The following is a 288,358-nucleotide window of genomic DNA, read 5'->3' as shown; positions in this document are numbered from 1 at the left end:
TAGATATTTTTACGAGAATATCTTGGGAAATCCTTTTTGTTTTATATTAAATATTTATGTAAAATATCTCTCTTTCTTTTCCACGAAATCTACTCTCTCCAATTTTTTTTATTCTTGTAAAAATTACTCTCTCTATGAAATCCTTTTGATTTATATTAAATCTTTATGTAAAATCTTTCTCTTTCTTTTCCAAGAAATCTACTCTCTGCAATTTTTTTAATTTCTGTAGAACGTACTGTTTCCAAAAAAAAGAAAAATTGCTTGTTGAAAAAGTATCACTACAAATCCGAAAAAATACTACTCCTATTCTTTCAAGAATAAGATTTAACTCTCTGTAATTTCATTCTTAAATTCTCTGTAATTTCACCTCCCAATACTCTCTGTGACCATGCAATTATTATCTATATTTCTTTTTTACCATTAAACCATTTATAAACAATCATTAATATTATATAGGATTACGATAAAATTAAATGGGTAAATAATTAGATTCAACAATAAATTATTAACATTATTAATATATTAAACTTGTCAGATTTGCTTATAAATGATAAGGTATTAATTGGCCAAAAATATCATCTTGATTGGTTGTATTGATGTAATAATTTTGAGATTTCGATATAATTAATACTTCATTTTCAACTATTACTAAATTTGAACATTGATTTGCATTGATCATTTTAAACTTTGATTCATGAATTTGACATCATTAAGCGTAGATGAGAGACTCATTTCTTCCTTAATAATAACTGAGACAATTTTAGAAGGGAAAATTAGTTAGGGATTAATGAGTGAAATTTAATTTATAGATGCACTTTGGTCATTTGGCAAATTCCTTCCTTTTTACATGATACGCGTATATTATTTCCATGCAACAAGTTGTTGTTCATATGCAAGATGTTCATTTATTTTTTTACTTTTATTGCAATTAATTGTATACGTTACCTAGTTGCACTACTTATGTTGTAATTCTCTCTTGAATAATGTTCACCTAGTAGTGAAAGATGTTGTTTTTTTGCTCTATTTGTAGAATTAATTGTTGGCAAATGCACACTCCAATGAGATATTGTAGATGATTGAAGGTTTTGTCATTGATGGCAACCTTACAATCCTATGACACCAGCAAGACAATTTACCGGCACCGACAAAGACAGACTCTACACCGGCACAGAGACCACCGACAATAAAAGGAAGCATACTGGCACAGAAGCCGACAATAATTTTGTTTGTAATATATTTTGTTATTTATTGTAAAATCATTGTAAGCCGACTTGGAAAGTTATAAAATGACTCATATATATAAGAGATCATTGTAGAACATTTTGTAAGAGATGGAAGAAAATATATAGGCGAAATAAGGCAGACCTATTACGCGAATTATAGGTTAAGGGTTTATGTATGAAGCCGATCTATAAACTGGTACTAGATCTGGCATATTAGATGCTATTTTGAAGTAGTACAAGACATTGGATTTATATAATCCATTTTGTAAGTCAGTGAGACTTCCCATTTTGTAATTGAGCAGTGAGCTCTAGGCACTTGGCCTTCCTACATGTGCAAGCCCCTATTGTAGCAGTAATATTCTCTTATTGGCCAGTAAGTGAATATTGTGGGTCACAAATCCCACCAAGATTTTTCCCACACTGGGTTTTCTCGTTAAACTATTGTGTTATGGTGTGTTTTTCATGTGGTTGCCATTATCTCTATTTATTGCATCATTTCTTGTTTACCAGTATACAGTATTGATATGCTCTACATGTTTTAAGTTAAGAAAATCTTATAACCAGTTAGATACTGATTCACCCCCCCCTCTCAGTATCTGTGGGAATCCTAACAATTGGTATCAGAGCTTGGTCCTCTATTTTTAGAAGCCTAATAGCTTGAGGAAGATCTTGACACCGGTAGAGATGGAAAAATTGATGAAGCAATTAGAAGCAACTCTCTCAGACTATGATGCAAAAAAAATTGAAAAATATCAAACTTGAAGATGATCTAAAAGTTGCACAAGATATTATTCAAGCACTTCAAGAAAATCTTACCATTTCAAGAAATAAGAGAAGAGAACTTTGTGAAAAGATGCAAAATGAGAATGATGAAAAGGAAACTCTTAGTGATCTGATGAATAAGCTGAAACAAGAAAACATGACAACAAAGAATGAAATGCAGGATATGACTATGAGATTTTGTAAAGAAATTGAAGATAGAAAGAATAATGAAGAAGACTTGACTAGAAGACTGAATGATGCTGCAAATGAAAACACAAGACTTAGTTATGAAAATGATATGTTGAAGACAGATCTGATGCATGCACAGAATGATTCAAATGAACTCATGAGATAAAAAGGTATCTTGGAAGGAGAACTGGCTGCTGCAAATCAACATAAAGAAAAATTCAAGAAAAGCTCAAAAGAACTTGGTGACTTGTTGAAGAATCAGAAACCTAATGGTGACACTAATGGTCTTGGCTTTGAAGCTGGTGAAAGCTCTGGTACTGCAAACACATAGGATCAAGGCAAACTGGTAAGACAACCTACTGCTTATAAATATAATGGAAAATGCTTTAACTGTAACAAGTATGGTCATAGAGAAAATCAATGTAGATCTAGAAATTATCAGAATATCAATACACCCATCGGTCAATGTTCAAAATGCAACAAAGTTGGTCACAATTCAGAGAATTGCAGAATGAATGTAAGATGTTATGTTTGTGGAAGATTTGGACATTTATCTAATCAATGCAGAACACAAACTGGCATAGGATATGGAAAAGCTATTCAGAAAAATAATGTGACTTGTTATGCCTGCAACAAGATTGGACATATTGCAAAATTTTGTAGAAGCAAGTCCTCACCGGTAAATAACAAAGGTCCTAGTTTGAAAGGTAAAGAAAAGGTTGAAGAAGTAAAACAAGAATTCTCAAAACAAAGGATCAGGAAATCAAATCTAAATGGTGATAGGAACACCACTCCACTGGTAGAAGAGAGTAACACTCCACCGACAGGAGACTCTTCATCTAGCTGAAGAAAATTCCCTTGAGGGTTTAGCAATCAAATGTGGAAACATGCTATTATTCCCTCGGTTGATGGTGAGAAGTTGAAATTACTTCCATACCGATAGATAAGGTAAGTCATTACTTAACCAGCAAGCATTAAATGTGGTGGTTGGCAAAATTAACATTATAAATTAGTGTTTTGGCTCCAATTTCATTTCACCGAGCATTCAAACATTCGAAGAGCGTGAAAATTATAGAGCAACAAGCTCCATCACAGCAACAGGTTCATACAGAGACAGTGCCAATGACATCAGCTGAGCAATCCAAACCTTTGCTTAAAGAAATGGAAACACAAACTGTCCTACAAGAGGTCACCACAAGCAAGGAAATTGCTCCCTCCAGTGGGATACACAGTGTTGGCTCTTCAAATGCAGAATTCAAATCAACTAACGTAACAAAAGTTCTTTTGGATTCCATTAAGAAGATAACATATTGTAGCTCACAAGCATACAAGGCAATAGATGATACCATTCCAATTTTGAAAATGATAGCACCTAAATGTAATGTAGATAATAAAGATTCCTTGAGTCAACTTGACACTTTGTCTACGTATATTATTGACAACACTGTGACAGTTGAACAAATAAGAGAGGAAGCATTCAAGGAGAGACTAGAGAAAGAAAAACACAAATTCTTTAAGGAGGAAATAAAGAAGTGTACAAGGCAATTTAAGACACTTTTACCAGAACTGTGTAGTACACTGAAGGAATTTAAAACTTTGTATAGGGATACATGTAAAAATAAATTTTTTGATAGTTGATATAGACAAGAAAATCAGCAAGATACAGGAGGAAATAAATCAACTAGCTGATAACTTCATTAATTTATCTGATTCATTATCAGTTTTTGAGCAAAAAATAACATGTTTTGAGGAAGAACTACTAAAGTTGGAAAGAGAGAAGGAAAGAATAAAAGGAAAGGCTAAAGATCTACAATGGAGACTTAGTCCAAAATTGGACTACCTCGCCTCCTTAAGAAAAGAAATATCTGATGCTTTGATTCAAGGATAGAAAACACTGGCAGAGAAAATGCAACACCTCATCGATACAGTTCAGAGGACTGAGGCCGCAATAAAAGACAACAAAAAGTTCATTGAGAGCCTGAATCTGGTTTTGCCAAATCTTTTTCAGATTGTAACCAACCGGTTACAAGGATGAAATAGGAAACCACACTCAATTGACACTTTGCCAACCTTTGTCATTGATGCCAAAGAGGGAGTAGTGGAATGAGAAAAATAACCAGCAAATGACTCATCAGCTCAGGGGGAGCACATATTCTTTTGGTACACAAATTTTTGGTAAGACAATTCCGACAGACTCTTTTGGATAACAAATTTTGGATTTTTCTCATGAGTGTTGCCATCAATGCCAAAGGGGGAGATTGTTGGCAAATGCACACTCCAATGAGATATTGTAGGTGATTGAAGGTTTTGTCATTGATGGCAACCTTACAATCCTATGACACTGGCAAGACAATTTACCGGCACTGGCAAAGACAGACTCTACACCGGCAGTAAAAGGAAGCATACCGGCACAAAAGCTGACAAGAATTTTGTTTGTAATATATTTTGTTATTTATTGTAAAATCATTGTAAGCCGACTTGGCAAGTTGTAAAATGACTCATATATATAAGAGATCATTGTAGAACATTTTGTAAGAGATGGAAGAAAATATATAGGCGAAATAAGGCAGACCTATTATGCGAATTATAGGTTAAGGGTTTATGTATGAAGCAGAGCTATAAACCGGTACTGGATCTGGCATATTAGATGCTATTTTGAAGCAGTACAAGACATTGGATTTATATAATCCATTTTGTAAGTCAGTGAGACTTCCCATTTTGTAATTGAGCAGTGAGCTCTAGGCACTTGGCCTTCCTGCATGTGCAAGCCCTTATTGTAGCAGTAATATTCTCTTATTGGCCAGTAAGTGAATATTGTGGGTCACAAATCCCACCGAGGTTTTTCCCACATCGGGTTTCCTCATTAAACTACTGTGTTATGGTGTGTTTTTCATGTGGTTGTTGTTATCTCTATTTATTGCATTATTTCTTGTTTACCGGTATATAGTATTGATATGCTCTACATGTTTTAAGTTAAGAAAATCTTATAACCGGTTAGATATGGATTCACCCCCCACTCTTAGTATCTGTGGGAATCTTAACATTAGTTTCAAGGGTTAATTAGTCCAATTATTTAATTCTTACAAAATGATCTCAATTACATTAGAGTAATGTTCAAGCATTTTTTTTATAAAAACTAAACAAGAGGTGATGGAAACAAAAAACCTAGCAACGTTCGGTATTTATGGTGCCTCTGGGTCACACTTATGGGTAAAGCCATTGTGATGAACTACTACACTTAACGCCTAATAAAGCTGCATCAACGAAGTCTGTGGCATCATCCCTATAAATCATTGGGGAGAAATAAGGGGCACTTGGAAGTTAAAATCCAAGGGGTGGGTAATCCCCCGTGGATCGATAATCTAATAAGATAATCTTTAATGATTTTACATCTGCTAGTTAAACCATAGTAAACCCCTTTTAGGGTTGATTGAATGAAATTCTTTTATAAACTTGGCTTAATCTCGAAGAATTGTTGACGATTGATAATTGGGTCAAGGGTGATGCTTATGATAGGAATTAGGACCTAGTTGTTTACGCCACAAGCATTAGGCCAACTTGAACCTATGCTTAAAGCTACCATCGTGGGTAGAAATCGTAGAGAAACTATCTCGGACATTGACCTTAGAAAGGGTTGCATACCCACCAAAACAATTTACATTAAACCATAGATTAGAAACAGAACTACATACTTTACGCCTTGATCCCGTGCTAAAACGGGTATGTAGGCAGTCTAGGGATGGAGTTGTCCCTAGTACTCAGGCGTTCGGGGATGGGGTCTAGGATTTTGGTTAGTAGTTGGATTGTGAAGCCGCCTAATTAGAAGGTAAGGGAAGTGAAGGAAAAAGTAATTTGACGCATACTCAGAAGGAATCCCGTATGGATTTACTTGACTTCCCGAGGCTTTAGGCCAAATTCTGAGGCAAAATTCAATCTTGTATTATGCTATTTTATTGGCCCCTAAGGATAGCGACCTCAGTGCACTCCTATTAGAGAAGTATAGTTCTTAGTGAGTAACTCAGGACCCAGATGGTCCTGATGAGTCTAAGTCTCTAGCTAGAACACCTCCTATCCCAAGTTGGATAGATGCCTACCCCGTTTGGGTAGATGCCTATCCCGTATTGGATAGATGGAACCTCTTGCCCTGTTGGAGAGATGCCTAACCCGTATGGTTAGATGCTCATCCCAGATGGATGAATGCCTAATCCAATTGGATAGATGCCTAGAGTATGCGATTGAATCAAACACATGATTAAAAAAAAAGGTTGAAATTCTTAGGTAGTAGATTGGGTTATTGAAAAGTTTGTTTGATTTCTGTGAGCATTGCATATATAGGAAAATAGAACCATGTTCAATTGTACTCTTCTCATAAATAGTGGTGTGTTGGATCTTATTCATTCTGATGTGTTTAGTCTTATAGATGCTCCTTCCATTGAAAAAATCACATATTATATTTCTTTTATTGATGATTATAGTAGAAGGACATGGATTTATTTTTGTAAGAGTAAATTTTGAAGTTTTTCCATTAATATAAGGAATTTAAAGTAATGGTTGAGTTGAAGACTAAACGTAAAATAAAATGTTTGAAGATTGATAATAGTGGTGAATTTTTCTCTAATGATTTTGATAGGTATTGAAAAGATTGTGGCATTCCTTAGAAAAAGACAACTTTGTATTCTCCACAACATAATAGAGTTGCAAAAATAATGGAAATGACATTGATTAAAAAATCTAGGAGTATGTTGAGTGTTGTTGATTTAAAACAAAATTTTTGGAGTTGAAGTTGTTCTACTTCTTGCTACCTAATCAATGAATCTCTTACACTATCTCTTATTGATAAAACACGTATAGATATGTGGTTAGGTCACAAACCTTCATTGAAAAATCTCAGTTTTTGGTTGTAAGGCATATGCACATGTGCCAAAAGAGAAGTGAACAAAGGTAGAGAATAAAGTTGTGAAATATGTTTTTACTGGGTATAACTTATTCAACTTCCTTCCATGCCTAAGAAAGTTGAATTGAGGCCCCTCGATAGACAAAAAGTGGAGGAGATCTCATCTAGCTTTGCATTTTATATAGAGGAAGAACCTTCTTGTTTGAAGGTCTACAAGACATAGACAACCACTTGAAAGGTATTCACCTGATGATTGGAGATGCATTTTTGTTTTGAATACTAACATGGATGAATCTAGATTTATAGAAGAGGCATTAGGAATGAATGATGCAATCTCTTGGAAGATTACTATGGATGAAGAAATGACAATGTTGAAAGAGAATAGTACATGGGATTTGGTACCATTGCTTGAAAGGTGAAAAGCTATTGGTTGCAAATGGGTGTTAATGCAAAAGTCTAGTTTAGATGGAGGTATTGAAAAGTACAAAGTGAGGTTGGTTGTGAAAGGTTACTCTCAGGTTAAGGGTGTTTATTATGGTAAAAAAATAAAAAATGTTGCAAAAATGACGTCCATTAAATTTTTGCTTTAATTTGTTGTTGCTTATGATTTAAAGGTTAAGCAAATGAATTTGAAAATGACTTTCCTTCATGGTGATTTGGAGGAGCATATTTATATGATACAACTAAAGCACTATGTGGTGGGGTAGAAGTGATTTGGTTTGTAAATTGAATAAATCTTTGTATAACCTCAAACAAAGTCCTACAATGTGGTACCAGAAATTTGATACACATTTGTTGAGTTAGGAATTTGAGCATTCTTAATCAAATCATTGTGTTTATTATAAGACTGTTGGTGATAGTTTCTTGTTTATTGCATTATATGTTGATGGTATATTATTCATTGGTGAAAGAGAATGTATGATTTCAAAGCTAAAGTTTTAGCTTGCAACTAAATTTAAAATTAAATATCTTGGTGCAACTAAACACATCATTGGGATGACAATTGTAAGAGATAGAGTGAATAAAAAGAAATGGTTAAGTCAAAGTATGTGTATTCAATTTTACAAAGGTTTGACATGTAGGATTGTAGACCATTATGTATTCCTTTTATTGGTGAAATAATTTTTTTTTACTATCCTACATCTCCATTAGAGATGAAAGATATGAGCAAAGTGTAGTTGAAAGTTTGATGTATACTATGATTTACACTAGGCAAGACACATCCAAAGTAGTGGGAGTTCTTTTTAAAATTAAGTCTAATCTTGGTAGAGTTCATTAGGATATAGTTAAAAGAGTCTTCAAATATTTGCGAGTCTTCAAATATTTGTGGGGTACCTCAAAGTATTCCTTGTGTTATCATGATAATTTAATAGGAGACAAGCTTTCTCTTGATATTCATAGTTTTGTGTATTTACATTGAGTAGGTGATGTTGATAGTAGATTATCCACCCGTTCTTGTGTTTACTTTATATGGTGGCGCAATCACTTGGACGAGTAAGTGACAAGCCATGGTTTCTTTGTCCATTATTGAAGCTAAGTATATGACAACTACCTGCGCTTCTAAATAAGTTATTTTTCTTAAAAGGTTGTATCTAGATATTGGAATAAAACAAGGTGTAGTGGCAATTTATTGCAATAGTTAGAGTATGATCTGCCTAGCTAAAACAACAACATTTCATGCTAGGACCAAGCATATTGATGTATAATACCATTTTATAAAAAATGATTGATGATGACAAGGTGAAGTTGGTTAAGGTAGAGACTTTGATGAATGTTGAAAATTCTTTAACTAAGGCTATGACCACAAAAAAATTTAGATGACATTTGGAGACTATGGGCCTCATGGCCCTTAGCAATTATATTATGATGCAAATACTTCCTTTTCTCTTGCAAGGTGTTTGACAAGTGGGAGATTGTTAGGAAAATGATGTCTCAACATTACAACTACATAAGGTTATTATTTATAGTAATTTTACATTTGAGCACCAGTTGGTTCAAATTTTCCTCAAAGCTATAGATTGGTTAAATAATTCATTGCAAGATCATGTCTAGATTTGAAGATATTAATGATTCTAATTTTGGAACTTTCAAAGTCCATTATAAAGGTCTTAGAGGTATATCATGGGCTTGAAAGTGTGTCATAACTAATGTAGTGGATAATAGCTTGATAGAGCACTTCATGAGCTTTCTGATGCTTCAAACTGCTTGTTAATTAAACTCCTAGATCAAAAGTTATATTCTCTAGAAGTTGGGTCTCTTAAAATGAGAAATATAGAAATGTGTTGGACCCATAAATGAGTGGTAAGGGAAAGTTACACATATTAATATGTGTTTTGACACTTTATAGGGTATCTTGGGTTGGAGATAAGTTGGGTGCCACTTTTTGGGTGGTTTTAGCTCGTGGTTTTGTAATATCATTTGATAATTTCATGTATCATATCTCCAATTTATTAGGTGCACGAGATGGAGGTTGTGTACAAAATTCTTATAGTTGTTGAGTTACCTCCAAATATCTAGTTGGTGATACCCTTGTAAGAAAATTGCTCTACAAGTATATTGTAATCTTGTTGATTTAGAACAATATATTGGACAACTTTTGTAGTGTGATTTTTGCTTTTGAAAAGTTATCCCTATGTAAATCATTGTGTTGTGGTATGGATGCTAAATTTGCATTATTTATGTTCAATTTATAAATCTACTGTAAAGATCTGAAAAGTTTTGCATAACCTTGCTTTCAAGGTTAATGCAGAAAGTTGTTTTGCTACTTTAACTTCCTTTCAGATACGCATAACATAAAGGTTATTTCTAGTGTCACTCTTGTTGTAATTTCTCCATTTTAGTGCATTTTCCATCAAGTCTTTCCAAAAATCCTCTTTCCCACCATCATTAATGTGAATATCCCCCACCAATCAATCAAAAAAAATTGAACACTTTCCAAATCCACCCTATGGGAAGCATATGCTAAATCCACTTTCTCCTTCTCTGGACAATTCTACATATATTCTTAGAGAAGTAGTTCCCACTTATTATGTTCATTTGGTTGCTCTTGTTTAAGAGATTATTAGTGATAGCCCTTTGATAGAATATTCCAATAGTGATTCACCACTCTTCTCACGAGGAATGTATGTTTGAAGTCTTCATGGATATTTTAGCATTGTCTATCATCTTCATAAATGTTAACATTTTCCCAACAATAAGTCCAAGATGATGTGGTACTTGTAGCTAGTGTTTTAGCTCTTCTTGTTGGCAAGATGTATAGTATCACTTCAACAATACTTCCTTTATAAGCTTGACTTCTTTCCCCTTATGATCAAGATTGGGAGATCAATGATCTATTTAGGGACAATCTTTAGAGAAATATCTTTCATATCTATAGAATTTAGATGTATGCATGATTGTTTTGTGTTCCCCCATACTTGTTTTTATGCTTGTCAATCTTACTTGAAGGACCCTTGATACCCTTGTTGGTACATAGATACAAGGATAGATGAAATATAATGAATTCTTCTATTTTAATAATCATTCTTCAATTTTTTGTATTTTGAATTTGTGACTTTTGGGAACGATGCAAAGTGTAGAGGCATTTAGGCCTCTTCCATATTGACCCGATTTGTTTTATTCATTTTCATGTGAATTTTCCTTTTATGCCTATAGTTCCACTGTACTCAAGAAATAACGACTTACAATATTTTCTCTAATGACATTCTTGATTATCATATATTCATACTAATCCCAAGTTTGCGGATCCTTTAGTGTTTGATTGTCCAAGTGTTGTAGTTTTTTATGTGACATTTGTACACTCTATGATGTGCTTCATGATACAACATCATTATTATGCTCATGTGTTGAGAATATTATCTCTTTACAATAACTTGCATTCTTAACATTATGCAATTATTTTAAGAGGGCTTTCACAATGGGCACTTTATTTTTTCTATTTATCAACAAGCTTTATGCTCTCATCGTAGCTTGGTAGCATATGAGTGTATATTATAATTTGATAGAGGACCTCATATGTTGTATTTCTTTCATGGTTATCCTATGAAAATAATCTAAGGTAGTGGTACAACTTCCTACACTAATCTTGATAGGAGAGTAATGTATTTTTTTTTTAAATATTTACATAAGTTACATATTTTTAATAGAAATAAACATAAATAGCATGCATACCACAACATAGTGGTTTACATGGGGAAAACCCTTTCGAGAGAAAAAATCCAGACTTCATAAGTCACCCAATATATTATTCAAAAATCAACAACGAATTTCAGTATATTTGCTGACAAGATTCTCACAAGAGTATTAAAAACTATATTTGAGAGGCAATTCAACATTGTATTAGACTCTCACAATACATCACAATACTTAGCTACAATACTATGCCCTTATAAAATAGGGTTTCCTTCTAGGGAAAGAAAAACACACATAATATTCTATGTTAGATCTTTGGCCTAATAATAAATGGTCAAGATTTTTAATGACAAATTTACATAAAATGTGGCTTTTGGAGATGTTACCTTTGAATGAAAATGCTTAATTGAAATGATTATACCTTCGCTTGGTGATGCAATGTTCTTAGGATAAGTCCTCCATGTGTTGATGTAATAACACAATAAATTATCATAAAATCCTTGTGCATTCATCATGAAAACATCATAGAAGATGTCTTGTTATAGCTTGGTGCTCCTTGAACTCAGAATAATTAAAATAGTTGCTCTTGAATTAGAATGATAGAATAATAATGAGATGATGAAATGAATTACAAGTGATGTTGTTGGTATGTGACGATTGATCATGCAAATACTATACACTCATAGTGTATCCTTGCTAAGGAAAAAAAAATTGGCGTCGGTTAATTTTTAAAAAACCGACATTGAAAAATGCCCTAAAAAGCTGACTTTGTAGGTTGCCCTAAAAATTGCATGTTATAAGCAGTTGGAATGAAAAAGGCTTTGTAATGGTGTTGTATTGTTTTACTAGATAATAAGAAAAGATTGATAGTTGTGCTCTATGGATGTAGCCCACCTTTGGTGAACCACGTTAAATCATTGTGTTATTTGTGTTGTGTATGATTCTTCATTTTTTGTGTATTCGAATCTGCATATAATTGTTAATTTGTATTTGCTTCAGATCTACCTAAACCCTAACAGATGTCTTATATAGGGTTCTCAAGGTAAATTCATTTTTGGCCAACATAAAATAATGTTTTTTTTACATTGGGGCTAGATTTGGAAATGCCAAGGCCAACACTTTATTCTCTCAAAATTTTGCCCAAAAAGCATTGGTCTATGTGGTTAAGCCACATAGTCACGACAAAATAGGCCCAATTTTAAGGGTCGTGGGATAATGCCTTGATATTGGATCTATAATTTATATGAAAAGGTCAAACGTGTATTGAACTTTAAAATGAGATAGGACCATATTAGCTTAAAATGAAATAAGAGAAAGGGAACACTTAAATGAGGGGCCAAATAAGAACATGTTGTCGTATTAAAGTAAAATAGGACTCATAATCTTAAATAAATATTAATTTAATCCTAGAAAAGGTCCTATAGTGCATAAATGACTAGGAAAATTAAAATATGTGCTAAGGAGAGTGTGAAATCGGACCCATAATTAAAGGAGTACAATTTATGATACTACACACCCATTTGCAACCAACAAGGTTCCATCCTTCAAGTAATGGTAAAGATCCCACATATCATTCTTTTCCAAAGATACCATTTCTTCATGCATAATAGTCTTTTAAGTTTTTTTATCATTCATACCTAATGCCTCTTATATAGATGTAGGTTCATCCATGTTAGTGTAGAGTTGTAAATTGTACTCCTTTAATTATGAGTTCAACTCTCCTACCACTCATTTTAGTTTTTTCATTCCTTTAAGCATTTTGAGACCCTTTCTTGCCTCACATTAATCCTCAATTCAATAATATGTCCTATCTCATTTAATACTTCAACACATTCCTATTTGGACCCTTACTTTAAGTATGCCCTTTCTTATGTATCATTTTAAGCCTATGTGGGTCCTATCTCATTTTAAAGCTTAACGCTCTTTTCTCCCTACTTAATTGTCATATTTACTAATATAAATTATAGATCCAATACCAGGGCCCTATTATCTTGCTTCCCTTAAAATTCAGACCCATTTTGTCAAGTTTTTTGACAATCGTTGCATGGTATCTAATGTTTTTTAGCTGAAATTTAAGGATAGTAATGTGTCGGTCTTGTCATTTCTACATATATCCTCGAAGTTGGGATATGACTATTTTAAGTCAACCAAAAAATAAAATTACCTTGAGAACCCTATATAAGACATCATTCATAATTCATTTCATTATCTCATTCTTACAATACAAGCGCAATTATTATTCTTCAAGAGAAGATTTGAGTATACAAAGCATCAACCTACAACAAGGCATCTTCAATTATATTTTCATGATGGATTTTGTTATGATTTATTATGTTATTGCATCAACACTTGGAGGACTTATTCAAAGAGCATTGCTTCATCATCAATATCATTAAACTTGAGGTGATATTGTTTTAGTTCAATATACTGCTTCAGATTTCTATTTCTTTCCTTATCACCATTGTTATAGGGTTAATTCCAACCCAAGGTTTGACTTAAGCAAGCCCTATACAACCCAATACCATTTTCCTTCTCCTTTGTGAGTTTACAAAATCTAAAATTGGTTTTAGGTCTAAATTGAAGGTACAAGAACATATTGTAGATAGAGATAGAAATAACCCAAGAAAAATTCATCAGAAAAGGGATGGACACTAAAAAATAAAGCCACAATCCACTTGGAATAGGATGCTTAGCGCTATAATCCAGGTGTTTTGACTTGAAAGTTGACCAAAAGGCAGTTTAGAAGTTTCTGAGATCGGTTTGATTATTTCTCTATCCTAGACACTTGACTTTACTAGGGTGCCTAGCTACAATGTCTACTTAGTTTGAGCTTAGATTTTTGTCACAAGTTCCTCTTTGCATCCCTTTCTAGTTTTGTACATGTTATTTTATTTCCAAATTTGTATTTGTCCGATTATGTTGTTTATTGTCTATATTATGTCATTTAGCCTAGTTCTTATATTTAACTTTTACAATCAATCAAACACAAAAAGAGAACAAGCAATCACATGTGCCCAACTCTCTTAAGGTTTTGTAGTTGGGCATATTGTTTGTTCTCCAATGTAATTGATGACTCGGTTTGATTCCTAGTTTGCATGTTTAGACTAGTGAATACCATTTCCCTACATTGTAGTTAGTATTAAAATTAAAAACACATATCCAATCATCAATTAAATACCTTTTTGGTGATTATCTATGTCTTTTAGACCTTCTAACAAGATAATTTGGAGATTCTTCCTCCTCTTTGAATATTTAGAGCTAGATGAGTTCTTAACTTATTTTCTATCTGAGAATCTCAATTCCAATTTCTCAAATGTAGAAAGAAGTTGAATCACATCTTCATATTTAGTTTATTTTGGCTACAATGTAATAAGTGAAGGCTTAGTTTCTCTAAATAACACTTCTACTATATATGACCTTTTGTGCAATAGTATCTCAAAGATTTTATTCTTTTACACTATACCAGTACCTAATGAAGATATATTTTACAACTTTATTCTCCAAATTTGTTCACTTAGTTCTTTGGTACATGTGCATATGTTTCACATTCAAACTCTTTGAGGCATCTCAATAAAGGCTTGTGACCTAACCATGCCCCCATAAGCATTTTATCAAGATGACTTGACATTAGAGACCTATTAATCATGTAGCAAGTAGTGGAAACAAATTCTGCCCAAAAATTTTGTACTAGATGAGTACCACTCAACATACACCCAACCTTCTCCATCAATGTCCTATTAATTCTTTTAGCAACTATTATGTTGTGGAGCATAAAAATTTGTCTTCTATCTATGAATGCTACAATCTTTACAAAATCTATCAAAATTACTAGAGAAAAAATCATCACAATTACCTGTCCTTGAAACTGTTTATTTTATTTCCAATCTACAACTCAACCATTGCTTTAAATTATTTAAATTGACCGAAAACTTCAAATTTGCTCTCTACAAAATATACCCATGTCCTTTTGTTATAATAATTAATAAATGAAACATAATATGTAGATTTTCAAATCGAAGGGACATCTATAGGACCAAACACATTAGAATGCATAAAAGCCATCACACCACAAGATTCGTGAGAAGTCAAGTAAATCTGAAATTAGTTTTTTTTTTTCATAAATGTGATGCTCGTTGAAATCAAAACCAAGATTACAATTAGTCAAACCCTCAACAAAGTTTTTTTTTTCAAGGTCTTTGCTGCCATGACATAGTCTTCTCTACATGTAAATTTGATTAGAAGAAAGAGCACACTTGGGTACCCAAAAGTCATGACCATCTACTGAAGGTGAGATTCTCACCTCTTCCAACAAAGTAGCCACATATTTGTTTTTCACATAAGTACTATTAGAATTAATAGTGTATGTATCCAACTTATACAATGTGCCAAATTTGACACCTCTAGCAATCACCATAGCACCTCTAACCATATTGTGTCCCACATATAAAAAAAAACTACTTGCACACTTACATTTATTAGTTTTATCATAGATAACAAATTTTGTGGCAGTCCAAGAATATGCAACACACTATTAGTCCTTTTTATTCTATCATAAGGAAACTTGATTCCAACTTTATCATGAGCAACAATATTTAAATGAGAATCATCATGTACAAATATGCCTTACCTCCATCAAATTCTTCATATTCAAAAAATTAATCTCTATTAGAGGTCATATGAAAAGATGCACCTCAATCAATTAAACATGCACCATTACCTACATAAGTGGCTAAAGATGCAATGAATGCATTGCGATCTTCCTTATTAGACTCAAAATTGGAATTGAATTTCTTCTTTTTATTTTTATTTTTCTTTTCTTGTTTGCACTCCTTACAAAATTGTCTAGGCTTATCACAATTCCAGCAAATAACTTTAGATTTTCCAAGAGATTTGGATATTCGTTTGGGCTTGGATTTATCACATTTCTCATTCTCCCTTCCTTTTACCTCAAGTCTTTCATGATCATTTAAGGCCTCTTTAGCACTGATGGATGTATTCCTCTTCATCTCTCCATAAAGCGAAGAACTCACCACATCGTCAGTCTTCAAAATAAAGGTAATGCTCATAGCAAAAACAAGAGAATTCCAAGAATCAGGCAAAGAAGTGACAAATAACAAAATAAGATCTGACATTTCTCTTCCTCATCCATCTTGACACTAACAAATGCCAATTCATCCACGAACATATTGAATACTTCTAGGTGGTCTATAATTCATCCATCCTCTTCCATTCTCAAGGAATAGAATTTCTTCTTCAAGAAGACCTTGCTCACTAAAGATTTGACTTGATACATCTCACCAAGTTTCTTCCATAGCTTCTTTGTAGAGGAATCTTCATGGACGTTGATTAAAACAAAGTCTATCAAGCACAATCTGATTAGACCCTTAGTTTGTTGTTCATAACATCATATTGAGTAGCCAGAGTAGAATCTATAGGCTTGAAAATGTTCTCATCAATGACATCCCCACAAATTTTGATCTAATAACAAATCCTCTATCTTCAACTTTTCACATCTCAAAATTATTTCTAAAACATTTCTCCACTTCTATTCTCCCGGACGAACTTGGCATTTGAAAACTCTTAAAACAAGATCACAAAGTATCTTTTGCACAAGCTCCCACTTAAATATGGACTAGTTCAAAAATTCAGCAATCCACAATTTAAATGAAAGGCGATCATGCTTTGATACTACTTAAAAGTTAGTGGATCAACATCCTAAGTTGTACTAATCTTGAGAGGAGGGCAATGCAAAAATATTTTAGATCTTTACAATACTTAAGAAAAATTAACAAAAATAAACATAAATAACATATATATCACAACACATTTTTTTATGTGGAAACAACCTTTCCGAGAGAGAAAATCCACACTCCAAAAGCCACCCAATATATTATTAAAAAATCAACAATAGATTACAATATACTTGTAGAGAAATATTCTCACAAGAGTATCACCAACTAGAGATCTAGAGGCAACTCAACATCTATCAGAATCTCACAATACATCACAATACTCAAATAGACCAACACCCTCATAAAATAAGGTTAGTTTTTAGGCCAAGGAAAGCACACATAATATCCACAATTAGATTTGTGACCTAATGATAAATGGTCAAGATTTACAATGATAAATTATACATAAAATGTGGCTTTTTAGGGCACCGTCCTTGAACCCCCATCAGGACTTGTGACCCTCGGATCCCTCATCAAAGAGGCCATCTCCCTCAGACCCCACAAGGGGGGTACCCTTCTTGCAACCCCCTACACTCATTTATCAATAGTGACCTTTTGTTGCTGCAAATTTTAGACATCATTTCCTAACATCCCATGCAATACAACTTATAGTAACCATGATTGATTAAAAGAATTATATAAACTCTAAAATAATACAACTTTCTAGCTATATCTATTAAGCCATTTATCTCATGCTCTCTATGTTCTCTCTCTTTCTTTTCATCTCTCTCTTTTTTGGTTGAATATTATTTTTGTATGCTTTCCTAAATATGTGTTTTCTTGGTGTTTAATTTATATTTCAGCTACTATGTGTTGCAATTTTTTTTATAATATCAGTGTTTTATGTAGGATATCTGGTGCATGAGCACCTAGTCTTGAGTGCAATTTCTTAATTTTGGTGGTGATTGTTCATAGTTTGGTTTTGGATGATGAATAAGAGTCTTCTCATAGGTCCTCATATGTTTTCAAAGTTTCTTGATAGGTTGAATGTCCATAGGACAATGCATTTGCTCAATTTTGGCTTGTAAGCCCTTGTAAGCCTATAATGGCATAATCTTGCATTTTGTTGTAAAATGACTTGAATAGCCTTGTTTGGAATTGGGACATGTTAAAGTAATGGTTTTTGGTCATCCTAGATGGTTTAGAGAAGGAAACCAAGCATGTAAAGAAAAAATGCACTTTTTGAAAATGTTGTCAAAGTTGCTTGACAACTTTTTGCAACGTTGAGCAACTTTCTGCATTTTTGAGCAAATGGTTGGTTAGGAGACCGATGGTGAGTTACTTAGGCCACAAATGGAATATAAATTCCTTGAGAATGAATGTAAGAATGTTGGTGAACGCCTGGAGCAAATTGGAATAAAAATTGGAGACCATTTTTGAGATTTTGCTTTGTGTTTTCTAAAGAATTTGAGCAGCAGTCCGTACCTAATGGATTGATTGATTTACTGTTCTTTACTCATTGTTTTGTACTTGTTCTTTTAGTGCTTAGGGAGAATTTTGATTAGTTTTGGTGCATGTTTGAATTGATTTCTTCATTTTGTAAGCTCTCGGCCTGAGCAAGGGTTTGACAAGCCCAAACATGGTTCCAGCTTGAAGTCCTTTGAGTTCTTCTCAATAATCCTTGGGACTCAAGCCATGGATCCTTTGTATAGTGTAAATAGCATTTATTTTCCTTTGGAGGTCATTGAAAGGCCAATGAGCATCATTTCCTAGGCGAGCTCAGTCATAGCCCAGTTAGGAAATGAATGAGATTATGCAAGTGTTTGCAGGAATGAGTAGGGTTGGAGTTGCAGAGTGATTGGAATGAACAAGTGAGGTGTGACAGAGCATATGTGTGAGTTTGGAGGTGTGACAGATCAGGGAAGATACCTAACCCTTGGAAAAAGACCAAAACAAGCATAAAACCCTCTAAAACAAGCATTTCTCGGGTTCCATACTTGTACGATTAGACTGAGATTCCTCACTTCATAAATTGGAAAGTACTTCCAAAAGGGTACACGGATCACCTAGGAGTTTGTGTGGGTCTTTGGAGAAATTGTGAGAAAATCCACAAAAACCGGCTAGGTAGGGCTAATTGGGGGTTCTAGGGCTACTTGGCCTAGAAACTAGGGAAAGAAAGGAGCGATGGGGTAAAGAACCAAAACCCTACTCAAAACCAGTTGATCACTCTTGGAAAACATCAAGAACATTTACTTCAACCTCTACAACATTTATTAAGAGCTTGAGAGTGGAAGGTTGGATTTACTCTTGTGAATCTCAACCATGCCTTAGCAATCGGTGAGCACATCTTGATTGGGAACACTCCTAGAGATTTGAGGTGATTAAATTGATTAGTAGACCATATGAACAAATAAGGGAGCCCACTAATACAACATTTGACTACCTTTAGACAAGGAATTAACTCTCTTTGAGGTTACCTCCCCATCATAGTGGTATCAGAGCAAGCAAGATTTGGGAAGAAACCATCATATGATAGACACTGAATTAGAGAGAGAGAATAGTATAAGGATGGTGACCAATGCAGAGTTAGCCAAGAAGGTAGAAGACCAAGAAGAAGAAAATAGACTCCTCAGAGAAAGATTACTGCAACTAGAGAGCAAACTAGACGCAGTTGAAGACAAAACTAAGAAAGTGACCATAAAGGTCAATGAAGGGAAGGGTAAATAAGTTGTAGAAGAGTATAGGACACCTGAACCAGACCCTATTCTACCTAAAGAACCTTTCCTTAAAGAAATTAAAGCATTAGGAGGAAAATCCCTAGAAGGAGTGCCATTTTTTGTGGAAAAATGGAGCCTGAGGTAGTCCTGGAATGGATAGAGGGATTGGAGAATCACTTTGAATGTGATGGAGTCAGTGAGGCACAAAAGGTGAAGGTGGCCAAGTCTAGATTAAGAGGAGCATCTTTGACTTGGTGGAAATTTATTCAAGAAGAGAGGCAAAAAGAGGGTAAGAATCCCATAGCAACTTGGAAAGCAATGTTAGCCAAGGTGAAAGAAGCATACATCCCTAAAGATTATGAGATCCAGTTACACAAGAGGGGACAAAATTTGAGATAAAAATATTTGGATGTGAGCAGCTACACTGAGGAATTCCAGAAGTCATGTTTGAGATCCAAGGTGGTAGAGGATGAGAGCATCAAGGTAGCCAGATACTTGAATGGCTTGAGATGGAATATTCAAGAGGAGTTAAGCTTGTTATTCCCCAATACCGTGCATAAGTGCTATCAATTGGCACTGAAAATGGAGGAAAAGAGAAAGAAGAAACAAGAGCAAAGCAACAGAGACAGAGGTAGGGGAAGAGATGGTAGAGGTCAGAGAGGTAGTTTTGGTGGAAGAAGTGTAGACCAAAGATCCCAAGGGGAATCCAAGTTTGTTTAGAAAAGTGGGGATTCCAATAGCAAGAGAAGCTATAGGGGAAGGGGATCTAGCAACTCTAGTAGAGGAAGGTCTAGTGGATCAGGAAGAGGATCCTATTTTGTCACCATGAAATGCTACAATTGCCATCAACTTGGACACCCAACCTATAGATGCCCTGAGAAGTCTTCTTCATCACAAGGAGGTGAGAGGAGAGTGAATTATGCTCAAGAGGATGCAACAAACATGAAAGCATCAAAAGTGAGTTTGGATTCAGAGGTTGGAGAGAACCTCATGATAAGAAGAGTCTTGATTAAGGAACCGGTTAAGGAGGAACCTAGCCAAAGGAGATCTTTGTTCAGAATAAAATGTAAGATCATGGGTAAGGTATGTAGGGTGGTGGTGGATTCAAGATCCACAGACAACATAGTGTCAGAAGAAGCGGTGAGTAAACTCAATTTGCCAAGAATACAACATAGTGATCCCTATAGAGTTACATGGCTCAATAAACGGCAAAATGTTCTTGGAAATGAACAAGCTTGGGCAGAGTTCACCATTGGAGGCTACAAAGACAAAATCTTGTGTGATATCTTGCCCATGGATGCTTGCCACCTACTCCTAGGTAGGCCATGGCAGTTTGACAGAAAGGAAATACACCATGGAGAGAAGAATACTTATACCTGTGTGCGGGAAAAGCGGGTCAATAGAACTTAAAATGTGAAAAATGAAGCCCAAGGAGACTTGTCCACACACCCACAAGACCTCTTGGTGCAAGCTATGGATTCATGAAGGATGACTCAGCTTCCCAAGGTTGGTTCCATGGTTCTCTATCTCACAAGGTCCCTCAAACCAATTTCTCTACTCTTAGATCACTGAGCAAAGTGGTTTAGGGTTGACAAATGCAAGAACGAGGGATGCTTTGGTTGATTTTAACATGAGAATGCAACCTATCTATGCATGATCCTACAAATGAAATGAGCTAGATTATAAGATGACAAGATTAGTAGTGATACTATCCTAACATGATATACTAGTTATATAGTTAAGCTATTGATAAAAGAAGCAATCTAAAATGATTATTAGATTAATTCTTATTTGTAAAGAGAGAGACTAAATGTGATAAAATTGAGCATATGTATGATACTAAGAGCTTGCATATCTTTTGGAGAAGGGAGAGCTCTATTTATAGGGAAAATAGGGCAATGGATGGCTAGGATTGAAAGAGTTTATCAAAGGTCAAGATTGAAAGTTATCAATCCATGTTTGCAATTTGCACCAATGAAATGGTGACAATTGTCAACATAGGGCTGGGTGAGAGGAAATGTAAGAAGCATTAAATGCTTGAGAAGACCTAATGGTTACCTTAGGGGGTAAGGGTTAAGGTTAGGTTAGGATTACCCATTGGATAAAGCTTTTACCCAAAGGATAAACTCTTGTGCAAAGGATTAAGGAATAAACATGGTCAAAGCAATAAATGCTTGATGAGACCCTTGGGTTACATGGAGGTTGAGTTTAGAGAAAGTCTTTAATCATGCTGGAGGGTTGAGTTTACCATTAATGGTTTGGAAGACTTTCAAAGTTAAGTTGTTGAAGCCTTTAATGGTTTTCAAAGACTTTGAGGGTTTGAGAAGTGACTTCCCCTTGCTTAGGGATGTGACAATATTTAGGAGATGGGTTAGGTTAATTTAGAAGTGATTAGAAGAATCTAGAAGGAGGTTTAGAGAGGCAAGTGGGAGGTGTAGGATTTTGCAAGTGGATGGAGAAATAATAGGATTTAATTGAAATAAAGTTAATTTAATTCAATTTGGTTGCAATTTGGGAAATTGAATAAATTAGATTTATTCAATTTAGGGTAAACTATTTAATTAAATTTGAATTTAATTAAAAAGTGGATAGAAGGGATTTAATTGAATAAAATGATTTATCCCATTAAATGGTAAAAGAGGTTTAGTGAATTTAATTTAAATAAATTGAGTAATTTACTTAATTTAAATAGAGGAATGTGAGTGATTCAATTAAATTGGATTTAATTAAATAGAGGAATGAACATAAAATATTCATTTAGGAATATGGCCATTTTTATATGTCTACATTTTGCCCCTCTTTGAATTGACGTGTGTGCACATGTTAATTCAAAGACAATGATGTGTCATCAAAATTTGATTATGATCAGTGTGATGTTGTTTTTTAAGATTTTCATGTCGTGCCCCAGATTTGATAAGTCATGTTGATAATGCCCCCTCAGGAGATGAATCAAAAATTTTGAAAATTTAATTTAATTTGATAATTTTGTTTCCATTTTTAAAATTTTGTCAATGTGGAATGTGAAAAATTGATTCATCTCCCGATAAATAATGTTTGTTAGGGTTAGACGAAGACCGTGAGCAAGCTACATGCCCCATCCCCAAATCCTAATTTAAATTCACCCTATAAAAGGAGAAAAGTGCATTGTTTTGTCTCATTTGTGCTTTGTTGACTTTGGAGAGAGTGATTTTTGGAGAAGAGTCAACATGCCAATTCCGTATTCTACTCATCGATTCGAGCGTGTGCAGAGGTATCGGAGGCCCACCGCATATGGACCACCGATAAGTCAACCTTTTGAACCTTTTTGGATTTGTGACTTTGTCATTTTTGGTACTTTTTTTGAAGTTTTCATGCAGATCTTACGTTTTAGCGCGTTGCGTTGAAAGCGTAGCACATACAAAAAATTTCGTAGTGCGTAGGGTTTAACGCATAGGGTAGCGTCCGAAATTATTAGGCTAGTGCATAGTTAGGTTAGGGTAGCGCTTCGGGTTAGATTAGCGCACCAGGTGTATAGGATAGCGCAAAGGGTAAGTCGAGTAGCGCATAGGAAAAACCTAGCACATAGGGCTTGTAGGAGGTCGCATGGGTAGGGTTAGATAGCGCGTAGGTGTAACCTAGTGCATGGGGTTAAATTCGTAGTGCGTGGAGGGGATAGAATAGCGCATAGGGTTTTTTAAAGGGCGCTTGCGAAGAAAAGGATAGCGCATAGGGTTTTCTTAGTGCATAGGGTTGGTTAGGTAGCGCGTAGACAAAACAACTTAGCGTGTGAGATGTAGTTTGGTGCTTGGATAGGATAGGTTAGAGCATACAAGAAATTTTTTTGATAAAGTGGGATTTTGTGAATGAGAAAATTTTGTAGGTAATGTCAGGTTCGCTGGGATAAGTGACTTTTTGTCATTTTCTGTGTCTGCTGTCATTGATGTGTCCAATATGAGTTCTGATACAACTTGATTTGTTTTGCGATGTTGCAAGTTGATAGTGATTTTGATATGATTTTGGATATTTTGTGGAACTTGATTTAAATGTGTTCAAAGTTTTTCAAGTTTTGGATATGAATATGATTGATATGAATTTGTGGAGCTTAAGTTGTGTTACAAAGTGATATGGAACTTCAGTTGTGTTACAAGTTGATATGAAACTTGAGTTGTGTTACAAGTTCATGTGATGTGAAACTTGAGTTGTGTTACAAGTTAATATGATTTGATGAATTGATATGGTGTGAAACTTGATTTAGATTTGTTCAAAGTTTTCAAGGTTTTGAGATGATTTTGATTTTGATATCCATATGTTGATGAGGGAACTGATATTTGGACTTCCATTGTGTTTAACAGGAGCGTCTTGGTGTAGTGCAATCGCGTGAGTGATTTTCGAGACCATGGTCATTGATACCACGATTGACACAGGGAGACAGGGATATTATTGGCAGGTGTGGTTTGACCTCTTTGCTAGAGATGCCTCGGTTTATTGTAAACCAGGGTTTGTTGACAGTGTTGGTAGAGAGGTGGCATAGCGATACAAACACCTTTCATTTAGCTATAGGTGAGATGACAGTGACACCTGAGGATTGCTACCGGATTTTGCAGATTCCTGTAGTAGGTGCACTGCTACCATATGAGTAGACAGAGGAGGGTGGGACCGAGGCATTGCGCTAGATATTTTAGGGTGATACCCTTTGCGGGTATGAGATCCCATGGCAGGATTTTTTGGATATGGATTACGCTCCCTTGCCATTAGTTCTAGCAGGTTTCATTGGTGGCTTTCTATGTCCTGACCGTAGGTCGAAGGGACTATCCGTTGGATGGGGGTTAGTGCTGGAGGACATGGTGATGCAGGGTCATCATTTTGCATGGGGATCAACTATGTTGGCCCATCTATACAGGGATCTTCATGAGGTAGTGTACCTGGGATACGATAGTTTATCAGCTGGTGTGACACTTCTCCAGGTATGGGCATGGGAGCATATTCCTGCAGCTAGGCCATTGGCAGATAGGGATAGGCCTATTGGATGTGCTTATGCATATGGGTAAAGGGGGATAGTTGTCCAGCACAAGCTAGGTAAATTAGAGCATTGGAGGAGAGTGTTGGATGACATTGATACGGTCATCTGGCGACCCTATATAGGTTGTGAGGTTCGGGCTAAGGATGGGATGGAGATGCCACATGTCTTCATGTCTAGGTATCTGATAGGGCAGACGCCCTTTGTTATAGAGAGATTTTTTCATAGTCGGGTGCTATGGTAGTATGGGCGACAACAGGGCATACCACAGGGAGCATGCCTATATGTTCGATGGAGACAGGACATCCCAGACTGGGGTCCTACGATTGGCAACATGATAGTGGTAGAGGAGTTCTTTCAGTTAGCCGGCCAGATTTGGGATTATGCCCCTAAGATCGTGGATGCAGGGATGACTCACGAGTTTGCAGGGCTCTTTGTAGCATGGGCAGTAGCCAGGATATCTGATCTAGCTGAGATGATTCTAGCATTTGATGATGATGAGGAGGTAGATAAGGGAGGGGGGGATGGAGGAGGAGGGTAATGGAGGAGATGATAGAGGAGGTGGGAGAGGTCAGTGAGTAGTTAGAGGGAGATTGGAGTTGAGGAGGAGAGGATATAGGGATGGAGATGGTGGTGGGAGGGTGATACAGGCAGAGAGAGTTGTCCGGTGGGTGGTCTTGGATAGAGGGAGAGGGGGTTTGGTGGTCAGAGCTGGAGGGGAGGAGCGAGTGGAGGAGGTGATAGCAGCAGTTGGTGGGTATGAGGATGTGCGGTGACCAACTCAGAGGAGGAGGTCAGATGTGCTACCTCCACCAGCGTTGAGGACAGGTAGAGGGACAGGGGGTACCCCTTCACAGGTACCCTTGCAGATGCGGATTCCTATGCATGTGGAGGATGCACAGATTAGATCGCTGCAGTTGTCAGTATAGCAGTTGCAGACAAAGATGTTGGCACAGCAGTGTCAGATTACACAGCTGACCATAGAGCGGGATACTGCTTTGGAGCACTTGGGTCGAGCCGAGGGTTAACTAGAGGCGGTGGAGAGAGCAACGACATGTGGTCCGATGAGAGACACCTTAAGAGAGCTAGCTTTGAGAGTTAGTGAGGCAGAGTACTATAGGAGACACTATGAGGACGCGGTGCCTAGGGAGCACCAAGTTCTGAGCTATATAGCCTGGAGATCGAGCCGATCCCGGGAGACGAGGTTGAGGACAAAGAGCTGGGGTGTGACAGGGCCTATTCGACAGGATCCACCAAGAGATCCAGGTGCTGGGACATCTGCTGCGAGACCATCACCATCTGGAGATAGTCATACCTGAGAGACGTTGTCTCTATTGTATTTTGATCATTTTGTTGTGTTGGTCATAGACATGACATATTTTGTACATTTGATCATTTTGATATATATATATATGACACCATTTTCTTTGATCCGTATGTGATGTGTTATGGATGATGCTTTTTATATGATGATGCAATGCTTATGTGATTTTATATGTGATGAATATGATGTGATAATGCAGGATGTATGAGATGTATCTTGAAAATGAGGCGTATGATATGATATGCTATGAAATGTATCTTGAAAATGAGATGTATGATATGATATGTTGTGAGATGTATCTTGAAAATGAGATGTATGATATGATATTCTGTGAGATGTATCTTGATATGCAACTAATTGTAAAATGATATGCAACTAATTGTAAAATGATGTGCAACTAATTGGTTTTTGAGCATCCTCATTTTGCATTTGTCATCCTGATATAGCCACATGTTATTTTGCTTTCGATATATGTATCATCATTGAGCCTTGATTGATCTTGGGATATGTTGAAAATTTATACAAGCATAATGGTATAATTGAACCATGATGACCTGAGAAAAATTTAGATGATGTTTGATTTTACAAGATAGCACAAGCATCAAGGTATAATTGAACCAGGATGACCAGAGTGCGGATTGTGTATTAACAGACAAGATTAAACCATTTGTATACGCAAAGTGGATTCATGTCTTCAGTGATATGCTTTGAATCACGTCTTGAGACAAGTATTTACACAGTACAAATGATCGCCTCACAGACAAAAGACTAAGAAAAATATTGGAGTTTCCCGATGTTCTCTAGCTTTGAAACATTGTGGAGAAAATTTAGAGAATCCAATAATTCAAAAAGTTGAAATGCAAAAATAGTCAAAACTTTATGCAAAATGCAACATGTGATACTTCAGAAAATCATCCATCATATTTCTTTTGTGATTCTTGTTTTAGCGATCAATGTTTTGCTTTGTGATTTGTGTGAGTTTTTGGGTTGTTGGATACGATGTTCTGAGTTTGCAAATAGTCTTGATGGTTTGAACATGCTGCAAGTATTTGACGATTATTTCCCCTAGCTAAGTGTACCTCTTGATGCAGGTATGTATAGTGATTACCAAGCCATGGTGAGATCTGGTGAAAGGCTAGACAGATAAATCAGGATAGTGACTACGCTAAGTATGTCCTGAATGGATATTTGTGATAAAATGTCGGGCGATGGCCGATAGTGCTTTACTACGAAGATAAGGATATGGATATAGATAGAGGAGTTATTCTTTCACAATAGCGTCTATTACCAGGTTTTCACGAGTTGCTTTTATTGTACCTTTTTATTTGCTTTTTCTTGATTTTTTGATTTTTTGACTTTTTCCATGCATTAGACTACTAAAGTGTAGTATTTCTTCAGATGGATGTTGTTAGTTGGTTCGTCAAGCACATCTCCTTCTGAAGTTGTTAGCTGATAAGTGCCCGATCCATAGACTGATATGATGACATAGGGACCTAACCAGTTAGGTTCAAATTTCCCTTTCTTTTCTCAATCTTGTTGATTTCTAGGATTTTCCTTGAGTATTAGGTCACCAACTTAAAAAATCTGGGGAATGACTTTGTGGTTGTAGCTTATGCACATGCATTACTGGTATGCTTTGAGATGAGCGTATGCATGCTGGCGTCTTTCATCTAATAGTTCAAGTTCTTGCAGTCGGTTAACTCGATACTCTTCATCTGGGATTAAGCCTTTCAAAGAGACTCTGAGAGAGGGAATTTCTACCTCCAGGGGTAAAATTGCTTCTGATCCATATACCAATGAGTATGGTGTTGCTCCTGTAGGTGTGCGGATGCTAGTTCTGTATGCCCAAAGTGCTAGATTAAGCTGCACATGCCAATCTTTGCCTGCCTCATTCACTGTTTTCTTTAGGATTTTCAATAGTCTTGTTGGATGCTTCTGCCTGACCATTCCCCTGTGGGTAGTATGGTGTAGAGAAACGATGTTGTATTTTAAAATTTTCACATAGTTCTCAGATATCTTGGTTTTTGAAAGGTCGTCCATTATCGGTGATGATGGAACTTGGAATACCATATCTACAGATCAGATAATTTAGGATAAAAGAGGCAATTTGTTTCCCAGTTACTGTGGTCATGGGGACTGCTTCTATCCACTTGGTAAAGTATTTTGTTGCAGTTATAATGAACTTGTGTCCATTTGAAGATGAAGGATGAATTTTGTCGACTAAGTCTAGTCCCCACTGACAAAAGGGCCAGGATGTTGTGAATGGTTGTAGTTCCTGTGCTGGTGCATGTATCAGATTGCCATGGATCTGGCATTTAGGACACTTTTTTGCAAAGTGATAAGAATCTTTTTCCATTGTTGGCCAGTAATATCCCATTCTTAGAAGCTTTTTAGCAAGAGTAGTACCACTGGAATGTGTGCCACAGATACCTTTGTGAAGCTTGTGTAAAGCGGAGTCAAATTCATTACGGTCAAGGCAACGAATAAGAGTACCATCTAGACCTCGATGGTACAAAGTATCAACAGTAAGGGTATAATGGGAAGCTTGTCGAATAAAGTTACGTTTTTGGTTTCGGGACAATTCAATGGGTAGGATATTGGTCTTAAGATACTCATATATCATTCCATATAAGGGGAGTCTGAACCAGTTAAGGCGTAGATAACATAGGATTTTGAATGGTCATAGGCTGGGGAGAATAGTTGCTCTACCAGAAACTCGTAACGACTCTGTTGCTCTAGAATTCGTAGTAATGAAGCGATAGTAGCCATTGCATCGGCTGCTTTGTTGTTCAACCTTGGTATTTGCTCGAAGGTGATGTGTACAAAATATTGCTTGAAGTCATCCACCATTCGCTTGTAGGGTAGCAGCTTGTCATCCTTTGTCTGATAGTCGTTGTTGATTTGATTGATGACTAATTGTGAGTCTCTGTAGACCTTTAACTCTGTGATTTTCCATTCTACGACCATTTTGATTCCTATAACCAATGCCTCATATTCAGCCACATTATTTGTGCATGGGAACATAAGCCTATATGATCTTGGTATAGTGTGTCCTTTGGGAGTGATGAATAGAATGCCAGCACCTGAACCATGTTGTGTGTAGGATCCATCAAAGTATAGGGTCCATTGTTTGGTAGAGATAGCAAGAATGTCCCTATCTGGAAATTCAATCTCCATAGTTTGTTTTCCCAGTAGTGGTGCTTCTGCTAGTTGATCTGCTATTACTTGTCCCTTGATAGCTCTTCGCTTCGTATAGTGGATATCAAATTCACTAAGAATCATGACCCATTTAGCTAATCGGCCTGTAAGAGCTGCTTTGCTGAGTAAATATTTGAGAGGATCAATTTTTGCAAGTAGCTTAATTGTGTGAGCTAGCATGTAGTGGCGGAATTTTTGAGAGGTGAAAACCATAGCTAAACAGGCTTTCTCAATAAAGGTGTAATTTAGCTCATAGCCGTTCAATGTCCTACTGATGTAGTATACTGCTTGTTCCTTGCCTTGTTGATCTTCTTGTGCTAACAGTGCCCCCAGAGATTTATTTGTTGTCAAAATGTAGAGAATAAGTGGCTTTCCTGCTATCGGTGGTACCAGAACTGGTGGGTTCATTAGATATTGCTTGATTTGATAGAAGGATTCGACACACTTGGCTTCCCATCTAAACGGTACATTTTTATGTAGCAGATGATTAAATGGTAGAATCTTATCTGCTAGTTGAGCGATGAATCGCCTGATTGATTTGAGTCATTCTTGTAGTGACCCGAGCTGGCTAATATTCTTTGGTGGTGGCATCTCCATGATGGCTTGTACCTTTGCTGGATCCACTTCAATACCCTTAGCTGAAACTATGTAACTAATTAATTTGCTTGATGTAGCCCTGAAGACACACTTCTTAGGGTTGAGCTTGACTTGGAAATTTTCCAATCGTTAAAAAATATTTTCTAAGATGCTTAGATGTTCTGCTCTGGTGAAGGATTTAGCTAGTAAATCATCCACATAGTCTTCCATGAAGGTATGCATCATATTATGAAAGATTGTTGTCATTGCTTGTTGATAAGTTGCTCCTGCATTCTTTAAGCCAAAAGGCATGACATTCCAACAATATGTTCCCCAAGGACAGGTGAATGTTGTTTTATCTTGATCCTCTAGAGCGATCTTGATTTGGTTATATCCTGAAAAACCGTCCATTAGTGATAACATTGCATGGCCTGTTGTGAGGTCTACAATGATGTCAATACTTGGTAAAGGAAAGTCATCCTTTGGACAAGCGTTGTTGACATCTCTAAAATCTGTGCATATTCTGATACTGCCATCTGGTTTTGAAACTGGTACGATGTTGGAAATCCATTCTGCATAGTCGATGGGTCAGATAAATCCGACATCTAATAGTTTTTTTAGTTCAGCTTTGGCAATGAGTGCCACATGTGGATTCATCTTTCGCAGTTTTTGCTTAACCAGTTTAGCTCCTGGGGTCATAGACAAGTAATGTATGATTAATTGTGGATCAATCCCGGGCATATCTGCATATGCCCAAGCAAAGTTGATTTGTTTTTCTTTAAAAAAATTGATAAATTCTGACCTTTCTGTTTCTGTCAGAGATTCTGCAAGGTGTATATTTTTGGTTGCTTCCATAGTACCAATGTTGATTGATTGAGTGGGCTCAATCAATATGGGTGATCGCTCATGAAAATATTTAGGAAGAGTGTCAAGTCTCCCATCTTTAGGTGCCTCAAAAAGGTTTTCACCCTCAGATGCATCCTTTATTTTTACTTTTTTGTGATCTAGAGCTGCCATTGACTGGTTTTCAGCATCAGATTCTTTATTTGGTTTATTTTTGCAACTGAGAGACGTGGCACCCTCCTGATTGCAGATATCATTATTTCATTCACTGGTAGATTCTGTTTCCAGGTTGACAGTACATAAGTAATGGATAATGGATTCATCATTTGGGAAAATTGGTATATCATGAATTTCAGATTCATCCCAGTCTATGAGGTCCGAAAAGACAAGTGGTAAGGAATCGTTTGGTGGATCAAGTTCTGTTGTGGTAAGTGTCAGGATAGAGGTTTCATTGTGATTGGTTCGGGGGTTAAAGAAGTCTAGGATTCCGTTGAGGTCTTCAATGGTATCATCCTCTGTATAGACTTTTTCATAACGTTGCTGCTTGCTTTCCTTAGCATCATAGATATTCTATGGTCCAAATTCAAGTAGTCTAATTTTTGTGCTATGTTCTTCTTGAAAAAGGGATATAGAACTAGTATTTTTAGCGAGATCTTCAGTAGCATTTGAGCAGCTACCCCATTCATATTCATTGGAATCAGTCTTAGAGGTATCATCCCAGATCTTTTTAGTGTTGTGAACAGGTATGTTGAATGACAAAAATAGATCTTTGATAATTGATACTATTCTGCTAGCTTTTTCTGATTCTGCGTCAGATCCTGCTTCTATTCTTTGCATCTGTTCGTAGACTGTTTCTTCTCGTGGAGGAATGATGTTGCCCTGAGGTGATTCGACTTTGTTGGATATTTGTTCTTGAATATGATTGACTTCTGTAGATGTTGTCTTCTTGTGAATGGTGGACTCCCCTTGATGTTGCTTCCTTTCGTGATGTTCACGTTCTTTACGGATTGTCTCTGCTGACTCAAATAGTGCTTCCTGCCAAGATTCTTCTTTGTACTTCTTCTTTGCTTTCCACTGAGGTTTTTGATATTTGTGTGGTATCTTCTTTGGTAGTAGAGTGAATTCAAAGCCCAATCCTTTTTTGTCTTTACTAAATTGTGAAGGAGGATCCAATGGTTCTGTGACACCTTCCTGACGCTTACCAATAGGTCCTTTGCCATTGTATCCCATTTGCTACATGATTAAGTAGCCTTTTCCATATAGGTGTGTGGGTATAGCTACTTCCACAGTAGCTGCTCTGTCTTCTTCCTCATCTTTGTATAGCCAACTAAGGATATCCTTTTCCTCGAATTCATGTGATAAAGTGCCGAGTTGAATGAATGTGCCATCGAACTTGGTGATGGGTTGAGTTGCTTGATGTGTTGATGCTGTAGGTAATCCATGAGATCTAGGTGATGTGGGTAAGCTAGTCAAACACATGGGTTCCAAAGAGTATTCCCCCATTCCTTGTTCTTTTATTTTCATTTTCTGCTTGAAATCTCTAGGTAATGATTTAGACTTCTCTTGTTGAAGATCTGGTGCTGAGGGATTCTGTTTCTCTCTATTATGTGGAACCAAACTGTCCTGGGCTGCCCCCATTGCATTACAATGTTGAAATGGATTGTGATCAACAGATATAGAAACCTCCTACCCATTATAGGGGAATTTGACACACTGGTGATATGTAGAAGGCACTGCTTGCATTTCATGTATCCAAGGTCGACCTAATAAGATATTGTATGTGAGGTCTATGTCTAAGACCTGGCACATAGTATCTCTTTGTATCGGTCTAACTTGAATTGGCAACACCACTGTTCTTTTAGAGGATCTTTCTTCATCATCATATGCCTTTATAGTAATCTTTTTGTGTGGATCAATAGACTCCTCTGAGAAGCCTAATGCACAGATAAGTTTTAAGGTACATATATTAAGTCCAGCTCCTCCATCTATTAATATTTGTTTTACTTGGTGTTTATACACTATGACTTCAATATGGAGAGGAGTATTATGTGGATGACTCAACGAGATATTATCGTGCTCAAAAAAAGTGAGATTATGAGGCCCTGTCATATGAGCCACCATGGCTTGGAATTTGTCAGCATCCAGATCTTGAGGTACATTCGTTTCTAATAGCGCTTGTTCTAATATGTCTTTATGTTTTGGCGAAAGTTTCAACAACTCAAGCATAGATATTTGAGCAGGAGTTTTGCACAGTTGGCTGACTAGATCATATTGAATTTTGGGCACGGTGTTTGATGTTGATGTATGTCCCTTTAAGACATATTTTTGAGCTCTGGTTGTTGCGTTGACAGATTCATGATCACGTCGATCTCGGGTTGTGATGACACTAACTTGATTGTCCTCAGCTAATATATGATTGATGGTGTTATTGTAGATGTGATTGATACGAGCTCCACGTGTATCGTTTGATGTTGAAGCTCCATCTTTGTTGTAATTTGGAAGAGGATTCTTAAAGGCTCCGTGGTCACCATTTGTCTTGAGACCATCCACCGTTAAATCACCTCTATCAATCATGTCCTGAACAATGTTTTTCAATCTCATGCAATCATTTGTTTGATGACCTTTGTTGCGATGAAAATCACAAAAGTGCTAGTCATTCCACTGAGGTGGTTTGATTTGTCGTCCATAGTTGCTGATTGCTAGTAAAGAGATAATTTTGTTTGCCAGGAGTTCTCTGAATGCTGACTCTAGTGATTGTCCCAATGGTGTGTCGATGCATTTTTGAAAATTGGTGGCGTTACCTCTTGAATTGTTATTAGGTCCTCGATTTGTATGATTGTTTTGAGCATTATTGGTGTTGTTGGTATTGGGTTGACCTTGATTGGTATTCGGTGCGTATGTGTTAGTATCTGGGTTAGCACCTTTGGGGTTCTTTGTAGCTTGAGGATTTCTTGATAAGGCGAGCACGGGTTGTTTAGATTTTGGATCATGTGATTCATTGCCTCCTTCGTTTCCATTGTTTTTGTTTCTGGTCTAGAATCTGGATTTGTCTAAGTTGTTGTTGTTTTGGTTATTGTAATTTGATGAACCTGTTCCTTCTTTGAAGAATTTTAGCATTCCTTTCTTGACACATGCTTCTTCTACTTGAATGTCATTTTCAATCAGTTTAGCGAAAGATGGTATGCATTGGAGCTTGAGCCTGTAACTCATCTCACTATTCAAGTTATCGATGAAAATTTCCATTTTCTCCTTTTCAAGATTATCTCGAGGATATCGTGAAACCATACGCCGCCAACGTTGAAGGAATACCATGAATGTTTCATTGTTTTTCTGTTTCGTATTACAGACATCTAGCATGGTAATAGCATGTTGAATGTTATAGGAATATTGAGTTATGAATTTGTTGACTAGTTCATCAAATGATCTGACAGGAGGTGTGATTTTGGATAACCATTACATTGTTTGTCCTCCCAAACTTCTTGGGAATAACCTCATCTGATAGGTGTCATCATGAGAAAATTCAAGACTCGTGGTGTAGAATTCTCGGACATGATCATGAGGATCGCTTTTCCCATCGTATTTGTCAAATTTGGGAACGTCTGAGTTTGGAGGAAAAGGGACCATGTCCAATCTTCTTTTAAAAGGATAGGGACAAATTTCATTTAATGAATACCGTACTGTTGTCCCTTGTTGCATGTCTTGTATTTGTCTGTAACATTTGTATTTGTTGAGTAAGGGCAACCAAAGGTGCATTGTTTTTTCGAGGGAAGACTTCTTCCCTTGCATTAATCCTAGGTTGAAATGGCGTATGGAATGGTATGTTTTGCTAGGGGATGTTTTACTCAATGATGTTTAGTCCTGGTGTATTTTGTTCTGGTATGTTTTGTTCAGGAATATCTTGCTCAGGGTCGTGTGTTTCTCCTTCTCATTGTCGTTCTTGATATTCATAATGTTGAGATCTTGTTCTAAACATGTCTGTGTCAAAGTCTTCAGGAAGTTTAACCCCTTTGCTTGTAAGCATGATTAGGTATTTTTCCTTGTCATTTTCCATGATTATTTCCACAAGTTTTTGAAATGAAGAACTTTCTTGACATTCTTGAAGAAGTTCCTCAAAAATTTCGGTGTCCTCTAGATTCGGACGCTCAAAAGGATTCGACAATCTTCGATTCATGTTGGATTCTGATTGCATTTCGCTTTGTTTGTTTTGTTGAGAGCGAGTAACAACAAGCATCTAGTAGAAGCTTTATGTGATAAAGGGGATAAAATCCTCTTCGATGTGTTGCTCAGGGGTTGGTGGCTCAAATCGGGGTATGTTGTAAGTGATGCACTCGTCGGGAAAGAATGCAGGATTGATCTTTCCTCCACGGTTTATGATTTGACTGAATGCGGATTTTTGACAATATGCCCTAGTCTTCAAAGGTTCTTTATCAAATTCGTTGGATTTGTTCTGGATATAGAGTCGTACGTGACAAAGAAATGTTTGATGAGATTTGAAGAGTTGGCGATTGATGTATAAAAACTTATTTCTTTTGGCAAATTTCGAAGGACTTGGTTGTTGTTTCTTTAACTTAGTGTTACGATAAATATTCTTTCTTCTCAGAATATGAGGATTAGTCATGCATAAGTGGTTAATGGTTTCCTTTGAGTTGTTTTGGATTCAGTTTATCTTGTTTTGAAGACTCAAGTTTTAGTTTATCAAAGTGAAGGTTTAGATGCCCCCTCACGACAAAGCATGTCAAATGATATGGATAAAGTTTCCCAATATGGAAACTTGATTTGACAACCTGAAGTTTTTTAACAAGTGTTTTTGGGATAAAATCTGTGAGATAAGAAAGGACCTATTTGTCACTTGTGATGATGTTTCCTGATTTTGATAGGATAGATATGTTTATCGTGCAACCAGTTTTAGATGTTTGGACAACTTTTGTTTTGACAAGAAATTTGTTTTTGAAATAGTTTTCAATACTCTTCTTTTGATATTCTGTTTTGATGAAGATGAAGCCGATGAAAGGAGTTTTCCAAAAATGTCTTCAAAATTTTCTAAATTTATCTCTGTTTTGCCCCCTGTTTTTCAGGTTTTGATCACTCGCTAAAATAGAGACCCTATGCGCTACAAAAGTTTCTCAAAGCGCTAAGGAAAATACCCCACGCACTAAGCTACCCCAGTCTACGCGCTAATTGTTTCTGACAATAAATTTCATTTTCGATCCAGTTTCAAAGTATCACGCGCTAATATCAGTCGCCGATGCGCTAATGTTTGTACCTCACACGCTAAAGTTTGACTTCCAAGTGCTAAGTTGATGCTTCGAAACGCTAAGATATTTTCTGGAAGTGCTAACTATTACTGCTGCTTCTAAATTTTTGTGAAGCGCTACTGTGAATACTTGATGCGCTAAGGATAGATTTTGATGTGCTAAGGTATGGTTGACACGTGCTAAACTGCCCTGGTTTGATTATTTTTTGAGATTTTGGTGTTTTGCCTTAAGTTTTTAATGTTGATGGATGATTTTCTAAAGTAACAAATGCAAACACAACACAAAATACATAATCATTTTTGCCTAATCTAAATAATAAGTGTATATTTTGCGAGGATGTGTTCAAATCCCCAATGTTTCAACAGGTTTGGTCACAAAGAATACACTTCAAAAAGACTCTTTATTCAAGGGTCATAAGTAATACCATAGCCCACTAGTCTCGATACTCCGTCAGCTCAAACAGTCGTGTCACCCCCTAGAGGGTGCCCATTTTTTTGCCTTTTGCCAAAAATTAACTCAAAGTGAATTGCTTCACAATTGAGTAGTTATCTTGGGAGATATATGGTGAGTAATCTTAGGGTCGGATTCTTCCCCACCCTTGCACTATGATATTATAAATGTCTGGTTACTGACTCGGCTTAAGGTTTCTAATGCTAAAGTTCGTAATCAAGCTTCTTGTTCGACCGTCAGTGATAAAATCCCTCAGGAGGCTTCCCAACCTTTAAAACAAAGGCTTTACGTATCTCAAGGATACTGGGGGAAGGCTAATCATTGTGCACAACCATTGAAAAGGACTTTCATCTCTTTCCACATTTGATTATAGTGGGTTGGAACAATTGGCGTCAAAGTCATTTCCCACTTAGGTCGTTCCCTTCACACCAGCCACGAATGGCTTTAAGAGTTTTTAAACCCCTCGGGAAGGCAGGCCTACTAAAGGATGTAAATGCAGTATGACTAAAAGCGTAAGAGTAGGCTGGCTTTTTGATCACCCAGTTAAGGGGAGAGCATATACCTTCCACTTTCAAGACAAGGCAAACAAGGTTCTTTTTACCTTTCAAGTCAATGATTTGGTAAGATCTATATGGAGATGTTGCTCCATGAAAACACGGTGTTCCTTTTAACTTTTCAATGCAATGGTTTTCTGATCTATTGAAAAGAAATGGTCAACAAAGCAAAATTTTGATCTTGGGGGTCAACAAAAGAAATCGATAAAAGGGGAAGAACTTCCCTCTTTGATTGCAAATGACCTCTGAACTTGTGTGATTCTTTACTTTGCACAAATTAAAATGAATCCTTTTATGCACCAAAGGATGGTGAAGTTATTTTTAACCCTTTTGATTGTAAAACTTGAAAATTTGATTTGTTCCTTTTAGAGCCCAAATTGAGAATTTTTCTCCTTAAAAAGCAAGAAAAGATTGTTTTTGTGGTTCTTTTTATTTGCCCAAAATAAAGGTGAGTTCAATTTTATTTAACAAAAGTTAAAAGACTTTAAATTCTAACTAACTTAACTAAGTTAGTAAAAATTTAAACTATTTATAGCTCTAAAAATAACACTAAGCTCATCCCTGCAATAAGATGTTAGAAATCCTGCAAAATATCAACTCAAAACGGTTAAAAAGATTTTGGATTTGGTGGACTTATACAAGTCTAACTTTAAGTTCGGTTACAATTTTCTTTTTATTTTATGTCTCTGATGCGGTATAGAATAGACTGTATGCGCTACAGGATGACTGTGATGCGCTATCTGACAGACCCGAGCCATGGCTCTGTTTTCTGGATGCATTGCTTTGTTTTCTAGATGTGTTGCTCTGTTTTTCTTCTGCGCTGAGACCTAAAAGAAAAGTTAGTAAAGGCGATGCACTAATCTAAGAACTTTACGTGCTAGAGTATAAACTCCATGCGCTAAACAGATTACAAGATGCGCTATAATGTTAGCGAGATGCACTACAAAATATGCTCCACGCACTGATTCTTGTTTCTTGCGTACCTGCAAAAGTGGTTAGATTCAAAAACCGATTTGATATATGGGGTCAGGCCCCACGGTGGGCGCCAGAAATATGTGCGGGAAAAGCGGGTCAATAGAACTTAAAATGTGAAAAATGAAGCCCATGGAGACTTGTCCACACATGCACAAGACTTCTTGGTGCAAGTTATGGAGTCATGAAGGATGACTCAGCTTCCCAAGGTTGGTTCCATGGTTCTCTATCTCACAAGGTCCCTCAAACCAATTTCTCTACTCTCAGATCACTGAGCAAAGTGGTTTAGGGATGACAAATGCAAGAACGAGGGATGCTTTGGTTGATTTTAACATGAGAATGCAACCTATCTATGCATGATCCTACAAATGAAATGAGCTAGACTATAAGATGACAAGATTAGTAGTGATACTATCCTAACATGATATACTAGTTATATAGTTAAGCTATTGATAAAAGAAGCAATCTAAAATTATTATTAGATTAATTCTTATTTTCAAAGAGAGAGACTAAATGTGATAAAATTGAGCATAAGTATGATACTAAGAGCTTGCATATCTTTTGGAGAAGGGAGAGCTCTATTTATAGGGAAAATAGGGCAATGGATGGTTAGGATTGAAAGAGTTTATCAAAGGTCAATATTGAAAGTTATCAATCCATGTTTGCAATTTGCACCAATGAAATGGTGACAATTGTCAACATAGGGCTGGGTGAGAGGAAATGTAAGAAGCATTAAATGCTTGAGAAAACCTAATGGTTACCTTAGGGGGTAAGGGTTAAGGTTAGGTTAGGATTACCCATTGGATAAAGCTTTTACCCAAAGGATAAACTCTTGTGCAAAGGATTAAGGAATAATCATGGTCAAAGCAATAAATGCTTGATAAGACCCTTGGGTTACATGGAGGTTGATTTTAGAGAAAGTCTTTAATCATGTTGGAGGGTTGAGTTTACCATTAATGGCTTGGAAGACTTTCAAAGTTAAGTTGTTGAAGCCTTTAATGGTTTTCAAAGACTTTGAGGGTTTGAGAAGTGACTTCCCCTTGCTTAGGGATGTGACAATATTTAGGAGATGGGTTAGGTTAATTTAGAAGTGATTAGAAGAATCTAGAAGGAGGTTTAGAGAGGCAAGTGGGAGGTGTAGGATTTTGCAAGTGGATGGAGAAATAATAGGATTTAATTGAAATAAAGTTAATTTAATTCAATTTGGTTGCAATTTGGGAAATTGAATAAATTAGATTTATTCAATTTAGGGTAAACTATTTAATTAAATTTGAATTTAATTAAAAAGTGGATAGAAGGGATTTAATTGAATAAAATGATTTATCCCATTAAATGGTAAAAGAGGTTTAGTGAATTTAATTTAAATAAATTGAGTAATTTACTTAATTTAAATAGAGGAATGTGAGTGATTCAATTAAATTGGATTTAATTAAATAGAGGAATGAACATAAAATATTCATTTAGGAATATGGTCATTTTTATATGTCTACAATACCTTCTGAAAGGATGGAACCACCTACAAAATCCAGTCCATAGGAGACCAAGTAGAGGGAAGATCCAGGGGTCCTAATGTGCTGCTAGTTGGTGAGAAAGAGTTTGTCAACACACTTAAAGAGGGAGAAGGAGTGGGGTTTGCCATTGGTGTAAAACCAAAAGAGGACAGCAAGGAGAAGAAGGTAAGCATTCCTAAAGAATTACAACAAATCCTAAGTCAGTTTAAGGACATCATTAGTGATGGAACACCAACTACATTGCCTCCTCAACATGCCATAAGTCACCAAATAGACTTTATACCCGGAGCTTCTTTTCCCAATAAGGCATCCTATAAAATGACACCAGATCAAAACAAAGAGATAACCAAGCAAATACAAGAACTCCTAGACAATGGACTAATCAGGACGAGCATCAACCCATGTGCAATACCCACTATTTTGGATCCAAAGAAGGGAGGTACTTGGAGACTTTGCACTGATTCTAGAGCCATAAATCGGATTACTATCAGGTATAGATTTCCCATCCCAAGCATTGAGGTCTTGATGGATTTTTTGGGAGGTGCTGAACACTTCACCAAGATAGATCTCAAGAGTGGTTACAACCAAATCAAAATAAAGGAGGGTGATGAATGGAAGACAACCTTCAAGACTACAGAAGGACTCTATGAATGGCTTGTTATGCCATTTGGACTCACAAATGCCCCCAGCACATCCATGAGACTCATGAATGAAGTACTCAAGGATTACATTGGTAAATTTGTTGTTGTTTATTTAGATGACATCTTAATTTTTAGCAAGTGTAAAGATGAACGTCTTAAGCATATAGAAATTCTATTGAGAAAACTATGTGATGAACAACTAACCATCAATTTGGAGAAATGTGAGTTTATGAAATAGGAGTTGGTGTATCTTGGGTTTGTAATCTCAAGAGGTGATTTGAAGATGGATACCTCTAAGGTGGAAGCCATAATCAGTTGGCCTACACCTAAGACAACAAGTGAAGTAAGAATTGTCCATGGCTTGGCTCAGTTTTATAGAAAGTTCATCAGAGGATTTAGTGAAATATGTTCACCCATGCTTGAGACAATCAAGGGAGGTATGAGAACTAAGTTTGTTTGGACAAAGGAAGCACAAAGGGGATTTGATCTCTTGAAGACAAAGGTGGCTACTCAAATGGTACTTATCCTACCAAGTTTTGACAATCTCTTCACAATTGAATGCGATGCAAGCAACATAATGGTTGGAGCAGTTTTGAGCCAAGACAATAGACCGGTTGCCTTCTTTAGTGATAAAATCAATGATGCAAAGAAAAGGTATTTCTCCTATGATCTGGAATTGTATGCACTTGTCCAATCTCTTAGGAAATGGAGGCGCATTATTTTCTACCTAAGGAATTTGTGGTTTACATTGATAATCAAGCTCTTAGCTTTCTTAATTCTCAAGAAAAGTTAAACCATAGGCATATCAAATGGGTAGAATATTTGCAGTCATATACCTTTACCATTAAACACAGAAAAGGACAATGTAATAAGGTAGTTGATGCATTGAGTAGGAGGTTACTAACAGTGCAAGAAGTGTACCTCAAAATCATTGGAGTGAATAGTTTCAAGAACTTGTATGAAGAAGATGAAGACTTTGCTGCTGCCTATAAGATTTGCCAAGAGTCTGGAAACCATTTTCACAGTGACCATGCAGATTACACCTTGCAAGATGGCCTTTTGTTCAAAGGAGGACAGCTATGTGTGCCTAAAGGGTCTATGAGAGAAAACTTGATGCAAGAGAAGCACAATGGATACTTGAGTGGACATTTTGGTTTGAACAAGACTTTGGAACTTGTCCAAAGGTTCTATTATTGGCCTAAAATGCAAAGAGATATCAGAAGATATGTGGAGCAATGTGTGGTTTTCCAAAGAGCTAAGGGTACATCTTCCAGTGTTGGACTTTATCAACCTTTACCTATCCCCAACTGGCCATGGGAGTGTGTGAGTATGGACTTTGTTGTTGGTTTGCCTATAACCAAATTAGGTTTTGATAGCATCTATGTTGTGGTAGATAGGTTTAGTAAGATGGCTCATTTTATTCCATGCAAGGTCACTCATGATGCTAACCACATTGCTCACTTGTTTTTCAAAGAGGTTATTAGAATCTATGGTTTACCTATTAGCATTGTATCAGATAGGGATGTGAAGTTTATTGGTCATTTTTGGAAGACTTTGTGGCAAAGATTGGGTACTAATTTGTCTTTCAGTTCAGCCTATCATCCCCAAACGGATGGCCAAACTGAGGTGGTCAATAGAACACTTGGAAATCTACTTAGATTCCTGACAAAAGAGTATGGTCAAGCTTGGGATCAGATCATCCATCAAGCTAAGTTTGCCTACAATGATAGTGTCAATAGGTCCACCGGTAAAAGCCCTCTTGAGGTACTGTATGGCCTTCATCCTAGAGGTGTTTTGGAACTCATAGATGTGGGAAAGATGGGACAGTAGAGTGGACATGCCTTAGACATGGCTCAATCTATGCAAGAGGTTCATGAGTAGGTTAGGACAACCCTATTAGACACTACTCAAAGGATCAAGGAAAGAGTAGATGAGAAAAGAAAGGACATCCAATTTGCTATTGGTGACATGATGATGGTTCATTTGTACAAGGAAAGGCTTCAGAAAGGTTTCCCTAGTAAGCTTCAGATGAGGAGGATAGGTCCTTGCAAAGTATTGGCGAAAAATGGCAATAATGCATACAAGATAGACTTACCTGGTGATATGGCTTTATCACCTATCTTCAATGTGGTAGATTTGGTGTAGTTTAAGGGCACACTTTTAGAAAAAGATAGTACACCCTCAGAAGTCTCTCAAGCACTCTCAAACCTGCCCTTACCAGTTGCACCCATTCCCCAAGCCGAGAAGGTGTTAGACTCTAGAATTTTGAAGAAAACAAGGCATTCCACATACATGGAGCACTTGGTCAAATGGAATCATCTTCCACCATCTGAAGCTACTTGGATACCTGAGGAAGATTTATCTAAGCATGGACTTCCCCTTTCTTTGCTTCCCCAATGAGTCACTTGACTTCTTTTCATTGGGGGTGTATGGTGCAGGAGCACCTAGTCTTGACTATAATTTCTTAATTTTGGTGTCATTGTTCATAATTTGGTTTTGGATGATGAATAATTGTCTTCTCATAGGTCCTCATATGTTTTCAAAGTTTCTTGATAGGTTGAATGTCCATAGGACAATGCATTTGCTCAATTTTTGCTTGTAAGCCCTTGTAAGCCTATAATGACATAATCTTGCATTTTGTTGTAAAATGACTTGAATAGCCTTGTTTGGAATTGGGACATGTTCAAGTAATGGTTTTTGGTCATCCTAGATGGTTTAGAGAAGGAAACCAAGCATGTAAAGAAAAAATGCACTTTTTGAAAATGTTGTCAAAGTTGCTTGACAACTTTTTGCAACGTTGAGCAACTTTTTGCATTTTTGAGCAAAGAATTGGTTAGGAGACCAATGGTGAGTTAGTTAGGCCACAAATGGAATATGCATGCCTTGAGAATGAATGTAAGAAGGTTGGTGAATGCCTGGAGCAAATTGGAAATTGGAGACCATTTTTTGAGATTTTGCTTTGTGTTTTATAAAGAATTTGAGCAGCAGTCCGTACCTAATGGATTGATTGATTTACTGTTCTTTAATCATTGTTTTGTACTTGTTCTTTTAGTGCTTAGGGAGAATTTTGATTAGTTTTGGTGTAGGTTTGAATTGATTTCTTCATTTTGTAAGCTCTCGGCCTGAGCAAGGGTTTGACAAGCCCAAACATGGTTCCAGCTTGAAGTCCTTTGAGTTCTTCTCAATAATCCTTGGGACTCGATCCATGGATCCTTTGTATAGTGTAAATAGCATTTATTTTCCTTTGGAGGTCATTGAAAGGCCAATGAGCATCATTTCCTAGGCGAGCTCAGTCATAGCCCAGTTAGGAAATGAATGAGATTATGCAAGTGTTTGCAGGAATGAGCAAGGTTGGAGTTGCAGAGTGATTGGAATGAACAAGTGAGGTGTGGCAGAGCATATGTGTGAGTTTGGAGGTGTGGCAGATCAGGGAAGACACCTAACCCTTGGAAAAAGACCAAAACAAGCATAAAACCCTCTAAAACAAGCATTTCTCAGGTTCCATACTTGTACGGTTAGACTGAGATTCCTCACTTCATAAATTGGAAAGTACTTCCAAAAGGGTACTCGGATCACCTAGGATTTTGTGTGGGTCTTTGGAGAAATTGTGAGAAAATCCACAAAAACCAGCTAGGTAGGGCTAATTGGGGGTTCTAGGGCTACTTGGCCTAGAAACTAGGGAAAGAAAGGAGCGATGGGGTAAAGAACCAAAACCCTACTCAAAACTAGTTGATCACTCTTGGAAAACATCAAGAACACTTACTTCAACCTCTGCAACATTTATTAAGAGCTTGAGAGTGGAAGGTTGGATTTACTCTTGTGAATCTCAACCATGCCTGAGCAATTGGTGATCACATCTTGATTGGGAGCACTCCTAGAGAGTTGAGGTGCTTAAATTGATTAGTAGACCAGATGAACAAAGAAGGGAGCCTACTAATACAACATTTGACTGCCCTTAGACAAGGAATTAACTCTATTTGAGGTTACCTCCCCATCAATATCTTTGTTGTATTGCAGTTTTCTCCTTGTGGGCATATCAACTTGGATTGAAATATTTCCTTTATTTATAGTATCATTGGGTAATATATGTCATTTTAATTTTTTAATTTACCATGCATATTTAGTGTAGTTCATAAGCTTGCTATTGTTTGGTCAAAATGTAGTGTTGTAAATTGAATACCCTTACAATTTCACATTGTGTAATGCCCTCCCTTTAGCTTACGATATAAAATATTCTAATTACAAAATGTTAACACCAAAATATCATATTTATAATAATTAAATGATGTTTTTGGCTCTGAGTTTGAATTTATCGAATGAGAGAAACCCTCATCGATGTTCGTGCAACATGTTAGCATCCCACAAAAAGTGTTTCTGGTGGTCGTTGGGTTATCTTTTTGTGAATATTTCAGAAGGAAAGCCTCTACATGCAATCATCTTGAACAAAATCAACTAACTTTCCATTTCAAACAAAAATTTGATTTTTTATCCTCTCTTGTTCTCTCACACATTTAGCCTTGCAACTTTTGAAGAAGCTCTTTTATTTCGAATACATAACAAATTCTATCCGTTTGCATGTCAATTTTTTGAAGTAGGATTGTGAAGGACAATCATGACAAAATCTAAAACATTTTATTTTGTTTTACGCAACTTTTAGGCAATCTTATTTTATTTTGTTATCCCATTCTTGTTCTATTTTTTATTCTATGCTTAGCATTTATAGGTTCTTGGTGTTAGCATAGTGCAATCAAATTATTTTATATCATGGTAATTGCATTTTCATCTTGAAGTAATCATACTTGTATTGCTTGACATATCTCTCAAATTTTGGTTGTTGTGGAGGTTATACCAAAATAGTGATTTGGCTAAGGCAAGCCCTTTAAACAATCAAACAAAACCTGTTTTCTCATTTTCTTATGTGCAAGTTTTGTATTAAAAGAGAGTAGAAATGCTTGATGATATCTTACCTCTTGTTCTTGTTTTCTCTTTAATCTTTATAGTTGTTGGATATTTTCTTGTCATTTTAGACATTTTTGTGCACTGTGAGTTCATTGTGTTCTATGTATGTAGGAATTAATGATAAATATTTTATGTACTTTCTATTTTTTATTTGTATTGGAAAACAATGTGAGACAAGGATATCCACACTAGTGATAGTGTTTATGATCAAGGCGTTTAGAAAGCTCCATAATCTTCTTTGAGATTAGTACTTTTTATCTATGTAAATAAATTTATAATTTTCTCAGTGCAAAGAAGTAATTCCACCAATTTGTTATAACAAGATATATCAAGTTGTAATTAAATATTTTATATTTTCATTTCCATTTATAAATGTTTGTAAAAGTATAAATCTAAATAATTGACATAATTGCAAATTCATTCTAGTGTGGTGTAGGAGATTGATTTTCAAGGAAGATTGTATCATAATAGGCATTTGTCAAAGATTTATTTTTAGTTGAAAACATCACAGGCATTTGACAAAGTTGTTCCCTCTATATTGTATCATAATAGTCACATCATTGTTTAGAGCCCTTAGATAATACAATAATGCATGATTTGGAAAAGGCTTGACCAAAGTGGAGATTCTACCCCAAGTCTTCTAGAATCTAAAGTTGAAGTCTCCTTTGCATTCATGAAGGGCTCTTTTGATATTGGTCAACTAATCTACTAAGGATAGATACTCACTTTTTTTCTCAAACTATTCACAAAGTTTATCACCTAGCTCATTTTAGTTACAAATTAAACTAGGATGCAATCCTCTATAACATTATAATGCTTTTCCTTTCAAAGAGGTCATAAGAAGTTTGATTGCATTATCATTTGTGATATTATGCATTGTGTAGATGTTGTCAATATCTTGGATGTGTTGTATAGGGTTGGTAGCATTTTCATTAGTGAAATAGGGTATGCCTTTTAAAGTTTCTATTGGAGTGTCATCCCTATTAGATAGAATAGGAAGACTTCCTCCATTGAGCGTGAAAACAACTTGATTTCTTGGGACAACCACAAAAGGAGTATGAAATAATATTTTTCTTGGTTGGAAGAAACCACTAGTAACATGTGTAGATTGTATCCTTGGTTGAACTCTTAAATATGATGAAAATTGCCTATTATATCTTCTTCTTTTTTGTTGAAGATAAAGACAATTCTAAGAATTTAGAACACTTAGGCATACAAGATTCTCTTATTCATATATTTGGCATGAATAATTAGAATAGTTTGAAACCAAGAAATTGGAGTCGCCAAGTGCTTGTATAGTGTATCCACTGACTAAAACTACTAAGAACAACACCAATCTTCTTAGTATAATGATGTAAGGCTCATTTAATATCTCCCAACAAGTGTGCCAAAAGAAAATTGTCACTTGAAATTGCACTCTTATTGAAGCTAATTCAGTATTTTAAAGTAATAATGGGAATGGTGTCCCAAGTATAGGACATTGTTAACTTCATATGAAACCTATAAAGAAGTTATTTTCTAAGTCTAGCTGCAAGAGTTGTTACAACTCAACACATATTGAAACAAAATCCTACTCCTAATTTAATGATTCATAGGAGAAAAGGGAGAAGGAAGACAATAGAAAATAAAAGGTGGTGATGCATAAAGACTTAATTGAGTTCTCTCCTAACTAATAGTACATGAAACCTACAAAATTTACAGAACTTGTACATATATCTAATTTACCAACTCTTTCAAGCATGGGGATCGAGGGTATGACAATCACTAGAGGGGAAATAGGGAATCCACAAACAATTCTTGTAAATAGATTGTACACAACATAAATATCTTCAAAAAGGAATAATATCATCTATACATGAAGGTAAGAACATTAAACTAACATAGAAGGGGAAGCAAAAAGATCCAAAAACTATGTTGACATATGAGAGAGAATACACAACATACAAGGATTGACAAGTGAAAGCAATTCTGATCAAAAGGCATTGAGGCGGTATTTTTACTTCAGAAAATAGAAAATCCAAACTGAGAGACTTTTTTTAACTTATCTTGTATTAAAATAATTTATAAATACTAAAAAAAATGAGGCATCTAGTGCCCTTTAATACCCATGAAGGAAGGCACTAGGTCAGAAATAAATTTTGTTACCTACCATGGATACATTGTAAAAAATGTGCCCATGCCCTAGGTGTCCTTTCTAGTCTTAATCTATAGTTAAAGAACATTATTTTGGTGCTCCTATTATAATTGAGTATTGATGACATCCCTTGGATCAAGTGCTAGGGTTAGGAAATCACTCAAGAAATCTACTACCAAACAAATTGGTAGTTGGTGTAACAAGTGTGGGCTCTAGTCTATAAGTTGACGGGAATTGAAATGTATTAATGGCGCCTTTATGATTTTAAAATTTTCTTATTTCCCTCATGTTGAAGGCTCTCCACCCTTTAAGAACTCCTTTCTATTAGTGTTTTGGTCTTGATCAAGAACTAAAGGCTCATCAAGAACATTGTCAGGGTTCCATAGGTTATTAGAACCTATCAAGGTATTGTTGCCCCATTCTTCCTATTGTATTTACCTTTTTAGGAACTAACTAGGCACCTAAAACCTTTAAAGTTTCTTGGTTTTTGGTTTAGAGGGAAGCACCAACTATCTCCATCTCTTTTCTTCTTCATCATCGAAGGTTTGTTGCTCAATCAAAACTTATCAGAAGCATTCTCTTTAACCCCTATTTTTTATACTTAGAGCATCACAAGGACCATGTTGAGAGATTAGGAACTTTTCAAAGGTTCTTGGTTCCCTTGCAACCTCTAACATCACTTCATGAAAAACTTCAAGTGTTGAACTTTAATCCAAAAAAACTAGAAGAGAAATAAGAATGCCCTTAAATTATGAACAAGTGAGATGAAATGAAAACTACTTAAAATGCTTCTCCTCTATTAACTACACACTCCTATCACAAGAAACTATTGTGTTTTTCCCAAGATTTCATACCTTGCAAGAAGTGTGTAAATATTATTGCTCAAAATTTTGGATCTCTACAATTTCTATATTAATTGCACACTTATAGACTAAATGGGAAGACATGTATATCAATAACAACAAGATAATATACGATTCTTCCACTCAATGAACTCTATTAACTAGCACTTGCACCTTAGGTAGGTACAATGGTTATGTTAATAGAAAATTATTTGTTAGGTAATGTACTGTCATAAATTGTACACCCTTGCTAGGGTGGTACAATTTCACACTTAGATTAGCACCCGCCTTAGTGTGTTTGCATCTTGCATTATTATTTCCCTTAAAGATTTAATTAATTAATTTAATTAAATCTAAAGTCATATTTCATCACTCCCCATATCATAAAATTGGGCCCTTTACCCTAATTGTGCCCCTTTATATTTTATTCCTCCAATAAATCATTCAATCATAAACCCTAATTATGTCCTATTTCGACCTTTAAGGCCCGATTTCGCATATCAAAATATCTCAAAATCAACTGTAACTTTGGGATGCACTCTAATATCATCATATCTAACAACCTCAAAAATTTGGTAAAAAGTTGGTCGGACTGTGGCAGGAATGCACATGGTCCGCGTCTTTTCCCCCAAAATTTTGTTGGCATTATGTAAACTGACATGAAGACATAATGATATTGTATGTTGTCATTGATGTCAATATGAGACATGGTGTGAACTGGTACATGTGATAGGTAAAGAGAGAGAGGAACCGGCATATGTATGAACCGGTTTATATGCCAAAGTGAAGTGGCATATTTGTTCAAGGTGAACCGGCATGTAGTTATGGGAACTGACACATGGAAGCATTGTATGACTACCGGTTGGTAGGTAGCTTCCACTTTGGGGTTTCCGATTGGAATACCTCAAGTCTGTGTGACTCAATCGGTGATCTTTGTGTGATGAGTTAGCAATATGATGGAGGACAGATCATGTTGCCACGTAAGCTCTGTGTGCGTGAAGGATCTTGCATGAAGATGACTATTCCTATCTACCTTGGAATGTGCAAAGTCTGTCAAACGGTGATAATGCATGATGGGTTATCAGCCACCATGAAAACGGTGGATAATGGACGATGGAGAATGTCTTGAGATCGATTCAAGATTGTTGCATTTAATGCAGTATGATTCAATGGTCAGGATCAAACCGTTTGAATTGCTTAACCTAACAGGTTTAGGGTTTTTTCTACCGACCTGTATGTTTCCTATAAGGTCAATGTTGTGTTTCTTTCTGAGGTTGTTAGCAAAAGTTGTGAGTGTGTATCCAAGGGAAGTGATACGTAATTCTTGCCAAACCAAAGGAGAGAAGAGATACCTACAAAGTGAATGTGCAAAAGGAAAAGAGGAGCCTAAACGGATCTGCATTAGCATTGAGTGTTGTTAACAGATCATTGTAATCCCTGTTGATCTCTAACCACTTCAACAGTTGTAAAATCCCCTAACAGGGTAGCCTTAACTGGCTTGATTCAAAATCCCTTAAATCGGGTGGTCTTAACTGGCTTGATTCAAATCCCTTAACCGGGTAACTCAAGGCTAATGAGTTCTGAGAAGCTAGAGAAGCTTAGGAGATCCTTTCAGCTATTGAGTTCTTGAAATCCTCTAACAAGGTGACCCTACCGGGTTTAACCCCTAACCGGGTATCCCTTAACCAGGTGATCCCTAATAGGATCGGTTCCTACCAGAACCTATTGTAATGTCCTTAACCGGACAAGGCTCCTAACAGAGCGGACTTCTAAAGAGTTCAAAAAGCAGCTTGTGGGTATTCATCCCCACCGTGGTTTTTCCTAGTTGGGTTTCCACGTGAAAAATATGTGTGTCATGTGACATGCTTTTGTCTTGTGATGCTTTGTTTTACCTGTTAAGCACATGAAGGTTCTATGTTTTATGCTTGTCTATAAAACATATTGAACTCACTATTGTGAAGATCTGATGGTTAAGTTTACTTGTTTATACATGAGAATATAATGATACTGTAGTATTGAGCTAAGAGGAAAGCTTATTGAGTGACCTGTTCATGACTGATTGAGCTATATTGGATGTTACCGGTTGCACTTTGTTTTACTGGTATCCCTGTTTGTCAGTCTTTTGGAGTATTTGTTGTCAAACCGGTTTTGGACTGTATTTGTGTTTGTACTGATTCACCCCCCCCCCCTCTCAGTACCAGTTTGGTACTAGTGGTTCATCATTGAGTTATCAAATTTTAGGAGCACAATCCTATGATATAATAATGCTTAACCCCAAAATACCAGCAAGAAATTCAAATCCCAGGTCAGCCTAAACATGAAATTAAGATCTAGGGTTTCATACTTAAGAGCTCTCTTTCTTCATTTGAAAGGGTCTTCCTAAGAATCTAAGAGAGGGTTTTTGGAGCATAAGAAGCCTTCTATGTAGTGAAAGAGAAGCCTATATGGAGTCTTCAACAACATTCAACATCATTCATCAAGCATTTCATCATCAATTAGGAGACTTGAAGACATTGAAGAGTAATAGGAGATCTTGTGGCAATATCTCTCCCTTGGGGATTGGTATGATTTCATGTTATTTTCATGTCTTTGTATGAGCTTCTTTACATCAATTTGCATATTTACATTCATTATTTAGATCATTTAGCATATTTGGTTTCAAGCATTGTTATTTACATTCACATTTACATTTAGGGTTTACTCTCATGCATAGGGTAGCTCTAGTTTCTTTCATTTTAGGATCTTGCCTACACACAAGGTTCTAGCACACACATTTTCAGTACATTATCAGATATTTATGGAGGTGGAAATAACCAACACAGGGGTTTGACTAAGGCAAAACCCCATATAGCCACCCAAACCTTCCCTTTTCAGTTACAGGTACAAAAATAGGCATCCAGAGGTAGTTTCAGATCTGGAAAAGGCATCAACACCACTCAGAAGTCTCAAAAGTGCAGAAATCTATCAAGGAAAGGGGCATGGTGCCCTGGTCCCTCCATTTTGCAGTCAAATTTGACAGGTTGCAGGCTCAAGACCTCTAGTTTGCAGTGTCTCAGTTGCAGCCTCCTGTCTGCAAAAACAGGACAATGGCGTGGCACCCTAGTCCAGGTCAGTTTTGTTCAATTTGCAGCATCAGTATCACATCTAAAATTTTCCCCCTTTCATGCTTTCAGTATCTCAGTTTCAGATCTTCAAGTTTGTTCAATTTCAAGTTCATTTATGCTTCATTCTTTATCTCCTAATCTAGTTGATCATTCAAACCCTAGTTTTTCTCATCATTTGCAACAAGAGGAATAGAAACCCTAAGAGGTAATCCTCGACTCTCTCTTTCTCACAAGAAGTAGCCAAAGTGAGCTATCTCCCTAGGCTCTTTCATATTCCCAATGTGTTGGCAAAAGTTGGATTAGGTCCTAGTCACCTGATCTCACTTTTCTCACCTCCATAGGTAATATGTTAAAAAATACAATTCAAGGATTGCATCAAAAAAAAAAAAAATTATTCATAAAATAATATCTAAAAATTTATTGTTGGAGTTGATCCCTCAACCCCATAGCTCCAAAATATCACCTACACACCTACACACACACACCTACACACCTACAAACACACACACAGACACACACACTTAATTGTTATGGCTAGGAAAATCAATCATAATCATAGACTACTAAGAACATTAGAGTATGGAGGAAGAGACATGATGAGTCCACCTGAAGCCATTTCTACATCAAGCCCAAGGGGATGTCAACCACAACCCTCTTTCTTTATTGGCAGCAGGTACCTACTTTCCCCATTCATCTATCATATTCCTTAATACACATGTTATCTTGCAAGATCGAGGGAGGTTGTAAGGGGGTTACTTGACTCTATAAGTGCCCTCTTTGTCCTAGGTTGCAATGGTACTAATAGGACAACCTCCTTACGAGCCCACTCGCCACCTATCTCTTATTCCTCAAGCCTTCTCCCACAATAGGAATTTCATCCAAGTATACCTATTTTATATTCTTTCATCTATGGAATATATACTTAAACATTATTGATTAAGTAAAACAACATGTATAACAAATATATGTAATTAATTGACAAATAGATATAAACATTATTTATACCCAAGAATATAGGGAGAATGATAATCTCATGGAGTTAGAAGGTTGTTGCAATCTAGTTTAGTCTAAAGTCTCTTCCTTCCAAGGGATGTTTACCAATCTGTTGTTTTTCAATCTTCCTCTTATTTGATCTGATGTTGTTGTATAATTTTGCATTGTTGTTGCTATGAAATTATTATTTATTGATGGTTGCTTGATATGTTCAGATGTTTGCTATAATAATATATTCAAGTCTAATGTAAATATATTTTAGTCTGCTACAATATTATATTTTTGGTATTCCCCAATAATATATCTTCATTTGTTGTATTTATATCTTTAAATTTCTATAGAGAGAGATGTCATTTTGGAACAGTGATGTCCTTTAAAGGATATTTTTGTTAACTAATCTTTATGCTACCCTTTTGCAATTATTAATCCTTCTTTTTGTTTATGATGCTAATTGTTTCATATTAACCTTTGCCTTGATAATCATTGCCCTGGAAATTATATTAAAATTTTCCTTGTTAGTTGTTGTTCCTCCCTCAATCTCTATTGATGATTATTATTACATAATTAATCATATTCCCATTTGGAGCAATTTGCACCCATCTCCCTCTTAAATATGTGTCATTTGTTATTATTTAAAGGGGAGTCAACCCTCTTTGATTTTATATTCAATGTGGGTTGTTGGTATTCCCTAGGTTGGCCATGCATTAGATTGTAATTTAAATTACTTGCCATAAGCTTTAGACACGAAGGGTAAAGAAGGTTGGCTAGGGAAAAATAAAAAATTGGGGATTTGTGTATTTATATGCAAGGGCATGATAGCCTGCCCTACCTAAAATTTCCTTGTCCTCAAGAAAACTCGTATTAATATGCTATTGGACTTATAATGATCCCAATATCTCTTATCCTAGAGTTGGTGATTGGAAATGCCTATGATTTAAGACAAGTTTTCTCTTATCCTCAGAGAGGGGTAACAAAGACATATAACATCAATCTAAAAATCAATATCTTTTTTATATCATTTATAGCTGCAAAGAACTGATTTTATTGATCTACCCCTACACAATTCCGTATATATTTCTTGGATTCAAAGTAGGTTATTTAACATTAAGCGCTTTGGGATAAATATGAATCATGATCTTACCTTCAACTATGTCACTTGACTCCCACTAATGATTGAGGAATTATGAATATTGATCCTTTCAATGTGATTTTGTATAATATTCCTTTCAAGAAAATCGTAGCAACAATTACCTATTCCACTTTTATCCTCAAGAGATTATTCAAACCTTATGAGTTGAAAATAGTTCAGAATCAAATGTAATCATTTTGGGGGTGATGGACTTGAAAGCACTGAGAGGGGGGTGGGGGGTGAATCACTGACACCAAATAAAACAAACAATAACCGGTAGATGAACTTAACAAAGCTTTTAAACACAATGCATGCAATCCAAAAAGACATAACAACATCCATAAAAAGTAAAGCATCTACCATAACACAAGTGTTTATACATGGAAAACCCAAATAGGTAAAAACCACGGTGAGATGGAACTCACAAGTTAACTATCTGCAGTAATAGATAACTGACAGGTTAAGGTCTACAAAGTGCTCTGCTAGGAGCGAATCTTGTTAGAGATCCCAAAGCTTGATTAGAAGCTTATACCCTGTTAAGAGTGGTACCATGTTAGGAGTAACCTCACTAGAGGATTTAAGAATCCAAACTAATGGATCACCTTGTTAGAGGATTTGTACATTGAAGCTTGTTAGAGCTTACCCGATTCAGGGATTTGATTCTATTGTAATGATTAGAAAACAACAAGAATGGTTTGATTTGTTCTGAGTAGCACAATACTTGCTTGATCAGATCCTTCTAAGTACATTCAACACTGCTCTTCAACAAACTCTTCATCTAAACACTTATCGCTCTTCAACAAAAACTTTCACTCTTGATGCATACCATCATTAACATAACATCTCTCTCAAATGATTCACTAAGATGCCTTTAAATGGACATTCAAATCTTATGTCGTTCCAAGGAAATCAAAACACAATTTCCTAGGTGCAGTGTATCTAGACAAGTGATCATAACTCATCATAAAAATTACTGCCAAGTAGTCGGTGCTGGTAACTCATCACAAAAATTAACATATACCGGTTGGAACAATTAATACCGGTTTGAATAAAACATATGAACCGTTGTCCTTGAATCTTCGCTTGATCTCCATCTTTATCTTCATCTTGATGTCGACTTAGTATAACCATAGGTTGTCTCTAATGCACATACCGGTTGACACAGAGTACCGGTTAGAGATAAACCTCTAACATACCGGTTAATAGTGTGAATAATTGAAGTTACACCGGTAGTCAATATAATCATGTGTGTGTGAGAGTATTTCATCAATGACAATAAATGATGAATACATTACAATCATCATCAAGCCAACAATCTCCCCCTTTGGCATTGATGGCAACACTTAGAAAATTTTCCAATAATACCACTAAGTGTGCATGCACAACAAATTTACACATTTACTCATGCTCCCCTTTAATGCATACATTATACAAAATTTTCAGAAACACACATACATATTTCTACTCCCCCTTTGACAACAATGCCAAATTGAAAAAGCAATATATATATATATATATATATATATATATATATATATATATATAATTTGTATCACAGTGTTTAGCATATACAACAGTAACAAAAAAAACTGTATCAAAATTCAAGCATAAGAAAGTCTCATGAAAATAACATTGTAGCTTGTCTTCAATTGTGACAAAGTGTTTGTCCACGCCTCCAACACATTCTTAGTATACTCGAATGTAGACAACAACTGTGAATGGAATTCTTCCATTGAGTCCAGTGTGCAGGTTTTAGGGGCTGCTAAGATAGCTTCTGCATTGGAGTAGGCTCTCTGTAATATGTCTACTTGTGATGTGAGAAGACTCTTGAGTTCCTTTAGAGACCAGAGTCTCTTAGTCTTCTCATTATTATATATATGCAGTCTGTTATGCAACTCATCTACAGATTTGTTAAAGGCAAGTTTAGAGTCCTGGAGTGGGACATATGCCTTGCATATCCTTTCTAGCTCTTGCTCTGTTTCTGTTTGTCTTTTTGAAATGTCAGAATAAAAGAAAGTAACATTGGAGGTAAAGGCAAGATAATTTCCTCCCATTTCAATAGCTTTTCTCAACAAACTTTAATTGTGAGATAGATCCATTTTGCCACTTTCAATATTCTTTGCCAGTTTGTCTCCATATTTCTTCTTGTGGCTCTTTTTAGCATATAGTTGAGCAGCATCTTCTAGTGACTTGATTTGATCAGATGCATCTGCAACTAACTGACCAAGTTTGTTGATGGGTGTAGAAAGATGTGCTATAGATGTTTCCGGTAGTATACCAGACAAAATTTCTACTGCATTCTGAATTGTCTCTGCTTCAACCCTTTGCTCTTTCAGTCTCTTCTTATGCGCTCTAGATTGCATAACATTAACAATCTTCATCATTTCTGATGCGCTCAAAGTGTTCATATCAATAGGTCCTGAAATACTTAAAGAATCATCATCATCATCTTCAAGTTGTTTTCGCTTTGCCGGTTCAGGGGATACAACCTTAATGATAGCTTTCTCTGTATTCTGCTCTGTTGTCTTTTCAAGTGACTATGTGGCAACATTTCCAGTAGTCTCCTTCTGAATTTCTTGAATGACCGGTGAAGATTGGGGTTTCTCCAGTTGTTCTGTTGCCGGTGGATTGTCCACTTTTAGTTGAGTAGCCGGTTGCTCAACTAGTGTAACCTGTACATTAGTGATTGTTGGGGGCTCCATATCTGGTGCAGTGTTGTCTCCAGATAGGTCCACTATGTTCTAAACATTATCATCAACAAGAATAATGGAATCATCCTTCTTCTTGAGTGGATACAACAGGGCGAAGAAGATGGAGAACTAACCCTAGGTCTGGCATCTCTATGTGACAAACCGGTTTGATGAGTACAATGCGTGAGAATTGACTGGTAGAGCACTGAAAAGAGGTTTGAATGTGGTAGAAGAGTACTTTGGACATTTACATGGCATTTCATGGTTAGTGATCATCACCCATTAGGAGAACCAAACCAGTTTGTGAAAGGCATTTAGTCAAATAGGTCTAATAGCCCTATTAGGTCTGTTAGTGCACCATCGGTTGGAATATCTGCAATTTGATCCGGTACCAGAAACTGAGATATTGTTGAGAACTCCCAAAAGGGTATCCGAAAACATAAATTGTTTGTCTAGATCCTCAGGGTGTTAAAATTTATCACCCGATACCCTTGAAAGGAGGCCTAATAGCAACCGATTCGACTTTGTGGGTGAATGAGTCAAGATTGATGTTTTGGTGGATCTAAACCATGAAATCTTGTTTCATTTGTGTTTAGGTGTTGTGATAACACACATCCAAGGATTGTTGTATTCAATTGGTCAAGTGGGCCATTCAAACCCTTAAGCCTAGTAGCAGCCCACTCATGTATGCAAGGGTGTGTGTAGTCACACAAGAACTTGAGAAGTGCTAATTGTTCGTAAGTGGACATAGTGGAGCCTTTGGGTTTTCCAAGGTGTTGTTTGGTGTCATTGAACCATTTCTTGACTTGGTGTTGTGTAAGGATCTTTGGAAATAGGGATTACCAGTTGAGACTGTAAGCCTTAGAGGTTGACTTGTTCAAGGTTAACCTCCTTCTAGTATGTTGCCTCCTCATCATATTGGTATCAGAGCCAGATTTTGAAGATCACTTAGGTGGTGTGGTCTTAGTGTATGTCTGAAGAAGAGATTGAAATAGGGGCTGACAAAATGCCTCCTAAGAGAATGTCACTAGATGCAGTGAAGAAGTTGATTGACGATATTCTTGAGTCCAAGCTTGAAGAATTGAAAAAGACTAAGGATAAGGAAGATGGAAGTGACATTGATGAAGAAGGGGATAAAGAAGATGGGGAATCCTCTAAGTGGGTAGAGGAGATACCTACATATGAGAGGGCATTTGGAGATACCTTGAGGTCAGTCAATATGAACACCATTGATGGGTTGCCTATATATAGTGGAAGTATGGAAGCAGAAGAGGCGATAGAATGGATTGAGGCATTGACCAATCATTTTGAGTACAAATAAATCCCTGAAGATAAGAGGGTTAAGTTGGAAAAAGCAAGGTTGAAGGGGTCTGCTCTTACATGGTGGAACTATATACAAGGAGAGAGAGTTAAGGAGGGAAAAAGTATGATAACCTCCTGGGAAAGGATGAAAGCTAAAGTCAAGGCACAATTCATACCCATTGACTATGAAGTGCAGATGTATAGAAGATTGTAGAACCTCAAACAGAGAGACCTTGATGTAAATGCATATACGGAGGAGTTTCATAAACTCGGTCTCAGATCAAAGAGACAAGAAGAGGAGTCAGAGAAAGTGGCCAGGTACTTGAACGACCTAAGGATGAACATCCAAGATGAGATTAACATCTTGGCACTAGAGACAGTGAACAAGTGTTTTCAATTGGTCCTAAGGGAAGAAGAGAAACTAAAAAGAAGTGAGCAGAGTAATAGAGGTAAAGGGGGGATAAGTTTCAAAGGCAGAGGCAATTTTGGAGGAAGAAGTCCTAACCAAAGGTCTAGTGGTGAGTCTAGCCAAGGAGAACAATTTGGGGACTCAAGTAGCAGAGGAGGCTATCGTTGGAGAAGACCTAATGGAAGAGGTGGGACAAATGGATCAGGGAGAGGATCCAAGTTCTCCAGTATGAGAGGCTATAACTGTAATCAGATGGGGCACTCGACCTACAAGTGTCTAGAGAAGGCCTCAACTTCTCATGGTGGTGAGAGGAGAACCACTTTGACTCAAGAAGATGCAAGGAGTGTGACATCTCCTGAAGTGAATTTGACATCAGAGATGGGAGAGAACTTGGTGATCAAGAGGACAGTACTCAAGGAACCAATGAAGACTAAGCCACCCCAAAGGAAGGCTTTAATTAGAGTCAACTGTAAGATTCAAGGTAAGGTTTGTAAAGTTTTCATAGATTCAGGATCTACTGATAACATTGTATCTTTGGAAGCAATAAACAAGTTGAACTTGGAGAGAATACCCCATAGTTGTCCATATAGAGTCAGTTGGTTGAACAAAGGGCAACACATACTCATCAATGAACAAGCATGGGTAGAATTCAGTATTGGGGGGTATAAGGATAAAATTTTGTGTGACGTCCTTCCAATGGATGCTTGTCATCTTTTGCTTGGAAGACCATGGCAGTTTGACAGAAAGGCTCATCATGATGGAGAAAAAAATGTGTATTCCTTCCAAAAGGATGGTGTGACCATTAGGATACAGTCAGTGGTAGAAGGGGATCCATAACATGTAGGATCTAGTGTGATGATGGTAGGGGAAAAAGAATTCCTTGATACACTAAAGGAGGAATGTGGAGTAGGTTTTTCTTTGATTGTGAAGCCCAAGGAAGAAAGGAAGAAAGGTGTGAGTGAGGTAGGACCTAAGGATGTCAGGGAACTACTAGACCGGTACAAAGGAGTGGTTGCGGAAGATATACCTGATTCCCTGCCACCTACCAAAGATATTTGTCATCAGATTGATCTCATATCGGGAGTAGTACTTCCCAACAAGGCAACATATGAAATATCCCCACAACAGAATCAAGAGATAGCTAGGAAAATTCAAGAACTCCTAGATAAAGGGTTGATAAGAAAGAGCCTTAGCCCATGTGCAATACCTACTATTTTAGCCCTAAAGAAGGATGGGAAATGGAGGCTTTGCACTGATTCTAGGGCTATCAATAGGATAACCATCAGTTATAGGTTTCCTATTCCAAGGATAGACGACCTAATGGATCATTTAGGGGGAGCTACCTAATTCTCTAAAATTGACCTCAAGAGTGGGTACCATCAGATAAGGATAAGAGAGGGCGATGAATGGAAGACTACATTTAAAACCAATGAAGGGTTGTATGAATGGCTTGTGATGCCTTTTGGTCTTTCAAATGCCCCTAGCACCTTTATGAGACTAATGAATGAAGTGTTGCAGGAGTTTATAGGGAAATTTGTGGTAGTCTACCTTGATGGCATATTGTTGTTTAGTAAGAGAAAGGACGAGTACTTGAAACACTTGGAGATGGTCTTGAAGCGGCTACAGGAGCAGACGTTGATGATAAATTTAGAAAAGTGTGACTTCATGAAGAAGGAGTTGGTTTACTTAGGCTTTGTCATCTCTAAGGGTGACTTGAAGATGGATTCTTCCAAGGTAGAGGCTATTCTGAACTGGCCTACACCTAAGACAACTGAAGAGGTAAGAAGTTTTCATGGTTTGGCACTTATGTTAGAAACCATTAAGGGTGGTGGTGAGGTGAAGTTTGTGTGGACCAAAGAAGCAAATAAGAGTTTTGAGTGTTTAAAACAGAAAGTTGCCAAGTACCCAGTCCTTGTATTGCTTGATTTCAGTAAGGTTCTCACCATTGATGTGATGCAAGTGGTTTGGCTATAGGAGCAATATTGAGCCAAGAGGGGAGACCGGTGGCCTTTTTTAGTAAAAAACTAAATGAAGCAAAGAGGAAGTATTCCTCATATGATTTAGATTTGTATGCTATGGTACAAGCTTTGAAAAGGTGGAGGCATTACTTGTTTCCTAAGGAGTTTATTGTGTATACTGACAATCATGCTCTCAGTTTTTTGAATAGACAGGAGAAACTCAGTCATAGACATATGAAATGGGTTGAAAGTCTTCATGCATACACCACCATCATCAAGCACACAAAATGGGTAGCCAATAAGGTTGTAGATGCTCTAAGTAGGAGGGTGTTGATAGTGCAAGAATTATAGTTGTAGAGTATGTGTGTAGAAGCACTCAAAGGATTGTATGAAGAGGACCAAGATTTCAAGAAAATATATAAGGTATGTTGTGAGTTTGCAAATTCTTTTCATGGAGAATTTTTTTACTACACCTTGCAAGCTGGTCTTTTGCTCAAGGGATGTCAGTTATGTATCCCTAGGTGTTCAATGAGGGATAATGTAGTAAAGGAGAAACACAGTGGTGGTTTAGGAGGTCACTTTGGGCTAAATAAGACTTTGGACCTAGTTAGGAGATTTTACTTTTGGCCGAAAATGAAGACTGATATCAAAACATTTTTTGGAGAGTTGTATTAAGTGTTAGAGAGAAAAGGGGGTCTCAACCAATGCAGGGTTGTACCAACCTTTGCCTATACCGAGTAGACCATGGGAAAGTTTGAGTATGGACTTTGTGATGGGATTACCCAAGACAAAGACAACTCATGACAATGTGTTTGTTGTGGTAAACAAGTTGAATAAGATGGCTCACTTTATTCCTTGTAAAACCACAAATGATGCTATCTATATTGCAGGATTATTTTTTGAAGAAATTATTATAATCCATGGGTTGCCTTTGAGTATTGTATCTGACCAGGACAACAAGTTTGTAGGACATTTTTGGAGAACCTTGTGTAAGAAGTTGGGTACAAATTTGTCTTTTAGCTCAGCCTATCACCCTCAGACCGATGGCCAAACTAAAGTTGTGAATAGGTCATTGGGAAATCTTCTTAAATGTTTGACAAAGGATCATGGAAGTAGTTGGGATGTGGTGATATCTCAGGAAGAGTATGCCTATAATGATTCAATAAATAGGAGGATAGGTCTAAGTCATTTTGAGATTGTCTATGGTAGTCATCCAAGAGGAGTTTTTGAATTGAGAGGTGTCTAGGGGTTGGACAAGAGGAGTGGACATGTTGATGAATTTACAGACTCTATGAAAGCGGCACATCAACAAGTCAGAGATACCCTACAACAAAACAATCAAAAGGTTAAAGCTAGAGTGGATCAAAGAAGGAGAGATGTGCAGTATCAAGTGGGTGACATGGTAATGGTTCATCTTAGCAAGGACAGGTTTCCCTAGGGAAGCCATAGAAATTTAATGATGAGAAGAATTGGACCTTGTAAAATTTTGGCTAAATATGGTCCTAATGCTTACAAAATTGAACTCCCTGATGATATTGTTATTTCACCTATATTTAATGTTTATGATCTAACATTGTATAGGAGTCCTACTGTAGGAGAATGTGTAGGTGAATCTGTTTAGGAAAGTGAAGAATGGATATAACACTTACCATCTAAGGAGCTGCCTAAGATGGAGTGCATTTTGGATAGCAGTGAAGCCAAGAAAACAAGGCACGAGACCTATTTTGAGCACTTAGTCAAATGGCAGGGCCTTCCTGACTCAGAAGCTACCTAGATGATGGAGGAAGATATGAAGAAGCAGGGTGGTGATTTGTAGTAGTTAGTCTCTAAGAGGACTTGAGACAAATTTCACCCAGGGAGTATGGTGCAGGAGCACCTATCTATGAAGGCATGAGCCAAGCACAAGATGATTTTCTATTAGTTAGAAGCAATTTAATAAGACCCTATGGGTCCTTTTTGTAATTCAATGTCTTGGGAGTGTGACAAGTTTGTCCATGTTTGGATCAAATTGTCATCTAGGGTCTGGTAGAGAAAATTGAGTCAATAAGGATCACAATGGTCTAAATTGAGGGATCAAGTGACCACAAGTCTATTTGAGTCATTTTTGATGTTTCAGAATCAAATGTAATCATTTTGGGGGACTATGACAGTAGAGTCTAAGTTGGTCGAATTATGCAAAATTTGTCAATTTGTTGTCTTGACAATTTTGCACTTTTTGTAAGTTTGTCCATGTTTGGATCAAATTGTCATCTAGGGTCTGGTAGAGAAAATTGAGTCAATAAGGGTCACAATGGTATAAATTGAGGGATCAAGTGACCACAAGTCTATTTGAGTCATTTTTTTATGTTTTAGATTTAAATGTAATCATTTTGGGGGACTATGATAGTCTAGAGTCTAAGTTGGTCAAATTATGCAAAAGTTGTCATATTGTCAATTTGTTGTCTTGACAATTTTGCACTTTTTGTAAGTTGTGATTCTCCAACAGCCAATTCGGTTTGAAAAACAGTTGGAGGAGGTTGTGGTCGTTTGGGAAACACCTTTAAAGGCCCCAAACACCAAAGAATGTATCTTGGTTGATGTTGGTTGTGTTGGTTGATTTGAAAAGAAATTTGAAGCATCAAGAACTGTTGGAAACTCAGAAAAAATAGTTTAATTTATGTTGATTGCATATTGAAGGTGGATTGGCAAATCTCTACCAGGTAGCCTAAAACCCTTAAACCCCTAGGGTTTGACTGCAATAATGGGTTTTGGCCTATAAATCCTTAACTGAACACTCAGCCGTTATAGGAGATGATAGGCCATTGTATCATATGTTAGTACAAAAATCCATTAAGAGGATACAACAGGGTGAAGAGGATGGAGAACTAACCCTAGGTCTGGCATCTCTATGTGACAGACCAGTTTGTTGAGTGCAGTGTCTGAGAATTGAGTAGTAGAGCACTAAAAAGGGGGTTGAATGTGGTAGAAGAGTACTTTGGAGGTTTACATGAAATTTCATGGTCAATGATGGTCACCCATTAGGAGAACCAAACCAATTTGTGAAAGGCGTTCAGTCAAATAGGTCTAATCGCTCGATTAGGTCTATTAGTGCAGCACTGGTTGGAATATCTACAAGTTGATCCGGTACTAAAAACTAAGATATGGTTGAGAACTCCCAAAAGGGTATCCAAAAACATAATTTGTTTGTCTAGATCCTCAGGGTGTTAAAAGTTATCACCCGATACCTTCAAAAGGAGGCCTAATAGCAACCGGTTCAGGTTTGTGGGCGAATGAGTCAAGATTGATGTTCTAGTGGATCTAAACCATGAAATCCCATTTAATTTGTGTTTAGGTGTTGTGATAACACCCCTCCAAGGATTTTTTTATTGAATTGGTCAAGTGGGCCATTCAAACCCTTAAGCCTAGTAGTAGCCCACTCATGTATGCAAGGGTGTGTGTAGTCACACAAGAAATTGAGAAGTGCTAATTGTTCGTAAGTGGACATAGTGGAGCCTTTGAGTTTTCCAAGGTGTTGTTTGGTTGCATTAAACCATTGCTTGACTTGGTGTTGTGTAAGGATCTTTGGAAACAGGGATTTACTGGTTGAGTCTGTGAGCCTTAGAGGTTGACTGGTTCAAGGTTAACCTCCTTCCGGTCTGTTGCCTCCTCATCACTTAACTAAGGCTTGAAGAAATCGATACTTCAATGAACTACTTGGATGAATTGAAGCTATGATGAATTGCTTGATTGATGGTTTGAATAGGAATTGTTGATGCTTGATTGTTGAATGTATGATTGATCTACATAGAACTAATTGTTTGAGTGTTTTATTGTAGTGATTGATAATTTATTCAATGTTCTATTTGATGACTGATTAAACACTTGAATGAATTGATACGTGATGATCTTTTGAAATGCTCTCCTCTTTTATAACTTCCAATGGTAGGGAGTCATAGTTCTTCATGTAATTAGGTCCTTTGGAATAGTTACAACCTTTCAACGTTAATCGCTACCCTTGGGTAATTATACTTTATTTTATTAAAACTTACCAAATTCTTTGGATACGCTTTATGCTGAAGGGGCGAAACATTACATTCAACCAAGTAACCCTTTTTAACAATTACCACTCTAACAAATATTTACCCATTGACACTTATTACTAATGTTATTTAAGTATCAATGCCTTTTTAAAATCTCCATATACCTATAAATAAATGCCTTTCTATTGAGAGAGACATAATTCTTGTTAACAAACCATCCTTATCTTGTCTACAAATTGAATTGTCAACAAATTTGTTGGTTCAAAATTGCATTTCCTTGTAGTTAGTGTGGTCCATCAAATCACTTTGCCTAGAGTACTACCTGCTGAGATGTATTTTCTTTCATATATAATGGAAATTAGTAGGAAAATTAAAACACTCATCAGAGATCTTAAATTGAATATAAACACGTTAAGTATGAACCAATCATAGAGCATACACATGGATATGTGCAAACACGGAGCATACACGTGAATACACACAATCTTAGATTACTTCTCATTAACTTGAGTGATTAATTGATTCATCTTTACCCTATAGGATGGCGAGATCATGTTGTAATACCATTTGTAATGTCCCCTTCCTAATTTGCCCTAAAATCACAATTGTAAAAAATTAGGGTTAGGGTTACATCTTATCTAGTAAATATTTTTTCAATAATGTAATCCTGAATTTGAATCCTACAATCACAACATGAAAAAATATGCAAATATACATATATATACTTAATTGTTAGGGTTAGGAAAATCAACCATAATCGTAAACTACTAAGCACATTAGAGTTTGGAGGAAGTGACATGATGGGTCTGCTTGAAGCCATTTCTACACCGAGCCCAAGGGGATGCCAACCAGAGCCCTCTTGCTATCTTGGCAACTTGTATATGCTTTCCCCATTCATGTCTCATCTTCCTAAAGACACATGCCCTCCTGCAAGATCAGGGGGATATTGCAAGGGGGTTACTTGACTCTATAAGTGCCCTCTTTGTCCTAGGCCGCAATGGTACTAATAGGACGACCTCCTTACAAGCCCGCTTGCCACCCATCTCTTAATGCTCATGCCTTCTCCCACAATAGGAATTTCAAACAAGTATATCTATCCTATATTCTTTCATAGGAATATATACTTAACATTACTTACTAAGAAAAGAAACATGTATAGAAAATATATATGTAATTAATTGACAAATAGATAACAATAATCTGATGGAGCTAGATGACTGTTGCTATCTAGTTCAGTCTAAAGTCTCTTCCTTCCAAGGGTTGTTTACCAATCTATTTTTTGCGATCTTCTTCTTGTTCGATTTGATGCTATTATCTATTTTTTTTTATTACTTTTTTTTAATGCCTAGAAAACTTTTTAACGTGACCGGTGACGCTGGTGTGACACTTCCTCTAGCTCCATGTGAAATGCTTTTGACTTGGAGCTATGAACCATTGAAGCCACAAACGGGGGACCTCATCCCCACACTTCACTTGTTCAAACCCACAAGCACAACGACCCAATGAAGACACAAGGCCTAAAAGCACAATGGCCCAACAGGGGTTTGAACCTTGGTGGTCGCTTCACCAATGAAGTGTTTTAAACGTGACACTACATGTCCGAAGACTATCTAATTTTATATTGCTAATACTATGAAATTATTATTTATTGATGCTTCCATGATATGTTTAGATGTTTATTGTAATAATGTACTCAAGTCTTATGTAAATATATTTTAGTCTACTACCATATTATACCTTTGGTCTCCTCCAATAATATATCTTCATTTGTTCTATTTATATCTCTAAGTTTCTATGAAGAGAGATGCCCTTTTAGAATAGTGATTTCCTTTAAAGGATATAATTTTTGTTAGGTAACCTTTATGTTGCCTTTTCACAATTATTAATCCTTGTTTCTTTTTGTTTATGATGCTAATTGTTGCATATTAACCTTTGCCTTGATAATTGCTACCTTGGAAATTATATTAACCTTTTCCTTGTTAGTCGCCACTCCTTCCTCAATCTCTAGTGTCGCTCCTTATTAAATAATCATATTCCGACCTAGAGCAATTTGTGCCCATCTCCCTCTTAAATATATGTGCTTTGTTATTATTCAAAGGGGAGTCGACCCTCTTTGATTTTATATTTCGTGTGGTTCGGTTATATTCCCTATGTCAACCATAAATTATATAGTAATTTACATTGCTTGCCATAATCTTTAGACACCAAGGGTAAAGAAGGTCAACCAAGACAGAATCAAAATTGGGGATTTGTGTATTTAGATGCATGGGCATGACACAAACACAAAGAGAGACACCAAGACTATTGTATTGGTGAGATTCCTTTGAAGGATCTTCATATTCACCATCGTTGGTTTTTTTATGTTAACTATTTTTAAATATAGATCAATCATTTGGTCACTTGATAATGAAGGTTTAGTTATTGGATCTTAATTCTTGTCGGATTCCAAATGGGTTGTAGCATGCACTATCTCATTATTCCTCGATATAATAGCTTTTCAAGGCTTAGGAATACATTGTAATAAACTCAACCCTTTAATTGGTACAATGTTTTAAGTACCTGCCTTGTAATATTTGTACCAAATCGTAATTGATTTGTTACAATTATTGCATCTAAATTTTAGTGACATCATTCATTAGCCATAACATTCTCTAATTTGACCCTAGCTTTACAAATTATTTCCTTTTATGTACATGGGTTTAGGTACACACCCTTCTTTGCTTGGACATGAGTAACAACCAATATTTCATTGTGTTACATCAATCATGTTGGCATTGGCTTTTTGCCTCAAATGTTAGATTTCTTCATGGTCTCTAGGTGCATACCATTCACACAATAGTTGCAATTTGTCCTACTTGTTTTGGCGATCTCACAAGTGTCCTCATTCATTATATTGTTGACATTGTATGATCAAATGTCATTTGGGTGTTAGGTCCCCAAGACAACTGAGAGGGGGCGGGGGAGGGGCGGGGGGGGGGGGGGGGGGGTGAATCAATTGTCAACTAAATTCAAACCAAAAACAACTTAACCAACTTAATGCTTAATACTGGTAAACTAGTTAAGTATGTCGGTAGACAGTGTTAACAGTTAATTCCTATACCGGTAAAGATTAATGCATGAAACATAAACACAAAGTCATCCACAACACATAACACCAATATTTGTACGTGGAAACCCTGTAAGGGGAAAAACCATGGTGGGAAACCTTACCCACAATCAAATGATACTACTGCAGATAGTAAGTGTACATAAATAGGGTCTGCACATGCAGAAGGGCCAACAGCCTAGAGCTCACTGCTCAATCACAAAATGGGAGTCACACTGACTACAGTTGGATGGTTAAATCCAATAAGAATGTACTGCACAAAATAGCATCTTCATATGTTGGATTCAGTACCGGTGTAATGTTGATATGCTTTCACAAAAACCTAGCTTCATCTTCAAATGATGTCTTTGTGTATAGCTCTGCTTAATCTCACATATACCTTCACACAATTCTTTTCGCATTCCACATTCGATCTTACAAATAAGATCTTACATTTATACCATAACCTAAGACCAATTTTAGTAGGTCCGCTCTACAAGATATTACAATAAAAGCATTTTACAAACAATATAATATCCGATGCAATAACCGATTAAGCATGTCGGCTTAATGCATTTACAACAATAATTAATCATCTCCATAGCGTGCCATGCTGATCTGGAAAAGATAAACCCTAGGTAACCCTGGACCTATTTGTCGGTAAAAGCAAATATGCAAATATGAATATACCAATGATTAATTCTTCAAAACAAATTGTCCACACGATGTCTTCGACATTACCAAGTGTCTTCCATATAATTCCAAGTGTCGGTGAACCATATACCAGTAACTGTGCAATAGTTACTTGCTTGTCGGTGAATGCTGCTGGATCTCCAGAGTGCTAGTGTTTTAGTAGGTGTTGACATCAATGACAAAACCATACCAAAATACCAACAATCTCCCCCTTTGGCATTGATGGCAACACAAGATGGAAAAACCATCAAAGTGCCAAAATAGAAATGCCAAATACCAAAAACCAACAATCTCTCCCCCTAGGAGCAACATGTGTTATCCAAAGTTTTTCAATACCAATCTCTCATTAAAAGATAATTTTTTTTTTCCATAGATATATCTCCCCCTTTGACATCAAATGCCAAAGTACAAAATACCAATCAATTCAATATACCAACTACTCCCCATGAGAAGTAGCTTCCTCATCAAAGACTGAAGTAAAAGATTTGTCTTTTAATTCTGTCAGTTGATGACAATCATCAACTGTCTAAGTCTCTACCGGTGGTGGTATGACTCCAAGCTGATCTCTGAGATATTCAAAAGTCTCCTTAGGCAAAGGTTTTGTGAAAATATCTGCAAGTTGTTCTTTAGTATTCACATAAACCAGTTTTATCTCCTTTTCTTCAACTTTTTCCCTTAGAAAATTCAGTTTGATAGAAACATGTTTTGTTTTAGAATGTAATACCGGATTCTTAGATATATCAATTGTTGTAGTGTTATCACAATATATAGTAATAGGTTTCTTGCATTTTACCTTTATGTCTTTCAACATTTGTTTAAGCCATAGTACATGTGTACAGTTAGTTGTTGCTGCAACATATTCTGATTCTGCTGTTGATAAAGATGTACAACTCTGTTTCTTACTCAACCAAGAAACTAATCTTTTTTCAAGAAAGAATGCTCTGCCGGTGGTGCTTTTTCTATCATCCACATCTCCTACCCAATTTGCATCTGTGTATGCACATAGATCAAAATTTTCATCTCTAGGATACCATAATCCAAGATTTGCAGTGCCTTGTAAGTACCTGAAAATCCTTTTTACTGTTGATTCATGATTTTCTCTAGGATTACTTTGAAATCTTGAAACAATACATACTGCATTCATAATATCAGGTCTGGTTTGTATCAAATACAGTAAACCTCCTATCATAGATTTGTATCTAGTTGGATTAACAGGTGTAGATTCATCCCTTTGAGATAATTTGTCATTTGTAGTCATAGGTGTGCTTACCGGTTTAGAGTTCTCCATCCCAAATTTCTTTAGTAACTCGTTCAAGTATTTGGATTGACTCAAGAATATACCTTTGTCAGTCTGTGAAATTTGCAATCCTAAAAAGAATTTTATTTCTCCAATCATAGACATTTCAAATTCTTGCTGCATTTTAATAGAAAATTATTTACATAATCCATCTTCTCCTCCAAAGATTATATCATCAACAAATACTTCTATAGTCAAGATGTCATCATTAGTTATTTTGTAATATAAATTGTTGTCTGCATTTCCTTTAGTAAAACCAATCTTTAAAAGATACTTATCCAATCTTGCATACCAAGCTCTTGGGGCTTGTTTCAGTCCATACAAAGCTTTTCTTAACCTGCAAACCATAGCATTGTCATCTGTCAAAGAAAATCCATCAGGTTGTTCAATATAGACTTCCTCTTCAAGATCTCCATTCAAGAATGCACATTTAATATCCATTTGATAAACTTTGTAGTTCTTGTGAGCTGCAAAAGCCAAGAATAATCTGACTGCCTCAATTCTAGCTACCGGTGCAAAGGTTTCATTGTAATCAACTCCTTCTTTATGAGAATATCCCTTACACACTAGTCTTGCTTTATTTCTGACAACCTTACCATCTTCATTAATTTTGTTTCTAAATACCCATTTGGTTCCAATTACATTTTTATCTTTAGGTCGAGGAACTAATGTCCAAGTATTATTTTTCTCAATTTGTTCTAATTCTTCTTCCATAGCTTTAATCCAAAATTTATCTTCACATGCCTCATTTACAGATGATGGTTCAATTTGAGAAATAAGACATACCTCTTCATTTGCCAATCTTCCTCTTGTCATAACTCCTTTAAATTTGTTTCCAATTATCTGATCTTCATAATGATTCAATCTTACATACCAGGGTGTCTTAGTTTGTTGTTGTTCTTCAATTACTGTGGAATCCTCAGATGGTACCTGGGTAACTGGATCTTCATTCTGTACCGGTAGATTTAGTGTAGGTTCATTTGTCACAATTTCTGTTACGGGTTCAAAGTCTATATACCTTGAAGTTCCACTGAATTGTTCATCAATCTTTACATTTGTACTCTCAACAATTTTCTGCAATCTCTTGTTAAAACATCTATATGCCTTGCTCTTAGATGAATAACCAAGAAATATTCCTTCATCACTTCTAGGATCAAATTTGCCAATATACTCATCTCTTCTCATATAATATTTACTTCCAAAAATTCTGAAATACTTAAGAGTAGGAGTATTACCAAACCACAGTTCATGAGGGGTCTTACTGGTTGCACCTTTGATGTGAACTTTGTCGAATGTATAGACCGATGTGTTGACTGCTTCTCTCCAATATACATGTGGTAAATTTGCTTCAGATAACATACTTCTTGTTGCATCCAAGATAGTTTTGTTTTTCTTTTCAACAACTCCATTCTGTTGTGGTGTCCGAGGTGCTGATAGTTGTCTTTTGTTTCCATTCACTTCACAGAATGTATTAAAGTCCTTAGATGTGAATTCACCTCCTTGATCTGATCTTAAACATTTGATTTTCTTACCGGTTTCATTTTAAACCATTGCTTTGAACAGTTTAAACTTTTCAAGTGCTTCTTATTTTTCTCTGAGAAAAGTAACCCAACACATTCTAGAATAATCATCAATAATTAGAATGAAATATCTATCACCTTGTAAGGTTTTAGTTCTAGTTGGACCACATAAATCAGTGTGAATCAAATCAAGAGCATTATTAGATTTTTATGGAATACTTTTGAAACTAGCTCTAACTTGCTTTCCAAATTGACATTCCTTACATATTGTATTCTGAGGTTTGACAATTTTAGGTAGATCTCTAACTGCCTTAGAAGTACTGATCTTTACCATACAATCAAAGTTTACATGACAGAGTCTCTTATGCCATAACCAACTTTCATCTATATGTGCAATCAAGCATGTCTTTTCACTGTTATTCAAATAAAAGATATTGCCTCTAATCTGATTACCGGTTGCAATTTCTAAACCAGTTCTATTCATGATTTTGCATTTTTCATTCTTAAATTGTAACTGAAATCCTTTCACAACCAATTGACCAACACTCAAAAGATTATGCTTTAATCCTTCAACATAGTAGACATTGTCAATGTTATGCTTACCATCAAGAGGATTGAACAGGCTTTGTCATCTCCAAATCTTACTAAACCTCCATTGTATTCTTGAAAGTTCAAGAATTTACCTTTGTCTCCCGTCATATGATGTGAGCATCCTGAGTCAATGATCCATTCATCCTTTACTTCAACTTTAGCTACTAGGGCTTGTTCTACTGGTTGAGCAGCAGGTGCTGGTTGATCTTCTGTTATAGCAACAAAAACCCATCCATTATCTGTCGGATCCTCATCAGAATCATCAGTCACACCTTCATCAGCAATGTAACAAGATTTGTCTCTATTCTTCTTAAATCTGTATCTCTGATATTCAGGATTAGGCTTGTATGTTCTTCTAGCTTCTTCTCTTAGTCTAGCATGTCTATCAGCGCATCTCGAAGCCATATGACCAATCTTATTGCAGTTAAAAAATTTAAAGGGTGCTTTACCTTCATACTTACTTCCAACTGGACCTTTAGGCATTTTTCTTGCAAATAGTGCTTCAAATTCTTCAAGTTCTTCATTCTCCTTCCTAGTTTCTTCAAGTTCTCTTGCATAAAAGGTTTTCCAATCTGATTTGTCAAATGATGGAGCAGATGATGTTGATGCTTTAAAGGCCAAATCTATATTTATAGTAGCAATAGGACCAAATTCTTCGATTTCAAAAGCTGAAAGTTTTCCAATCAATGTATCCCTAGTTACTGATGTATTAGGCATTGTTCTCAATTCATTTATAGCAGTAACCTTCATTTTATATGCCGGTAGCAATCCTCTTAAGATTTTTGAAACAATTTCATCCTCACTTAAGGTTCCTCCACAACATTTAATACCCAAAACAATTTCATTTACTCTTTCCATAAAAGCATAAATCCTTTCATCTTCTTCCATTTTCAGATGTTCATACCTGACTCGGAAGCTTTCAAGTTTTGCAATTTTGACTGTGGAATCTCCTTCATTCAGTGTTTCCAAATGATCTCAAATAGCTTTAGCAGTAGACCTATCTGATAATCCCATGATTTGTTGATCTGATAAAGTGCGTAAAAGTGCTTCTCTTTCTTTGCAATCATTTTCCTCATCTTTAGCCAAGGTAGTTGGACTGGGCTGACCAGCTATAGCAGCAGTGTAACCTTTCTTTGTAACTTCCCAGATGTCTTTACCAATGCAATTCAAATGTGTCTCCATTCTGATCTTCCATATGTCATAGTTGGTTCCATCAAGTTTAGGACTATCCTTCCTGAAATAATTAGTAGACATTGGATCTCCTCAAGTTGTTAAACTTCTGCAAAAAAGGACTAAGCTCTGATACCAATTGTTAGGTCCCGGAGACAACTGAGAGGGGGGGGGGAGGGGGGGGGGGGGGGGGGGGGGGGGGGGTGGTGAATCAGTTGTCAACTAAATTCAAACCAAAAACAACTTAACCAACTTAATGCTTAATACCGGTAAACCAGTTAAGTATGCCGGTAGACAGTGTTAACAGTTAATTCCTATACCGATAAAGATTAATGCATGAAACATAAACACAAAGTCATCCACAACACATAACATCAATATTTGTACGTGGAAACCCTGTAAGGGGAAAAACCACGGTGGGAAACCTTACCCACAATCAGATGATACTACTGCAGATAGTAAGTGTACATAAATGGGGTCTGCACATGCAGAAAGGCCAGTAGCCTAGAGCTCACTGCTCAATCACAAAATGGGAGTCACACTGACTACAGTTGGATGGTTAAATCCAATAAGAATGTACTACACAAAATAGCATCTTCATATGCTAGATTCAATACCGGTGTAATGTTGATATGCTTTCACAAAAACCTAGTTTCACCTTCAAATGATGTCTTCGTGTATAGCTATGTTTAATCTCGCATATACCTTCACACAATTCTTTTCGCGTTCCACATTCGATCTTACAAATAAGATCTTACATTTATACAGATCTTACATTTATACCATAACCTAAGACCAATTTTAGTAGGTCGGCTCTACAAGATATTACAATAAAAGCATTTTACAAACAATATAATATGCGATGCAATAACCGATTAAGGATGTCGGCTTAATGCATTTAGAACAATAATTAATCATCTCCATAGTGTGCCATGCTGATCTGGAAAAGATAAAGCTGCCGGTGTAACCCTAGGTAACCCTGGACCTATTTGCTGGTAAAAGCAAATATGCAAATATGAATATACCAATGATTAATTCTTCAAAACAAAGTGTCCACACGATGTCTTCGACATTACCAAGTGTCTTCCATATAATTCCGAGTGTCGATGATCATTATATCCTGTCGGTGAACCATATACCAGTAACTGTGCAATAGTTACTTGCTTGCCGGTGAATGCTGTTGGATCTCCAGAGTGCTAGTGTTTTAGTAGGTGTTGACATCAATGACAAAACCATACCAACATTGGGATCATATTGTATTTTATCTAACCTCTTCTTTGATTTTGATAATCATTTGGAGATGCCTTATATAGCTTTAATAATGTGGAATTCTCTCCCTTTAAATATTACTTGTGTATTCCTGGTCTTCAAATTGTATGGGCAATCCATAATCAAGTGGTTCAAGACTTGATAGATCTCATTAAATAGCTTTTTTTACAATTGGTTTTCGCATGTCCTTCACATTTACATTTAGCACACTAGAGTCTTTTCTCTCCTTACTATTCTCTTTTTATGCCTTTATGTTTCAATCATCTAGAGCATGTCTTTTGAAAGTGCTTGTACTATCCCTAATTCACTCTCACTACTATCACCTAAACTCTCACCATCTTCCATTTTTCTTTTTTATGTGGCAACATTTTGCCTTCAATCTCGAAGTCAATGGCCCAATTGTATGCTTCGACATAAGAAGATGGTATACTACCTTTATTTAGTTCTATAACAAGGGAATAAATCCTTTGATGAACTATCTCTTAAGGTCATCCACTAGTTCCTTTTTTAATTTCAATAAAAAATCTTTGAACCTTCACTTGTAAGCCCTTACATTTTCATGCTCGTGTTGCTTTGTATTATATATATATCTGTTATGATTTCATTGGCATCTCATAATAATATGAATTCTTAAGGTTGGGTTGGATTCTATGTACTAATTGATAGCTATACTTCTCAAGGTTGTTAAAAAAGATCATAGCCAATAGGCTCTATCTTCTTAGCCATTCCTTGTCTAAATCGCTTCACAAGTCTTGCAATGTCATGTGGGTTCCTTAGACTCGTTGCTTGCAAATTTAGGCAACTTTTATCTTTCAATCTAGGACTTGAAAAGGGAGTCACCATCCTATTTCGGTACAATGACAATGCTTGGAACCAATTTATCGAGGGGGATTTATTCAAATGCTCCAATGCTTCATTCGTGTTCTTGGCAATCCGGGAATCCTCAACTCCTACTTTAGCATTTCATACAAAGTTTACTTTCATTTCTTTCTTATATGCCTCTGGCCTAAGAGTTTTAAGTTTGCATCCTTCAACCTCCTCTTCTTTGATCAAGAATTAGTCAATGCCTTAAATGCTAAGTGTTTAGATTCTATTTCTCATTCTTCTTCATTTATTAGTTTTCTACTTGGTCGAAAAGAGTGATCCACGCTTAATTTGATTTGGCTAAATGTATTGTTATCTTTCACCACTCCTCACTCATGATTTCATATTGTTGGAGTGTTTTTATTTACCCAATTGAGGTTTCGACTCCAACTTACACTCTAACTCCGCCTACATTCTCGAGAAGGGCACCGGCTTGGAATTTTACGGTCGTAATTTTCTCAAGTGCCACTTATAATCTTCTTCTTCTGTAATGTCCCTTTTCATGAAATAAGATGTGTGCTATGAAGAGTTGCGACTCTCTCAAAGATGAGATATAAAAGGGAGAAAAGTTCATCTGAAAGAGGACAAGGAGGAAGGGAAAAGAAGAATGGGGCATAGGAATTAAAGAAAGGTAAATGGAAGAAGGAATGGGGAGGAAATAAGGAAGTGATTCTCTCAAAAGAGCTAAAACAATGAAGGGTTGTGACTCTTTCAAAAGGTGATAATTTTGAAGGTTGTGACCATTGCAAAGGGCAAACATGATGAAGAGGTGTGGCTCCTCCTCACTTGAAGATGTAAATGGGAGGACAAAATCAATTGAAAGGGAGAAAAGAGAAAAATACATTTAATCTATAATCATAAGTGTCAATCTGATTTAAATGATAAGGCAAGCAATGAGGAGATATGAACCTTAAAATGGGTGTCTCTTTTCAAAGGGTTGTCTCCTCAATATAGTATGAAAGTGTAAAAAGAATTAGGCAATTGAAGAAGAGGTGAAGTATTCATACATCAAACACGATCAAAGAAGAAACAATTCGTTTCAAAATTAATAAGAATACTTAGCAAGCTTATATACTTTCAAGTGATGGGATCTAAATCAAGGTTTAAAGATTAACAATTTGCAATTCCTAAATATACTGCATACCTTGTTGGGAATTCTAGGACAAAATATAGGAAATCCCAACAGGGGACATTACAATTGGTATAAGAGTTATCCTTCCTACCATCCTATGAAAGGTAGTTAATGCAACCGAGCCAAAAGGCTCAAAATAGATTATATGTAGAAGGATGGGGTTAGGCCCACTTTCTAGCTTAAAACAAATTATGAGCAAAAGGATGGGGTTAGGCCCACTTTCTGGCTCAAAATGGATTATGGGCAAAAGGATGGGGTTAGGCCCACTTTATGGCTAAAAAGTTAGGGTTAGACCCACTTTCTAGCTCAAAATAGATTATGAGCAACAAATGTGGTTAGGCCCACTTTCTAGCTCAAAATAGATTATGAGCACTAAGATTGGGGTTAAGCCCACTTTCTGGATCAAAAAAAGAGGGTGTATAACAAGTGTATTTGTGTGTATACTCCATGTCTGCATATTTTCATGTGTATACTTGGTATTTGTGTATTCTTTGTATCTACAAACATACATATGTATACTCCATGTTTTTATGTTTATGCTCTATGTTTGGTTCATACCTGATTGTTTCTAGCATGGTTACTTCATGTGTATGTGTGCCTTCCTATGTATATTTTATGTCTCGAATATGCTTTGCATCATGACTGATGTTTTTACAACAAATTTATTCCATGTATGCTTCCAAAGCCATTTCATATTGGGAATCATCTTGAAACACTCATGATTTGCTCGAGGACAAGCAAATCTTAGGGGGTGGACTATAATATCCCTTTTCTGAAATAGGATTTAATAATAAATAATAATAATTAAATTAAAATATAAATAAATAATAAACTATAATTACAAGATAATTAAGTTTAATGAAAAGTCAAGAGGCATTCTACAGAGAGTTGTGACTCCCTCAAACATGAGATATAAAAGTGAGAAAAGTTCATTTGAAAGAGGACAAGGAGGAGGGGGAAAAAAAGAACGGAGCATAGAAATTAAGGAAAGGTAAATGGAAGAAGGAATGGGAAGGAAATAAGGAAGTGATTCTCTCAAAAGGGCATAAATAGTGAAGGGTTGTGACTCTTTCAAAAGTTGATAATTATGAAGGTTGTGACTATTGCAAAGGGCAAACATGATGAAGAGGTGTGACTCCTCCTCACTTGAAGATATAAGCAGGAGGGCAAATTCAATTAGAGAGGTGAAGAAAAGAGGGATAGAATAAGATGATGAAACAATTAATCTATAAACAAAAGTGCAGATCTGATTTGAATGATTAGGCAAGCAATGAGGATATATGACCCTTAAAATGGGTGTCTCTTTTCAAAGTGACGTGTCTCTTCAATATAGTATGAAAGTATAAAAGGAATTAGGCAATCAAAGAAGAGAAGTACTCATGCATGAAACACGACCAAGGAAGAAACAATCAGTTTCATAATTAATAAGAATAGTCAATAGGATTATATACTTTCAAGTGATGGGATCTAAATCAAGATTTAAAGATTGGCAATTTACATTTCCTAAATATACTTCACACCTTTTTGGGAATTATAGGGCAAAATATAGGAAATCTCAAAAGGGGACATAACACCTTCATTCTCTTTGCTCTACAATCCTAACAAATCATCTAATCTCTTGATCTTGACCACCTTGTGGTCTCTTCCCATGTTTATTGGGATATAAGGGCATAAATATCTTAAATCTAACCCAATTTCTTCTAAGACAACAACGCCAATGTTTACTCTTCTATATACTAAAATGAATACTTGAAAATATGAATAGAATTAATTATGCATACCAAATAGAGGAGTAAAAGTATATCTTTATTTGCACATGAAGCTATTACAAAAGTAGTTCAAAGATGGTCAACCACAATTTAGAGTCGATCCAACAAGATCATCCTACTTTTCTTTCACGATACAACATTTATTTAAAAGACTTAATATTTGCCAGAAAGAACACGACTGTCAAACTATCTTTTACAACACCCAAAGTTGGCAAACAATTAAATCATAACTGGATAAATTGTATTACCAAAATATAACAATAGTCATTGTACACTAACTACAATATTGAAAAGTTCCAATATCAGAGGATCACACATAGCCCAAGCTTTATAGTCTCAACATAATATGATTCTTAATGTATGCAAAGGCCTATATAGATTGAATACTGCTATTTTTAATTTAGTCAACCGATCCCTCAAATGACCAAGCCTTTGAGATTGAAATTTTTTAACGAACCTTACAATATTTAAAATCTATGATCCTTGATTTTGGTGGAGATTCAAACTCTTCCATCTCATTAGTTTTGCAATAGTTCAGTCAGTCAACCACTCAATAACCCAAGCCTTTGAGGTTGGAAAACTTATAAGGACCTTTCAATATTTAGAAATTATGATACTTGATATAGTGGGAGACACAAACTCTTCCAGTCTTACTAATTATGTGATTCTTAATCAAGCAAGTCATACTAATAGTGCAACTTGAAAGTCAACCACAGAATTTGATTCGTGTTATATAATGTGGTTTCATGGAGTAGGAGGTTACTTACTATTGCCTTGACTAGTATTTTATAAAACAGTCTTTTCTTAAGATACAGAGGAAGCTATTTGGTTTAATAAATGTTTAGCAGACAAATTTTGGTCAACCAAGCACAATTGTGTTCGAATATAATGATGGGTTGCATCGTAAATTTTACTTGAAGATAGTACATGTATTGACAAAAGCTGTTTTTCATGAGATTATTAACATGAAAGTCACTAAATATTTGACTGATTGTATGTTTATCAGTAAATGACAAAAATCATCAAAATCAGTTCAACTTAAATATCTGACAGTAAGTGGGATGCTAAAGCACATTCTGTGTTAATAATAGAGACTTAAAACAAGAAAACATGAGATAAAATTTTAGGGGATACTTGAGTATTGCCTTATAAGACAGACATGGTTATTCCAAAACTTGGGCCACTAAACATTAAATATGTATTTGAGTTTCTGCTACATGCATATATTAAGAAAGCACACGCATGTATGCAAAACTATAGGAGCTAATCTACAGCTTACTCCAAGGCTTCTAGCAGTTAGTTGTGTGATTTGTCTTACTGCCTTATCTTTCCTTTGAACGGCGCCATGTAACATTCCTATTAAGAGTTCCGAGGAAAAGTGATGTAGAATTACTTTTTTTCATAGAAAATTAAATAACCAGGAACCCATTACCATGCTGAAATTCAACTGCTACATTTTTTCATTTTGTAATATATAATCATACTTTTTCTGAACAGGGAAGAATAAAATCCATCAGAAAATTATTTTACAATTTGCGCTTTATAAAAATATGGTGCCATGTTCGGATTTACCTTTTATCTTTACACCTATCTAATAAAATAACAATCTTACCATTGTTTCATTCCCTGGGTTTGTTGCAAATTAGAGACGGTAAGTGCTCTGTTGCATCTATCGTATGCCTGTATTGAGATGAACCATATATTTTTTTATCTCTAATATATGTAACCCACAGAAGACTTCAAAAAAAAACATTCTTGTAAAGCTGCAATTGCATTTTGATTTAGGTGAATATGAAGGAATCTATCCATGTTCATAGATTCCAGTACATCATAGCAAATTGGCACGTACATCGACATTAATCTCTAGAAGAGGTGAATGACTTAAATCTTCAGTACACGTTTCCCAGAAGACGTAGCTGATGAGAAAGGAAGTTGACCATAGTCATGGATCCCAGTACATTGCATTTTGGAAATATATCATCACAAATTGGTACATAAACTGACATTGTCTAGAAGAGGCCAATGACTCAAATGTTCTATAAATTCTTTCCAGAAGGGTCAATCTACCAATATTAGACAGCTGCTGAGTTGATTGCCTGGTCTAAATCAGCAATCAGATCTTCCACATCCTCAATTCCCACCTGCTTGTTTAAAAATATCGTCAGCCTTGACATCAATAATAGTTCTGGAGTCTGACCACAAATAGACACAAGAGCGGAAGACTTACTGATATGCGTATTAGATCTTCACTTAATCCACGGGATTCACGCACTTCAGAAGGTATACTTGCATGTGACATGAAACATGGCAAACTGATAAGGGACTTCACACTTCCTGCACCCAAAATGAAAATACAAAATGTATTGAACTCGTCAAAATATCATTGCTCTCTTCAATGGTGACATATTCCATAATGATGAAAATTGTTGAATTCTCCTAGATAAATCATCAATTCTACAATGTAAATAGTAAGTACAATGTCAGATCCGAGGCTCCCTACTGATGGTAGATGTATTCAAGAATGAAAAGGAGGAAAGATATTTGACTTTTAACCATTCGAGATAAGGGTTTTCAAGTCCTGTGATTCCAACCAGTATCAATATTTGCCACTACATGGGATTGTCATGGAGTTACAAGAAAATCTGTACAATGTGATGCACTATTTGGAATATAGCTTACAAAACATTTGTGGATTTGGCTGTCTCTAACATATTCTTTGACCTTTGACCTTGTATACTGAAAGGGAATCATAATAGTTAATCTTAAGCTCGTGATGAAGAGGGCATGATGATCCTGCAAGTCTTGCTCATTGTCCATATATATTGGATTTGTTTACTCAAACTGGTGTTTCTTAAAGAAGCAATGCATAACTGTATTAGCTTGAGGCTGCTTTCAGAAGGCGTTCTTATCATATCCATGCCATAGAAATGTTAAACCTCTAATGCATTGGGTATGTATCCCACGTTAACAAGTAAAAAAAAACATGATGAAAACACTGCAGTGCACGAGGAACAGAAAATAACTAAGCAAAATATGTCAACTGAATGTTAACTAGAGTTATACTAATCTACTTTCTTTTCTCTTTTGGCTTTTCTTTTCAGAATGTTGGGAGAGAATTATTTATAATAGATGATTAAGAGTACAAGGTGTTCTCAAATCTATTCTAGAGAAACGTTGTTTTCATACATTACAATCTGCCTATGTAAAATTCAACCAAAAGACCAACTAGACCTGGTGGATATTTGTCACTCTTCCAATTCCATAGCTGCAAAGCCTTTTTTTCATTTTGAAATGTGCGCCACAAGCCCTCACACCTAAACCCTAAACACTAAAAAAAAATTAAAAAATAAAACTTACAAGTGGGCATCTAGACCTCATTTCAACCCACACCAAAGTCTGAATAACAAAGTTGAAAAGTTGCAACAAGACATTGCGCGAGTGAAAAAACTTACAAGACCAAGAGGAAGATTGACGCCAATCCCCTATTGAATAAAAGGATTCACAGCATTATTCAAGCCTCAAGGTAGGCTCCCTTTATGATTTTTTTTTGTCATTGTTCAATTTAGTAATTAATTAGTCATTACTAATTTAGGTGACAAATTTTAGATTTAGTGATTAAGTTAAAGGTTTACAATTTACATTGTTCCAAGTTTTACAAATGAACAATACTGTGTTCCGCTGCATTTTGGGGACGGCAATTTGAAGGCCATTATTTGAGGATGGGGGGCGATATATATTAGAGAGAGATCTCAATAAGATCTCAATACCTGATAACAACAATATCAAAACGTAAATATATCATGAGAGCAACGGTATAACAGCATAATAAATTTCAATAAAGAAGTATAACAGTGTCAAACATCAAAATATCATATGGTCTTTCAATATCCAAAAGTCTCAAACATCAAAATACAACTCAGATACCAGTTCTTGGGGAAAAAGGCTGCGTCCGGGTCCTGGTTCTTGCCCGGTCCTGGTCCGAGCCTGGTTCTCCCTGGGTTCCACCCGGGTCCTGCCCAGGTGGCTGGGTTCTCTGTGGGACCCGGGTGGAATCCAGGGAGAACCCAGGTGGACCCGGGAGAACCAAGGCCCATTGGTTCCCAAAAACAGGGTCCACGGGTCATACAAGTCAAAAAAGTATGACCAAACATGAAAATTATAGGTCAAAAAAGTCAAAAATGTATAAACCAACTTGAATTAGTTTGAAACTTGAAACTTGAATATTATCTTTTTTGCAAATTATGAATATGATATTACATTTACGATATATGAATATCAGATTATTTATTAGCATTGGCAATTATGGATTTATGATTTATGATTTATCTGTTATCATTTATGTATCATTGTATATATTTATAATTTTGATGTTTGAAAACACACAAACACACACACGTGTGTGTGTGCGGACGAACCCGTACCCGTTTCTAAGAAAAAAAAATTTGCCGAATCCGCAAATCCGTACCCAAATCCGAACCTGAATCCGAGCCCGAACCGATAACTTAGAAATACAACAATCTATGAGACTAAGCCTCATTCGGACTATCAAAATCCAAAGACTCAGAACCATCTATGTCACTATCACTCTCTGCCTGAATTGGATCATACAATGGTAGCCTGACCATTCCTAGTGGCACATCCTCCTCATCAATCTGCCTAACATTTTTAGGTCCCAACGTGCTGCTGAAGTCTATCAACACTCAATTAGATGTTGGTCCTGAAGTCTCAAGGCACTATGAACTGCGACTAGTTTTCCAGCTCGTTTTGAGGTAATCCTGTTTCTCCTAATGGAGTGGATGAAGCCATAGGTGGACCAATTCCTCTTTGCAATCTATGAGAGCAAACAAATGGCAAGTTGTTACAACTATGGTATGTCCTTTAGGTGGCATGAGGTTCTAGAAAATATCATATCAGATAAGAGATGTAAGTTCATTTCAAGATTTTGGACAATTTTGGACTTAGCTTTAGGAATTCAAATACTTCAATACAACACATCATCTTGAAATAGATGGGAAGAAAAAGGGACCAAACAATTGAAGATCTTTGATTATATAGAGCAAAAGTCAAAAATATATATATTTCACTAGTAGGATTTGCTTAGCATAATTCTTGTGAGTCTACTTGGAAGTGACTCCATTCGAAACATTAAATGAAGGTGTGTGTCAAGCACCTTTAAGTTGGATAATCTAGAAGACAAATTTTGAAAGATATTTTGAAATCGAATCAAAGGTATAAGGCAAAGGTTAAAGGAAGTATCAGATAGGCAAAAGAGTTCTGCAAATAAAAATAATACCCAAAGAAGTATCTCCATCAGAAAGAAAATGTTTCTAAAATATAGACCCCATAAAATCTTTCATTAGAAATGAAAGCTAAGTATCTCAATCCAATTTTTAGAGGAAATAAACTTTAGTGGTTTATCGACTAACCTTACCTCTTAGTTTGAGTCGAATCCATGATGTTTAGATGTGTCACTTGTTTAGTAGTATGTACCTGACAACAAATAAGAACTAAATATGATAACAATAAGATCTTGTAATAAAGTGGTAGACCAATGTTAAAGTTTTGTGGGATCGTTACCGCATAGAAAATATCACAAGGGAAGGCACTAACAAGATATAACAATTATATTTCCATTTACTATGGAATTTGTTAAAAATATAACCTATATAAGTTTATTTAGCATATTTTAAGGGGGGGAGTATGTCTGACCCCTTCTTTACCTTATAATTTATATTCTAAGTAATTATAAATTGTTAATTAATTAATAATTAAATATTAAATAATGATAATAATAATTTAATAATAAATCACAATCGATTTTAAATAATAGTAAAATAAAATATTTATGATAATAATTAATTATTATCCTAACATTCAAAAAATAGAAAAAAATAAAGATAAAACAAGATTTAAATAAAGATTTTGTAAAACTAATATTAAATGTAATATTTTATATTAATTATTTTTTTAAACTTTATAACAACGAGGATTTCTTTCCGGAAGCACACAAGTGTAAGATTTTGGATTTCTTTACAAGCCTTGCCACAATTGTGGTCAAGTTCAATTAAGGGCCTCCTATGCTGGTGCCTCCCTCTCCTTATTTGGTTTTTTTGGTGTTGCTCAATATTTTGTTTCTGCTGTGTTGTTGGCAACATATTGTACGTACACGAATAATAAGTAATTAAGCAATTAGGAAGTACTTTGTTTAGTGATGTAACCGAGGGTATGTAATTACAGGTGCGACAGTTGTCCCTCACATCCCCTCGGCACCTTTATATACCATGTGATGTAACTTGTCATTATTACAATTATGAATGGAATGGTATCTTTTTTGTTGGCTAGCAATTGATATACATCGTGTGACTTAATAAATTATGACTGTGTTTATCTTAAATCTATGGCATTACTGTTCTTTGTTATATATTTTGTCTGCATGTATTAAACTGCTCGCCCAGAGGGCAAACATCTGGTGTTGTTGCCGAGTTAAACTTGGGGATGACGGGAGTCTACTACATGACACAATGATAATGGGTCAACCATTGAATGAAGGGAGCATCCCTGAGGAAGACGAATCCAAAGAATTGTTTGAAGGGGAAAGGGCATTGACGGTAGACTTTAGGTGCATACTGCAAGCGTCCATTGAAACTCACGTACAAAGGGAAGCAGCACGAGAAGACGTTCTTGAGAGTGCTAAGTGGACTTCCCTCAGAGTGAGCCCCGCGGTGAACCAGTTGATGAACAACCTGCCCAACCTCTTGGCACAAGCTTTCCTTGCCCTTCAAAACCACTAAGAGGAAACATACCATGAGAACCGGTGACAACAAATCTTATAGTAGTTCGAAGAGAGGAGTCAGTGCGAGGAGGAAGAACGTGACGAAAGCCGCCGGCGAACCTTCAATCCTACAGAACAAAGGAATTGATGCCCGTGACATTGAATAAGGACAGAAACCGTGTGTCGAAGGGACAAGAAGAAGACGGGGACGAGGCAGTAGCGAGGGCACTAAGGTTGGAGCAACAAGCCAAACGTCGGAGACGGCTGAAGAAGGAAGCAGGAATGGCAATGATGGCTTGAGTGGCAAAGGCCAAGTTTCTATGTTAATAGAAACCACTAGAAAGCAGTTGGGGGACCTTTCCCTCACGTTGGAAGAGATTGGCGACGAGAGTACGGTAGAGTCATACAAGCCATTTAGAGGCATCGAGACCAGGAGAGAAGAGGAGACCGAGACTGAGAACAGAGAGGTGGAAGATACCAGTGCAACCGAAGGTGTCAGGAGGACACAAGGGCACGGTTGTAGAAGCAATCTGTTCGGTTCAAGCTCATCACATCCTCGTAGTCAAAGTAACCTGGTGGGACCCAACGTACCAAATCTCGACAGAGCACCTTTTGGAGGACCAGTTCCTGGAGGGTCGAGTACTGGGACGCAGCCAAGGAGCATAATGGCGAACAAGCAGAAGTTGCCTAAATTAATTGGAGATGGGAAGGAAAATCCTGTATGGCATTGTCGTACATGTGAAACAATTTGGTCAACCAATGGAGTGACCGACAAGGCTAAGTGGGTGGTGCAGTTCCCTGCCACCCTATGAGGGTAGCCATCGACTAGTACTCCAATACCAATAAAACGAAGATAGGAACTTGGGATGAATTACATAAAGCCTTCGAGACGGAGTTTCGACTCCTTAGGGACGACAATGAAATCGTGGCAGATATCCTGAGTATGAAGCAAAGGAAACACGAGACAGTTAGAGCGTATAGCCGGCGATTGAAGGAACTGTTGGGAAAGATGGACAACCAGCCGGGGGATGGATTAAAGAAAAGGTGGTTCGTGGAGGGTTTGAAATCGTCCCTCAGTAAGAAAATGAAAGTTGTACCACCCGCCTCCTATGAAGATGCCTACAACCACGCGATGGACCTTGAAAGTGAAGGCAAGACGTCTACGAAGAAGGAGGACAAGTCCTTTGGTGACGAGGAATCCTCGAATGGAAGTAGCAACGATGAGGGATCCAGCAAGAAGGTGCAAGCCCTCCAGAAGGACATGCACCGCATGATGAAAGAATTTAAAAGTATGAAGGGAAGCACGAGCAAGAATGAGGAAGTGTGGTGCATCGAGTGTAAGGAGGAAGGTCATACAAAAGGCACCTGTCCTAAAAAGGCCTTCTGTGAAATTTGCCGAGTGTTGGGACACTCCACCAAAGAGTGTCCCTACAATATGAAGACACGAAGGAATCAGGTGCTCTTCACGCAAGAGCAGCCATCACCATCCGTTGCGGCAGGCACATCCCAACCCCAAGCCAACACCACGGCATCATCCGACGGTTACAGAGGTAATCGAAGCGGAGGAAGAGGCAACAATAACAACAACAATAATTGGAGCCAGATGTAGTATGATGCTAAAGGACGGCCAATGATTCAATGTTGGGCCTGCAACCAGTGGGGGCATTTTGTGCAAATGGTGTAGTGGGGGCGACCACGACGATACAAATTTCCCCAAGCCTGGAGTGAATCTATTAAATATTGAGAAACCTGGTGAGGAAAAGGAGGTGTTGGCACTCACCCGGGCACAAGCAAAGAAGGCTACCTACCTGAACCCTTGTACAGAAAAAGAAAGAGCACTGGAAGCAAAGGGTGAGATTGAACGAGGCATGATGACAGAACGGCGGGCAACGACGGAGGTGGCAAGCACCTCATCCCGCACGGAGGCGGAGAAAAATATTATGACGCAAGTCTTGTAGATGGAGGTACCAGTAAAGGTGCAGGACCTTCTCGAAACAATGCCACAACTGAGGACTGCCATCCTGAGCTCTGTGCAAAACACGGCCCACACATTTTCCTACACATCTTCAAACCAACTGGAAGTCCTAGTCAGCCCTTCGGCTGACCCAATGCTGTTGGTCGTCAATAGTGGTCGGCACCCCACGGTGGTAAAGATGGGCATCCTTACGGATACCATCGTGGACGCAAGATCCAAAGTAAACATGTTGCCAGAGGAAATATGGAAGAAGCTGGGAAAACCGACACTATGGCCACCCACATTCAATCTAGTGGGAGTAGACCAGCATGGTATTAAGCCAGTCGGCACCCTGATGGCCCAACAGGTGACCATTGGCACACAACCCTTCTTATTGTATTTTGTGGTAATCCCCCTTAAGAAGAAGGGCTATGACGCCATCTTGGGGAGAGGGTGGTTGGTGACAACCAAAGTAAATCACAGTTGGAAGAGGAACACCCTATCCATGGAGAAAGGTGGGCGGAAGTATGTCATTGATCTCCGCACACAAATGGTAAGTGAGGAGTTGGTGTCTTCCTCGGAGTCTGAATCAAAGGAAGAGACGACGGGTGTGGATGAAGGGAAGGAGCCGATGGAACCAAATAGTGAAGGAGTGTTGGAACTCGATAGTTGCTCAAAGGACCACGTGCTCATTAAATGGACTCATCCATTGGCAGATGGAGGACTATGAGTTGTTCCAATGCAACATGCTCCAGATAGAAGAGGCGGATGAGAAAGATGTGTTCCCACCAGAGTACGGAGAATACAGAGAAGGGGAGGACCGAGTGGATGACACTCCCGCACATCAGTTTGAGAAAGACAAACCTATTAAGTATGAGGAGTCCAAGTTAAAGGTGACCAATCTCGGAACAGAGGAAGACCCCAAAAACATATTGGTGGGGGACGATTGGGATCCTGTGTTGAAGGCAACCGCTTTCAAAATCTTCTTAGAGTATAAGGATGTTTTCGCTTGGACATATAAAGATCTGAAAGGAGTGCCCCCCGAGTTGTGTGTACATCGCATTCAACTAGTACCTAGAGCCCAGCCGGTTTGGAAGAGGCCGTACTGGATGAACAAAAACTATGCGGAAAGGGCCAATGAGGAAATAGAGAAGATGTTGGAGGCCGGCATCATCTTTCGGGTTCAGACCAACGAATGGGTGTCTCCGATTGTCATTTCCTTAAAGAAAGAGGCCAATCAAATCCGGATTTGTGTCGATTTTCGGTGCCTGAATGCAATCACTATCAAGGATCCTTTTCCCATACCTTTCACGGATAGCATATTGGAAAAGGTAGCCAACCACAAAATGTATTCCTTCAAGGACGGGTTTTTAGGATACAACCAGATCTCGATCGCCAAGGAGGATAAGCTCAAGACCACCTTCGTGGTGGAAGACGACGTGTACGCATATAACCGGATGCCATTCGGTCTATGCAATGCACCTGCAACTTTTCAAAGAATCATCCTGCACATCTTTGACAAGATGTGCGTGGGAAACTTTTAGGCTTTCCTCGACGATTGGTCGATTTACAGTGGGCAAGACACATCTGGTAGCCCTAAAGGAATGCATGGAGAGATGTCGAAGGGCAAGGTTGGCACTTAACCCTAAGAAGTGCAAATTTATGGTGCCGCAAGGCAAACTGCTCGAGCACATTGTTTGTAAAGAGGGGTTGAAGACAAACCCTGATAAGGTTCGGGTGATCGTCGAGATGGAGTCATCCATAGATGTCACAGGGGTAAAATCTTTCTTGGGTCACATTGGTTACTATAGAAGGTTAATAAAGAATTTTGCTCAGATATCCTACCCCTTAGATAAACTAACTCGGAAGGGTGAGCCGTACACGTGGGGGACCCCAGAAGGCAAAGCTTTTGAAGAGTTGAAGACCAGGCTAGTGGCGGCCCCTATCCTTGCATACCCCAATTAGGACAAGGAGTTTCATGTCCATGTGGATGCCTCCAATTTCGCAATTGGTGCCACATTAGCTCAGGTGGGTGACCATGGACTGGACCATCCAATCTATTTTGCAAGTAGATTATTGTCTAAAGCTGAAAAGAATTGCAGCACAACGGAGTGAGAGGCCCTAGGGATGGTATATGCCGTGCAGAAATTTAGACATTACCTTCTAGTGACACCATTCACGTTTTATGTGGACCACCAAGCACTTATGTATCCAGTCAATAAACCAATTATTCAAGGAAGGATCAGCAGATGGCTACTCCTGTTGCAGGAGTTTACATTCACCATCAATGTACGACCAGGAAAAAGCCATGTGATAGCTGACCAACTATCAAGGATAAGGTCAGGGGAGCCACCAGAGGGGATTAACGATGAATTTCCAAATGCTCACCTATTCCGGATCGCAGTACTACCATCATGGTATACTGCTATCAGGGAATATCTCTCCACCTTCGTGTTCCCGCAAGGTATGCTACCGGGGGAATGAAGGAAACTCATGTTGAGAAGCCGTACATTCCAGTTAATCAATGGATTGCTATACAAAATGGGGCTCGACCAAGTGTTGTGTCGGTGTGTGATGGAGGAAGAGATGCCAAGCGTTTTGAGGGAGGCACATGAGGGGCCCGCGGGAGGCCATATGGGACCCGACACTACCGCACGGAAGGTGCTGCTAGCAGATCTATGGTGGCCCACACTATACAATGACGCCAAAGAATGGGTAGTGGGTTGTGACACGTGTCAGAGAGCCAAGACGCTGTTGAAGAGGGATTTCATGCCACTCAACCCATCGTATGCTCAAGAGTTACTCGAGCACTGGGGGGTTGGATTTTATTGGGCCACTCAAGGCCAACCGTGCTAGGAGGTGTCGCTACATTGTGGTAGCCACAGAGTATTTAACCAAATGGGTAGAAGCGCGGGCCCTGCTTGACAACTCAGCCTTGAGTACCGCAAAATTCATTTATGAACAGATAATCACGCGATACGACATCCCCATCCAGTTGACTATGGTAGGGGTGGACACTTTGTGAACCACATCATCAAATTGCTCACGACTAAGTTCAAAATCTTTCACTCATTGTCCAACCCTTATTACCCACAAGCTAATGGCCAAGCCGAGGCCACCAACAAGATTCTAGTCGAAGTGATCTATAAGTCATGCAATGTCGAGGGAGAAGATTGGGAGGAAAAGTTACCCTTTGCTTTGTGGGCCTACCACACCACCTACAAAGTGACTACAGGCCAGACGCTATTTCAACTCATGTACGGGCAGGAAGTTGTTGTACCAGCAGAGTTCGTGGTGCCAAGCCTTCGCATCGCCATTGAGAACAGACTCGGGGATATAGAGAGCCTAAGAGAAAGGTTATACGTCTTGAATAAGTTGGACGAGAAAAGGATGATGGCTCAATGGGCCGGCAGCCCAAAAACGTAGGAAGATGTGGCATGACAAACACTTAAAGCGGATGAGGCTCACCCCAGGACAACTGGTGTTGAAGTGCAATGGGCGCAATGAGATTAAACCCAGCAAATTCAAGGTAAGGTGGTTAGGGCCGTATAAAGTTGGAGAAGTGGTTGAGAACGGGTCAATCAAGTTATGGACACTCGATGGGCGGGAGGTTCCGGACAGCGTTAATGGGTCGAAACTAACACCATATCATGAGCACGGGAAGAGGACCGACCCAAAATCTTCCCGTCGCTCTACTTAAGTATAAAAAAAATTGAAAATCTTTGTATGGTACATACTTACTGTTTGGTGGAGAAAACAAATATATATAATTTTGAAAGAATCACCATACGGTGCATGCTTTCCGTACGGTGGAGGAAAATTTTTGCGAGTATCGTCATACTATATAAACTAACCGTACGACGGAGAGGAAAACAAAAAAATGCACTGCATCTACATACTGTACGGTGAGAGGAGAAACAAATCGTCATGCGACGAAGGAAAATCACCGTATGGTGGAGGAAAAAGACCACCGTACGACATATATAGTCACCGTACAACGGGAAAAAGGAAAATAATTTTTTGTTTGTTTGTTTGGCACGACAAAGAGGGAAGAGAATTATCGTATAGTGTATTCTCACTGTACGGTGGAGGACGAACTACATATGCACAAGGTATGGTGGGGCCACAGTGACCTTCATCACGTGGTGAGGCGTATAAAAGAATAATGCAATAAAGTTCACTTCCCATGACGAAGGTGGACAGCGTAGTGCAAAGAAATTGTAGAGTGCAACCTAACGCCGCGACAACATCACCAAACCCGCGCGGACTACATTGTAGTCTAAGTTGAGACCCCACCAATGGTGCCAGTAATCGATAGTAGTGTCTAGCGGGGCGGGGTATAGGGTAGCCGACGGTGGTATCCGTGCTGACATCTCACAGGACGGCGGAAGGGTTGTTGTGGGACACCTCCGGCAAGACTCGATGGCATGGAGGGATTTGGGTTAGCATTTGAAGGAAGCCACGTGTTGCAGGGATTAAGCACATGCTAAAATTGTTTCCCTAGCCCTAGTTTTCTCTTTATATGTACTGGCATAAACGATAAAACAAAAAGCAGTTAATGGACCCCAGCGGAGGAAAAAGTTGGAAAAAACAATTGCAGCAGTTACCTGCTACAGTGGTGTCACCCTTTCCCACAGGAACGACATTCAAATTTTGCCTTCAGGTGTGAAATTAAGAGGTGGCATGGGAGACAGCAGCAAGAGTAAGGCACATAAAATAAGACCGAAAGTGCAGGTACAGATGGCAGCAAAAGACGAAGTAACCTTTGAGACAGTCACGTTCAAGGGCTTGAGTGGGGCTGATTGTAGGAAGTGGTGGTTCGAGACGCCCCATGACGATGCCATCAAGAAGCAATTGAGACATGCACAGGTGCATTGGGCTATCCAAATGCCCATCTTTTGTATTAAGAATTTTGAGGTAGTGCTCAGAAGCATGATCCATGCGTATGACAGGCATCAGCGACAGTCAGTGTTCGATTATGAACATCACCAGATTGTAGTTTCATCTGCAGCAAAGGAGTTTACGAGACTTTTTGGCATTCTAGGGTCTCAAGGAAAGAAAATTGACAAGAACCAGAAACCTACTGCCGACTTCAAAGAGATGCTCTTGAAGTTAATGTGTCGCAGCGATCTCACGCAGAGGGAACAAGATAACTTGAAGCATGCAAGCAAGGGCAGAGGGCTGAAGAAGACTTTTCTACGCGAAGGGGAGTGGAAATGCCTGTTGGATGTATTGAAGAGTCGTCTCACAGGGGCAAGTAGGGCATCCGACATCGCCATTGCCCAGGTTGTCCTCATGAATGAACTAAGGAATAGGGTGGTGTATGACTAGGCACCCCCCTTGGCGGACCGGATGGACGAGTTTATGAAGCTGCAACATCGCACATTTTACATGCCCCACCATGCCATAGGATTATTTCTTGATGCGGTGCGCCAACAGATACCGCCAGGGACCCAAGACCTTCTCGTACCAAGCAGTTAGGTGGCTCCTAACCAGCCACCTATTTTTTATTGGACCCATTTGGATATCCTAGGGCCAAGAGGTGAATTGCAAACAGGGAAGAAGAGGAAGTGGCAGGTGGTGGTTTCAGAATCAAAGTTTGAGGCCGACACAGATGGGGAGGATGGCGAAGAGAGTACGGAGGCACCATCCAGTGATTCATCCCACGCCAGCAGGCGGAGTTTTCAGATGGTTGGCAGAGGGGGAGAGCCTACAGAGGAGAGAGAGACAACGGAGTCTGCTACCACGTCCTCCATCCCTCTTGTTGAGACAATTGTTGTCACACCCACCGTAGTCGTCCTGTTCACACCTCCACCATCATCTGGGAAGAGTGAATTCATCCAGCCCACGCCACCTCGAGGTGCCATGACAACTTTTGTGTCGGTCCCAGGTTTTGGGCAGTTGAGAGCACCTATAGACATTACCCCTCCAGGTATGAGCACGACAGTGGTGGCCTTTCCTGCAGCACTAGAGCCACAGAGAGCGGTGGGAATAATAGTTGTTGGAGCAGTTGAGGGAGGGACTCTGATAGAGGAAACCATACCAAGTGGGGAGATGGAGGGAGCAGTGGAAGTCTCAGTAGTAGGGTCGGCACTGCAGGGTGGAGCGAATGTGCAGAGTGGTACCCCTTCTCAGGCGAATATGAGTGTCTGGCTGAATCGGTATAAGATGGCCCCGATGGCACCGATTGGAGCAGCGATCCTCTCCCCACGATGTGAGTTGCCGAGCCCTCACGAGATTGTAGACTTGGTCGGAGATAGCTCACCAGAGAACTCGCGAATAGTGCAGGGAGACCATTCACCCATTCGTGAGTTGGTGCTGAGTCCCAAGAAGGAGCAGGAGTTGATACAGAGCCCCCCTCATGATGAGCCACTGTAGAGTCCTCACCATGATACCCAAGAGCATGGTGTCCCCGCATCTCTGAGAGTGGAGGGTGACAGGGATTTGGAGCAGTTTATTGCGGACATGGCCGCCAGAGCCCGAAGGATTGTAGCCTCGGCACGGTCCCAAGGAGATGCCAGGACAGATGCCAGGACAGAGAGGCGATTGGAGCATCTGCTTGGGTTTATGAGGGACAGGTGCACAACACACTCTGCCGAGTATTTTGAGTTGAGGGGGTGGCCTACTACAGAGACCTTGCAGATATTGGAAGATTGGGCTCTTCGAGAGCAGATTGGCGAGATCAGTACATAGTCATTGTTACGGAGAATAGAGCAAGTCTTCCGTGAGACATACTATGAGCTGAGGAGGACATAGTATATTGCTCAGGGTACGGAGACTCAACGGCAGGAGGTCGTGTCGGCAATGGAGGAGTTGGCTGCTCGCCTCCAGCAGATGGAGGAGTCGGTCATTGGTCACATTAAAAAAAAAATCATATACATATATAATAAATTTTTAAATCAATTTAAAAGAATATATAGCATTAAACAACTTTATTATAATTTAGATAAATTTAAATAAGAATTTAATTATAATATCAACTTTAAGTTTTAACATATAATTATATATATATAGACTAGACTAGACAAAGTTTAAGTGAAAATAAATAATAAATACATATTGGTTGGGGCTTCTTTTATTTAAAGCTTCCTGATTAAAATAAATTATTTAATGCTTTTATATAAGTATAATATCATGTAGTATATATGATTTAGAATATTTTAAATATAGTTACTTGTAATTGTATTAAAACTAAATTGATCTTTCTTTTTTGACTTTATTTTCTTCTGGAAGGATTATTTTATATTTTTGTTTAGATTAAACTTGTACAATGATTGACTTTTCTATTTATGTACTTTATGACATAATTTATCTATACTCATACTATATATATGAATCTTATATATAAGTCTAAACAAATTGTAACCATTTATTGAAATTAAATCATAACCATAATTGAACTATAATCCTAACCCTAACTAGACATTAACTGTAATTATAATGTTATTTTATTCGCTAAATTATTTTAATTTTAAAAAAAATTTCAATATCTTTATCTTAAATAAAATTTTATTTTAATATTTATTATCTTATTATCTATATTCCATCTTGCTTTTAAAATCTAAAATAATATTTAAATTTTCCAACGAAATCTTCGCTTATTCTCTAATCCTAAAAGCAACCTAAATAAATCTCAAAATCTTATCTCATTCTCTAAATTATTTTAATTGATTAACAATGTTTAATAGCATTATCTTAAATAAAATCATATTTTAATATTTATTATCCTACTACCTAAAATCCATCTTGCTTTTAAAATTTAAAAAAATATGTGAAGTTTTCAAAAAAAACCTTATCCTATTTTCTAATCTTAAAAATCTTAAAACATCTTAGTATTCTCTAGATTATTTAAATTAATTAAAAATTGATTATGGACCACTCCACCCTACAACAACACAATAACACAAGAAATGCAAGAGAAAATACTTGATATTTATTAATCCAATTGAATAAAGAAGTACAATATTCCAAACTTTACAAAATATTAGCGAACTTATGCTCTGCATTGAAGGACTGAACTCTAAATGCCTAAACTTCTATGCCAAGCCTCTAATCTTATGCCTCTTGCAATTTTCATGTCCCCTCTAAGAGAGCAACCCGTGACAATCAAGAAATACATGCACCACATAGCCAATAGATGACCTTTCAATTTCTTGAGGAGACCACCTAAAGAGGTGTCTTTTCAATTTTTCCAAGTGGATGCCTAAAAAAGGTGCCTTTTTCCATTTTTATGTAACAATTCAATAAATATGAGTGCATGACTCTTCCCTTGCCTTGTTCCCATAGAAAAAGGGTGTCCCTTCTTGAAAATTACAATTGCCATTAAACATAGGCCGCATATATTAAATAATTTCAACCTTCTATGTTCTTTTGGACACTTTCCTAGGTACATGAAGACCTATAGATGCTTGAATTTATTTTTATTCACCTAACCTTATCACAAAATTCACAAAATTAAAATAACAATATTAATCTTAAATAAAATCTTTTTTAATATTTTATTATCTAATTATCTAAATTCCATCTTTCTTTAAAATCTAGAATAATATTTATTGCTTATCGATTTTGTGATTAAAAACAAAAAGTTTAGTTATTATTTTCTTAATTTTATCATGCAAATAGTTATTAGTTTAAAATCATGAATAAATAATTTTTTTGTTAGTTAATTTATTCTTGTAATGTAATAGTTATTTAAACAAGGTTGAATTACTAACAGTGTCTCCAAATCACATTTAGTAGTAATATTGATCCAATAGTTCAATAACATCTATGGCATCACCCCTATAGGTCGTGAGTAATAAGAAATCATCTTGATAATAAATCCAAGGAATGAAATCTTTCTTGGATATCTAATGCTAGTCAACCACTTAAAAATTACAAAAATTCAAGAAAACTTTACTCAAGGGGAATTCGTTAGATAGTTTAGTCTATCAATCTATATTGAAATTTTCAAGGAAGATAATATTTAATTATAAGTATAATACAATAAATAAACATTAGTTAAAATGGTTAAGTACTTAATTAGGAATAGAATTAGAATATATTAGTAAACAAAGCTTGGTCGATATGATTGAGTACTTGATGTATTAATGTTTCCTTCCATGGGTAGGAGTTGCAGAGGAATTGTCTAGGGAAAAGGGCCATAGAAAGGGTTGTATACCCACTTTCAACAATTCACAACAAATTTAAAATAGTAAACAGAACTAAATATATATTACAGCTTGATCCCATTTAGAAGTGAGTATGTAGACAGTTTAGATAGCAAGGAGGTTCCTAGTATGTAGATTTTTAGAGCAGGTTGAAAAAAAAAAGGATTGAATATACCAACCTATGTTTAACACTTAAGTAACTTAAATAAATACCTAAAAATAAATCACTCGAGTATGACGCTTGCTCAAAATATTTAAGTAAACTTTAAACTAAATCCAAAATTTATAAAAAAAAAATCATTATATACTGAAAAAAAGCTAGAGGATGGATTTTCTTGCCTCATCGAGGCTTTAAGCCAAATTTCGAGGATCTATATACTTGAATGATAGCAACCTCGATGAACTTCCAGTAAGGAAGTGTAGTCATTCAAAAGAGACTCCGGAAAATGGATATCATTTGAATTTAAGTTTCAAATCAGAGCATTATACCTATCCCATTTGGATGGATTCCTATCTCGTATGGATAGATGATTGCATGAGTATACAACTGAATGAACATATAAGAACTTAATAAATGACTGAAGTTTTAACCAAAAAAATGAATAAAATTTTTGAAGTACGACTGGAAAGTCGTTTTTGGAGTTCTTCCCATAGTGTGTTGGTTAAGTGGTGGTGTTGTTGTTATGACCACCAAGGTTCAAACCCCTGCTGGGCCATTGTGATCATAGACTTGTGCCTTTGCTGATCCAATGTGCTCGTAGGTTTGAGCCTTAGCTTTATTTTATGAAGATGAGGTCCCTCATTTGTGACCTCACCAGTTCATAGCTCCAAGTCAAAAGCATTTCATGTGGACCCAAAGCACGTGTCGTGCCAACGTCGCCAATCACATTAAAAAGTTTACCCAACACCTCTAGAAAAAAAGAGTTGTTACATTGGTCTCCTCATCAAGAAACTCAATGGAATTGTGTTTAAATTTGAACAGGACATTATACTTGAGTTAAAATTTAAAAATCCTCTCATAGTTTCTAGTTTCTACCTATAGCTTCAAATATCTATTTGCCATTCAACAAAACTTTATTCCTCATGTTCAACAAGCTATAAAGACCATACTCTTCAAATTAGCTATTGCCTGCCACACATACATTTTGATTATAATCCATCTTGGTTTTTCTTTTTCTGTCTCTTGTTCTCCATTGCTAAGGATGACTATTTTTCACTTACTTGTATTGAGTTGAAACATAGGGACCTTGAACTCTTCAATATAAGAATATGAAGCAGTGGGTGTGCAAAGAAGATATGTGAAAATACCAAAGCTGACAACAATAGGTGAAGAGAATATACCAAAACTAACAGTAATGCTGAAGAGCTTTGTGTTTTCAACGATGTGCTTTGAAAGAGCCAAAGAGCCAGTTTTAAAGCTAAGGACTGAACCTCCCCCCTTGGCCTGCAGTTAGAAACCACAATCAAAATGAAAATTGTTCAACTCTCTATCTGTGTCAATCAACATAAAGTACTCTTCACCAAACAATCTGCTTATGATCTAATCCCCAAAAATAAGCTTCATAAAATACAAGACAGGCAAGACAGAAAGTTCTATTGTGATGTGAATGTTACTGACCTCTATAATCTAATTCAATCTACAACCTGCAAAATACCTGTGAAAAATGTAAATTGTGTCCGGGGTGGGAAGGAAGACCCGCATAGTATACCCTTTCTATTCGTGGATGAGATGACAAAAATTCTGAAATTTTCTTTGCATTCTCCTGAAACATCATAATAGATGTAAAAAAGGTTAGAAGATGAAATCAGACCGTCCAAAAACAACTACACGATGCTTCTCTTGAATTACAAGGGCTCGTATTGAATCATAACAAAGCATAAGTTTATTAAGCATTAATGCTTCAACCAATACATAATTATACCTCTTATAAGTTAATATTTTAATGACTGCAAGGCAGAAATCTAAAAGAAAGGTACCACTTAAATTTCCCAGGGAATGGAGATTGGGATGGGTTCACGAAGCAAAGGTGGTGATAAGCATGCAAGTTTTTGAAAAACAAAAATAGCAGATTACAAGGAAATGCTGGCAGAAAAAAGAATTATATATTGTGTGTTGGGTGTGTGTGTATGTGATAGGCTATATAAGAAAAGTATAAATAATACAAGATTATAAATCAAAACTCAAAACTCAAAACACTGAATTACTTTGTAAACATTTAATAATACATATTAATACTTAATAGATTATATGAATGGCCAGGAAACCTTAAAGCAAGATCAACTTACAAATCCTTACCCTCTAAAGGTCCTTGTAAATGTCCAAAATTATTATTCCTCCTACACTTCGTTGTATGGGCCATTCCACCTTGATCTATATGTCCACCATGGCTATATAATTTTAAAGACACTTTTGCAGAGCTTATCACTGAGGAGAATTCCTTACAGAATAAATGTCAGAAGAAAACTGCAAATACAAATCAAGCAATAGTAGCAGTTTATAGCATGTGTTACTAATATGAACTAGCCTTATTTCCCATTTCAGTCATTTTATGGGACTTTTGTACAGATAGACATCTTAACCCTTATTATTTCCTTTCTTACTAGTACCACAAAAGGCTTTGACAAGAAAATTCTCTGCAATGAAACATGCTGAATACTTTCAGGTAAAAATCAGCAAATTCGTCACAGCTTTTGTTTAATTCTTATAACTCTCTTCAACTAGTTATTAGCATGAGAAGAAATTCGTATAATTTATATATTATTTAATAGTTTATATAGGAAATTTTACATCTTTTGACAAATGTCTAGAAAGACAGAAATCAGCTGAAACCTCCCAACATCTCGGGGAAGTGTTTTCAAGGGTATGCAAGCTTCCATGTAACCATATTTAAAAATTAGAAGTGATGATGGAGAGAAACAGAGATATATGAAATACATGTAATTTTTTTAATGAGATATGAATGAATGTAAGATGTTGAATACAATGAGTTGAGGTATCTGGCATATAGATTCCAAAAAGGCATGTGTTAAAAAAGACATATATACAAATCAATAATTAAAGATATAATTATGTGCATGACATGTGGAAAAACGTGGAAAAAAACTAGAAACCTTAACATAGGAAAATTCAAATTTCCATTCATCAATATGAATAGATAACAGAAAAGAGCATTTCAATCGATTTTATGAAATAAGAATGAAGACATGATCCCATATATTATATATATAAAAATTTGAAAAGAGAACTTTAACAACGAAGAATGAGCTTTTTGTTGAAATACAAAGAACAGATAAAACAATTAGAAAAACAGAATTAAACAAGACACAGAACACAAATTTATAGTGGTTCACCAATATGGCTACATCCACTTTTAAGCAGGGGAAAACTCTTATCAATATCACTGTTTTCATACAGCAGCAGCTTCAGCTATATAATGCGATACAAATGACTATTCTATCCACAAATATATCAATCACCAAAAGAAGTCGAACAAACTATTGGAGGGAAAAAGAAGTGAATCCATTGGATTTCACATAACCAACAATCTCCCACTTGAAGTCCAATGCATATTGCTATGAACAACAATATCCCCTGCATTTCCATTCTTAATGTCACTTTGAAAACAAACCCAAAGAAGCTATACAAGACTTTAGCTTCTCCAAATTTTGTTCAAGAACAATTCGGATGAGTCTTCTCCAAACCAAATTTTGTTCAAGAACCAACAATCTCCCACTTGAAGTCCAATGCATATCGATATGAACAACAATATCCCCTGCATTTCCATTCTTAATGTCACTTTGAAATCAAGCCCAAAGAAGCTATACAAGACTTTAGCTTCTCCAAATTTTGTTCAAGAACAGTTCAAATGAGTATTCTCCAAACTATGTTGGAATCAATAAAACTTAGCAGCTGTTTATCATTTTGAATCATGACAGTACCAGATTTTGAATAATGCAACTTCACTTTTGCTCCTAATATCTCACAAATATGTGCTACATTTGATCTACCCCTACCAAGAATAGGACCAACAGCCTTGTTTAGTACCATTACCTACCCACTTGTTCTTGATGCGTTCTTAATCACTTCTAGTGATGATGTTGCAATTGATGATTGGCTTGTTGGATAGCCATAAAATGCCCCATAACCACTAGCCCCACTAGTCCGTCAGCTTGCATAGCTCCCATAGCTGCCTAATGAAAGCCTTCTCCAGTTTTTCCTAGTAAATCAAAACTAGAGAGCAAATACATTCCACCTAGTGACTCATCATTTCAGGAATCCTACTGCTTGGCCCATGAATGGTTTCCATCAATCAAATTGGGGCTTGATTCTACTTTTCTCAGCAACAAAAGAGTGCAAACTGCCTACAAAACTATGCTGCTACTTGTCCTGCCACAACTTATTGGATCCAGTGCAGTTCAAGACAAGGCCCAATCTTCTCCTTGGATTCATGTCAACAGGGCCCCTCTCTAGAGACCCCAAAGAAAACCTAAGTGACCTCTTCTCAGATGCATAAGCCATCCCCGATGTAGACACAGAAAGGCTGCAAGGAAATGAGGTGTCAAGAGAGGCCATTGGAAAATTAAAACTGAAATATTACTCAAACATGAAAAACACAGATTCTGAACAACAGGAATCCAAGTGGATCCCCCAAACAAGATAATTCCGTCTATCTTTGTAGGAAACTTTTGCATCTCTAAATGAATTCTCCACAAGGGTCTCAACTGGTCAAGTAGATCTCAACGTAACTCTTTGAATTTAGCCCTTGTAAGTGTTGACTTAATGTGCTTAGGACCATCTATAGTAACCATTATGAATGGTAAATGTTATCAGAAAAGCTTGCACCCTTGCTGAGCTATCAACTCAGCAACCTTGTGAAACATGGAAACAACCCCGAAGTGTGGGACCTTGCGCAAGGGGGTTGAATCTCCGGAGAAGGCCAGCTTCTTTCTCAATCTAGGTGCAAGTGTTGAACCAACTCAACACTTCAAAACTGACTCCTACGCCTATCATAACAACTTACAGAGGAAAAAGGAAGAGAGAAATGCTTAAAAATAAAAGGAAATGATGCACCAAGAAGAGATTATTCCTCTCCCTACCAAAATGACACAAAGAGTTAACTAAAACACCCAGGAGATGCACAAACTTCAGTTGTATGAATAATCCCAATACATGTGTGGAGGTTAGAATTTACTAAGTGTCAAGAGAGGAGAAGGATTCCCACAAGTCACACTCAGAAAACAAGCTAACACAACATACATGTGAAAGAAAACCACAAACATACAATTATAATGGAGGTAAGAACACACACACAGCATGCATAAGTTAAAGTAAGGCAAGAAAGGTAGTTTCAATTCATTCAAAGGCCAAAGGCCAAACTTACAGTTGTGGAAATGCAAAAATAATTACAAGTCTTCAAGAGAAGAGAAAGAGCACAAGAAAGCTCAAGGCAGCAAGGAGAGAACCCTTTACAATGAGGCTTAACAACCTTTATATAAAAGAATGACTACTAGAGTGATCATGACCCCTACATGTCAGTCTGGGAGTGCAAGGAAGTGCATGTACTTGACTTGTATATGCAAGCAACCTAGCCATACCACAAAAGGCAATCCTGAGAAGGTGGATTGACTATCCTTCCAAAGTCAGAGTATGCAGTCATGACACAAGTCAGCAAGCATGGCCCCGTACCTCCCTTGATAGAAATCCTGCCAAAACCAGTAAATGCACCCATGTGGCTCCACAAAAAAAAGTGCATAAGTCACCAAAACTGTCGAAGCATTTAAAGCCTTGAGTGTTGATCACGCCATCCGGAAGTGTTGCCAGCCGGAAAGAAGTTTGGAAGACTTCGGAGACCTGGGTCACCGAAGTTGGGGAAACTTCGGAGACCTAGGTCACCGAAGTTGGGAAGACTTAGGAACTTGGGAACCTGAGGGTTCTAGAGTTCCGGGGTAGAAGACTTTGGAGCTTGGGAACTGTTGTGACCTTTTCACACATCGCCCCATTGCTAACGGGGACCCCCTCTTTCCTTCTTTCGGCGTTGTTAGGTTAGGGTTTTGGCTGCTTAGTGGGCAATTTTGCGTTTCCCGTGCCCGAGTCTCGAAGTTTTGATCATGCCTAGTGCCGTCTAGGGTTTTTAAAGTTATAGGATCACGTTGCAAACGTTGATATTTTAATGATCCTAAGTTTTGTCTAAGTAGTTGACCTTTTGAGCGTTAACGTGTTTTAAACACACGCATCAGTGATTTTAAAGTGCCAAGGTATTAACAGACCTTTTGGAGTTGTTTTCTCGCTCCTAAGGTATTATTTAAATTCATTTCGCACTTTATCCCAATATTTTCCTAGCGTTTCGCTCATATTTTTTGAAAATTTGCCTAAGTTCAGTTTAATTTTAAGGTTTTTAAGCGATTTTGAGTGGTTAAAATGATAAATTCCTAAGGGAAATTCATATTCCAAGGGTAAAAGGGTCAAATTCCATGCTAGAGGTGCTTTTCCCCTCACATTCTAGACTACCCAACCCATTCCCCTACTCAAAATCCACAGTACACATGGGTTTCCCCTGAAACCCATACTAGCTATTATTTTCCCCTGGAAGTGCTAAAATTTGGCTAAGTGTTAGGATTTATCCAAACTGCCATCGATTTTCCACCAAGAGTGCGGACTGGGGTGTGGACTATAGTGCGGACAACGTTAAGGATGATTCCATGCCTAGATCGATTGTCCACAAGGGTGTTTTGTGACAAGTGACTGCGGATTTTTGTCCGGATTTTCATCCAAACAGAGGTCGATTTTCCACTGAGAGCATTTTAATGAATTTTGAGTTTGGATTTTCATCTAGACTGAGGTCGATTTTCCACCAGGGAGTAATTTTTGCAAGTGAAGTTAGTTTGGAGTGTGGATTTTCAATCCAAACTGCCATCAATTTTCCCCTGGGGAGTTTTGTGTGCATTTTTGATGAATTTGAGCATGGATTTTTATCCAAGCTAAGGTCGATTTTCCCTTGTGGGGAAATTTTTGACATGTTAATGATTTTTAAAGGGATTTTTCAATCCCAACCCAAGTCGATTTTCCCCTGGAGGCTTAATTTGGACTAAATTGCAATATTTAATAAATGAGTCCCATTTTAAATTGCTCTTAAATAATGATTAATGATTATTTAAAATTTTAAAAGAAAAATTAAATAACTTGCAATAAACATTTAATACTTAAACCTTCTAGAAGCAAGTTAGTTTTTACCAAGCAAGTATTTAAGCAAGTGTTTTATCCCACATTGCTTGTGTGGTAAAAGTGAGAGGTAAAAGCAAGTATAAGAGAGGAGCCTTAGCATTATTTTATTATTAAATCTGCCAGGTGTCCCCATGAAAGACGATTTTTCTCCAAGTTGGGCGAATTTTAGCAAGTGATTGAAGTGAAGTGTTGGGTTGAGGATCTTTTCCTCCTCCATTTTTTCCAGCTTGCTGATCTATTCCCCTTGCTGCCATTAAAGACCATTTCCAGATTTTCGATTTTCCAAGTTGGGCGATTTTTTGCAAATTTGGTGATTTTTGGTGAAAAGTGGCGATTTTGTGTTTGGAGACTTGGGCGATATTTTCCTCCATTTTTTGCTGCTTGTTCCAGACCTCCATTGTTGCAGATCCAGGATGCCATTGATGATATTTTCAAAATTTTAGTTTGGCGCCATAGTTGGGAAAATTTCGATTTTGTTTGGAGAAGTGTTTGGTGCCACATTTTGATGATTTTCATGCATTCTTGGTGGCTGCCATCATTTCCAGCTCACTGATTCGCTTCAGATCTAAGGTTTTCTTCAGATTTGACCTCCATTAATGGCTGCCCATTAATTTTCAGACTTAAGTTTTTATTGCCCAGTCAATTCCAACTTAGGCGATTGCATTTGGAGGTATTTTGTGGAGTTTTCTGTGCATTTTCAGAACCATCTTATCGCTGTTGCAGGTCTGAAAACTCCATTGTTAGGGGGTTGTCTTCAGAAATTTTCGTTTCCAGCCACCTAACCATTTTGGCGATTTTGTTTGGAGCTGATTCCTTGGCTATTTTCTATCATTTTCAAGGATTTTTAACTACTTTGCAAGATGCTGGTAAGTCTGAAGTAATTAATTTTCAGACTTGTCCTCAGAAATTTAATTTTTACCAGCCACACTTACATTCCTGAATATGATTGTTTTAATCATTAAAACTGATTTTTATCCAGTTTATGCACATTTTTTAAGATTACAACATGTTTTAAAAGTCTAATTTTCAAGTTGTCTTCAGATTTGTTGACCTCCATTGTTTATTGCGGAAGGTGTCTTCAGACATACTTTGTGTGAAAACACAACCTTTCACACCTCACCTTAGTCATCATTTATCCGGTATACTCCTTTGCATTTTAGCTTGCATATTTTCTAAGCATAAGGAGATATCAATGAATTTTATGAAAGGTTTCCATGCCTTAGTGTTGTCACACTCTGAACTTAATAGTCAAAATTTACCAAGTGTATGGATTATTTTCCTGACTCCATGCTCTAATTAGCTAAAATATTTTGAAAGTCAGGAATTTTATAAAGAGCATTATTTATTTTCCTAAGTCTAACTTCGAGCTTCGTACAGGTGCGATGTCAAAGTCTGGATATAAGGAAAGAAAAGAACTATTGAAGATGCTGGAAACTGGATTTTATCCAGACCAGATTTCATCCAAATGGAAGGAGATCACAAATACAAACATGCATTTCCTAGACTTCGACCAGATGCAGCAGCGGATGTTCAGAGTCGGAGATATGCGAACATTATGAAGAGTAGCATTTTCCATGCTGTTGGATTTCCACAGTCCATACAATGCAGTGGGCTTATCCTGGAGTGTGCACGATGTTACAATCCGCTCACGTAAATGATCAAGACTCCTAAGGGCATTGTCATTGCCTACCTTGCGGAGGATGCTATTGCAGAGGTGTTCGGAATTCCACGCGGAACAGACATGAAGGATATGACCAAGGATGAATATACAGAAAGATACACAAAGAAGATGGGTGTATGCAAGAATTTGATTAACAAAGAGTGGATGATTGAGCCTAGGTCTCATCATCCCAAGGCTCCCAAGACACTCATGTGCATAGTGATTTGATATTCCTACCCAACAGAGTGATGGGGATGCCACAGGGAGCAATATTTGATGGATGGATGTCCTACTTCATCCAGGATTGTCTTAGAGGAACACTAATAAATTGGTCCAAGATTATAAGTGACAACCTGGATTTTCAGCTGAGGAATGTAGAGCAGTCCAAGTCATTCACCATGACTTCTTACCCGATATACCTGCTTGCACGGTTTGTTTCGTACAGAAGATTAATATGCAAACGAGAAATTGGAAATGGGCAAGGGCAATTCCGGAGTCATGAATGCTACCCCCAGCTAAGCATGTATAGAATTGAAGACTATAAGAGAGTGAATGATGCATTCACTATGTACATCACACGGATGCTGCAAGGCGGAATCCACAGAAGATTGTCCAAGCAGACAACAGAGTTAATAGAGATATATGGATCGTGGTATATACAGTTTCCCACTTTCACATACATCGGGATTCATGGGTTTCAATCTGAACCCTACAAACTTCCTAGGTATCCAACCGACAGAATGATCTTGTTGGAAGTGGTGAGACAGCTTCTAGAGTTCGATGTTATTCAGAGAGAGAAACACAAGACAGGCATGACATTCCCTATTTCAGTTGGGAAGACGTCAGAGGTTTGCCAGTCCGCCATAGCCGCCAGCACTGCTAGTGAGGAGCTTGCATTCTATCGATTTGCTGCATATAAGAAAAGAGAAAGATTCGATCCAGACAAGAAAGTAGGAAGGATGAGGGGAGAGAAGTTCATTCACAAAATTGACATAGAAGATTATTGGGCCAACCTGATGGACGAGCAAGCAATGAAGAGAAGAATGTGGTCCAGAATGTCAGTGGATTTTATGAGGAAGTGTGGACTTTTCCTCATTTGTGATCAAGTATTAGATGACAAAGATCATACACATCCACAGTATGAGAGTGAAATGAAGAAGGCAATCCTATTGCCTAATTGGTCAGAGTCAGAAGAGATTGACTTGAATATATTGATGAGAGACGTCTTGAATTTCTCCTGTACATGGGTAGATATACAGATGAATAAGTTAGTTGACATGGGTGTTCCCTTCACTTATGAAAGGATGAAGCCGGAAGAGACTATTTACGAGGATGATCAGAGGACTATCAGTGATGTTAGGATTTATGCAAACGAAGAGAGTCAAGCTCCCAAGAGAAGGAAGAACACGCCAGGAGAAGTCAAGGCCAGAGGGAAGAAGATTGAAGAGGTGAAGAAGAAACAGAAAACTATCATTCCTCCACTTATCATTCCTTCACCCCCTCTTAGTGTCTCATCAATCGAAGTGATTGAAGTAACAAAACAGAACAAGGAGACTCAGGAGTGTTCCAACACAGTGATACTACCAAGGAATACTCAGGAATTTCATGCCACAGTGACATCTGCACCTCCGAATGAGAATGATGATCAGTCGGGATCCCCTACTGTCCTTTTGGAAGTTAGTTTGGGAAATGAGGTATAATGATTGGGCCAGGAATAATCTTGATGATAATGAGGATGTTATCTCGACATTAAGAGGACTTGATCGAGAAATATGTCTCGATGATGGTATGGAGATGGCTGCTATTCCTGAATGGCTGATGAGAAGTATGGAGAAAAGTAAACAAATGATAGAGGTACAGCCTATTGATGATATTGATGACTACCTAGCTAGGAGTGCAAAGGAGAAAGAGCCCAAGAGAGAAGAGATTTTGTCGCACATAGCTAGAGATGAGACAGGAATGCGGATTGCGCAGATTGTTGTTCCTATTGCAGGCGTGACAGTGGACATTGCTACTCCTATGGATTTCCAGATCACTTCAGTTGCCCTTGGTCGTACATCCAGAAAGCAAGAATTTCAAGAGGTTGGTGAAAACCTCAAGGCAATCGATGCAAGGTTAGATAGAGAGATTGCAGAGAAAGAAAGGTACAGAGAAGAGAATATCAGACTGAGAGTATACTGCAGGGACAAGGCGTGGAGATCCCACCCTTATTTCCCCTATTGCAGTTTACCATGGAATGCATTCACACTGTGAGGCAGCGAGAGGTACACTCTCGGAGGTGGAAAAGTGGATTGAGAGTGCAAGAAAGCAGGCAAATGATTTCCTTACTCAGTTTGTCCATGCATATGATAGGTCAATAGGGCTCATATTCAGGAGCCAGTATTTGGAGGGAGTTTGGGAAGAATTCAGGCCTATTCAAGACACGACTATTCCACGCCTCCAAGCTTTGAAAAGGATTCCTAATTCCACCTTGGTCAGCAAGAGCATTGTGCACAATGGAGACAGATACGATTTCCATGGCTGGTATTGTTCATTAGCCGTGAAAAAATCAACTTATGAGAACGCCCAGTCGAGTTGTATGGAGATGGAGAGATTGATTCAAGACATTCAGATGAAGATCCTTGCCTCGATAGAGGAATTATTGGGTGTTGATGTTAGTGATACTAGTGGTTTACACTTAGCCGAATTAAAAGACAAAATGAAATTTATGTATTTTTGCCAATTGGACTCTTTGAAGAAGAGTCAGATAGATGACTTGGTCTCTTTGTTGATTCATGTTTATAGTTCGCAGAAGCTCATGCCTGAATGGGAGAACACTTAGGATGCTTGCTCGGATTCACTAGACGTGATTGATTTACAACAGGATACCTTGCCTAGCATTTCCAAGGAGGAGTTAGATTCAGTATTGGCTAGATTCTTAGAGTATGCTAGGAGAGAGAGAGATGCAGGGAGGAATCTTCTAGAAGATTCTCTATTTGATGACTAGGTATCTTTTCATTGGGCCATATGTTAGTGGCACCATTTTTTATGTAACCCTAATTAGGGCAATTCTAGGGTTTTGTTGGCATGATCTCGGTCATTGATCTTGGATCAATCTTGGCCATCCATTTTGTAAGAGACTCTATATATGCCTCCTTGTCTCTCATTTGTAAGAGGGAGTTTTTGTAGAATTGTTGGCATATGTCGCAGCTATTTGAATCATTATCATTGTTCAATTGTTGGTGATTTTGCTCTTCAAGTGTTGTCTTTGCATTCATGGTTCTCAATTCCTCCAAGTTAGATTAGAATCTTAGTTTAGAATTTATTTTCATGTATGTTATAGATTGAATGGAAGATTTGTTGAATTCATTTGTGTGGAATCCTTAATCCATACCACTAGCCTCTTGTCATTGGTAAGTGCGCCTTGTGTGGTCAACTGGAATTTAAGCTTAACTTCAACTATTACTCGTCCCTTGACAAGCATCAACTTGGATGGTGTCAACGTTTGATGGTGATAGCCTGAAAATCTTTAAGTATACCTTAGATGATTGCACTAAGCTTGTGTCAATACCTGATTGTGAGACCTTGCATGGTTTGATTCCACTAGATCCATTCATCATTTCCTACATTCCTAGATTTAGAATAGATTTCCTGAACCCTGTCCCTTTTGCCCATTTTTTTATAAGTAGTAAATCCAAAGCCATATTGATAAATCTTAAGTTGTCAACACACCTATTCCGCATCATTCATGATAATCCAAACATTTGCGTAAGTCCCCAAGTGAACACAGCAATTCACATCGACCATTGAGTTACCCACTCGTCAAGACCTGACATGTAGAAACCTTGGAATCATTTTAGTTGATCTCATTCTTAGCATCTGAGGTGATTTTGTTCAAGAGAGGGTAACTTACCTTGGTATTTTATTCTGAAATGCTTTGTGCATAAAAAACACATCAACAGGAACCTAGGGGTTCCGGAGTTCCAGAGTTCTGAGGTTGAAGAACTAGGAACTTCGGAGACCTGGGTTACCGAAGTTGGGGAAACTTCGGAGACCTGAGTCACCATAGTTGGGGAAACTTCGGAGACCTGAGTCACCATAGTTGGGGAAACTTCGGAGACCTGGGTCAACGTAGTTGGGAAGACTTGGGAACTTGGGAACTTCGGAGTTCCGGAGTTCCGGGGTTGAGGAAGAGAAGACCTAGGAACTTCGGAGACCTGGGTCACCGTAGTTGGGGAAACTTCGGAGACTTGGGTCACTGTAGTTGGGGGATCTTCGCAGACCTAAGTCACCGAAGTTGGGAAGACTTGGGAACTTCGGGGTTCCGAAGTTCCGAGGTTGAGGAAGAGAAGACCTAGGAACTTCGAAGACCTGGGTCACCATAGTTGGGAAGACTTGGGAACCTGGGAACTTCGGGGTTCCGGGGCAAGAGAACAAGAGACCAAGGAAGGGAACCTCGGAACCTCGGGGTTCCAGAGTTCCGGGAAAGAGAGAGGAAGAGAAGGCTTGGGAAAGGAACTTCCGATAAGACAACACTTCATACTTTATGATTCCATCGTCTTCTCCTAGATCAAACTGGGGCAGCGCTAGTCCATGGAACATATCTATGATTGGTTCTCACTGATGGACCAAGGGTGTCATAAAATGACAACATTTTTTGCGACCTCTGCGGGATGCTTACCTGCTAAGCATATAGATCAGTAGCATGTGTAATCCATTGGGCGCAGAGTCACAACTACAAGAAAAAAAAAAACTCTCTCCTCTGTAACTTGCAAAGGATCAAGATCAGCCATTCTGAAGGGGAACAACCTGTGCTCGTGCACTTCTTGGAAAACAAGAAACCTAACTGATATTTACATTGTTACAATAAGAGGCAATTGATGCTTTTGCCTCTGTCAAAGAGGAACCTTTTGAAGGAGTTGATCCCCTTCATACCATTGTTACATTCACCATCTAGCTGCAATGGTTGAAATCTCTTGTATGCATGCATTAGATCACACATACTGCTCATGTGGTGAAAGAACACTTCGCCATTCACCTTGCCATCATAGGGAAGCATCATTTTTTGTGGTAAAAGAGAAGGCATCTCTATTATACAAGGGGGGATCATTTTTTTCACAATAGCCGGCCTCTTGGCGTGAGTCAAAACCAAGGGAAAAGGCCTCGAACTCACATAGTGATGAAAAGTATACCATATCTCTGTCTTGGCCTGCACAAGGGGGCTCTTCAGACACATAAAATTAGAAAATTTGAAGCTCGGGAATACTATCAAGTTGAGCAACCGAAAGACTATTGGCATGACCAACATGTTGTTGCTCAACGTCATCAAACTTGACATGTTGGTCCCAAGTGAAACATTTAAGCTTAGGCACATCATCCCTAATGCCAAAAGAAACATCTTCACCTTGAATGAAGACCTCATACTCAACATCATCACTTTCAAGGACAGGGGAGAACCAACATACATCATAATCACATGTGCTGATATCCAACTCATCAGCACATATGTCAAGTTTATGAGACACCTCACAAGAAGATCTAAAATCTTCAGATTGTCTCTTTGTTTTTGTTTCCCCCTCTAGACAACAGAATGCAACAACCTCAAGTTCATGGCATGATCCATCCGCCATGCAATCTATAGTACAAACATTACCCCTTGTGCCCTCCTCAAGACTAACATGTTGCTCTAGAGCTACCACCTGCGGAGGTATAGACATATCCTTCTCCTCATGATCAATAAAGAAAGGAAGATTGTCAAATGAGAGGACAGTGTCTTCCTCTTTACCTTCACACTCCTCATGTTCAATGACCTACTGCTGCAATTGATTATTCTCAATATCCTCCTGCAACATCGTTGATTCCTCTTCCTTTAGAGCATATGAAGGCTCACCAATGGTTGATTAAACCCCTTCGTCATGATGAGGATGGGAACCATCCATCCTCCATACAACAGGTCCGCCCTTAAAAAGGGAGATAGCATCAGGAAAGGGCCTCGGTGGCGCGGTGTTTTGCAAAAGGCACTGAGGAGAAAGCTCTTGTATAACAACAGCTAGAGCTCCCTTGAAACCTGGAACTTTAAAACTAGGGGGGGAAATTGAAGGCTTGGGAGGTCTCCCCTGCCTGAAGCTTGGGATTTCAAACTTAGGAACCCTAGGGGCAGAAACCTCCTCCTGTATAAGCCGCATCTCTATGGCTGCTAGTTGCTCAATTTCTTTCATCCTAGCAAAGGCAAGCTGCCTTGCAAGAAACTCCCTATGTTGTCTTTGGGCTCCCATCTGTTGTTGTTGAAGCTGAGCCTGATAAGCAAGCTGATCCTGTTGTCTCTTCAACTCCTCCAGTTGCTTGGTAAAATCAAGCAACAAACTTTTGATTTCTGCAATTTGCCTTTTTCGTCATCTTGGGGCCAGTTGGACTGCCAAGAAGGATGAGCGGGGGTGGGTGGATGGCAAGCATTAGGAAAGTACCCACCTGCTGCTGAAGTGAAGTTATTTGGGTTGAAACTAGGAGCAGTCCTAGTTCGGTCCTGTTGGTAAAGAGGGGAAAACTGGTTGGCATTCTCATAGAATGGGAGTGAATAGAAGTTACACCCATGATATGAACTCATTTTAAAGCATTTGAAAGAGATGGAGCTTTTTTAACAAAATGTTTAAAAGAGCAGACGAACCCTCTCCACCAAAGACTGATAACATACCACAAATCCACCAAGTGATTGCAGAGTTGCCAGGTGCTTGAAAGATGTTGCCTCCAAAGGCTTGATGAACTGAAGAACACACTGAACCTTCAGTTGGCTTGGGCTGCACGACTTAGGAACCTCGGGGTTCCGAAGTTGAGGACTTATGCATTTCGGAACCTGGGGATTACAGGGTTCCTAACTTGCGAACTTTGGAACCTGGGGATTCCGGACTTCTGGAGAAGGAACTTCGCATGAACAAGAACTGGACATGTTGAGCAGAGTCGCCAAGAGCTTGAGAGATGACTGCCTCAAAAGGCTAAGACACTCAGAACATCACTGAATCCTTAGCATGTATGTCGAAATTAAGTCCCACCGGGCATGCCAAAAACTGTTATCACAAAAGCTTGCACCCTTGCTGAGCTATCAACTCAACAACCTTGTGAAACATGGAAACAACCCCGAAGTGTGGGACCTTGCACAAGGGGGTTGAATCTCTGGAAGGTCGGCTTCCTTCTCAATCTGGGTGCAAGTGTTGAACCAACTCAACACTCCAAAACTGACTCCTAAGCCTATCCTAACAACTTGTAGAGGAAAAGGGAAGAGAGAAATGCTTAAAAATAAAAGGAGGTGATGCACCAAGAAGAGATTGTTCCTCTCCCTACTGAAATGACACAGAGTTAACTAAAACACCCAGGAGATGCACAAACTTCAATTGTATGAATGATCCCAATACATGTGTGGAGGTTAGAATTTGCTAAGTGTCAAGAGAGGAGAAGGATTCCCACGAGTCACACTCAGAAAACAAGCTAACACAGCATACATGTGAAAGAAAACCACAAACATACACTTATAATGGAGGTAAGAACACATACACAACATGCATAAATTAAAGTAAGGCAAGAATGGCAGTTTCAATTCATTCAAAGGCCAAAGGCCAAACTTGCAGTTGTGGAAATGCAAAAATAAATACAAGTCTTCAAGAGAAGAGAAAGAGCACAAGAAAGCTCAAGGTAGCAGGGAGAGAACCCTTTACAATGAGGCTTAATAGCCTTTATATAGAAGAATGGCTACAAGAGTGATCATGACCCCTGCATGTCAGTCTGGGAGTGCAAGGAAGTGCATGTACTTGACTTGTATATGCAAGCAACCTAGCCATACCACAAAAGCCAATCCTGAGAAGGTGGATTGTCTGCCCTTCCAAAGTTAGAGTATGCAATCATGACACAAGTCGCCAAGCATGGCCTCGTACATCCGTTGATGGAAATCCTGCCAAAAACATTAAATGCACCCATGTGGCTCCACAAAAGAAAATGCATAAGTCACCAAAACTATCGGAGCATTTAAAGCCTTGAGTGTCGATCACGCCATCCAGACGTGTTGCCAGTCGGAAAGACGTTTGGAAGACTTCGGAGACCCGGGTCACCGATGTTGGGGAAACTTCGGAGACCCGGGTCACCGATGTTGGGGAAACTTCGGAGACCTGGGTCAGCAAAGTTGGGGAAACTTCGAAGACCTGGGTCACCGAAGTTGGGAAGACTTAGGAACTTGGGAACTGTTGTGACCATTTCACACATCACCCCATTAAAATGGGGACCCCCTCTTTTTGCTCGATTTTGCCTGTTTCTCTCTCTGCTTTTAAGGTTTTGGGTTAGTAAGTCAGTCGTCTGGACTGGGGTTAGGCCTTAGGGTTTCCGTTTCGATGATTTTAAGCCAGAGTCCAGTCCATTTTGAAGATTGTTGAGCTTCCTCTCGTAGGATGCAATTTTGAAATAAGGTGAATCTGTCAGGAGGTTAAAAGAGTTTGTCTAGGTTCAGTCAGTTTTTTGGATGCGAGTCTAAATTTTGCCTAAGTGTTGGTGATGGAATTGTGAATTTTGTCCGGGTGTTTTTTGGCCAAATTTTGGAAATTTTGATAATTGATCCCAGGCATTGGAAATGGCCTAATTTTGCCTTGTGAAGTGACTGAAGTCTTAAAATCTTCGTATTTTGGCCTATGGAAGCAAGTTCGCTCCTGTCCCTCAGCCAGGAACTAGGGCGAAAATGATGTTTTATGCATCCTGGTTATTAATTTGTTTCATTTGTCTTGTGCAGGGTCGCCAGGAGATGCGGTCAAACGTAAATTGAAAGCTTTGAGGATTTTGAGATTCGAAAATGGCAAATTTTTGGAGTTTGAGGCCAAATCGCTCCCGTCCCTCAGTCAGGGACCAGGGCGAAATGACTCACTTAGACCATTTTGACCTCATTTTGATCAAATTGAAGCGTCAAGGACGTAATGGAAGGTGAAATCAACATGATAGAGCGCCAGGATTTAGCCATTTGCAATGAAAAGTTGAACTTTTGCCCTCAAGGACAAAAATCGCTCCTGTCCCTCACTGAAGGACCGGAGCTTGTTTCTCAAAATTCAACTGTCCTTGCAGGATCAAGACGATTTTTGGATTGGAAGATGTAAAGGAGGGCATGTTCTGTCCATTGAATATAATTTGAAGAAATTTGCAAACAAGGAAATGTGCCAGGAACAAAAATCGCTCCTGTCCTTCACTGAAGGACCGGAGCTTGAAATCCAAAATTGCCTTGTCCTTGAAAGATTTGAATGATTTCGCGATTTGAGAAGAACAAAGGAAGTAAATCTTATCAATTGAATATAACTTGAAAGTACCATAATGAGGAAAATTGGCCCTAGAAGCAAAATCGCTCGTCCCTCTGCCAGGGACCAGGGCGAATTTTAGTGATAGCTCCCGTCCCTCTCCCAGGGTCTAGAGCGATTTTCCTTATAAAACAAGTTTTGGGCAAAGATCAAGTGAGTGTTAAGTTTGAGGCAAGCAAAGGAGGCGTAACGAACCCATTGAAGATAATTTGAAGATTGTAAAACGCCAAGTGAAGCCCATATTGTCCTAGGCGCTCCTGTCCCTCTCCAAGGGACCAAAGCGATTTCTTCCTTAGACAAATTTATTGCCAAGTTGAAACGAATTCCATGTCAAAGGTGAACGAAGGGGAGCATAGCGGATCCGTTGAAGATAGTTTAAACGTTGGCAAAGCACGAATGAGCTTACAAGTGAAAGTTCGCTCCTGTCCTTCAGTCAAGGACCAGAGCGAAATCAAGGCTATTTAATATTCTCCTCCAAGTTTAAACCACTCCAAGCCAAGGTACAAGGTGGCAATAATGTTTGGAACGCCTCGAAGAAGAACAAAGTTGCAAGGACCATGGAAATTGATGAAATTACCCAAGTTCGCTCCTGTCCCTCACTAAGGGACCAGAGCGAAATAGTCAAATGTGCTTAAATGTTGAATGTCACTTCCATTTCAAACGTTCAAGGAGGAGTAAGAGACACCATTTTATACCTTGAAGACAATTTGATATCAATATGATGGAGGATTTACACCATAGACTAAAGTTCGCTCCTGTCCTTCAGTCAAGGACCAGGGCGATATTCATAAAATCAATCATTTTTCTTCCTAGATCACATCAAAGCAAGGTTACACAAGATCCGAAATGTCATTTGAAAGGTGATGAACAAGGAGTTAATGATAAAAGATGACAAATTTGAGCTAGAATTCAAAGTTCGCTCCTGTCCCTCACCAAGGGACCAGGGCGATATTCACTCAAATATCAAATTTGCTTTGTAAAGGACAAGTAAGTATGCGTGGAATGAAAGAATAAAGTTGTTACTTGCCTTGTGATATAAATTAGTGATTAAGGAGGCAAAGACCAAGGAGTAAATGCAAGATCGCTCCTGTCCCTCAGTCAGGGACCAGGGCGATAATGATCTTAAGAGGCATTCATCTACAAAATTGAATAGATCAAGCTCGAGATTCCCAATGTAGATGCCAGTTTCAACGTGGAGGAAGTGATTTTGAACGTAAAAGGTGAGAAATTCAAGAGCAAAATGCTAGATCGCTCCTGTCCCTCTCCCAGGGACCAGAGCGATGTGGTTTGTACCCCTTACATCTCCCATGTTTTGGCGCTAACATCATTTTCAAATTATTTCAAATGCTAAATTTCGATAAAATGGGCATTTAATAAGTGCGCACAAGACATTTAATTAATTAATTTTGTCTTTTAAATCGAAACTATTAAATACGAAGGCATTAAATTAATTAATTATTATTTTAAATAAATAAATTGGGGCACTTGGGTTTTATTTTCCATATTTTAAAAGGTCGGCCTTGATTTTTATTTAAAATTTGTTTTTATTTTGCCTTATTTCCAAAAGTCGGCCTAGAGGTAATTGAGGAGGTAAGCGCTTATATAAAGGGGGTGTGATATGGCATTTTAAAACATCATTCAATCATCCTTTGCATGCGATTTGGAGAAGACAATTACAAGGTGCGAATTTCATAAAGGAGAGGTACGAAATTTCCATTCAAAGGGGAGTGCGAACTTGGTTTGTGTTCAAGTGGAGCGAATTTGCCATCAAGACGTTGAAGACCCCACAAGTTGGCGAAGTTAACAAGGAAGGCGCCTTTGCTAGAGGAGGATCGCATCGATACTTCAAATTTCGATTTTTGCCTAGGCGATTTCCTTATTTTGCATTTTTAGAGTTAGCTCTCAAGTGAGGTATGGCGAAGTCTTCCCTTGTCTTGAATTTTGAATATTGATCTTAAATTTTGAATTTTGAAATTTTGAATTTCCAGTAGCTCAATCGTATTTAGGAAATGATAACTCAAGGACTTATCATGAAGTTTCCTAAATTCAAATCTTTAATCTAATTTATGTTTATACATTGCAAAATCTATTTCTTATTATGAAATGTTGTGTAGGGGTTACAATGGCGACCCCAAAGGCGGAAGCATCCACCAGTCGTCCAGCTCTCATGAAGGAAGATCAGAGGAACGAAGAATTGGAGACCAAGATCGTGTCGAAGTGGAGCAACATTGGAGATACCAACCTGGGAAACTTCAGTGTGAAGAAGTTTCGAGAGGTCCCTTACATTGGCAAGCCATCACCTGTCGCAAGGAGAATAATTGAAAGTGGCATTATTAAGGCGGCCGGTTTCCCTCCAGCAATCCAGTGCCATGAGTTGATGATGGAGTGTGCTCGCCATTATGATCCACAGTCCAGATCGATAGTGTCCAAGGAGGGAGACACTTTTGCTTATCTTTCAGAGGAAGCTATCAGTGAAGCTCTTCACTTGCCAGAACATAAAGATATGATTTATAAAAGCTTAGAGGGAGCCAGGTCCATGTACGAAGATGATCCAGACACTTGCCTAAGCATCATCAATAAGAACTGGTTACTCAAGAGTCATCCTCGCCTGAGCAAGATCCCGAACACACCACATAGGATTGACTTCCAGGAGGAGTACAGAGATTTGATAACACTGCTCAACCGAGTTACAGGGGCTCCTCAAGCCTTCTATTTTGAGAAGTGGATGTTCTACTTCATCCAAGTGATAGTTCAGGGAAAAGGAACAATCCATTGGGCTAGAATGATTAGCCATTGCTTAGACGTACAGTTAAGGAGATTGAAGCCTACCAAGTCTTTCCACATGAGTTCATACATCATATATGCCTTGATCAGGAGTTTTGAATATGCAGGACTACCTCACAGAGGGGTGATTGGAAGAGGACCCGGCGAGGTCAGAGTCTGTGATTCCTATGTTCACTTGCATCATCCGCCAGGAAGTAACTACAAGTTAGTTAATGATACCTTCACGATGAACATCACCAGGATATTGCAAGGCGGGATTCACAATAGGCTATCACAGGATGCACAAGAGCTTGTAAAGAGGTACGGTGCTTGGTTCATCCAATTTCAGAAGTTTACATATATTAGAGTTCATGGATGTCCTTCACCTCCCTACATGTTGCCGAGATATCCGACAGACAGAATAGTGTTACTTGAGGTAACAAGACAGTTGGCCGCTTATGTGAAAGCATTCAGACACAGACATGGAAATGGAGTTCCTGTGCCTATCATATTGGGGAATTCAGTTGAGGTATGTCCTAATGCTCTAGCCATGGATGATGCAGAGAAAGAGTTAGCTTTATATTCATTTTCATTCTTTGCCTTGAGAGAGAGCTTTGATCCATATGGGTATATAGAGGAGACAGTCGGAAGAAAATATAAGCATGAGTTTCAGATAGAAGACTTTGTGATGAATCTCTTGGATGACCTTGAAGTGAAAAGAAAGATGCATTCTAGATTGCCTTTAGACTTTATCAGAAAATGCAAAATTTACAGAGTGGCCGACCAAGCTCAGGACAGTGGCAGACGTCTCCAATCATCTTATGATCGAGAAAGCAAATCAATAAGGCTAGATTGGAATGAACCCGAGGTTGTGGACCTAGATGCTTTGATGGCTCCAGTCTTGTCTTGTACTCGCAGATGGGTTGATGTGCAGCATCAGAAGTTGAGAGAGCAAGGCATATCTATGACTTTCACTTTGGAAGAGAGACCAGTTGAAGGAGGAGCAAGTGTAAGTGAGGGTAATCCTAATCCCAGAAATGCAAGCGAAGGCAACCTTCGAAGTGTAAGTGAGGGCAATCCCCATTCAAGAGGCTCGAAGAGGAAAGAGAGACCTGAGAAAAGAGAATCCTCCAAGAAGAAGCAAGAGGCCAACCGAGATCGTTCATCCGGCACATCTTCTCGACCTGAGAAGAGGACACTTGAGATAGAGGAGTTTATGGAATCAATGGTACAGAACGATAAAGAAGGACAGGCACCTCGAAGGTCACCAAGTGGGTCTCTCCAAGCTAATGAGCTACATGAAGATAAGGAAGAAAACAAAGAAACATCTCCTCTCAGAGAAGAAGAAACATTGCCTAATGAGATACAGGTTAGAGAAACAAGATCTGCCATTCCAGATTGGTTGAAAGACAGACTAACAAGGGTGATTGTGATCGAGGACGAAGATAATGTGATTGATTTAGAGAGCCTTGTTGGAAATTCTCAGGAAGTGACAGAAAAGAGGAAAGCCACTAAGATGTCCAAGATGATCAGAGATGAGACAGGATCCAGGAAATTACAAATAGCTACACCAGCAGTGGACAAGTATGAAGGTGAGATCCTCGCAGAGGAATATGATGTAGAGACATTTGAGCTTGGTCCACTCACAGCCGAGCAGACGTTGGATGATGCCACTGATTCATTTGAGGCACTTAAGGACAAGCTTAGAGAAGAAATGGAAAAGACTAGGAAGCTTGAGCGAGAGGTCAGTGCTTGGATAGGCTACTTTACCCATCTCAATCAGCCTTTGAGGCGTCAGGGTCCAGCAGTATCTCCTGCGCAGGCACTTCCCCTCGAATCAGTTGGCGAGGCAGAGAGAGTCAGGAGTTTGGTTCAGCTTATGAGCTCATGGATTGACAAATCCCATACAGTTGCTATTGAATTTGCAACAAGGATGATGCAGACCATTCATCGAGCTATTCAAGTTCTTGAGGTCATCCACAACTTGATGATAACGGTAGCTGCCTTTGCTCATACTAAAGATGTTATCATTCCTGTCCTGCAAGTAATCAGACAAACATCAAGGAAGGTCCTAGTGCAAGAAGAGATAATGGATGGAGGACCTCATAGTTTACTTCAGTGGTCGACGTTACTCCAGATGAAGGAAGTTCTCTTCGAGGACATCAGTACTAGATGCAATCATGTTGAGGAGGTTATCCACCCGATCCAAGACAAAGTATTTGAAGTACTACGTACTATTCTTGGCAGGAGGATCGAAGTTGAGACAGATGTGGATTTGCAAGAATTAGAAGATAGAGTCAAGGTCATCTTTTGCAAAGATGAAAATATTATTACAGATGAGCAACGGGACCAGATGTTTGCTACCATGCTCCTGATTGAGAAGACCAAGGAACTTGAACCTGAATGGGACGCTGCTCTTCTCAGGGCTTTCGATCAGGTCATCCACTTGGAGGAACGAATGAAGAATCTTCCCGAGATTCCAATTGCTGAGATCGAAGGAATCGTGTCTAGATTCATTGCATATGCTAAAAAGGAGCATTGGAAAGGGAATAAGATTCTAGATGAGAGGTTGTTATAGATGATGTGGCACCTTAATTGTCATTGGTCTATGTCTCCTAGATTTTCGTGCCAAATTTAATGTTTGGCTATGCATTTAATATTGTTCAGTAAAAAGGAGGCTATTTGTAATAAACCCTAATTAGGGTTTAGGTGTCATAATCTTGGCCATTGATCTTATTTTGATCTGGACCGTTCATTGTAATTGAGGATGCTATATATACCCTCATTTCTTTTCATTTTGTAACTAGAAACTAGAGATTAGATATCAGCATTAGTGATTAGAGATTAGCAATTTGATAGAAGCAAGTATTTTGTAGCAAGGTTGAGCTTTGAGGAAGGAATTTCAAACAATTGTTGTTCATGATGGCTTTGAGATCAATAGAATATTGAAGTTATGGTGTTTTATTGCAATTCTTATGGTTATCTTCATGGTTGTTCACTTTCTTGAATCATTCTCAATCAAAGTAGTATTTTAGTTTGAAGGATAAAGTGTTGGACTTGATCGTCGGTGAGATTCACTCTCCAAACCACTAGCTTCTTGTTGATTGTAGGAATGCCTTGCGTGGTCAACTGGATAAACTTGAATCACTTAAACCTTCAATCATTGTTGTATCTTGGATATGTGCCTTTGTGGTAGTGTCTATGATCCTTGATGAATTGAAAAATCACTTGTTACCTTAGAAGATCGCATCAATTTCAATTGAGTTGTTACTTTATGGCAATATTGAAGTTGGTAGAATCTTGCCAAGTCTCGTCCACATTGAGTCATTCTTAGGGTTAGATTAGACTAGATCTCTTGCAAGCCCTACTTTTTTGATCTTTTTTTTGAGAGCTTGTTAGTATTAGGAAACCCTATTCCTGTAGTTCGGATTTGGCGTAAGACCCCTTGATGAAACAGCAATCACAACGGCCACTGGTGCTTATCCACACGTAGAGACCCTACTTAAAAGAAAGAACATTGAAGTCACCCTAACTGATCCTTCTTGCGATATCTTCAGCAGTTAGAGATTTTATTCAAGAGAGGATAAGGTACCCTTGGGTATTTTATTCTGTGTATGATTGTGTACAAAATACACGTCAACAGGAACCTGACGGTTCCGGAGTTCCGGGGTAGAAGACTTAGGAACTTGGGGGTTCCGGAGTTCCGGGGTTGAAGAACTAGGAACTTCGGAGACCTGGGTCACCGAAGTTGGGGAAACTTCGAAAACCTGGGTCACCGTAGTTGGGGAAACTTCAGAGGCCTGGGTCACCAAAGTTGGGAAGACTTGGGAACCTGGGAACTTCGGGGTTCCGGAGTTCCGGGATTGAGGAATAGAAGACCTAGGAACTTCAGAGACCTGGGTCACCGTAGTTGGGGAAACTTCGGAGACCTAGGTCACCATAATTGGGGGAACTTCAGAGACCTGGGTCATCGTAGTTGGGGAAACTTCAGAGAATTGGGTCACCGTAGTTGAGGAAACTTTGGAGACCTGGGTCACCGAAGTTGGGAAGACTTGGGAACCTAGGAAGTTCGGGGTTCCGGAGTTCTGGGGCAAGAGAACAAGAGACCAAGGAAGGGAACTTCGGAACCTCGGGGTTCCAGAGTTCTGGGAAAGAGAGAGGAAGAAAAGGCTTGGGAAAAGAACTTTCAAATAGACAACACTTCATACTTTATGATTCCATCATCTTCTCCTGGATCAAATTGGGGCAGCGCTGGTCCATGCAACATATCCCTGATCTATTCTCACTGATGGACCAAGGGTGTCATACAATGACAACAGTAAACTAATGTATGTTTGTGTGAGTGATGATGATTTCATCTTTTCCTTTTCCAAAGTTTTCGTTAACCGTTGAAGTGCTTGTTTGTCCTTTAACAAATCAATTCCCTCATCTCTCTTATAACATGCAGCCATCCCCGTTAACCATTGAAGTGCTTGTTTGTCTTTTAACAAATCTATTCCATCATCTCTCTCAAAGCTTGCAACCTGCCAGTCAAAAATTCTCTTGTCAAATTCATCTCCTCATGTCGCCCTAGAACAAAACATAGGAGGGCATCATCCTATGTCCTCCTCAATATTACAGAACTTCCAACTTTGAATCCCTCCACACCACCACACAGCACTAGTAGGTTCCCACATTAATTCCAATGGATGTCTCTATAAAGGGAGTACTTCCTTCAACATCATCACTCACTACCTCCGTCATAGCAGCATTCTCCAATGAAAATTCTTCACCAGCTACTTGATTAATTCTTATATCAGGCTCGTGCAATTCATCTAACTCACACTGTCCAAAACTCTTTCCAACATCTTGGACAACAATAACCTTTTCTATTAGAGAACCAAGTGAATTCTCCTCAGTTTCCAAAATGCCTTTCATTTCTCGCATTTGCTATAAATAATCGATGTCATCTAAATTGCTCATCCCACATGAAGCCTCAATAAATGCATGTTTCAGCTCATTGGCACGCACGAATCTTCTTGCTATCGAATTGCTCCAAAGCCCTCTTCTGAGCAGTCAAGGCCTCACACAATGATAGAGGTTACGTAGGCAACAAAAGAGTCGGTGTGGGATGAACAACCCCTTCAATTTGACTCTCTACTACATACAAGGTGCCTAATTTGCTACCGCGAGCAATTACCAAGGCCTCGTTTATTACTTTCCATCTATTGGATTCAAAAGTGACTTCACATCCTTGAGAATCCAATTGTCTAGCTGAAATCAAATTTTGTTTGAGCTTAGGAACATATCTAACATCCCATAGCACCCAACTATTTGCATTTGTTAGTTTTAACAAAATATCCCCTTTGCCAATAATGTCACAAGATTTATTATTTCCAAGAAAAACCTTACCAAAGTCATCACTTTGTAGGTTTTTGAAATACTACTTGCACGGAGTGGCATGAAACAATGCTCCCAAATCAAGCACTGAAATCTCAGTTGTAGTTTCTTTTGCAGTTAGAATAAAAACACCTGTCTCTTTTTTGTATACTACATTGGCTTCATCTTCTTTTGCCTGATTTTCAGTTTTCTTATAAGACCAGCAATTCTTTTTGATGTGGCCTTGCTTGCCGCAATACCAACAACCAATATCTCTACCTCTAGACTTGGATTTTGATCTTCCACGTGATTTCCCACGACCTCTTGGACTCTTCCTTCCTCCTTTTGAGCTTCCCATGTCTTCTACATTCAAAACATTAACCGATGTTGAAGTCTCTGTAAAAGTATTCAAATTTATGTTCAAAAGTGGAATGTTAAGGATTTTGTCTTCTTTGAATTCCTTAGACAATATTCAATGCTATTAATGTATGCTCTCTAGTTATTTCTGATTATGAACTGAAACTTCTTTGTTTGCAGGTGGCTGTAGATAATATTTATTGATTTCGATATTTCTCCAGCATTCTTCACAACATATATATATAGGCATTGCCTTGTAAGATCAAGGCATGCCTTGACCGGACATGTCTCATGTTCGATCAAGACATGTCATGATCAAGGCTGGTGCCTCTTCATAATGCAAACCGATAACTATCGGTTAATATAAATGCCGATACATAACAAATGGTAATCAATGCCAATCGGTTTGTGATTTAATGCGGTTTGATTATCATTGTAATCGATAATGAATCGATTAGTTTCTAATGCAATTTTAGTTATCATTAACCGATCACTAATCGGTTTATTCTTAATGCTATTTCATGGTAATCGATGGTAAATGCAACCCGATTATGGATCGGTATAAGAGCAAAAATATGTTAATACGATAACTATTGTAGTTATCATATGACAACACTAATTAGTGTTGTCATATGACAACTAGAATAGATATGTAAAACCGATTACAATCACAGCATATAAATGAAATCACTGCATAGCAAATACGAGCATATCTCGATCGATGATAGAAATGCTTATAAATATGATTATGATGTCTAGCATTAGCATGTAGATTTATCGATAGGATAGATGATTGAATGAGAGACTTCATTTATCTCTCATTCAATCATTTATCTTACCGAAGCTACATTGTTTCAACACTCCCTCTTAGCTAGGGAAGATAAATAATCATCTAATTATATAGCATCACATTTCTCATAATAGAATGTATTACATGACCTTGTAATACAAAAGATCAAGTCACATATGCTCATGACATGATGTATCACATAACACATGATACAGAAATATATCACATCATCTCGTGATATAGAGATATCACATAGCACGTGATATCAGTATCGCATAACACACGATACCTTGGATATAAAATAATTTGAGAATATTGAATTCTCTTATATCCAGGTTATGGTATGTGCACTGACATTACATCACATAATGTTTACCATAACATATCATGGCACATCCATGAGTCAAGATGATATCAACATCACAAGGTCATCACCTTGTAATGTTCAGTACAAGTGTTCATTATCTAAAAAATCGTCACCTCTTAGAAATGGACACAAGGGGAGGAGCCCATAAAGTCATAACACGACAAAAGAAGTTTACAAATTAAAAATCTTATATATTAGTACAGATTATAAAGAAAATTACAATTCAATCATACCAAGTCCTTTCCTGAAGTGTTCAACTTTTACTCTGGATAGAGGCTTGGTCAGTATGTCTGTTGTCTAGTCTCCTGTACTGATATACTGCAACTGAATCACATTCCTATCCACCATATCTCTCACATAGTGGTAAGGAATCTCTATGTGTTTGGATCTATCATGAAATACAGGGTTCACGGAGAGTTTTATACAACTCTGGTTATCACAATGAATTATAGTAGGCTTCAGTGGCTCACCGAATAATCCCACAAGTAGTTTTCTAAGCCATACAGCTTCTTGTGCAGCCATGGAAGCTGCGATATATTCGGCCTCTGTAGAACTCTAAGCTATTGAAGATTGTTTCCTGCTAATTCAAGATATCATGGCTGAACCCAAATTGAAGCAGCATCCTGAGGTGCTTTTCCTGTCAATCACACTTCCAGCCCAATCTGAATCAGTGAACCCATGAAGATCCAAATTAACTTTCTCATACTTGAGTCCATAGTTAAGAGTACCTTGAAGGTATCTCATAATATGTTTCACAGCCATAAGATGTATCTCCTTAGGTTCACACATGTACTGGCTCAATGCATTTACTAGATAACAGATATCAGGTCTAGTATTGACCAAGTACATTAACGATCATTCATAAGGGATCTGATTTGGAGAGGTCATTCATAAGGGCTACATAGCTAGAAAATCCATGTTTGATTTTGAACAGCCACTTGGATGAAACAACGGATTTCCCTTTTGGCCTAGGAACAATTTCCCACACATCATTGTTAAGTATGGATGTATATTCTTCAGACATTGCATCTTTCCAAACTTGATGTTTAAGAGCTTCTAGTACGCTAGAGGGTTCTAATTTGGAGAGATCATTCATAAGGGCTACATAGCTAGAAAATCTTCGAGGCCTCTTACTTTCTCAAAAAGTCCCTGTAGGAGCTGCAAAGTCCCTTGCATCCTCCATTGTTTTGTGAGCCCATAGAGGTCTTTTCTTAGGGATTTCTTGACGAGGAATTTGTAATCGATGGTAAATGCAACCCGATTATGGATCGGTATAAGAGTAAAAATATGTTAATACGATAACTATTGTAGTTATCATATGACAACACTAATTAGTGTTGTCATATGACAACTAGAATAGATATGCAGAACCGATTACAATCACAACATATAAATGAAATCACTGCATAGCAAATACGATCATATCTCGATCGATGATAGAAATGCTTATAAAGATGATTATGATGTCTACCATTAGCATGTAGATTTATCGATAGGATAGATCAAAGTTCGAAAACTCGGACTCGCCACGGACTCGACAAACCAAAAATTTGGACTCGGACTCGGACTTGTGAAAGACTCGCGAAAGACTCGGCAAGGACTTGGCAAAAAACAAAACCGTAGTTTTACAAAAAAACATAAAGAAATTAATGCATTTAGAGAACATAAGAGCCATAATTGAAACATTACAGATGTCATATGATCAACAAACGCACAATATTTGAAATTTCATCATTCATACTCATAGTTACAAACTTTCAACTCTAAAATGTATAATTATGTTGTTATATGGAGCCTAATCAAACTCGGAGGTTAAATTTTCCCTACTTCCATCAACGCAGATTCCCACTATATTTTTTGATGAGGGTTTGGGGGTAGTGCCCCCAAGTTGGGGTCAAGGGGCAGCGCCCCTTGCGCGGTCCCTGTCGCGATACAGGGCGATACGTCCAATTAGGGTTACCCCTTAACCCCCAAAAAAATCAAAAAGAGGGGGAGTTACGCCAAATGAAGGCAAAAAAACGAAAAAAAACTCATTTTTAAAGCTTGCCTGATGGTTTTTCTAGGTCGCGCGAGTCCATCTGAAAGACTCGCAAGTCCATGCAAAAGACTCGCGCGAGTCCTTGCAAAAGACTCGCGCGAGTCTTTCAAATGGACTCGCCTCATGAGTCCTTAGCGATTCAACTCGTGGCGAGTCAGTGGCGAGTCCACGAGTTTTTAAACTATGGGATAGATGATTGAATGAGAGACTTCACTTATCTCTCATTCAATCATTTATCTTACCGAAGCTACATTGTTTCAACAGTCTCATTCGTTCTTTTCCTTCGCATTTCCTCGCTTAGAATTACACCAACAACATCATCAAATTTATATGTATTTGAACCAAAAATAGAGTTACTAATTGCCATAACCAAGCTATTCCAACTTCCTAGCAAATAATACAAAATTAAGAGAGCCCAAACCTCTTCATCAAAATTTACTTTTACAGATGTTAACTGACTAGTAACCACCTTCAACCATTTTCATGTTATACAACAGCTTCTTTAGAAATACCTTATTCGATGCAAAGAGCTTTTCATACAACTTATCCAATATACTCATCAAATCAGCAGTTGTTGCTTTGTATATATTAAACATTACAGACAACAAAATGGCTCCTAGTGCTTTTCTATCTAGAATATCCCAATGTTCATCTAACATAGTTGTTGGTTTTTTTTGTTTTACCATGTAATGGTCGCCACAAATCTTTCTGATATAAATAATCCTCCATCTGCATTTTCCATAATTGATAGTTGTGGCCATTGAACCTTTCGATCTTTCCTTCTTTAGACAACATTGCTCCCACTCAAACATGAATCCCTCCTACCAAATGATCAAAAACCATTGCTCTGATACCAATTGTTGAAATAAAAAAAGAAGATAAAACAATTAGAAAAATGGAATTAGACAGGACACAAAACACAAATTTATAGAGGTTCACCAATATGGCTACATCCACTTTTAAGTGGGGGAAAACTCTTATTAATATCACTGTTTTTATACAGCAGCAGCTTCAGCTATATAATGCAACAAAAATGACTATTCTATCCACAAATATATCCATCACCAAAAGAAGTTGAGAGACAAACAATTGGAGAGAAAAAGAAGTGATTCTGTTGGAATTTGCATAACCAACACTTATACCCAAATCTCTCTCTAATGACATGCCAAGCAAAGCAAAGAAAAAACCTCTAACATGTGTACCCAAAGATGAGTAGCGCGCTTGACAAAAATGTTCACTCTCTATATAACAGGTAGGTGTTTTTTAATTCAAATTTTGATTTATTGAGTTTTGTTCCTTTTGTTTTAAATTTTTTTGGGACACTATAGGAATTTCTTATCAATTGTATCTGATCCCTCCCAACTCTTGACCTTACTTTATCTGTATTTGGATGTGACTATATACTAGACACACATCCAAGCTATTTCAAATATGTTGAAAAACATAGTTAGAAGGACGGATGTATCCTGTAATAGATGTAAACCTAAGTTACTGGTTCGGGTTCGGATTCAGGTTCGCATTCGGGTACGGATTCGTGGATTGGGCAAAAAAAAAAATTCTTAAATACAAGTACGGGTTCGTCCGTACACACACACACACGTGTGTGTGTGTGTGTTCAAACATCAAAATTATAAATATATATGTTCACAGTTCAAACTTCAAAAATACAAATATGAAACATACAATGTAACTTTCCCATACAATGATGCATAAATGATAACAAATAAATCATAAATCATAAATCCATAATTGCCAGTGCCAATAAATAATCTGATATTCATATATCGTAAATGTAATATCATATTCATAATTTGCAAAAAAGATAATATTCAAGTTTCAAGTTTCAAGTTTCAAACTAATTCAAGTTGGTTTATACATTTTTTACTTTTTTGACCTATAATTTTCATGTTTGGTCATACTTTTTTGACTTGTATGACCCGTGGGCCCCGTTTTTGGGAACCAACGGGCCTTGGTTCTCCCGGGTCCACCTGGGTTCCACCCAGGTTCCACAGAGAACCCAGCCACATGGGCAGGACCCGGGTGGAACCCAGGGAGAACCAAGCTCGGACCAAGACCGGGCAAGAACCAAGACCCGGACCCAGCCTTTTTCCCCAAGAACCGGTATCTGAGATGTAAACATAACTAAAAAGAACAAGCCACAAGACATGGGCATCATGTATAATCTGGAACATAGTTACAAGACTCAGACTTGGCATAGCCTCAACGAGTTGATTTTTGACCCAAACTTGGACTTGGTGCCTATATTTGAAACAAACTTAGCAAAGAATCGAAAATTTGAAAACAAAACCATGAAGTATAGATATTATTAAGGATTTAAAACTTGTATCATGCACCCTTTAATAAATAAACATTAAAGACACAATATACTAGTCAAGATGAAGTTACTTTGATCACATACACACGTATACATCAATCACGAGTATAAAAGAGAATTTTCAATGAAGGAAACAACTTGTGTAATATCCCTTGCTAATTCTGATCCAAATTTGCTGATTAGAAGCTCAAGGAATATCGTCAAACACTTTGAACACAATGTCTGATCTTCCTGTTTAGGGTTTCGGTTTACCTTGCTATGAGTTTGTATGCTGCAAATGATGTTTTTGAATGCTTCTAATGATGCAAGATGGATTATTAATGTAATAGAAATGATGTGCTAACTGTTCTTGACCTTACACATGCATATAAGAGACTGAAATTAACTTGTACAGCTAGTTGGCATATTGTCAAACACTTTCCATGCATCCTAGTTAACCAAAATGCTCTTACAGCAAATTGTCATTAACACAAACACTTGTCATACATGCATACATAATTCTGATAAAAATAGTAAGTAGTTATTATCACCACTAATGCAGAACATATGCAATATAATGAACCTGGGAATTGATAGCAGCAGTACTAAATGATTCGATTCTCCACAAGGACTGATTGACTACACTCTTAAAAGGCTATGGATGTCTTCTGGAATGTAAGAGGCTCCACCAAAATATTTATTAGAATTTTTCCAGCACCCTCAGTCAAAATCGCCCTATACACAAGAGCGCCCAGCTTGGAGGAATGACACCTTTGCTAAAATCTGGTATGGCATGTTCAATCAGCAGCTGTACGGCCTGTTAATGATTTCCAACGCCTTGCAAAGTGCTGCTATCCAATCTGATCATAAACCCTTACGAATTCTCACAAATTTAGCACAATGTTGACCTCTGGATGAAGCCAATCAATTAGCAATCTTCAGCTGATATTTTACAACCTTAGTATGCTAACAATGAAGAGTGGACATTCTCCAAAGTCTGGAAAAGATTGAAAATCTGCAGAAACCCTTGGTCTCTCACAAATCCCAATGCTCCCGTTAAAAAGGCAAAGTAAAATGCTCAACCATAATGAAGTCGATTTCCTCTTGGCATCCTTATAAATCTTTCATGAAGTTGAATTTCTCCCAAAAAGCACATTAAATTGCATTTATTAAATTATGAGCTTGCACTTTAATAATTGATAAAAAGTCACCTTGGTCTAGGCACTCAACAATTAATTGCAACATATGGCGCCATTTTAATGATGAATTGACCCTTCATTAAAGTGCAATTATAACCTTATTTTATAATGTGCCATTAATGAATAATTATTAATAAAGTGATACTTTATTAAAAATTAAAATAACTTAACTCCATTGAATACTCATTATTTCTCAATCCCATCTGAACCAGGAAGTTAACCACTGCATCCACTACGCATCCGACTGCCTTACTAAAAATAGTAAGGGTCCCTCTCAATCACCCCCTGGCTTACTATAAATAGTAAGTATGAGAAACTGATTCAAACGAAGGCCAAATCCGAACCAAATGGAGCTCCGGAGAAGAGAACACTCTGCCAACTGCCCACCAAGACCCTCTAACCATCTGCTTTAGCTTACGAGGGCCAAAATAATAAGCTAAACCATCAAGACAGGAACGAGCTAAAAAGGGGACATTACAACTTGTCTAGTGTGTGAAACATAAAAACTCTTGGATTATGATATCCATGACATCAAAAGAAAAAATCAGAATATGGAGTCACTAACTATGGTGTAAAGGAGCTTGTATTCCTCAACCCAACATTACTAGCTCCATGTGGAGTAATGCACTTGTATCTCAAACAAATCTATAAATGTTGCTACAACTTTAGGAGCATTACTTAGAACAGGGTTTGAGTTAGCAACCTAAAAGTATAAATGTAAATTAATTACTAGAAATTTAATTGAAAAAGGTTGGGAAAATTAAAAATGTTGCTCTTCCATCCAATGTAGCCCAAAACATTTCTCTTTTTGTGTTTTAACAATAGAGTGGGTATTTGGAATAGTGCCATTTTTCATAATTTTATCACTTTTAACCATGCTCTAAAAGTACTCCAAACCCTTCAAAAAACAATTGACTTTCATGCTTTTATGTTTAAGCATTTTCAATTTTTTTGTTTTTTTTGTTTTCATATACATGGTCAAGTCTACCCACCGAGACTCACCAAGTCTGGCCAAACTCGCCAGGCACCAAGGTTGTGAGGCCTCAATTAACCATCCTCCAAAAGCCCTCCAAGCCCTTCAAAAAACACTTGACTTACATGCTTGTATGTTTAAGTATTTACAAATTTTGTGCTCCTTGTTTTTCACTTTCATATACATTGTCAAGTCTACCCACCGGGACTCACCAAGTAGAACCAAACTTGCCGGGCACCAAGGTCGTGAGTCCTCAAGCCTTGTTTTAATCTACTCACTTTGAGACTCACCAAGCTTGGGCAAGTCCTAGCAAATCTTTTAACACTAATCTGGAAGGATAACCAATAATATTAACTCATCTTTCAAAACTGTAACTTTTCAAAGATTAAGATATTTATAGGATTTGAAGTGTTTTCCCTATCCAATTAATTCGAAACCACTCTCTTTGGGGACCCTTGCTTCTATATAAGGACGTGGAGGAGATTTTGATTTTTCCTTAGACTTATAGACATTTGTCTCATTTGGTTGGTGCAAATATATTTTCACTATTGTATGAATGACTTAGATCTTCAAAGAGAGTATATTGGTTTTGCTGATGTGTGGTATAACTATTAAATTATTAATACTTTTGTGTAGCTCCATGCATCTTCCATTTCAGCTATTATCTTCTTTCTTTAATATACAAGAGACATTTTCAGTTCAATAAGTATATTTTCTAGGTATAAGATTTATGTGTTCAAAATCTGGAGAATTAGTTCAGAAATGGGTTCAAAACCATGCGCATTTGTATTTTTTCTTCAAAACATGACAAAATGAGAAAACTATGTCATTTGACCCAACTTTTTTTATGCAATGCATACATGATAGTTCATAAGCTAGCATCCCAAAGGGAAACAAAATTAGTACAGTCCTTTGCAACCATAGCTCTCAGGCGTATCATCCCTGTGTAACTCTGAAAGATAAGATGGATTAAATCCTGGCAGCATTCCTGAGCCACTTGTACAACTGTCCTTCGAAGATTCCAAAACTGATTGGAGCTCTCTGTAACAGGTTATGTCAGTAACCCATTGTTTATGAAGTAAGTTGCAACCAAGAATTCGAGAGAGGAAGAATTTTTGGAATGGATGAAGCCTTAAACCTTACTACATCAAGCCTTTAGCCGTAAGAGATGAAGCCTAGTAGCCAGTTACAGAATCAGGCAACACAATTTGTTAGAGAGAGTAATGTCCCCTCTTCAAAACTTCTTACAACTGTCAGGAAGGATTTAGCAAGGCATCTAAAATTCCATCTGGGCATATATACACACATTTTAAGATCCTTTTAGAATATTGTGCATCACTCTAAAACATCACAGCCATAACAAAGGATAGCATACCATAAAGAAAGGACAGCACAAGATTTCAAAGGCTAGGCCATCATGATATGGCACAACTGTCAGGAAGGATTTAGCGAGGCATCTAAAATTCCATCTGGTCATATACACACACATTTTAAGATCCTTTTAGAATATTGATCCGAATTATGGATTCGGATGACAACACCTGAGTGAGAACCTGCGGTATTGTAAATTCTGTTTACAAGAACCAGAAATCATCGAATTGAAGCAAGCCAAAAAGTAATCTATTTCATTCGAAAATCCAACATATAGAAGTTCATGAGATTCCAAGGGTCACAGAGACCTCTTGAGAATCGAAGCCCAACAGTCACATCTGTTTATTACATAATAAAATCTAAAAACTACAAAATTTTCAAAAAACTATATGAAAATTTATCCTAACTTCAACTAGACATAACTTTCTACTCGGTACTCGAAACTACGAGTCGTTGATCTCGTTGGAAAGGTCTCCAAGAGATGTAGACCCACATTTCAAAAAGGATAGCTTTCAGCTATGCTCTTTTGCCGGTGGCAAGGGCTAAAAATGCCCTTAAGACCTTCAAAATTGCAAAATACTAACATATAGATAAACTAAACTAAAAAAATATATACAATTCAAAAATTCTTCTGATCATTACTTCCCCCTTGGAAAGCAATGGGCCCCATTGCATCAACACTTTGAATGAGATGAGGAAAACGTTCTTGAAGCTGCTCTCTGGTAAACTACTTTCCTTGTTGAGCAATCTGCCCTGCTCGAACCACTTTGTACAAGTAAATCTGCTGCTGTTTGAGTGTTTTCACCATGGTGTCCACAATCTGATCGCATTGGAATGGGGCAGCTGCATTTGGATTCAATTCTGTAGTGGAGATTGGTTCTGCCACATCTGCAACATCTAATAGTGGAGGAAAATATGGCTTCAAGAGTTCCACATTGAAGACTGGATGAAGACCCAAAAATGGAGGTAAATTAATCTCAAAAGCATTATCACCAACTTGCTTGATGATGGTGTATGGCCCATAACGCAGAGGACGAAGCTTCCTATTGGCACCCTGCAATCATTCCTTCTAGATATGCAACCACACCTTGTCCCCAACTTGAAAATTAGGAGTACGATGCTCATCATGTCTCGCCTTATACTTCTTACTGGTGTGTTCCAAAATTTCATGAACTTGTTGTAAATGATGAATTCTATCGATGAACTGGGTTGCCTTATCTTCCTCCTTACCAACATGTGGAACCAGATAAGGTTGAATAATTGGTATGGCAACGTCCATGGGTGCAAGTGGCTGATAACCAAGACAAACCTCAAATGGGCTGTGGCCAGTTGAACTGTAAATTGCCCTGTTGTAGCTATGTTGAACATATGAAAGACTTTCATCCCATGTGCGGGGATGTTTTGAGTGATACATTCGTAGAATGTGTATGATCATCCGGTTCACTACCTCTGTTTGGCCATCTATTTGAGGGTGGAAAGCAGTAGACTTTATCAATTTTGTGTCCATCTTTTCCCATAGTGTAGACCAGAACTTACTAAGAAATCTGTTGTCTCTATCCGAGATAATGGTATTCGGCAGACCAAAATGAACCCAAATGTATTCAAAGAATAGCTTTGCAATGTCCTCTGCAGAAATGGTTTTTTTACATGCCACTATTACTACCATTTTCGAGAACCTATCTACCACAACATACACACAATCATGGCCTCTTTTGGTGGTAGGAAGACCAGACATAAAGTCCATAGAAACTGAGTGCCAAGGTTTTTCAGGAACAGTAAGTGGTGAGTACAGCCCAAGTTTACGATTGGCAGGCTTAGCAATAGCACATGCAGTACAGGCTTGAATATATGAAATAACATCATTCTGTAATTTTGGCCAATAGAAATACTTCTGAAGTATAGCAGTAGTCTTACCTATACCAAAGTGACCAGCAACCTTACTATAGTGAGCTTCCCATATCAACTTTTTGCGTTTTGCATTGGGCACATAGATTTGGCCAAGGTGACAAAGCATTCCATCCTGCAAATAGAAATCATTCACTTGCTGTCCCTTCACTAATTGATTATAAACATCTGCAAATTCAACATCGTTCTCATACAAACAAGCCCAGGCTTCAGTTTGATGACCACACGAGTTCAAAACCATACTTATGGTTGTAATTGGAGGCCTGCTCAAACAGTCTGCTACTTTATTAGTGCTTCCCTTCTTGTGGCGAATATTGAGGTGAAATTGTTGAAGATATGCTGACCATCGTTGATGTCAATCATTCTGCAACTTCCCTTGTGTTTGCAAAAATTGAAGGGGTTTGTGATCTGTGTGGATGACAGTCTCCTTACCCAGAATGTAATGTTTCCACTGCTTACAGGCTTGAACAATAGCATACAGTTCCTTGTCATAAGTAGCATATCGACGCACTGTATCAAAAAAGGTCTGACTATGATATGCAATTGGATGACCATGTTGCATGAGGACTGCCCCTAGAGCATATTCTGATGCATCTGTTTGTATTTCAAATGGTTGTTGTAGGTCAGGAAGAGATAAAACTGGTGCAGAACATAACCTTCATTTTAGCCCCCTCGAATGCTTCTTGTTGAGCACTTGTCCATTTAAACTTTACTTGTGTCCCCCCCCTCAATGACTAATTTAGAGGCCAAGACAGATGGGAAAATCCCAACACAAACCTGCGATAAAAGTTTGCTAACCCGAGGAAACTTCGTTACTCTGTGAGATTTCTAGGAGACGACCAGTCCTTAATCACCTGTATCTTCTCTGGATCAACATGGACACCCTCACTGTCAATAATATATCCTAAGTATATGATACTCTGCATACCAAAGGAGCACTTTTCTTTGTTTGCATAAAGCCCATGTTCTTGTAAGGTTGAGAGAATTTTTTCCACATGTTGCAAATGTTCCTCCCAAGTTCTACTGAAGATGAATATGTCATCTAGATATACCACCACGAAGGAATCAGTGAATGGTCTAAGTATATCATTCATCATTCTCATGAATGTCGCTGGAGCATTTGTTAGACTGAAAGGCATCACTAGCCATTCAAACAATCCCTCTTTAGATTTGAACGTTGTCTTCCACACATCTGCTGATTCAATTGGTACTTGATGGTACCCTGATTTCAAATTAATTTTGGTAAAGAATCGGGCCCCTCTAAGCTGGTCCAAGAGGTCATCTATCCGGGGAAGTGGATACCTATTTTTGACTGAAATTTTATTCAAGGCCCTATAGTCAATACAAAGTCTCCAGGTTCCATCCTTTTTCTTTGCTAGAACAATGGGGCTGCCACAGGGTGATGCACTTGGACGAATATGTCCCTTCTCAATCAATTCTTGTATTTGCCTCTTAATCTCATTATTCTCTAATACTGACCTACGGTAGACTAGTTCATTAGGTAATGGAGTTCCTGGTATCAAATCAATAGTATGTCTCACTTGGCAGTGTGTAGGTACCCCAGTTGGTAACTGTTGACGTGTATTTTGTACACTATCAAACACAGAATAAAATACCTAAAGGTACCTTATCCTCTCTTGAATAAAGCCTCTGAATGCTGAAGATATCGCGAAAAGGATCAATCAGGATGACTTCAAGGTTCTTTGTTGTAGGATCTCTACGTGTGGATAAGCTCTCTGTGGTATGATGTGATTTGCTGGAATCACAAGGGGACTTACACTTGATGACTGAACGTCTGATTTGCTTTGAATATTGCTGGAACACAGGATTTTACTAGCTTTGATTTGAAAAAAGGAAAAAAGATGAGGTTGAGGAAAGGATCTAATCCTGATACTAAGAATGTAGGAGCAATGAATGATCTTTGATGATATTCTAACTAAATCTTGTTTTGACATCACAGGACCATCTCCACAAGGTTAGTGCGATCTTCGAAGGAAAGCTTTATGATGTTCAAATCATCACTACAGGCATAGACACCATCAGGCTGATGCATATCAATGAAGAAGCGACAATTGAAGTTAAGCTTAAGTTGAATGATTCCAGTTGACTACACAAGGCAAGTCTGCAATCAACAAACTGCTAGTAGTATGGATGTACGAATTTCACCATCAATCAAACACATTTCTTCCACTCATCTAATAACATGAAATCAAATATGAGAAGTATAGAGACCATGCAAATTGTTGAATCGACCCATAAATTTCACCATTTCTTCAATGAAGTTTTACAAGCCTTTTACAACAACATCTTGGCAACAATCTTTTGCCTTCTCTCTCTACTCTACTCTAATTGCTATTCTATCAACTAACTAAGTCACTATTCTAACTATTCACTCCCTATCTTCTAACTGCTTTCTAACTCCCTCTACAAAATGAAGAGTTGGGGCTTATATAGTGCCCACAATACAATTCGATGGCTCAGATGAATTTGAGATCAATGGCCAAGATTCAACAATGAAAACCCTAATTAGGGTTTGTTACAACCATTACATAACATTTAATGCTTGACCAATGATAAAATTGTATTAATTGGACACATGTCTTCTCTGGAAAATTCGACCAATGGATAGCTAGGGTAGGTACATCGAAGTTTGTGCCACCTCCCATGAGTTAGGTACATTGAATCTGGACATGCTGAGGTGGACTATTCCAACTGGAGGAGCGATGACTAGGATGCTACCTCGTCTGACACTTGGTTGATGCCAATTTGATGTTGCTGAGAAGCTAGCTTTAATTAACTCTTCTGAAACTATCTGCTTCTTCAACGAACCCTTGCTCTAACTTCTTTTGTCTTTGATGTGCAGGATGATTGATGTACCTCGCCTTGGAATGCTGGATTGGAAGAAGTTATTCCTGATGATGCTTGACCGAAGAAGGCCGTCCCTGTCGATGCTAGACTGGAGGAGGTTGCCCTTATCTTTGCTTGATCTTCTTTGGTGATACTGAGCTGGAGGAGATCATCTTTGTCCTGGACCGGATCTTCTTTGATGAGACCCTGTCGACTTGTAGATGCTCCTCCCCTAGGAGTCGCCATCTTGATACCTACACAACATTTCAAAATTAGTATTATATCTTTAAGTGTAGAAATTAAACTTTAAAGGAAGATTTAAGATTTTAATTAGGAAACTTCATGATAAATCTTGAGTTATTATTTCCTAATTAACCATGCAATACTTAGATTTTTCCAAAACAAATGTCCAAAAATCAAACCTTGAACAAGGATGCTAGGATAGTTTCGCCATACCTCCTCTTGAATATTAAACTCTGATGTAAAAATAAATGAATTTTGCTAGGCAAAGTGTAGATCAAAGTTCTCCCTTAGATGAACTGCGCCTCCCTTAGCCTTCCAAAAGGGTTCCACCTTCCACTAGCTTCTTCAAAATCTGGAAATTCGCCTTCAATCCTCTGGATTTCGCTCCTCAAATTGCTCCTCAATTAGTAGAATTTCGCCTCCAACATGCTATATTTCGCTCCTCCAATTCGCACTTCAACTTTGCACTTGAAAAAGGATGAATGAATGATTTGAAATGTGAAACAAACCCCTCCAATATATAGAGCGCTCACCTCTCTTCTCTCCAAGGCCGACTTGCCAAATAAAAGGTGAATAATAAATAAAACCTCAAAAGAGTAGGCCGACTTGGCTAATAAAAACAAAATAAGGCCTTGAGCGCTTTATTAAAAATTAATTTTAAATGCCTCCAAAGTAAAATTTTGATTTTCTAAGGCTTAAAATTAATTTATTAAATGCCAAAATGCTTTCAAATTTAAATTTAATTTTCTAAAACGCCTCAAAATTAGCAATGTTGGCGATCAAGTGCAATTTATAGGATATTAATTTTTAAAACAAGGCTTAATGAAACTTCCTGAGGATTTCGCCCTGGACCTTCACTGAGGGTCAGGAGCGATTTTTCATTTTTTGCTCAATTTTAGCACTTTTCCACCTCCAAAATTTCTTCAAGACATTTCAACTAGGTCCTTTCACTGAATTGCAAACTTAGCTCAATCCAATTTTGGAGAAAAGGTGTGATTTTGAAGTTTCTCGCTATGGGCCTTCAGTGAAGGTCCGTAGCGATTTTTTGATTTTGAGCTTGATTCTCCATCATTTTTCATTAAAACTTTGTTCATCATTTGACAATGTCCTTCCTTAGTCCACTCCAACCAAATTCGCTTAGGTGTTGCAAGGTAAAATGAGGTTTTTCAACAATATCGCTATGGGCCCTCTTTGAGGGTCCGTAGTGATTTTTCATTTTTTGACCAAAATCATCAAGTTTTAAAGGCAAAATAATATTCATCCTGCTCTTGGAGGTCTTTTCTCCTTGTCCAAACCTTGCCTTAGCACCATTTTGAAGAAAACATGCATTTTTTGAAAATCTCGTTGTGGGCCTTCAGTGAGGGTCCGTAGCGATTTTTTGATTTTGGGCAAATTCCTTCATCTTTTAATCTTCAAATCACCTCCAAGGCATAAGACATCACGTTCTCCTCCTGTCCAAGCAAGATTTTATCTCAATTCTTCAAACCAAGGAGAGAAAACTAGAAAATCGCTATGGGCCCTCTCTGAGGGTCCATAGCGATTTTTATAATTGCCTTCAAAATATTGATTCTCAACGATTTCTTTTCACTTCAAGGCTTTTCAAACATCGTTTCTAACCCATGCCTAACCTTAGCTTTCCTCAAACTTGGATGAAAACTTCCCATTTTAGGTTTCTCGTTGTGGGCCTTCAGTGAGGGTTCGTAGCGATTTCTTGTTGTGGGCCTTCAGTGAGGGTCCGTAGCGATTTCTTGTTGTGGGCCTTCAGTGAGGGTCCGTAGCGATTTCTTCATTTTGGGTTGATTTCCTCTTGTGTTGATCCTCCAAATTATATTCAACGGATAGACCTTGCCTTCCTCCATCCCCTCCAATCATGAAATCACTTTGATCTTGCAAGAATAATGCATATTTGAAAATCTCGCTGTGGACCCTCTCTGAGGGTCCGTAGCGATTTTTGCTACCTGGACCAAAATGCTTCACTTTTCATCTAAAAATCACTTTGCCAAGGGAGATGTCATCTTGTTCTTTGCTATGAATAAAAATTCATGTCCAAGAAAGGTCCAAAAATGTGCACACAAAGAAAATCGTTGTGGGCCTTCTCTGAGGGTCCGTAGCAATTTTACCTTTCCTGGGCAAAACTCCTTCAATTTATCATCTTTGATCAAGTCTGGATACTTCATTATGCTCATTCTATCCTTCACCATGTTTTTGACATCTTAAATCGACCAAATAAGGCTAGCAATGACCCTTATAAGATTTCTCGTTGTGGGCCCTCTCTGAGGGTTAGGAGCGATTTTTCTGTTTTCAACAAGGTCCTTCATTATTTCAAGGCAAAACTTCTTCAGGCGGGTGGAGAAAGTCCTTCATTTCCCATTTATGATCAAAACTTGGTCTCTTTTCATTGCAAAACGAAGGAAATCAAAATCTCACTGTGGACCCTCTCTGAGGGTCAGGAGCGATTTTTCGCTGTGGGCCCTCTCTGAGGGTCAGGAGCGAAATTTGACTTTTTGAACTCTCTGTCAGGATAATTTTATGGAATATAACATTTAAGTATAAGAAACTTTAAGTTATATTCCATATATACTTTCAAGATGTTTGAGAGTAGTTTCAGACCTCCAGGAGCTATATTGCAAAATCTAGTTTTTGGAGGATTTTCAGTTTTCCAGACTTAGTCAAATTTCAGAATCAGGACATTCCAGACTTAGCCAAATTTCAGGATCAAGACTTTCAGACTTGGCCAAATTTTAGGATCAGGACATCACTCAAGCAGGACCTGCTATCCAGGTGATCCCCTTGGCGACACTCGAAAGTGCAAAGGCTAACAGACAAAACCCTAAAAGACCTAAAAAGACAAACCCTAAAAAGCAAAAAGCAGGGGTCCCCATTTGCAATGGGGCGATGTGTGAAAACGTTGTGGTGTTTGTGATGGTGTGGGAATTATAAACAGATTTCGTTTCTTCTTCAGAACGAATCATCAATAAAATGAATGTTCCCGTTTTGGCAACTAACCTCTTACATTGCTTGGCACTAATCAAAGAGGTAGTGTATGCAGGGCTTACCTCTGGTATTCGGTATTTCTGCTCACGTAATTTGATGGTCACACTGCGAGGCCTGGACTCATAAACACCATGTCACTGGTACATATATGGTTGTCCCAACAGAACATCACAAACATCTAAGGGAGCCACATCACAAATTACCTCATCTTTGAAAGGCTTTATGGAGTATGAAAGGCGACACTGTTGGTGCACCTGGATATCTCTTCCTTGACTAACCCATCCCATTGAATAGGGTTGTGGGTGGGTTGTTGTTTTCAAATTCAGTCTCTTCACCGTCTCTGCTGATATTAGGTTCTTTTGACTTCCGCTATCAACAGTAAAGTGCAGAGCTTTTCCTCCGACCCACATTTGTGAATGGAACAATCTCTCCTCATCCTCCTGGGGCAATATCCTTGTAGTAGCTACCGTGGCATATGGATCAGCCTCAATGACTTGCTCGTGATTTCCTTCTGTGCATGTTTCTGCCACCTTAGATTCTGCCTTGTCTTCATGCGTCTCCATCATTAAGCTTTTGATGGTTCTGCAATCTTTTGTATCATGCGAGGGACTCTTATGAAATTCACACCACATACCATTTTCTTGTGTCTTCTTCATACTCCATGTTTTTTTTGTGGGTGAATTGGGAGAGGGTTCCTTAGAGGTTTGTTTCCATGTAGTTTTGCCACCTTCACTCTTCCATCTATTGTTTGTGAAATTATCTCTCCTTCCTTTCTGTTTTAATTTCTCCTCAATTTTGGTAGCAAATTTATATGCACTAGGTAAAGTCTCTATGTTCAGGAATTCCATTTCGGTTTGGATGTACCTGTGGAGTCCACTTTGATATTTTAAAACTCGGTGCTTCTCAGAATCTCTGATGCCAAGCTTTGTTGTTAAGGCATGAAACATATTAGTATATTCCTGAACAGTTTGGTCCTTCTGTCGAAGCAATTGCCACTGCATATATTTCTGTTCATATGTGTCAATGGGAAAATATTCTTCCTTTATGTGCTCCATGAATTCTCCCCATGTGGGTTTTTGGTCAAAAATAAAAGTGCTGCCATTTTCTGTTGCCTTGGATGCTAACTTTCCTTCCCACGAATCTTTCACATGGTTTTCAGCTTTCATGAGGGCGAAAGTTATCTTCTCTTCATCTGAAAATTGATTGACAGAGAAATATCTTTCCAGTTTTGAAACCCAATCATCAACAACATCTACATCGATCTTTCCTTGGAATGTGGGTATATCGAAATTCACTTGCACCTTGAATGGTGTATGCCCTGTGAATGGTGGGTTTGCTTGTGACCCACGACTTTCCAGCATTTGCTTGAACTGCTCCATCATTTCTTCACGTTGTTTTGCTAGTGCATCTTCAACTAATGTTTTAATGTCATCATCTGTCTCCAACTTAGCCATCTGCGATCGTGTGCGTCTCAAAGGAAGGTAGTCTGAAGGATTCCTTGTTTCCAAGCCCAATCTTTGATATGTTGATCGCGTGTGATATGACATACAGGAGCAACTTGCTCTGATACCACTGATCCGAATTATGGATTCGGATGACAACACCTGAGTGAGAACCTGCGGTATTGTAAATTCTGTTTACAAGAACCAGAAATCATCGAATTGAAGCAAGCCAAAAAGTAATCTATTTCATTCGAAAATCCAACATATAGAAGTTCATGAGATTCCAAGGGTCACAGAGACCTCTTGAGAATCGAAGCCCAACAGTCACATTTGTTTATTACATAATAAAATCTAAAAACTACGAAATTTTCAAAAAACTATATGAAAATTTATCCTAACTTCAACTAGACATAACTTTCTACTCGGTACTCGAAACTACGAGCCGTTGATCTCGTTGGAAAGGTCTCCAAGAGATGTAGACCCACATTTCAAAGAGGATAGCTTTCAGCTATGCTCTTTCGCCGGTGGCAGGGGCTAAAAATGCCCTTAAGACCTTCAAAATTGCAAAATACTAACATATAGATAAACTAAACTAAAAAAATATATACAATTCAAAAATTCTTCTGATCAAATATTGTGCATCACTCTAAAAAATCACAGCCATAACAAAGGATAGCATACCATAAAGAAAGGACAGCACAAGATTTCAAAGGCTAGGCCATCATGATATGGCATAAGTAATATGGCTAGCAAACAAAATATTAAGTAAAATTATTATAATTAAATATTGTTTTTAATAATATCAATCAAGGGGCACTTGAAGAGATACGTATGTCCTTTGGAGGTAAAGGTTATTTAAGAGAGGCCAAGCAAGGAGGTATGATTTAAACAATTTATTATCTGTTTTCTACTCCTTGTGGAGCCTGGAACCTTCTGTTCAATTAATCTGAGGACAAAAACCCTCTAGGTCTAATATTGAAGGACGAAAATTCACAATTCCTAGTGATTTCACACAAGAATCACCATTGTGCAAATCTGATTAATTTCCAGACAAGTCCGATTCAGCAATTTCATGACCTGTGGTATCCCAGCAGCATCATTTGGAATGATCACAGCCTTGCAGTTGATTAATATAACACTTTAATTGATCACTAAATAAAATTGGAGTCCTATACCATGTTCTTGCTGTTGGATTTATTGGCATTGATGTAGCTATTAGCATCTTACCTTGCTTCAGTTTACATGCACTTAGGAAATACAAAGTTGCATGGACATGGATATGTCTGCAGATTCGGATATGGTATCGGAAATGGATATAGCCATTTTTCAAGAGCCCTTAATATGGATATGGCTGGATACAATAGATCTATATATCTAAATTTGACAATTATATCTATAAATTATTTAATTGTAATATATATATTTTAATACATATAACTCTCAACTCTTATTATTAATATTTAAATGTTAATATATTTATAAATTATATTTAGTTTATTTTATTTTAATTTTTATTTAGAAATAAATGTTTAAATATTTCACTGTGATTTATTATTGATAGACCATAGTTAAGTTATATTTAATTTAATTTATTTTAATTTCTATTTTAAGTTTCAATGTGAAAGCATTCGACTATTTTAAAAATATTTAAATTTAAGAAAATTCATTCACTTGTCTAGAGGATCAGGGCCATTTTTGAAGACATCTCATTCTTAGAATCCGGTTCAGGTTTACGACGACAAAATTTCCAAGGAATTATTCGTCCTTCTTTGAAGACCAAGCTTTCAAGAGTGATTTCTATTGGAAACAACACAAATTTACAAAACACCAAATATAGATGTATTTGGCACAGCTCTAAAATTACCCTAATTCTGGGCACAGTTTCCAGGCCATATTGTACCCATGTTTGTATCAAGTACGCTGGTATGTATACCAAGGGAGGGGGTCACGTATCCTACAACCCTGAGGAAATATAAAGCTAATAATAATAAATTAAATGGGATATTACGACAGGCAACAAAATTTGTCAGTAACTACTACTCTTACACATGATTATCCAACAGCCACGAGTTTTCTATTTGAATTATTAAACAGATTCATTCATTTTTTTTGTATTTGTTAATAGCAGCTGAGGGGCTGCATCCTTTAAATTAAAATGATCGTAACTGCTTCATTCATTAGGAATAAGGCTTTCATCTTTTCTTCTAATACCTAGACAAAATAGGGATGAGGGAGGCATGAAGAAGGGACCTGTTGTGAGGTGTTCACACATCCAAATGGGGACCCCCACTTTTTCGCTTTCTAGGTTAGTCATCTTAGTTTAGTTGTTAGTTGTTGTCGAGTCTTTGCTATTAGCCTTTTGTTTGTAGTTGCTCAGGAGCTGATCAAGTCTCTCTCTTTGAGATGAAGTAAGGTTCAACACTCCCTTTGTGCCCAGTCAAGGCATAATCCCTTCCACTTCTCCTAGTCTTGTCAGTGGGCGCCCAAACCCGATCACTCCCATTTCCATTCCTCACCATTTCACCATTCCATCTCCTTCTATTTCCACCTCCCCTACAACGCTTCACTTCCATTTACCATATCCTCTATCCACCTACCTTTCTATACTCCATCTACCCTTCCCTCCACCCATCCCCATATCCTAACCTACTTCACCTACGTAACCTACCTTATATTTCCTAACTTCCATCCCACATCCTTAACCTACCCCTACCTTTACCTTTACCTTTATCTTTACCCCTTCCATCTCATTCACCTCCCTACCTTCACCTGCCTAACCCTCTTCCCATCCTAGCATACTCACCCCTTACCCTTCTACTTCCCTTAGCCTACCCTTTCCCTTACCTACCACTTTAACCCTACCCCTATCCTATCCTATCCTATCCTATCCCACCTTCCTTCCCCTAGCCTAAACCCCCATCCCATTATAACCTACACCCCCTCTACCCTTTCATTACCCCCCTTATACCTCCCATTACATTTTACTCCCCAACCTCCCCTAACTCCATCCACTACCCCTTATACCTCCTAACCCCACGTATCTCCTACTTCCATCATTTATATCCCTTATGTCCCCCTTTCCTCCAACATCCCATTCCCCCTCTTTCTCCACGTAGCAGTTACACTTAACATTTCCTACCACTCCCCCCTCTTATTTCTCTCCGCCGTATCACATTACATGCTGGGCCCCACACACTCCAAGATGGAGAATTAAATAAGATTTTTTTATTTGCTGGGACCCACCAACCACTGGCTGAGAATGTAAATCTGTTTTTGTTTTGCATTGCATGGGCCCCACCAAAATTTTGAAATCAAAGAAAAGTTTTCTTTTAGGGAATTTTAAAGGGAGAGCATCCACCTCACTCTACCCCTTCATCTCTTCCACCTTATCCCCTCCGTGGCACTTCTTTACCACATCACCCCATCTTCTTTGCCACAATATCCTCTTTAATGTTACACCTTTTCACACTCGTGGCATATTTGGGCTCCACTAAAACTTTAGGATGAAGAATATAAAGCAACTCACTTCAAATTTGATTAAAAACTTCTAGGTTCGTACCTGTTCAAATAGATTCACCTTGAAGGAAGATATTAATCTCTGATTGGCTCCAAAGGAGAGAAGATTTTCAAGCATAAATGAGGTGAACTATAAAGGATAAGCTCTGTAAAAGGAGATTCAAAATAGGCTGGTTCCTCATCACTGAGAATTTTATCAAATCTTTGGGGAAGTGACCAGACCTCATTCACCCTTGGTTTAAATGCAATTTCCAGTAGATTAATTTCTCTGAGTTTAGACCACAATCAGACCTAAGTATTATTTTATACTCAGAAATATGATTAATGTGCATGATGTTTGATTTACGTTGTGTGTCTTTGCAGGTATGGTTGTAAACAAATGAAGAATGGAGCACAAGGAATATAAGATGATGACAAACCAAGAATGGGGACTCCCCAACATAAGGGAAAAGATCTGGGGATCACCGCATGAAGAATGCATTCAGATAGAATTAATCCTACAAACGCAGATAGACACAGGTGAAAAATCCTAAAGTCAGATCAAAGGTTGTGAAAATCAGGTCTGATTCAATTGTGCAAGTAAGAGCAGAAAGCACCACTTGACAATGTGAGAGAATTAGAACTCAGAAATTTGTGTTTTGTACGAATCAGACCCTTAAGACCTGATCTGTTTGATGAATGAAGGCAAGTAAAATTGATTGATCAATCATCTGCTACAAATGAAGCTCCAATGACCGATTTAGGAGTAAGGATTTTTGTTCATGCAAAGATGAGAAATGCTTTCACCAAACAGCTTTAGTACAAAGGAACCTAATTTGGCCAATCAAGCATGCAAGTTGCGGAGGTCTCCCAAATTGGCCGATTCACTCATGTTTGCTAAGCTGCTTAAATTAGCCGATCATGTTTTCGTTTGCAATGCTATCCAATTTAGGACTAACTTCATGTACGAGGCAAGTAGAGCGACTTCAAGATTAGAGCATTAAGAGCGAACTTCAAGATTCAATCCATAAGCGACTTCAGGAAATAAAATACATCAGCGAACTTCAAAGAATCCAAGTATAGGGGCGCACTTTACAAATTGAGGAAGATGAGCGCACTTCACAAATCACCATATATTAGCGAGCTTCACAAACTGAAGTAGATGAGCGAAATTCATAAATTGAGCTATATGAGAGAAATTCATGATAGAAGAGCGAAGGGGATCTGAAAGCATTCAATTTGAAACAAACTTCACAAATCACCCCACGTGAGCGACTTCATGAGTTAGGAATTTGGAGTGAACTTTACCTTCAAGCCTTCATGAACGAAATGGAAGTAGAGGAACGAAGGGAATTTGAGAACACTTACTTCACGAACTCAACATTTGGAGCGACTTCATGAGTTGACAATTTCAGGTGAACTTCATGACTTGACAATTTGGAGCGACTTCATGAGTCGACAAATTGGAGCGAATTTTACGTTTGAGACATTTGGAGCAAATTTCATGTTTAAGACATTTGGAGCGAACTTCACAAGTCAAGAAAATGGAGCGAAGTTCATACAAGTATACTTCATGAATCAAGGAAATGGAGCGAATTTCATGCAAAGGTGAACTTCATGAGTTAGGGATTTGGAGCGAATTTCACTTGAACAAACTTCATGAGTTGAGAAAGACAAGCGAATAAGCTAGGTGAGAGAAGCAAACTTCATGAGCACACTCCTTAAGGCAACTTTCATATCTAAGCTTACATGAACGATTTTTAACATCACAACTTGACCTACAAAGACGAACTTCATGAGCGAGCAATTGGAGCGAACTTCATGTGGTAGCTGATAGGAGCGAAATTCATGTTTAGAGGAGCGAATTTTATGTTTGGAAGTGGAAGAGTGAAAGGTGTGAGAACATTTACCTCGAGCTGATCCAATTTGGAGATAACTTCATGAACTGAAGAAGATGAGCGGATTTTACAAATTGGACTACATCAGTGAATTTTACAAATTGAGCTACATGAGCGAATCTCAACTTCATGTTCAAACCTACATGAACAAATCTCAACTTCATGAATTAACATACATAAGCGAATTGAACTTCATAAACTCACCTACTTGAGCGAACTTTATGATTGGAGGGAGATGAGCGAATTTTCCTTAAGAGCTTTGTTTGAGTGTATGTATAAGTGTAAGGATTAAATCAAAGAAACAACAAAAAGATTGAAGAAAAGTTCATTTGAAATTCATTTCATCTCCAAGACTTCAAGAATTTCATGTCGAACTTCACAAAATGGAGGAGATGAGTGAGCTTAAGGGATTGAGCTACATCAGCAAACTTCAAAAATGAGGACAGATGAGCGAATTTTACAAATCGAGCTTCAAGAGCGAATTTCAAGTGAGTGAACTCTACTTCATGTGTTCCTAGCTGAAGGCGAAGATGCAAGATTGGTTACATAATTACTACCTTAAACTGATTTGAAGTTTGGAAAGAGTCATTTTGGGTTAAGCTCACATAATGAAGGAGAGTAAGTTCAAAGACAAGGACAACTTCATGAAAATCAAGAGTGGAGTAAACTTCAAGAGCTCCTCTCTAAGAGCAAAAAACAACTTCAAGTGTCCCTTCATAAGGGCAAATTCTCTTTATATGCTCTTATTAAACCTATATATCAAGTGTGTTTGTTTTGCAGGAGATGGACAGGTCGCTAGAGGATCAAATTTCAACATCAAGATTAAGATGCAAGGAAGATATCCTCAAGGGAACTTCATAGACAAATACAAGAAGGTGATTACATTAGATGCATTCATTTACACAAAGACATGATCTACAACATCAACAACATGAAGGGAGTCACAAGAGAAGGAATTCCGAAAGAGAAAGGTAGTGGTGACATCAAGAGTTCGTTCTAAGGCACATAAATACTTCAAAACCAAGATCCACACCTTGCACATCTATGATTGAAGTCCTCGAAAACATACTTTCAGAAGAGTTAATCAAAGTTAGAAGATCATCGTTATCGCTGAAGCTAGATAATGTTGAGTATCAAGAAATATTCCTTCATGACGATCTATCAAGCCCACAAGTGCCAATTAAAGGTGGAATCTTAGTCATCATCCCAGTCATCGTCCCACCAATCAAAGGAGTTCTACATCAGCACGTCTTGGTTCAATGTCCCTGATTCGCCCATGATGGCACAAACTTTGAGGCACCTACCCCTATCATCTATTGGTCGAATGTTCCAGAGAAGAAATGTGTCAAAATATTGTAATTATTTCATTGGCCTAATTGAGTTTGTTATAACTGTAGACGTATAAAAACCTTTTGCATTATTTAATTGAATAAATCATTTTATTTAATTAAATCCCTTTCTCTCTACTTTTAATTAAATTTACATTTAATTAAATAGTTCACCCCAAATTGAATAAATCTAATTTATTCAAATTCCCAGATTGCAACCAAATTGAAATAAATTAATTTTATTTTAATTAAATTCTATTTCCCCTCACCCACTTGCATTTTCCTACATCTCCCACTTGCATCCTAACCCCCTTCCTAAATTCTTCTAGATCCATCTAATCCTAATCAATTAACCCAAAACCATTCATTATCTCCTTTCCCTAAATTTGAGGAGGTCACTTGTTGAATGCCCCCAAATTTGGAAGGACTCTTACAAATTTGTCCCCAAAGTCTTCAAACCATTAATGGTTAACTAACCCTTAGTAGCATGGTTAGAGACTTTTTGCCTAACTTAACCTCCATCTAACCCAAGGGTCTCATCAAGCATTTATTGCTTTGACCATGGTTATCTCTTTAACCTTTGCACAAGAGTTTATCCTTTGGGTAAAATCTTTATCCAATGGATAACCTTAACCTAACCTTAACCCTTACCTCCTAAGGTAACCTTCATGTCTTCTCAAGCATTTAATGCTTCTTATCTCTCCTCTCAACCAACCTTATGTTGACAATTGTCACCATTTCATTGGTGAAAATTGAAAACATAGATTGACCACTTTCAATCTTGACCCTTGATTAACTCTTTCAATCCTGGCCATCCATAGCCCTATTTTCACTATAAATAGAGCTCTCCTTCCTCCATTTTGTGGATCCATGAATCTAAGAAATCTATTATCTAATGTCCATGCAAGCTTTTAGCATCTCATTTATGCTCAATTTTAACACATCTAGCTTTTCTTTGTTATAGGAATAAATCTAATAAGCATTTTAGACTATTTCCTTTATCATTTGCTTAAATCATATAACTAGTACATCATGTTAGGATAGTATTACTACTAATCTTGTCATCTTATAATCTAGTTTATTGCATTTTGTAGAATCATGCATAGATAGGATGCATTTTCATGTTAAAATCAATCAAAAGCATCCCTCGTTCTTGCATTTGTCATCCCTAAACCACTTTGCTTAGTGATCTGAGAGCAAAAGCATTGGTTTGAGGGACCTTGTGAGATAGAGAACCATGGAACCAACCTTGGGAAGTTGAGTCATCCTTCATGACTCCATAACTTGCACCAAGAAGTCATGTGGGTGTGTGGACAAGTCTCTTTGAGCTTCACTTTTCACATTTTGAGTTTCATTGACCCGCTTTTCCAGCATACAATAACAAACCCTAATTAGGGTTTTCATTGTAAAATCTTGGCCATTGATCTCAAATGGATCCAAGCCATTGAATTGTATTGAGAGCGCTATAAAAGGCTCAAGTCTCTCATTTGTAAAGGTTAATAGTGAATAGTTAGCTAATAGTTAATGGTTAATAAAGAAAATAGATAGTGAATAGAGAGAGAATAGAAGAATAGAATAGCAATTAGAGTAGAAGTTAGATTAGGAGAAGGCAAAAATTGTTGCTTAAGTTGTAAATGAACTCCATTTTCATTGAAGTTATGGTGAAGTGTGTTGTTTCTTTACAATGTGCATGGTTTCTTGTTGGATCTTCATGTTAGATGATAAATAATTAGATTGAATGGAGGAATTTGTTGAATGCATTTATGTGGAATCTATTTAGTCCATACCACTAGCCTCTTGTTGTTTGTAAGTGTGGCTTGTGTGGTCAACTGGAATACTATGCGCTTAACTTCAAATCGCTATACATCCTTTGTTTATGCATTAACTTGAATGATGAGCAATGTTTGATGATAATGATTTGAACATCTTTGAAATGTCCTTAGAAGATTGCATTGAGCTTGGGTCAAATTGCTCAGTTTGATGGTAAGACCTCGCTCAGTAGGATTCCATCTAATCATTCACCTATCTTCTTATATTCTAGGCCTTAGAATAGACTTTCTCAACCCTTCACCTTTTGCCTTTTTTTAAAAATCAAGTTAGTTTAGGATCAAAAGCATCACAAGATCACAACATCAAATGATCTAAGTTCCAGCAATTCAAGCATTCGACAATTCGATGTAAGTCCCCTTGTGATTCCAACATAATCACATCAACCAACAGAGCTTATCCACATGTAGTGATCCTACATTCATGAACCTTGGAGTCTTCTCAAGTGATCCTACATTCATGAACCTTGGAACCTTCTCAAGTGATCCTTAAGCTAATCTTCAGCATTTGAGAGATTTTGTTCAAGAGAGGATAAGATACCTTGGTATTTTATTTTGTGTTCGCATGTGCATAAAAAACACATCAACAGGACCAAGGGAAGCTAAGATTGTATAACCTTTTATCTCTTACAGAAGTTTGCTCCCACCACATCCTTATTTTTAGACAAGTTGGGCACACTTATTGTCTTTGAATTTGTAGCCCAAAGTTCAGGGATTTATGTAGACTTGGTTCATAATAAAATACTGCTAATGCAAAATCTTAAGTGCAAAAGATAGACGGCTAATAAACTCATGGCAGCTATGTTGCACTTTGGTATATCACTTACAGATTCTAAAAGAGAGACGCCTCAAAATACCTTGGCATGCATTTTACCACCTCTAATGGCTGCTTAACACATATGCACTAAAAGAATTAAACATGAAAATCTCAAATGGAGAAACAAAACTTTCATCACACAAAATAAACATGTGACACATATAACTTTAGACAAACCCTCAATTAGGAAAAAAAACTCCAAGAAGAGTGACCTATGTTCCTCGTGTCACCAATCCACTATTGTACAAACTACATTACCTTGTTGAGCTACCTTGATGAATTACAATCATACCCACATATAGTCTTGAAATGGACATTCACATGCATGTACCTCCTTGTCAATTGTGTAGAAATTAAGGACAATATCGTTGACACAAGATCTACTGTTCATGCATGTAGCAATCCAAAATATGTTGCAGCATCCCTCCAATCCAACATACAACCTCTGCTGAAAATAGGATTCCTATAGCATCTGCCTTGCACCCATCAGCAACATGGTCTCTCCTGCCATCAACACCCTCTACCTGTGCCAACAAATCTTAGCTCTCCAATCAACTAGTTGACCATGACTATATATATTATCAACCATCCTATATATGCATAGCTTAGACAAAAGCTTAACAACTGCCAAGCACCCTCTCAATACAATCAACCTACATAGCTTGGATCTCACACAACAAGCAAGCTCACCAACCTTCTAAGTTGGAACCAGGGATCGTGGCTTTGGAAAGCATAGCAATCTCTATCCTTCCAACCAACCAACTAAACCAAGTCACCTTCTCTCAATCTGAAAGCTCTATTCATATGGCATCCTAGACCATATTACAAATTGATTCTCTATCGCAATCAATTCCTCTTCCTCTGTTGTCTCTTCCTTTCCTACCTCTTCAAATTCAAGTGCTGCCCTCTCCAATCATCACTACCAACTCTATTGCAACCACAACTAGCAACAGGGACACCTACCATCCAACAAGGAAGACACAAGGGTTTAGGCTAAGAAACAACTCGTTAACATGCAAAAAAACTCATTGCAAAGAAAGAAATGCACACCCAACCAACAACTAAAATTGTCACATGTCTAAGAAGAAAAATAGTCAATCAAAGAACTTCTCATTTCAAATGAACCACCTGACCTAAACAAGCATGCGCAAAAAAAATATGTGAATGATCACCTAGAAATAAACCCTCTGGCAATAGAAAACTAACAACAATCACAAAGTTAAAAAATCAACTATCCATGTGCCCAAAGAAGCTTCGTTTTCATAAGGAGAAGATTTGCCACCTATCAAAGCAAATGGCAGCTACCACCATCATGGCAAAAGCCTAAAGCTATAGTTGTCAAGGATTGACCACCTCCACATGGAACTCAATCACCACCCTAAACTACTCTTCCACCTATCTTCTTTTGCCACCTCATACCTCGTCGCCCACTACACCCCATACATGGTACTCTATCCTCTTGCCACTACTGGACAATATTGTGATTACTCAATGAACATTCCCTGGCTATTATGTCATGCCCGTATCAGCTGCTACAAGCTTCAATAAAGCTTTGGGCCTCAATGCAACACTTGATATAGGCATTGACGATGCCCTGATTGCACTTGTAGCACTTGCTACAAGCCTCAACAAAACCTTAGAACTTGCTTAAAGCTCTACTAAAGCAATAAAATCAAGTAGTTGCATGCGTGTTCTTGTTGGTAACTACAACTCTTGGAATGAAGCCTATCACGCCTATTGCTACTACAAATGCCTTCTACAGCAATATGAACACTTATGGCATTTGCTACAAGTGAACATGTAGCCCCACAAAGCCTAACAAGTTGCCACAGGTGAATTGTAGCATGGCTATACATGTCATTAAGCTTGCCACATGCATCTTTCCAGCTTACTATGGATGAGTTGCAATCAGTTATAGTGTCCCGAAAATTAATCCCACTTGTTCACAAAGAACCAAAGTAGTCGGATATGCCCCCACCTCTCCCAAGGCATGCATATCCCCATATCCAATATGGATACATTTACCATATGGTGTGGATACACATTGGCTACCATACCCATGTGTGCCCAAAAATCCCTGATTTTCTAGCCATGTCGGAAACTGTGTGGTTTGATATTTAAAATTTCTAACGTGAATCTTCCTAAACTCAATTTAACGAACTTTAATCGTGCAAATTTATTAAAAAAAAAATGGAATAAAGTACAAAACCTACAATAATAAGGAAGACAAAAGAAATATTTTTCTACTTCAGTGACCCATTTTTTTGGGTTTTCATCTAATGCAACTCTACTATTTTTTCAGTGTTTCAATTTTTATAAATATAAAAATTATTTGTTTATAATTCTATATTTATATTATGTTGTTTAGATGTTATAGATATAAAATAAAATAAATAAAATTTATTAATATATATTTAATTGTTTATTCTTTTAATTTTAATATTATTTAAATTTATATTTACTTATTTTATTAAAAAAATTAAATTTTAATGAAAATTCAAAATATTAAATGTGAAAGTGATTTTTAATTTTTTAAGTTTAAATTATTAATGTTTATTCAGTCCTTCATATTTAAATTTAAAAATATTTAGATATACATATATATATTTAATTTATATTTTACATATTTTAATTTAAATTTAGCTAACATTATTGTTAATTTAATTATAGATCTTGGTTTTTAAAAAAATTTGTATATTGTAAATTGTTAAATTAAATTCTAATTATTTATGTAGTAATTATGAGTCTATTACTTTTAAAGTAATAAAAATAAACTCTAATAACTTAAAAAATTGTGTTAAATATGTGTATGTGCTTTTTATGAATGTTGTATTCAGTCGTATCAATTTGGGGTCTTCAAAAATGGCCGTATCCATATCTGATGCCATATCCATATTTGTGTCCAGGCAACTTTGTCGAAAGCTAAATCCACTTACGAATCAGTGTATGCCCTTGCAATGTGTTAATGTGAGGTGGTTTCCGAAACACTAGCCAATCTATGCCTTGTACGTTCATTAGCTACAACTATTTGGCAAGAGAATTGCCATACATTCTACATGAAGAAAGTAAAACTTGGAGGTCAAAAAATGGTTGGATCTAGATGAAAATTGTTACAAATGGTATCATCAAATGACAAAAACCAAAGATGGTATTAAAGAAGGATCCATGCATGTGGACCAAAATATCTGGGGAAGGTCCAAAACCTACAGCTTAATTTTCTGATTCAGGTTTATGAGATAAATAATCTCAGCGAGGAGTATAGCTATGGTGGTCTAAATAGAGGTGATGAAAATATATATTTAAGATGCTTGTCCTTCTCCAGCATAAACACAACCCCAAGTTTGTCTCTGATGCTCCTCGACCAAAGACAGTTTTATGCATCTCAAAGCCTATTTGGAAGGATCTCAAAGCCTTTTAACCCCAAGTTTGTCTCTGATGCTCCTCCACCAAAGACAGTTTTGTGCATCTCAAAGCCTATTTGGAAGGATCTCAAAGCCCTATAGTTGCAAAATTGCAAATGTAAGGCCAATGGTCACTTGCCTGATGGTGGATTGCAAAAATAAAATAATAGGAATTGAATTTACAACTTGACAACTACGACCTCAGTCAGAATTCTGTATCAAAGTTTTGGAAGGAATTGATGTGTTGAATGGGGACAATGTGGCTCAATTCTTAAGCTGAGTTTCACATGTATATCAACAAATTGTAAATGAAATTTGAGAGAGAGCAGCTGTCACTAAAAGACTGCAAATAGGCACAAACAAAACTAATCTCAGACAATGAATTGGGTATCAATCTTTCCAAGGAGCAGCCATGTACCATTCTCCAAGGCAATTTCATAAAAGGCTTGCTCATCAAAGTGAGAGCACATAGACTAGCAAGACAGAAGGAAGCATAGCAGCTGATTGACAAGTTTGTAGATGTATTTCATAATCCACCCCTTTTGTTGCAATCTGATAAGAAAATAGACTGCATTATCTGGACTGAAAGTGGATCCCAACAAGTCATTCTTCCTCACATATGTTGAAAGATGTCTTAAGTATGTATTTTACAGGCTCGCCCTATGGGATGCCGCTAGATAGAGACAAAAAAACTCACCATGATTTCTTTATGGGCAAAGGAAGTCAAGGTGGGAATATTTGAATGGACCTTTTTGGTAATTATAACAATATTTTATAATGTTCACTTCTATATATGAAGCCCATTCAAAAATTCTTTGTAAGCGTATCTTGTGGATCCACTGGAACCAGTTTTATTGATCCATTTGGGACTATTAGAATCAGATTGGGAAAAAAATTATCTATTTTGTATATTTTTTCCTCTTCACTTGTGATTCCAGAGAAGATTATAAAGACTCTAGTCCTAGTTCAACGGTAGATCTCCAAAGAAGTTCAGGATCATCAAAACCAACAAACTGATCATTTATACAAAATGTAGAAACAACAGATCAATCACGAAAGAGAAGATATTGTAAAGAAAATGAAATACATAAAGTTCTATTATGGGAATTCAAAAATTACCACACATATAAGAGGCAAAAGAGCTGAATTGCAAAAAATATCTCGAACTCTCAGGTAATAGAGTAGAGCATCATGTTGTGAGGAACACAGTTTTTTTACACTGGCCTAAAGAATCATGAAGCAAAGCAAGCATCCATACTTTTCTAGATTTGCCATTAGTTGGCAACCATACCCTCTCAGAAAAGTTCCTCTCTTTTGAACTCTCTGTCATTTTTTATTCGACTTCTAACAATAGTAAAATTCTTTCTGTTTGTAAATTTCAACAAAAAGAAGAAAAAATAGAGGTCCAGTTATTCCCTTCAGCGATTTCTTTTTAGTGGCAGCTTTTCAGTTTTCAGATATTTTACAGCAATTCCAATTATTCTACAGTAATTCTCAGTTCATGAGTTGAGATTCAGAACTTTGCAAAGGTTCAGCATTGTTTTCATTTCCAGATCTACATTTGCCAGTTCCACCAGAAGGATTTTAATCTTTCAAGGAAAGATATTGTGAAGACACGAACTACATCTGCTACAATGGAAAGCTACTAATACTACTGTAGATTCCAACCCTTCATTTGCAATGGAATCTCAGTAAGAAAAACACAGAATTGTCCCACCAGAGTATATTTCTGATGAACAAGTCACCTGATCCTGAGAAAGTTCTTTTTGGCTCAACATAGCCTTCATAATAGAGTGAATGATACAAGGGATTCTATGCTCCAAATTATTGAGCACATTCAAAAACAAAATTAGCAATGAACCTGGCATCATAGAATATCCAAGGAAAGTAAGTTTTGAATTGTCTATGTTCAAAAGAGGTTTAAAAATTCATCTATGAAATTCTTCAAGAAACACTAATGCCTGGCTCCAAATTGACATGAGTCAAATTCCAAATTGGTGTCCTAAGGCAAGCATTAGTCTATCAACAAGCTCTTGACCACATTAAAATCTAAATTAACAATGAAGCTTCTATATTCGAATGCATGTTAAAAATAAAAGTAGATTTTCAAGTCTGAAATTTTTTCCAGAGATACATAATTCTAGCTCCAATTTACAAACCAGGGTCGTAAGGCAAGCATATGAATCCATCAAGAAATTCTGATGGAGTTAATATTTCCTGGGATCCAGCAGAGTTCATTATCATATCTTCTAAAGTTTCTTCTGGGGTTTCACAGGCAAATTTAGTTATATTGAACTTAATTTATATTTTATTTGGCTATTGTTATATTCTTCCTTGGGTATAAACATAAAAACAAGATATTCAAAGAAAGAAGTAAAACCTTTTAATCAAAAACCTGCTAACCAGTTCTAATAGTCATTAACACCAATACACAAATGGATGTGACTTTTCTTGGGATAGGTTTATTTGCTGCAGCTGTAAGATAGTAAATATTTTGCTTCTAAATAGACATCTCTCTATGATATGATTCTTGGCAAGATGCTCAGAGAACCATATCAGCCTTTCTTCACACTAGTACTGCTTCTGATCATTGACCCATTCAGCTACTTATTCAACTCACTTCAAAATATGCAAAGCCTTTCTTTTGCATTTGACAATATGTAGATACACTCCCCACAAATTAGGGATAAACTGGAGAATGGTGGCTCCAGGGAAATTTCATCAACGGGCTAGAAGAAAATTTATTAAAGATTATGCAATGTATTTGTTCTTAATATACTCCGATTACTTAAAACTCAGCTCAAAGAATAGATTAAATCGGCCTTTGGTAACATCATTTTGCAGCCAGCTGAAGTCATGTAAGTGCCACGATCACCTGCTGATCAGTCTCGGTTGATATATGAAATCAAAATGGCTCTTAAATTTAATCCCAAGCCCATACTAATTTTCAGAAAAGAGAATGTTTAAACTTGAAAGTTATCCTACCTGTTGCTTCTCAATGCGCAAAGCCATGGTCTTGATGCCTCGCAAGCATAGCCAACAATCAAATGGAGCTAAACCTGACCCTTCTGCATTCTGCAGGAAGTAAACATCTTTGGCCAAACTGCAAACACAAAACATAAATGGAACACTCCAACTCCATCTCTTCAATAACAAAAATTTTCAGCATAGAAACAAAAAGCATAGCATCCAAACTTAACCTTCCAAAACAATGAATTCCCAATGCATATTATATTGGTTTTCCAGTGCAAAGCTTCTGTCAATTAGAAGTGTGGCTATCCTAGAACAGGATGACGTCAAGTCAAGAACAACCACAAAATATGTATTCGCACTTCAAGAAACAATGATGGAAATAGATGGAACAAAGACAAACCTTTCCCCCTTCACAGCGAGAACACCTGCCATGACATCACTGTGGCCAGCTATGAACTTAGTTGCTGAATGCATCACAATATCTGTGAACCGAAAGAAGCCCTAGCTAATCAAACTTTGTTTTAGGTATAAACAAGGACATTGTTTATAATGTCAAATTAGATTTCTGAAGCAACTACTAATTATCACAAATCAGATTGAGCATCTTTCCTAAACAAAAGCAGATTCATCAAATAAAACTAGTTGTTACTTTTTGCAATAAACTCAACTAAACAAAAAGAGAAAAGATACAATGAAAATTAAAGCTATAAACTTTAATATTGAACTAATCATCGTCTAACCACCTGCTCCAAGCTCCAATGGCCTTGACAAAACAGGAGACATTATGCTGTTGTCAACAAGGACCAGTGCACCATGTGCATGCGCTATGTTTGAAATTTTCTGATAAAAACATAAACAACGTAAATATCTGGTATGAAACCAAGTTAGAATATACACATTTTAGCTAGTAATGAAAATAGGAATCACCAAATGAAACAAAAACCCATCAAATCACCAACAATGAATTGATGAGTTCCCATACTGTCCACAGTCTGATGTGACACCATTTGTCAGGTATGAGGATTACATGCATTTTACAGGCAAACTTGACCGAACTCCAATAATATAATGATAAAGAGAAATAATAGGGTAGGTAAGAAAGTACAGATTACTAAGCACAATGCATCACCAATATCAGTATCATGAAAAGCTTCAGAAAGAAGATACTGACTAGATTAGCACTTGCACCAGAAGGGGTGCAAGGGTTACGCCGATAGAAAAGTACATGTAAGTTAACAAGATACTGAAGTATATATTCTTTATTGCCTATTTAATGTTGCATACAACTTTGAAATACATACAACATTGTCTTAACATTTGGAAAATACTTCTATTTACTTATAGTTAATTGAAGGAAAGATCTGTAACAATTTCAATTTTGAAGAAATTGTAGTCAATGATTCCCTTTGCTTGCATGAAATGAATGTGGAAAGAGCTTTTTGCTTGTTCATTTTTTTTGTTCATACATATTGAAATAATAAGATAGTAAACTTATATTATACATGCATGGTTGGTCTTATGTTAAAGGTAGTTTAGAAAACAGAAAGTCTATATTAAACAAAGGAATTATAGGTGAGAAAATATACTATTGGTAACAAGGGAAAATCGTTTGATGTAGATAATGGGTTCCAAACTTGGGACATCACAATTTAGAAATTGGATGGAGGTGAGAAGTTAAAAACACCTTCAATCAAAGGTATTTCTTTGAATGAAGGTACATCATAAAGTACCTTTGTTCAAAGGTGGGTTCAAAGGTGGACCTTCGCTTGAAGTTTTTTTTTTTGGGCATGGCATAGCAAAGGTCCTTAGCTAACCACTTTCACTCTCTACCTCAAAATTTCCTCATAAATTTCACTTTCAAAGCTCCAGTTGGACCTGCAAATGGAATGATCTTTGTAGGATCATAGCCCTAGAAACGAACTTTCCAACAACCATAATTTTATTATATTTAGGTTTTATTATAAATTTACTTTTTATGTTTTATTGAACATAGGTTTTTCACCAAATATCAAGTTCTCTATTCTACACATGGAAAACAAAAAGTAAATTAGTGAAAAAATTTCTAAAAACTATCTATGCATTAGGTATTGATGTCCTTGTTTCGAAAAAAATAAAACTGAATTTTGATACATGCAAAACAAGTTATGCATGACAATATACACCTATGTTTAAATTATAATTAGTTTGACTTCAAAACATAATTAAAAAAATAATATATGCAACAAAACATTATGAAACAAAATGCAAGCATTAGATATTGGTGTTACAAATCTATATTTAAAAGAAATAAAAAATTATTATTTGTATAAAAGTTATAACAAGTTATGCATGATGACATAAACATCACTTTTAAAAAATGTTGCTTGCTATAGAAAACAAATTATTAAAAGTTATGTTTAAAAATTCACAACTTAATTACACTTATTTTTTTTTAAATATATTTAGAATCTACAAATAAAATCCCACAAATCACTAGTTTGCATCATCTTCAAATTGTTAACAGTTTAGCTGCTATATGTGTCAAAAGTTAAGATTTAGTTGAAAATGTTGATTTCAATGTCCTACGTTGGCCAAAAAGAGGGACTCATTATTGTGGGATACCCTTTGATCAACAAGGTGCTACTTGATATCTCAATAATATGTTTAATTTAATATAGTTTATATGTGTCTTGATATCCAATATTGCTAAACTATTTTTAAATATATAGTATACTGATGTAGCGATATAAATCTAGTTAAATAGATTTAGAAAAAACAGAGCTCTAGTTTACACATGCCCTCTTGTGTAAATGATGCAACTTTTTCATTTTAATATAGATACATATATATTTAACTATTTAAAAGGTTTTCCGTAGGTTTCACACATATCCAAACTCTATAGCTAGGTCCAACCAATTTCTTCACACAACACATAAAAGTTTAATTAAGGAGCAAATTTCTTGTAGAACTAGAGTGTTAATGAATCATTTGTAACCCTTATCATTTTTTGTTGAAATTTCCTTGAAAACCCCCTATCACTCTTCGTTGATGACTCCTTTGTAAACCTATATACATTCATGCTAATCATGATGACTCCTATACAACTTTATACAACTTCATTTTAATCATGATGGTTCATTTATAAACCTATACAACTTCATGCTAATTTTGATCAATCCTTCATAGACATGTATAACTTCACACTAATCATGGTTCCTTACTACTTATCCTTCATAGACATGTATAACTTCACACTAATCCTCCATAGTCCTTTTCCATGTATAGTTCCTTACTAATTATTAATCCTTCATAGACATGTATAACTTCACACTAATCATGGTTCCTTACTACTTATCCTTCATAGACATGTATAACTTCACACTAATCCTCCATAGTCCTTTTCCATGTATAGTTCCTTACTACTTATTGATGGTTCCTATTAATCCTATTTCACTCTATTTACTTTTTATTTATTGTTTATTGGCATTGGTAATTAGTTGTTGATGTTCATTTTAGATTAAAACCAAATGCTACTCATGGAATTTTGTGCTTGTACGTATAGAGAAGGAGCATTCATTGCAAGGAGCATGTATAGATCCTTATTAATATGCAAATTCTTTTAGCATGCAACTATTATTTACTTTCATGTTGATTGCTTGATTAGATTGACATGTATGTATGATTCATGTAAGTAAAAGTGTGGAGGAAAACCATAATGGTGAAAATTACCTACCTTGCAATTTTCCCCATATATGCAATGACTACCATCCAAATGACATATTTTTATGATGCGTGTAGTTGAATGCAGCTTTGACTTCACTTGATTCAATATATCACAACAATTTAGATGTGAGCTTGAAATTCTCCATCCCATGTCTTAGGTGAAACCCACAAGTGATGCATGGTTTAAAATTGAAGGTGTGTTGTGACCATTTCACACATCGCCCCATTGCAAATGGGGACCCCCTCTTTTTGCTCGTTTTCGCTCGCTTTTCGCTTCGCTTTTAGGTTTTTTTTGTTAGTCAGTCAGTTGTCTGGATTTAGGGTTAAGCCTTAGGGTTTTAATTAACGTCTTTTCAAGCCAGAATCCAGTCAGTTTTGAGAGCTTTTGAGCTTCCTTTTCTAGGATGCAAATTTTGAATGCAATGATTTCGCCAAATTGGTCTATTTTCAGTTGGAATTTTTGAGTGCAGAGCTTAAATTTGTCTAAGTGTTGATGATGAAATGTGAATTTTTGTCCAATTGACTAATTTTGACCAAATTTTGACTTTTTTGATTTTTGATCCCGGGCATTGAGAATGATTTGTTTTCGCCTCGTGAATTGATTAAAGCTTGTAAAATCATAATATTTTGGCCTGTAGGAGCAAAATCGCTCCTGTCCCTCAGTGAAGGACGGGAGCTCGTTTTCAAATATCTTACTATTCCTGCAGAGTCAAGATGAATTTCGAGTTGGAAGTGATGAAGAAAGGCGAGATCTTTCCATTGAATATAAATTGAAGATTTTCATGAACACAGAAATACCTCCAAGAGAAAAATCGCTCCTGTCCCTCAGTGAAGGACCGGAGCTACAAATCAAATTTTGCTTTGTCCTTGCAAGATTTTGACGACTTGACAATTTGAAGATGTCCAAAGGAATATGTTTTATCAAATGAATATAACTTGAAATGCAAACATGAAGGAGAATGACCCAGAATGCTAAAATCGCTCCTGTCCCTCAGGAAGGGACCAGGGTGAAATACATTATAGCTCCCGTCCCTCTCCAAGGGACCAGAGCGATATTCTTCATAGGACAGAATTCAGGCAAAGATCAAGGCAAGTTTGTGTTTGATGGCAAGGAAGACGATGAAAGGAACTCATTGAAGACAAATTGAAGATTTTGAAGAGTCAACAAAGGACCCTAAATGCCTAGTTCGCTCCTGTCCCTCTCCAAGGGACCAGAGCGATTTTTGTTATGCATGATTTTCTTGTCCAGTTTCAATCGATCCCCAAGGCATGGATGAATGGAAGGGCGCATTACGAGCCCGTTGAATATAACTTTGAAGGTGATAAAGTGAAATGAAAACCACAAGAGCTAGAATCGCTCCTGTCCCTCTCCAAGGGACCAGGGCGATATGATGGTGATATTGCTTCTTATTCAAGTTTAAAACCGTTCCTCCAAGATCAAGACCTTCCAAGACGAGGAACAAGGTGGCAAGGACGTTTCAAGGCATTTCAATCAAGCACAAGTTACCAAGGTCATCACATTGAAGGAATTTGCATTCTAAGACCCAGTTCGCTCCTGTCCCTCAGGAAGGGACCAGAGCGATATTTCCATAAAGGCATGAATTTCAAAAGACAAGCAAGTGTCAAGCCACCAAGAGAATCGAAGGGACGTCATTTCACGCATTGAAGATAATTGCAAGTTGAAGAAAACAAGAACGAGCTCACAATGTTGAACTTCGCTCCTGTCCCTTAGGAAGGGACCAGAGCGATATTGGGTATATTGATCAATTTATGCAAAAATGACGTTAAGACAAGGCTTCACAAGGTCATACAAGGTTCAAGGCGTCTTTTGAAGGTGATATATCAAAGTTTGGAACGTCCAAATGTTGTCAAACAAGCTAAAAGCTCATATCACTCCTGTCCTTTGGGCAAGGACCAAGGCGATTTCATCAAAAACATTCATACTCCTTCAAAATCAAGGCAAGGCGAGGATGGACAAGGTAAAAGACGTTATTTGGAAGGCAATAAACGAAGAACAAAGGTTAGATGTTTACGAATTTAAGCCAGGACATGGCGATCGCTCCTGTCCCTCTCCAAGGGACTAGGGCGATGTTAGCCAAAACACATGATATCCTTTGAAAATCACGTTGAGATAAAGACGCACAAGGTTTTAAATGGCATTTGGAAGATGATACAAGGAAAAGTTCATATCAAGATGGAGAATTTCAAGCAAAAACCTTAGGATCGCTCCTGTCCCTCTCCAAGGGACAAGGGCGATGATACATCCAAAGCCACTTATGCGCACGTGCAAGGCGATCTAACTTGAAAGACCCGACAAAATGGGTGATTTGAACGTGGAAATGAAGAAGTTGAACGTGGGAGTTACAAGAAATCATGACAAAAATGGTGAATCGCTCCTATCCCTCTCCAAGGGACCAGGGCGATGAGGTACGTCTACTCCATTTTCAAAATTTGGCGCTCAAATGAACATTTTAAATTTACCTTAAATGCTAAGATCGATGAGTTTTGAAAATCCTATTAAATTAGCATTAAAAAAATTGCGTTTGGCATTTATTAATTATTTTGCCTTGTTTAAAAATCAAAATTTATTAATTAAAAATCAAAGGCATTTAATAATTAATTAATTAAAAAAATATATATATATATAAAATCGAATGGAGCGTTTTGACATGGAGGTCGGCCTTTATTATCTAATTAAAATCGTTTGAAAATTGATTTATATCACCAAGTCGGCCTTAATGAATGGAAGAGGTGAGCGCTATAAAAGGAGAGTGAAAACTATCATTTTTACATCATTATTTTATCATTCAAGTGCGAGCTTTCATCCCAATCAAGGTGGTGCGAAATTGTGTTTGAAGAAGTGCGAATATCCTCCAAAGGTGGCGCTAATACTTCCAAGGTGGTGCGATATTTGAAGATCTATATTGAGCGAATTTGCCAAGATTTGAAGGTCACGTTAAAGGCGATATTTGAAGATCACGTCAAGGACAAAGGTGGCGAAATTGATTTCTTGAGGAGATCACGTTGAAGATCATCTACACCTCAATTTTGCCTAGGCGAATTTTGTTCTTTTGGCATTCTAGGGTTAGCTCTCTATTGAGGTATGGCGATTTGATTTTATTGTTTTATTTATTCATCGTCATATTTTAAATTTTGAATTTTGAATTTTGAATCCCTAGCTCAATCGTTTTTCATTTTAGGAAATGATAACTCAAAGACTTATCATGAAGTTTCCTAAAATTTATCCTCTAATCTATGTTATTTATTGCAAAATCTAGCTTCTCATTATGAAATGTTGTGTAGGTATGGCGACCCCGAAGGCGGGACCATCCACCAATCGCTCAGCTCTCATGAAAGAAGATCAGAAGACCGAAGGAGTGGAGACCAAGATCGTGTCGAAATGGAGCAACATTGGAGATACAAACTTGGGTAACTTCAGCACGAAGAAGTTTCGAGAGGTCCCTTACATTGGCAAGCCATCACCTGTCGCCCGGAAAATAATCGAGAGTGGCATCATTAAGGCGGCCGGCTTTCCTCCAGCTGTTCAGTGCCATGAGTTGATGATCGAGTGTGCTCGTCACTATGATCCACAGTCCAGGACGATCGTGTCCAAAAAGGGAAACACTTTGGCATACCTTTCAGAGGAAGCTATAAGTGAAGCTTTCCATCTTCCAGAGCACAGGGACATGATATACAAGAGCATAGAAGGAGCCAGATCAATGTACGAAGATGATCCAGATGCTTGTCTAAGCATTATCAATAAGAACTGGCTACTTAAGAGCCGTCCCCGTCTAAGCAAAGTCCCGAACATACCACACAGGATTGATTTCCAGGAGGAGTACAGAGATTTGATTACCATGCTCGACCGAGTTACAGGAGCCCCTCATGCCTTCTATTTTGAGAAGTGGATGTTTTACTTCATCCAGGTGATTGTTCAAGGGAAAGGTACGATACATTGGGCTAGGATGATTAGCCATTGCTTAGACGTACAGTTGAGGAGACTCAAGGCTACTAAGTCCTTCCACATGAGTTCATATGTCATCTATGCCTTGATCAGGAGTGTTGAGTACGCAGGACTACCTCACAGAGGAGTGATTGGAAGAGGACCCGGCGAGGTCAGAGCTTGTGATTCCTATGCCTACTTGCATCATCCGCCAGGGAGCAACTATAAGTTGGTTAATGATACTTTCACGATGAACATCACAAGGACGTTGCAAGGAGGAATTCACAACAGGTTATCTCAGGATGCCCAAGAATTCATAAAGAGGTACGATGCTTGGTTCATTCAGTTTCCCAAGTTCACTTATATTAGAGTGCATGGATCTCTTTTACCTCCATACATGTTGCCGAGATATCCAACAGACAGAATTGTGTTACTTGAAGTAACAAGACAGTTGGCAGCATATGTGAAGGCATTCAGACACAGACACCAGAATGGAGTTCCAGTACCTATCATTTTGGGTAATTCAGTTGAGGTATGTCCTAATGCTTTAGCCATGGATGACGCAGAGAAGGAGTTAGCCTTGTATTCTTTTTCGTCTTTTGCTTTGAGAGAGAGCTTTGATCCACGTGGACATTTAGAGGAGACAGTCGGCAGGAAGTTTAGACATGAGTACCAGATTGAAGATTTTATGATGAATCTCTTAGATGATCTTGAAGTGAAACGGAAAATGCATTCTAGATTGCCTTTGGATTTCATCAGGAAATGCAGGATTTAAAGAGTGGCCGACCAAGCTCAGGACAGTGGCAGACATATTCAGTCTTCCTATGATCGAGAAAGCAAAACAATAAGGTTAGATTGGAATGAGCCCGAGGTCGTGGATTTAGATACTTTGATGGCACCAGTCTTGTCTTGTACTCGCAGATGGGTTGACATACAACATCAGAAGTTGAGAGAACAAGGCATAGCCATGACTTTCACTTTGGAAGAGAAACCTGCCGAAGGTGGAGCTAGTGTGAGTGAAGGCAATCCTAATCCTAGGAATTCAGGTGAAGGTAACCTTCGATGTGCCAGTGAGGGCAATCTCCATTCAAGAGGTTCGAAGAGGAAAGAGAGACCTGGAAAGAGAGAGTCTTCCAAGAAGAAACAAGAGGCTAACAGAGATCGATCATCCGGTACTTCTTCTAGACCTGAGAAGAGAACAATTCAAGTTGAAGAATCCATGGAGTCGATGGTACAGAACGATAGGCAGGAGGAAGGACAGGCACGGCATGGGTCACCAGATGGATCTCTCCAAGACTATGAGTTAGATGAAGACAAAGAAGACAATGAAATGACATCTCCTCCCAGACAAGAAGAAATAATGCATAAAGAGATTCAAGTTCAAGAAACAAGATCGATTATCCCAGATTGGTTGAAGGAAAGATTAACCAAGGTGATCGTAGTAGAGGACGAGGACAATGCAATCGATTTAGAGAGCCTTGTTGGACGCTCACATGAAGTAACAGAAAAGAAGAAGGCTACCAAGATGTCCAAGATGATTCGAGATGAGACTGGATCCAGGAAATTGCAGATAGCTACACCGGCAGCAGACAAATATGAAGGTGAGATCCTAGCAGAGGAATATGATATACAGACTTTTGAGTTAGGACCCTCTACAGCAGAACAGACTTTAGATGATGCTACCGATTCATTTGAAGCATTGAAAGACAAGCTTAGAGAAGAAATGGAGAAGAATAGAAAGCTTGAGAGAGAGGTCGGTGCATGGAGGACATATTTCAGTCACATCAATGAACCTTTGGGACGTCAGGATACAGTTAGATCACCAGTGCAAGCATTGCCGCTTCAATCAATCAATGAAGCAAAAAGATTCAGGAACATGGTCCAACGTACAAGTAATTGGATGGATAGATCTCATACAGTGGCTATGGAGTTTGTAACAAGGATGATGAAGATTATTCATCAAGCTATCCAGGTTCTTGAGATGATCCACAATTTGATGATAACAGTAGCTGCATTCGCCCATACCAAGGACGTTATCATTCCTGTCTTGAAAGTTATTAGACACACATCAAGGAAGATTTTAGCGCAGGAGAAGATCTTGGATGGAGAACCTCACAATTTGTTTCATTGGTCAACCTTACTCCATATGAAGAATGTTTTCTTGGAAGACATCAGTACTAGATGTGGCCAAGTTGAGGAGGTGATCAATCCGATCCAGGACAGAGTATTTGAGGTACTTCGTACCATTCTTGACAGAAGGATCGAGGTTGAGACAGATGTGGATATGCAGGAACTAGAGGATAGAATCAAGATCATCTTTTGCAAGGACACAAATGTTACAGATGAGCAGTATGATCAGATGTTTGCCACCATGCTCCTGATTGAAAAGACGAAGGAACTTGAACCTTCATGGGACGCAGCTCTTCTAGATGCATTCGATCAGGTCATCCACTTAGAGGAGAGTATGAAGAATCTTCCTGAGATTCCAATCACAGAAATCGAAGGAATCGTTTCAAGATTCATTGCATATGCTAAGAAAGAGAATTGGAAAGGGAATAAGATTCTAGATGAAAGGTTGTTACAGATGATATGACACCTTATTTCTCATTGGTTTATGTCTCCTAGGTTTTTGTGCCAAAATTTAATATTTGGCTATGCATTTAATATTGTTCAGTAAAAAGGAGGCCATTTGTAACAAACCCTAATTAGGGTTTAGGTGTCATGATCTTGTCCATTGATCTACTTTCAATCTGGACCTTTCATTGTAATTGGGGATGCTATTTATACCCCCATTTTTTCATTTCATTTGGTAATAGTGAATAGTGTAATAGTCAATAGTTGATGTAAGAGAGATTAGAGCTAGAAGCAATTTTATTTTGTAGCAAGATTGAGTTTTGAAGAGAGGAATTCAAGCAATTGTTGTACATGATGATTTGGAAATCAATGAAATATTGAAGTTATGGTGTTTTGTTGCAAATTTCTTGAGTTATCTTCATGGTTGTTTGATTTACTTGAATTGTGCTCAATCAAAGTAGCTTGTTAATTTGAAGGACATTGTGTGAGACTTGATCTTTGGTAGGATTCGTAATCCAAACCACTAGCTTCTTGCTGATTGTAGGAACGCCTTGCGTGGTCGACTGGAGAATACCTTGAATCCCTTAATCTTCAATCATTGTTGTATCTTGGATATGTACTTTCGTGGTAGTGTCCTTGATCTTTGATGCATTGAATATCATTTTGTTACCTTAGAAGACCGCACTAATTTCAATCGAGTTGTTATCTTATGGCAAAATTGAAGTTGGTTGAATCTTGCCAAGTCTTGTCCATACTAAGTCATTCATAGGGTTAGACTAGATTAGACCTCTTTCAAACCCTACTCTTTTTGTTATTTTTGAAAAGTTTCTTAAGTTTAGTAAAATCTTGAGCTTTCGGAATACGTAAGGCCCCTTGGAGGAAACAGCAAATCACATCATACCACTGGAAGCTTGTCCACACGTAGAGACCCTACTAAAAGAACCTTGGAGTCTACCTAACTGATCCTTTACGCGAATCTTCAGCAGTTAGAGACTATTTTCTCAAGAGAGGATAAGATGCCTATTGGTATTTTATTCTGTGTATGATGGTGTACAAAATACACGTCAACAAGGTGCAATTTTTAATTTGGTTTAGACTTGTGAACTCCAATATAAAATTTCAAGATAGGCTCAAATTGACTCAATCCTAACTAGTCATTATCATCAATTTGAGCCCAAAATATTGAATTTGTGGTGTTGGGATGTTTTATAAAAAAAGAGAGACCCTAATTCACTTTAAAAACATCATTATTATGTATCTCTCCTAGTATTTTATCACATCATTACATTAGCATCAAAGATCCTACGGACAACCTAGGAATTTTAATGGTTGCCTGAAATGGCATCCCGATGTAGAAAATGAGCAAAAATTGGTAATTCTAGTGAAGAATCAACGAAAAATCCTTACATTGGCAAAATGGGTTCCAAAATGGATGGGCGCCAAATGGAGGTCTTAGAGGAATTTTCCTCCAAGACAAGGAATCCTTCACCCATCAAAATTCATTCCAAGAGATAGGGTGCTAAAATGGGATCATGGAGGATTTTTCCTCCATTACAAAATTCCTACACCATGTCTAATTAGCACCTTAGTCATGTGATAGAGTGCTAAATGGGGGTTGTGGAGGAATTTTCCTCCCAACCCAAAATTCCTTCACCATGTCATTTCCATGCCCAAGAATGGAGGATGAGCACTAAACTGAGGTCCTTGAGGATTTTTCCTCCAAGGAACAAATTCCTCCACAGGGTCAATTCAACGCCCAGGTGAGGATGCATGGCACCAAATGGAGGTTGTGGAGGATTTTTCCTCCAAGGCACAAATTCCTGCATACTATGGATTTAGCGCCCAATTTAGGAGAGGAGCATTGGACAAGGGTAAGGAAGGAATTTCCTTCCAAGTTAAATTCCTCCACGTGATGAAATTGGCATTGGAAGAGGGGCATGGAAATCCCAGTCAAGGAAGAATTCAAAATTCCTCTCCCAGGCATGGAAATTCATCAAAGATGAAGGAGAAATTGGCTACAAGAAAGAATTTTCTCTCTCCTAAATTCCGAAGCTCAAAATGGGAAAAATTCCTAAAAAATAGGAAAGGTGATGAATTGATCAAAAATTTATTCCCAAGGAGAAAATTGCACCCAAGATGACTAAATTCCAAGAAAGTGAAAAATGGACCGAGTGTTGGAAATTCCATCCTTCAAGACAGAATTCTTCGAAAAAGTGAAAAATTGACTAACTGTTAGAAATTCCTTCCTCAAGGAACAAATTTCCAAAATTTCTTCTCCAACTCAAAATGTGCCCAAGGTTGGAAGCAGGACATGAAAATCAAGGTTCAAGAAGAAAAGTTCAAAATTCAAAAATTTCTTCCTCAAGGTGGAATTGCACACAAGATGATGAATTTCAAAGCACAAAAAAAGTTGGTTGTGTGAGAATTCTCTCTCCAAGACTCAGGACAAGACAAAATTCCTTAAGCACAAAAAAATGGTTTGTGGTCAAGAAAACCTTCCTTCACGACGAAGTGTGCACATAAATTTTCCTTAAGGAAAAATTCTCTCTACAAATATTTTCTCTCTCCTCGAATTTTGGACGTACAGGAATCCTTCAGAAGTGGAAAAGATTGTTAAAATTCTTCCAAGGCAAAAAATCTTCCAAAATGTCTTTTGTGAGCTCGAAATGGAAAGATCTTGTAAAGGATGAGTTGGCGACATGCAAAGAGAATATTCTATATTAATGATGCATAACCTGGAAAATTATAGAAGTTCCTATCACGACGGAGTCCATTTGCATGGCAAGAATCTATTGGGCATATGGCAGCATGGTGGCACATTCATTGCTAGAATATTTGACCAAATGGCGGCCGAGTCAATGCATGGCGAGGTGGTGGAGCATCTTTTGCATGTAACTGTCGTATTTAGGAGATGATGGAGCATTTATGACATTATGGGTGACTTGATAGATAATGGTGTATTTAATGCACAATGGACGCCATTTTTAGAAAGCAGGAATTTATTGTAAGTGGGCATGATGGGCATTTAATGTTTATTCCCACCTTGTTGCGTCGTGTGTGGAATCTTTTGGATCAAACCCTAATTAGGGTTTGCATGTAATCAAGGTCGAAGACCTATATAAGGGGGTGACCCCTTCATTTGTAAAGGAAGGGAGATTTGTATGAAATTGTTGCGATAAGTTATTGAGATAATAACAGTGAAACATTGTTCTCTGATGGTGTCCACTTAAGTTATTTTTCAAAACTTGCATGGTTTCACCTTCCTCACTTAGAGTAGAATTTTATTTTCCAAGCAATTAGATGAACAAAGTTGATTGTAATGTTTTAAGGTGAAGATCGAATTCTCATACCTTTTGTTGGTAGATGATTTTTATCAACAGTGCAAGGTTGGACTGAGCTATTTTTATGTGTATGCTTAACCTGAGTTGTTGGATGAACATTGTCCTCTGATGGTGTTCATCAATGGTATAGAATCTTTCAAACACATCCTTTGAAGATTAAACCCATTTTATGTAGTTATCTATTAGTGGCGAAGTAAAGTGTGGTTGATCTCATCCGAAGCATTGCTATCTATTAAGTTCTTAGATTTAGCTTAGTCTTCCTAAACCCTTTCCCCTTTAATTTTAGTTCATTCTAGTTCATTCCATTCGAAGTAGAAGCATCGCAAAATTGCTATATCTGATAATGATGTTCCAACCACAACAAAGAAGTGAAAGAACAATCCAAACATAAGTGCCCTTGGATTACCAACAAACATCAAGCCAAACGAGCCTATATCCATCAGAAAGTCGCTAGTACGTAGTTGGAACCTTGGAGTCATTATATGATCTTCCTGCAATCTTAGCATACACATGATTTTGATCAAGAGAGGATAAGGAAGCCGTTGGGAAACTTTATTCTATGTTGGTGAGGTCACAAAACACACGTCAACACACACATTTGCTGCATGTGCTACTACTTGGACCACATTTTGTGGCCCAGCCTCCTCAATAGCCTCCATGAGGACCTCAAACTAAAACTCAACATCTTTGCGATGCTCTCTATAGTCGACTGCCCTGAGAAAGTATGGGCCCTCTACACATGTAACCAAGATGTTGATGAGTGGATGATGGCTAGTGTCTGTTCATCCATCCATAACTATGTTGCATCCAGACTCCACCCAATATGCCTTCATCTTCTCCATAAAAACATTGATCTTGGAATACTTCTTATCCAAGATCGTGGCCCTCGATTTGGCCTCTCCTGGTAGCACATATGATGGTCCTCCACTCACCACCATCGATATCATCTCCTTATAATAAGGTGATCAAGCTACATGAAATGGGATGCCATTGTCATAAAAGCACTTGCCAATGGCATCATCTATCTCATCCTTCAGCTGTTCATTGAACAATCCAGCTATGGGGTTACTTTGGAACTTGTGTTTCCCCTTACTCTCTCGTGATTGGTCTATGTTTGTGTAAATAATTATTCTTCATGGATATTATTACACCTTACTTAAGTTTACTTAGGATAATGCATTTCATAGTAGTTTGGGTATGAGACACTTGGGTGTTTGTGCCACATTGGGATAGTGTGTGTAGGAGAATTTCCACCTTTTATGGTGTTGATCTTGTTACTCCTCTATCATATCCACTTATTGTGGAGTGATATTTCCACCTTCCGTGGGTGATCCACCTCATGTGGAATATTTTATTGTTTCTACCTACCCACACCTATTTCCTACCTACCCTTGTTTCTTATTAAGCCACATGTCATGTTTGTGTGCTCACATATCCATATAGCCTTGCCTATATAAGCAAGCTCATCTACATTGTATGTAGAACAACTTTTGATGATCCAGTTGATCAGTATTTTCATCTTGATAGAATACAGTTTATTTCTATCATCTATTTTGTTCTCTCTTATTTGTGCTTTCCATTGCCTCTAGATCTTGGCAAAATCTCACATGGTATCAGAGCCATTAGAGTGTCATTGGTTTGCCAATTGAGAGAAATTTGATGCTATTTGGGGTTGTGTATTTTGGAGCTTTCTATTGCAGGTTATTATTGAAGCTTGATGGGTCAAATCTGTGGTCACCATTGGATTGAGGAGGTCCAAGACACTCAGTTTTACCTTTTGTTTCATCCAAATCGAACTTTGGAGGCCAAATCTAGAAGCATTTGAAGTTTGAAGCTATAGCGAAAATTTTCTAGAAATTATAATTTTGCAAGCAATTTTCAAATAGTGATATCTCACTCATCCGGACTCCTTTTTTCGAGCATTTTTTTTTGTTTTGGGGTAGAATTTTGTGATCTATACAGTGGTGCAGGAGTTTTCTGATTTTCGGATACAGGTTTTTCTGAAATCGTGAAATCCCGATTTTTACAAATTTAGAGGCTTCGTTTGGGCTCATATGGACTCCTTTTCAGGTGCCGTTTTTTTTTAGTGCATAATTTTTTGTCTACTTTCATAATCTACCATTAGTTTGCAGTGATTTTGAGTAGAAATTGCACTTTCAATATTTGGTCATTTTTTGGCCTATTTGGTACTTGTATTTTGCTTGGATCTCAGTTTAGATCACTAGCAGTATTTCTTGAAGTCTCTTATATCTCATTTTGAGAAGTTGTAAAGTTGAAATCAGAAGTCCACCTTGCTTTGTTTTGCAAGTGGCCCATTGTACACGCACTAAGTATAAAGTGTCAAATCATGATTTTGGGGGGGGTACTTTGATTGATTGAATTTGGGGGGGTGTCTCTTGTGCTTTTGTGCTCGTGTTCTTTCCTTTTTGCTGCTATGGGTTCTCCTAAGTTTCCTCTCTTAACTCCTCATAATTATGCTACTTGGAAAATTGATGCATGGAGTAAACTTATGGAAAAAGGACTAACTCATTATATTGAAGGAACTATTGTTACTCCCGTTGATCCTAAGGTTGATCCTGTTGCTCACTTGGATTGGCTCACTAAAAATATCATGGCAATTGGTACCTTGAGAAAGTATGTATCAAAGGATCTCATTTTTCATATTGAGAAATGTACTCTAATTAAGGATACTTGGCAAAAGTTTCAAGACTTGTATGGTCAAGTTGATGAGATTAGGGGATATCAAATTGATAGTGATCTCACCATGTTGAATCCCAAGAACTTTGATACTATACAAGATTATGTCACTAAGGCAAAAGAGTTGAGGGCACAACTCAAGGATTGTGGCATTGATAAGAAGAATACTCAGTTGATCTTCAATTTGATGGGCAAACTTCCACAAGAATATGTAGCATTTGTTTCTAGTTTCCAAACCCATAGGATGACTATGGGTTCAAGCTACACAATGCTTACATTTGATGTTTTCGCCGAAATGTTGATGATGGAACAAACTAAGTTGATAAGCATAGGCATTCTTAAGGCTTCTAAGTCTCAAGCATTAGTGGGAAATCAAGGGAACAAAGGAAATCAAGGAAATGACAACTCAAACAAGAAGAAATGGCAATCAAAGCCTAAGGACAAAGCATCACCTTCTCCACAATAAGGAGATTCATCCTCTTCCAAGAGGGACAATTCACCAAAGAGGGAGAGACCTACTTGTTCCTATTGTAAAAAGGTTGGTGATGAGGAGCGTCGTTGCCATTCTAAGAAGATTGACCAGCTCACACACATCCTCAAAAAGCACAACATTGATTTGCCTAATGCCTACAAGAAGGATGATTCATCAACTTCCACTTCCTCACATTCAAAAGGGAAAGGGCAAGCATTCATGGCTTCTACAAGTGGGAAGACTCACTCTTTTGGGACAAGAAAAGGAAAAGCTCTTTGTGCTACTACCAGTCATGATTCGGGGAGATGGCTTCTAGATTCAGGGGCTTCTCATCATATGGCATCTTCGCAGTCTATGTCTTCTACATTTGAGCCTTGCACCATGCCGCAGATTTTGATGGGCAATCATACATACAAGGATGTGATTAAAAAAGGATCTATTGCCATTGGGGATAACTCCTTCAATGATGTGTTGTGTGTACCCCACTTGACAAACAATCTCCTTTCCATCTATCAAATCACACATGGCGCAACTAAGAGAATTGTGGAGTTCACGCTTGAGTCAGTTTTCATTAGAGACTTGGAGACTAGAGCTATCATTGCGACTGGGGTGGTTGATCATGCATCTCGGTTATACTCCTTTTCAGATTTTGTTGATGATAATGATTTCACATATGATGATTCTACACATGATGATCACACTTCTTGTGATGATTTAGATTTTGAGAACATTGGGTACTTGAACTTGGGGATTCTCACATGTGACCCCGTTCTTGAGCCTTGTGTTTCATCATCTCCTCCTATTGATATCACATCACCTATTGCACCTGATGATTTGGATAGTGCGATAGATTTGCCTTCATGTGATTCAGTGCAGCAGGATATTCATTGTCTTTCAGCTTCAGTTTCATGGAATGAGTACTTGACAGACATTGCAGGTTTGTTTGTGGAGTCCTACATTGCAGATTTGGGAGACATAATTGATGATATTCATCTTCTCTTTGATGAAGATGATCCTTCTTCGATTGTTGCGAGGGAACACTCTAACCCTCTTGTTCATTCTCTACATGATCATTCTTTCGAGGTTGACATGATTGTGGATTATTATGTACAGCAGTTGGAGGAGGTCTCTTTATCTTTTGAGGAGACATGTGAGTCTTTGGGACATGTTCTACTTCCATCTCCACTAGATCTTGGAGTGCCTTTTTGGAGCAGTGTGGAGCAGTTTACCACCTTTGGTTTTGTTTCTTCCCAAGGGGAGGAATGTTGTTCGACATTCATGGAGCAATATCTTCATTCATTCTCGAGCTTCTATCATTGGTGCAAATTCTACATTGAGGGGGGGCTTCCTAGCTTCTCTTCTTCTCTCATATGGGGGGGAATTTTTCCTCACATGGGGTTTTGTTCCTCATATGCTTCTATGAGAGTTCTCTTGTATAGCTTTCATCTCTCTTTTGGGGGAGGGTTTTTTCCCTTTGGGTTTTTCTCTCTTTCCCTGCTTTGTGAGAGATTTCATTGCATGGTTTGCTTTGCATTTGCATTTGTACATGGCCTCGTAGCCTCGTAGCCAGGACCCATCTTGCATTGCTTAGTTGAATTGTAGACTTAAGTGCATTCCCCTAAGTTGCACTTAAGGGGGGGTGTTGGTGTAAATAATTATTCATCATGGATATTATCACACCTTACTTAAGTTTACTTAGGATAATGCATTTCATAGTAGTTTGGGTATGAGCCACTTGGGTTTTTGTGCCACATTGGGATAGTGTGTGTAGGAGAATTTCCACCTTTTATGGTGTTGATCTTGTTACTACTCTATCATATCCACTTATTGTGGAGTGATAATTCCACCTTCCGTGGGTGATCCACCTCATGTGGAATATTTTATTGTTTCTCCTACCTACCCACACCTATTTCCTACATACCCTTGTTTCTTATTGGGCCACATGTCATGTTTGTGTGCTCACATATCCATATAGCCTTGCCTATATAAGCAGGCTCATCTACATTGTATGTAGAACAACTTTTGATGATACAGTTGATCAGTATTTTCATCTTGATAGAATACAGTTTATTCCAATCATCTATTTTGTTCTCTCTAATTTGTGCTTTCCACTGCCTCTAGATCTTGGCAAAATCTCACAGTCTATAACACTAGAAGTGAAGTGGACAAAAGTCCTAACATCTCTCCTCTCGTCTACAATGTATGACTAGAAGAATGTAGTTGGCTCTGTGGAAGTTGTGCCCTACCAAACAAAGTAATAGGCATTGCAATTGCACTGTCATCAAGAACCCCCCAAAGCTTGCTGATCTCAATTCTATATTTGATGTTTGCAGTACCTTCTGAAAAAGGACACGGGTCCACACATTTTCTTCAAATAAAAAGGAAGTGAGCATCAACTCTTGTAATGTTGCCAAACCATTGTACACCAAAATTTTGCATTGCCACTTCCTTGTGTTATCACCGGTCCCTGATGTGCTTGGTATTTTTGATGCAAACTTTTTGAGAGGAGACTTAGGATCAAAAGCACCCTTAGCATATTGTGCCAGTAATTCAGAAGGGCACACTATACTAACTATTGCACTTGCCATGGAATTAGAGTGGGCTCCTTGATTAGCCCCATGGTCACCCCCCTCAGCCTCAGGTTCATATTCTGATTCATTTCCACTATGAGAATGAATTTCTATCTCATCCTAACTAATGTCATGAGAGCTCATTGTGACACTACATTTCACAAAATCAAAATCAAAATAAATTCAATAAGCACCTATTTCAAGAAATTTGAAAACAAAATTTAAAATTTGACGTTGAATCTTGAGGGCAAAATGAAGAATGATTCCAATGTTACGTTGAAATGAACGTATGAATATGGCTGCTTCCCTCGAGTGTCTCGGGGATGTCTAGAAGTCTCCGGTCCCTAGACGTCTAAAACATGCAATTTTTTTAAAAATGTCTTTTTTTTCTCCTAATTTGATGTGGGACCCATTCATGCCCTCTATGCCTTATAAAACCCCCTCATATCCTCTCATTTTCTCACTTTTTTTCTGAATTTTTTAAAATCTAGGTGTAGAGGAGAGAAAAGAGTGATTTTTTTAGAATCTAAGTGTAGAGGAGAGAAAAGAGTGATTTTTTTTAAATCTAGGTGTAGAGAGAGAAAGGAGTGATTGAAGGAGTGAAAAGAGAGGTTGAGTGAGTGCAAGTGCAAGAGAAGTGACAAGGAGCAAGAAGAAGAGGAGGATTCTACAGCAACTCGGAGAGAATTTTCAAGCACAAGGTAGGTTTTTTGTTGTTTATTGTTTGTTTCACTTTCTGATTTTCAATTTTGGTTTTGGTTTTTATTTGTTCATTTTCAATATCAGATTTCATGTTGAAACTTAAGTGCAATTTTTATCTTGCTTTTTTTTTTTTGTCATGTCTAGGCAAACTTGGCTGAGCATAAGACATTCTTCTCTTTGGCGGACTTCATGTCTAACCTCTTGCTTTTCTTTTCCAACTTGGTCTTGCTTTCATGCTTGTCTTGTTTGTCTACATGGCGGACTTGATGGACAGCTTGCAAGGGCAGACTTTGATCATGTGTTGCCATCCTTCCAGCATGTTGGGCGGAGTTTGAAGCTGTCTTGACCTGCTTTATATCTTGGCAGACTTAAGGAACTTTATGCCATGTCTATGCTTCCATACCCTTGGGCGGAGTTCATGTCTGCCTCGCCATCTTGCTTCTTGGTTTAGGCGAACTTGGATCATGTTAGGACATTGCTTTGCTTTATTTCTTTGCTTTTCATCTTTATCTCCTTTATGTCTTGCAAACTTCAAGTCTACTTGGATATTGTTTTGCTTGTATTCCTTGCTTTTATCCATGTTTTCTTCAAGCTAGGCGAACTTTGAAGACCATTGAACAACCTCCTTGGGTGGACTTTGCCAATGTCTCGCCATTCTTGAATGTGCTTGGGCGGAGTTTGGTGTGCATTGGCCATGCTTTTATGCTTTCTTGGCAAACTTGGAGTATGCTTGGACATCCTTCCCTTAACTCATGAGCAGAGTTTGCTTGACCTTAGGATATTCATCTTAACTACAAATCGGAGTTTGACATTGCTTGGAAGACCATTGAACAACCTCCTTGGGTGGACTTTGCCAATGTCTCGCCATTCTTGAATGTGCTTGGGCGGAGTTTGGTGTGCATTGGCCATGCTTTTATGCTTTCTTGGCAAACTTGGAGTATGCTTGGACATCCTTCCCTTAACTCATGAGCAGAGTTTGCTTGACCTTAGGATATTCATCTTAACTACAAATCGGAGTTTGACATTGCTTGGACATCTTTCCTTTGGCTAAGTTTGAATTCATGTGTCTTTGGCCATGCCGGACTTTGCCACTGTCTTGCCATCTCCTCATTGGCATGGCAGACTTGAAGGTGGACAAGACATCTTTACCTTGGGCGAGTTTTGACCTTTATATCATGAACTTTGATCTTCGATGCTGGATCATTTGGAACAAAACCCTAGATTAGGGTTTTCATCTTGCTTTTTATAGACAATTTTTCGATTCTAAAGACATGGGCACTGATCAAATGACCTGAGGAACAAAACCCTAATTCTACTTTCAAAAAAGTAGAAAAAAAGCAAAAAGCAAGCCAAAAAATATGCTTCCCGGATTGGGCCCAAAGTGCCAAAAACAAAACTTTCTAAATTTAGAAAAAAGCAAAAAGCAAAAATTCCTAAAAAATAGAAAGTTGTCAGAAATGACCTAAAGCAATTGTGATCCTCGTCCTTCAAACCTTCTAAGCACTTTGACAATGTTCAAACATTGTTATGAGCATGAACTCTCTACTTGGCTCGGGATGACTTCAAAAACTCTAACTCAAAACTCTCAGAGAAAATGGATTTATGAAATTGCAGAGCTAGGACAAAACACTAAAAAGCGAAAAATTGAGGTCCGTTTTTTGCGATGGGGCGATGTGTGAAATAGGTCACAACAGTACGTACACTATCCCCTTAAGTGACTTAATCATTTTGGTTTGTGGATCATAATGCTTCGCACACTCGACTACAAGCTCATAGCACTGAATGGATGGTGGAAAATCGGCTACCTGGTAGATTCCATTCTTCATGATATTTGCCGATAAGGTGGATGGAAGATGATTCTTTGTTCTAAACATTCTCTGCCTCATCCACTTCATGTCCAAGTAATCTATGTTCATGTCTGCAACCTTCTTCCATCGGGATGATATCTGTGACTCCGGATAGAAGCCCTCTTGTACAATCTTCAATTGGTTCTTCCTTACTGATATTCTCGCATTAGATATGGCACCTATACGAAGTTAGAAGTTAATATCATGATAAAATAACTCTAATAACTTATTTTCAGAATTTCCCAAGTTCTAATTTTTAAAGATTTTGTCACATTTATGAGTTCAAAATCAGAAATTTCAACAATGAAAAACATAAATTCTGAAAATTAGATGAATTTTAATCAAATAAGGCATGTCGCCTCTCTTTAAACTGATTTTCAGACTTAACACAAGTCTGATCACAACTGGTAAAGTCTGAAGACACCCCAATAAACCCAGAAAATGAAAGATTTCGCTGTTTGAAACACTTTTCCAGGTCTGAAAACACTTGTCAATGCTCAGAAAATGACTGATTTTGAAAGCTAAAATGTTATGTCAAATCTGATTTTCTGAGTACAATGCCTGAATACGCCCCTCTAATGGCTGGAAGATGTGTAGTCTCGGTGTCTTCAACAAGTCTCAGGTCTGAACTTGTCACTTTGAAGTCTGAGAACACACATTTGAATCACATTTCAATGGCTGGAAGTGGTCACAGCCATGACGCACCTCCACACACAAGGCGATTTGCCTCTCAAAAGTCTGAAAATGACCACGTCTTGGCACAAATTGATGGCTGGGAAATGATGTATCAGTCTGAAAATAATGTTGGAAATGAAGCTTCAGATCTTGGACCAGCAATGGTGCCCTCCCAGGATGCCACAAACTCTTCCAACAATGGAGCCAAACATAAATTTAAACAAAATCGCCCCTCTACCAGCAATGGCCACACCAATAATGTCACAAATCCTCTCCAAAGGTGGCACAATCAGCCACACTTCAAAATCACCGCCCCACAACAATGGCGCCACAAACACTTGGACCAAAATCACCTCCAATCTGCTGTAACACACCTTCGATCAGCCCACTAACTGTCACATCAAAGGAAATATAATAATATTAAGTGCTAGGCTGAGTCCTATTATTTTTATTCTTGTTTTTGCCTTGAGAACACACTACACAAACAATGTGGGATAAAACTTCTCCTCATATAAGCCTTGTGGAAAAACAATTTACATAGGGTTTCCACACTTAGCATTAAATTTATTTCACTTGATGATTAAATGCTCGTGGTAAGGCAAAAGTAATAACATTTGGGGCACACATTACCATTTAAACTTCATTTGAATTCAATTCCAGCCACCTGGGGGTGGATCGAACCCCATCTAGACACATAATTTCACTTAAATTCATCTCCATTCATCACTTAAAGCCTTGAGGGGAAAATCGATCCTCATCTAGACAACTTAGTTTCATCATTTCATGCAAAAACACCTCCAATGGAAAAATGTCACTCAACTGGACTCAGAAAATCTCATTAGAACTGTCAAACTTCATCAAAATAATCTCCAAGGGAAAATTGAACTCCATCTGGACACATTAAAATCAATCAAAATTCATATTTTCATCCCAGTGGAAAAACGCACCTCATCGATACAACACAAATTTGTCCACACTTCACTCTATCTTACTTATTTTCCTCTTTGGTGGAGATTTGAACCTCATCTGGACAAGTAATTGCACTTAACTTGGTCATTTACCTCCTAGTTGAAAAACGTGGCTCATCTAGACTCACTTTCCTTGTACATTTTTGTTCATTAAAACCTGGTGGAAAAACGACCTCCATCGGGACAACCTCAGTGGAGAATCCAAATGCATCGAGATTTTCCCAAAAACATTTGAAACTCAGTGGAAAAACGCCTCCCATCGGAGCAAATCACTCTCATGCCTTAATTTCATTGGGGAAAAACATTCTCCATCGAGACTGATGATTTTCACCTTGTAAAAGCCCAAATTTGCCAAATTTTATCTTTCCGCTCAATGGAAAAACTATTTCCATCGGGACTTTTAACATTTTAGCTGGATTTGAGGGGGTGGAAAACTGGGGTCCATTGGGACTTTGTGCATATTTGACTTGTTTAACCCCCATAGGAGTGAAAAACGACTCCTATAGGGACTTTTGATGTTCTAGCACAAAATTCACACCAATTTGCAACACACTTACGCTCGAATTTAAAACAAGTTGCAACCTCAAAACACTTGGGCAAAATTCAGGATCACTTTGACATTTTAACATTTTCTTCCACTTGATCCTATTGACTTCAAAACTTTAAATTTGAACATTACTAGCACTTTGAAGACCTCCGGGCATGATGATATCAGAAATGAGACTCGGGAACTCAAAATTGCCACCTAACGACCAAAAACCCTAAAATAACAAAACGCAGAAAGCGGGAAGAGGGGGTCCCCGTTTGCAATTGGGTGATGTGTGAAAAGGTCACAACAAAACCTTGATCACAAAATGATGCTTTTGTTATCTACTTATATTAAATAATTCAAATTCCTACATTAATGCTTTATTCTATTAATTCTTCTATTGTTTACTTATATTCAATAATTCAAATTCCTACTTTCTCAAATTTACATGGTGTTTATCAGCATCATTATATTTCTCTTAGGTATTTTTGTTAATTTTAAGATCAGAAATTAAGTTAAGCAAAAGTACACAAAAAAATGAACACTTGAACACAGCAAATACCCTGGGAAAACCCTCCTTCTCGAGGGAGAAAAACCCAGCCAATAATATCACATATATTATTGAATAATACAGAAAATCTGCCTTTACAATGAGGCCAAACACAAGGCCGAATAACAGCACCACACTCAAAGAATATTGATCCTTTACTTGGATCGATCTGCTGTAGATGAAACTTGACTTCTTGCTTCTGTGAACATGAACAGAAGATGAATATCGATAAATAATGAGGGAGAGAGCAGCACATATATATACAACATAAGAATGACTTCTCCCAAGGGATGTGTCTCTACACAAGAGGTCGGCCTCTCCATGAAACAATGTGGCTCTTTGAAAGGTAGCGAACATACTCTATATGTCGGCTTGCTTTTGATAAAAATATAATTTACAATGTAAATGAAGGCATCTCTTCATAATTGTCTCCAATAAATGAATAGCCAATTGGCTATATTTATTTATTGCTTATTAATATTGCCACTGGAAGTATGAGGCCTGCGGCTATACATCAACACTCCCTCTTAGCTAGGGAGGAATACTTCCAGATATCCAAGGTCATGGAGTCTCTCAACATGACACCCACAATGGCTACACCCATATGTGGAAAGAGCTCATCATGGAGTCACTCAATGTGATATCGTCCATCATGGCTACTCCCATGTATGGAAAAGAACATGTGCACAAGAGCCCATCGTGGAGTCACTCAACGTGATGTCCGTCATCTTAACATGATGTCAACCATGGCTACTCCCAAAGGGTGGGACAAACACAAATACAAAGAAATCATCACGGAGTCTCTCAACGTGATGTTGTCATGGAGTCATCTTAACATGATGTCCACCATGGCTACTCCCAGAGGGTGGATAAACACAAGTACAAAGAAATCATCACGGAATCTCTCAATGTGATGTTGTCATGGAGTCACTCAACATGATATCCACCATGGCTACTCCCAAAGGGTGGAACAAGGGCATTCACCTCAAATTTCTTCGTCACACAGCAAAAGGTGCATTAACAAGGGCTTACAACTCAAATTCCACCATCTCAGAGGAAAATGCATTAACAAGGGCTTACTACATCTCAAATTCCACCATCTCAAAGGAAAATACATTAACAAGGGCTTACACCTCAAATTCCTCCATCTCAGAGGAAAATGCATTAACAAGGGCTTGCACCTCAAACTTCTCCATCACAGAGAAGAATGCATTAACAACATGTCTTCATGATGATGTGGCTCCCTCTGAAGCTTCAAGCTCTTGCATCAACCTCTTGAACTCCTTGTCCAATGTTGCCTACAATGATTGCCTTAGAGGAATGGTTTCCAACGAAAACCTTCGGTACTACTGAGAGTTCAAGACTATCCTTCTTGACCTTATCCCAGATCACTCTATTTTGAATAGGTTTGCGGAGCTACCAATGTCAAATTCAGATTGACTGTCTTGTACAATTATGTTCTCAACAACTGAAGAGGTCTCTCGCGGATTTAGCACCTGACCTTGCAACACTGCAACCTTCACTTCTTCTTAGTGAGTCACAGAACTCCCTCTTGATCCTTGCCTCTGAGATTGCAAAGAAGTCCTCTAGAAGTGAACTCCCCTCCATAACCTTAATCCTTTTCACGGACATGCTCTCAACTCAAGCCTTGAATCCTCGGATTTTAATTTCCTCTTCAAAGTAACTAATCACAATGACAACCTGAATAGGTTCTTCCTCTTCGACAGATGTTAATTTTAAGATCAGAAATTAAGTTAAGCAGAAGTACACAGAAAAATGAACACTTGAACACAGCAAATACCCTGGGTAAACCCTCCTTCTCGAGGGAGGAAAACCCAGCCAATAATATCACATATATTATTGAATAATACAGAAAATCTGCCTTTACAATTAGGCCAACCACAAGGCCGAATAACAGCACCACATTCAAAGAATATTGATCCTTTACTTGGATCGATCTGCTGTAGATGAAACTTGACTTCTTGCTTCTGCGAACATGAACAGATGATGAATGGAGAGAGCAGCGCATATATATACAACATAAGAATGACTTCTCCCAAGGGATGCGTCTCTACACAAGAGGTTGGCCTCTCCATAAAACAATGTGGCTCTTTGAAAGGTGGCAAACATACTCTATATGTGGGCTTCCTTTTGATAAAAATATAATTTACAATGTAAATGAAGTCATCTCTTCATAATCGTCTCCAATAAATGAATAGCCAATCGGCTATATTTATTTATTGCTTATTAATATTGCCGCTGGAAGTATGAGGCCCGCGGCTATACACCAACAGTTTTCTTGTCTACCAAAATTACCCATACTCTGCTTTGCCTTTCTGGAAGTAGGTTTGAATCCAAGGCAGCAAGTGAATTATCTCAATTCTACAAATTATATGATATGCTTTTCAAGAGAAAATTGAAGCATATTTATTGTTGGTTCTTCATATAGTTGGAACAGAATCCTTATGATACATTAATAATAAATATGTTACACCAAGTTTCTATGGAGTTTTTATGTTTTACTGTATATTTCTTGTATGGAATTTTGCTCTCCCTCCTTTGTTAAGTTGGCTATCTGTTACGGCTTGCAGTGTTCAGGCTGTTTCAGTCTTTTTTGTTTGCAATCAGTTACGCTATTGTTTTTTCAAGGTTGAGGGCCCAAAATAGAACCCTCAAACTACAAGTAATCTTATTAATCGTGTACACCAAATGCAAAACAACCAACATCCCTCACCCCTTTTGGTAATTTCTGTGTTTGAATTAAAAGCATTGCAGTAGCATCCAGATACATGATATTATTAGTGAAAATCTAAAATATTTTTCAATTGTGATTCCTCAAAATCTATATCTGAGCATCTAGAAATACTTACCCTTATTTCTGTGTAATCTGTTTCCGTGTTTGAATTAAAAGCATTGCAGTAGCATCCAGATACATGATAAAATGTGTGAAAATCTAAAATAATTTTCAATTGTGGTTCCTCAAAATCTATATCTGAGCATCTAGAAATACTTACCCTTATATCAGAGATTCTCTGTTGAGGATTAGTTGGACTTTCCAGCCACACAATTTTTGTTGAAGGACCAATAGCAGCCGCAACTTTTTCAACATTAGTTGTATCAACCCGTCTTCAGTAAAACAATAAACAAAAGAACTCCAATTAATTCACTAGCACAAAATGTAAATGAAACATAAACTAGAAGTATATGTATTCCTATATTACAATACTGGTTTAAAAGGCAAAGAACCTAACTTTACTATAATCCCATTTTTTGGGACTACTCTAGAAAGTAATCTGTCAGAGCCTCCATATATGTCATCTCCAGCAACAATTTCCTGTCCTGCAGTTTATATAAGATAAACAAGAGCATACATATATTATTTTCTACAGGTGTTAAAAAGGGCAATTTGGTTACCTTAAAGGGCCAGCAAGGTATTACCTGTTTCTACAAGATGTGTAACAACAGCCAAAGCAGCCATTCCACTTGTGAAACAAAATGCTCGGTCTGCACCCTCCAACTTTGCTAGCAGCCTGGGAAGAAGACTTGTCAGTTTTCATTAAGCCTGTCCAGTGTTGTAGTAACAATTTAAAGCCAAGCGCTACTCTGTTCAGATAAGAGTGTCCATCCCAACTGTCCAAAAATTGACAATTGAAAGAAACAAACACTTACGCTTCCAAAGTGTCCCTAGTAGGATTACCACTTCTAGTATAATCATATGGGCCATTCTCTGTGGCAGAAGGCTGCAACATATCAAAATTTACAGTTATGAATGCATGGAAACAAATATCTATATTATCAGAGTTAGAGAACAGAATGCCATTAGCAAACAAGAACCAAGATGGCAAACAAGAACCAAGAAGATACACAAGAATCACCGTGGATCTTTCGTCCATTAAAGTTGTGTGAAATTCTATCACATTAGTGAATATATAAATTCTATTAAATTAGCGAATACATAAAGCACAAAAGCTATATATCTGAAAGATACCTAAGTAGAAGGCAATGCAAAGCATGCACACTTTGGCTTTCAAGAACAAAACTCAACCAAGATGAAAAATAGAATGAGGATAAAAGAAAAAGCAGAAGCCAAGATTATCTAAAGCTTTGCATATGTGCAAGCATTTACAACTTAAACCACTTAACTAATATTTAACTCCCTTCCTACTTGCTGAGGAGAAATCATATGCAGTTTCATCCCCAAATGAAGCAACTCTTGCTGAAATTGGATTTTTTACACCCCTTTGCATGTGTTAGTGAGTCTCTTTGTGTCCTACCAAATAGATTGGGCCTTCTTTCAACGAGTAATTTGATCAAAATCAGGAACAATGGCCTTAGGGTGTGTAAGTCAGGACCTCCTTCAAGTGCGAAGTCTTGTATGGCCTGAGCTAACTGGCATTGAGCATGCTATGAAGAGCTGAGTTGGAATATCCAAATGGAAGGTGTTGGGAGCAACCAATTTAACAAATAATCTTAATCTTGAAATTCTTTTTTTCTGAAAATGTTTCTCGTCTATATTAAGGCACACCATGTCAACATCTTAGACATGTTGAGAGATTCGATATTGGCCATGAAATCCCTTACATTTGCCATTTGGTCTAGTTTTGTAAAAGAACATCATGAATTTCAGCCAGGTTGTCCAGAAAGGGTGTACCTTTGTCCTAATCTTACTAATGGCATATATATCCAGCGTGTAAAGAGCCACTACCATATTAAAAGGTGTAAAGTGTTGGAAGCCATAAAATTCATTTAATTCTGAAAATGTTTCTTGTGTATTAAGACACACCAAGTCAACATCTTAGAAATGTTGACAGAATCAGGTTCGTGTTTGTGTTGGGGTTCAATGATTCGATTTGCAGGATCAGTTTCATGTTGGGGTTCAATGATTTGGTTTGCAGGTTCGGCAAGAAATATTTTGGGGTTGGGTTTGCCTATACAAAAACATATAAAAATAAAAAATATATGCATAATTGCAGCAATAATTAAGTTCAGAATACACCACTATACTAATAGTCAAATAACATAGCAAAATACACCACCATATTGATAGTCAAACTTGACTGTCATGATATATATTAAAGTTCAATAAGAATAATGTCAAGTGTCAACAATCAGACATATATCATGTGTCATCAAAAATATTATCATCCTCCTCCATATTAGATGATCTATATTGTAGTAAATTAGAAGAACCACAAATAGTGCCACTTGCACTTGCACTACCACTACCAGTAGCATTGGCACTAGCACTCTCATGCTAACTAGGTGGCTCAAAATCCTCATCAACTTCAAGTGCAGCAAAGTGGGAAGTGGGTGCATCAAAGTCAATACAATCTGGCTTGATATCCCACTTCTTTGTCTCCCCTTCTTTGTATACACTTTCTTTGTGTGCAAGGAGCCACAAGTTTGAATGCACACATATAAATAAATCTTAAAGATAAAAGATTTTTTCTATAAAACTTACTTGCAATAAAATTTTGATCCAAGAGGTTGTAGGTGCATGTATGATTCTCCATAGAAATACCACCAACCATGAGCATTGACCATATACTTGTCCCAAAGAGCATCAAGACCACAATCATTGCAGTATGCAAAACCCACGAACTCAACCCTCACTTCATCCCGCATGTCATGATCACCAAAGAGTCTGTGATGTGCTACCTTGTACCAATAGAAAGGAGCTAAGAACTATAATATTTGGGACTCAATGCCAAAGCAAGAAATGCAAGGGAGTGGTCATTTTTTTCCATCTCTCTACCACGATTTGATGTAGTTCTTTGAAGAATTTTTCTTCAGGATATTGCTCTTTTGCATTTATGATGACTTTCATCTTCTCAATCATTAAGTCAATACCATCATATACCTCACTCAAATAAGGCCTATACATGTCAATATAACAGATCATGCTCAATATGGGCTCAGTGAGATTGAGGAGATACTCAGCACGATCCCACCAAATATCATCTAGGATCATTTCTTTACATTTGCTGCCTGTTGTGACGTTTTCACACATCGCCCCATTCTAGATGGGGACCCCCTACTTTTTAGGCCCTCTCGGTCTTTTGTTTTGGTTTTTGGGGTCTTTTGGTGGCAGTCTCGTCAGTATCTTTGCTTTGTGAGTGTTTGGGGGTTAAATTGGTCAAGTCTGCTTTTCGTTTGAGAGGATTTTGATGAAGTCTAGGGCATGTTTTGTCGATTTTAGGGTTTCTGCCTTTAGTCCTAGATTTTAGGGGTTTCTATTAGGGTTTTGAAGAAACTAAACATAGAACTGGAATCAGAACCCTTCATGGAACCTCCCAGTAAAATTTGAGCAAGAACGGAGCACCTTTCTATTTTTAGAATAGTTCCTATTTTTTAGGGATTTTACTGAGTCCCAGAATGTCATCATTTTGCCAAAAATCAAACTTACTATTTTTAGTAAGTTTCTATTTATAGTAAGTCATTCATGTGTCATGTCTAGGGATCTAACGTTGACGTTTTAAAGGTTTCTATTTTTGGAAAGTTTGTTTTGACAGGACCTTTCGGGCAAGGTGACGAAGATCAAGCATTCGCGACTACTTCTAATTCCGGAAAGTCAGAAAGCAAACAGGGAGAGTCAGAAAATGGCGAAGTGTTGGAAAGCCCATTCCTAAAATGGAAAGCCTTAAAAAAATCATCCAAGTCTAGAAAGCGATGTGAAAATCTAGCATCAGGGAAGGAAGAAATGTCAAAATTCCTCTTTCAATGAAGAATTGCGCCTAGCAAGGATGGGGGACGCTAAAGTGAGGCACCCATGGAGAATCCAAAACACGATGAATTCCTTCCCTCATGACGATTTGCGCCCTAACAGCTGGGAGGGCGCCAAACAGCAAGAGTCAAGGAAGGATAGAAAAATTCAAGATTCCTTCCCAATGAAGAATTTGCGCCCTATTCCTAAGAAGGGCGCTAAATTGAACATTACATGGAGAGTTGAAAAACATTGAATTCCATGACATATGCAAAAATCCGCCCTACTCCTCAGGGGGGTGCCAAAATGGTATACTCTAGGAAAATGGACAAAATAATGAATTCCTTCCTCAGGTGAAAATTCCGCCCTAAGGCATAGGAGGGCGCTAAACTAGAGGTAGCAAGGAAAACTTGGAAAAATGGAATTCCTCCTTCATGAAGGAATAGCGCCCTAGGTTGGAGTCACAAAGGCGCCAAACTCAAGATGCCTTGGAAAATGGAGGAAATGTTGAATCCCTTGGCTATGGTCAAATAATGCCTAGACATCAGGGAGGGCGCTAAAATGGATTACCCATGGAAAACTTTGAAAATGATGAATTCCCTCTCCATGCAAAATTCCGTCCTAGGAGTCAGGAGGGCGCCAAAATTGAAAGTGTCATGGAGGAAGGAAAAAGTTGTGAATTCCTTCTCCTAGGTTAAAATCCGCCCAATACTCAAGGAGGGTGTTGAAAAGGGGTAATGAAGGAAAATCCTCCAAATCGTGAATTCCATGACTAGTTCAAAAATCCGCCTAAGGAAGATGATAGATGCCAAAATTGCTAAGTCATGGATAATCGAGGAAATGATGAATTCCGTCTTGAATTCCATGCTTAAGCTTGAAAACTCAAAAATTTGTCTAAGGCATGAGGGTCCAAGGGTCAAGGAGGAATGAAAAGTAAAAATCCCCTCGAGAAAAATTTTGAATTTTCTATTTTTAGACACCAAATCTTATCAGAATTTGGAAAATTATAGATTCAGAATCGTGAGGAATTTCTCTATCCAATGAACTCGGCTCCTAAATTTTAGGAGGATCCCTAAAAAGTAGGGGATGTTGAAGAAGCGTGAAGATTCCTTCAGAAGCAGAAGAGGGCAAGTTAGAATGAAAATCAAGCGAATCTTGAAGAATCTTTCAATTTCCCTTCGAAATTTGAAAGAATGAAAGTTAATGAGTTGGCAAAGGGAATCTTCCAAGTATGACGCATTACTTAGTGCATTAAGTGAAACTTCTAAATTCGAACTCACTCACAAGGGAAGTTTATTTTGCATGGCGTAGTGATTGGGAAAGTATGACTCGTCATAAATTCAATTGCTAAATTGATGCCTCCTAGCTTAGTAGTACGATTTGAAGGATTCTATATAAGCATGGAGAGGCATTTCATTTCTCACGTGCAGGATTCAAGAAAGAAGAATTGGAGAAGTGAAGAGAGGTCATACTTAGTCTTTCTTTTCATCATTTCCAAGGTGCTTTTCAGGATGGCGGAATCAAGCAAGGCAGCTACCCTCACCAGGCAAGCATTGATCAAGGCAGAGATGAAAGGTTTCCTTCCTCGTTCCTAAATGAATTCCAGATGGGAGGAAATCAGCGATACAAATTTGGGCACACTCAATCTGGCTGCATTCAAGATCAAAATGTTCGGGACAGCAGGGCATAGTCCATCACCAACAGCTACCAAATTTGTCAAGAGCGGAATTGTTGCGGCAGCTGGTTTTCCTCCTACTATTCAGTGTCCAGACTTGATTCTGGAGTGTGCAGAGCATTTTAATCCAAAGTGGAAGACAATTTCAACGTCAAATGGCAAGTTGTTGGCGACATTGACCCTGGAGTCAATTGGTGAGGCTTTCGGAATTCGTTCACACTATTCCATGACGTACAGGACCAGCAAGGGAGCTAAAGCAGTATATGAAGCAGGTCCTGCCAGGTGTGTTGACTTGATTAATAAACAGTGGTTGCTGAAGCCTAGGATGCATGCCTCCAAAATGCCAAAGACTCTGGTTTTCCTCCTACTATTCAGTGTCCAGACTTGATTCTGGAGTGTGCAGAGCATTTTAATCCAAAGTGGAAGACAATTTCAACGTCAAATGGCAAGTTGTTGGCGACATTGACCCTGGAGTCAATTGGTGAGGCTTTCGGAATTCGTTCACACTATTCCATGACGTACAGGACCAGCAGCGGAGCTAAAGCAGTATATGAAGCAGGTCCTGCCAGGTGTGTTGACTTGATTAATAAACAGTGGTTGCTGAAGCCTAGGATGCATGCCTCCAAAATGCCAAAGACTCTCACTATCTTTGAGTTCAAGCAGGAATATGTGGACCTAAAAAAGATGTTGAACAAAGTAATGGGGTGTTCACATTCTGTGAACTTTGAAACATGGATGTTCTTCTACATAGGCGAGATTGTGAATGCAAATGGGCTAGGTGAATGGGCCAGATTGATTAGTCATTACTTGCACAAACAGCTGAAAAACCTAAAAGAAAGAAAGTCCCAGTCCTTCTTCATGAGCTCCTATCTAATCTATATGCTTGCGCGAAAGGGAGGATTTGATGGTCTGCCAGCAAGTGGAATCATGGGTTGCGGACCAGCACAGCTGAAAGTGCATGAGTGTCGTCCCCAGTTGCATCTTCACAATGTTAGTTCTTACAAGCTGGCGAATGACACCTTCACTATGTACTTGATACGGCTTATGCAGAAGCAGTTGCACATAAGGGTGTCGCCGCAAGCAAGAGCCTTGGTCCAGAAGTATGGAGCCACATTCTTACAATTTCCTAAATTCGCCTACATCAAGACGCAGGGATTTTCATTCCAGTCATACAAGTTGCCAAGGTATCCATCAGACAAGCTCATATTGTTGGAGCTCATGAGGCAATTAACAGCTTATGATCAATTACAGAAGAAGAAGAAGAAGAAGAAGAAGCAATCTATTGAATTCCCAGTTGTCCTAGGTGACTTCATGGAAATGTGTCAGGTTTGGAAGCAGCTAAGAGTGCAGCAAGGGAGTTGGCATTCTATTGCCTCCTATTTTATACATCCAGGGCCCAGTATGATCCTTACCGTCAAATCAGGAAGGTTGCTGGCGTGAAATTCACACACAAATTTCACTTAGAAGATTATTGGGAAGGTGTCGAGGATTACCTTGAGGTCCGGAAGAAAATGCATTCCAAATTGCCCCTTGACACCATCAGGATAAGGGAAATTTACCAAGTGCCAAATCAGGTGAAGGAGGATTCATATTTGATGCAACCTGAATTTGAGAAAGTAAAAGATCAGCCCATTCAGTTGCCAAATTGGTCAAAGCCCGAAATTGATGATTTCAATGTCCTGGCTAGATCAGTGCTGAAATTCACTAAGCACTGGGTTGACCGACAGATAAGGAAGTTGGTGGAAGGAAATGTTCATTTGACATATCAGCTAATGGGAAGTCTAGATTCCCACGGTGACGCAACCGAAGGTTCTTCACAGGCCCAGGCGGGAGGGGAAGTCCGGATTGATAAAGAGAAAAGTGCCCCAAAGAGACCAAGGGCGGCAAGGAAGAAAGATATCCAGCAGGAAGTTCCACAAAAAGTTCAACAAGAGGTGCGACGAGAAGAACCTTCGCAAAAGAGAGTAAGGTGACTATTGGTAACTTTATTCTGTGTTAGACGTCAACATTGCCCTTGTAGTGCTAGATTGCCTCCATATGGACCAATTTGGGTTGATTACCATGTTAGATAGTGTCTCACGAACCTTTAGAAGTTGTTTCAACACAATTGTGTTGGAGGTAAAACAGGTCTCAACAACCTATTTCAAAATCAAAATAAAATTAAAAATTAAAAAAATTAAAATTAAAATAAAATAAAAAAGTTTACTAAAGTAAAACATATTTATTACTTAACTTACCTTCAGCGGATCCAATATCGAAAATGTTCTAAATGTTCCTTGTAACATATGGATCTCTTTGGCCTCAACATTTGCACTTGTGATGACTTTCATCCTGTGGGTTTGGCCTTGCTAAATTCGAGACAAATTTTGTCCCTAAACACATGCATACATTGAATTTGGAGAATCCATAGTTTTTTGAATTTTTTTATTTATTTTTAGTGCAAAAAGGTGATTTCACACACCCCCACCCCCCAAACCTAATATTTGTCATACAATCTAAAAGGCAAAACCTATCCCATTTTTCATATTGTGAATTAAAACCAAAAATATTTTCCTCCATTTCTGAACTTATTTTCTTGCTTGTCATTGCATGAATAGAGTTAAAGATTGATCATTGAATGCTCCAAGTTGCTTGTTGTGCCATTCCTACACATTTGCAAATGTTGGTTTGTTCTCAAAGAGATCATAGAGGAAGATTTCTTCAAAAGAGTTAAATTTTTTACTTTTTTTCCATACATTTTTTAACAAATAAGCTTTCTTGTTCTATTTTGAATTTTTTTCTTTTTGGTTTCTTTCGAATGTGTTATTTATTGAACTTGTTGTCTTCAGTATTACAATAGCAACTGATTCTAGCTCCACTAGCCAACCCTGCTTCAAAACAAACCCACACTCTCCCCTTTGGAAATATGTTGAAAGAGTACAATAGCATCCAAACGACAAAGATTACATTTGCATTTGTGCTTTATTGACAAGGTATCAAATCTTGTCCCAACCCAAATGATAAAGGCCTTCCAGATGAACGAGTCTTAGCATATACTGAAGAGCAAGCAAAAGTAGACCAAGCAGCAAGGAAAAAGATTTTAACTCATCCTTAACTAAAGAAAAAGTCTCAAGGAATGAAAGCCCCTCCTCCACTTTCACATCTACCTACAAAGGACCATCCAGTTTTGTCCACACTTGAAGAACACCTTGTGACCTCCACACATAAGAGATCAAAGGAAGCGTTGGAAACAACATTTCACAATGAGTTTATAGAGATTGTCGATCGAGACATAGCTAGATGTGTCTAACAAATGGGTTGGCAATAGGCATTCAATGTTGTTCACTCACCATAGTACAAAAAATGGTGAAATCAATTAATGAGGCTCCAAAGGAGTACAAGAGCAATATTTTTGTGTGAAGGAGAGGTGAAGGATAGTGTGTTTATTGCTGACATTGTTCCCCAAGCCATTGAGAAAGTGGACCCTCGAAATGTTGTCCAAGTAATAACTAACAATGCAAAAAACTATAGGGTTGTTGGGTTATTTGTTCAGAAGCTATTCACACATTTTTTGGACACCTTGTGTTGTTCACTCCCTCAACCTAATGCTACTAAAAATTGGCATCAAAATTGATTGGATTAAAGAGGTGTATGTTGAGGCCGAAGAGATCCAAATGTTTGTCACCACCCACCATATGTCACAAGGCATATTTAAAACATTCTGAAAAGTGGAGTTGGTGAAGGTAAGTTAAATAATAAATATGTTTTGCTTTAGTAAATTTTTTAATTTTAATTTTTGTAAAATTTATTTTTTTTATTTTGAGTTTGAAATATGTTGTTGAGACCCATTTTGCCTCCAACACAATTCTGTTGAGACAACTTCCGAAGGTTCAAGAGGCACTATCTAACATGGTAATCAGCCCAACTTGGAACATATGGAGACAATCCAGCACTACAAGGGCAGCAAAGGTTAAGCATATGATCCTAGATGACATTTAATGAGATTGTGCTAAGTATCTCCTCAATTTCACTAAGCGCATATTGAGCATGATTCGTTATATTGACATGGATAGGCCTTGTTTGGGTGAGGTATATGATGGCATGGACTCAATGATTGAGAAGATGAAAATCATAAATGCAAAACAGCAATATCCTGAAAAAAAATTCTTCAAAAAACTACACCAAATCATAGTAGAGAGATGGAACAAAATAACCACTTCATTGCATCTTCTTGCCTTCACACTGACCCAAATATTGTAGTTCTTAGCTCCTTTATGTTACCACAAGAGTTGCTCCATATAGAGATCCTGAAGTTGCTCAAGGATACAACTTCACAGACTCTTTGGTGATCATGACATGCAAGACGCACTTGTTGGCCCAAGGTTTGTCATTGCACCAAAAGATTGACCTATTAATGCCCGATACAAACAGCAAAGATAAACAAACCACGGAAGGCGGTTAAGTCATGTCGCAAATCCCCAAGGGCGGCGCTGAACAGCCAAGGGGAGGAAGGCACCAACCTTCCAACAGCACTAAGGGCCAAGTTCATGGGTTTTGCATGCTCCAAAGATTGTGATCTTGATGCTCTTTGGGACAGGTATATGGTCAACGCTCATAATTGATGGTACTTCCATGGAGAATTATACACACACCTACAACCTCTTGCGATCAACATTTATCGCAAGTAAGTTTTACAAAAAAAAAAGTCTTTTATCTTTTAAGTTTTATTAATATTTAATTTTTATCATTTAAATTTTTAAATTTTACAACTCTTAATTCTCTAATTTTGTCTTGATAGGTTGCTAGTTCATCTGCATTTGAGGGGAATTGGAGCACATTTTCCATCCACTCAACAAAGCACAATAGACTACACTCAAAAAAGGTGGACTTGTGTTTGCGCATTCAAACTTGTGGGTCCTTACACACAAAGAAAGTGTCCAAGAAAAAGAAGGGGAGACAAAGAAGTGGGACATCAAGCTAGAGCGTATTGACTTGGATGCTCCTACTTTCTTTGTGCTTGAAGTTAATGATGACCATGAGCCACCTGGTGAGCATGACTGCTAGTGTTAGTGTTCGTCCAAGTGTCGATGGCACTATTTGTGGTTCTTCTAATTTACCACAATATAGATCATCTAATATGGAAGAGGATTATATTTTTGATGACCCATATGATGTTTGATCAATGATGGTTGATCATTGACACTTGACATTACTATTTTTGAGCTTCAATATACATCATGACAGTCAAGTTTGACTAATATTTGACTATTAATATGGTGGTGTATTTTGCTATGCTATTTGACTGTTAGTATGGTGGTGTATTTTGATCTGAATTACTGTTGCAAATATATGTTTTTGTATTGACAAACCAAAAACGAACCCAACCCCAAAAAAAATTGCCTAAACCTATGAACCCTACCATCAAACTCAAACCCAAACCCAAACCCATATGCTTAATATGAACCTCCAAGAAGTAGTCACAATGCGACAAACATATTACAGGTGCACCTAGTGAACAAGATTAAAAAAAAGTATTCACAGGATAGACAAGAACCCAACAGGATAATGCAAAGAAATGATCATTTGCAATTGACTGAGAATTTTCAAAATACAATTCTTAACACCGCATTATAAAACTAGCTTATTTAAGACTGGAAGCTATGAGTTCACTGATGTTCTAGGTGCTATGGTTCAGATAACTGCATTACTTGAAGCTCTCTAAGCATGGCATCAATCGGAATTAAATTAGACAACTTAGAAATGCACAAAATGTAGAAAACAAGAGACTACAAAAAAATTGCATTGCATCAGCATAACAGCAAGAGCTGCACTGGAGAAACCCAATGTGGATGAGAACTCCAATAAAAGGTTAGCTAAGCCTCTTTCCTAAAACTAGAAATGCAAAATACAAGAAATGCTCAGTTATGGAGCTTCTTAAGCTAAGAAGAGGAAGTAGGTGAAACTTTGTTGAATGATTGGATAGCAAATTGCAAATGCCATAGCATTGATGGCTAGCTATACAAACATTGATTGTCCTCCTTTCTGAGCACTATATGAGACCTTTGAAAAGCACACATTCTTTTACCAATTTAAACTTTTTCAACTTCAATCACAAGTCTATAACTTATCTCATTATCATATTCATTGCATACCAACATTATTATGTAATCTATCTAATGTGAACACACAAGATATATGCGTGGAAACAATTGCGGGAGAAAACCACGCCAAAATAATGCTTTTATATAATTCTTCTATTACAATATTTGTATGTCGATCTACCTACAAATATTATAATATAATTCTTCTATTATAATTGTCCCAACCCAAATCATAAAGGCCTTCCAGATGAACGAGTCTTAGCATATACTGAAGAGCAAGCAAAAGTAGACCAAGCAGCAAGGAAAAAGATTTTAACTCATCCTTAACTAAAGAAAAAGTCTCAAGGAATGAAAGCCCCTCTGTAAATGTATTTCAATTTTCAATTCAAGGTGCAAGTTATATTCAAAGTAATTTTCCTTTCAAGTATACGTTATTTCACAATATAATAAATCTGATTTCTTTTCTTTGTTGCGGGTGGAGAGAGAGCATTAATGTTTTCTATGTTCTCTCCACAACATTTTATCAGTGTATATATATCATGGAGGGGACCGATCAAGTGGTACCTTGATCGATCATGTCCTTTGGACATGACCGACCAAGATACCCCTTGGTCGTGTCCCTCCATAACCGATTGCTTAATCAGTGCCATCACATATGCAAATGAACCGATATCATTTCGGTTATCAATATAACTAGACCGATGGTAATCGGTGGCAATTAAAGCGGTTTAAACCCGATAACTTAAGTTAGTCGGTTATCAATTAATTTACCCCGATAACATTAGTTAGTCGGTGGAATGCATTAAGCCCGATCATTGTAAATTCGGTGGCTATTAAAGTGGTAACCCGATAATGAATCGGGAGGGTTAGAATAAGACCTGATCATTATCGGTTTATCAGTTTAATAGTTTGCACTCAATTTAATCATCAGTTTGCATGAGTAACATAATTGATAAATGTTGTAACAGAATAAGGAGAGCAATTATAACATAAATATCAAATAAAGGAATAATCAGTGAGATCTGAATTTATCTATCGATGAGATAGATGATTGAATGGGAGACTTCTTTATCTCCCATTCGATCATTTATCTTACCGAAGCTATTATGTATCAACACCCTCCACTTTCTCATCTACCTACAAAGGACCATCCATTTTTGTCCACACTTGAAGAACAACTTGTGACCTCTACACATAAGAGATCAAAGGAAGCATTGGAAACAATATTTCACAATGAGTTTATAGAGATTGTCGATAGAGACATAGCTAGATGTGTCTAACAAATGGGTTGGCAATAGGCATTCAATGTTGTTCACTCACCATATCACAAGAAATGGTGAAATCAATTAATGAGGCTCCAAAGGAGTACAAGAGCAATATTTTTGAAAGTAGCGGATTGTGAAGGAGAGGTGAAGGATACTGTGTTTATTGCTGACAGTGTTCCCCAAGCCATTGAGGAAGTGGACCCTCGAAATGTTGTCCAAGTAATAACAAACAATGCAAAAAACTATAGGGTTGTTGGGTTATTTGTTGAGCAGCTATTCACACATTTTTTGGACACCTTGTGTTGTTCACTCCCTCAACCTAATGCTACTAAAAATTGGCATCAAAATTGATAGGATTAAAGAGGTGTATGTTGAGGCCGAAGAGATCCAAATGTCTGTCACCAACCACCATATGTCACAAGGCATATTTAAAACATTTTGAAAAGTGGAGTTGGTGAAGGTAAGTTAAATAATAAATATGTTTTGCTTTAGTAAACTTTTTAATTTTTATTTTTGTAAAATTTATTTTATTTATTTTGATTTTGAGATATGTTGTTGAGACCCATTTTGCCTCCAGCACAATTCTATTGAGACAACTTCCAAAGGTTCAACAGGCGCTATCTAACATGGTAATCAGCCCAACTTGGTCCATATGGAGACAATCTAGCACTACAAGGGCAGCAAAGGTTAAGCATATGATCCTAGATGACATTTAATGAGATTGTGCTAAGTATCTCCTCAATTTCACTAAGCGCATATTGAGCATGATCCGTTATATTGACATGGATAGGCCTCGTTTGGGTGAGGTATATGATGGCATGGACTCAATGATTGAGAAGATGAAAATCATAAATGCAAAAGAGCAATATCCTGAAGAAAAATTCTTCAAAAAACTACACCAAATCATAGTAGAGAGATGGAACAAAATAACCACTTCATTGCATCTTCTTGCCTTCGCATTGACCCAAATATTGTAGTTCTTAGCTCCTTTATGTTGCCACAAGAGTTGCTCCATATAGAGATCCTGAAGTTGCTCAAGGATACAACTTCACAGACTCTTTGGTGATCATGACATGCAAGACGCACTTGTTGGCCCAAGGTTTGTCATTGCACCAAAAGATCGACCTATTAATGCCCGATACAAACAACAAAGATAAACAAACCACGGAGGCGGTTAAGTCATGTCGCAAATCCCCAAGGGCAGCGCTGAACAACCAAGGGGAGGAAGGCACCAACCTTCCAACAGCACTAAGGGCCAAGTTCATGGGTTTTGCATGCTCCAATGATTGTGATCTTGATGCTCTTTGGGACAGGTATATGGTCAACGCTCATAATTGATGGTACTTCCATGGAGAATTATACACACACCTACAACCTCTTGCGATCAACATTTATCGCAAGTAAGTTTTACAAAAAAAAAAGTCTTTTATCTTTTAAGTTTTATTAATATTTAATTTTTATCATTTAAATTTTTTAATTTTACAACTCTTAATTCTCTAATTTTGTCTTGATAGGTTGCTAGTTCATCTGCATTTGAGGGGAATTGGAGCACATTTTCCATCCACTCAACAAAGCACAATAGACTACACTCAAAAAAGGTGGACTTGTGTTTGCGCATTCAAACTTGTGGGTCCTTACACACAAAGAAAGTGTCCAAGAAAAGGAAGGGGAGACAAAGAAGTGGGACATCAAGCTAGAGCGTATTGACTTGGATGCTCCCACTTTCTTTGTGCTTGAAGTTGATGATGACCATGAGCCACCTAGTGAGCATGACTGCTAGTGTTAGTGTTCGTCCAAGTGCCGATGGCACTATTTGTGGTTCTTCTAATTTACCAACAATATAGATCATCTAATATGGAAGAGGATTATATTTTTGATGACCCATATGATGTTTGATCAATGATGGTTGATCATTGACACTTGACATTACTATTTTTGAGCTTCAATATATATCATGACAGTCAAGTTTGACTAATATTTGACTATTAATATGGTGGTGTATTTTGCTATGCTATTTGACTGTTAGTATGGTGGTGTATTTTGATCTGAATTACTGTTGCAAATATATGTTTTTGTATTGACAAACCAAAACGAACCCAACCCCAAAAAAATTTGCCTAAACCTATGAACCCTACCATCAAACTCAAACCCGAACCCAAACCCATTTGCTTAATATGAACCTCCAAGAAGTAGTCACAATGCGACAAACATATGACAGGTGCACCTGGTGAACAGGATAGACAAGAACCCAGCAGGATAATGCAAAGAAATGATCATTTGCAATTGACTGAGAATTTTCAATATACAATTCTTAACACCGCATTATACAACTAGCTTATTTAAGACTGGAAGCTATGAGTTCACTGATGTTCTAGGTGCTATAGTTCAGATAGCTGCATTACTTGAAGCTCTCTAAGCATGGCATCAATCGGAATTGAATTAGACAACTTAGAAATGCACAAAATGTAGAAAACAAGAGACTACAAAAAAATTACATCAGCATAACAGCAAGAGCTGCACTGGAGAAACCCAATGTGGATGAGAACTCCAATAAAAGGTTAGCTAAGCCTCTTTCCTAAAACTAGCAATGTAAAATACAAGAATTGCTCAATTATGGAGCTTCTTAAGCTAAGAAGAGGAAGTAGGTGAAATTTTGTTGAATGATTGGATAGCAAATTGCAAATGTCATAGCATTGATGGCTAGCTATACAGAAATTGATTGTCCTCCTTTCTGAGCACTATATGAGACCTTTGAAAAGCACACATTCTTTTACCAATTTAAACTTTTTCAACTTCAATCACAAGTCTATAACTTATCTCATTATCATATTCATTGCATACCAACATTAATATGTAATCTATCTAATGTGAACACAAGTAGAACACAAGATATATATGTGGAAACCCTTGCGGGAGAAAACCACGGCAAAATAATGCTTTTATATAATTCTTCTATTACAATATTTGTAGGCACCAACCTACTAGAGGCACCAAACCCTAACTCTGTTCGTGAGCACTAACCCCCCATTCCAGAATTAGTGAGCACCAACCCACTTCATATAAATCTGAATTTCCATTTTGACAATGTTGCTATCTCAACTGAGGATGGACAATTTAATCTTTTGCATATATTCCTTCCTCACAAGCATATATTCTTCTTCCTAAAACTATTATATTATCTTCCACAAATCTGTTATGATCTTTTCATAAATCTGCCATAATTCTTCTTCAAAATCTGCATCAAAATCTTTCTTAAGAATCACTTCTGTCAGATTTGTTTTTGTTATTATGCAGCCATACCAATACACTGTATATCCTCTATCTTCTTTGATAAATCTTCTTCAAAGATTACTTTACAGTTTACTGTATAATGTTCTTCAATCAGTCTTCTTTCTTCACGTGGTCTTCTTATATTTTCTGTCCCTTGAACCCTCTTTCAAATCTGCACATTCATGTTCATATATCTGCTAGTATATATGTTATGTCTTTAACACACAACACACCTACAAATCTGGAATGATTTTCTCTGATAAAATCTGCAGTGATCTCTCTTCTATGCCTTCATTTTCACATCTGTGTGTCTGATTGATATTTTCTTTTTCTACACACTTTAAATGTATTTCACAGATCTCCACTCCCAATCAAGTTCCATTACAATTTTTTATTTATATCTTACCAAGGGTAATACCCTTTGAAAGTTATTTCATTTAAGAGACACGTCCCTTGTATTCTTTTTATTTGCAAATCATATCCCTTCTGTACTTAATCGCACCACCTGAAACAAACATTTTCTTTAAAACAAAATACATCTTTTATTAATTTATTGCTCAAACAAACCTCTTCTCTTTTTAATACTAATCGTATCTTTCACCCATTTGTTCCACCTTAATAAACTTGCTTTATGAATATTCACGTTTCCTTCACAAGTTCGTTTCTTTTTGCTTTTTATCGTCAAACTAATCATTGTCTTAAGCGCTGCTTACTTTATTAAAAGACAATCTTTTATGGTCATTGATTGGTATAGATAAATCCCAATCATTCCGTTGCTTTATAATTTTGTCTTTATTCTTTTTTGTCCTTTTCTGATGTTTGTCTTTTTGTGGGTTTTGTCTTTTTCTGTGAATAAGACAGCATTTTTTGTCTTCTAACTTATTTGGTAAATACTTTTGTTTTCTTTCATGAGTCTTTAGCCATCGCTGCAAATGATTTTTTATTTCAGTTCTTATTAATCGTGAGTAAATTAAAAATTCTTCTATCTGCTGTAATATTCGATCTGTGTTATGAACCCTTGTAATCTGCTATAACATTCGATCACCGTCTTTCTGTCGGATTTGTTGTCAAAACAGAGTCGCTGCTACTTTAGAATAACTACTCCAATGCTAATGCCATCGCTGTTTGCTTGATGTATTGTTTCTTTTAAATATCGAATTGATTTTGTCCTTTCACCTTCTCATACATTAATCAGATAGCACCTGTTTATTGAGACATATTCAATCGCTGCTCATATTTAAATTAAATGATACTTAAACTCCAAATTCATTTCACCTTCTCATACATTAATCAGATAGCACCTGTTTATTGAGACATATTCAATCACTGCTCATATTTAAATTAAATGATACTTAAACTCCAAATTCATTCATTGTTGTTCTCACATAATCATTATTGCTGTCATCCCAACTGTCTTATACGATCATATAAATTACAAGGATTCAATCGCTGATGTCTAAGAGTCGCTGCTTTTATTCTTTCAACGTCTTCCTTACATCCTTCCGAAAAATATAAATATTTGTTTGACCACCGTAAGCAGCTGTCAAGGATTTGCTACATATAATGCATATGAACTTTGATATCAGGTTAAAACAGTTTGTGACCTGCATATTGACATTTTCGATACTCTTATGAATAATTTCGATATAGTCTGAGCAGAGATTTGGTTGTATAGATATTTGCTGTGTAAGCTTTGTACTTATACGGTATGAGCACTGTATATGAGCTCTGTATATGGTCTCTGTATAAGGGCTCTGTATATGTATTCACTGTATACTCACTGTATTTATGTATATCTGTGTCTTTATTAGTCCTCAGTCTGCTGTATCGTCCACAGTCTATCTGCTCATAATGCTATGTGTACCAATCTGCATGGTATATGCAAATTACTGTCATTCTGGGAATACACTATTTGAAACCTTTTATTGATATGTGTATATTGTATTTTTACTGGTACTGCATATTGCTATGTTCTGAACCTTTACTCTGCTATGTTCTGTATATAGTCAATACTGAATATACTTCAGTATATATATAATGCTGGAACAATCAATACTGATACTGTATATACTAAAGTCTTCTGTATGCTGTCATCTTTTTATATATTACTGTATATACTGTGTATATAAATACACACTGTATATATGTATTCTGTAGCCATTTGTTGAGACAATATATATATATATATATATCAGTTTGTTGCTTAGTGGTTCATTGTCTTTGTAAACAGGTCACTACATTGATCACTGTATACCCTCATCTTGTATATGGAGTTCATCTTCAATACTGATCACTAATCTGATCATGGAGATGCCTTCAATTCTGATCATTAATGGTTTCATGTCTTCTTCATATAAATCACAGCTATCCAATTCCTTAATCATCATCCTTGACAGGACTAATTGTCTTCTTACATCTTTGACATCAATGAAAACATTTCCATCAACCTTTGATAGCATATGAGGCCAAGCAAGAATTACCATTCATGAGAGATTCACACACAAAGGTTCTACATGCTAAGCATTTGTAATGTCCCTAATTAATTGCAAAATGCAGCTAGGTTCACCTGGTTAAATCATAGAGAAATAATCTCAGAAAACAGTAAATTTTAATTCACAATTGTAAAATTAAGACAAATTAACAACAAAGGCAGTAAATTCATATTTACTTGTTACACAGCAGAACCGATGTGAACAATGACAGAGATCCTTAAATTCAAACACAGTTACAGTGGCCTGGAATTAAGAGAGAGAAAATATGAGAAAACAGGAAGAAGTCCTATTCAACAGTACACTTATATGCCCGACAGAAATTGATCAGGGAACAGAGAGTTCATTAACATTTACAGCCGTATATCAGTGATTGTTTGGTTTAGACTTAGCCATGTTTTTTTTAATGATGTGATCAGTTTCCTACTTGCCCAGAGAGACAGGGAATGGTAGAGCTGGTTCATCATGCCAAACCCAAGCCCAGGAGCAGTCACTTGCCCTCCTGGCCTACTGGCTCATTCTTACTCAGTAGGTGGAGTACTTGGGTGGGCAATCGACCCCCCTACAGACCCACTGGCAACCTGGAACAGTAGGAACTAGTTTGATAGTTATAAGAACATGGTTCTAATCTGTTTTACTGTTGAAAACTGTAGTCTATGCATTTATTAGTTCTTCCCAATTTAATGTATTTTGAAAGGAAATGACTCAGATTGCCAGGGACAGATTAATAAGCAGACTGTAATTCAATTTTAATTTACTTACTACTACTGTTTTTTTATGACAATGGAGTCAAATCCTACGTATCAGATTTTATGCAGATGAATGTATGCTATTTTACTTAATTCTGATTACAATCTCATAATTCGTATCGTATTATAGCAATTCGTTTACAGGCAGCACATATATTTCTTTTATTGAACATAGAGAGGTCAGAGATGTCATTATACAATTCGATTAAAACCCTTCTTTTGTAGAACTGATGCTGTTAATGAGTTCGATACACACTAAATTCAATCCTTCCCATATTAGTCTGAGTATGTGTACATACCTGGTGCGTGGGTTTAGTGCTGCTTTGAATCCGGAATGTAAAGTCTTCGTCCTCCTTCCGTATTTTTTCTTTTCTTACCTTCCGAATAAGGCCAAGGCGATCTTTAATAGTTGCCGCTACTTGTAGACAAGGATCACGTCTTTCTTAGAAGAGTCGTGACTTACGTTTTCAATCACGATAGTTAAGAATCGCGTCAAATAAACGATCACATAAAATTATCATTATTGTTTAACAGTAGTTAAGTTATATCAGATAGTTGCTTAACAAATACTGAGGATTTATTAGCATGTATAGACGTGGGCCCAATTCCCATAGCAATTGCCTTAATTGTAATTTGTTTATACTTATAGAAGTATTCATTTTAGTTAATAAATGTTTAATTAATTAAATTAATAAAACACTGTTTTATATATAGATTCAATATTATATAATTGATAAACAATTTAATACATTATTAAGTTTTTGGACTGGTTTTTCTCTGTGCAGTTATACAAATATATTAAATTAATGTCAAAATTAAGAATACATCAATATTTAGTACAATTTTCATAGGGATATGACAGCATTTTATTCATCACTCGATGTGGGTGTGACTGAATGAACACACCATTGCAGACAGAGGACTGTGCACTTAACCAAAAATTGTTTGTAGAGAGGCATGTGAGAGTAGCTCCTAATAATTGTGATGCTATTGTAATGTCCCCTTTTTGAAATTGGATTTAATAATAAACAATAATGATAAAATTAAAATGAAAAAGAATAAAAAATATAAAATTTAAATTATATATATAAAAGAATCAAATTAAACATATCCATAACTAAAATTTAGTTAAGTTTAATGAATGGTCAAAAGGCATGAGAGGAAAAATTGTACTCCCTCAAACATAAGATATAAATGGGAGAAGAGAACTTCATTTGAAAGGGAGAAGGATGGAGTAAAAAAAGGAACGAATAGAAGATGTGTAAGAGGAATGAGAAGAAAATGAGAAATTGTTTCCTTCAATAAGCAGAAATGATGAAGGGTTGTGACTCTTTCAAAGAGTGGTAATTGTGAAAGGTTGTGACCCTTGCAAAGGGGCAGACATGGTGAAAAGGTGCGACTCTCCCTCACATTGGAGGATATAAAGTGGAGAAGTTTTCATTTGAGAAGGAAGGATCCATGGAATGGAACAAAAATATCTTAAGCATTAGAAGCAGATTTAGGAGCAGACCTAAATCAGAATTATAAGAAAATCTGGAAGAATGATATGAACATTTATCAAAGAGATCAGAACACAAATACAAATCTGCAAACAATTAAAAGCAGGCATCGAAGGAAAAGAAGGGGAAACATTAAATCAACAACCACAGAATCAGACCCTGATGAAATAGAATGGATTCCCATACACACATATATATATCTGAGTATAGGCAGCAGATCAGATTGATATAAACAGCAGGCCTGTGCACTTGGCCAGTGCACTTAAAGAGGGAAACGACATCGAATTGAATCTATCCAAATTACCACAGCAGAGTGAAAATACATAACCTGCAATAATTCTACAAGTATATTGGGCAAGATTTAGTGTCCTCTCAAAAGGGGGCATTACAGCTATTGGCATTATAGGTTGAATAGACCATGATAATTTTACACCAAATTTTCTCTTATTTGTAGAACTCAAAAGCCCTTTTAAGTTTTAACAAACCTGATGGGAGGGAAGATAGACATACTATGGCATAGTGAAACATAATCAGGTGGTGACAGATGCATGGGGATAGAGTTGCAATTGTATCCATCTTGTTGTAGTCTGTTCTTCCAGGTTGCTAGTTCCTCTGCATCTCAGAGAAAGGTCTGCTTATAGCTTCATCAACCTTATTAGAGAGGACAAAATCCACTTCCAAGAGAGTGAAGAAGGTAGTTTTTGTTCATAATACCATACATCTTCATCATTGGAAGATAACCAGGCATAAGATGGAACCAGCCATGAGGTAATTGTAAATCCTGAGGGGACAACACAGATAGATAATTAATGTACATGATTCAGTAAGGTTTGGTAAGTGCGACACTAAGCATCTTTAATGAGTCGGATGATTAAAGAAATAAAACTGGAGATAAAGCATGGGCTGTATAATACACACTCATTGCTTGCCCCATGATTTTTTTATTACTTGTAGTATATTTGGACTTTTATCATTGATATTATATCATAAATATCATATTATTCAATATGGTTTATGGGTTATTGTAATGTAAGCAACATCAAATCCAGATGTGCGGTCAAAACTATCATTTTACTTCGCTTTGGTTATGTAAATACTAAAAATTGACACGATTTGATTTAGTTATAACATATTATCGATTTCATTAGGTTGATTTGTAATTAGTAGTTTATAACCAAACAAAAATTTGGTTTTTTTATTTCTTCTTTTCATGATCAGTGTTGGGACCCCTATGTAGGTGTTGATGTGTCTTTTGTACACGACCAAACACAGAATAAAATACCTAAAGGTACCTTATCCTCTCTTGAACAAAGTTTCCCGACTGCTGAAGATCTCGCCAAAGGATCAGTCTCCAAGGTTTTGATATGTAGGTTCTCTACGTGTGGATAAGCTCTTTGCGGTACGATGTGATTTTGCTGGAATCACAAGGGGACTTACTTTCGACGACCTAAACGTCTGATTTGCTTTGGATATTACTGGAACGTGGAATTTCACTGGCCCTTGATTTTGAAAAAAAGGAAAAAGGATAAGGGTTGGAACGGGATCTATTTCTAACACTAAGAACGTAAGAGCAATGAATGACCTTTGATGAAATTCTAACTAAGTCTTGCTTTGACATCCTAGGATCATCTCCACAAGATTAGTGCGATCTTCTGAGGTAAGCTTTATGATGTTTAGATCACTGCTACAAGCATGGACACCGTCAGGTTGATGCATATCAATGAAGAAGCGATAATTGAAGTTAAGCTTAAGCTGAATGATTCCAATTGACTACGCAAGGCAAGTCTGCAATCAACAAACCGCTAGTAGTATGGATATACGAATTTCACCGTTGATCATACAAATTTCCTCCATTCACCTAATAACATGAAATCAAATTTGAGAAGTATAGAGACCATGCAAATTGTTGAATCGACCCATAGAATTCACCATTTCTTCAATGAAGTTTACAAGTCTTTTGCAACAATATCTTGGCAACAATCTTTGCCTTCTCTTTCTACTCTACTCTAACTATTTCCTACTCTCTGACTATTCACTATTAACCTTTACAAATGAGGAGCCAAGGCTTTATATAGAGAGCTCTTTACAGATTGATGGCTCTAATTGACTTAGAATCAATGGCTAGGATTACAAGACAAAAACCCTAATTAGGGTTTGTTATAACAAACTTTGCTAGCCAATGAGAAAATTACATTCAGTATTTGAGAACCAATAGGAAACAGGGGTAGGTGCCTGTTGACGTGTATTTTGTACACTATCAAACACAGAATAAAATACCCAAGGGTGCCTTATCCTCTCTTGAATAAAGCCTCCCAATGCTGAAGATGTAGAGAAAAGGTTCAATCGGGACGACTTCAAGGTTCTTGTATGTAGGGTCTCTACGTGTGGATAAGCTCTCTGTGGTATGATGTGATTTGCTGGAATCACAAGGGGACTTTGTAATGTCCCCACTCTAGCAGATTGACCAAGCATATGTGCGTTAGCCTAGCTCTACATGGTCCCGAGGGCTAACGAAGGGTTTAAAGGGATCCTGGAGTGTTTTGGCCTAGTCATTTCCAGTTTGGGCCAAAACGAAGTTGATTTACTTAGTTTCAGGCATACTTACTATTTTTAGTAAGTCAGCAGGACACAACAGAGGCTAGTTTTGGTGATTGGATTTGATACTCCTTGGCGAGAGCTTTCCGACGAGCTATCACTCACGCTATTCGGAGTCCGATTGCTAATATTTTTTAATGCCTGAAGTTTTATTAAAGTAACATTTAATTTAATTGTAAAATATTAAAGTGTTACTTTAATATTTATTTTATGGAGATATGTGTAAATCAAAGGGGCAACCAAGGGAAACATAAGTGAATATTTTAATATGTTTTATATTGAACATGTTTTATCCCACATTGTTTGAGTGAGTTGGGTCGCCCCTTGGAGAAAGAATAAAAGGGAGCTTTTGTGGCTTCATTGGGCATGTGGAATATGAGAAGAAGTTGGTGTGTGAGTTGCAGATCCGTTCTTGGCATTAAAGGACGTCTATCCTCTCTTGTGACATTCTAGACGTCATTCCTTTGGGGTTTGGCCTTTGGAATCCTTTGCGATCAGCTTCATTTACAGGCAGATTGGGTGCATTTTTCAGCCACAGGCAGCAGCATTATTTGGTTGCATTTCCAGCTACAAGCAGCAGCATTATTTGGTTGCATTTCCAGCTACAGGCCGCGACACTATTCACACGGGTACTATTCACGTGACACTATTCACGCGGCACTATTCACGCGGGTACTATTCACCTGGCACTATTCACGCGGCACTATTCATCTGGCACTATTCATGCGGCACTATTCATGTTACTGTAGCAGCAGAATTAGAAGCTTTTGTTGGAACATTATGTCAAAATGCTGGAGTATTTAGTGAGTTGAAAATAACCTGCTTTGTATTTGAGTTTGTTAATTCTGGAAATAATATTATAACAGCAGTAGTTCAATTTCCAGCTTGCCTATTATTGTAAATTCTTTTTAGTTCATGTTATGTGGTTTCATACCTGTGCAAAGACTTAAAACAAAAAAAAACATTAAAACATTAAACGGAGGAATAAGGAATTGGCTGCAAACTGTTTGACTAAATTCCTATCAGCAGTGGGGTTAGTTTTTGGGCATTCTAGGGTGTCCATTACAGTGGTATCAGAGCAGAAGATTCTGCCATCTTGTGGGAAACTTTCACCAAAACATATTGCAGAAATAAAACAGGTCCAGAATGTATGATTGAGCATGCGACAGGGGCATTATAATTTTCGCAATACCAGGGCCAGACAAAATAGAAATCCGGATAGTCAGAGTGAGCAGTCTAGTTCATCCGTGCAGGTGGACATAGAATCCAGTCATACAGACATAGAGGAAATATTCTTCGATCAAGACAGCAGTATGGGTGATCGAGATGAGAGGAATATCGTTCCAGATCAAGGGGAGGTAATGTTCAGACAGTTACTGGGTACGTTAGAGCAAGGGCAGCGTATGCAGCAGGAGCAGAATAGGCGAATGGACATGATGTTGCATCTTATGGCTAGACAGATGGGCGTTAATATTAATCCAGGTGATGCCAACAATGGAAACAATAACAATGGGGGAAACGATAACAATAGGGGCAATGATAATAATGGAGGCCGAGGCAACAACAATGGCCCTGAGAATAACATTAATGGTAATAATGGACATGGCAACAATGGGATTGAGGCGGATAACTTTAGACACATTGCACAACGAGCTCGAGACCTCTTCTACCCACCTTTCCACCTAGGGATCCAGTTCAACCAGTGAACGAACCGCAGATTACTGAGTTACAAGGTCAATTCAGGAGGGACTGGGAGGCCAGTGGACCCGAGTTTCAGGCGGATATTTCCCTCAGAGATTATATGGACTTGAGGATGAGACATATGCCTAGAGCAGGAGGGAGGAATCAGAATTTTGAGCTAAGAAAGAAAGTTGGAAAACTTTCCTTGCCTTATTATGATGCTTCAGGGAAGATGACTGCACGAGCTTGGGTGCAGAAGGTAGATACATACTTACAGCTTAATCTTATGCCTGAGGAGGAGGCTATCAAGTATGCGGCTATGCATTTGGACGGCGTTGCGCATGAATGGTGGCATCATGGCATGGTGACTCTGGGGCATAATCAGATTACATCCTATGAGGAATTCACAGAAAGATTGATTGAGAGATTTGACACTAGGGATCTCGAGTTACATTTCAAGGAGCTAGCACAGTTAAAACAGACAGGTTCGGTGGATGCTTACATCACCGAGTTTCAGCGGTTGTCTGTACTTGTTACTGATATCTCTCCTAGGAGATTGGTGGTGTTATTTTGTGATGGGCTTGCTGATCCATTACGTGGTTGGGTGAAGGGACATGATCCACTCACCTTAGCAGAAGCAACTAAAAAGGCACGAGATTTAGCCCCTTCGGTATACAAAGGAAAATACCATTCAATAGATTCTTCCTACCGCAAGGACAAAGACAAAAAACCATTTCAGAAAGAGTATAACAAACCCAAAGAAGGATCAAAAGGACTAGACAGTGAAACCTTGAATGAACTTCGAAAGAAGAAACTGTGCTTCCAGTGTAGAGAGCCTTGGGACTTATCTCATAAATGCCCTCTCAAGGCTAAGGCAAATCAAATGGAGTATTTTTCAGCAGAGGAGTCAAAGTTAGAGGGGGAGGATCAGCACTCCGATTCAGATGAGAGTAGTACTACAGAGAGGAGCAGAACTGCTGGGGATGACAGATCATTGGCACGGTTAACTGGGGCTCAGAAGACAATCACCTTTAAGGTGAGAAGTACTATCCAGGGACAGAAGGTGATTTCCCTTATTGACACTGGGGCTATGCATAACTTTATTGATACACAGTTGGTAGCCAGGAGAGGCTTACAGATAGAGGAGCATGATGGTTTTAGAGTCATGGTGGCTAATGGCCAAAAGCTATTATGTACTCAGAAGGTTTCGAATCTTCACATTAGATTTGGAGATGGTTATGAGTTGGAGGATGATTTCTATGTTGTGGACATGGGAGATTACGACGTCATCCTCGGTATGACATGGATGGCATCGCTGGTTGAGTTCACTTTCAATCTAGCGAAGTTGGAGATGAGGTTTCAGCATGAGGGTAGGACTGTTGTGCTCAGGGGACTTTCAGATGGAAGTTGCAGGGTAGTGTCTTTGAGGAGAATGGAGAGACTTTTTCGACATAATGACATAGAGTGGGCAACAGAGTGCTTAGTTATGCCAGCTTCACCGGAGCCTCGAGTGAAGAGTCATCCACCAGATATACAGGAGATACTTGACAGGCATGCCAAGGTATTTGGTGATATTCCTCATGGGGTTCCTCCCGATAGGAGTGCAGAGCATGTTATTGAGCTCGAGGAGGGAGCCAAACCAGTGATGATCACTCCCTATCGTCATCCTAAGAAACATAAGGATGAGATAGAGAAGGCAATTAAGGAGTTGTTGGAAATGGGGCACATCAGGCCAAGCAAAAGCCCATTTGCTTCAGCAGTTGTCTTGGTTAAGAAGAAGGATGGAACAATGCGCATGTGCATTGACTACAGGGCCTTGAACAAAAAAACCATTAAGAACAGGTACCCCATTCCGCGGATAGATGAGCTGATAGATGAGCTACATGGGGCATGTGTATTCACAAAGATAGATTTGAGATCAAGGTATCATCAGATCAGTATGAGAGCAGAGGACATTGAGAAAACAGCTTTTCGGTGTCACTATGGTCATTTTGAGTTTCTGGTTATGCCATTTGGGCTAACCAATGCTCCTACTACTTTTCAGAGTTGCATGAACCAGGTGTTTAGGGGGCAATTGAGGAGATACGTTTTGATTTTCTTTGATGATATTTTGATCTTTAGCAAGACATGGGGGGAGCATTTACAACATCTTGAGGAGGTGCTATCTATTTTGGAGAGAGAGTCCCTGTATGCCAAGGAGTCTAAGTGTGAGTTCGAGATGACAGAGCTTTTGTACCTTGGTCATATTATCAGTGCAAAGGGAGTTCGGGTGGATCCTGAAAAGATTAGAGCTATTGTTGATTGGCCCACACATACGAACCTTACTCAGCTTAAGGGGTTCTTTGGCTTATGTGGTTTTTATAAGAGATTTGTTAAGGGGTTTTCTCAGACAGCTGCTCCCTTGACAGATCTTACTAAGAAGGGGGCCTTCATGTGGACAGAGGCAGCACGGAGGTGTTTTGAGCATTTCAAGCAGGTGATGTCTTCGTGTCCAGTTCTAGCTCTACCAGACTTCATGAAGCCCTTTGAGCTTCATTGTGATGCATCGGGTGATGGGATTGGAGCAGTATTGATGCAGGAGAAGCACCCCATTGCTTTTGAGAGTAGGAAGCTCCGAGGTGTAGGGAGGAGCTATTCTATTTATGATCGTGAGATGTTGGCCATCATGCATGCCTTGGCCAAATTCCGATCCTACTTGGTTGGAGGGAAGTTTGTGATCAAGACGGATCACAATAGCATAAAGTATTTCATGAGCCAGCGAGACTTGAATGACAGGCAGCAGAAGTGGGTCACTAAATTGCAGGCTTATGACTTTGACATTGAGTTTGTCAAAGGGAAGAGGAATGTAGTAGCTGATGCCTTATCCAGAAGACCTCACATTTGTGCTCTTGCAGAGATTACAGGAGATTGGAGGGATAAGATTATAGCAGAGTATGTCGGGGATACTTGGGCGTCTGGTTTGATTTCAGGTACTACGCAGGATGATCGCTATGAGGTGATAGATGGATTGATCAAATTTCAGGACAGAGTTTACTTGATTCCGTCATCACAGTTGAGAGAAGCGATACTTAGGGCATTTCATGATGCACCTACAGCTGGGCATCCAGGGGTCTTCAAGACCTATAGGCAGATCCGAGAGCGATTCTCATGGAGAGGGCTCGAGGATGATGTTCAGAGGTATGTCAGGGAGTGTGCAGTTTGCCAGCAGAATAAGGGAGAGCACACGTTCCCTGCAGGTTTACTACAGCCCTTGCCCATCCCAGATAGGAAATGGGAAAGTATTTCAATGGACTTTATCACTGGGTTGCCACGAGTGCAAGGGAGGGATTGCATCTATGTGGTGGTAGACCGCTTAACGAAGTTCGCTCACTTCTTTGCTATTCCGTCCACTTACACAGCAGCACAGGTGGCAGATCTTTTCTTCAGAGAGATATTCAGGTTACATGGGCTACCTAGATTCATTGTCAGTGATCGGGATAGTAAATTTATGAGTATTTTCTGGCAAGAGTTGTTTACGTTGTGTGGCACAGATCTTACACCCAGCACTAGTTATCATCCGCAAACAGATGGGCAGACGGAGATTGTGAATAAATGGGTGGAGGGATATTTGAGGAACTATGTGACTACACAGCAGAGGGCTTGGGTTAGATGGTTGCATATGGGAGAATACTGTTACAACACTACATATCATATGTCCATCAGGATGACACCCTTCATGGCACTTTATGGTTATGAAGCACCAAGCTTCATGGATCTGGTTTTGGGGGACAGCAGGGTGCCCAAAGCGAAAGACTTATTGCAGGATAGTCAGGATATCCTGAGAGTGCTCAAGGAGAACATACAGCAAGCTCAGAATCAACAAAAGTTGTATGCTGATCAGCACAGGGTAGAGCGCAGTTTCGAGGTAGGGGATATGGTATACTTGAGGCTACAGCCATATAGGCAATCATCTCTCAAGAGGAGCGAGGCAGAGAAGCTGAAATCTAGATTTTATGGTCCCTACAGGGTGATTCGCAGAGTGGGCGAAGTCGCCTATGAGCTTGAGCTTCCAGAGGGCAGTCGAGTACACAATGTATTTCATGTGTCTAGGCTTAAGAAAGTTATTGGTCAGAGTGTAGTACCTTCTGCAGATTTACCCCCTTTGGATGAGGAGGGGAAGCTCGTGTTAGTACCTGAGGCTATTCTGGACACCAGAGTGAGGAAACTCAGAAACAGGATAGTGAAGGAGTATTTGGTCAGATGGAGAGACCTGCCGGAGGAAGATGCTACATGAGAGAACGAGCAGGTGATACAGCAAGCTGGACTGAGATTGCTTGAGGACAAGCAATTTCAAGGGGGGCGGACTGTAATGTCCCCACTCTAGCAGATTGGCCAAGCATATGTGCGTTAGCCTAGCTCTACATGGTCCCGAGGGCTAACGAAGGGTTTAAAGGGATCCTGGAGTGTTTTGGCCTAGTCATTTCCAGTTTGGGCCAAAACGAAGTTGATTTACTTAGTTTCAGGCATACTTACTATTTTTAGTAAGTCAGCAAGACACAACAGAGGCTAGTTTTGGTGATTGGATTTGATACTCCTTGGCGAGAGCTTTCCGACGAGCTATCACTCACGCTATTCGGAGTCCGATTGCTAATATTTTTTAATGCCTGAAGTTTTATTAAAGTAACATTTAATTTAATTGTAAAATATTAAAGTGTTACTTTTATGGAGATATGTGTAAATCAAAGGGGCAACCAAGGGAGACATAAGTGAATATTTTAATATGTTTTATATTGAACATGTTTTATCCCACATTGTTTGAGTGAGTTGGGTCGCCCCTTGGAGAAAGAATAAAAGGGAGCTTTTGTGGCTTCATTGGGCATGTGGAATATGAGAAGAATTTGGTGTGTGAGTTGCAAATCCGTTCTTGGCATTAGAAGACGTCTATCCTCTCTTGTGACATTCTAGCCGTCATTCCCTTGGGGTTTGGCCTTTGGAATCCTTTGCGATCAGCTTCATTTACAGGCAGATTGGGTGCATTTTTCAGCCACAGGCAGCAGCATTATTTGGTTGCATTTCCAGCTACAAGCAGCAGCATTATTTGGTTGCATTTCCAGCTACAAGCAGCAGCACTATTCACATGGGTACTATTCATGCGACACTATTCACGTGGGTACTATTCACGCGACACTATTCACGCGGCACTATTCATCTGGCACTATTCATGTTACTGTAGCAGCAGAATTAGAAACTTTTGTTGGAACATTATGTCAAAATGCTGGAGTATTTAGTGAGTTGAAAATAACCTGCTTTGTATTTGAGTTTGTTAATTCTGGAAATAATATTATAACAGCAGTAGTTCAATTTCCAGCTTGCCTATTATTGTAAATTCTTTTTAGTTCATGTTATGTGGTTTCATACCTGTGCAAAGACTTAAAACAAAAAAAAACATTGAAACATTAAACGGAGGAATCAGGAATTGGCTGCAAACTGTTTGACTAAATTCCTATCAGCAGTGGGGTATGTAGGGTCTCTACGTGTGGATAAGCTCTCTGTGGTATGATGTGATTTGCTGGAATCACAAGGGGACTTACACTTGATGACTGAACTTCTGATTTGCTTTGAATATTGCTGGAACACAGGATTTTACTGCCTTAGATTTGGAAAAAAAAAAGGAAAAAAGATGAGGGCGAGGAAAGAATCTAATCCTAATACTAAGGAATGTAGGAGCAATGATTGATCTTTTGATGAAATTCTAACTAAGTCTTGTTTTGACATCCCAAGACCATCTCCACAAGGTTAGTGCGATCTTTGAAGGAAAGCTTTATGATGTTCAAATCATCACTGCAGGTATAGACACCATCAGGTTGATGCATATCAATGAAGAAGCGACAATTGAAGTTAAACTTAAGCTGAATGATTCCAGTTGACTACACAAGGCAAGTCTGCAATCAACAAACTGCTAGTAGTATAGATATACGAATTCCACCATCAATCAAGCACATTTCTTCCACTCATCTAATAACATGAAATCAAATATGAGAAGTATAAAGACCATGCAAATTGTCGAATCGACCGATAAATTTCACCATTTCTTCAATGAAGTTACAAGTCTTTTACAACAACATCTTGGCAACAATCTTTGCCTTCTCTCTCTACTCTACTCTAATTGCTATTCTATCAACTAGCTAATTACCTTCTAACTACTCTCTATTCACTAACTCTATTCTATTGCTTTCAATTATTCCTTTACAAAATGAAGAGTCGAGGCTTATATAGTGCCCACAATACAATTCGATGGCTAAGATCAATTTGAGATCAATGGCCAAGATTCAATAATGAAAACCCTAATTAGGGTTTGTTACAACCATTACATAACATTTAATGCTTGACCAATGAAATAATTGTATTGCTTGGACACATGTCCTCTCTAGAAAATTCCACCAATGGATAGCCGGGGTAGGTACATCGAAGTTTGTGCTACCTTCTATGAGTTAGGTACATTGAATCTGCACATTGTTGAGGTGGACCAATCCGACTGGAGGAGTGATGACTAGGATGCCACCTCGTCAGACACTTGTAGCTTAGTAGATATTCAATTTGATGTTGTTGAGAAGCTATCTTTAATTAACTCTTCTGAAATTATCTGCTTCTTCAATGAACCCTTGTTCTAACTTCTTTTGTCTCTGATTTGCAGGATGTTGATGTACCTCGTCTTGGAATGTTGGATTGGAAGAGGTCGCCCTTGATGATGTTAGTCCGAAGAAAGCCATCCTTGTCGATGCTGGATCGAAGAAGGTCGTCCTTGTCGATGCTAGGCTGGAGGAGGTCGCCCTTGTCTTTGCTTGATCTTCTTGGAGGAGACCATCCTTGATCTGGCTTGATTTTCCTTGAGGAGAGTCTTCCGACTTGTAGATCTTTCGAGCTTGGGAGTCGCCATCTTTATACCTACACAACATTTCACAATTAATAATATATCTTGAAGTGTAGAAATTAGGATTCAAAAGGAAGATTTAAGATTTTAATTAGGAAACTTCATGATAAATCTTGAGTTATCATTTCCTAATTAGCCATGTAATTTTCAAAAACTTGAAGTTCAAAATTCAAAATCTCAACATTGGGACTAGGATGATCTCGCCATACCTCCACTTGAGAATTAATTCTAAAAAATGATGCAAAAATAGGGTGAATTTTGGCTAGGCGAAATATAGATCAAAGTCCTTCCTTTAGCAAAATGTGCCTCCTTTAATCTTCTCAAGCATCAATTCCACCACCTTTAGTCTTCAACACTTAAGATAATTCGCTCCAAATAGGCTAGCTTTCGCACCTCCTTCCTTGCTCCTCAAATTGCACTTGAAATAATGAATGAATGATTAAAATTGCTCACACCCCTACTATATAGGGCGCTCACCACTTCATCTCTCCATAGGCCGACTTGGCAAAATAGGCCAAAAAATAAATAAATTTGCAAAAACAAGAGGCCGACCTAATAAAATAATAAAACATGATACCTCAAGCGCCCCATTTTCAATTTTAATTTAATAAAAATTAATTTTAAATGCCTTAATAATAAAAAAATTGATTTTTTGAGGCTCAAAATTAATTTATTAAATGCCATGCGCCTTTATTAAATGCCAATTTAATTTAAATTTTTTCAAATATTTTGAAATTGGTGATTTTGGCATTTCATGCGATTTGGAGGACATCAACGTTGGGATATGGCAAAAAATAAAGAATGCACATGTTAAGCGCTCTGGTCCCTTGGAGAGGGACGAGCACTTTTTCATTTTTAGGCTAGGATTCTCAATTTTTTAAAGTCAAACCTTTGTTCACCATGCTTTAGAAGTTCTTTCCTATCTCACACAACTTTGCCTTAGCATAATCTCGGAGAGAATTTGTTGTTTTCATAAAAAGTGCTCTGGTCCTTCAGTGAGGGACGGGAGCACTTTTGAGTCCATGTGCAAATTCTTGATCACATTAATCTTCAATTTACCCTCAAGGTGTAGAATATCACATTTCACTCCATCTTGAGCCTTGGTAATAAAAATATCCTTTCAAAATGCAAGGTAAATGGTCATATTTGAAAAAAGCGCTCTGGTCCCTTGGTGAGGGACGGGAGCACTTTTGCAAGTTGTCGTCAAAATTTGCAACTCTCGCATCTCAATTCCACTTCAAGGCATTTTAAACACTTTTTCAAACTTGCGCCTTGGCCTCAATTTGTCCAAAATTGGTGAGAAAGGCGAGATAACATGTTAAGTGCTCTGGTCCTTCAGTGAGGGACGGGAGCACTTCGCCTTGGTCCCTTGGTGAGGGACGGGAGCACTTTTTCAATTTCAAGCTTATCTGTCCTTTGCTAGCTTCCCAAATTATCTTCAATGGGCTAATCATGTCCTCTTCCATTCATTTCAATCACAAACTTGCCTTGGCCTTGCAGGAGATTCACACCTTTTGGAAAATCACTCTGGTCCCTTGGAGAGGGACGGGAGCACTTTTTGTAAAATCGCTTTGGTCCCTTGGAGAGGGACGGGAGCACTTTTTGCATCTTGGTGTATTTCTTTGTTCTTTTAAAAGTTCAATCACGTCCAAGGCATAAAACATCATTAGTCCTTCCCATCCAAGTCAAGTTTTGCCATAAAATATCAAACAAAGAGGAGAAACTTGAAAAAGTGGCATGGTCCTTCAATGAGGGACGGGAGCACTTTTTGTCATTTGGGTTGATTTACTCCTTTGTAGACCGCTTAAATTATATTCAATGGACAAAACATGCCTCCCTTAACCTCTTCAAATCATAAAATCACCTTAACCTTGCAAAGATAGTGCGAATTTGAAATTTAGTGCTCCGGTCCTTCAGTGAGGGACAGGAGCACTTTTTGCCTTCTAAGCCAAATTGTCTCACTTTTCACCTCGAAATTTCTTTGCTAGGGAAGATTTCATCTTACTTCACGCTATGAATAAAAGTTGATGTCCAAGAAAGGTCTAAAATTGTGCATATAAAGAAAAGTGCTCTGGTCCTTCAGTGATGGACGGGAGCACTTTTTACCTTCTAGGCAAAAACTTCATCATTTCATTGTTTTCAATCAAGTTTGGATGCTTTATCATGTTCATTTCGTCCTCCACCATGCCTTTGATGTCTCAATTTAACCAAACAAGGTCAGGAATGGCTCCAATAAGTCTTTTCGCCTTTGTCCTTCAATGAGGGACGGGAGCACTTTGCCTTGGTCCCTTGGAGACGGACAGGAGCACTTTTTCCTTCAACCTTCAAAATTCACCATTTTTGTGCCTTCAAAATCTTCAAAAGTATCAAGTCATGTCCAATTATCATTCTGGAAGACCCTGCACAAAACAAAATAGAAAAGTCAGTGACAAATATGCATAAAATAACATTTGTGCTCTGGTCCCTTGGAGAGGGACAGGAGCACTTTTGTCCTTTCTGGCTAAAATATTCAAAATTTCGGTCTCCAATTATTTCACAAGGCAGAGTTAGGTCATCTTCAAGGCCAGGAATCAGTTAGCAAGCCCTCGCAAAACAAGAAATTGCACTTAGAATGAAATTCGCCCTAGTCCCTTGGAGAGGGACAGGAGCACTTTTGCTGTTTCAAGCATCATCTTGCCTCCGAAATTTGATCAAAATTTACCTAGGCAAGAATATACAATTTCATCTTCAAAATGCCAACACTTAGACAAAATTTGAATTTTACCCCAAAAAAAACCTGACTAGACCTAACCTGAGACATATCTGACTTCCTGACAGACTTATCTTACTTCAATAATCAACCCTCGGAAGGACGCTTAATAACTTTCAAAATTTGTCTAGACTCAGCTTAAAAAAATATCCAAAAGAAACCCCTAAGGCTTAGCCCTAGCCCAGACAGACAACTCACTCATTCAAAACCCTAAAATCAAAGAGAAGAACAGGCAAAACAAAAGCGAAAAGAGGGGGTCCCCATTTTAATGGGGCGATGTGTGAAACGTCACAACAGTGCCTCGAAGTTTGTGACGTCCTTGATGAGTCAGTACATTGAATCTGGACATGCTGAGGTGGACCAATCCGACTGGAGGAGCAGTGACTGGGATGCCACCTTGTCTGATGCCTGTGCCTTGGTTGATCTTCCTTCGTCCTTGATGTACTTTGATGAAAAGCATACCCCCTTGACTCCCATATGCTTGATGAGGCCTCCTTACTGTCAAGTCTTTCCTTCTTCTCTGATAATTCATATTGCTTTGAAGTGCTTGCAAAGCCTTTCTTTGTCATCTTGTGGTTCCTTTGTGGCGAAGTGAAGGTTTTGGAGATAGCTGGCAACTCCTTGAACACATGTAGTTTTCCAAGGCTTCAAAACACCTTGAGTCCTCCTCCATGCCTTTGAAGCGTCCTTGATAATGATGGGACTGGAATAGGTCGCCCTTATCCTGGCTTGATCCTCCTTCATCTGCAAAACAAACCAAAAGGTGATTAAGGACACATAATAAATTCATTCAACATAGCATTCTCTATCTTAAATTATTAACAAGAAGGCATCGAGATAGAATTTGCCTTAGAATCCTTCCCAGGGGCAGGCCCTATAAGAATTTCGCTCAGGACCCTTTGGAAGGGTCAGGAGCGAAATTTGTTATTTTGCTCAATTTAGACCTCATCTCCTTGCCTTGAACTTCTCTTGACCTTTGAATCGCTTTGTCCTAAAGACATCATTGATTTGACCTCCAAAAAGACCAAAAAAGAGGATTTCGCTTTGGACCTAGGCCAAGGACATGACCTATTTAGAATTTCACTTTGGACCCTTTGGAAGGGTCAGGAGCGAAATCGAAATTCGCTTTGGACCCTTTGGAAGGGTCAAGAGCGAAATTTGACATTTTGGTCTCTCCGTCAGGATTCATATATGGAATATAACATTTAAGTATAAGTCTTCTTTCTTATACTTTAAGTTATATTCCATATATACTATCAAGATGTTTGAGAGTGGTTTCGGACCTCTAGGAGTTATAATGCAAAATCTAGTTTTTGGAGGATTCTTCAATTTTCCAGACTTAGTCAAATTTCAGGATCAGGATGACATTCCAGACAGCCAAATTTCAGGACATTTGAAGATCAGGATGACATTTCAGACTTCATCACTCACCAACTTGACCTAACTCAAACCTTCAAAGAGGATATTCATTCACCAAGCTTCATTGACCTCTTGAAACTCAAAGAAACCCTAACCTAGAGCACCTGCTGACTCCCCCTAGCTCAAGCAGAGCCTGCCATCATAGTGATCCCCCTGGCGACACTCAAAATGCAAAGGCTAACAAACAAAACCCTAAAAACCCTAGAAAGCAAACCCCAGAAAGCAAAAAACAGTAGGGGTCCCCATTTGCAATGGGGCGATGTGTGAATATGTCACAACAGTAGGGTACCCTGATGTTCCCTGTCATCACCTGAAATATTGGGGTGTCTTCCCACATCCCTTAGATAACATTTCACATCCCCACCCACTTGACCCACATAGCATAAACTTTGTGTAGCATAGTTCTTTTGAGAGGTACTCTGTCTTATCTTGCTAACTACTCTTTCTGATCTTTCCTTGCAACTCTTTTCCATGATTTGAAAGAAATTTAACAATCTCCTAATGAAATGTACACCATTTCAAAGCCATCACACATGCAGTAGAAAACAACAGTTTTAGATGCTTTAACCAACAGCTCAAATGACCACCTCTTTGCTGTAGATGGAAACAATGTGACTAAGGAAAATGGAAATCACTGTCATGACTAGTTCTTGGTATGGAATGTAAGCCAGTGTATTATTTACTTAAAGACAGCAAATTACTTTAAAGGCCTTTGAGAAGATATATTTTCAATAGTATATCTTGTGATAAAAATTAAATTTAGCCATCAAAAATAACTCTAAAAAGTACTGCTTTCCGGAGAATATAGTCAAACCATAAGAGAGAACCATCCTACTTAAACAAATTTCATTTATTTGCTATAAGGTTTTTTTCATAAAAGTCCAAACAGTGATATGAAGTTGGCGAACTTAAACAGAGAGTTACCTGTTTGAATGTGGCTGTCTGGTATAGAGGTGTGCTGAGAGCATCATAGGGATCAAAAGAGTTGCTAAAGTTCATTAGGACCGTGGAAACGCTCAGCTCTTTTTTATGCATATCTGTATCCAATACAATCTGACAGTCAAATACAGGTTAAAACCTTCGGCCCATACAAATGTAGAAACAAACAATCAAAACTTTCAAATGTCTCAGACTATACAAGAAAAGTAAAACCTATTTATTCATAATATCAGGTCTAGATGAAAAACATAATGATTAAAATAAAGATATAACACTAAAATATACATGTATCAAAAATGATAGCATTTCAAAAAAATCACTAGTAACAAGATGAAAATGTGGCAAGTCAATGATATTATCATTTTACTTCTTTTAAAATGATTCATATACTGAAACAGATATTCCTCAACAGCTCATCAACAACAGATATCTTGCAATTATCCCTACTTAAAACCACAAAATGACTGATACATGTGATTTTCTACTACACAACCAATCCTAATTCATTTGTGGTGTTAGACATGCATAGAAAAACATGTAAAACCCCAAGAACACAAAGGAAAGAGCAAGACAGCAATTGATTCACAAATTATACCCTAGAGAAACCCTGAAAAGGGGGAAAATTCCAGCAAGAGTGAGCTCCAGCTCCTCACTCCACCATATAGTCACGTTACTAGTAGGATGACATGGTGTCAAAACACACTCTTCAACATGACAACCGAGTTATAACAACTACAACGAAGTATGCAACCTCAAAACTCTGCTTCACAGCCCAAAACCCTACAATGTGAGCATAAAATGAGGATTATAAAGCAAGCTAACCCTTCCACAAGATGTGGAATAGTCATATGTAGCTTTCCCAGGTTTCTAATGGCACCAAAAGGTGTTTCCAAAAAAACCCTTCAACTTCCCTCCTTATTCATTCTGATCAAAACCGCCTCTTGCACCAAGGAGCGATTTTGAAACCATTGCTTGTACGCAACAGGCAGTCATGAAACCATGGCTTCTTGTTAGAACCATGTTGATGTGTTCTTCATGCACATGCGAACACAGAATAAAATACCAAGGTATCTTATCCTCTCTTGAACAAAATCTCTCGGATGCTGAAGATTGTCTCAAGGATCATTCGAGACAACTCCAAGGTTCCTGAATGTAGGGTCTCTACGTGTGGATAAGCTTTGTTGGTTTGATGTGATTATGTTGGATTCACAAAGGGAACTTATGTTTGTATGCCTGAACGTTTAATCTGCTGGAACTTGAGTCCTATCTACTCACCGAGGAGAATAAAGAAATAACAAAAGGTGAAGGGCTTAGAGAGTCTAATCTAAGACCTAGAATGTAAGAAGATAGATGAACAACTAGGTGGAGTCCTACTGGGTTGGGTCTCACCATCAAGTTGAACAATCCGACACCAACTCAATGCAATCTTCTAAGGGATGCTTCGAATATATTCAAATCGTTACACCATCAAACACTGATCACCATTCAAGTTAATACATGAAAGATAGACACGTAACGACTTGAGATTAAGCTCATTCTATGCCAGTTGACCACGCAGGGCGCACTTACAATTAGTAAGAGGCTAGTGGTTTGGACTAGGTGGATTCCACACGAATGCATTCAGTAACTTCTTTCATTCAATCTAATCATTTACCATCTAAAACGAAGATTCAACAAGAAACTATGCATATTGCAAGAAACAACACATTTCACCTTAACTTCAATGAAAAATGAGGTTTATTTACAATCAAGGCAACAATTTCTTGCCTTCTCTTCCTACTCTACTCTAATTGCTATTCTATTCACTATTCTAGCTACTAACTCTTGACTAACTATTCTCTCAATATTAACTAACTAATAACCCTTTACAAATGAAGAGCCAGAGCTTTATATAGAGAGCTCTTTACATTTCAATGGCTCTAATTGATTTACAATCAATGGCTGGGATTACAAGATGAAAACCCTAATTAGGGTTTCTTACAACAAACTCCCTTAGCCAATGAGAAAATTACATTCAATATTTGAGAACCAATAGGAAACAGGGGTAGGTACGTTGTGCTAGTGTTGGAAATAAGCCACATCCGAACCGACGATGGACTAGTCCAAGAGGGGCCAGTAGCTCAGTGGTAGAGCACTCCAGCAGCGTATGGAAGGTCCTAGGTTCGAGTCCTAGCTGGTCCATGTCTCAACATGGTATCAGAGCCAGGTCCAGGCTAGGAGCCCCAAGCACATGAGAGGTGTGGCTTAAGGGGGGGTGTTGGTGTTGGAAATAAGCCACATCCGGACCGACAATGGACTGGTCCAAGAGGGGCCAGTAGCTCAGTGGTAGAGCACTCCAGCAGCATATGGAAGGTCCTAGGTTCGAGTCCTAGCTGGTCCATGTCTCAACACATTGGAGTTTGTGCCTTCATGAATAAGCGTGATTCACTGAATCTGGACATGTTGATGTGGACCCTTCTGACTGGAGGAACGGTGACTGGGATGCCACCTTGTCTGGTACTTGCTTTGTGATGACCTTGGTCGATTCTCCCTCTTCCTCGATGTACCTGATGAATGATGTATCCTCTCCTTGACTCTCCTGTGTTTGATGAGACTCATTGATTTTGCAAAATGATGGTAGGAGGTCATAGTCAAGTCACTCCTTCTCTGGTGGCATTTCTCTCTTTAAAGTGTTTGTAGGATCTTGTGATTTCTCTATGTGACAGATTGAGGCCTTTGAGGATGGTTAGCTTTGTCTATTACTTGCAACTCTTTGAACACTTGAAGTCCACCAACTTGGAAGCACTGAGTCCTTTGTCACGCATTTTAAGTATCCTTGATGATGATGAAACTTGAAGAGGTCGTCCTTGTCCTAGCCTGATCTTCCTCCCACTTGATTTTATTGATCTCCAAACAAACAAAAATGGTGTTAAGTACACATGATATATTCATTCTAACATGGCATTTCTCACTTCAAACCATTAACAAGAAGGCATTAGGATCAATTTGCTCTAGACCCTCTAGAAGGATGGGCCCTATAATGAAATTCGCTCTAGACCCTCTCCAAGGACAAGACCTATAATGAAATTCACTATGGACCCTCTGGAAGGACAGGCCCTATAATGAAATTTGCTCTGGACCCTCTCCAAGGATAGGATCTATAATGAAATTCGCTTTGGACTTGCTCTGGACCCTCTCCAAGGATAGGATCTATAATGAAATTCGCTTTGGACCCTCTCCAAGGACAGGACCTATAATGAAATTCGCTCTAGACCCTCTCCAAGGACAGGCCATATAATGAAATTTGCTTTGGACCCTTTGGAAGGGTCAAGAGCAAAATAGCTATTTTGCTCAATTTTCCTTAATAAAACTCCATTTCTCATCCTTTTCTCATCAAAAACAAGTCTTTTGCCCTCAAAAATGCTTAGGAATAGGTTATTTCAAAGCTTTGAGCAAGATACAAGGCTTCTTGAAGAAATTCGCTCTGGACCCTTTGGAAGGGTCAGGAGCGAAATTGGCATTATTGGACAAATTCTTCACATTTTGTGAACACAACTCACTCAAATGCATGCCTAAGGATGCCTCTAAGTTCAATCAACCTCAATCAACGCTAGGCTTGATACAAGATTGGGAGCAAAAGGAGGCTTCAAGAGAATTCGCTCTGGACCCTCTGGAAGGGTCAGGAGCTTAAGTGAAATTCGCTCTGGACCCTTTGAGAGGGTCAGGAGAGAAATTTGCTCCTTTAGACTCAAATCCTTCACTTTCTCATAATTTTCTTTACTTCAATTGTTTCCAAGGCATGATAACATCCTAGTTGAGGTTCCAAGGCATGACATAAATCCATTTTGAAGCAAAAGGGAGGGTCTTAAGAAAATTCGCTCTGGACCCTTTGAGAGGGTCAGGAGCGAATTTTGTCTTTTAGTCTCAAATTCATCATTTCCTTTGTTTCAATTTACTTCTCAAGGCAAGTATACATCAATCTTCTCTCAACCATGCCTAAGGAACCAAGATTTCGACCCCAAACAAGGTGCAAATAGAGGTTTAGGAAAATTCACTCTGGACCCTTTGGAAGGGTCAGGAGCGAAATTCTTCCTTTGATGCCATTCATCTTCCATTCATCATCACTTTGCCTTGAACTTAACTTATCAAACCTCCTCTTATCATGATCAAGTCAATTCGCCATCAATTTAGCTTAAAACAATATCTTTTTAGTGCATTAGGCGAAATAGGGAGTCCTTCTAAGGATTTCAATTTGGACCCCTCGAGAGGGCCAGGAGCTTAGATGAAATTCGCTCTGGACCCTTTGAGAGGGTCAAGAGCGAAATTTGCCTTTCTAGACTCTATTCACACTCAACTTGCCTTGGACTTGTCTTTTCCACCCTTGCCTTATCAAGATCAAGCCAATTTGCTCTCAAAGTGATGTCCACTCAATGCTTTTGGTGAGGAATTAAGTTATTCTAAGGATTTCGCTCTAGACCCTTTGGGAGGGTCAGGAGCGAATTTGAGGGATTAGTCTTGGACATCAATCAAACATTCAAACTTCACCTTCACTCACGTTGCCCTGGCCCTAGAACATGCTAACAAATCACCTTAATGGGGCGTCTAGCACATCTTGACAATTTCGCTTAGGTACCTTTGAAAGGTACATGACCCAAAGAGGAATTCGCTCTGGACCCTTTGAGAGGGTCAAGAGCGAAATTTGACAAAGTTGCTTCTTGAGCTCAAATTCCTCATCCAACATTGTTGCAACTCATTCCAAGGGCATGGATCGATCATTCTTCATCCAGTCAAGGCCTGAAAGCAAGGGCTATAGTCCAAGTTAGGACCAAGAGAAGTTCTTAAGAGAATTCGCTTTGGACCCTTTTGGAAGGGTCGGGAGCTTAATTCCTCTTTTAACTCAAATTCTTCTCTTCCTCATCAAACCTTCAAGTCCAAGTGTGATTAAATTCACTTTCAAAGGTGAAGTCAAATTGATTTCCCCAATTAATCATTCCAGAGTGAGATTTCATCCAAATTAGGAGGGCAAAGGGAGCTTAGGAGGATTTCGCTCTTGTACCTTTGGAAGGTACCTGAGCGAATTTGGTCTTCTTTGCCTAAATTCTTGATTTTCACTCAAATTTCCAAGTCTAATTTGCTTAGTTTGCTACTCCAAAGGGATGGATGAATGAAGTTTGCATCAAACAAGGTCATAAAATGAAGACTTCTATCCAAATTGAGGCAATGACCTTTTCCTTGAGAAATTCGCTCTGGTCCTTCAAAGAGGTACAGGGGAGAATTTGATGTTCTACTCTTAATTGCCTTCACCTTTCTTCATTCTCTCCTTCAAACTTCGAGGTTGCACCTGATTACTGCTTCATGATCAATCCAAATCCTTAAGGGGGAGGGGGGGGTCCTTGACTATGGATGATTGTAGCTTCGGTCAGATTAATCTAACCAATGAAGTCATACAAGTGAACAATTGATATCTATCCTATCACATAGTTGATTGATGTATTTACCTTGATGATGTTAAATCATGATTATAAATAATCATGTATATATATATATATATATATATATATATATATATATATATATATATATATATATATATATATATATATATAATGATATATATATAGATATATATAATTAAATATACACATACATGATTATTATATAAATCATGTTATTCTGGAAACGATTATAATCATCATCACCAATCTATGATTAAATGATAAAAAGAATCGATCATACAATGGATCGATTAAAGATCATTATGTGCCTGACCAATATCGATCATGGAAATCGATGTCTATGTTATACGGACTACAATCATGATTTGATTATAAGAATCGGTTTATGAATATCGATATATTGATCAATGGAATGATCAATATAATCGATCATTCTTCTAAACGTTTCGGTATTTAACATGCGTTTAATATAAAACGATAACTAAATCGTTCATCGCTGTTTATGACGTATGTCTATGAAGAGACATGACTCCACGTGAACTATGTTCACGTGGAGGCATGTCTATTCATAAGACATCTAACCAAACATATATATGGAGGAAATCGATTCAAATGGCAAACACAGAAATTTACAAGTGCAAGCCAAAGACATCTAGTATATTCTGATCAAAATTGAACTAAGAGTATTCTCATTATCTCAGCGATATTATTGAAGACATAGCTAATAAATATATTCAAATAGACAAAGCAATAACAGGAAAACAAATCTGATTGCTTTAACATTGACGACACTGACTCTAAGAGTTCATCTTCTTCACTCATCTTCTTCACTCATCTCCCTCACTCATCTCCCTCACTCACTCAAACTAAGTTATCAGACCTTCAAAAGCAAGACCACATTAAGGCTTCTTCCTAGACTTTTGACAAGGTGCAATGACTCTCTCAAACTCAATTAAGACTCAACCCTAGAAACAAATCCCAGGCCTAACCAAGAGGAAGCTTTCAACAAAGACCCTGACCTGGACCACCTACTAACCCACTTAAAGTCAAGGAAACCATTCAATCCCAATGAGCTCTCTAGAAACCCTCCAATGCAAAGACTAATAGCACAAACCTAAAAGACCAAAGCCAAGAAAACCAACCCTAGAAAGCAAAAAAGTAGGGGTCCCCATTTGCCATGGGGCGATGTGTGAATATGTCACAACAAACCCTTACTAAGGAAGATCGGCAGTTGCAAAACCACTGCTTGTGGAAACCAATGGTTCTGACAACTCTCAAAAACTGCCTCTTTCTCTACCTGCACACCTGCCCTCTGACTAATCTGTGATGCTCTAGATCATCCAAGGCTTCATCTTAGCTGCATACAAACAATTTGGCATTCTCAAAGCGTCGATCACGGAAATCCTTCACAAAGGGAAAGATCCGGACAATCTCTTGACTGGAAAAAAATAAACCTGATCACATGATCCTGAACCAGTGACCCGTTTTACAGATCATTAAAGGATAATGCAAATTTACTAAACATTTTATTTGAAATCAAGCATTCTAGCATTTTCAAACCAGCTCAAATATACCACAATACTTGGAGGACCTAAACATTCACAAGCAAAACCAAAGTGAACTGCTAACAAAATCATAATCAACTTCTAAATGGTAAATATTTTTTAGCCACCTCTTATCTTGTTGGAGATACCATGTATGGTAAAAGGACACAATGTAGCATAGAATATAAGTACAAAAGTTGGGTCTATCTGAAAAAAACACAGCAAATACTGAGAGGGGGGGGCGGGGGTGAATCAGTATTGGAGAATTTAAAAACCTCTATCAAAACTTGAACCCACTTGAAAAGTAAATATATGAATGCAAGTTAAGCACATAGACAGACACAGAAATTTTCTCGTGGAAAACCCTTTTGGGTAAAAAACCACGGCACAGTAATCTCTTCAATATCTTAAAGTGGACACCAACCCAGATTACAAAAGCATCAGAAGGGCACCAACCCTTTACTCAGCACCAACTGAGAATGGTAGCCATACAGACACTTGAGAGCGCCAACTCTCTTACAAAAGGATATTTTATTAAAAAAAAAATTGCTTCAGCACTTTTTCTGTCCCTGCATCTCTCTGTTGTATGTTCTGCTATTAAGAACTCAACACACAGTAGTACTGCACCATCAAAATAAGCTCATCGAACTGATTATCACACTGATACCATACACAGGACTGAAGACTAAGAATTGTCCTTCAAATTAACAGATATATCTCTGTTGTAATCTTGTGGTCACTAAAATTATACTGTAAAATGCTACGACCCTATTTATAAAAATTCATCAACACTTTTTTACACCTTTTCGGCAATAACTTCATCTCAACTTGATAACACATTTTTAAAAATTTCGCACCGAATAGAAGAATGATGGTCAATTAATTGTTTCACCACCACTTTTACAGGACATAATGAAGCCGTTTTTTTTAATTTCAAGGCCCCATGCATTTCAGAAATTCGAGAGGTTAGCATTCAGACAGGCCTGATTTTCTTTCTAGGAAAAAGATGACTTCAGAAAAAGGAGTTACGACCCAGCCACAACGCCTGTCTGCAAAAACATTGATTGCACACAATAGTTCAAAGAATCTGACCATCGCATTAAGAAAAAAATAACGCAAGACATGACCACACCCAGCCAGATCCAAACGCACACGCCAGTTCCACTATTATTTCATAAGTTGTGACATTTAATTCTGCCGCCATAAGGAAGCACGTCTAGATTATAAAATCACCTTGCAAATTTCTCCGACACTTTGAACCTTCGAAATAAAAATGAAGCCCGAATATTTTCACGCACAGGCAGCCACACAACATCAGATAGAGTGAATAATAAACAATTGCTAGCCATCAGCTTTTAATTTTTAACGCACCACAGAGTGAATAATTTGGAGCTTTAATCTTCAAATTCTGACAGCGGCAGGAACAATGACTCCAAATATAGCTCCGTTTCAAAATAAAACTGCTCCAGCTCGGACTCCAGACTAAATATTAAAAATCGACTTAGCCGATATGACAAAAAAAATTATTCAATGAAGCTTGAACCAGGAATATTAAATATTCGAACCAAAAAGGAGGGGCCCCTGGAATCTTCAAACAAAAATTCGATGAGGTGGCAAACTTGTTGACTTGGCAAAGCAAACTTGTTGACTTGGCAAATAGGATGACAAAGCAGATGACATGAAGACAATCAGCACACAAGCAAGCTGCTGAAGACAGCACACAGCCAGCTGAAGCTGCTCAAGCAGCTCAACATTGACATCAATGACTAAAACTTCAACACTAGCAACATCATCAGATTTAGCTCACTTTTCTAAGCACCTATCAAGGTGCAACTCAGGTCTTGACACTCAGTCTTTAGGAATCTTAAAACTAGCATCTATATCTACAAATAGGGATCTCACTACTTTTTCTACATCAAATCGGGTTGCTGTGTTCTTTCTATGGGTAGCCAGGCCTAGCCCATCATCTTGTGAGCATCTCAATAATTGTTCAATGAAGTAACTTGCATACTATCATTTCAACTAATTGGTATGATGCACAAAGATATTATTCAAATTATTCAAACCAAAAAGGTTAAAAGATTCCTTTTTCTAATAGATATAACGGCATAATGTTTTGATTGTACTTATGCCTTCCTATCCATCCATCTACTCTATCCTATCTCTGAATTTCAATTTTCCAATGAAAAACCATGCTAGTTTATCTCATCATGCACTTTAGAATGATGTTGTCTTCTTTACATGTATTCATGAATCAAATATTTTCTCCATCATTCAGAATAAGATGGCTCGGTATTCTTGTCATCATATGTCCACTTTTGCCAAATATCCCACGACAATCACCCTTAGATCTTTTTCTAGGATCAGGACAACCACGTGGTAGTTCTGCCTTGTGTGTTGAAAATTTACAACTGATTTCTATTACCTGTTTTCAAGATCTTGTGATGATAAAAGTGGGTTTTGGTATCTAATCATCTGAATATTTTGAGTCTGGGACGCTCTAGTGACCAAATTAGTGATTTGGAGTTCTAACCTTCTTTGCCTTTTTATGAGTTATGGAGAATCTGCAACATTCTGATTGTTACCATCTAATCATCTGCGTATGTTGATATCATTGATGCCTAGATGTTTGACGCCACAACTAAGTTGGATATTCTAACTCAACACAATCTTTGTTGCCATTTCATGCCCTGCAAGCCCCAGATCCTGGACCAGTTTTAATCTGGTTCAGATTCCAGATCGGTCCAGGCAGGGATTCTACCAGGGTACATCATTTCCTCTGCAGGTTCATCCCAGACAAACCTGGAACAAATTTCAATGAATCTTGCAGAACACAAAACGCATCCATTGCAGTTTGACAAGGTTTGTAATTTCACTTTTTACAAGTGATAAACTTAGATTGATTTTAGAGTTAAATTCAAAAACAGACGATAAAGAGTCTAACCAGCACTTATTTGACCTTTCACCTATCCCACATTCCTACCATGTTCTTGATGGTGAATAGGTGATTATATGACAATTTAATCCTACTTGATTTTGGGTTGAATCGACAATTTGGCCTTTCAACCAGAGCAGTGCATTCAAATTCAAATACCCACAATCAAGGAAGGGGATCCACATATTAAGCAATAAATAATGGGGCTTGCTTCATTCAGAATTTTACCCTTTGGGTTTCTCCCACACACACCCTTCTCATCTTTAAATGAGCAATTAGGGTAGAGAATAAATATTATGCTAGACATATCCTTGGTGACATGGCCTAACAGCCTTCTCTTTTTTAATTTTGACTAGGGTTTTTCGATATAAATTAAAATGGACTTTAGTCATTACTATGGTTATAAAGAAGCGGCAATATTCCTTAATTCACCCCATCAGCAATATTCCTTAATTCACCCCATAGGGCTTTGACATTATTATTTTAATATTGAATAATGAGTATTTATCATGAAATTTGAGTTTGACTAATTGACATTGTAGTACTATTGTAATTTTTATGGTGGTATTGTTTATACTTTATTAAATGATGTTATGTGGTATTCTAAACTTAATTCCTGCTTTTAGACTGCAACTATGCATATAAGTATGATTTACATATTTCTGGGATGGACAAATCCTACCCCAAATATTTTTTGCATCCACATACTAAACCAGAAACCCACAAACATAAACTGGCTACTTACACCACAGCGGATATGATGTGAAGAAGTGCTTAACCTCCCTCCCCATGCTCCACACACAATTTGACGATGTTCAATTATGCATTTTCAAGAAATCACAAATGTGACATAAACATATGTTTAGTTTATCTCTTCTAATATATGTTAAGGGTATATTTGGAGTAAATTGTGCTTATTACAGCTAACAAGAATACTAGGCAGAATGCCTTATTTTCAACTGAGGTATACCTAATCTGGGATACTTGTTCTTGTGATGTCCTTCCACTTAATGCTCTGTATGCCACAATTCTTCTCGTAGTTTCTTCCAGTTAAAGACCTTTTCAACTTTCATTAAACTATGTCCAGTTTTGCATCCATCTATTCTTTGGAAGAAGACGATTCATATCAGTCACATACAAAAATTACTATTAGCATTGACTCCAAAGCATCTGTCCATTTGGTGTACTTGTTATCTGCCATTGTTTTTTTATCTTTCGCAAAAGCCACTCAACAAATAAGGCCACAGCTTACTAATCTTCCATCTTGAAAGCAATATGTGACATAATGCCCCAAAATCTCCACTTTTACTCTTCAACAAACTCCGCTAGTTTCTGTGTATCTCCCTTTGGCATGTAAATGTCATCTCCCTCGGACTTTGGGTGCTTGAAATCTGCTTCAAACGCAGCTTTAACTTAATCAGAGCTTTTAATTATCAATGTTTGGTGTCGGTCACATATCAATCCAAGGCTCATTTCCTCAACATAGAGGCAAACTCAATCATGTGCTGTTTATTTGTCATGTTCTTCAGGATTTATATTCATTTTACATTAAAACCGAAAGTACCGTGCACTGGCCGGACCATCATAAGGTTGGCAGTGTCATCAACTGATCCCATGAAATGAGTACAACGACAGGCATCTATGTGGGAACTTCTTCTGCAAATGTCACTGCCATCATTATAGACATCAAGCTTGAATTCTCAAAATAAGGTATTAACTATTAAGCTACTCGACACTGTTGTTAAGTTGCAGGCTCTATGTATCTACTTAGGACTCTATCCATCTTCAAAGTCAGTTACTTCCTGAAAGTGTTTTGATGTAAATTTCTAACAGCAGATTTTGCAATAGTAGAAAAATTTTCACACACTTATGTTATTGGATACCTCTCTTAACTTCTCAATCATGCCCATTCCAACTCTAAACAAATCAAGTTCCTGACTAATTATTGCCACTGGTTCACATTATTCTGTTCCAATAGGTGCAGGGAATGGTATCTCCTCTGGAGAGTCTTTATTGTCATTTATGCTCCAACATCAAGTGTTTCTCAGTTGTCTGTGCTTACATTTGCTTGGTCAACACTTCAGGTCTCATCTTCATCGCCCATCTTCAGAATTTATCAGATTATCAGTAACAGAAATATTTCCTTAAATGCACATTCATTTGTGAAGGTAGAACCTGTAAGGCCCCATGAATGATTATAGAGGGTTTCTCTAAGTTTGTATTTACTTCGTCAATAATTTGGGTCTCATCTTCATGACCGATCTTTGGGACTTACTGAATTGCCAGAACCAGGAATATCTCCTTAACCGTGTCTTCATTTGTGAAGGTGGGTTTTGTAATGCACTAAAAATTAATGTAATGTGAATTCTGCTATATATGATATCTAGATAAATTTCATAAAAATCAATAAATAAAAATATTAATGAAACATTCAAGTTTTAATGCATCAAGATCATTCATATACATTTCAAATCAATTCGTGATTCCTGCAAATGTTATTTGCCTTCTGTGCTGGGCTTAGTTTCCCCACTGTAAATAAACTACAGTGTTGTGTAGTGGTAAATCAATCAACAATTAACTGATGGTACTGCTGTCCTCCTTTCTTTGTACATCTTTAATCAATTTATTCAATATGGCACTCGTTTTCACAAGGTGTTTGAGGATTGCAAAATAAATTTATAGAGGATGTTATTGTATGTTTGGAAAAACTTTGGATCTCATTCATGATGAATTCAAGTTGTCATTCTTCGACATTTTTCGTTGCATTTGTAAATTGTAAAGCACCACTCTCTCAGCATATTTTCAAACACTATCTGATTTTCTGAAGCTACCATATTAGTGTTCCGCAGCATTCAACGGGTTTGAAACATTGATCCATATGGCATTATCATTTCCACATATCCTTCAGAGACTTTATTTTGCATTGATTTTGCAAATTTCACGCTTGTCTTTCTTTCTTTCTTCTTTTTTGAGAGATTTGCAGTTTGATATGGGTTTAGAATTTTCGGTAATCCACTGCATGGGTATAATTTTGTCTAACTTTCCGATCACTTTGTAGAACCCATTTTTAGGGATTTTGGCTTGTCATTTGCAAGTTTTGTACTGTGTTTTCAGCATATACACGCTATTGTTAACCAAAGTGGTAAATCATGCATTTGAAATGCCAAAAACCCGAAAATCTCATTCAAAACTCTTCCCCTCATCGTCTTCATTCCCACAGCAGCATGGGACACACTTTATTTTCAAACAGACCCTTCCCGTGAATCCTCACTCCCATCCCAGCTCAGGGCACAGACATTATTTTCAAACCAAATGATGCTGCCGTGTGATCTCCGCGCCCAAGCACATAATTTAATCTTAAGCAATGGTGCTTTTATTTTGAAGCAGAATGGCATCATTTATGTCTGACAACAGCGGAAACATCAGGATTTTCCTCATGATTTCTTTCATTGGATCGTCTTTGGGAGCTCTGTGATTTTTATATTTGTAATTAGTTTCTTCAACTAGAAGAGTTTAATATAGTTGTTGAACACGACTGGAAGATCCGACAACTATTCTGTACACAGTTTTTTCCCGAAACCATAACAATTGAATCTCATAGACCGTGAAATCTTGATGTTATTGCTAGCTGTTAAGTAGTGTTTTTGCACACCCTATAGCCCAATTATGTGCATATATATATTTCTTTAAACAGTATGTTTCGTCTTTCACAATATGAGCAATCCAATGTTCTCACTAATTTACATGTCCAAATACTCAAATCAAACCCCAGCTGGCTTAGAATAATTGTATGTAAATGAGTACAACTTATGAGTTTGGGCCAAAAAAATTTATATAGTGGGGCTAAAATTAAAGCTCTGGCTGATGAGAGATACGGGACAACAAGGTATGTTTTAGAATGTTGAAAGAACCAAAAAAGAAAAAGAGCAATCTCACCATCTTCTGCAGCATTTTCGGCAACATTCTTAAGAGAAGTCGCCATTGCCTTCACCTTGTCAGTGCTGCAACTACACTTTAAAGATGTGCAATTCGAATATGACAATTTCTGGATTGGAGATGGAGATCCACCTTTACTCAAAGGAACAAGTGCGGGCACAGGCACGATTATGTCACTGGGCAGCTTGCAGGTAGAGCTAAAACCCTGAAAACACCAAACAAGTTGCGCGAGCATTACATTATATTAAAAGATGTAAAAACTAATGCGGCAAAAAGGAAGAAAAAGAAAAGGGTACTTTAACATAGACGTGCCTTAAGTTGGTGTAGCCCCATTCCCATTGCCATGGCTAAGCTGATATTTGTGCTTGCAGCAGGCAAATAAACGCTCAGTGGTGAGGACCACAACTGGTCACCAGCCCATTCACCTTCCCGAGTGCAGACCTTGTAATATATCTACCTTGTCTGTGTCTAATGCATTTTGAAGGTGTACTAACAGCAATTTTACTCCTCGCAAGGGTTAAAAGAGGAGCATTAAATCTATCCGTTTCCCACTAACAGTTTAGGAGAATCAAATCTATCCGTTTCTCACTAACAGGAAACGGATGGATTTGAGCTCCTCACTAACAAAAAGATTTGATCATCTTAGAGAAAGTTCATGAAATGAGAATTTAATGTATTGGAAAAAAAACAAAGTCTAAAGTATTCTTAAATGTAAATGTATGCATACATTTAGGTTTATATAAAAGTAATGGAGAAAAGAATAATAAGTATTTTAGTATTATATTTACTACATATAAAAATATTTAATTATTTTTGTTTTTATTTTATATTTATATATCTATCTAAAACTTATAATTTTAATAAGGGTATATTTTATTTTATATGTATACATCTCTTAAGTTTATAATTAATATTAATATTTTGAAATGTGAATAGTTGTCAAATATAAGCTAAAAGATAAAAGTTAGCATTAACACGGTCACACTTCATCCCTTGCTGCCATTGTAGAATGGCTATCGACATTAATTATGAATTTAATTGAATCCTAAATTTAACACATAAAAATCCCTAACCTAAATTGAACACTAATCTTAACCCTTACCCTAACCCTATTTTAACTCTAATAAAAGTCTTGTCTCTAATTCCAATTATAACTCTAATCTTAATTGTATTGTATTCCTAACCTCTTTGAATCCTAACCATAATTTAACCTAACCCTAAATCAAAAGTTTTCCCTACAAGCCTAATTGATCTTAACCCTAACTCCAATTTAACTTTATACCTAACCCTTACCCTAATTAAATCTTCAATCTTAAGCATAATAAAATCTTATATTTTATTTGTATTGTAAATTAAGCATAATATAATCTTATATTTTATTTGTGTTATAAAAATGTGAATTTAATATTATTAATGTTAAAATTATTAGATTATTATTACTTATTATTTCTAATTACTAATATATTATATTGTTAACTTATTATATTATTATCAATATTAATACTTTAATTATTAGAATATTTTAATTTTAAACATTATATTACTATTTTATAATTTTTATGACTATTTTAATAATGTTTAATATTATATTATGTTATTATTCTATTATTGTTTTAATATTGTTATGTTATCAAAATTTAATAGTATTAAATTAGGTGAGCATAATGCTAACCTAACCAACCAAGAGCTATTTATAAATTACTTAAAAAGTAAAAAAATTGTTACCTTGTAATGGTAACTACCAAGATTTTTACAATTAATTAATAATCAATTAATTAGCATCAAAATATTTTCACTAGTTTCAATAATAAAAGTAAAAAAAATTGCCATGGTAGTTACTTGTAAAATATATCAAATAAAAAAAAATTAGATTTATTATCAAATTGCATGAGGATAACTAAATTAAAGCTTTAAAAGATTTAAAGATTTAGAAACAATTAAAACATACTAAATATTATTTTAATTATCTAAAAAATTGCCTAAAAAAATTCATGTAGAAAGTGGATCCGAGAAATCTGGTAATAAGATGCAAATTATTTGAACCAATTAGATTAAAGAAAAACAATTTCACTAATTTGAAAACTTAAAAATCATGCATCTTAACTATTTAAAAATTGAGATAAACATCGAAAAACAAAATTCATAAATATAATTGGTGGAAAAGCAGTTGAATACGAGTTAATAAAAATTGGGTGCAACCGATTGCAATAGTACTAGTCTAACACCAAGTACTAATAAAATGATTAGTTGTCACTGATGGTATAGACTAATGGATGATTTATAGTATTGTGGTTCTTGTCACTAAGGTTCAAACTTTTTGTTCATATTAGGGATGAGGTCCCCCATCTTTGACCTCATTGATTTATAATTCCAATCAAAAGTAATTACCATTTAAAAAATAATAATAAGATGATTAGTTGAGGTAGAAAATAGACATATGTTAAAATGTAATTGTGAGAGATTAAAGTTTCCTTTGAATTTTATGGACCCCTGTGATGGTGTGATGAGAATTTCAAACTAGATAAATGATCAAAACCCTAATAAACTAGGACCTAAGAATTTGAGGGCCTAGGATAGAAATGTTCTTACAATCCAATCAAATCAAAATAGTTATATCATAACGATGTGATTGCACACTATGCAAAAATAGATCTTTAGTACCCCATATTTTTTTTGCTTTGTGTGTATGGTTGTGAGCAAAATAGTATGGTTCTAAAGAGCATCACTAGGAGCCTATTATGTGAGTGATGAAATGTGAAACCTCCTTGACCCTTATTTAAGCCCCTTATCTAAGTTAACAATTGTAATGGTAGAAAATTAGGGTTAGGGTTAAATTAAGATAATCAAACCACTAAATGACCTAATTAACCATTACATTTGGAAGTAAAGGGAATCTAATAGATCTAGCCTCAAAAGACTAAGATTTAGTCAGATTCCAGCTCCTTTTGTAGGGGCTTTATCCTTCCAAGATTGAAATTGATTTGATTGTTAATGATTAGAGAAAAATAGGTAATAATTGAAGTATTTTGATATAAACAATAAGCTACAGATATCACACAGAACCATTGACCTAGATCTAGGCAAAATTTAAGTTGTCTGGAATCTGCTCTCAAAAGTTCAGCTTGATTTTTTGGGACCAAGTAGTATCGATTCGCCATGGTCCTCTGAATTTTCTGTCATCAAAAGCTAAACATGTTTGTCATTGTGAACTCTATTGATCCTCCCAAATATAACTTTATACCTATTCCCACACACATAGAGAAAGGGAAAATGGCTGGGAATAGGGGTTTGCCTTAGAAATCTCGATTTCAGAATTAATCATGAAATTGTATTGATAAATGTAATGAAAGGCTGCATTAGAATACTTTGCTTTTGAGGAAAGGTTGAATATATTGAAACACTAATACATACCTCAATGAAGTTTTGTTTGACCTTCACAAAGGAATTAGGGTTTCATGTATGTTGTTTTCATAAATCATAAATCACGGATGTCATCTTTAATTTCTAAAACTTGACTTCACTTCTACTCCAATGTTTGATGAAAGACTGATTGCTTGCTCACTTGAATTTGCTAAAGTGTAGCTCTTGATTTAATTTGCTAGGTTTAAAATGAGAGGGTAGACTTCCTTTTATACTTGCTTGTCAAAAAACAAATTGAATTTCTAACACAGGCCAACACGGTATCTAAGTCCCCACTAAAATTATGTGACTGTTATGAGGCCCCAAATTGGGCCCTTTTTAAGAGGACAAGAGTGCCCAACACCATGGTCCTATAAATCAAGGCTCCAGATTGGGGGGGAGACTATGAAGGTCGTGAAAAAAGTATGTTTGATAGGTTATGTGAGCAAAATTAGCACTTTAATCAAGCCTTGGAAGCCAAAGTGCCAAAGTGAGGTCTAAGCGAGGACAAAATTGTAGGCAAGTACAATTTAGGATGCTACAACGATATGGTAAAAAGAGATCAAGATTGGCAATGAATTTAAATGAGTTAATCATTGAATATTGTTGAAGGTTGATTGTTGAATGTTGTTGAAGTTTGATGTAGACAATTTATGTGTGGTTATGTTTAATAGATGCCTATATGAGAAGCTTCAATTGTAAAGTTATCAATGAATGTTGATTTTAGTATTATTGGTCTGTACAATGTCAATAGATGATGATTGGTGATTAATTCCTATGAGAGGACAAATGCTTTCCATTATTTTGGTACTTTTTTGGTCTCTTGATTATGGTTGATTCTTAAGTGAAATTTTTACAAGATGATGTCTGTAAATACACAACTCTAGGTATATATAATTTAACTCTTAAATGCGCATATTGATTAGGTAGCAACTAAATCCAAAGATTCTCAACCTTAGAAAGTGGAATTTAATTTTTGAAGACTAGGGATGAGATTGTGGCCATGATCCAATCTCAAAGACAAAATTGCAAATGTGGTTTCATCTAGGATGGAAAAATTAATAAGAACTAAGTCAAGCAGTTTTTTGAATGCAAGATCGATGAGGTTCATTGTGTTCTTCCAATTTAAATGTGTTGGTGTAATTAAGGCGTTGTACCTCAAGGTTATTCTTCACTTAGGTCCTAATTATTGTAGACACTTAAATTTGGCTAATCAATTTAATCAAATATAATTCCCTTAGCTGCTCACATTAATTAAATAATCTGAGTCACTTAATTAAATGTAGAATCCTATCGTATTTGGCTAAATTAATTTAATTAAATGAAGTCATGCCCCATTAGCCAATTAATAAATTAAATGCTTTAATTAATTAACCCACCCATTTTCTTCCAATGCCTTAATTAATTAATCTAATTAACCAAATCCCCCCTTCTAATCCCTTGAAATAATCAATCTAATTAGTTAATTATCTCTTTCCAATCCCTTGAATCACTAGTACATTTGGGGCTCAATTCTGACGGTAGTTCATCGAAAGTCCGTCTACAATTCGTCAGACTGTCGACAAGCAACATCGTCGAAAACTTGTAATCGGACATTCTAAAGGTGCTCAAGAACATCGGAATTCCGACGCCATCGAAGACTCTTTCGACAACAACCATGACTACGCTTAGCCGTTGGTAAAACTCTATATGTCGTCGAAATTCAGACGACATCTAGGTAATATTCCGACGATGAACATGACCACCATTGGCAAGAATGTTGTTGGATATACAACATCCTCGTTAGATGTTTCATCGGGGTCTGTCGGAATTCCAACGACGTCCAATGGCAACCAAGGAATTTGCACCGATGAGGATGTTGTATATCCGATGGCATTCTCACCAAATGGGCGGTCGATATAAATTGGGTGGGCATCAGAATTTCGACAGCACCCTCACTGCTTATCCGACGAGGATGTTGTCGGACATACAACATCCTCATCGAATTTGAACTAATTCACCAATACAATAATACTAAAGATTCATTATTCTGTATCAACCAACCAAGTGACAATAAAAACAATTTGACAATCTAATCTTTCCACTCGAAGACCAGCCTCAAAAAACCATGTATGATTGAAGAATTGTGTCCAACGTTAAGTTCTTCAATCCCATCAATAGCCACCCATAGGTGGCATGTCGTAAGCTAGCATGGGAGGCATTCCCATTCCACCCATACCTACCTGAAAGCAACCTCCCATGTCCACTCTCATGCCAAGCATTGGAGGTGCTTGCAAAGGAAGGGGAAGAAGTTGAGCATATATATTTTGTAAACAAAATAGGTACATATTTATCAAAATTTTAATTTTAAAAACCATCAGTAGAGTAGAACAAGTGCTGCTTGAGGCTCAATTAAGAAAAATGCATACCTGTCGAGCAACAAGATCTTTCTCTTCTTTCTCCTTGGATTTCTCTTCTTGGACAGCCTGTAACTTGTCCTTAACAAGCTCATCAACTTTTGTCTTGTATTCTCGAATGAACTTTGAAAAAGAATTTTTTGAATATTAGCTATTTAATTTTGCAAAAGATTTAAAATGTTTTTTTTTTTTTTTTTTTTTTTTTATAATGGGTCGTGGCTGAATAATTATATTAATAAAATGAAAATACATGAAAGTTTGCAACCCGATTCAGTGTGGGAACCGGTAGGAAAGAATTGGGCAAAGAAAACCTTCGGTCTTGCCCAAGGAAAAACAATTCCTGGAAATAATGAGATAAATACAATAAATGGCCAAATGCCATTTCAGAAAATTACAATTGATAATTCCTGTCATATACATCATACTAGTTCCAGCGATGATGGATGCATAATTTGACTGGAGTAAAGTCATATTTTGCTCATATTGAGATGTGGTTGTTCTGAGTAAGACATGTCGAATACCTCCACCCGAATCCTACAAAGTCGGATTGCCAAAATAGAAACCACATTCTTCTTGCACACTGTTAGGCTAGTCTCAATCAAGAATTATAAGCAACTGTAACCAAAAATTGATAAATTCCCTTGTTTTATGTAAATACCAACATTCCCATAGCTTTCCACTGTGAAAACAAACCAGAAGATTCCAAAAAAGATAGATCAATATACTCTCAAACCTGCCTAACAAAAACTCACTAATATATTGAAGAGAAATCAAGGTAAGAAAGACCCAAAGAAAGATTTAGCTCCTAAATCTAAGTATCCATAGCATAACCCAATCTAGGGTCTTGACAACCATAGACAAATTTAAGAGATCTAGCCACGGAAAAATTAATAAAGGAAGCGAAATTCACAACCCGCATCTACCTACAAGGACGAAAGGATATAAACATATATATACGTATCAATAAATATATATACATATATACATATATACATACATATATACATATACATGTACATATATACATATATATATATATATATATGTACATACATACATACATACATACATATCTATCTATATATATATAGATATATATGTATGTATGTATGTACATATTTACATATATATTTATATGTATGTATGTACATATATATGTATGTATGTACGTACATACATACATACATACATGTATGTATGTATGTACATATACATACATACATATGTATGTATGTACATACATACATATGTATACATGTATGTATGTATGTATGTACTTACGTATATACATACATACATACATACATACATATATGTATGTATGTATGTATGTATGTAATATATGTATATATATATATGTATGTATATATATATATGTATGTATACATATATATATGTATGTATACATATTTATATATATATATATATATATATATATATATATATATATGTATACATATATAAATATGTATACATACATATATATATATGTATACATACATATATATATGTATACATATATATATATACATACATACATATATATATGTATATATCTACATGTATACATGTATATATACATACATATATATAGATATATATACATACATATAAATATATGTGTATATATATTTATATATATGTATGTATGTATGTATGTATGTATGTATGTATATATACATGTATACATGTAGATATATATATATATATGTATACACGTAGATATATACATGTATGTATATATATCTATATATATATATATATATACATGTAGATATATACATGTATGTATGCATCTATATATATATGTATGTATACATATGTATATATTTATGTATGTATGTATGTATGTATGTACACACACACACACACGCACACGTATATATATGTATGTATGTATATGTATATATGTATGTATGTATATATGTAGATATATACATATATATATATGTATGTATGTATCTATATATATATGTATGTATCTATCTATATGTATACATGTATATATACATACATATATATAGATACATACATACATATATATATGTATATATCTACATGTATATATACATACATATCTATAGATATATATATATACATACATATAAATATATATGTATATATACATATATATTTATATGTATGTATATATATATATATATATATATGTATGTATGTATGTATGTATGTATGTATGTATGTACATATATATGTATACACGTAGATTTATACATATATATATATATACATGTAGATATATACATATATACGTGTATGTATATATATATCTATATATATGTATGTATATATATGTATACATGTAGATATATACATGTATGTATGCATCTATATACATGCATACATATATATACATACATACATATGTGTGTATGTGTACATATGTATACATACATATACATACATATGTATGTATATGTACATACATATGTATGTATGTACATACATATGTATGTATATATACGTACATATGTATGTATATATACGTACATATGTATGTATATATACATACATATGTATGTATATATACATATGTATGTATATGTATGTATATATACATACATATGTATATATATATATACACACACACACACACATATATACATATATATAAATATATATATATATATACATATATATGCATACATGTATATATACATATATATACATACATGTATATATACATATATACATATACATATATAATATACATATACATATACATATATAATATATATACACATGTATATTTATATATGTATATATATATATACATGTGTATATATACACTCGTATATCTGTATATACATACATACATGCATATATATACATATACATATATATCTACATGTGTATATATATATCTACACATGTATATATACATGTATACATGTATGTATATATACACATGTATGTATGTATATATGTATGTATATGTATGTATATGTATGTATGTATGTAGCATGCTCAAATTCATCATTGCTAAATAGGAAATAAAGACGATCACGAAATCCTTAACTATCTAAACAATTCAAACATAAAACCAATGAAATAGATGCAAAGTGGAACTAAATTAAGCAATATGAAATTGCCTATTGTGCATCATGGCTTCCATTGTTCTTCTTCTCTCCGTGGTATGATGGTTCTCAGATATTGCACTAGCAACCTGCAATTGACACAAAGATTCAAAGTTCATGATCTAGAGTAATTGTCCAAGATTGAGGAGGAGGATTGAATGCTCAATTTATAGATTTTTGGAGATGATTGATTGAAAGGTGAAACAGATTGATCAAGAGGTGGAACTCGAGTGAGCTCACATGCTGATTGATAGTTGAACTACTAATTTAGAGGTGAAACAGAATAGATTGAATAGATTAATTGAGTTAACTGATTGAGAAAAAGCTAACTGAAGGAAGAAAAAGAATGATTGGAGGAAATAAAGAGGATGACAAAGGAAGCTTTATTTAGAAAAAACTAACTAAAAGATGGAAACAGGAGTTGGAGAGATAATTGAATTAATTAATTTAGCACGTGCTTGCACTTTGACTTGGATTTTCAATTTAATCTTTGCATGAGATTTAATTTATTTTAAATTCAATTTGATATTTGAATATATTTAGAACTTGACTTTGATTTTCAATTTGATTTTTGAAATCATGCACATGTATTTGAAATTGATGAAATTAGAAGAATTAGTTAATTAATTAAATGATTTAAAGAAACTATTTAATTATTTAGAAATTGAAGAATTAATGAAATTAAATGAAATTAGAATTTGGGGATTTGGAATTGAAGAATTAATTAGTTAATTAAATAATTTAAAGAAACTATTTAATTATGTAAAAATGGAAGATTATTTAAATTAAAGGAATTAAATCACAATTAATTAAATAATAAATATTTAGAAAAGGGTTAATGATTAATTGATTGGAGATAGAAATTGAGAATTAATTTATTTAAATAATAAAGATTATTTAATTGGGGAATTAATCGAAATTAATTAAATAATAAATATTTAATTAATATTAGAAAATGGTTAAAATGATTAAATGATGATAGAATTAAAATTGAATTAATTAGTAAGATGATGAGGAAATATGACATAGAAGAATAAGATTAAATGACTTAATTAAATAATTATTTAATCAATTAGAGGAATAATTAGTACATGATCAATGAGACATTTTTAGGTGTCTACAATATATATATATATATATATATATATATATATATATATATATATATATATATATATATATATATATATATATATATATATATATATATATATATATATATGCAAAACTATGAGAATGCACCCAAAACAGAGAAGACAATTAATTAAATTTGAGACAAAAGGGACACAAAACTGAACAATAAACTAACTAACAACACAACTAAGTTAAATATAATATTATCATAAACATCAATATGTCTATATTACCTTCAACAGAACTTAAGGTAAAAGAAGTCATTAGGTTTCAAAGGTGTCCTATCGGAGCCAAGAGAGACGATATAGTTCAGAGTAAACCAAAAGAGAAGCAAAGAACTACCCCATAGAAAGAAAGCAAGTCCTAGGACTCAGGAGAAGCCCGACTCCTTTTCAACCGAGCCTTGTTTGCCGACGGTCCTGGACGAATAAAGGATTCTCCTAGTCTGGAGGCAAGGGCAGAGGGGATCTCTAGGTCATCAGGAACTACTTCAATGCCTTCCACCTCTAGATAGTTAGCAAGCCATCTATTACAAGGCAATTTTTTAACATGCAGAAGCCACATAAGGAAGAAGAAATTATGTTGCCTTATCGGATTGTAGGCCGCAAAGGCAACTTCATCTTCTATTTCCAAGATTGGAAATCTTGGCACCGGTTTGTTCTTCCATATGAACCTATCATAGTTTTGAGGCTTAGGGACAGTCAAATCCTCATCCACATTGATGACAACCCTATCCAGTTCGCCCAACAAGTCCTTCTTGAAAACACTTCAACACAATTTCATAACCACCTACCTATCCTTCTCAAAGTACATGGCCACTGCAAGAGTCATTGCAACTATATCAAAGTTGGCCCTGGTTCGGTAACATCATTCTTGATATATTCTTCCCCTAGTATTTTCTTAACCACCCGAATAACTAGGACATTAGGAAAGACAAGAATACCCTTCAGTCTATCATCTTTGATATCCCCTGAAAATGTCATTTGTCTATTAAGCCCAACTAGCCTTAGGGGTGTGTCCATATTGAGCTCCACTCACTCAGATCAGCAGACAATCCACATTACAATGAAGGGACCGACTACTCTATAAAGAAAGATATAGGAAGCCACTACTTTATTAAACGCGCTTAGAAAAGCGTCGTAAAAGACAGCTATGTTATCTTAAAAAAGGACCTACTTAATCACTTACGAATGTCGGAGAGGGAGGAATGAGGGGTCACGATGCAAAGAAAATGATGAGAGACGATCTCCGAGATCAAGGTAATTAATACCGACGATGCTAATTGAAATCTCTGCGTACTGATAACAGCTAGCGCGCAAGACAAGGGAAGTCAAATTAATGCCTCTATAGAAGCCGCCAGAAAATATGATCTAAATCAAGCAAAAGAGAAGGCTATGAGAATATATATGAGAAGAAATATATATATATATATATATATATATATATATATCTATAAGTATTTATGAAATATACATCTATATGAATATATATGAATGTATATATATACAAATATATATATATATATATACACTCATATACCTATATATAAAAGCATACAAAAAAACGTAAGAGAAAAAATAGAAATATGTATATAAATATTAATATACGAATAACTATACACATATATATACATATATATACGTATGTATATATCTGTATGTATATGTATATATATGTGTATATATGTATATATACACATATATATACATATATACACATATGTATACATATATATGAATAATAATTTTATTTTTTTTGATCGGTAAGAGGCTGAAGCCAAGAATTTTATTAATCATTTTTTAAATTTTACATTACTCCACTCGTGCAGGCGTCGGTAGGAAAGAGTGGAGGCGAGAAAACCTCCGGCCTTGCCCAGGACCGTAGTCCAGATAATCTCTACATCTATATACAAATAGTCACAGATTCTAAATAATACATTAGCATCCCGGGAAAGGGTGAGCAGGTGGGAGGATGTTTTCTCTCCCTTACAAGCCCTTGATTACAATTTTCAGTTATCACCGAACTCCTTCAGCCTTGGCTTTGAGTTTGAGCTTTGATTGCTTATAGTTCCTGTTATTTGTTTAGAGATGGCCCTGCTCCTCCTGCATGGTTAGTATTCAATAACTTGCCCAAATTGTTAGTAACATTTAGTATGCTATTTCAGATGAAATTTTATCTATCATGCTAGGAAACTCCCTCAGCCAATTTTCCTATAAGACCTGTCATTACAAAACTTATACAGAGAAATGTAAATAGAACATTATAAACAACGTGGTTAGACATCCCTTTGTGCTGATTCTAAGTACTTAACCTCATTTTTCTAAATTATAAAGTAGTCGATATATCATTCATAAGCCAAGTTTGTAGATAATGCCCCCCCTTTTTTTAAATTTGACCATCCAAAGTTATGAATCGCCTGTTTACCACCTCTTGTTTATGTACCCAGATGCTATCCCTGATGATGGATGATATCTAGGATACAATAACAAGAGGGGGTAAATGAGATTCTGTCATGCCTGAGTCCAGTATACCCTCTCATCCCTGTAGATTATATTTAGAGAGGGTAATGGGGGTATATGAGTTTTCAAGGCTGAATTTAACCTTTATCCTTTCCCAGAATATTTTGCATGTTTGCCATATATAACCCACAGTCTGTGAATTGTCAGATGGCCTTTCATTTATAGAAAGCTCGTCAGCAAATATCAAATGAGTATATGGCAGGGCACTTGAGCGTTACAACTGGTTTTCTTAGTTCAAATAGGCTAACACATGCAAAAATTGAAGCCTTTATTTCCCGCCCTGATAAGGTATCCACCCATGTGAATAAATACCTTTGTATGATTGCAGCCAAATGCTTATAATCATATATAGAGTATATATTCATATTAATGAATGTCAAAACTGAGTACGAATATATTGGCCACATTTCCACCTTTGTGGGCCTATATAAACAAAAACATTCCATAGTAACTGGAAACAACAATTTCATGTTGATCTTATGATGTTTATCTAAGTAAGCCTTAAGATTAACAGTTAAAGCATGCTATTTTAATATCATTTGAGCCGATTATGTTTGTCTTTTAGGATTTGGCAAGATTATTATCTCCTCCGAAGTCTGTGTTTGATCCAAGGTTAACATTGTTTTACTTGATATAGTAATAAGCTAAATAACCAGTATATGTCGAATATATGGTGACAAGGAACATTCAAAATTCTCACATTATCTCACTAGGAACCGAAGCCACCTCAATCTGAACCTGAAGAGGGGGTCACAGTTTCCTCGTCATCCAATACCAAGCCCTCTTCCTTGAGGAATTCCTCGAACCAGGTAGACTTTGGTGGGTTTCTCACATGAAATAAATGCAGCAGAAAGTAGACGTTTCTGTTAATTGCATCACTCCTTTCCCTGGTGAAGGTCGCTTCATCCATAGTGATAATGGGGTGTCTAGGTATCGGCTTATTGTTTCGAATGAAGACATCATAGTCTCTTGGCCTTGGGATTGTCCAGTCATTGTCAATGTTGACTAGAACCCTCTCCAAATCACCTAAGATTGAGGCAATGAAAACCTCCTTACAGAGAGCTCCTGTGTCATCTCTTCTCTTGGTGGAGGTCACTGTAACAGCTAGGAACATGGCAGCCAGATCAGAGTTGGCCCTGGTTTGGTCTGTATTTATAAGATAGTCCGAGCCGAGGATAGTCTCTACAACATCTATAACTAAGGTATGAGGAAGGCGGATAATGTGTTTGAGACGATCCCTAATAATAGCTCCATCAAAGGCCATATGCCTCTTTGAACTACTTAGTTTGATCGGGGTATCCATCACAGGTTCTACTACAGTCCAGGAGGTCTCAATAAGCTTGGTTAGAGAGCTTTTGAATTTTGACATGAAGGCTTGGTTTAATAGCCGTGTAGGGTAATTATGTTAAAGTCTGAGCTTTCACATCCTTTCTAAATTCATGCGTACCATATGTCCATCTTGGGCGTTTCTAATTGGCTTAATATAAATGCCATATCTTCAAATGATGAGCCGCCTGTGGGAAAATCGTTTTGAGTTGCCAAATTTAATTTTGGTGAGTGATCTTATGGGTTGCCGATTCAGACAGCCAGCTAGTGCTCATTTCATCGAAGCACTAACCCGCCATAATGGCCAAGATTTCTTGGAGATCATATTTATAATGATGATCAGGCGCTTTTAATTAGGGATTTGATTATTTTATAGTTGTATACATTTATATATGAGTGTCCCCATCCTAAGAGCTAATGATTAACATTTACTCCGGCGGGTGAAATGTATAATCCTTTGGGCAGAGTGTATATAAATGATAACTTATATATAATCATAAATATATTAATATATTTGTGTATTTATAAGTCTAAATTGTAAATTTATATGTTTGAACAACTATGTAAGTATATTTCCAGTTTATATGTGTAGATATAAATATATATGAATGTTTATATAAATATTCAGATATATTCATTATATAAATGCCTATGTTTTTATTTATTTATTTTTATTTATAAATATATATATGTACGCACACACACACACACACACACATATACATATATGTATACATATATATGTATATATGTATGTATACATATATACATATATATGTATATATGTATTTACATATGTATGTATATATGTATTTACATATGTATGTATATATGTATACATATATGTATATATATATATATATATATATATATATATATATATATATATATATATATATATATATATATATATATATATATATATATATATATATATATATATATATATATATATATATAAACATATGTATATATATTGAAATTATATATAATTAGCTATATATACATATATGTATATGTGTGTGTGTGTGTGTGTGTGTGTGTGTGTGTGTGTGTGTGTGTGTACATATATCTATAGATATGTAAATATCCATTTTATTTAAGCAAAAATATGTCTGTAAATATGTGATCTCTATATAATATATAACTTATATAATATTTTGTTATTTATATATACATAATATGTATTCATATATAAAATTATATATATAATATTTATGTATATACATGTAACACACACACACACACACACACACACACACACACACACACACACACACACACATATATATATATACCTATTTGTATATTTGTGTGTGTGTATTTAGATAGTGTATATATGCCTCAGTCTAAACAATTATCGAGTGTGTGTTAATGAATTAACATGGGAGCCTCTAAATGATTTCAATCAGAGAGAGTGGAGGTTGAGTTGGATGATTAATTCTCATCTTCTCCTTTAGTTATGAGCTCAGGCTGTTTCTATGTATATGATAGGATACAGGGTATGGATAATTTGTGTGAATGCTACTATATGGTATGAATACTGTTATTTTTATAACTTTTGTGTCGATGTGAAATATTGTTTAAGGATAAATGATAGGTGCCACATGGATAACTATCTTACCATCAACCCCCATGTTAGCTAGGGAATCGACTCTTTTGTTGCCCTCCCTGTAGATGTGATTAAAGATGACCCTGTCAAATGTTTTGATGTCTGTCAGTATCTTCGCAAAGGAGGCATTTAGCTTCCAATTAGGCATTTCCCCTTTTCTAAGGGCATTGATGATTATGGTCGAGTCTCCTTCAATGTTGATCCTCTTTATATTTAGTATAATGCATAGGTTAATCCCTACAACTAGTGCTTTCATTTCTGCTACATTGTTTGTGCATTTACCTAAGGGAAGGGCCATATAGGCCACTTCATCCCCATTTGAATTATGAAGGCTGCACCCAAGTCTGACACTCCCCAGGTTGCCCCCAGAAGCGCCATCAAAGTTAAGCTTGAACCATCCAACATTAGGGGGGAGCCACTTGCATTCATTGCGTGTTATGTTGTTGGATGGTGGACCTTTAACTATGAAGGGAGGAATCTTTAGACCCTTCCACCTTAGTCTCATTTTTTCATCCCAATAGGACATATTGACATCTCTATGATAATTAGAGGTTTGGTTGTTAATTATTTCAACTATGGTTGCTTCGATTTTATTGGTTAGTTGGGCCTAGTGCATTTTACTATCTTTGAAAATCCTCCTGTTTCTTTCCTTCCAGATTTCCCAGATCATAATGGAGGGGGCAATGATCCATAAATTTTCAAACATACAGCCTATTTTCCGAATGGGCCATGCATGGAATAGGTCAGAGATAGTGTTAGGAATAGGGGTATACCAGATCAGCTATTTTTTTAACCATCCCCGACAATTGTGTGCATAGTCACAGGTTAACAGAAGATGATTAGAATTTTCTTCCTCCATTTCACATAATGGGCATCTGTTGGGTCCTTCATATCCAAGTTTCCTAAAGGTTTCATTGGTGAGGAGTCGATTTTGAATAGCCAGCTATGCAAACAGGTCCGCTTTCGGTAGGCACCTTTATCCCAACAAAGAGTTAGGGGTAGGTTGGAACTTGGGTTATTATCCTTGATTAGCAGTTGTTATATCCCTCCTTAGTTTCATATTTCCCCTTCTTGGATCCAGCCCATATTAGTTTATCTTCTTCAGAGTTTAAAGCAGGACTTCTTGAGGTCCGGAAGGTTTAGATTATCCATTGATTTCCATCTCCATTGTTTGAGGCTCCCAATGCAAAATTCCTCCACATAGTCTTTTAAATTTACTCCCCATTGCTCTTCAAGGGTGGGTATAATTCTATTGAAGTTATGAAGTGTGTTGATGGAAGTTTGAGCCCCCCAGGAGTCTCTCCAGAAAAGGGCATCCGCCCCATTTCCAATGTTCCATGTTAGCTTGTTCGTTATGATATCTCTACAATTAAGCATAAAGTTCCAAATTCTAGAACCTTTATGTGGGTGGGCTGTCCTAAAGATGCTTATGGGATCTTGGTTATGCAGGTATTTGTTATAAAGGATTCGCACCCATTTGAATTTAGGGTTAGTATACATTCTCCAAACAAGCTTTGCTCCCAACGCATTGCTTTGGATTTTTAGATCTTTGATACCCAAACCCCCCAGCTCCTTGGGCATGCATATCGTATCCCATGCTATCAATGGGAGTCTGAATTTGTCTTCAGAGCCTTGCCAGAAAAAAGGTCCTCATATGTTTTGTGATTTCCTTTCTCTTGGTTGCGGGAAGATCCATGCATGAGAGTTGGTAAATTGGCATTGTTGAGAGAACCGACTTAATCATGGTGGCCTTACCGGCAGAGGATAACCATTTTCCTTTCCAGGAGGAGATCCTATTTGTGATTTTGGAGACCACCTGATCCCATAAATTGGATGATCTAATTCCCTTGTCTAAGGGGAGTCCTAGGTATTTACATGGTAATTCTCCTATTTTGTATTTAAGAATGTTTAAGATTTTCCTTTGGAGTTCTTTATTTGTGTTAAAAAAGGTTATGTTGGATTTCAAAGTATTGATTTCCTATCCGGAGATGGTGGAGTAGTTGTTTAAGATTTTTTTGAGTGCTTTTGCTTCTATTGTATTGCTCAGTCCAAACAACATGGTATTGTACTAAATGGATTGCTTCTTGAGCAATGATTATGCCATCATAAATGGATCTGCTAGGCACAAAACTAGTCTGTTCCTCACTAATGATTATGGGGAGAAGTTTGTGAAGTCTGTTTGCAATTGTTTTGTGAGTAATTTATAAAGGGTATTGCATAATGCTATTGGTCGGAAATCCTCAAAACAATCCACTATTTCCTTTTTTGGGATTAAAGCTATGAATGTGTTATTTAGTTCTCTTAGAATCTTTCTTGAGTTTCTCATTCCTTCTAAGGCCTCTATAATTTCCTTTCCCATGAAGCTCCAACATTTTTGAAAAAAGTGTGTTGAGAACCCATCAGGGCCAGGGGCCTTATCCGGTCCCATTTGAAATAAAGCTATTTCCACTTCTTCCATAGATAGTTTTTTATTAAGCATCAAGTTGTGTTCTTTAGATATTAATTTTGGGATGTATTTTAAGAATTTGCTCTCCTTAGTCCACTTGGAACCTTCTTTATTGTTAAGGATAGTTTCAAAATACTCAACTGCTTCCCTGGCTATCAGCTCGGGGTCATCACTGAAGTCTCTTGAGTTCAATTTTATCTTGTTGATTCTATTTATAGCTCTACGTTGTTTTGTGCTATTGTGGAAGAAGCTTGTGTTTCTATCCCCAGCCTCTAGCCAATGTTCCCTGGATTTTTGTTTCTAATATATTTCTTCTCTGGCTAGGATTTCTTCATACTGGGCCAGATTGGTTTTTTCCTTTTGATATAGCATGTTATCCATCCCAAGCCTAATTACCTCATCATTAGTTTTTTCCATGTCTATCTCAATCTCTTTTTTTTGTGTGAAGATATTTCCAAAGTGCACTTTGTTCCTGTATGCCGGAAAAGTGGGCTGTCGTTAATTGTTGCTTTATCTTTTTTAGTTTGGTTACTACTTTGAAAGTTTTAGAGCCTATGACTTCTACTCCATTCCACCACTTTTCAATTAATTGTATTATATTTTCATCCTTGAGCCACATTTTTTCAAAGCGAAAGGGGGTTTTGGTTGGCTTTAGTTCTTCTGATATGATCAATTGGACCGAGAAATGGCCCGATCCTGAGAATGGGAGGACTGAGGACTCAAAAGACTGTGTGAGATTCCCACAAAGGAAGAATCTGTCTAGTTTTTCTGCAATGTTGCAGAAACCTTGTCTTCTGTTATTCCAAGTAAAAGCATCATTTCTAGTCTTAAATTCCATCAAGTTACACTTATGTGTCCAATCCTTGAAGTCTTGACATGTTTGGTTTATTTTTTTATTATCACCCCATTTTTCCTTGGGATCTAAGATTTAATTGAAATTCCCACCTATTATGTATGTTTGTTCTATGTCACTTAAAAGGAAATTCTCAATTTCATTCCACAGTTGTCTTTTTGCTTGTGTTTGGATAGGTCCATAGACGTTGATTATAATAAATTTTAAGTTGCTTTTGATGCTTATAGCCCTGCCACACATCCAATTTGGGCTTTTGCTTATTAGTTTGAAGGATATTTGCCTGGGATCCCATATGATGGCCAATCCACTTGAGGCTCCACAAGCAGTTTGTCCTTCTAATTCTCTAATACCTAATTTTCTATTGAGGTTTGTCATTTCGCTGTTATTTAATTTGGTTTCCCGTATTAAGAATAACTCTGGATTGTATTTAGCAATGCAACGCTTAAAGATACATTGCTTGTTAGGGGCATTCAGGCCCCTAACATTCCAAGTAAGGAGTTTCATAACCCTATGGGAAGGTTCTTCCCCTTCCCTGCCTCAAAAAGGTTTGTGATTTTAGTCTGTCCCACAACGCTTCCAGCTCTGGTTAGTAATTCAAAAATTGATTTTCTCCCCCTCTTTTTTAGTTCGGAGGCATAATCCGGGGGTAAGCAGGTAACTATGGTTTTAGCTATCCCCAGGTTGTCCATTTTATCCATTACTGCATCATAATTGAGGTTCTGTACATCTCCCTCGGTTATATTAAGTTTGCATAATTTTCTTGCTAGCAGTGTTTTTTGTAATGCCAGTTCCTCCTCATCTGCTATTTCATTAATGAATAGTTCAATAAAGTCATTTGTAACTTCATTGCCAACATACTCAAGTATGCATTTATTTTCTTTTTCCATCCTTTCTTCCCATTCCATATCCTTGTCACTGTTGTTAATGTTGGAGTTCTTTGTTTTTTACTTTTTCCTTTTTTATTTTTTTTCTTTCCTTTTTTTTTTCTTGTTCTTTTTCTTTTTTTTTGAGCCTTTTGCCTTTTCTACTACATGTGGGGTGAGGTGATTATCTAGTGCTTCAATGTTTTCCTCCAAATTTCCGGTGTCATCTATTGTTTCATCTTGATTATCAACGTTGGCTTCAAACCTCAGGGGACTGTTATCTTTACCAGTGTTAATTCTCTGTTCCTTAGAAACCATGTTTACCAATGGTGTAGCGTTTTGCTTATCACTTTCTTTATTCTCTATATCATTCCTTCTTTGTTCCCTCACTGGTTCTTTAGGTGTGTTTTCAATTTTTGCTTTATCTTTTTCATATTCTGTCATTTTTTGAGTGTTTACTAATTCCTTAGCCCTGGGGTTTTGTTTGTTAAACACAAAACCACCTTTTGGATTTAATTTTATGTTTATATCCTTATCTGTTCCAGAAACAATCTTAGCCTTAGTACATTTTTTCTCAATATTGTGAATAGGAGAGATCACATCCATGGATGTGATATTACTCATGAGGATCTCCGGTTGAATTTGGTAGATCAAGTGGTTTGTAATGATTTTGATGGGTTCAAATTTTAGTTTTTCTATCTCAACGTTGGCTAGTATTCTAATATCAGAGGATTCCATGTAATTATCCTCCAAACCCTCAAACCCTCCTAAAAAATCCCCTAATTTTTTAAGGATTTGGTTGTGGATTAATTCAACTGGCATATGAGGGAATCGAATCCATTTTGGCACCCTAAGTTTCTCAAAATCTGTGGGGGAGAAATTAGGTTTCCAATTAAAAAATTTGAAACAATAACCTTTAAAGAATCTATGATTGTTTCTAAGTAAATTATTTTTAAGTTCACATGAATTGCATTTGATAAACAAAAAATCATTATCGAAGCAGGTAATACTTATCTGATTTTTCATGGCGGACTTCAACCATTGGAGGACATCAGAGGTCGATGCTCCAAATCCAAACCATTTGCTGAAGAACCCTAGTTCATTGTAACATTCCCACAATTCATCTGTATGTTTGCCGCTTATTATCATTATGTTATTTGTGTTGAAGCATGGCGGCTTTTGGATGATTTTAGGGTATTGCTTAGGGTAGAATCCCTCCCCGTATCTGGTATGGGTGGATGACTTTGGGATTGTCATGGAGGGTCTTCTTAACCCTAGTTTTATTCTATCGGCCCCTGAAGCCACATCTTTTTGGGTTCGAGAGAAAATCTCCGCATGGGAGAGTGGTAAACTTGAAATCCGTCCCCTGTTAGGGTACCATTTATCCCGCAAGGCCTTCAAATTTTTATGAGAAACCCCTTTCTGTTGTAATGAAGGATTTGCTTGAATTTTTAAGGGTTCCCTCGAGAGCCACTGAGTCTGATTCCAGGTCGGCTTTGCTAGAGTTGAGGAAGGACCGTTTGTTTGCCTCTGGCCAAGAAGTAAACCCTTTGGAGCCCCGACAACCAATTTGCATATCTCATTAAGCTTTAAATTTGTTGAATTTGCTCCTGTGGCACATGAATGAGAGGTATTCAGGACATCGAATCTGTTTGAGGTGCCCATAGCATTTTTATGGACCCCCTGAAGATTAAAACTAGTCTGCCATGTCCCGTTAATCCTCCCCTGCCTACAGGGGTGTTTCGAAGGGTTTGCAGAAATGATTCTGCTTTTCGCATTATTTCGCATTTTTGCCATCATTTATTATATTAAGAATATTAATGTGCCAATAGATTTAGTAGGGTGTATTTTAAGGTTTGAAATTATATATGAATAATAATAATTAATATCATTATTTTATATATATTTATATAAAAAAAATGATATATTTATTAAGAATATATTTGATATTTATATAGGCTGAATAATATTATTATTAAAATAATTAATTCAACTTATATATGAATAATAATTATTAATATCATTCTTTAAAAATAGATATATTTATTAAAAATTTATTTGACATTTATATAGGTCAAATAATATTATTACTAAAATTTGTGTAATGTGTATTAAAATCAATTATTTATATCATATATTATAATATATAATAATTATTGAGATAGTTGAATTTAAATTTAAAAATTAGACATATAATTTATTATTCATATACTATGTCAATTGAGAGCTAGAGATATCATATGAAAATATGAGGGTATATGATGAATATGAATGAATTTTGAGATCTAGGTATCTTAAGAATCTATGTTTATCATAGATGAGAATACATACATACATACATATATATATATATATATATATATATAGTTGTACATATACACATGCAAATATATAAGTATAAATATATATGCACATATATATCTATATATATGCATATACATACATATATAGTTGTACATATACACATGCAAATATATAAGTATAAATATATATGCACATATATATCTATATATATGCATATACATACATACATACATACATATATATATATATATATATATATATATATATATATATATATATATATATATATATATATATGCACACACACACACATATGTGTGTGTGTGTGTAGTTGCGTTATATACGTTACATGCCCTCATGGATTTCTTATTGAGAGGCCTTAACGTGGAAGGGACTTTTTTTAAAGGTCACTCAGTAACTCGGATGGGGGGAATTATAGAGCATGAGGATGAAAATATGAGAGTAGGGGATGAGTGTAAATTAGAACTAAGATCTGGGTATTTGTGCAAGATGCCTCTGGCTGCCCATGAATTGACTATTCTGAGTGAAGGGGGATGAAGGACGTGGTTTTATTCGTTCCATCTACGCCTATATTGGCTAGATTATCTGCCACTGAGTTAGCCTCTCTGTATATATGGTTTATTGTGTAATCTGAGAAGCTTTCTAGTAATGATAGAGCTCTATCCAAAAGGCTTCTAAGTTCCCAGTTTGGCATTATTCTAGTTCTGATTGCATTAATTATAATGGTTGAGTCACCTTCAATTTCTAATTTGGTTATTTCAATTGCCTACAAAGGTTTAATCCTTCTATTAGGCCAAACATTTTTGCAATGTTGTTAGTACATTGTCCTAAATGTATGGATTTAGAGCCAATGCAACTACCATTGTCTATATGTATTATACAACCTGCACCTGCCAACCCTAGGTTTCCTCTGGATGCTCCATCGAAGTTTATATTATACCACCCTTTCCCTGGGGGTAACCATTTGCATGCTTTCCTCACCGCAATTTTATCTATGCCTTCCTTCCCAACAAAGGGAGGGATCTTGATCCCCTTCCACTGCTTTCTAATAAAGCTATCTTAGTCTGTAAATATCTTATCATATTGTGGGATAGTCAAGTTCTTGTTGTTGGTTATTTTAGTGATGGAGGCTTCTATCTTTTCTATAGCTTCTCCACCTGCATTTTTGTATCCTTAAATATTCTCCTATTCCTCTCCTTCCAGATTTCTCAGATGACTATGGCTGGACTGCAGATCCATAAGTTGTGGAACACATTATTTCTTTTGATGATCGGCTAGCTTTTGAACCACTCCTTCAGGGAGGGGATAAGAGCACCTGACCATCCTAGTTGGGCCATCAACCAGTACCAACTCATCTCTATGAGTAATTGCAGGTTGTAAAGATATAGTTATACGTTTCCCCATTTTCTTTATATAAGAGGCAGATTGAAGGCCCTTCGTAACCTCTAAGTTTAAATTGCTTTGCAGTGAGAACCCTTCCTTGGATTGTAGCCTAGGCAAATAAGCCAACTTTTGGGAGACAAAATTTGTCCCAACATAGTATGGTCGGGATGTAATCCTTGCAGACCTTTGCCTCATCGTATATGGTTTTGAAGCCGTCTCTACAATTGTACTGCCCATCCTTAGATTTAGACCATATCAGTTCATCTGACCCCTGTCTAAAGATTATCATTCTACAACTGAGTATTTAATGTAATTCTTGAAATTTGTTATCCATCATGAAAGGATGCATGTCTTTCCATTTCCATCCAATTGCTAAGTTTGGTTCTATTGTTATATATTCCCTTACATAATTACCCCATACGCTTTTCAATTGTTCCTTTATACTAGTAGTGTCCATAAGCTTGTCTATCAGAGGTTGTCCCCCCCAGGAGTCTTCCCAGAACAAGGTAGATTTGTCATTGCGAATGTCCCAGGACAGGAAGTTAGATATGAGTGTGTGACACTCCTTTATGAAATTCTAGATTCTGGAACCCTTGGGTGGTTCCATATCCCTAAATACTGCCTCCCTATGATTACTCATTAGATATTTATTTCTAAGAATTCTGGCCCACTTGGCTTCTAAGGAGGTGTATAATCTCCATACAAGTTTTGTCCCTAAGGCCTTATTTTGCCAAAGAAGTTTCCTAATCTGCGTACCACCATCACATCAGTTTGAGTTTGTTCTTGTCCTCTATGCCTTGCCAATAGAAGTTTTTGATTGTTTGATTCAATTTCTTGTGGGCTCCTTTCGAAAGTGGAATACATGAAAGTAGGTAGATGGGCATCGCCGCTAAGAGTGTTTTAATAAGTGTTAATCTTCCTGCCCCTGTCAGCCATAAGCCTTTCCAGGAAGACAACTTTTTCCTAACCTTCTCATTCAAGGGATCTTAGAGTTTATTGGTCCTAATGCCTTTGTCCAAGGGAATTCCTAGATATGTACATGGTAAATGACCAATTTTGTAACCTAAAAATGATGCAATTTTAGATTCCTCCTGTGTTGTCATGTTAAAAAAGAATATTTTAGATTTTCCCCATTGACCTTTTCCCTAAATGCCAGCCCATAAGAATGCAAGATTCTCTTGATTTCCTTGGCTTCATTCAACTTTCCTTTCCCTGGGATCATTGTATCATCAACAAACTGTTGGTGTGTACATGGGTCCACACCTCCTGTGATTTTAATACCCACTATCCTTCCAGCTCTCTGTGATGCATCAAAGCATCTTCCTAGGGCTTCAGACACAATAATGAATAAAAGTGGGGAGAGTGGGTCTTCTTGCCTTAGGCCCCTAATTGCTCCAAAAAACCCTTTCGACTTCCCATTCAATAGGATTGAAAACCTTGGGTTTGGGATCCAATTTACCCATTGTTTGTTAAAGCCAAAAGATCTCATGCAACTATAGAGGAAATAGCAATCCACTTTGTCATATGCCTTTTTAATATCTAGTTTATCATCATATTAGGGTGGCCTTAGGCCTGAATGGAGCGGATAGCTTCCTAGACTATGACTATCCCATCCAAAATAGATCTATTGGGTACAAAACCTATTTGCTCTTCTGAGATAATGGTTGGCAATAGCTTGTTCAACCTATTGGCCATGACCTTTGATAATAGTTTATAAATCATGTTGCACAAAGAAATGGGTTTGAACTCTTCCCAATTTGAGGGGTTCTCCTTCTTTGAGAGTAAGGCTAGGAAGGTGTTGTTGATTTCTTTCAAGAATCTCCCTGCATTTTGGGAAGATTCCAGGGCATCTGTGACCTCATCTCCTAAAATGTGCCAACATTTAAAAAAAAAACCGGTGGGGAAACCATCCGGCCCAGGGGCCTTGTCCTCTTGGAATTGAGATAGGGTAGTTTTAACTTCTTCATGGGTGATTTTGGAATTCAACATATGACTATCATCATTTGTTATTAGTTTAGGTATGTTTTTTAATAAGGCCCTATTGTTAAGGAGGTTTGAGTGTTCCCAGTTATTGAGGATATTTCTAAAATACTAGGTTGCATCCTCCGCAATTAGATTCTGTTATGTAATGGTCTGACCACTTTCACTGGTGATATGAGTAATTCTATTTCTTGCCCTTTTCAGTTTAACATTGTTGTGGAAAAATTTGGTGTTTCTGTCTTCATCCTCTAGGCAAGTTTCTCTAGATTTTTGTTTCCAGAATATCTATTCCTTGGCCAAAATATCCTCATACTCATATAGAAGCCTTTTCTCTACCTCGTATGTTGTTTGGGTCATTCCATGTTGCATAACATCATTATTAACTATTTCCAGTTCCTTTTCAACTCTTATCTTCTCCTCGAAGATGTTTTTGAATTTATTTTTGTTCCAGTCTAGCAATTTATGTTTAATCTCTTTTAGCTTTGAGACAAGACAATACATTTTAGATCCACCAAAGACACCTTCATTCCAACATTTCTGGATATTAGGGAGAAACTTCTCATATTTGAACCACATCAGTTCGAACTTGAATGGACTCCCAGTTGTCTTTGCTTCCCCCATTAACTCTAATAGCACCGGGTAGTGGTCAGAGCCTGACCATGGTAATACAATGGCTTTTAACTCAAAGTTAAAGTCATTTAAGTCTCCTTTGAAGAAAAATCTGTCAAGAGTTTTGATAGTGTTGCAAAATCTCTTTCTTTTGTTATTCCATGTATGGATGCCCATCTCACTCCTGATTTCCAAGAGGTTGTTTTCGCTTATCCAGTTAGCGAAGTCTCTTTGTGGTTGTCTAATGGACCGTATCCCCCCACTTTTGTCTGTTGTATGCAGAATGGTGTTAAAATCACCTCCTATGATGAGGTGTTCAACATCCTAATTTATTATGAAGTGCTCTATTTCTTGCCAAACTAATATTTGCTTGTTTGTTGAGATTGGGCCATATACATTCAGGATGATAAAATCAAGGTTTAGGCTGAGAGATCTTACTTTGCCAGCCAACCAATTTTGCATTCTGGCATAGCATGTGAATGTGATTGAATTCTTTTTCCACATTATTGCCATCCCACCCAAAGCCCCTATAGAATCCACCATTTCCACCTTCCACTAGGTGAATTTTCTACTAAAATTGGTCATGTCAACCTTTCCCAATTTTGTTTCTTGCAGCATTACTATGTCTATAGTAGATTTTATTATACTGCACTTAATTAGGCGTTGTTTGTTAGGGCCCCCCTAACATTCCATGTTAGTATGTTTATTCCATTACGGGGAGTGGAGGGGACTTTCCTGGACCCAATAGAGTTGTGATTTTGGTCTGCCCCTCCGCTACCCCATCCATTTTCATCTTGTCTAAAAAAGACTTCCAACCTCTTTTGTTGGCAGTGGATTTGCCACAGTTTGGAGTTACTTTATCGCCTACCATCTGGAGGATGCCTTTGTTACACATATTGCTTTGGTTGTTGTTCAATACCAAATTATTTTCTCCTTCTTGCATACTGATTATTTTTTTGATTATGAATTCTCTCTCTTCCTCTTCATTAAACCCTTCCACAACAGGAGAAGAATTCTCTAGATTGGGAGACTCTAAGGCATTCTTCTCAGGTGTAGTCTGGGTTGAGTTATTGCCCAATGTCTGGACTCTGGAAGGAGTTTGTTCATACTCTAAATTGAGATTGGTATTATTGTTTGCCATGCCTATCGGAGTATTGTTGTATACCCCCTCTACAAATTCTTTTGCTAGTTTACCCATTAAGTTATCGATGATGTTGCTTAATTCCCTATGTATCTGATCTACATGCCTACATTCAAGGGACTTGTTATTCTGTTATGTCTTGTTTGGATTATTTACGGCCCGTAGATCCGAGGGAGGAGGGGGGGTTGCATGGTTATTTTCATCTTGAGGGTTAGCATTGATGATGAAGCCACCAATATCGTTGTTAAATTGGATGTCAACTCTGTTGAACAACTCTTTAGGCTTATCCAATTTTGAGGCTTGAGGTTTTGGTATGATAGGGTTAATCCTTTTGCAAAAGGATAATTTATCAGAGATCAGACCTTGATGCCATACCAGAGATAAGATATAATTGCCATCTACTGTGTTTATGGATATATTTTTAAAATTCTTCATGCTATTATCTACTTCTATTAAAATTTTGATATTGGATTTTTTCGACCAATTTGCTTCTACGACTATGAATTTGCCTAATTTATCCCCAATTTCTATAAGGATTTTGGCATGCATTAACTCAAAAGGAACATTGTGAATTTCAATCCATTTAGAGGATGATTTGAATTCAAATTTATTAGCATCAAATTTAGATTGCCAGCCGATGAAAATAAAATTAACTCCATCGTAGAAAATAAACTTCTCATGTAATAGCTTTGTTTTCAGCGATTTCTTATGGCATTCGATATACAAAAAAATATTAGCTAGGGCAGTGATACTTATCTGTCATTAGAATGCATCTTTCCACTATTTAGCAATCTCTGCAAGGGGTTGGCCATTTCCTCCCCATTTTGCAAAAAGCCCATGCTCTTCGCAATAATTCCTCAACTCCGGTGCAACACTGGGAGTAGAGATTTTGATGCAATCCAGGTTGGGTGATATCAAATTTAGGGCATATTGATTCCTTCTTGCCTTGGGGGAAAACTTATTCATAGGATTATGAGAACTCCTAATCACCGAAGCAAGTTCGATGACTTTGAAATTGTGGCGTTATTATGGTAGGGTCAATCCTCCAACACCGGTAGGTTTTAAGAAAACCCTCTGCATGATTAAAGTGTGGCTGTGAAATGCATAGGGGCCTTTGAAGGGATTGAAACGGGTCAGATGCAACAGCCCTAATTCCCAAGGGGATGGGATTTGCCTTTGTAGCGCAACCTAGGATCTATGATGTAATGGGGACTACCCAAACTTTAGACAGGTCCATCGAAACCCTAGCTTCCCTTCTTTCAGCTTTAGCAGCTCGCCTGCTCTTCATCGTATGCCATGATTGATTCTATGGAGGGGGATCTCTACCAGTTGTTGAGGGATTCTTTGCGTCATGCTTGTCGAAACCCCTGTCCGAGTGGTTGTGTTGTTCGAAGAAATGCAGAGCCGTGTTTTTCCCTCATTTAAAATATTTATTAAAGATAAACTTAAAATATTCACAGTCATTATAGTATATCAAGAACCTGAAGTAGGTATGGAAACACAAAGTGAATCATATTATTCATCCAGGCAAGTTCCAAAGCCACATCTGGTCTAATCAAGTCATAGCATATGAACAAGCATGAAGCAAAGCATTCTTTCTTGCCCTGTAGTTCCAAATGCAAAAGTAAGCCCCATTTCAATGCCCCAATCCAAAATGAAAATTCAAAATATACTTTAGCCTGTGAGAGAGAACAAACAACTATATGTTTTACCAATTGTATACCCATTCCACAAAATACACCAGCAATTCCTCTGCATGTTCACGATCACCCAATTGAGAACTCGTTTCCATTGCATCCTTGTAAAGAATATCCTTTTTAGACAGTGCAACATGTTAGCACATAATTTTTCAAATTAATTATGCTCTTAAAAATGCTATTTTTCTATAATTTCCTTTTATATATTGAGCACTTTTTCCATAATAATAGTTATTGTTGGGTTTTATGTGTAAGTGCAATCCATTTGTGACTTCTCTCCAGAGATTCAACCATCAGGTGGGCATATTGAGGGTGGCATTGAGACAAGATGAAGCACTCTAGGTTTCCTTTTGAGGTGAGGAGGCCTGGCATACAAGTTCTTGGGATTGATCAAAGTGCACAAGTAATTATCATAAAGGGTAAAGCTCCCATGCAAAACAAAGTTTTTGTTCAGATTGTATCAAATCCATTATCAATTTTTGTATCTTAAAGGAGTTGAAAATGATTGAAATTTCACATTATCGGTATAAGTTATACTGATGAAAGCACTTTGTAGGATTTTGCCAAGATCAAGGGCACAATGAAAAGCATAAAAAGAGACAATAGAATGATAAGAACAAACTGTATTCTCATCAATATGCAAATGATCAACTGGATTAACCAATACAATGAAAATAGGTCTGCTTAAATAGGCAAGGCCATATGGATGTATGAGCACACAATTATGACATGTGGCTCAATGAGAAACAAGGGTAGGTAAGAAATACTAGGGGTAGGTAGGAGAAATAATATAATATTCCACAAGAGGTGGATGACCCACCGAATGTGGAGTGTAACAACAAAATAAGACCACAAAAGGTGGAATTTCTCCTACAAGCTCTATCCCTATGTGCACACTTCCCTAGGTGTCTCAAATCCAAACTATGAAGAGATGCATTATCCTAAGTTAACTTAAAGTGTAATAATATCCAAAATGAATATTTATTTACACCAACATACTTAAACTAACAAAGATCAATTTTGCATCGGAATACCATATATCAATGAGAGAGCGTAGCAAGCCAGAGTTGCACTCATCGACAAAATTTATACCGATCAAGGAGAAAAGTTGAGGAGAATTGATGCAATGACAAAAACTATACTGATATGACCCATTGGCATAGTAAACACTAGCGGCAGCAATGGAGAATTGTCTTGTCGATAGCTAATGAGGCTATCGGTAAGACTTATACCGATAAGAGTGGCGAAAAGAAGAGTCCATCGATATAACCAAAGCGATCAGTATGTGTTTCTTTGAGCCACCCCGACGCCCAAAGAAATCATCGATGAAACATATATCGATGGAACATACTCTATCGAGAAGACTTTGCTTATCGCTATGTTTCATTTCGGATTACCCTGATACTCGATAAAGGAGTAGATTGATTGAGCAAAGCGAAGACACTATCGGGAAGAGTCATGGCGATGAAGTTGGTTGCATCAGGCAGATCTATGCTGATGGTGAAGCCCATCAGGGAAACAATGCCTATCGTGATAACACTAAATGAGCTCACCCGACGCACGATGAGAATATCAGTTTGAGATATATCGATGAGGAGGAAAAGGAGTCATCGGCTTAGGGTATCCCGATAAGAGAAAGTAAGATGTCAAAGTAGATAAAGGGTTGTTAAAAGAGCGCCAAAAGGGAAATATTCATCGGAGAGACATATGTCGATGAGCTGTTGTCATATCAGAATTCAAAACTGAAATTTTTAAAAAATCTTCTATTTAATACTTGCAGTAGATGCATCTATGGTTCGCACAAGGCAAATTTTATGAGAAGTTCATTATTGCAAAATAATACGGCGGAACTAGAAATTGCCTTGTCTAAATACTATGTTGGTGAAAGAAGAATACACTGATAGAACACATTATGCCTTTGAAAAAGAGAGCAAAGGATTTTAATTGCAGAAATGGAATCTTTGAGTTCAACAGGAAAGACGGCCAAGAGCCTTGACTCTAAGACGAAGAAAGCAAAAACTGAAGAGGTGCCTCTAGTCAGGAGGTTAAACCAAGACATGGTAGACCAAATGCAGGCACCCAACCCAAATCTAGAAGGTTGACGCAGCATCTGCCGGGGAGAGACCAATTAGAAGACAAGTACAGAGAGGTTGGAGATGTCTGGACCAAGGTAAGGGGACATGAACTATTTATGTTCCACTATTTGAGGAGTAAGGAGATGTCTCTCTATAATCCTTGGATGAAAAATTTAGGTAAGCTAACAGTCCCCAATGTTTCTGTAAACATATGATTGTTAGAGGTTTTGGTGAGGAATTATAATTCGGTGAAGAGGTGTATTCAACTCCCAAATGGGGAAGCATTTATTAGATTTTCTGCGGGTACCATAAATGAGGTTTTCAATTTAGATCCCAATCGTGATAAGCCCTTCTCCTTTGAGGATTTGCAGGAAGAATACCTCAGAATGGACAGTACATATACCGACTGGAAAATTGCCATTCACAAGAGGCAGGTAGGAAAATTAACAAAGGAAGACGGGCCACCATTCAACACTGATTTGTTCATACACTACTTGCAGTACACATATATGTTGTGTGGACAAGCAGGAGGGATGGAGGTTCCTTATCTGGCAAGCATTGGGTCGCTGGTGTTAGCCTCTAATATACAAATGTATGAACCTAGGCCTTTTGACTATGCAGCATATCTGGTGAAGAGGTTGCACGAAGGTTTTTTAAACCTTGGGGATGATACTCATCCCAATTAAAAAATTTATTCACTATTGATGCATCTATAGTTATTTTATGGATATGTAAAGGGTTTTTGGCCCAAGGGTCTAAAATTAAATACCAAGAACAGGGAAGGTGAGGAGCAACTCGTCCAATTGTGGACATCTCTTTGGAATTCTTGATATATGAGGTCCAACTATATTAAGTTTGAAGAACTTATTGTGATGCCATTGTACCGAATGTATGAGATTTCATGTGAAGGGTCTATCTCTGACTAGATCAAGAGGTTCCTAAGACCCAAGAAGTATGATGAAAGACACATTGTTGATAATAAGTGGGGGGAATGGTTTGTGAATAAGGATTTTACATGTTTTAGAGCATATGGATTTGAGGGGAGCCCCTACATGTTGCCAAAACTAGTACTAGACAAAATAGCTTATCTAGAGATTGTGAAGCAATTGAGTGTGTCCAATGATAAACATTTTGCAGATATGTGTAAGCAAGCCTTCCTTCCTAGGACATTGAGTTTTGGTGATTTCACCATAGTGTCAACCAAAGCTTATGAAATACTTGATAAGAAGCTGATAAAAGAATACAATTTGTTTGAGAATTATGCCAAGAAAAACTATGATCCTGAAGGATACATTCACTCTTGTAAGAAGAGGCGAAACTTGGGAGGTTATCTGCATGTCAGTATTGAGGCTGAAGATATCTTCAGGAACATGGAGGATGCAGAGGCCCAAGAGGTAATTGATCAACTGAATAATGAACTGGCAGAAAAGAGACATAGATTCTAGGAAATTGAAACTGAGGAGGAGGAGGCAGAAAGTGAATTTGATGAGAATGCAGTTGTCTCTAGATGCCAAATGCTAGAGAAGGAAGAAGAGAAAGAAATGCAGGGTCAAATAGAGATAGCATTAGAAGTTCATGCTAACTCTCGGTTAGAGGAGTTTGTTGCTTTTGTTGTTGATGATGTTTTAATTCATTCCAAAGAATTTAAATCATTTTTGTACAATTTTAAAGGGAAGAAATTGAGGGACTCTAATCCCAACATAACGCCTGATAATGAGGCTGAGTTGTTAAAAATATTAAAAGAGGAAATTGATGCAGAGATAACCACAATGACCCGTCAAAAGGGGAGGCAACTGCTTATAGAGGTTGGGGTGATTTTGTTTCCTGGATGGGACCTCCGTGCTTCTTTTATCTTTGACAGATTATTGCATCCAGAAAACAAGGAATTCAAATTGGATATACAAGGTGTAAATGATGTATTTATTGGTTCAAGATTTGATCAGGATGAGGAAGCTTTGTTGTTATGGCCTTTGTACCCTCCCAACAAGAGACCAAAGATCATTGATGTTGAGAAGGCCTTTGGCCATATGATGAAACTAAAAGTTGGTGAAATTGATCCAAGTATTTCTGCTGATATCAGAGTAGATATTTCAAAATTCAATAAAGCACAAATGGTCAGAGAAGTGGGGGAGAGGAACCAGTACAAGGCATTGTATGAAGAAACGCTAAGGAGAAGAGGGAAATAGGTGCCAATGGTTCTTAATTTGGATATCTCTGAATGGAAGAAAAAATGTGAGGAGTTGCAACAAGAAAATAAAAGGATATTAAAACAGACGCAAAGTGTGAGGGCAGATACTACTGCTGTATTACTAACTAAAAGATTTGTAGTTTTACAAGGCTTTCTGAAAGAATTTTGGATAGTATTTGAAAAGAACATGGACAATGCAGTTTCACACAATAGAATTTCAAATAGATTGGGAACAGGTTTGCATGATAAAACAATGGCCAAAGCGGAAACAAAAGAAATTGAAAAAGTAAAGAGGTTTCTGGCTAAACACAATAAATTTGATGAACAATTACAATTTGAATATGATGAATGCAAACACATTGTTCAACATGGTTTCCCAGAGTTAATTGATTAGAAGGGTGAGATAAAGGATAAAGACGTATGGATCTCAGAATGTCGTAGTCTTCTCAATGCCGCCCTTGATATTGCCCAAATTTATGGAATTGAATTCAAAGAGACTGTGAAACAGAGGGAAAACTTTGTTATGTTGGAAGTCATTGTCAGGGATATCATCCATGATGCAGACAAATATAAGTCAGAGAAGTACTTGGAGCATATCCAAAAGTGTGGCAAGATGCTGGGAGACCAGACCTGATTTCTAAGTTGGAGCCCAGAGTCATGTTTTTATAATATGTTCATATTGTAAAGACAATTTTTAAGATTTTAGTTTTTAGTTAGTTTTAGTTTTATTGAAAGGGTATGCCCTTTCACTTTCAAACTAAATCCTCATATATAAATGGAGGATCTTTTAGAACAAGTGGGGGAGATACCTCAAGTTTTATGATCTTATCAAGACAATTTTATATAGCACTTATGCAGTTTGTTTTCTGGAAATATCAAAGTTGATGGATGATACATATTGAAATCAACTGGTTTGATTATCTATTTTCAATATAAATTTCAAGTGTTCTTCATTCTGAATGGTATATGCTTTTCAATTGATTGATTAGTTCCATGTGATAAATCTATTTTATTAGATTGCGTCAATTTGCTATCTTATGCTATTGTGATTGAGACTAATTTCCAGTTTGAGCATCAGTTTTAAAGGTTGGTTGGCAATTTTCAAATTATCTTATTGATATTTCAGAGCAAAGTTAAAATTCAATAAGACTAACTGCATTTTATATTTCAGTTACAATCCATATAGATGCTTTTGATGTGATGGTCTTGTTTTGAAAACAAGTTATTAAAATTGTCTCCATGGTTATACGTAGGATCTTTCAATTTGAAATAGTATGAAATCAGTAAGCGATGAAGGCACTTAATACCCAAGTGAAAGACATCTCGGTAATCCTAGAAACACTAACATAATAAAAGAGTTGAGAGCCATACCTTACGCATGATCTCAACCACTCGTGTGTGGTCTACCCTAAGGGCAAGGCTCTTTAATATTTTTCCTTACCATCAACAAATACTTAAATAATTCATGATACACATTAGCTAGCTCTGCATCCTTTATCACATCAAAAACAACTTATGTTGAAAAAAAAAAAAAACTTAAAAAACAGACCACTTACTTGTGGTGTTGTTGTTCGTGTTAGCTCTGTTGGACCCTGCAATTAAGATTCAATAAGATTAACTGTGCAACATAATAAATATTGAAAAGTGTATTATCTTATTGAGCTTCGCTTGGTTTCAAGAATAATTTAATATTCTCTACTTAACAAGACCAACCATGTGAAGGTGGAAGCTCATTTGGACCCCCCCCAACGTCACTCTAAATTCCTCGTTAACATCTAACATTCATTCATTGTTTCATCCATTAATAAAATATAACATTCATTCATTATCACATAATGTTCAATAACACATAACATTCATTAACACCCATTAACACACAACATTCATCAATATTAATTAACACATATCATATATGAACATTCATTAGCACATAATTACATTCATTAACACATAAAAATAAGTCATTATCAAATAATGTAGATTACAATCATTTTTTATTTATTTTTTTAGCTATGTAAAGACTAAGTGGAGCATCATTTTCTTCATCATTTCCCCCCTCTTTAGTTGTTCTGCCCTCTGCTCATGATCTCGATGTATGCCTAGTCCTCTTTAGAGGACGAGGACACTAATGCAAAGGGGGGTCCTCTGCAATAACAAAGAAATGGGTTAAATTCAAATAATTTTTTATTTTTGTTATAAGTATTTCATTAATTTAAAGAACATAACCATGATGCTCTTTACCTGATGGGGCCACATCATCTTTAAAATCATTTTGTCTAGCCTCAACCTCAACATGCTGAACACCCTCTAGATCCTCTGGAGTTGAAATACGAAAGGTTACATTAATCAATACACCAATTGCAATTAAATTTATTTAAAGGAATAATAGTGGTCCTCTTTACCTGGGTGGGGAACATCACGTTCTTGATGTTGTCTACCCGGATCATGCTCCACTTGGTCACCACCGACTACATGCTCTAAAATATTAACAAAAAAGGTTACATTAATTTATACACCAATTACAATTTAAGATGTTTATTTGTATTAATAATTACATTAAAAAAATGAATAGAAAATGAATACCTCCACTACTAGGATGCACATCTGGACCTTCATGTGGAGGTTGTGTTCCACAATTATCAAGCTGCATTCCAATGTCATGTGCATTGTTATAATTGCTTGCTTAGTTAAAACAAATAAATTCACTTTATGTTGGAACTTAACATCAAATAGATTATTGGTAAATTATTCAATTTAAAATTATTTTCGTATAGCTTATTTACTTGTGTGATAGATGCACGAGAATCTCGTGTTTGCCCACTCAATTCTCGTAGCCGTTCAGCCATGGCTGTATAGCCTTGCTGGTAGGCAATTCTCATGTCATCTTGTGTGGGCGCTCTATTGAATTCAGAGCCCTGCATTTTTGCTTAGTATCATGAATTTTGCTTCTATTGTTTGATAAAAAAAATTGTTTGCAATTTATAAATATTTTGATTCGATATTTCATTTACTGATACTTACAATTTGTGTGACAAGTTTCATATAACCACTAGAGCCGAGTCTGCGTTGCCCGTGCTTTTCTTGTCTTTCCTTGGTTGCCTTAGATGTGTCACTTAGTCTATGAAAAGTTTCAAATATGTTAGATTATATAAATATAAAGAGTAATTAGTACATAATTGCATTCTTAATAGTATTACATACCTCTTCTGACATTTGGTGGTGTATTTCCTTTTTTCCTTTCAATTCTCTCCTTCGCATCCAAAATCAAGTCCTTCAACTCCCTCTCTGGAATCATGGGGGGACGCTTGTACTTTACGTTCTTCTCTAAATGTGTCCTATACTGGTCCCTCACATACTTTAGATATGTGCCAGCTTTTTCAAGGAGCTTGGTTTTGTCGAATATGTCATTTCTGAACAACTCAACCATACGGTTTGTGAGTTCATCTTTTAATCTATTTTCTTGGTCATTCCACCTTTTAAGCAAAAACAAACCTCATAGATTCAGAAATGAACTGAAACTACCTTTAATATAGTTCAAGAAATGGATCAAAGGAAAACTATTCTAGAAATGATGTGAAATAAAAATAGTGGATTAGGGTTAGTTCACATATGATGTTCCACCTTTTACGTATGGTGGGCCCAAACATCTGCAATGCAATATCATTAAGGTTTTTTATAAAAAATATCATTTCTTGCAAAAAAATCATGGGATCATTAGTCCAAAATGAGTGATTAGTAAGTAAATTACAATTACACTATATATAATAATAATTTTAAAGTACCTAGAACCTTTTGTATCTTCAAGGGAATCAATTCTTCATCGCTCACCACCAATGTGGCCTGTAGCGTTCCCGTATTAGGAATACAGGAAGATCCAGGAAATGATAGTATGTTATCACTAGTATTCGACTCTGGCGCATCCTCAAGTGCATCTCTTGTTGTAGAAAATGAATCCACTATGCGATACCCCCAAGAAAGAACACTTCAAGGGAAATAAACACATAACAAAAGAGAGAGAAAAAGAGGGATCTACCAACAATGGGTGGGTCAACATGACGAGCAGTAGAGGACGTTTGCATGCTACTTGCTGCCGATATTGCAGTCAGCAATACAGATGGGGATAACCTCAAATGAGGTAGCCTTTCCATAGGAACATTGGCAACACCTAAAGAATAATACATTAAATATATGAAAACTGCAAGAATTGTAAACAAGGATGAACCTTTATTAAGAGTTGTAAATAAATATGAACCTTTATTAAGCGTTTGATGCTAATCTTAATGATACAAAAGTATGAAGGAGAATAATGAAGGTAGGTTTTGATGCAGGACAAAGGTATGGAAATTTGTGACAAGAGGGCAGTGTAAGTGATAAACTAGTATAGTCCTTACAAAAGATAGTCCATGGAATTTATTTATTTAGATTGCTTCAATGTGCTATCTCATGTTGTCAAACTTCACGCTGTCTTATTGGTCTTTGTAATGTCCATAATTTGAAATATAATTTCATAATAGTAAATTTAATTACAAAAGAATTTAAAAAAATGACAAGTGAATTTCTTAATGTCAAAGTCTTCTTGGTGTTACACTTAATGCTACCCGGATGGATGGGATTGATTTAATGGAGACCACAACACAGATGGAGCGGTTTATCACTTTGGAAAACATTTTTTGAGATATCATCTTTGATGCAGATACTTTCAAATCAGAGAATTATTTGGAGCATATTCAGAAGTGCGGTGCAGTTTTGGGCATTTAGCCCTTGTGTCTAATGAAATAAAGTGTGGTTCTTTAAGAGCTTTATGTAATATGTTTTCTATGTCAGTTGCCAGTTAGGTTAGTTATTTTGTTTGTAATTAGGCTTTAGTTAGTTTGAGTCTTAATGAAAGGGCATGTCCTTTCACTTTCAAACAAAATTCTCTTATATATATATGGAGAAATTTTAGATAGAGGAGATCATGTTATCATCATTTTTCAAGACATTTTTAATGCAACATTCTGATTTTTATTTTCTGGAAATGCTACACTAGTGAAGTAAATTATCAGTTGATTCTCTCATGTTCTCTATTTATATGAAGATCAGATGTTCTATTTATCTTTGATGACATCTATTTGTTCAATCATTTGATTAGTTCCTTGAGATAAATCTATTTTCTTTAGATTACTTCAATGTGCTTTCTTATGTTTTTATGATTTGAAGTAAATTTGCAGTTCGAATATCAGTGTGGAGGATTGGTTGTCAAGTTCCATTCTATCTTGTTGGTCTTTCAAAGAAAAGTTAAAAGAGATATGAAGGAAAGAAATCAATAGCTTCCATAGACATCACTAGTGATCAGATCGGATCAAATGAGAACTTCTAATTGTGCAACTAAATACTTTATTAACAGTTTAATAAACTATTATTACAATCATATATACACACAAAACTTATTATTATTCATTCTAAAGAGAGAGCAATAGTATAGACAGGGAAAGTCCTGTGTAAATAACACTAGCATTAAAAAAGCAAGTTCACAAGTCCAAAGAAGGAGTAGTTTTAATGTATAGAACATGATCATCACCTGCACTACCTGCAATACCATGATCATGTCCACCGGGTTGATGATGACACATGAAATTCTATAAAAACAAAATGTACATATTATAGTTAGTGACATAAAAGAGTATAAAATATAAACCATTATTGAACTTTTGTTATAATTAAAGCTTTCATTACTGCTTACTCGCATGTTTTCTATTGCCTGCATCAATTGATCCAACCTATCTTTTATCTCATCAGTCTGAGGGTTCGTGCATACCAAAGCAACAATCGCTTTATTAATATTTGTGATAGACATTTTTATCACTTCTACAGGGTTTGTGGAAATTGCGTAGTCCTCATCGCTTAATACGGTGCTGAGGTGTTGATGTAAGGGAGGTTCCTTTCCCTTTCCCTGAACATCTGTCTGTGACAAGAATATTATTAACACTATCAAAATTACTCTAAAACACTCAAGAAAATAACATAATAAGGTAACAATTTTCTTCTATCTAATCTGTACAATTATAATGAGGTTTACCTTCTTGGTAGAAGTGTCGGGACCTACATCCATGTCTCTGCTATGTGACGGAAACAGGTCGGCCTGTGACAAAGAAAAAATATAAACACGTTAGAGAAATGAAACCAATAGACTTAGCAAAAAACTTAATAATAAGATGGTATATTGGTGTCATTAATTGGAGGTTGGTTTAAATGCTATATAGTACATACCACCCCCATGTTAGTAACTTTGTTTGTATCTATATGATTCAAATTGTAATCGATTAGCAACTCTTCCCCTGCACTTATTGACTCTATAGCACATACTAATACACGACTTCCCTCGCGTGCCTCAAATATGCAATTGGGTTGCTTATTAGTTGACCTAGGTCACATACTATTTATAAAACCTGCAATATTCCCTATTGCTTTTGGCCTTCCATCAATGTATATAGCCACTCGTTTACTTTGATCATTATCTTTCTGTTTTATATAATTTGCTAAGAGTGCATACCTATGCATACTTTTTTTTATATCGAACAATCTGCATCCAATTTTTGTAATTGTAATAAGGTCTGACATACTCCATCAATTCAACAACTTTGTTGTAATAGACCTTTATGCCATCCATGGAAAATAGGCCCAAACCATGTAATGACGATGGTGTTATGTGATATATCATTTTGTTAACACAAAAATTGGTGTTTATTGGAGGAAGTTCCTTGGGTACCCATTGTTTTTGTAGATGTTTGTACCTCAAGGGAACCTCGATGTTGCCTTTGGTCTCATCATCATAAGAACATGACCCTCCTTGAGCAAGGAAAAATTCCATGCGTTTATTGAATTTTCTTCTAATCTTTTGACCTCTAGTTGATCTCCCTATTTTATACCTACTACATGTCTCACTTTCATCGACTATTCCTACATTTTCCTCACTCGAGGAAAACATGTTTGACAAATACCTATTTGGTGGTACCTGCATTCCATCAAATGAGAGAGTTAGTTGGTAATGAGAGAGATATTTTGCAAATGAGGGTAATGTTGATGAAGAAGTCGACCTTGAAGTTGACGTTGAGATTAAAAATTGAATAAGTCCAATTGGGGCCTCAAGTGTTGATAATCGTATTAGATTTGTTGCTAATGTCAAGGTTTGAAGAATCGAGGAAGTTTGTTTTCCTAGTAATTTTTTAAAAATAAATTATTTCTATAGGGTGTATTGACTTATACCTGTTGATCCATGAGACTATGCAGGATCCTCATCAAAGGGGTTCAGGTTCCTACATATGTAATTCAATTATCTTATGTTAGCTAAAAATTACATGATAAATATAATAAAAATTACATAGTACACAACATGAACAATATGCAATCATCATAATCATTGTATTTTTTTTATTCCTTACCTTTACTTTATGTAGACTGTGCGGGATCCTCAACTAAAGGGTTGACGATGTCTATAGTCAATTATCTATTTACACTAAGGGTGGTAGCATCACACAAAATAGATACATGAAATCAACACCAACAATTGAGCATCATAAGCATTACATTTGTAATTTGATAAACAATAAATATATATGTATCATGAGCATCATAAGCATCACATATGTATTATCATATAAGTAATTGAGCATCATAGGCATCACATTTGTATCATCATAAACATGTAATCTATCACATATGTATCATAAATCACCATCCCTCACATATCTAATAGACAACCCACATTCCATAAATAAACACAAAGTTCAAAACATGTCAAATGTATCATCATAAACATGTAATCCATCACATATGTATTTTAAATCACCATCCATCACATAGCTACTGGATAGTCCAAATTCCATAAATAAACACAAAGTTCAAAAAATGTCATACATTTCATTCATGTCATTGATCGTCATCGTCATCGTCATCATCATCGTCATCGTCATCATCATCGTCATCGTCATCGTCATCGTCATCGTCATCGTCAAAAAAAATTAGGCCAATAATAGCCTCCTTTCATAACTTTCAGAGAAAAATGTCCTGTTGATCCTTCATGAAACTCATGCAATACCTTATCAATTTGATCAACATCTATGCATCTCAACAATACACCATGAAAATCCTTTCTAAATAGAAAACCATTCAAGAGTACATAGGGAATGGATTGAAGTCTATAGTACCTTCTTCTTAAATTACTCAATCCATGAGGACACTCATCGGTCAACAAGAAATGAGTCACTTCTTGTACCCATCTAGTAGGAGGAACAAGAACAACTGCTTGTTCTTCATCTTGGAGGGCTTAAACAACCTTCTCCTCATCCTCTTCACTGTTGTTTGTATGATCAACAAGCTTCTCACACAATCCCTTACATCTAACCACCTTGGTGACCTTAATATCAACATCAAATTCCATTACTTTAGTCACCTAGCAAGCTCTCTTATCATTTAAGTCCCTGCTGAGCAAAAACTCTTTAACTGAGGGTTGAGCAACCATCAACTTAATCCCGTTGTTAGACAACATATGCTTAAACTTTGTCAAACTCATAACAACAACAAGAACATGTTTTTCAACAAAATAATACTTCTCCTCATAGTCCTTAAGACCTTGGCTGAAAAAGGCCAAAGGCTGCTCCAAACCATGCTCATTTTCTTGAACCAACATAGCTGAGATGTTGTCAATGCTTCCATAAGCATACAAAATAAAGTTTTGAAAAATCTGGATTCAACAAATTAGGAGAAGCTGCAAGTGCCTCCTTTATAAGCTCAAAACTCCTCTTCCCATCCTTAGACCAACTGAAAGGAATATTCTTTTTCAACATAGAAGTTAGAGGTTTTAATAATTCTGCAATATCTCGAATAAACCTTCTAACAAAATCAATCCTACCTAAGAAGCTTTGTAAGCCTTTCTTGTGTGCTGGTAAAGGTAAGGAAAGAATAGCACTTACCCTCTTCGGATCAATAGTAATACCTTCTTTTGACACCACATAGCCCAAAAGTTTACCCTCACGAACATAAAACACACATTTTTGGGGGTTAAGAGATACACCATACTCCCTGCACCTCTCAAATTTTTTCCTTAGGTAAGCTAGGTGTTCACCTGAATTTTTGGAATTAACAGTGATATCATCCAAATAAACAAGTACAAATTTATACATCAAACCATGAAATGCCATATCCATGGCACACTAAAAAGTGGCACCAACATTTGACAAACCAAATGGCATCTTCTTATACACCATGGTACCCCACGTGGTTGTAAATGTTGTTTTAAATTGTTCCTCCTCCTTCATTAAAACTTGGTTATAACCTGAAAATCCATCTAGCAAGGAGAATCTCTCAGAAGCTACAACAACTTGTAGAATCTGCTCCATAGAGGGAAGTAGATATCTATCCTTCAATGATGCTCTATTGAGGTCACAAAAATCAACACAAAGTCTGATTTCACCATTATTTTTCCTAACTGGAACAAGGTTTGACACCCAAGAGGTGTGCTTAATAGGAAAAATGATGCTGCTCTCAATGAGTTTATTCAACTCTTTGACCATAAGGCCTTCAAGCTTAGGATTAAGCGGCCTCTGTTTTTGCCTTACAGGTTTAGCATTTGGCTCAAGCTCTATGGTATGTTGGGAAATACTAGGTCAAAGCCTTTTAAATCAGAATATTACCAAGCAAATATGTCACTAAACTCTTGGCAAAGTAAAACAAATGCATGCCTTTTCTTTAAAGTACACACCTTGCCAAGCTTTAACAACATCTTTGAAAATTTCAACATTTTCATAGTGTTCCTCCTTGATCTGCAAGCTGGATTTTTCCTTTCCCACTTGGTTATCCTCATTGAAAATTGACTCCAATGTGACCAAACCCTTAGGTACCTTGTTTGTTTTTAGCTGTATGATTTGATCATCATACTGTTGCTTAAGCTTCTCTTGGTTGGCATTTGAAAACTTTGCCTCTTCCCTCAAAAAGTTAATAATCTGCTGATGACTATCAAAAAATTGCCAATGATCAACATTGTTAGGAATAGAAGACCTGGAAATTACTTTCACATATTGTTGTTTACTTACGTTGCTGATATCACTTGGGATATCATACTGTGCTCCTACTGCAACAAGTATATCAACATGTTTATTCAAATTTCTAGGAATAGAGAGCAGATTAAAAGCCTGAAGATCTTCAATAAGATCCTATACTCTATGCTTGTAGGACTTCAAAAGTTCATTTTTAATGGTATGGAGACCTCTTACCTGGTTGACAATCAATTCACTATTACCATATACCTGTAAATAGTTGATTCCCCTTTTCCTTGCCCATTGTAGACCATGAATTAAGGCCTCATACTCAGTTGTATTGTTAGTGCAACTGAAAGAACATCTGAAAGCTGCATAATACTTATCATCAACAGGGGAAGTCAACATGCAACCACCTCCAGCACCATTCTTACTTCTCGACCCATCAAAATAGAGCTTCCAAAGCTCATTTTGATGTTGGTTATCTTATTGTCATGCATCCTTCATCAAGTTTCCAGGACAACAAAGCCTTGTTCATGAAACATATAGACTCCAAGATTTACCTCATCCATGTTTTTAAAAGGATCTTCCTCGATATTTTCATCTACCCATTCATCCAGAATAATGTCAGGATGTCATCAATAGGGGTGTATGGATCCCGCAAAATGGGTTGGTCATCTTGCTCATGAATGGTCAAATTGGCATTCAGCACTAGGGACATAGGGTTCTATGTGATCATTAGCTAAAGCTTCTGATTTTATAGCAACTTTAGTTCCATACCTAGTCCTAGAAAACATATGTGACCAGTCAGATGACAAATAACCCCCTAACTTGGCTGTAAAGTCCCTTGACAAACAAATTACAAAATAGGGTGGTAGGTCTATCACATATACATCTCGTGGAATAGCAAAATTGGGGCAAGCATGGAGTGCTAGACTCGGATTTTTAATGACTCCTACAGTATTAAGAACAATCCCATCTAACTGCACTACACCCTTATTCAATGGCTCATAAGTCAATCCTAACTGGTCAACCAACTGCTTGGGCAGGACTGAGCTACTTGCACCTAAATCTATCATGCAATTATGCACTAGGTGTTGGCCAATGATTAAAGTGACATAAAAGGGGGGTGGTTTTTTTACCTTGGACTACTAAGACTGTTGTTCACTCTTCTGCTGAGGCTTATTGGTAAGAAAAACCTTAGAAGCTTGCTAATTAGATGGCTGGCAGTCAAAGAAAGGTTAGACAAAGCATCATGTAACAAATCTTTTTGCCGAGGTAGAGCTAGGGAATCCCACATTGACACACTAACATGAGTTTTTTTTAGCTGATCCAAAATATTAAAATCAGTCATACTAACTGTAGACGTATAAAAATGACCATATTCTTAAATGAATATTTTATGTTCATTCCTCTATTTAATTAAATCACCCACATTCATCTATTTAATTAAGTAAATTATTCAATTTATTTAGTTAAATTCACTAGAGGCCCTTTTGCATCATTTAATTGATTAAATCATTTTATTTAATTAAAACCCTTCTCTCTACTTTTTAATTAACATTTAATTAAATAGTTTACCCCAATTAAATAAATCTAATTTATTTAATAAAGCAATTTATTTTAATTAATTCTATTTTTCCTCACCCACTTGCACTTTCCTACATCTCCCACTTGCATCCTAAACCCTATTCCTAAATTCTTCTAGAATCCATCTAATCCTAATCAATTAACCCAAACCCATCAATTATCCCCTTTCCCTAAATTTGAGGAGGTCACTTCTCAAATTTGGAGTAAAGTCTTCAAAATGCATTAAAGCCTTAACTTGTTGAATGCCCCCAAATTTGGAAGGACTCTTACAAATTTGTCCCCAAAGTCTTCAAACCATTAATGGTTAACTAACCCTTAGTGGCATGGTTAGAAACTTTTTGCCTAACTTAACTTCCATCTAACCCAAGGGTCTCATCAAGCATTTATTGCTTTGACCATGGTTATTCCTTTAACCCTTGCACAAGAGTTTACCCCTTGGATAAAAGCTTTATCCAATGGATAACCCTAACCTAACCTTAACCCTTACCCCCTAGGGTAATCATGAGGTCATCTCAAGCATTTAATGCTTCTTACATCTCCTCTCAACCAGCCTTATGTTGACAATTGTCACCATTTCATTGGTGAGAATTGTAAACATGGATCGACAACTTTCAATCTTGACCCTTGATTAACTCTTTCAATCCTGGCCATCCATTGCCTTATTTTTGCTATAAATAGAGCTCTCCTTCCTCCATTTTGGGGATCCATGAATCTAAGGAATCTATTATCTAAAATCCATCCAAGCTTTTAGTATCTCATTTATGCTCAATTTTAGCTTGCATCTGGCCTCTCTTTGTAATAGGAAATAATCTAATATGCATTTTAGAGTATTTCTATTATCATTAGCTTAAATCATTAACTAGTATATCATGTTAGGATAGTATTGCTACTAACCATGTCATCTTATAATCTAGTTTAATCTATTTTGTAGAAACATGCATAAATAGGATGCATTCTCATGTTAAAATCAATCAAAAGCATCCCTCGTTATTGCATTTGTCATCCCTAAGCTACTTTGCTCAGTGATCTGAGAGCAAAGGCATTGGCTTGAGGGACCTTGTAAGATAGAGAACCATGGAACCATCCTTGGTAAGTTGAGTCATTCTTCACGACTCCATAACTTGCACCAAAAAATCCTGTGGGTGTGTGGACAAGCCTCTTGGAGCTTCATTTTTCACATTTTGAGTTTCATAGCCCTGCTTTTCCCGCATACATTTCTGGCGCCCACCGTGGGGCACTACCCCATTTATCAAATCGGTTTTAAAAAATAAACACTTTTGCAGGTACGCGGGAAACAAGAATTAGCGCATAGGGAACATTTTGTAGCACATAGCGTCTCTATTTCGGTGCGTGGTCAAAACTAGAAAAATAGGGGGCAAAACAGAGGTCAAATTGGAAAATTTTGAAAACATTTTCAGAAACCTCCTTTCATCAGCCTTAACTTCGTCAAATCAGAATACCCAAAAACAGAGTATCAAAAGCTATTTCCAAAGCAAGTTTCTCATCAAACAAAGGTTGTCCAAAATCTGAAATTGGTCGCACGATAAACATATCTATCCTATCAAAATCAGGAAACATCATCGCAAGTGGCAAAAAGGTCCTTTTTATCACACAAATTTTTATCCCAAAACACACTTGTTTAAAACTCCAAGTTGTCAAATCGAGTTTCCATATCGGGAAAACTCTATTCCATATCATTTGACGCACTTTGTCATGAGGGGGCATCTAAACCTTCACTTTGATAAAGTAAAACTTAAGTTTCCAAAACAAGATAAACTAAATCCAAAACAACTCAAAAGGAAACCATTGATCGCTTGTGCATGACTAATCCTCATATTCTGAGAAGAAAGAATATTTATCATAACACTAAGTTGAAGAAACAACAACCAAGTTCTTCGAAACTTGCCAAAAGAAATAAATTTTTATACATCAATCATCAACTCTTCAAATCTCATCAAACATTCCTTCATCATGTACGATTATATATTTAGAACAAATCCAACGAATTTGACAAGGAACCTTTGAAGAGTAGGGCATTTTGTCAAAAAATCCGCGTTCAGTCAACAAATAAATCATGGTGGAAAGATCAATCCAGCATTCTTTCCCAATGAGTGCATCACTTATAACTTCCCAAGGTTACCCCCACCAACCCCTGAATATTTCTAAAATGCCTATTGTCACTCGCTCTCAATGAAACAAACAAAGCGAAACACCACCAGAATCAAGCATGAATCAAATATTATCTAATCCTTTTGAAGGTCCGCATCTAGAGGACACTGAAATTTCTAAAGAAATTCTTCAAGAATGTCAAGAAAGTGCTTCATTTCAAAAGCTTGTGGAAAGACTCATGGAAAATGACAAAGAAAAATACCTACTCATGCTCACAAGCAAAGGAGTTAAACTTCCGGAGGACTTTGATACAGACATTTTTCGAACAAGATCTCAACATTACGAATATCAAGAACGACAAAGAGAAGAAGATGCACGTGACCCTGAGCAGGATATTCCTGAACAAAATCTACAAGAACAAAATATACCTGAGCAAAACATCCCTGAACAAAACATACCGTTCCATACCCCATTTCAGCCTAGAATTAATGCAAGAGAAGAATTCTTCCCTCGGCAAAACAATGCACCTTTGATTGCTCTTACTCAACAAATGCAAATGTTACAAAGACAAATGCAAGACATGCAACAAGGTACAATAGTACGATACTCCTTAATTGAAATTTGTCCTTATCTGTTTGATAGAAGATTGAACATGATACCTTTTCCTCCAAACTCAGATGTTCACAAATATGATGGAAAAAGTGATCCCCATGATCATGTTCGAGAATTCTGCACAATGAGTCTTGAATTCGCTCATGATGATAGTTATTTGATGAGGTTATTCCCAAGAAGCTTGGGAGGGAAAACAATGGAATGGTTATCCAAAATCACACCTCCCATCAGATCATTCGATGAACTAGTCAAAAAATTCATAACTCAATATTCCTATAACATTCAACATGCTATCACCATGTTAGACGTCTGTAACACCAAACATAAAAACAATGAAACATTCATGGTTTTCCTTCAACGATGGCGGCGTATGGTTTCAAGATATCCTCAAGATATCCCTGAAAAGGAGAAAATGGAAATTTTCATCGACAACTTGAATGGTGAGATGAGTTATAGACTCAAACTCCAATGCGTACCATCTTTTGCTAAATTGATTGAAAATGGCATTCAAGTAGAAGAAGCATGTGTCAAGAAAAAAACACTAAAATTCTTCAAAGAAGGAACAAGTTCATCGCATTACAATAACAACAACAATTTGGACAAATCCAGATTTTGGACCAGAAACAAAAATAATGGAAATGAAGGAGGCAATGAATCACATGATCCAAAATCTAAGTAGCCCGTGCTCGCATTATCAGGAAATCCTCAAGCTACAAAGAATCCTAAAGGTGCTAACCCAGACACTAATACTTATGCACCAAATACCAATCAAGGTCAACCCAACACCAACAACACCGACAACGCCAACAATGCTCAAAACAATCACACAAATGTAGGGCCTAATAACAATTCACGAGGTAACACCAACAATTTTCAAAAAAGTGTCTACACACCATTGGGACAATCATTGGAGTCAACATTCAGAGAACTCCTGGCAAACAAAATTATCTCTTTACCAGCAATCAACAACTATGAACTACAAATTAAACCACCTTGGTGGAATGACTCACACTTTTGTGATTTTCATTGCAACAAAGGTCATCAAACAAATGATTGCATGAGACTGAAAAACATTGTTCAGGACATGATTGATAAAGGTGATTTAACGGTGGATGGTCTCAAGACAAATGGTGACCATGGAGCCTTTAAGAATCCTCTTCCAAACTATAACAAAGATGGAGATTCAACCTCAAATGATACACGTGGGGCTCGTATCAATCACATATACAATAACACCATCAATCATATATCAGTTGTAGACAATCAAGTTAATGTCATCACAATCAAAGACATGCGTGAACATGAATGCGTCAACGTAACAACCAGAGCTCAAAAATATGCCTTGAAGGGACATATGCCAACAACACACACCGTACCCAAAATTCAATATGATCTAGTTAGTCAACTGCGCAAAACTCCTGCTCAAATATCTATACTTGAGTTGCTGAAACTTTCACCAAAACACAAATATATATTGGAACAAGCGTTACTCAAAACAAATGTACCTCAAGATCTAGATGCTGACAAATTCCAAGCCATGGTGGCTCATATGACAGGACCTCATAACCTCACTTTTTCTGAGCATGATAATATCTCATTGAGCCATCCACATAATACTCCTCTCCATATTTGAGTCATAGTCTATAAACATCGAGTTAAACAAGTATTAATAGATGGAGGAGCTGGACTTAATATTTGTACCTTAAAACTTATCCGTGCATTAGGCTTTTCTGAAGAGTCTATTGATCCACACAAGAAGATCACTATAAAGGCATATGATGATGAGGAAAGATCATCTAAAGGAACCGTGATGTTGCCTATTCAGGTAGGAACGATACAAAAGGATACTATGTGCCAGGTCTTAGACATAGATCTCACATACAATATCTTATCAGGTTGACCCTGGATACATGAAATGCAAGCAGTGCCTTCTACATATCACCAGTGTGTCAAATTCCCCTATAATGGCTAAGAGGTTTCTATATCAGCTGATCATAATCCATTTCGGCATTGTAATGCAATGGGGGCAGCCCAAGATAGCTTGGTTCCACATAACAGAGATAAACAAAATTCATCAGCACAAGATCTTCAACAAGAAAAGTCTAAATCATTACCTAGAGATTTCAAGCAGAAAATAAAGATCAAAGAACAAGGCATGGGAGAATACTCTTTGGAATCCATGTGTTTGGCCAACTTACCAACATCACCTAGATCTCATGGATTACCTACCGCATCAGCACATCAAGCAACTCAACCCATCAGCAACTCAACCCATCACCAAGTTTGATGGCACATTCATTCAACTCGACACTCTAGCACATGAATCCAAGGAAAAGGATATCCTTAGTTGGCTATACAAAGATGAGGAAGAAGACCGAGAAGCTACTGTGGAAGTAGCTATATCCACACACCTATATGGAAAAGGCTACTCAATCATGCAGCAAATGAGATACAATGGAAAAGGACCTATTGGTAAGCATTAGGAGGACATCACAGAACCATTGGATCCTCCTTCACAATTCAGTAAAGACAAAAAGGGATTGGGCTTTGAACTCATTCTACTACCAAAGAAGGTACCATGCAAATATCAAAAACCTCAGTGGAAAGCAAAGAAGAAATACAAGGAAGACTCCTGGTAGGAGGCACTATTTGAGTCAGTAGAGACAATACATAGAGAACGTGAGCATCAAGAACGAGAACAATGTCAAAAGCAGCCTATCAACCAAAATAAGGAATCTGGGATAATACCTTTGAGACTGATTCCTATGAATATGAATGGGGGAGTTGTTCTAATGCTACTGAAGATGCTGCTGAAAATACTAGTAATACACTCATCTCTCAAGAAGAATGCAACACAGAATCTAGACCACTTGAATTTGGTGCATAAAATATCTATGATGCCAAGGAAAAAGAGCAGCAACATTATGCGCAAGTCTATACAGAAGATGATACCATCGAAGACCTCAATGAAATTCTTAACTTCTTTAACACCCCAGCCAATCATGATGATACTTCCATCCTGACACTTACAGCAGCAGAACTTGACCCACCAAACGATTCCTTACCACTTGTCTTTCTTGACCTCATAGACTGGGACGAACCTGAAACTCATGATATACCAATTTTCCCAAATGAAGAATCCATTATCCATTACTTGTGTACCGTTAACTTCGAAACAAACTCTACTAGTGAACAAAGTAACGATGTCTGCAATCAAGGGAGTGCCAAGTCCCTCAGTCGCAAAAATGAACCAAATAAAAGATCTACTGCTGAAAACTAGTCAATGGCAGCAATAGATCACACAAAAGTAAAAATAAAGGACGCATCTGAGGGTGAAAACCTTTTTAAGGCACCTAAGGATGGGAGACTTGACACTCTTCTTGAACATTATCACAAGCGATCACCCATATTGATTGAGTCCACTCAATCAATAAACATTGGTACTACAGAAGCAACCAGAACTATACACCTTGTAGAATCTTTGACGGAAGCAGAAAGATCAGAATTTATCAAATTTTTTAAAGAAAAACAAATCAACTTTGCTTGGTTATATGCAGATATGCCCGGGATTGATCCACAATTAATCATGCACTGCTTGTCCATTGCTCCAGGAGCTAAGCCAATCAAGTAAAAACCGCGAAAGATGAATCCACATGTGGCACTCATGGTTAAAGCTGAATTGAAGAAACTATTAGACGTTGGATTTATTCAACCCATTGACTATACTGAATGGATTTCCAACATTGTACCAGTATCAAAACTAGATGGCAGTATCAGAATTTGCACTGATTTCAGAGATGTCAACAAAGCTTGTCCAAAGGACGACTTTCCTTTACCCAATATCGACATAATTGTAGACCTCACAACAGGCCATGCAATGCTATCACTAATGGATGGTTTTTCAGGATATAATCAAATCAAGATAGCCCCAGAAGATCAAGATAGAACAACGTTTACCTATCCTTGGGGAACGTACTGTTGGAATGTCATGCCTTTTGGGTTAAAGAATGCATGAGCAACTTATCAACGAGCAATGACAACAATCTTTCATGACATGATGCATACCTTCATGGAAGACTATGTAGATGATTTACTAGCTAAATCCTTCACCAGAGAAGAACATCTAAGCATCTTAGAAAATATTTTCGATAGATTGGAGAAATTCCAAGTCAGGCTCAACCCTAAGAAGTGTGTCTTTGGGGTTACATCAGGAAAGTTACTAGTGTTGGCATTTGGCATTATAACAAACAATGAGAGATTGTTGGCATTTCAATAAGGATATTGAGAAGGTTGTTGATGATTATGGATATAACTGATTAAGGATGTTTATTGTCTTAATATTATTATTTTGTCATTGATGTCGAGAAATTGATCTTCTAATTCAGTATGATGTTGCCATATCTTGAGAAGTATAATTTGATGAGTATAAAGATGTTGATAAAAGACACAGAAAGAATATGATGAATAAAGGGAGAAATAAGTTATTCAATGGGCAACTATTACCGAGTTAGACAATGATGAGATCATGATGATTAGATTGTTTTGATATCCTACATATGTTATTGATTGAAAGGTTAATACTATACTATGTTACTAAGCAAAGAACTTAGTCGGTAAACCCTAAGGAACCTAGTCGGTAAACCTTAAGGTTATCGCTATCGGTTAATGAAGGCAGAATGTCTACCGAGTGAAGTTTAGTATATATCGAGTTGCAATTGAGTAATAACAGAATGCATTAAATGATTACAAGCATTATTTAATGAAGGAAGCTGATGAGCTGGCTATGACTATATGATTGGTATGTCGTGAACGAAGTTTGTTAAAGAATCTATGGCAAAGGAAAATCGACAGGAAGATCTACAACATAGATTGAACCGCAATACCCTAGCACAAGTTCCAAGAAATATATGCAAGTTCCAAGGTGGGGTAAAACGTTTTCAGATCGAAGGATACATTGAACCTGGTCAAAGTTTGAAGATCTGATGGCTATGATTGATCATGGGAAATGTGATCAAGGAGTTTAAGTGGTTGGTGAATTGTTTATAAATAGGGAACTGTTGATAAACAATGTATGTGGGCAAGTGTATGCACAGGGATGCCACATAGTGATTACCGAGCACAAAAGCTTGAAGATCTATTTTGAATAACAGAGTATAGAGCCCAACAAATGGACAAAATTAGTTCTATGTCTATATTGTATTAAGCAAATAAGAATCTGCTTTAGCATTTTAGATGTGAAGTTGCAGATAGATTTTTATTATTGTTATTTTGTGAAGTGACAAAATTCTCTTAACCAAGTGGACTTAACAGTCTTATTTGTAAAACCCTCTAGCAAGGTGACATTCTGATTGAGTGTTTGAAATCCTTTAACAAGGTCACTTCTAACAAGGTGAAGATCCTAACAGATCTGAGGGAAATCCCTTAACTGGGTCACATCTAGCAATGTGTTTGTAATCTTTAACAGGATTTGCTTTTAACTGAGCATACTCTAGAAGAGTATATTTCTTAGTGGGTCCGAAATCCCACAGTGGTTTTTCCCTATTTGGGTTTCCACGTTAAATCTGGTGTTATGAGTGTTATGATGTTTATATGCTTTTGAGTTTGCATGTTTAGCAGTTTTGGTTATATTACTAAAGTATATGTTACTGAGGTTGAATCTGATGTTTTTATGAAAGATTAAGTTTGTATGTTTCACCCCCCCTCTCATATTATTAGCTTGGTATATGTACTTATCTTTAAGTATCAAAACTATCAACTAGGCTACATAGTTTCAGCTAAGGTTATTGAAGTGGATTCAGCAAAGGTACAAGCCATTATGGAGATGCCACCACCAAAGAACATCAGCCAGCTCAGATCTCTACAAGGACGACTCCAATCAATCAGGCGATTCATCGCTCAACTAGCAGATAAAAGTCTCCCATTTAATTATTTGCTACATAAAAATGTACCATTCAGATGGGAAGCCAAATGTGCAGAATATTTCTATCAAATCAAATAGTATCTAATGAATCCACTAGTTCTAGTACCACCAATAGCAGGGAAGCCACTCATTTTATACATTTCAACAACAAATATATCACTGGGGGCATTGTTAGCACAAGAAGATCAACAAGGCAAGGAACGAGCTATATACTACATCAACAGGACATTGAACGGATATGAATTAAACTATACATTCATTGAGAAAGCTTGTCTAACAGTGGTATTCGCCTCTCAAAAATTCTGACACTACATGCTAGCTCACACAATTAAGCTGGTTGCAAAATTTGATCCTCTCAAATATTTATTCAGTAAAGAAGCTCTTACAGGCAGATTGGCTAAATGGGTCATGATCCTCAGTGAATTTGATATCCACTACACAAAACGACGAGCTATCAAAGGACAAGCAATTGCAGATCAACTGGCTAAAGCACCACTACCTAGAAAACAAACTATGGAGATCGAATTTCTAGATAGAGACATTCTTACTATCTCCACCAAACAATGGACCTTATATTTTGATGGATCCTACAGACAACATGGCTTAGGTGTTGGCATTCTGTTTATCACTCCTGAAGGACACACTATACCAAGATCATACGATCATATAGGCTTATGTTTCCATGCAACAACAACATTGTTGAATATGAGGCATTGGTTATAGGCATCAAAATGGCCGTAGAATGGTGGATCACTGAATTAAAAGTCTACAAAGATTCACAACTCGTCATCAATCAAATCAACAATGACTATCAGACAAAGGACAACAAGCTGCTACCCTACAAATGAATGGTGGATTATTTCAAGCAATATTTTGTACACATCACCTTCAAACAAATACCAAGGTTGGATAATAGAGTAGCTGATGCCATGGATACTATCGCTTCACTACTGCAAATTCTAGAGAAACAGAATCATTACGAGTTCCTGGTAGAGCAATTGTTCTCCCCTACCTATGACCATTCGGAATCCCATGTTATCTA

General features: G+C 37.2%; 1 protein-coding gene across 4 annotated transcripts; it reads right to left on the bottom strand.

Annotated features, from left to right (window-relative positions):
- Positions 1 to 77,970: 77,970 nt before the first annotated feature.
- LOC131079919 (cystathionine beta-lyase, chloroplastic) lies at positions 77,971 to 234,670 on the bottom strand. Of its 4 annotated transcripts, XM_058017964.2 has the most exons (14): positions 234,344 to 234,665; positions 234,032 to 234,236; positions 220,167 to 220,279; positions 183,829 to 183,899; positions 183,598 to 183,689; positions 183,411 to 183,498; positions 183,174 to 183,285; positions 156,333 to 156,429; positions 155,990 to 156,071; positions 155,602 to 155,719; positions 96,368 to 96,475; positions 96,054 to 96,156; positions 79,065 to 79,171; positions 78,590 to 78,978 (listed from the first exon to the last, which is right to left on the bottom strand). In XM_058017964.2, exons 1-14 carry the CDS (start codon positions 234,374 to 234,376, stop codon positions 78,910 to 78,912), a joined length of 1,398 nt encoding a protein of 465 aa, XP_057873947.1. In that variant the 5' UTR covers positions 234,377 to 234,665; the 3' UTR covers positions 78,590 to 78,909. The 4 variants fall into 4 exon arrangements, with proteins under 4 accessions (XP_057873948.1, XP_057873947.1, XP_057873950.1 ...); XM_058017965.2 differs by lacking the exons at positions 78,590 to 78,978; positions 79,065 to 79,171 and adding an exon at positions 77,971 to 78,193 and having other exon boundaries at positions 234,344 to 234,670; XM_058017967.2 differs by lacking the exon at positions 234,344 to 234,665 and having other exon boundaries at positions 220,167 to 220,295; positions 234,032 to 234,168.
- Positions 234,671 to 288,358: the final 53,688 nt, after the last annotated feature.

This window comes from Cryptomeria japonica, chromosome 10 (genome assembly GCF_030272615.1).
Source record: "Cryptomeria japonica chromosome 10, Sugi_1.0, whole genome shotgun sequence".
In the NCBI taxonomy this organism is placed as follows: Eukaryota; Viridiplantae; Streptophyta; class Pinopsida; order Cupressales; family Cupressaceae; genus Cryptomeria; species Cryptomeria japonica.
This window is presented reverse-complemented; position numbering and strand designations above follow the sequence as displayed.

What these genes read in the sequence shown, in the direction of transcription:
- LOC131079919 (XM_058017964.2), bottom strand. Translation starts at nt 234,376, where the DNA reads ATGGCAATGGGAATGGGGCTACACCAACTTAAG. An exon ending in TGGGGCTACACCAACTTAAG is followed by an intron (nt 234,237 to 234,343) that starts GCACGTCTATGT and finishes TGGTGTTTTCAG; the next exon opens with GGTTTTAGCTCTACCTGCAA. An exon ending in AAAAATGGGATTATAGTAAA is followed by an intron (nt 183,286 to 183,410) that starts GTTAGGTTCTTT and finishes GTTTTACTGAAG; the next exon opens with ACGGGTTGATACAACTAATG.